This window comes from Ursus americanus, chromosome 34 (genome assembly GCF_024610735.1).
Source record: "Ursus americanus isolate L20-20 chromosome 34, mUrsAme1.1.p, whole genome shotgun sequence".
Classification (NCBI taxonomy): Eukaryota; Metazoa; Chordata; class Mammalia; order Carnivora; family Ursidae; genus Ursus; species Ursus americanus.
In genome coordinates, this window is record NC_142160.1 from 15,612,013 (window position 1) to 15,879,940 (window position 267,928).

At 39.9% G+C, this 267,928-nt stretch overlaps 3 protein-coding genes, 1 non-coding gene and 1 pseudogene across 11 annotated transcripts; 1 reads left to right on the top strand and 4 right to left on the bottom strand.

The window, feature by feature from the left end:
- Window positions 1-7,922: 7,922 nt before the first annotated feature.
- On the bottom strand, window positions 7,923-189,281 carry TRPM6 (transient receptor potential cation channel subfamily M member 6). 7 transcript variants are annotated; one of them, XM_087858787.1, is made up of 41 exons: window positions 188,946-189,281; window positions 171,783-171,886; window positions 166,148-166,313; window positions 119,996-120,075; window positions 117,093-117,131; window positions 111,688-111,865; window positions 108,107-108,320; window positions 104,779-104,903; window positions 101,955-102,126; window positions 96,243-96,408; window positions 95,079-95,202; window positions 92,171-92,243; window positions 91,945-92,045; window positions 89,737-89,871; window positions 88,662-88,715; window positions 85,985-86,125; window positions 82,075-82,209; window positions 80,643-80,923; window positions 79,504-79,732; window positions 76,110-76,259; window positions 72,563-72,709; window positions 69,400-69,528; window positions 67,743-67,994; window positions 65,748-65,922; window positions 65,408-65,522; window positions 61,779-61,972; window positions 58,230-58,362; window positions 48,812-49,956; window positions 48,508-48,620; window positions 44,191-44,314; window positions 40,690-40,781; window positions 39,171-39,229; window positions 37,623-37,648; window positions 34,702-34,752; window positions 33,161-33,226; window positions 30,615-30,901; window positions 30,249-30,331; window positions 29,282-29,487; window positions 22,454-22,505; window positions 17,850-17,956; window positions 7,923-15,508 (listed from the first exon to the last, which is right to left on the bottom strand). In XM_087858787.1, the coding sequence occupies exons 3-41, from the start codon at window positions 166,154-166,156 to the stop codon at window positions 15,375-15,377; spliced, it is 6,096 nt and encodes a 2,031-aa protein (XP_087714913.1). In that variant the 5' UTR covers window positions 166,157-166,313; window positions 171,783-171,886; window positions 188,946-189,281; the 3' UTR covers window positions 7,923-15,374. The 7 variants fall into 7 exon arrangements, with proteins under 7 accessions (XP_087714913.1, XP_045636985.1, XP_045636984.1 ...); XM_045781029.2 differs by lacking the exon at window positions 171,783-171,886; XM_045781028.2 differs by lacking the exons at window positions 171,783-171,886; window positions 188,946-189,281 and having other exon boundaries at window positions 166,148-167,383.
- Window positions 82,216-84,349, bottom strand: LOC123781503 (F-box only protein 15 pseudogene; annotated as a pseudogene).
- On the top strand, window positions 136,652-136,724 carry TRNAW-CCA (transfer RNA tryptophan (anticodon CCA)). Its single transcript has one exon. It is a non-coding gene; the product is annotated as a tRNA-Trp (tRNA).
- A 513-nt stretch (window positions 189,282-189,794) lies between the features above and the next one.
- Window positions 189,795-200,990, bottom strand: C34H9orf40 (chromosome 34 C9orf40 homolog). Its single transcript, XM_045781033.2, has 2 exons — window positions 200,140-200,990; window positions 189,795-195,563 (listed from the first exon to the last, which is right to left on the bottom strand). Exons 1-2 carry the CDS (start codon window positions 200,566-200,568, stop codon window positions 195,405-195,407), a joined length of 588 nt encoding a protein of 195 aa, XP_045636989.1. The 5' UTR covers window positions 200,569-200,990; the 3' UTR covers window positions 189,795-195,404.
- Window positions 200,991-215,600: 14,610 nt separating this feature from the next.
- CARNMT1 (carnosine N-methyltransferase 1) lies at window positions 215,601-254,521 on the bottom strand. 2 transcript variants are annotated; one of them, XM_045781062.2, is made up of 8 exons: window positions 254,043-254,521; window positions 246,634-246,829; window positions 245,638-245,801; window positions 229,775-229,915; window positions 228,657-228,835; window positions 226,365-226,478; window positions 218,918-219,021; window positions 215,601-218,238 (listed from the first exon to the last, which is right to left on the bottom strand). In XM_045781062.2, exons 1-8 carry the CDS (start codon window positions 254,276-254,278, stop codon window positions 218,137-218,139), a joined length of 1,236 nt encoding a protein of 411 aa, XP_045637018.1. In that variant the 5' UTR covers window positions 254,279-254,521; the 3' UTR covers window positions 215,601-218,136. The 2 variants fall into 2 exon arrangements, with proteins under 2 accessions (XP_045637018.1, XP_087715054.1); XM_087858928.1 differs by lacking the exon at window positions 254,043-254,521 and adding an exon at window positions 253,459-253,994.
- Between the last annotated feature and the right edge of the window lie 13,407 nt (window positions 254,522-267,928).

The following is a 267,928-nucleotide window of genomic DNA, read 5'->3' on the forward strand; positions in this document are numbered from 1 at the left end:
GGTCACAGTAAATGCAGCTCCCCACACTGCTTGAGAGCAATATCGCAGATAGCCGGCTGCTATGCCAGATGTCAAAGGTGCACTAAAAGCACTTGTTTTTGATCTACCCCATTCCCGAGAAGTACAATGGATGGGCCTTTAAGTACTGCCATAAAAAAAGATGGTGATTAATGAAGCAGCACAACTTAATAAACCAAGCTGACTCCCTCTTCTTTCTCCTAGGCATTTTCACTGTCCACAAAGCAGTTCTTTTACTTAGCAGCAGGGACATGTAAAATGTTAATCATCAATCTGTGGGCCATTAAAGAAGTTGCTTTCTCTTTCTCAACTTGAAACCAAGGGGGAAAGATAATAGGTTTGGTTAACAGAGCTGTTCACATAATGGAGATGTGCAGAGGAAAGCTTTGATAGAGTCAGCGTGGGAGCCCTGAGCGCAAATCCATCCTGCTCTTGGGACCATGAGTTCAAGTCCTTGCTGGGGCTGGAAGGCTCAGTATGGAGGCTGGGGTGAGTGTCTTGATCTGGCTGGACACGCGGGAAGTAACCGTACCTGAGTGAAGCCAAAAATAAAGATGAGAAGGCATGGGTGTTCTCTGTGTCAGAAGAGAAGGACCCGAGCTGTTGGTATTGCTGATTTATCTGGCCTCCTACCTCCCAGAAAAGAGGGCCAAAGTAGCCTGCCCAGAGGGTATGTGGCCGTGAGGGGAGGCCTGGGCAGTAAAATCCTCCCTTGCCCAGAGGACATTGGCATTTTCAGCTAATTCTCCAAAATCTAACGAACTACTTCCTCTGCGGGAGTCAGAGGTATATCAGTAAAAATTTACTCTGATAAAAGAATTGCTTTCAACAGGGGCAGGAATCAGAGACACAAGGCTCCGGCACAAGGCCCACACATGTTTGATACAGTCAATCAGTGAATATTGGTAGGAAAAGAGAAACTACTGGAAGGCAGTGCCAGATTAGGGCATTTGGAAACGGCCACGGTTGGGAAAGTTGATGCTAAAGTCAAAAGATTTCACTGCATCTCTTTTTACTCCTTTCGGTAAACTCCTACTCTTGTCTTGCCTTGGTAAAGAAAGCTTAGACCGCACTGACCAGAGCATGTGCCCGGAGACGCCTCCCACTCCGAGAGAGTGTGTAGCTGATGGCCCCAGTGAGGAGGACCAATGGTCCATGGCATGCTGAGAAACCCTCTCTGGTCAGCTGACATGCTGACAGCCTCCGCTAGAGGCTCTAACCCTCCATTTTCATTGCTTTGTCTAAAAATGAAATGGGGCAAGGCCAGTTTCCATTGTTTAAAGTCACGGGTATCTACAGTCGTTTGTTTTTCTCAGGAAGCTTCTCTTGAGTCCCCAAGTTAAGACCCTGAGGTACAGTGAAACTGGTCTCTTACTAAACCAGTTTGTCCTCTTAGTCTGAGGCTCAAATAGGCAACACTCAACTTCTCCCCCAGACCACGACACACAGATCATGAAAGACACGTCAATAACCTTGAAAAGCAGACCACAGCCAAAGAAATCTTTGGCAGTTTATACTGGGGCCATGATGTTCATCGTTTTTTGTTTTGTTTTTTGCTTTTAAAAATTTAATTATTTACTTAAGAGAGATAGCATGAGTGGGAGGGGCTGAGGGTGAGGGTGAGGGAGAGAGAATCTTGAGCAGACTCTGGGCTGAACAGTGGAGCTGGACTCGGAGCGATCTCCCCACCATGAGATCATGACCTGCGCCGAAACCAAGAGTCAGATGCTCAGCTGACTGTGCCACCCAGACGCCCTGATGTTCATTGTTTTATGAGATTTCTCAGAGCAAGGGAATGAATTTATGGGACAGCTATGCTGAGTCAATAAAAGTGGGCTCCCTTCCCCCCTGTTTCCACACATCTCAGTTAAATTATTGTGTAGTTATCAAGGGATAGATCTTGGCCAAATGAACACTGCCTTTAAAACCTTTCACTTGTCAAGGTGACCAGTCATTCTCCCACCCTCAACGTCCAATCTCCCCTCCACAAAGCCATCACATCAGTTGGTCTGAAACACTGATGCTCCTGTTTTCTGGCACGCCCTCTGCTGGACATGCTCTCCCCCACACTTCCCCAGTCTTCTCATTCCCCAGGACTCAGTGCAAGTTGGAGCCCCTCCAGGAACCCTCCCCCTGCCACGAACATTTGGCGCCCACAGGAGAGCTTCCGCATGCACCCGCTCTCTCCCCTGTGCTATAACAATTGATTTGGGTCCACGTGTCCCTCAGTACACACTCAGTAGAGCCCCTTGTATACAGTAAAACCTGTCATTGTTGGCTGCTCCAGACTTCTTCCATGGGGCAGGTATGGAGAGGGAACAATCTGTTTGAAAGAGCAGACTAGGGATCTTTTCTTGCTTGTTTCTTAGGACATTGTTTTCTTATCAGTTTTATGTTGTAGGTCAATAAAATAACAGTATTTTCCAAAGATGCCCTTGACAGAAGATTCAGAAAATTTCTATCAGCCACGTTTGACAGAGGTAATGGTGATATGAAGTGAATCTGGAAGGGGTTGATGGTGTGAGCAGTTCAAGCCCTTCCCAAAAGGCCCCTAGAGCCGTCTCTACTGGCTGTCCTCACTCACTGAATTGCAAGTTGCTTATGGCAGAGTCTACATTATACTCAGTGTCCTACTACTAAGGCCAAGCAGTTTATACTCAGTGGATGGTTAATTAACCCAGTATCAACTGTGTTGAGAACAGTTCCTAACTTCCCTAGCCTGCGTGGTAAAACTTCATTCCTTATAATCACATGAAAGGCTTTTAACAAATCTCCCCCTTCTCCTCACCTTCATGTCTTGTCACCTTCTACTCTATTCCACGATGAGCTCTAGGAATAGCCACCCATGTACTCATCAGTCCCCAGGCATCTCTTGTGGCTGCCATTCCTTTCTCCAGGTAAAATTCTTGTTATCATTCTCTGTGAAGCCCTCCCTTCCTTCTCGAGGGAGTCCCTCCTTCACTTGATTCCAAAAGCATTTCGCAAATGTCTCAATTGTAGCTTGTGCTGCAGTGAGGTTTTTAAACACGTCTGTCTTACCACGGACCTGTGAGTACCCACCTTGCTGATCTTGGCACAGTGCCTGGCAAATGCTAAGCACTTAATGAATCTTAGTTAAATCAATAACTTAATGACCCGACCAATAAAGTAATTGAGCAGCCACTGGGGAGGGGGGGTTTACAAAAATATCACATCTAGTCTAGTCTACGTACACTCTATCAGCCAGGGTTCTTAGGCAGCTTAAAAAAGAGATCATACATTTTCACAAAAGTACTCTAGAAATGGCTTCACCTTTAAAATTTGATAAACTGAAATATTTTATTAAAATGTTTCAATTCCCCCATCCACTGTCCTTGAAGAAATGATCCAAGATGACTCTTATAAAAATTATTTTTAAGTGTATGCACCCAAGCTTTAAAGTCAAAGCACCCTTCAAGGTCTCTACTTTGGGAGAAAGGTACACAATAATTAAGTCTCTTCATAAAATGTAGTCAATTCCCATCTCTTATGTACATCCAAGTTTTCCACCTCCATCTTAGCTCTTGCCATGATGAAAATTTACAGTGATCATGGCCATTCAGTGTAAGAAATGAATTAACATTCTCTACAGGACCCTCATTTGTATAGTATATTAATAGGCTCCTTATGTAAATTTCTACTCTTACCTCACTGCTTATATGCCTGCTAGCTGGTTGTATGCAATTTAGAAATGAGGGCAAGATATGTTTGATTTCACATGGTGTTGCTTAGAGGGACAGTAAGGGGGGAAAGGAGTGGGGTTCGAGCAGCGAAAGGAAAGTTACAATGGACATATTTTATAGCTGTCACCAAACTAACAGTGCTCAATAAAGCCTACTCTCATTCTAATTAGATTTTACTTCTGTGTCCAATAGATTTTTGCCATTATAAATGAATTATGGGAAAATAAAAGGGAATATATCTGATGATATTTTGAAGATGCCTGGTGCAAGATATGGAGAGTTAGTCAAAAGTGTGTCCTGTCTTAAGAAAGGAGAATTTTTAATTAAAGATTTCTGAAAAAGGAAAAAAAAATCGACTCTCCAAAGCCATACCAAAAAACACTCCATCTTCAGAGCCACGCTCAATCAAATGAGGATTTGGACCAGACTAAATAATCCCTAATTTGGGAGAGATTTCTAGCTATTCATCACATTCCTGTTTGTCTTTTTCTTAGATATATTGCTGGACTGCATTTCTTAGCCTTTTTTGCAGGTAGGCATGACCCTGTGATTGACTGAGTTCTAGCCAAGGGTATGAACAAAAGGATGTGTTTTACTTCTAGGGATGGCCCATAAAACCTTCCATGTATCTCCTCCATATTCCTCTCCCCTTCTGGTACCTGGGCTGTGGATACTCAAGGGCAATCTTGGGATCCATCTGTTAAAAATGGAAGAACCACTGTCAGCCTGGGCCCTGGACTATTAAGTAAGCAAGAAATATATGTCTATTGTGTTAAGTCACCCCTTTTTTGTGTTTACTGCTGTTGCCTAGATTTCCCTGATGTAGGACTCTTTCAATTTTGGCATTCTAGGATCAATCTCATGAGCTATCATATAAGTCTTCTGCTTGAAAAGAGAAGCAGATGGGGGAGGCTATGCATGTGTTGGGGCAAGGAGTATATGGGAAATCTCTGTACCTTTTGTCCAGCTTTTCTGCGAACCTAAAATTGTTCTAAAAAAGTAAAGTCTGTTTTTTAAAAAGAGAGAAACCTCCACCAATCTTGAGTTGGAGGTTGTTTTAATGATGAAATAAAAATGTCTTAAATAATAATTATTAATCATTTCTCAGCACGTCTATGTTGTGCCAGACACTGTCCTATGTGCTCTGTGTACATTCTCTCTAATTCTCAGAATAATCCTACTTGGTAGAGCTTAGGTTGCAGGGATAATGTTCTCTACAATGCTCAGGCACAAGAAATGGCACATTTCCTTATTTTTCTAAATCTAGAAAGAAGGCCCTGCTCTCTAAAATGATAAGAGTCAATCTCAGTCATATTTTGCAATTATAAAATATGTAATAACAAAGGTAGTTTACTGGGAACCTGGCAAACAGGGAAGGGCTTCTAACCTTTAGGCCATCAGGCCCGTGGTCCCAGCCCATGTGATTCGTTGAGCGGTCGGAAGCTCCATTTGATCCATGACTAGCATGGACATGTATTCCTCCCTGTGACTTCTCAGGCCATAGCTCTTAGTCAGTCCTCCTGCTATCCATGAACTAGCCCTTTCACAAGTCCTACACTCCTCACTGAAAACACCACCATCTTCCCTATCTCCAGGAATGAATCCCCCTTCTTTTTCCCAGGTAGATTTCCTCTGCCTCATCAACTCCAAGCTTCAGCCCCCATCAATTTTCCAGAAATCTTAGTGAGAGGTTGTCATATTGGGGACTTGGACCTTCTTAATGCCCTGAGGCAAATACATCCACCTACCTTCTTGGGGTAGAATATAGCAAGAAACACGAGTCGGAATATTACCAGATTATCCTGCCATATTCAGATGATAAACTGGGTTCAGAAAGGTTCAACAAGTTGCCCAAGGTCACAAACTATTCAGTGGTAAAGCTTCAGTTCAAACCCAAGTTCACCAGCTCCAAAGTCTAGAGAATTTTCTATCATTCCCTGTAACCCATCCTGGGAAAACTCAAGGCATGCCACGGGTCTAAGAGGCAGGATAGAATCATAAATCATCCTCAATAAATGAATATTTTACACACTCATTGAAATCCAAGTCTGGCAATCTTTTCACTTGGTATCTTCAAAGGTTACCCAAGCCAGGTATTCAAATAGCTACTTTCCACTTATACAAACACATATACACACATACAAATAAGTAAAGAGTATTATTAAAATCATTAATTTGCAATATCACTTTGCAACTAGAATTCTGAAATCACAGATCTAATGTAGTATCCTTACTGAAAAGCATAGCCAGTTAAATCTCATTTGACTCATCTTAATGACAGCCTTATAAAGATTTCCAAGTCCAAAACGTAGTCACAGAAACATCTGAATATTTTTCAGGGAAACAGAGAAAGGTTTTAATACAACTATTTGCCTTAACACAAATTCAGTCATTATTAAGATAAATGATGATGACTTGGAAGGCCTGAGTTCTAGTCCTTCCTCTGACAATATTTACATTAACTTTGAGTGAAGTGCAATCTCTTTGGATCTCATTACTTCATCTATCTTTGTAGCTATCACATTTTCTAATTCTACATTTCTGGGAAAATTGGTACCTCATTTGTAATATTAATGATGTTTCTTGGTGTACATTTGTAGTCAATGTAGTGTAAAAAGACGTAACATAACTAGAGAATCAGAGAAAGGAAAATGTGGGAGGGGAAGGGAAAGGAGGGGAGGGGAGGAAGAAAGAATGGAAGAGAAGAAAAGAAATATTTTCTCATTATGGTCCATATTTCTTAAGGCCGATATCAATCAAAATTCTGTTGCATCCTTTGGAATCAGTCTGGAGTTTTGTAGGCTTTGGTATTCCACTCCTCCTAGGAGGCCCATCCCTCTGGAGAAGATGGGATGAAACAGGTTGTCTTAGCCCAACATCATTAAATATTTGATTTATCCAACTCTCTTTGTTCTGATCTCATGCACTTCAAGCAACCCACTGATTATAATCCATCTTGCAAGGCCTCCAAGGACACAGTGTGATGGCCAGGCTGATTAAGCTTTTCTAGTTTGCATAGATTTCACTTTTCACTAGAATTTGATAAACTGGAATGTGACTAGATGCTATCCAATAGTTGTTGCATTGACCAAAAAGATCTAATTGTCTAGGGAGGCAAAAAAAAAAAAAAAGAGAGAGAGAGAGAGAGAGAATACAGTAGAGGCAGAAAATTTCACTGGCAGACACAATGCTGGACTCAAGAGAACCCACTCATTGGGGCGCCTGGGTGGCTCAGTCGTTAAGCATCTGCCTTCGGCTCAGGGCGAGATCCCAGAGTCCTGGGATCGAGCCTCACATCAGGCTCCTCCGCTAGGAGGCTGCTTCTTCCTCTCCCACTCCCCCTGCCTGTGTTCCCCCTCTCACTGTCTGTCTCTCCTGTCTCTCTCTCTGTCAAATAAATAAATAAAATCTTTTTTTTAAAAAAAAAAAGAGAATCCACTCATCATCTTGCTCTTACCTTTGATGATGTCAAAAGGGAGTGGCTTTACGGTGGCCTCACATCATCTGTGAACCATGCAGGAAAGATTCCCTTGATACTGACAGATGCAGAGGATACAAGGTAACATTCCACAAATGCCAGTTTGGACTTTCTCATCTGGTAGCCTAAGTGAGGTCCTGACTTTCAAATCTGCATTTCAACCTGTTCAGGAATGTATGCTCTAATAATTTTTTTTTAAGTTTCAGGTGTAGAATTTATGATTCATCACTTACATACAATACCCGGTGCTTATTACTACAGTGCCCTTCTTAATACCCATCACCCATTTAACCCATCTTCTTACCCACCTCCCCTCCAGTAACCCTGTTTGTTCTCTATTGTTAAGATTCTATTTGATGGTTTGCCTCTCCTTTTTCCCCCCACTATGTTCATCTGTTTTATTTCTTAAATTCCACATATGAATGAAATCATATAGTATTTGTCTTTCTCTGACTTATTTCACTTAGCATAATACTATCTAGCTCTACCTATGTTGTTGCAAATGGCAAGATCTTGTTCTTTTTATGGTTGAGTAGTATTGTATATATGTATATATGTATACATATGTATATGTGTATATATATGTATATGTGTATATACACATGTTTATGTATACATATGTATATGTGTATATACGTATATATATGTATAGTTATATATGTAGTTGTATAGTTTCATAAATAGTTGCATATATAGTTTTATATATAGTTGTATATATAGTTTCATATATATATACACATACATATATATATACACACACAAACACACACAGACACATACATATATATAGTTATATATATCACATCTTCTTTATCCATTCATCAGTCAATGGACATTTGGGCTCTTTCCATAATTTGGCTATTGCTGATAATGCTGCTATAAAAATCGGAGTGCATGTATCCCTTCAAATCAGTATTTTTGTGTAATTTGGGTAAATACCTAGTAGTGCAATTTCTGGATCATAGGGTAGTTCTATTTTTAACTTTTTGAGGAACCTCCATACTATTCGCCAAAGTAGCTGCACCAGTTTGCATTCCCACCAACAGTGTAAGAGGGTTCCCTTTGTTCCCCATCCTTGTCAGCATCTGTTGTTTCTTGTGTTGTTTATTTTAGCCCTTCCAGTAGGTGGGAGGTGGTATCTCATTGTAGTTTTGATTTGTATTTCCCTGATGACGGGTGATGTTGAACATCTTTTCTCGTGTCAGTTAGCTATCTGTATGTCTTCTGTAGGAAAATGTCTATTAATGTCTTTTGCCCATTTCTTAATGGGCAAAATGTTTTTTGGTTGTTGAGTTTTATAAGTTCCGTATAGATTTTTGGATACTAAGCCTTTATCAGGTATGTCATTTGCAAATATCTTCTCCCATTCTGAAGGTTGCCTTTTAGTTTTGTTGATTGTTTCCTTTGCTAGAAGCTTTTTATCTTGAGGAAGTCCCAATACTTCATTTTCGTTTTTCTTTCCCTTGCCCCAGGAAACATATCTAGTAAGAAATAGCTATGGCTGAGGTCAAAGAGGTTGCTGCCTATTTTCTTCTCTAGGATTTTGATGGTTTTCTGTCTCAGATTTACATCTGTCATCCATTTTGAATTTATATTTGTATATGGTGTGAGAAGGTGGTCCATTTTCATTCTTCTGCAAGTGGCTGTCCAGTTTTCCCTATACCATTTTTGAAGAGACTGTCTTTTTTCCATTGGCTATTCCTCCCTGCTTTGTCAAAGATTAGTTGATCCTATAGTTGTGGCTCCATTTCTAGGTTTTCTATTCTGTTCCATTGATCTGTGCGTCTGGTTTTGTGCCAGTACCATACTGTCTCCATCACAACAGCTTTGTAATATAACTTGAAGCCTGGAATTGTGATGTTTCCAGCTCTGCTTTTCTTTTTCAAGATTGCTTTGGCTATTCATGATCTTTTGTGGTTCCATACAAATTTTAGGATTATGTGTTGCAGCTGTGAAAAATACTGGTGGTATTTTGACAGGGATTGCATTCAACGTGTAGATTGCCTTGGGTAGTATAGACATTTTAACAATATTTATTCTTCCAATCTATGAGCATGGAATGTTTTTCCATGTCTTTGTGTCATCTTCAATTTCCTTCATAAGTGTTTTACGGTTTTCAGTACTGTAGTAATTCATGCTATAGTAATTCTAAGTACGCTGGCTAGTATTGCCTAGCCTTCTATGTTACTGATTTGATCCAGCTTTAACTCCTAGCTCCCCCTTGGGTAGCTGATTTAATCAAGTTACTTAACTTTTAACCAGCATTTTCAAATCTTTATAATGAGCATAACCATCAGGTTGCTGTTCAGATAAATGAAATTACGTGTAGTGTACATTTAGCACAATGCCTAAAACATAATGAGTGTTCAACACATGTTGCCTATAATAAAGACATTAAAAAGTTATCATTCTAATTATTATTACTGCTGGGCAATGATAATCAGCACTGTAAATTTACAGTAAGGAATACTGCAAATTCCCTATTTGTCCTGGAGACCCTTGAAGACAGAAATGGGCCTTATCTAATAAGTCTAACCTTAGTGTCAGGCATAAGACATGGTAAGACTCCATAAATATTTCTTGAGTAGGATATACACTGAACAGTTGTACAAAACTAAGGATTGCACTGGTCTTCACATCCTATCCCCTAAGATAGCCCCAGACGCCCTTTAACAGTAAGCAAACATCCAATCTCACAAAACGCAGCCCATGTTTGTTTTCATCTGTAATATTCATGTGATCTTCCAGAACACACCACCCTCCACGCTCTCAATAAAGCAATTCGCTAGTCCTACTACCACCCATGGTACTCTCTATCCTCACCCCCAGCAGATGCATGCATCCAACAATCATTTCTCCTCCTCCTCCTCTTTGTTGTTACCAGCATCTCTGCTCCCCAAGTCCCTATCCACAAAATTTCAAAGATAAGTAGGGAATTCCAAAATATGACAACAAACTATGAGAATTTTCTGGGGCTGCCATAATGAAGTAGCACAGACTAGGTGGCTTAAACAAAAAGACTTAATTCCCTCACAGTTTTGGAGGCTGGAAGTCCAAGGTGAAGGTGTCGGCGTGTCCAGTTTCCTCTGCGGTGTCTCTCCTTGGTTTGCAGGTGGCCACCTTCTCTCTGTGTCTTCACATGATCTTTCCTGAGTGTGTCTGTGTCCTAATCTTCTCTTCTTGTAAGGACATCAATAATACTGGATCAGGGCCCACCTTAATGACCCCATTTAACCTAATGACCTCTTTAAAGACCTTATCTCCAAATACAGTCACATTCTGAGGTACTGGGGGTTGGAATTTCAACACATGAATTTGGGGGTGAAGGGAGAGGAGGCACATTTCCGCCTCTAACACACACCAAGAGTTTCTTTTGGTTACCAAAGCATCCTGAGGCTCTGTAACCTCTTAGTTGGTGACACATAGGGAAACAGAGAAAAAGATTCATTGGAAGCCAAGATGCAACCACATGATATCAATAATGATCCCCCCAAATACCTCCAAGGAAAGGCATTTGGACAGTCATTAGCCAAAGGGTTTCTACCATAATATTTGTGAGGACCTGGTGATACTAATGTAGTAAATGGGGTTTCTAAAAGTTCACAGTGAAAAAAATCACTGGGAAAGGTGAGAATTCAAAAGGAGGTTACAGTGGACCGTTGAACAAAGCAGGAATTAGGGGCACCAACCCCCCCGCCTTGCAGTTGAAAATCCATGCATAACTTTTGACTCCCCAAAAACTTAACTACTAATGGCCTACTCTTGACTGGAAGCCTTATCAATAACATAAACAGTCAATTAGCACCTATTTTCACTGTTATATGTATTATAAACTCTATTTTTACAGTAAAGTAAGCCAGAGAAAAGAATATGTTATTATGAAAATCATTAGGAAAATACATTGATAGTGCTATACCATAAACAATCTGCATGTAAGTAGACCTGTGCAATTCAAACCACGTTTTTCAACGGTCAACTGTAGTTGCTAAAAGATGCTGGCAAGCTAGAGGCCAGAATTTTCTTATTACTAAACAGCCCCATACTGATAAAAATTTAAGTCACCATTAATTAAAATTTGTGTAAAACATTCAGCTTTACAAACATCAAGATTCTAAACCTGCTCTCCTTTTATTCCCAAAAACGTCACCAATCATGGTGCCAGATTTGGGCTTTACATTGTTCTGGAAGGCTTTCTTTGGGCAGAAGATGGCAAAAGAAATTCACTGCATAAACCGAAATACATCGAAAAGCAAAATAAGTAGGAGACACTGTGAAATGGTGAACTTGATTTTGAGCTATTTAATTAGGCTTCAAAACAAAAAGGGAGCAATGAGCTTTTTCCCCTCGGAAATGGAGAAATAGCAGAGCCCACTTTTGTGTTTACACTGAAACAGGTCCACTGAGCATCCTCTGTAAACATTAAATAATGATCACATAATATCAAAAATGAACACCCCTTATTATTTATTGAACTGGATCCCATGCTCACAAGAAGGCTGGTAAATGAGATTCTCAAAGGGCTTTATAAATGCTCTCTCATTATTGTTCACCTTTGTTTGAAAAGGTAAGCATCTCATCTCCATTTCAGAGTTAGGGGTTAAGAGAAAGGTTTAAAAAATTATATAAAGTTATACCAAAATCTGCCAATGATACAGACCAAGGTCCGTTACCCCTTGAGAACTAAAAATCTCTCTTTGAAACATTAAGCAACTTACTAATTATTTTTAGGAGGGCATTTCACAAAAATATATTTTATCTGTACATCATGGTCTGGAAAGAAAAGTCACAAAATAATAACTGTGTGAAATAAAACAAAACAAAACAGTGTGGTTTCCAGAACCCTTTCTATTCTATGGAGCCACCCATGTGGCTGGAGATTTGAAATGCTATTTTAAGTCTCATTTTCCTTCAGAAGCTAACCTCTGTGGAATAAAAGACTGTTAAGGGGAAAAAAATCTTTTCTGTCATTTGACTTTAACTTATGATAAATTAGCTTCAACTAGTTTCTTAGAAAATTGCCCAAGAAATGACTACAGAAAATTAAATACCAAGACTTCAAAGAGGCAAACACACAGCCTTCAAATTCCGACCTCAGAGAATAATCCTCCCTTTCTCATGCTTTGGAGAGATGTGAGTAAAGAAATCGGACTAGGGCATGGTAATGAAACATCTTTCAAATGACTTTTCTATCAATCTTCTTTTCAAAGGGTAATAAAGTGATGATTATTTCTAGGCAGTTTCTGGGAAGCTATCATCTCATTTCAACAGTCACCAGTAAGAAGGACCGTACTCTGGTATCACAACAATGATAAGGGCAAGAACTGGTTGAGAATTCAATAGACAAGGTATAGGTTGTTAAAAGCTATTTCTTGGAAAATTAAAACAGAGAGAGATCAAAAGAATTGTGTGGGGTCTTAAGGAATTGGTAATCATTCCCTTCTAGATTAAAAATGCAAATCTGATTTATTACCTAGTGAATAAAATCCATTACCATTTGAAGGTTTTATTATTTCTTTCAACAAATAATGTTGGGAGCTTATGATGTGCCACGTTTTGTGCCAGATGCTGGTGACTGATGGAGAAAGACAACAAACCATGACAGGGGCATAAGTGACATGACTTCTAGAAACTCAGTGGTCCATCTCATCTAAAACAGTTAACAAACAACCACCACCAAGAAAATGAAATAGTTTTTTAAACATTCAGGAAACAGTTGTTTGGGAAGTCTTAATCACCTAGAACTTGTTTTGCAAAGCCACGGAAAATAATAACAGGGTGAGAAACACCCAAAACTCTATCTGATCTCATTCCCTAGGGGTGTCAGAGGCTTTCAGATGTCATGGGGCACAAGTCACTCCAGGAACATACAGCCTCGTTGAGAGGAATACGTGTACACAAGACACCCTCAGGAAGGACTCCTACGAACCCGGCTGCTTCTCCGATCCCCTGACTCAGATCCCTCTGTGAGATGGGCTTTGTGCTCATGCAAGAAGTGTATAGTTCATTTTTCCTCTGTGGTTCCTAAAATCAGCCCTAGCCAGGTCTTCTTGTTTGCCCTAATTCTCTTATCCCAGTCAGAACCTACTGCCACTGGCAGATGAAGCATGGGACACGTCGCTGGATCCAACGTTCTCCCAGAAGTCAGTTTTTTTTAGTATTAATCAGAAATCCAAACTTGGTACCAAAGGGAAAAAACAGAAAGAAACCCGAGACATAAAAGTTTTTTAAGGGCAAAGAAATGCATTGTTCATTGCATCCTCATCACTCACACAGTACAGAAAAGGCACTTTGGTAAAATGACTGTGGAATAAAGCTGACCGAATGAATGAATGAATACCCACCCTTCTGTGGTCATGAATCACTCAAAAGTCATGACCGTCACATCGGTATTTGCATACAAGCAATCCCACAGGGATCTTTGCCCAGCACTTCATCTTTTTAATATATTATTCTGGTGATTTTTCTGAAAGAAAAGAAGGAAAAGAAAAGAAGAGAAAGAAAGGAAGAAGCACAACACAGAAATCTGAAATCAAAACGTATTTGTTTCAAGTTCCATGCCAAGTAACAAATATTTGACCAATCCATTAACGCCTTTAGTTTGGCTCTTGGACAGTAAAACTGCCTCTTTCCACTGTCCAGCACAGCACCGAAGTACCAATAGATCCCTCACTGATTTGCAGAATAGGATAAAGCAGTTAAGCCCTGAAAAAAAGCATTAACATTTTATCCCCATTGCCAATCAAGAAATCACCCAAATTTCCTGCCCACCGCCACCCCCAAGACCAAAGTACAAGGAGTACAAATGGGTCCTTTGCAACTCACACAAGAACGAGACGCAACCCTGGCAAATTAAATTGGTGGCTCTCCAGTCCTATATGCCTGGGCCACATTTCCCCTGAAGTATAATCTAGAAATGCAGGCACATCGGTGGAAAAGCTAATGAGCTCATGTAAGGGCTAAAAATGAAGGCGAGTTGACATTTTTCGAGCCCTCCATTCCCTCCTTGTGTGAAAAGTTCACACTTATTCTGAGGTGGGGACTCTGACCAGTGCAAAAGAGAGATGGCTGATCCCCCAAAAGTCCTGGGCCATGCGGCGTCCTGGGAACCTTCCTTTGGGCCTCGGAAACCGATTACGTGTTCCCAGGCCGTACTTAAAATGCTCTCTGGGCCACTCTTTTAAGCCACCGGCACTGGCCTGGAACAAAGCGAACATGTCTGAAGCACATTTTCAGTCAGAAACCCCATCTTTCCCCCAGAAGACCTGACAGGGTAACTTAGCCTGTAATATTATATACATGGCTTCGGAAAAGGGAGTCCTGTTTTAGATGTTGGCTTAGTCAACTCTGGCTGATAGTACCCCTGAGCTTCAGGAAAGGGAAAATATTTTGTGGCAGTTCCCAGTTCCACGTATCCCTTGTTTCCCTTTAAGGAAAAAATTTTAAAAAGGATGCAGGAGCGTTTGTTTTAGATTTCCTTTTCCTTTTTTTCAGAGAAACCTGAAACATCCAGGCATCATGTGATTCGCTGACAAAACCCCAAATCCATCTAGATTTCACCAGGATACTAACTGTGTCACTGGTGAGATGGTGTGGGAGTGTGCTCCAATCCGTGCAAATACCTGCCCCCCGGTTCCGTTGTTCTCCCTGTTGTTGCTATTCAAAGCCCTGTGCCACAGGAAAGGAGGAAGGAGGCAGTCAAATGCCTTTTTTCTATACCCGTACATACATAAACACAGTATGTGGGTGAGGTAACGAACAGAAGTGGGGGCTAAAGTCAGTGCACAGTGAGAAAATAAATTAAATTCATCTCCCTGGTTCTTCAGTGCCCCCCATCCTGCTCCAAGGGTTCTAAGCAACCAGCTCAAGCAATGAGGTATGAGGGAGCAGTGTTCCCAGCTGGCTCGTCTGAGTGTCTTCCTACCCAACTCCAGGAGGGCGAACACACCCAAAGCACCCGCACACACGTCAGTATCTGGGAGAACCCGCTGGTCAAACACCAATGAGGTCTTGAGGCAGGGGAGAGGCGAGGCTCAGAGGCGTGTCTCGAGGAGGGCCGCGGGGTGAGGCCATCCTGACAGACGCTCTGCTGTCACCTACGGTACTCGGATCAACCTCTGTTACCAGAGTTCACGGAAAGGAGGGCAAGGGCTGCTGTCCTCTGGCTTCTCCTTCCCTCTTTACAGTCGGGTGAGGTCTTCCGGAGAATTACGACCCCTTTCCCTTGCTAGAGGCCCCTCAGCTGGTTCTATTTTGACATCAAGTCCAAAAGTGGAATTTATCCTTCCGGGAGAATAGTCATTTCTTTTTAAATCTGCAAGGAAAACAAGGAAGACAGTTATAGGGGATCCTCGAGAAGGTAGCGTTCACACACATAAATTGAACTTTAGGTCTGGCCGAGTGCTCAGAAAGGACCCTGCTTCCCCAGGTCGCGGACACGTGAAACTCGAACCCTCCACCGTGTCCCAACGAACCCCCGGCCCCAGAGTCCGCGTGTCACTCTAACTCCCCATGCTGTTGTCGGGGCGGGCCGGGGGGAGGTCTGACTGCTGGATTCCATATGCAGTACCCTATAAAGCACACGCTGGCTGGAGTTAGACGAGGCAACCCAGGAAGAGGGCGTTTTGATTGCTGAATGGCGCACACGACCAGGTTGTTCAGTCAAAATGGGAGAGGTGAGATTTCAGGGGTCGGTGTTCGGCCTCAGGTTGGGAAGAGCCGAGGGAGGTTGCATCCAGTTACTGGATCCTACACTCCCTAAAGCCTCCTTCTTCCTTTTGAAAAGGAAATTACCAAGAGAAAACACTGATAGGGGTATAACCTTTGGGGAGAAGCTTATGGAGGAGGGTGGGCTTTTTATGTTTATGTAGCATTTAGTGCTGCATTAAGTTTAACCTTAAATATGTATTCCTTATATTATTTTTTAATGTTAAAAGGGGATTATCTGCACATAAAACTAATACATATTATAGTTTACTGATAACCAACACTTACTGAACATATCCATATATTACCTCAATGCTCACATCAATTTTATGAGCTAGGTGCCATTATACTCAGTTTATGGATGAGACAAACTGAGGCTTGAGGTCACATAGCTAGTAAAAAGCATTACTGAGATATGAACTCGACCTATCTGGCTCTGGATTCCATGCTCATCCACTATTCTAAACTACCTTTCCTTTAAGAAAAAAAAAAGAGAGAGAGAGGGAGAGAGAGAGATAAAACATAATCAAGAGCAAAGAAAAATCACCTCCAGCTCTGTTTTCCTAACTAAGCTTTTTTTATGTTCATATTACCGAATGTCTGAATAAATGAGGATATTCCTTATTTTCACTTAAATGTTGTTAAGTGTTGAAAGAAAACAAAAATTAAGGCTACAAATGGAGGAATTATTGAGTTACTCAAAACCCACCATCATCGGTTAAATAAAAAAAAAAAGATCTCAACCTTCATCATGGAGAAGAGCTAACTTGGGCTCAAGGATGGAAGCAGTGAGTTATGCCTCCCGTCTCCTGTCCTCCTGGCTCATCAGATACGGTTCCTGTGTCTTCCAGAGAGGACGCCACTGGGCAGTGTGGCCAAGGTGCTGTGGACTGATCTCTTTGCCCAAGTCTGCCACGTATCTGTGAGACCGAGTTCTGAGCCGCTACAAGATGAGAGTGACACCCCCCCTGCTGCTCCAGTGTGATCTCTCCACCCCCACCCACACGCATCCCCACTGCCACCCCTGGCTAATGGGCTAATTCCCACTGGAACTAGAAGCCTGCTCCCCATCCCTGTCTTTGGCTATGCCATGCCCACAAGAGCTTCTCAACCTCCTACCTCGATCTCCAACAGGATTAGAGATTGCCCTTGGCTGTGGTGCACGTGCACTTACTCTAGAATCTTTTGCCAAGTTCCAATCCAGGGCATGGTCATTTATTCTAAGGCAGGAAGGGCTACTCAGCTTAAAACACGTGAGATTCCAGTCTAAGGACAAGTTGGGTATGACCTAAGAAAAATAGTGAATGAGCGGGGACAGACATGAAGCGTCCCTTCTGGAATAAAAGAAAAGCGTTCGACAGAGCTGGGACTGCCAGCGTGGGGGACACAGACCTCCAGCTGCTTGCCTTTATGCTAGGAATATTTGTCTGTGGTGACGATATCAGTTTGGGAGAAAGTGTGCCATACTGTCAAATCAGATTTTTTAAAAATACATATTGCAATATATGTTTAACGTGGCAGGCTTTTGTAGTGAAAAGCACTACTTTAATTGACAGCTATTGTCTCCCTAGATGCTCCATGGTCCCAAGTGTCCAATGAGTAAATAAGAATTGAAATCCTGTGGACGCCACACAGGACTCAGAGTGGGGGGGGGGGACACCGGCCTCTGTTCAATTTTACCCCCATTAAGTCGGTAAACCTTTCCCCTTGGAGAGACTGTGACAAGTATTGGGCCCAATGTTGTTTTATCACATTTTGGCAGAACCTGAAGTAAATCCCTGTCCTTTTAATCCCTCCAGAGACTTGAAAAATTTGCAGTCAGAAAGTCAGGCCTCGACTGTGAATGAGATAAAAATGTGATTGAGATTTTCGACTCTATCCCAGGTTCCAATGGATGTTGTTCTAGGAGAGATTTACTTAGAGAGAAATAGAATTGTTTGGGGGCATACCCGGGAGTTTGAGCTTCCGGCAGCAGGAGTTGCAACGATGTTTTGCAATGAAGTTTCTAATTGCATCTTCCCCTAAATTGGCTGGTCCAAACACCATTCCTCTTGATCTAGAGGAAATATCAGAATATCAATGAGATCACAGTGAAGAAAAAGGAGCTCAACTGGGATTCTCTGAGATACCGAACGGTATCCCATAGTAACCCAGTAAATTTGAAGGAGCCAACAAAGAATAGAGCACTTTGGGGAAGCAACAATGTTAGGTTTGCAAATTTAAAATTCAAATGCACTTCAATCTTTGTACCCAACTCCAAGACCTGCTGTGAAACTCATTTCAACGCTAATCTGATAGAAGAGTGAATTTTCTATGTACCACAGTAAAACAAAATACAGTGAGACCCTTTTCAATGCATATGGGGTGAGAGAATGACATTCACCACCAAATGTTCTTTCTACTCGCATCCCCGAAAGGTGAGGTAAGATGTAAAATAAACTTGCTGTCGGAACACACCTTCTGAAAAGGTTCATATACATTGTTTCAAACCCAAATGCTTTTAGGAGAATAACTGATGTCCTCAAAAATAAACGCCCGACACAACCCTACTTCCGGTACTCACAGCTCTTCCGACAGTTGGTTTTTATGCTGCAAACTGCTCTAGCTGGGCTCTTTCTTTGTGGAAAGACAAGAGCACTAGGAGACAGTGACTTGGTGGAAGTAAACTACATATGCTAAGTGTAAGTGACAAAATTATAAACAGAACCAGCAGATCTTGGGCACATTTTGAACACTCCATAACATGAGAGATTCCCCAGCGGACTCTAGAACCCACGTTCATCTGTGATTAGGTCACGCACGACCACCTCCTCGGGCGGACCCTCTACACGCCACGGAACACAGCACACCAGAAACACTTCCAAGGAAACTTTATGAAAGCTAATGTTTTATTTTAATGACATGCAGAGTGGAAACAGCACATTTGAAAATCTGAACTCAATTACCACTCTTAAATACCACGTCTTAAGAAAAAAGAAAAGCAAACTATCGCAAAAGGAAACAATAAACTTCGCTTCTAAGGAATGTGGTTTTTCAAAAGGGACGTGGTGTAAAAATGGACTTTTTTTCCATCTGAGTATTGAAACATTTATCTCAATTTCCACTTCCTTTTGGCAGAACAACAGTAGCTGCTCTGAAGATGTGCCAAGCGCGGCATGAGGGCTGATGTCCGTTCACTCTCGGGTTGCCTCGTTGCTCAGAGGCGAGTAGGTGGAGGAAATCTCTGGGGAAGGCAACGTGAACGGACACCCAGGATTAACTTTCCTGGTCACTCAATCGCCCTTACAAAGTGCGGCTCTGCTGGGCTCTCCCTGGCTGCAGAAGCCGCCTCTTGTTAACTACTCCTCTCTCTCAGTATATCTGCTAAGGAACCACTTCAATAAGATGAAACCGAATGTGGGGAAAAAAAAGTAGAACCGCTCGCTATTTAGTACCAGAACTCTTAGGATGCCAATAGAGTGAAAAATGAAGGTGTTGTTTCAGTCGTTCAAATGGAAGCATTCTTTTTATAGTCTCTCTAGCGTGACCCCGTTGGAATATTTCACTCCTGCGTTCCACCTGCCATTTCTTCCCTCCCCGTAAAGCAGGAAAACCCCCAACTTAGAGATGTAACCCTGCTTCTCAGATAAAAGCTGTGAGCTAAATAATTCCCCTCTGTGAGCTCTGTGAAGGTTAACACAAAAGAATCAAATTTTCTCCACCACGTCTGTATGAGGGGTTTGACCCCTCCCGGTGCAGGGGAGGTGGGGAGGGGTCATGGAAAGTTTCATTTGGACCTGTTGCGTCTACAATCCTACAGCATGCCTACAGACTTGCAGTCTCAGCAAAGTGAAAACAACAACAACAACAACAACAGCAACAGCCAGATTTTCCACGGCACAGGGAAAGCAAGTGGTAGCTTGGTTCCACGAGTAGGGAAATGCCAATCAGTGCCACGTATACACAGATTTCCTAAAGAACACATACTCACCGTTGCCATCATTTTGTACTTGTCACAGGCCCCCATCCAGCAGGGCAATAAGTGGAAAACGATCCCAGACTGCCCGTCACTGAGGCCGCCTCCACCGAGGCTCGGTGACCCAGGGAAGCGCATTAAGCGGCCAGACAGGGTTTGGGGGAGAAGCCGGATATCCGAGCCTTCACATGCACAAGTGTGGGGAAGGATGGGGAACAACAGGCACTACAGATAATATCAGAATCTGTACCCCCAAAAAACTCTTCTCCTTTGGTAGCAGATTCCTCCCTTTCGTTGACCCCTTGTCCTCCCAGGCAAGTTAACCATCTCCACCGAGATTCAGTGTTCTCATTGGGGAGCGGGGATGGAAGAGGCCTACTCCCAATTTTGTTGTGAAAGGTACATGTGAGTGCACTTGCTTAAACTGCCATTTCTCAAGCTTCCGTTTACACCAGATCACCTGCTGATCTTGTCGCAATTCAGATTCTCATTCAGTAGATCTAGGGAGGGTCTTGAGAGTTTGCAAGGCTGACAGTCTCCCACGTGGCGCTGCTGTGACTGTCTGTGGCCCGTGCTTTGGGTAGCAAAGGTTCCCCACACACGGCACTCAAAAATGTGTGTCTCGGTGAACCAAGGAGATGCCACCTGCCACTGCTGTGAGAAAAGTTACCTTCACCAGGAAAACCAATGGCGTAACCCCACAAAACCAGGCAGGCTCCAATGATGCCATCCTATCAATCTCCAAAGTTCCTATCTTCAAGTCATAAACAACAAAGTTTGCCCTAAGACAAGAGGTTCCCATCCTCGGTTGCCCAGCAGAATCACATGGGGGAGCTTCTCCAAAAAAAACGAACATTAGGGCCCCAACCTCAGAAATTTTGATTGGATACTCATTTTCAGGAGCTTTTCTTTTTCTTTTTTCAGTTTCCTAGGTGACCTTAATGGAAACTGAGACCCACTGGCCTACAGAACACAATTAAATACTCCACTGTCAAGTGGGATAATACGATCTTAGAATTCTAAACGTTGGAAATATTCGGGTCACATTAAATGACACATGTCGAGATCAAAATGTAATGGATGATAGAGTATACGTAAACTGGGTTCATTTTATATGCGAAACATTTTTCACTGCAAAATTAGGAAGGAAGTATTTATAGTACAAGTTTCCTACTACAAACCCTTGGGCACACAGGGCTACTGAAGAAATAAGATCCTCAGCCAGAAACACTTCAGCTCTGCTAAAATAAAAAAATAATAAAGCCTTTATCTGTACCCTAAGGGTTACAACATGAATTCCACGCTCAAATATCACAGAAGTCGGATACATAGGGGCATTATGGGTCACCTTTACCTTCTCTAGCTCACCTAGACCAAAGAGATAGCTAATATACTTTTAGAGGGACCTCTTTGCATAGATGCCTAAGGATGAGAAGACATTTAGAGTAAATCATTGAGGAAAAGAAGAGAGCATTAAAGCATGAATGTTTACAGTATGAGAGCTGTGGGAGAGAAGTAAAAATTTCAGATGTTACTGGACATTGCCCACATGTGTAATTTCTTTTATATATATTTTCCTACAACCCAGGGGCCAAGTACAGACACGTAGGACAACTGAGAAGTAAACATACCATATGTTAGCCGTTCTCAAAGTGTGGTCTCCAGGCCAGCAGCGCCAGAATCATCTGGGAGCTTGTTACCTTATTTGACCTCAGCCCAAACCCACTGAATTCACGAACACAGCAATCTATGTTTTAACAAGCACCCTGACAGTGATGAGAGTTCATGTTGAAGAACCACTGTCGTCTGCCACATTGATCAGTCCTTAGTCAGCCCCACCACTACTTTGTCCTCCACCTTTAACAGAAGAATACAACCTCAGACCCTCCACTGCCAAGTTTTCCCAAAAGCCTACATATGGGATCAAATGCCTATGGGAAGTCAAAGGACGGGCAGATGACTCATTCCTCTATATAATTTAAACTGCATCCCTGGATTAAGTCAGACAATCTGATGCTTCATATATAAGCCCCGTTGTTTGGACCTCTTGTAGGTTTGCTGTTACTGACTAGCACACTCCAGGCCTTTCGTCTTATGGGCACGTGACAGAAGACTGTGCCCATGGTAAGACGCAGCAACTCCACTGTGAGGACAAGGGAAGCTGGGCTTCTCCTACGACATTAATTGTTTTCCTGTCAAAGCCTATATGAAGCTGAGCTTACCCATATTTCTCATTTGCATGGGCTACCAGAAAACTCAGAGTTAAATTTGCAAAAAATCTGAGTTACTGCATTGGTCTTTATACTTTCCCTTTATGTGTATTAACTCCAAATTTCATCTTATTTTATTTCCATATGTTCTTTTTGCCCCCATTTCCTAAACTATACATTTTTTTTAAAAAAATCTTGTCGTATTGGATATAGATATAGATCTATAGATATCCAATACAGATATCCATTTCATATGTAAATATAAGCTGTCTCAAAATCTTTCTAGGATCTAGGCAAGAAATATAAACGTTTGAAAATTATTTTTAAAAAACCATATACAATGTGTTAAATGCAATTTTCTAAATGATAACATCATAAATCAACTTACCGTTTGTCTTCAGGTTTTATAACAGATGGATCAGTCAAATTTTCTCCAACACCTCCAAAGAAAAAATAAAACGCATTTAGCAAATGGGGATTTCATTTCCTCAGAAATTCAAGAAAATAATAACCAAATCTTAATTTCTTTCTTTAAACTTACTTTCACCCTGTAGTTAATTCAACATTATGTGAATTCAATGTACCATAAAAAATTACCCAGGTGTGCCTGAAAATTCTAGTAAATTCACTATCTCCCGCAACCCCCTCTGCTATGCTAGCATAAACTTCGAGGCCACAAAGGAACACTTTAGTGGTGTGTTCACAGTTCCTGATAGTGGCATCCATCATTCATTTACTATATGTCTATACTAGACATTCTAATTATATCCTCTGTAATTCTCAGCAACTATAAAGGAAAAGTATTAGCATCCTCATATCCTCATTTTGCCAACAAGTACACTGATGTTCAAGAAGATTAAGCAGTTTTTGGTCGGAGGCTGCCCAGTTCTGCAGTGATGATAACAGGATGTGCCCTGAGCCGAAGCTTATGTCCCTCCCGGGAGGCCATGGTCTCCGTAGGCAGAGTCCCTCGGTGCTCGGCAAGGCACAAGGGGCTGCGGGCTTCTGCAGGCACAACCTCAGCTCCATCAAAGACACCCATCAAATGCTATCTATACAGCATTTATCAACGGTAGCGTAGAAACACCCCCAGATTCTTGATCTGTACGCTGGTGACACGTGTTTGGTTGTAAAAATTCTTTGAGAGGTATGCTTCTGCCGTGTGCATTTTCCTGAACAAATGGTTTTCAGCAATAAAATTTAGTTTTTAAAAAACGGACATCAAAGCGTAAAAGGACAGGAGGAGTGGAATTGAACGCTGACACGGATCGAAACGGCAATCAACACCCAGAGTGGATCTCTGTTATAGAATGAAAGTGGGGAGGAGTCGTTTTCCACCAGCTGTAACGTGTACAGGCAAGCTGATCAGATGGAAATGCACCATTTGGACGTACCCAGCCGCTTTGGAGATCAGCCTCTAGCCTGCACTGGTTCTCTTTGCTTGGAAGAGAGCAACCTTGAGGGAAAATTATTTAAAAATCATATGAAAGGGGCACCTGGGTGCTCACTTGGTTAAACATCTGCCTTTGGCTCAGGTCATGATCTCAGGGTCCTGGGATGGACCCTGGCAGCAGGCTCCCTGCTCAGCGGGGAATCTGCTTGTCTCTCTCCCTCTGCCCCTCCCCCCTGCTCGTGCACGCACTCTCTCTTTCTCCCTCTCAGATAACCTTTTTTGAAAAATCATATGAAATGTAGAGCTTTATTATGTATTTCTATTCAGTAAAAAATATTCATGTTTTCTAAGCACTATTTTAAAAATAATTTTTTTTGCCATGCTCAGTATGTTTTACCATATGCTAAACCTTTCATAAGAAAATGTAATCCTTATAGTTTATAGACCTTTCCCCCAAGAAACTGACTTCCTTAGAAAAATAACCTGTTTAGTGCAGGGGTTTTCAACCATTTTTGTGTCAGGACCCTCTCTGCCAGTCTGGGGAAAGGAAGGGACCCTTTTCTCAGAATAAGGTTTTAAAAATGCAGAATTTAAATACATGACAAAGGAAACCAATGATACTGAACTACAGTTATCAAAATATTTGTTCAAATTGTACTGCAATACATGTGCTTCTTTATCAACACATTAAGTAACAGAACCTAGTGCAAGTCTATAACTACCAGAACATCAAGTAATACATATAAACAGTGTTTTGCGGTATCTGCCAACACCATAATGTGCTATGTTAATATTGGTAATTGCTATTGCAAACAGTCATGGGTACTGCTAATACCACTGTGGTTTGTGGTCTCCCCTATAATCGAAGGAAATGATGAATTTCAGTTGTAGGTTAGTGAAAATAATGGTGTAATTTGTTTTCTCATCAAAGTTCACAAACCCTCTGAATTCTCTTTCAGAGCCTCTGGCTTACAATCTTCGTACACTGATTTTGTATAGGGAAAGGAAAAATAAGGCTGAAACTCGGGCTCGAGGGGAGGTATGTAAAATGTGATTTGCTTGGCCTTTTTTCTTTTTAAAGAAAAGGTCATAGGAAGAGACTGGGCTCTTTATACTTTTCTCATTACAGATACAAGAAGGAACAGCCTCGACTGACTCCACTTTTCTAACGATATAGTAAAAGGACAGAAAAACAGACAGAAAGACGGTCCAACGACCATCAGCAGAGAGACTACGAAGGCTAAAAATCCTTTTCATATTTAGGCTCAGACCTAACTTTAAACCCGGACTTCCCAGAAATGATGAAAGCTTTCGGCTGATGGCTAAGGAAACTGTAAATTTAAGCTGGGAATATGCATAATACCTAAAGAGGATATATCATTTGGGGAAAAGGAAGTTTATAGGGGAGAAAAAGTCTGATCAAAATCACATCAGCTCGAGTTTACTTAAAATCTTGTTGCCTGTTAGATAGGCAGGAGTCAAAGAGTCTGGGTCCCACTCGTGGCTCTGTCACCTTCTAGTGATGTGACCTGGACACCTTCTCTAATGTCCCCAAATCTCGCTGTTCTCATCTGAAAGTGTGAATAATAATGGGCCTTATCTTATATGCTTACTGAGGATTAAATGAACTATTGTACAGAAGCTGCTTAGCAAAGTGTCTGACCCAGAGGAAGCTAAAAAAATGTCAGCTGCTATCTTTATTACCTTATTCTATCAAGACTGCTTGTGAAGTAAAATTCCATTTTCTTACCACTGGTAAAATCATGTTCTGATGATCTCATTTCCCTAATAAATAAATCCGTCCAAAAGAATGAGGGTGGAGTCTCCACAAATCTTTATACCCCTAAACCCAATCTGCTGGTTCAAACCATAACTACTAAATACATATTTTGGGGGCTTCCAAGGGCAGAAGGAACATTCTAGAGAGTGAGAAAATATGGAAGAAAACTAGGCATTTCAACACAAAAAAATCCCAACCATATCTGTTTACTGACGTTAATAAGGTAAATGGCCACGGGCAGGTGTGTGCGACATACCCTCATGAGAAACCCAGACACATGCATTCTGATCCCAGCCACCCTGGGATACATCTGCGAACCTCTAAATCTGTGGAAATAAGTTACCTTCCTTGTAGCAGCAGAATTCATGATGACAGTGTTGATGCGAATACTGACTTATTCTGGAAATGCTTTGCTGAATAAAAAAATCTAGTATCTACAAAGTTCTTTGAAAAATATAATGAGCTTTTTAAAAAGAATGCTCTAGGGATCCCTGGGTGGCTCAGTGGTTAAGCATCTGACTCTTGATTTCGGCTCAGTGATCTCAGGGTCCTGGATCGATCCCTGCAAGGGCTCCGCACTGGGCATGGAGCCTGCTTGGGATTCTCTCTCTCCTTGTCCCTTGGCCCCTCCCCTGCCCCTCTCTCTCCCTCTTAAAAAAAAAAAGAGAGAGAGAGAGAGAGAGCACGAGAGAGAGAATGCTCTAGGCTACTGAGATTTGAAGTGTAATTGTTTTTCATTGCCATTGTTGGGAATCAAATGTTGGATTTCCCATGTGATGATGATGACACAGGCCCTCACATGTAGGATCTCTAAATGGAAAGAAAGTGGAAAACTACAGTATAATTACAAGTGAGCAGAAATTGGTCAAGACTTTCCCTAGAGCTTAGCTTCCAGGCCCGGTGTGGCAGTTCCTGGGATAATGATCTGCACTCCCTTGGAAGACAGTAGAAAGGAGAAGAAAAAGAAAAACTGATGGGATAAACTGCCAGAGTGTTTCTCATTTCTCTTTTCCCCCAAAGCAACCGGGAGCCACAGCAAGGTGATGAAGGATCACTGCCATTTTAAAGAGCCACATGGAGATTATTACTAATGACAACAATAACTAACATTACTGAGGGCTTACTATGGGTCAAGAGCTTGCCTCATTCCAGCTCCTTAACATGAGGGATTAACAATGAGTTAAGTGCACAATATTATTTCCCCAATTACAAATGAGGGAAGTGGGACTCAAGGTGGTTGCCTGCTGGTCACACAGCTAATTCGCGGCGGAGCCAGGAATCAGACCCCAGCACTGCAACTCCAGGCCTCTTCCTCCACACTGCTGCTACCAGGCCTCTCAGTCTCCACTCCCTACCACCTGAACAATGCAGATCAGCTTCTCTCCAAAGACTGGAAAGACTAAGCAATTAAATACAAAACTGAACCAAAAACCATTACGGTATTTTGAGAATACATATATTCTCCCCATGTTTCCCTTCCAACTTGGTTTGGATTAAATATCATAATGCATTAAGTCTTTACCCAAGTGCCTGATAGAAAATAAGTGCTTGGTAAGCGTTAGCTAGTAGTTGTAGTCGTGTAACTGCTCATAGTTACTGTTATAGGACTAGGATTCATCTTCTTCCATAAATTCAGGCCCCACCAATTGGCCAAAACTCTCCAGTAAGTATCTCAATTTCTTCATGCTCATTCTATGGGGCCCACACTCCTCTTCTTTGAAGGTCAGTGTTTTGACATAGTTTCTTTGGAGTGGCCTATTTCTGCAATTCACATAATTGCCCAGTAAAAGAATAAAGTTAATTCCATTTTTCCCCCAAGACTATCAACGCAGCATTTGTTCTGTTTAATGTCACTTTGGATTACTTAGAGACATAAAAATCCCCAAACATAAACATCATTAAACAAAAACCTATTCAAGTGGAATACAAAACACACTAAAGAGTCATCATTAATTCCTTAAAGTTTTTCTTCGGTTGTTTTCTTTTTTGTTTGTTTGTTTCTGTTTTTGCTTTTTAAACAACTCCACCCAAAACTCAAAGAACAGACACTCAGATGAAAACAATCAACCTCTCCCCAACATGAGCAACAAAAGCAGACGCCGTGGGCATCAGCATGCTGAGCTTACATGGCTCATGTACTTGCTGGTTTAAAAGCTGAATCATGTTGACTGTTTTAACTTTGTTTATATTGCTTCCCTAAATATTGTGTTTGAGGGTTAGAAGTATAACTCAACTCTGTGAACAGCACAGATCCGAAAAGACAGGGAGACTTATGTGTAGTTTTAAAAGTCTATACACATCCTTGAACACATGGCATAGATTTCTATCAGAATTTACTGGACATTGCTCACAATGCCTTAGGATTATGTATCTCAGCTGTGCCCAGCCTCCAAGCCTGGCTTTCAGTACAGAATCCCAGGGCTGGAGAGGTGGGAAAGTCAGAAAGGACAAGGAATATGCCCAATCTGTTTAAATGAACCATAACACGGTTATGTCCTATGAAACTCATAAAGAAATAAAAGACAGTACGGTGAGAAGGAAAGAACACAGATGGTCAGTTTGCATCCTGGCTCCCTCTTCAGTAAATGTGCCACCTTGGGCAAGTTATTTAAAATTTCTGGGCCTAAAGTCCCCATAATATCTACCTTGAGGTGCTGCTTCTGGGATTAAATGAGATAACTCCTGTGAAAGTTCCTGGGCTAAATCCCTTATTTAAAACCAAAGCCCCAGTCAGTGAGCCCAAGGACCAAACTTTGACCTGAATACATATTTCGTTCTCTGTCTGCAGGGAAAGCCTGCTAGAGATACTCTGTTTCGTGCTGCAGGATTATAAGTCACATGTGAGGTGTTGATAGTGGGGAGATGCACTGATCAAAGGCCTCCATTAAATATGAGCGCACTGTGTCACCTCTCTCGGGCTGAGTTTGTACTTTCGGGAACTGTCATATCAAGGTACACAGCAAAGAGAGCAAGCTAAATTATAAACTGCCAAAGCACTGAGCTCAAAATCATAAAAAAAGCCCAGAATTTACACTTTCCCATGTGTACAAATGCACGCCTACGTGTTATTACGAACATAAGTTCAAGGTAAAGCCATAAAACTAGAAAATTTGGTACAAAAATCATTCCCCATTTAGGGGCACCTGGGTGGTGCAGTCGGTTGTGTAACCAACTCTTTTTTTTTTTTTTAATTTTTATTTATTTATTTGACAGAGAGAGACAGCCAGCGAGAGAGGGAACATAAGCACGGGGAGTGGGAGAGGAAGAAGCAGGCTCCCAGCAGAGGAGCCTGATGTGGGGCTCGATCCCAGAGCACTGGGATCACGCCATGAGCCGAAGGCAGATGCTTAACGACTGCGCCACCCAGGCACCCCATGTGTAACCAACTCTTGGTTTTGGCTCAGGTCATGATCTCAGAGTCTTGAGATCAAACCCCACACGGGGCTCTGCACTCAGTGCAGAGTCTGCTTGGAGTTTCTCTCTCCCTCTCCCTCTACCCACCCCCACCTCCCCGCCGTCCCATCATGCACTCTCTCTCTCTCTCTCAAATTTTTTAAAAACTCATCCCCCATTTAGGTCAAAGTTTTCAATATATTTAAATTTTAGGCAGCTAATCATCTGCCTATATTTTTTCTCTTGAGCTAAGTGGGAAACATTTTAGGTGCTCAACACTGCACAATGTCTCTGAAATAAATGGCCCCACCTCCCTTCAAAACTAGGTAGAGCAACTCCATACATTCCCCATCCTAGTTCTCGCAAGATTTCTTGGGACATTCGTCTGGTTCCTCACACTTTGGACAGTTTCACAAATAATAAATAAATTCAGAAAAAGGATACCATCTTTCAGTTTTCAAAATAAGAAAAAAAAAAAGCACACACTACTGGGGAGTATCTCCACTGAAAGACCTTAACGATGGCTCTGGGCAAAGAAGGAACCAGGGTTAAATGTCGGTGACAACGACATGGACAACCCATCCGTGGTCAATGGCTCCTGAACTGTGCCTCATGCTTGTTGTATCAATCACACTTGTGCTATCAATTACCTTGCAAATCTAAAACCAGCAGCTCTCCCCGGGTATACTCATAGGTCCAGTGAGAGAAAGCCAACATCAGCTCCTCCAAGGTGTTGCTGGGGGCAATTTCATCGCCGTTGTTGTTGTTGTACTTCCGGAACTCTCCCGTCATGTACTTCTCAATGGTCAACCATTGGTTGGCTGAATGGCAGTAGATTAAGAAAACTTCCAGGAACCTGTAAGAGGGAAAAGGAGGCCACTGAGTCCCCACAAGGCAGCAAAGGTGAGACTTACATTACCAGTCAGCAGCAGGGGACACTATCTAACTCTGGCCGGATGCAGCCTCAATGCGCATGCCCCACCTTTCTACGGCACGGACAGAACGCAAGGATTGGGAGTTTTCCCCACACTTATGCACCTCCCTTCTCTTTGAGGAAACCTTCCAACGCCTTTATGAGTACCGGGCTCAACTTTTCTTGCTGTGCTCTATCAAGTTCCTTGTAACTGAAACAATAGAACTTTACCATAATCCCCAGCACCAAATTATGATCTGTCCTGCTAAATGAATGTAAGAGTCTTGAGACACTCAAGTGAAAGTAACAAGAGTTCATTCTTAGAAAGTTCCTAATTTGTCTAAGATATCAGGGGAAGAAACTATGCTTCCAATAGAAATGTTTTTCTTCCATAATGTTCCTGGACATTACCAACTACATCTAGGGTCTGCCCGTTTCATGTAATTGAGAAATCAGTCATGGCCTCTGCCTGAACTTCTCTTTTCCACGCACATAAGTTACAGTGTTTAAGCCAAGATATTCCTGGGACATCTAAGTCTCTTCTTACCGGCCTCCAGGACTATAGAAGGAAGAACCCAAAAATAAGATCATGGGGAACTTCCCCATGGCTCTGGCATTTCTCACGACTAACAGGTCTGAGAAGAAACTGAGAGAAATTTGTATTTAAAATGAAGGGCCAGGGTGCCCATACTCCCTACACTCACCTTGGCGTGTAAGGAATGGTTTGTGGTTTCACTTGGTTGAAGGTATAGATCAGCTTTTGAGCAGCTCTTTGTTGTTGAATTTCCTACAAAATAGGGAGCAATGATAAAAATATTGGTCTCTTATACGCATGCTAATCAATGACACAGAAGAACTGGGGGCCTCCCCATTGTGATTTTCAGCCTCCTTCAGCTCCCACCACACTCCACTCCCAAAGCAAAAGCTCTACACAACAAAAATAATGAAATACCACCAGGTCCAGAACAGAATGGGCTGTCCTCTGGGTCGAAGAAAATGGCCTCCAATCAGGATGCAGCCCGAACTGCTCTCTTTGACCTATCCCTCTGGGCTCCGGGTTTCAGACTTACCCTAAGGCAAAGATGAAGCACAGTACTCTCCCGGAAGATTTTGTGCCACGACTTCACAACCTCAGGAAGAAAGGACTTCACAATGAAAACCTGCCCTGGCCTGAGAACATCATCCTCAGACCAGGTGCTGATGACTCGCATGGCTTTTCGGAGCCCGCCATCCATCTCCTCGCGGGACAGCACCTGGATCATTGCAGCTCTCCCTCGTTGGGACCAAGAAGACATGCTCTTATCCAGGTTCAAAGGGGAACTCTCCTCCAGCCTGTAGACAGTTACTTCTTCTCCTGCTGCAAAAAGAAGTACAGGTGAGAAGTCCAAGGACACCTCATGTCTGTGACATGTTCCAGTGCCCTATATAGCAGCTCAGAATTGGTTCACTTTCCCAGATGATCAGAAGAGAATGGGAATTTCACCTAGGCACAAACAAGTACTGAATAAAGGCATGGACTTTGGCCACATTACTGTCCAGGAAAGGGAGAAGGCAGGAGAGGGGAGGAAGGGACAAAGCATCAAACGATATATAAGAATTAAATTGTTCTTATTATAAATTATAACTAGACAAAAACAAAATCAAAGTAGTGGGGCTATGACTCCTTTGTTAAAGACAAATACTTCCAAAGAGATAGTTTAACCCCATGTTTTCATTATCATCCCCTTTACAAGCCTTATTAGACATTTTCCCCCCTAATTTCCCTTTTCTTTTTAAAAGATTTTATTTATTTATTTGAGAGAGACAGAGCTAGAGAGAGAGAACATGAGCAGGGAGGAGAGGGAGAAGCAGGCTCCCAGCTGAGCAGGGAGCCCAACATGGGGCTCGATCCCTGGACCCCCAGGATCACAACCTGAACTGAAGGCAGATGCTTAACCGACTGAGCCACGCAGGCACCCCTCCTAATTCCCCCTTCGATGACTTTAAATACCACAAATATACCATATGTATCTATATGTACTGTATGTGTACATACAGTATATACATATATATGTGCTTTAGACAGAAAAAGATGTTTCTGCTCCCTTGGGGGTGATATTAGCCCCATTGAGAATTCACGGTTTAGCACAATTGGAGTTGGCACCACGGTCCTACCCCGGAGCCTCTCCCTCCTTCCTTTGTGCCTTTGGACAAGTTACATAAAGCCTCACTTTCCTGATCAGTAAAATGAAAGTGAAAATAACGCTCACCTCATTGGGTTGTTGGAAAGATTAAATATGTGAATTTGGCAAACGTGAACTAGAACTTCAGATACAAATTGAATGCCACTTAAAAGATTTTACACACAAAATGCTCTTTAACTGCTAGACAGTTTCCAGTTTTAGGCTATTGAACAGGGAACAATTCAAGCCTAGACTCCACCTACTACCCTGTTTAATGCTTCATAACAGAAGTAACATTCTATACACGACTTCTGTCCAGGCTGCGCTTGATTTTCAATCCTTACACCTCTGTTTCAAAAGCTTTCCTTTTTTTTCTTTCTTTCTTTTTTTTGCTAACACTATCCTGGTTCACCAAGAAAGGAATCTATTTGCTCACTCTTGCATTGAATTGAAAAGAACACGTCTAGGGGCGCCTGGGTGGCGCAGTCGTTAAAGCGTCTGCCTTCGGCTCAGGGTGTGATCCTGGCGATCTGGGATCGAGTCCCACATCAGGCTCTTCCGCTGTGAGCCTGCTTCTTCCTCTCCCACTCCCCCTGCTGTGTTCCCTCTCTCGCTGGCTGTCTCTCTGTCACATAAATAAATAAAATCTTTAAAAAAAAAAAAGAAAAGAACACGTCTAGGTAATTCTTCGTAACAAATTTTCAAATATTTATTCTTGGTGCCCAGATAAATGCCACTGAAGGTCTCTTTAGAGTTCTAAATACTTAGAGGATTTACAGCACAGCTCCTGGGTTGCAAAACCAGCCATGGAGCCATGAGGGAGGAGAAGGCATTTGCATCCACGATCAGGAACCACGTGATCTGTCCCCGTGTGAAGAGAATTAAGATCTAGGACAGAGCGGGGACCCTTGTTATATTGTCGATTGGCCGGACAGAGAGACTCTGGTAGCCTTGGCTTAATACAAGCTTGTTTTTCTTTACTACTCCAGCCTTTAAAAATGACATTTACTATCTGAGCTAAGAGCAATTAGTTTACATGAAACAAAACAAACTGAAAACAATATACAAAGCATTTCTCTTCAGATGCCTGTTAGTTTTTACTGTATTGACATTTATCGCTTTCTTCTGTGTTTATTACACATGGTTGGTTGGTTCTTTTCTTCCCTACTTACTTCCAGCCCTCAATCAGTGAAGGCCAGGTGCAACATTATTGCTTTTTTCCCAACTGCTGCTCATTATAGGTCCCATCCCCACAGAATTAGATTTTGACCCTTGATGCTGGCTGGACAGTTAACAAGAATTTCCATTTTAGAAAATTAATCGCACTAAACGGCAACCACTGGCAAAACAAAATTTTCAACCAAAACGACGCAAGATGGTTTCTCCTTTGATTTACTCAGATGCTATGCCTCTGCCCTGGCACGGCCTCAAGAAGGTAGAAATGGCACACTCACCAAACAGTTGGATTGGTGTAAATGGTATAGTCTGAGAAAGCCTCATTAAATTGTTCCTTTCAATGGCTGCAAACAAAAACAGATTTACTACTTTAAGTATGCATCAGTGGACTGAACTTACAGAGAGCCTCCCCCATGTCAGCCTATTCATATAATGCTAAATAAAATACTTCATTTCAAAGACCCCTTATTTTTGCTTTTCTCAAAACTATTTGCCATAATCCAGCTCTTTAAATAAACGATGGCTTACACAGGAAGGATGTACCCCAGTCTTGGAAATTATGGGAGGTTATACAACATGGTCTGAGTGGGGTGTCACCTCCACTCTCCTGAATCCCAGATCACAGACTAATCCATACATATGCGGAACTTTCTTTTAAAGGGCGTTCTGTGATCTTCATTTCTCTGGTTTTTCTTTTCCAGAGCAAATCTAATGCACAGTGGACTGTGGGGACATCTACTGTTGATTTTGCACAGTTCACCTTCTTTTCCCGGAGAGAACTGAAGGCCAATTTTAATTAGAAGCAAGTGATCTGCATTTTCCTGTTAAGAGCCGTGTATCCTAACAGATCAGAGTCAATATGAGTTACAGTATTCTTCACCAGACTTTCTAAAGTTGACAGCTGGAGTCAAAATATTGGATTACTGCTCAGCTGAAAGACCCAGTTAGAAGGGCCTGGAATGCAGAGTCTGGAATCCACAGAAACACTGTTCGCTACAGGGCGGAATTTAGAAAAAGGCAGTCTATTACTGGGCCCTGAACACATGACCTTGATATGATAATAATGGTAAGTGTCACACCACTAAACTCTCAGTCAGGTGCTGGGCTTTAGACCGTGTCAAAGACCTTGCCCACGTCTCATCTCCGCCAACACTGAGAGCAATGACGCTCAAAAGACCAACCAGTGGCACAAGTCCAGTTGGTTGTTCTATTGCTTTGCATTTCAAAGTGTTTCCCTCTTAATTCCCAGCTAGCCCTTTGGCAGACTGTTCCTCAGGAAGGGCAAGTATAATGATTCCCACTCTGAAAGAAAGACAACTGAACGCCGTGAAGCGATGTTGCTTATGAGAGTCAAGACCCTTGACATTTTGTTTAATAACATCCTTGTAAGGTGTCTTTGTTGAACTTACCCGGTGGGGTTGGCGTTCATTCAGTGGTTACGTTTCGCTGAGGGCCAGTGAGGGTATAAAAATCCTCCTTCAAAGAACTCGTTTCAGGCCTCAATCCAAAATACAGAGATCTCTGGCCTTGGGCTTGGAGGGAAATTTGAGACCTCAAGGTCACCCCTCCTCAACATGTGGAACTTGCCTGTACATGTTTTTTTTTTTTGAAATCCCACATTCTTTTAAATCCTAACAACTTGTTTTCCCAAGTAAATGGCAAGGTAAGAAATCTGAATGTTCTTCTCATGAGAGTGAACGACAGCCTTTCAAGTTGGGAGTCATATCAATACTTTGCAATTCATCGATATTTCTGTTTACAACTGCAGAATCACAGACGGTCAGCTCAGCTGACATGTCAATGCGCACACGCTTCCTACCTGAATAATGATGGCAAGGCTCTGGAGGGCTTTTTAAGGAGGCTGAGATTTCTGAAATTATAGAGAAGATTGGCATTTTAATTACTTGGCTGGAGATAAATACATGCTTATGAATATTTTGCCTTCAAAGTTATTATTGAACAGGTTAATCGGAATGGCTTCTCAGTATTTGAGAAAGATTGCCTAATATCCTTTAACCACATTATTGGGCATGGTATCCTGACAGCTTCCAATCATCAATGTAATATCTCCAAACATATTTATATAGGGAATTGAAGAAAGACAGGTAATATTAGCCTCAAAGATGTATTTCCTCTGAACCAATTATGCCTCTGGGTTGCGGAAGGCACTGGGCTGCCCATCACACTTCATGACATCCCCAAAGCACAATTCTCTGAGCTCCCACCAAGATGCAGTACCCATATGAAGACATTATTAATACCAAGTTATTAGCAGTCTACTTCACTGACCTAAAATGACAACAAAGTGATGAAAACAAATTAAGAGGCATATACCAGAAACAAAGGAGTGGGCGGAGAATAGGACACCAAGGGACTTGTTTGTTGGGCTCCCCTCCTGCAGATTTAACTGGTTCTCCTCTATCTGCTCAAGTCCTAAATTACAAGTCTCCAGAGAAATCCTTTGCAACAGTTTTGCCATTTCATAAAATTAAAATTAAAGTGGAGAGCTTTAGTCTCATGGTGGTAACTGCTTTATACCTGGTAGAGTAAGCAGCATAATGAGCCCAATTTCACAGATCTCTCTGGCTTCTTGTTGCTGGATAAGGAAAGGAACAAAAACCTCTTCCTTTGGGGGTGCTTAGTAAAAAGTAAGATCAGCAGAAAAGCCCCTTTCTTTTGAGTTCATTCAATAATAAAAATAAAAATGTATTCAGCTCCTGCTATAGGTCATGCTAGCCAAGACAAGATGTGAGTAAGCTGTGGCTCCCGCCCTAGAAAAAAGAAAATGTGAGATACTGGGAGCAAAAGACATGTAAACTATAGTCACAACACAGTTGGCTAAGTAATATAATAGAGGTGTACACAGAGGCTTATGGAACCTTCATAGGTAAGCAACGTGATATTCTTAAAGAGCCTGGGCATCTGAATCTGATAATGCCAAGTTTCAATCCTGGCTCATTTAAAGAGCTGTGAGAATTTGTTCGGATTCATTCAACACATATTTATTCAACACCTACTAGGTGCTTAAGAGAAAGACCAGTGTAAAAAAACAGATAAAATCTCTGGCTACCTTCTAGTGAGAGGAAAGAGAAATTAAATAAACAAGTAAATATACAGTGCATACGGTATTACATATATATCAAGTTAGGGGACTAGAAAGTTTGGGAGACGGGGAGGTTATTATTTTAAGGATGGCAAGCCAAGGCCTCTGTGATAAGGTGAAATCTGAGCATAGACCTGAAGGGAGAGATAGGTAAGTCATATGGACAAATGAAGAGTATTCTAGGCAGAGGTCACAGCAGGTGCAAATGCCCCAAGGCAGGACCATGGACAGCGTGGCCAGAGTGGACCGTGCTGAGAGGAAATGGGGTTGTAGAGTTGAAGGAGGAGCAGCAGATCAATAGGGCTTTGTAGACCACATTTCGACTTTGCTTTTACAGAGTGAGATGAGATGCCATTTGAGCAGGAGAGTGACTCAATTTGACTTTCGGTTTAAACGTGTTATTCTGGCTGCGACCTGGAAATAGACTTTCAGAGAGCAATAGTTTGGAGGTCATCCTGTAATCCAGAGGGGTATGTGGAGGTAGCAAAGTGACCAGGATCTTGATATACTTCGAAGAACTTACTGATGGTTTGGAAGTGGGGATATGAGAAAATGCGAGTCAAGTATGATGGCAAGACTTTGACCTCAGCAACCGGAAGGATGGAGTTGCCATTTCCTAAAACGGATGATGAAGGAGGTGGCACATTTTGTTTGAGATGCCTTGTAGACACCCAAGTGAAGGGGTGAATAGGTAGGTAGGTGGTCATATTCTGCAGGGCAGAAATGAGTGAAAGAATGAACGTGAGCCTGGAAATCTGGATGAGGGCCAAGCTGACAAGAACGTTGAGGAAGACTAAGAGACTGGCAGCCTATCCTGTAGGTAATGGGAAGCCACTGGAAGCTTCAACATAAGTGACGATTTATTGTTGAGAAAGGCAATTCCAATAGGAACATGGGGAAGTGCAAAGGGAGAGAAACCAACAAGAATGCTAGTGTAAAATCAAGGGCAAAACTTTTTACGTTGGAAAATGATACTGGAGGCTCCAAGGTAGAAGCCATGGGGTAGAGCAACACAGACAACTCCGAAGGATGGGGCTGGGGGTGGTGCGGAGGCAAAGCTGATGGCTAAGATGGGCAAAGTTGATGACTGGGAACCAGAGAGACTGGGGTGCACAAGGCTGTGGAAGAGAAGGGGCCCAATTAGCATCAAGAGGTCAAGAACATGAAAAGGAGCTCATAGATTATGGTAAAATTTGAGAACAGCTTTGACAGTGGCTTTGCCAGGGAGTTGTGTCACATGGCCCAGCCCTGCTCAGCCACTTGGGGCACAGAGTCCTACAGAAGCCAGACAAGAAAAGGTATCCACATACAAGATGAACGGCTCTTCGTGAGTGCCACGTAAAAGACTGACAGAATTGTTGAACAGTCAAAATGAGCTCAGAGGCAACACCCTCACTCACAGAGAGAACTGGAAAAATCACTGTCCGAAATAGGCAATTCAAAAAAAATTGTAAATCAGACATCAATCCTGAAATATGTGGAGAAACACGATCAACTTGCTACTTTTCTACTGAACTTTCTACTTCGTAAAGTAGACAAAAATCACATACAGAATTTCAGGAACTACAAAACTCTCAGCAGGATAGGGCACCTCGCCATTAATAAGATAAAAAAAATCTTTAAATATAAAAACTTACTGTCAACTCCATTTGAACTTCTCAACCTGTTTGAAAAATTGAAGTTGTTTAGACAATGCTTTAAATTTTTCAATGACCAAAGAAAGGAAAAGTAAGTACAACAGTAACAATACAGAGTCTAAATGTCTATATGTAGGTATGTGTATATGTAGCTTTTCTTTGGAAGAAAAGTGTCATTTGACCCCTATCTCTATCAATGGAGAAATGGTTTGCAACCCTACAATTATTTTCATAGAAAAATGAGCACCACATATGCGTATAATTCACTTACTGGGCATGCCCTAGGCTAACCGAAAAGTAGTCGTTGGTTTTTGTTTTTAATTAGCTATATGATCACACGACATACATAAGATTTAACTGTGTGTGTGTTGTTCTGGATCAATTAAACTAAAGGGTTCCTGAACTGTGCAAAGCAGATGCCTACAAATGAGCCTGTGAATGTCTCCGGACAAGACTACAAATCAGTTTCATTAGCCCACGTGGCCCCTAAATGTTCACGGGCTGAAATGAGCTCTCTGTAAATTGTTACTTGCCCTGCTCAAGTGCACAAGTGGCCACGGGCAAGTCTGCATAAATGCGTTCAAAGAATATCTCCAGTATTGAAGGTCCTTAGGGAAGAGAGTACAATTACAATTATTGTTTAATTTCATGCTGCAATAACCCACGACTCTGCACAAGCACAAACTACCGAACCTCTGGGAGGAGAAAGTCATGTGCACTTGAAGTCTAGAGGCAGGCTTGCACACAGAGACCTGGGTGGGAGTTCCAGAAAAGAAAAGAAAAGAAAAAAAAAAGCCATCTCAAATGGAGCTGGCCGCAAACTACAAGTCACATTTCACCTGCTTGCTATCAACTGGCCCTTCATTCAGTAGACGGTTTTGAATTCTGCTCCCATAGCCAGATGGGTATGTTGATGATGTAATTAGAAAAGTCCAGAAAACACTACAAACCAAAGAGAATCATTTTGCTTGGTTGGTTTTCAAACTTCATTTCTCTGAACAAATAAAATTCTAGGAAAATCCTCAAGCCTACAACCATGTGAGTTCTCCAGCCCCTCTCTCTTTTGATCCCTGGCTTCCCTTTGCTCTGTCTCAATCCTCAAAGGGTTACTGCTTTGATAGACACTTAGGATGCTCATGAGAAACCAAAAATAAAAAAGATCAAGAAAACTATCAGGTCTTCAGTCATTCTCTTTAGGCCAGACAGGTTTGTTCCTACTCTTGAAGGCAAATTTTACAATTGTATCTGTCAGACAAGGATTCTCGTTATCCTGTGTGTACTTTTTTGACATTGAAAAGACAAATGCTTAATCTGCTGTGGTAGCACATGTTTGGTTGTGTTTTTAAAAGGCACTGAGGTAGGATCTCATTGCCAGAAATGGGAGACCTTGGAGGATAAATGATTTTCCTTCTTGCTGACAAAAGGAAAATATTGTTATTGGAAACACTTTCCCCCCCCCTTTTTCTGACCCAATTTAACCTTTGTTACAAATGAGGTTAAAAAATAGAAGCCAAAGATGCTTAAAAATAGACATTGACAAATACTCACAGGGAGTTCCTCTTGAGGGTGGTGCTCCTGGAGTTCCACAAAGAGTTTTTGCTCAGATCCTGAGCAGAAGGGAAAGGTCATTCATTACATGTTCGCCCAACATTCTCCCACCCCATGCTTCCAGTAATACATTCGCAAAACGCATGCCTTGGAGGGTACATTTCTCCACCCTCCCCCAACTCAGTATTTCTCTTTTACTGGACGCACTAAACTCAAGTTAGAAAGATGTCTAATGTTAGCACGATATCTGAAAATTCAATGTGTTTGACTGACTTTAACAGAATGAAATTACTTGTATGGGGACATCATAGAGAAAACATAATATAAAACGGTTTTGGCAGAAACGAGAGTGAACAGTTAATGATAGGAAAGAAGGAATGAAGGTCTAAGCTGACAAGAAACATCAATCATTACATCTCTATGTCCTCTATCAGGACATTGCTGTTTCAGTGGATGATTATTTAGAATAACATTACTCTGAATTTATCATTCTAATTCCTATTTAGATTCAACTAGTACTTCTTGAAACCTACTACGTTCCAGGCATCACTCTAGGCATTTTTATTGGTCTTATTTTTGTTATCCACTATGAATAATCTCATAAGGATGGCATTACCCCCATTTTAGAGACACAGCTAATGAGGCTCAGAGGTTAATTATTATACATAGCCCTGAAACCTGGGACATGGCAGACAGGTTCTTGCCTCCACTCACCTCCAAGCAGTCTTACATTTTAGTTTCGAAACCTTCCACAGATTACATTCATGAGGTTATTAACATACATTCATACAGGTAATGTGGATACAGTTCCCGAGTTCATAGAAGTAATGTTCCAACCAAGACCAAAATTAGACTTCTTGGGTTAGTCTAACTAGATCATGCTTCCCACATGGTAGATGGCAGTAAAATGGGCACATATTTGCAGATGGTAAGAAACACAGACCACAAAATGAGAGAACCTCAGTGTCGGAGGGTCCTTCACCCTGCAATGTCCAAATCCCCTCCAACACATCTGCAAAGAGGTTGGCTCGGTCTGTTTGACTAACCACACTGAGTGAGGAACTTACTACTTCCAGAAATAAGCCGTTCCATCCTTAGAAAACTCCAATTGCTAAAAATTCCTCCTCAGGTTGGGCTGAATCTGCCTCCCAGTAGTTTCTATACGTTGACTCTAAAGCATACTGAAAATACCTATTTTTCTTCCACATGGCAACATTCATAAATTTCAAAACAGTTTGAAAAATTCCTGAATTATTTATCTTTCATGCTGAAAACACCCGTGATAAATTACCGGGTGGACAAATAAATTGCATGGAGAAAAACAAGGAAAGAATAAAGAGTGGGGCGTGGGTCACGAGGGGAGTGAAAAAACTGAGCTTATATTCAAAGCAAGGATTTAAATGTAACACCAATAAAAAGCAGAAGCCAATTAAGGAACATAAAGGTAAAACAGACACAGTCAAGGAGCCAGAGAAGTGTGTACGTAATTTTTTTTAAATATCAAATAAGATGTTTTTACCTCTTGAGGCTGCTTGAGATAATCACTGACTTGGATAGCATGCTGTTCCATTTCTTTAGTTTTCATTTTCTGATATAGAGAGGGTTCTAGATCTTGTTAAAAGAAAGAAAAAAAAATTAGAGAATACTTGAAAATGTGTTACATTCAAATCACATTCCTAAATAGAAAGATCTGAACATAGTGCATTCATCTAAATTTGAATATAGTTTCTTTTTCTCTTTTTAGCAAGTGTTACCAAGATTCTTTTGTCCTTTTTTTTCCTCAAGTGGTTGAAAGCTATACATTCTACAGTGTTTCTATTCATCAGTAGTTTCCTTTACATTTATAATAATTTATGCTCTCTAATCAAAGTCAAGCATTAAATGATCCATAACTTGATTCCTCCTTACAGAAGAACACCTTTAGCGATTCTTTTTGTCCATGCTTTATGTAAAACACATGAAATTTTCATCCCAAATTGTTCTCCTGCACCCTATCGTCCATGCTTTATGTAAAACACATGAAATTTTCATTCCAACTTGTTAAGCATCCTTCCTTAACAACTGCATCAAGCATCATAGTAGGCTACTTGAAAAAACAAAACAAAAACAAAAGACAGAAAAGAATGTCAGAAGATATGTTTCATTTTCAGCTCTTTCCTAAAAAGGATGGCAAGGATCATTATTGTCATTATTTTTTATACTGGTGCCTGCAGAGTCACTGGCATATAGTAGGTGCCCAGTAATAATTTAATTACTGGATGGGATTAATTCTGAGAATTACGCTTATTAAGAGTCCCTGGCTAAATGTAGGAGATAGGAGATAACAGTAGTAATTCTTTTCTCTAATGACTTTGTGCCAGAAATACACACACACACACACACACACACACACACACACACAGTGCAAAAAATCTATTAGAAAAAAATTGCAAAATGTTATATATTTTTGTAATATCATAAAATTATGATCAATATGGTTTCAATGACAGCACAGAATATTAAAATATCTATAGGAAAAGTTAAAATAGACTTTTCTTTTTCATAGTTAAATTCCTCAGAACTTTTCTTTTTGTATTCAGAGAGAGCTACCTGACAGGGTACCACCCAACCCTCAAACTTTTATTTTTAAATTCTTTTTCAATTAATGCTTAACTCAGATATATTTTTTTAAAAATAAGATTCTTAATTCAGGATGTGGCTCAAGGTAGACAGTGGGCCTCCCTGTCTCTTCGGATTAACTAGGCACCTGGAGTCAGCCTATCTCCCTACATCTTCTCTCCCTTTCTGATCATCAGACTTGAGATTCTTTCCCAGAATCTTCCTGCCACCTGCATCTTTTTCTATTTGAAAGTCATGGGAAAGAACTTACATAACTTGAGAGTTGGGGGTGAGTGAAATGGGTGAAGGTGGTCTCAGGTACAGACTTCCAGCTGTAAGATAACTAAGTCCCGGAGAGGTACTGTACAACATGTGACTGCCGTTAACAACACCGTATTGTATATTTGAAAGTTGCTGAGAGAATAGATCTTAGAAAATTCTCATTACAAGAAAAAAAATTGTAACTATGTGAACTGATAACTGTTCACTTGTTGTAGTAATCATTTCACTATATATATATATATATATATATATATATATATATATATACACACACACCAAATCATGTTGTACACATAAAACTAATACAATGTTATATGTCATAATTATGTCTCGATAAAAAAAGAACTTGAATAAATTAAGAAAAACATAAACTTAAATATCAGAGTATTTATAAAAAATATAAAATATAATATAAATAAACATTTAGAAATAAAATAAATACATTGGCAATCGGTCCTAGAAACATACTTATAGGTATGGGATTTGATTTATTCAATATTGTAGGCTCTTATAAACTGTGCGATTTAAGGCAAGACAAATAAGCTCTCGAGTCATATCTGTAGATGAAGGGGGTTCTCAATAATTTAATTTCTAATGTCTCTTTCAGCTTAGAGTCCACTTGATTCTCAATGATTTAATAGACAATTGAGTATTTTAAAGTATAAATCAGGGTTTCTCAACCTTCGCACTGACATTTCAGGCTGGAAAATTCCTTGTCAGGAGGAAAGAGACTATCCCACTCATTGCAGTAGGATGTTTATCACCATCTTTGGCCTCTACCCACTAGAAGTCAAGAATACCTGTACCTACCTTAGTTGTCATAACCAAAAATGTCATGAGACTTTGCCAAATGTCCCAGGGAAGAGAGGTGGGAGGTGTATGAAATTGGCCCTTGGTTGAAAACCACCACCCATAGGAGAAAGCAAGGTTTTAAAGAAGCATAACAACATAGATTTCAATATACTATTTGTACCTTAAGTTTAGTATTTCAAATAATTTTAAATATTTGTGAGTCCTGGTCACATAGTTTCTTCTGTTTAAAAATTAGTAAAAGGGAGTGTGAGGAAGATGGCGACGGAGTAGGAGGACCCTAGACTGACCTCTTCCCACAAATACAACTAGATAACTATCAAATCATCCTAAATACTCAAAAAATTGACCTGAAGACTGGCAGAGTAAACTCCATAAGTAAAGACAGAAAAAAGGGCACATCAAAGAAGATATTTGCACACCCATGTTCATAGCAGCATTATTCACAGTAGCCAAGAGGTGGGAACAACCCAAGTGTCCACTGATGGATGAACGGATAAACAGAATATGGATATCAGCTGCATTCCGTCTTGCCATGGCAGCCGTGGAGGTGTCCTGCAGAGATCTCTGAAGCCCCATGTTGAACATGATAGAGCTACAACATGGGTGGAACCTGGGTCCCTGCATCCCTGGATGGGAGGCTGCCTGTCAAACATTTGCATAGGGCTTTGTCTGAGAATAAACTTCAAATGTGTGAAAGCAAAAAAAAAAAAAAAAGAATTGGTAAAGGTCTCTTATTGTATAAAGCAAGAAGTTCAAAGTTCTGATCACTGCTCCCAATTCTGTTCATAATCTGGTCTTATCTTACTTGTCCAGGCTTATTTCACATTCTCTGCCTACCTCATAGTTTTCATTTGTAGCGAGTTGATCCATCTTTTCTTCTTTACAAACCACCATTAAGGGACACTTGCCCATGGAATAAATACTATATGTCAGTAGTCATAAATAACCAACCACAACTCATCCCACTGAGTTCTGTGTAAGGGTCCATATCAATGTCTCATGAACCTCAAGAATTTATAACATTAGACAACCCCACGCCATAGATCAGACCAAATGAACACTCCCTGAGCCAGGTTTAACAGCTCTGGATATGAGACTACCTAAACTTTGATTTTTCTTTTCTGGATCCCAGAAACGATTCCATTAAATGAATGGAAATTCATAAAAATTAAAAATAAAAAAGAGCTATTTTTCTAAATGGATGTTGCCATCCTCTCGTTCCATCATCTCCCCTTGAAAAAATAGCAGGGACCACCAGTGATCTGGGAGCACAGTGAGGAAACTTTCTCAGAGCTTTTGAGTTCTAAGAGTCTAGACTGTTACATACTTATCTGACTAAATTTGGACACTGTGAGCCAGTTCTTGCTATAGGCCTCTTCTTCTGAGATGTTATTTTCTCCTGGCTCTGAATCCAGTTGGTCATTTTGAGAGCAGGTGTCGACCTTTATGACCTGGAGAAAAAGACACTTGTTGGAACACAGTGACATTAATCTGAAAACATTTTGAGTCATTAATGTGACTCATAGAGGTACTATGGTGAGTAGCAGTGGTTGTTAACATTGGCTGCACATTAGAATCACCTGGAAATCTTTGAAAACTCCCATTAGTTAAGCTGGCAGGACACAAGCACCATGTGATTACTATTTGTGGTGATGACTGAGAATGACGGTAGGGGGCAGCAGTCATCAAACGTGAGTGTGCATCAGAATCACTCAAGGCTATGCTAAACCACAGATCACTGGCTCCCACCTCCAAGATCCATGATTCATTAGGTCTAGAGGTAGAAAGAATCTGAATGTCTAATAAGTTTCCAGGTAATGCTGTCACTGCTGATAGAAGACCACAATTTGAGAACCAGTGGCATAGAGAAAGAAACATAAGGCTTGGATCCGAAAAGAACTTGTGTTGGAATTCTAGATCTATCACTTAGAAGTTATGTAAACTTGGGTAAATCACTTAATGTCTGTGAACCCCGTTCCCTTTGTCATTAAAATAACAGGTAGCCAACAGTAATGGCTTCCATATGTACTAACCAGGAACAGAGAAGAAATGAGATAAATTGACAAAATACCAAGCAATAAATAAATGCAAGTTATTAATACCTAAGCCCAGTTTCAATTTCTAGTTAAATTCTGGCCACTTTAACTATTGCAAAAAACAAATCCACTGAATTCATATTTCATAAGATTCGAGCAACTCATAGCATTTCCCTGTAAAAGAGTCTTCTTTACAAGCTAAATCTCTCCCTCCAAAAGGTAATTTTACATAATTATCTTAATACTTATCTCTTTGCTTCTGCTTCTCATTCTAAAAAGAGTTGAGGTGCTTTTAAAAATGTATCCAGATTATTATATGGAAAAACAAAGCAGGGCATTAAATTAAGATCATGAAAGGTGAAGTCCTATAGAATTACTAACTCAGATCTAAGGCTTCCTAATAATAAATAAAAAGATACACTAAATGAAAATGTGAGCATAACATATTGGAATTTGTGGAACATAGCTAACACAATGATTAGAGGGAATTTTATAGCACTAAATGCCGTATTAGAAAAGAAGACCATCTCAAATCAATGAGCAAAGCTTCTATCTTAACAAACTAGAAAAAAAATAGAGCAAATTAAAACCAAAGTAAACAAAAGAAATAATAAAGAGCAGAAATTAATAAACTAGTATTCAGAGACAAATCAATGAAACCAAGAACTGGTTCTTTGAAATATCAATAAAGCAGATAAGCCAGTAGCCAGACTAATCATGAAACAAAGAAACACAAATATAAAATATTAGGAATGATAGAAGTGACGTCACTATAGACCCCATAAATAATATGGGGATAAGAAAAGATTATAAATCTATATGCCAATAAATTCAACAACTTACATGAAATGGACAAATTCTTTGAAAGACACAAACAAAGCTCATTAAAGATGAATCAGATAACCTGAATAGTCCTATATCTATTACAGAAATTGAATTTGCAGCTAAAAACCTTCCCACAAAGATGGTTTCATTGATTGATTCTACCAAATAATAAAAGTTGCAATGGTATCAATTCTATGCAAACTCAACTAGAAAACTGAAGAGGGTAATACTTCCCAACTCAGTCAATAAGCCCAGGATCACCCTGATACCCAGACAAAGACATTACAAGAAAAAAGATCAATAGACAAATATTCCTCAAGAGTACAGATGCAAAAAATCTTATTAAGATTTTAGCAAAATAAATATAGCATACAAAAAAGATAATACATCATGGTCAAGCAGGATTCATCCTAACCAGGTTGACTTGATACTCTAAATAGTACTTCTACATTATAAAATTAATTAATATAATTAATCATATTAACATAGTAAAAAGGAAAAACCATCTGATTTTATCAGGAGGTGCAGAAAAAGCATTTGAAAAAATGCTAATATCTATTAATGACAAAACTCTCAGAAACTAGGTGTAGAAGGGAAGTTCTTTAACTTGATAAAGGGCAGCTACATAAAAAGCTTCAGCTAACATCATACTTACTGGTAAAAGCTTAAATGTTTTACCCCTAAGAGCAGAGAAAAGGAAAGGATATATTTTTTTTGCCACTTTTATTCAATATTATACTAGAGATGCCAGCCAGTGTAATGAGGCAAGAAAAATAAATAAAACACATCTGGATTTGAAAGGTAAAAAGTAAATTTGTAAAGTAAAACTATCTTCATTTGTAGATAACATGACCATTTATATAGAAAATCCTACAGAGGAACAAAACCTCTACAAACAAATTAGCAAGTTTAGTAAGGTTGTAGTGTATAAAATCAATATTTTTTAAATATATTGCTAGGGGCACCTGGGTGGCTCAGTTGGTTAAGCATCCAATTCTTGGTTTTAGCTCAGGTCATGATCATGGGGTCATGGATCAAGCCCTGTGTTGGGCTCCATGCTCAGCAGGGAGTCTGCTTGAAGATTCTCTCTGCCCCCCACCCCTGCTCACATTCTCTCTCCCTCTTTCTCAAATAATCTTTAAAATATATGTATTTCTATATACCACCAACAAATAATCAGGAATTAATTTTTTATAATTGCATTTATAATAAAGTAAAAAATAATAAATACTTAGGGAGACATTTTTAAAAACATGTGCGAGAAATGAACACTTTTGGCACCTGGGTGGCTCAGATGGTTAAGTATCTGCCTTCAGCTCAGGTCATGATCCCAGAGTCCTGGGATCAAGCCCCATGTCAGGCTCCCAGCTCCACAAGGAGTCTGCTTCTCCCTCTCCCTCTGACTCTTTCCCCTGCTCATGCTCCATCTCTCTGTCTCAAATAAATAAATAAAAAATCTTAAAAAAAAAAAAAAAAGAACACTGAAAACTACAAAACATTGTTGAGAGAAACTGAGGAATATCTAAATAAATAGACATATCATGCTCATGGATCAAAAAACTTATTATTGTTAAGATGCCAATTCTCCCCAAGTTGATTCACAGCAATTCCACTCACTCCAGCAGACTTCTCTATAAAAACTATCAAGCTGATTCTAAATATATGTGGAAATGCAAAGAAACTAGAATAGCCAAAAAACAAAACAAAAAACCAAAAAAACACTACTTTGAAAAGACACAAAAACTTTGGCAGACCTACACTACATGATTTCAATATTTAATATAAAATATGGTATTCAAGATACTATGGTGTTTTCATAAAAATAGACATATAGATAAATGGAACAAAATAGATCCAGAAATAGATCCATACAAATTATAGATATACATGGTCAATTCATTTTTGACAAAGGTATCAAGGAAACTCAATAGGAAAAGGACAATCTTTTTACCAGAAAATGGTAGGAAAAAATTGATATTTGTATTCAAGGAAGGATGGGAGGGAGGGAGGAAGGAAGGAACAAAGAAATAAAAGAGTGGGGTGGGGGGGAGAAAAAGGAAAAGAAGGAGGGACCTCAATCCCTACCTATCACCACATACAAAAGTTAACTCAAAATGGGCGCTAGACCTAAATATAAGATGAAAAACTATGAAACTTCTGGAAGAAAACATGAAAGAAAATCTCAGTGATCTTGAGTTTTACAAATTTTCTTAAATATAAATAATAAGCACATAAAAGATACCTTGCAACACTAGTCACTCCAGAAATGCAAATGAAATCACCATGAGATCCCACTACATACCCCCGACTATGGCTAAAGTTAAAAAGACCCAGCATACTAAGGATTGGTGAGAACGTGGACCGCTGGAACTCTCATAAACTATTCCTCGTCAACTGGTGGGAATGTAAAATGGTAGAGCCACTTTGGAAAGCTGTTTGGAAGTGTCTTCTAAAATTAAACAAATACTTACCATATGACTCTGACATGCTACTCCTAAATATTTACCAAAGAGAAATTGAAACATATGTCCACACAAAGACTTGTGCACAAATGTTCATAACAGCTTTGTTTGGAATAGCCCAAAACTGAAAATAACACAAGTGTCCTTCAACATGTGAGCTGATAAATGAGCTGTGGCATAACCACTCTGATGACTCTTAAATTTACATCTTCACTCCTTCCAGTACAGGGCCATTTTGTAGTGTGCCTGGCACTTTACAATACGGAAACCAAGCTAAGATAGGCTACTACCTCAATTGCTAACGACATACAAGACACTTACTGGCACCTGTAGTCCTTGAGTTTTCTTCTTTTTCTTTGACGATCTCTTATCCTTGATTAGCATTTTTGTTTTGATCCATGCTGACTGCCCTATCTCTGAGGATCTTGAAAGATCTGTAAGGGAAAGGGTTTGCAAAAAAAGGTTTAAGATTGTGCAGGGAGCCATTTGGTTTTAGAGACGACTGAGAATGGGGAGAATGAGGATATAGTCAAACATGGTCAACTTTTTAAAAATAATAGTAATGCATAGAATTTAGTAATTTAAGAGCTTATTTTTAAACAAAAAAAAAATGTTCGCTTCTTACTTTTAATCTTAGAGATCTTCAGTTTGTCGTCCTTGTGGAATCTCAAACTATGACTCCGAGTGAAGGGCCTATCTCTGCGGAAAGGATTGATCCAAAAGGATGTGTTTGGCTGCAGCCATGGTCCCGCCTCTGAGCAGTCACTACTATAGGCCAAGCTTGATGAGTTTTCAGATAGGGATCTGGCTCGGATCTGCCTCTGGCTTTGGCCACTCTCTTTAGGGTCGCTGTTACAAGTGGAGGCCAAGCAGGTCTGCCATTTTTTCTTGATGCTAAACACACCAGTTTCATCACCTTCTGAAAATGCCCAGTTCACATACCCACCTCCAGTTCCCGTGCTCTCGCCTTGGGAAGGGAGGGAGGTCATTTTCATTGGTGGAGATGTGCAAATAAAAGTGGGTAGAACTTGCTCCCCGCCCTTGTCTTGTCTGGCTGGTATCTGAGAGACTGACTCGTACTGTGCCTCGGGTTCAGCCACTGAGCCCTGAGCTGAGAGTGTGGGGCTCTGCCAAGTCAGACGAACAGGGACCTCACTCTGGGTGACCTGTTTGACTGCCAGCACATCTGCGCTTGCTTCCACGGATGGTCTGAACAGAGGAAAGTCAGTTTCTGCAGAAAAAGGAACTTGCTGTAGATAAGAAGGGACCAGGAGAAACTGGCCATACTTTGGCTGAGCTTGCCTGTTAATGGACACCCCAGAAGCAACTATGGTAGTTTCTGTTTCTTGCTTTTCCTGCTCATCTCTTACATTTGAAACCTCTCTCTGACTGTCTGTGATCTCAAGAAGGGGCTCCCTCTGCACTCTCAGGGTATGCTGGCCTCTGGCCAGGCTCCGCAGCAATGAAGGAGGCATGCTATAATACTGGTATTTCTTCTCCCCAGAGATCTCCATGCTGCCTGGAACCCCCGCACAGATGACATTGCTCCAGCTGTGGGGAAGTTTTCTGCACGTAGAATGCTTTCTGTTGGCCAGGAGAGCCTCATCCTCTTGTAAGGTGTCAACAGCAGAAAGGAATTTGAGGGTATCCACTGTCAGGGCAGAGAGGTCCTGCAGGTGTCCCACTTGGCTGTCCAAGGACAGTAAAGAGTCCTTTATAAAAGACACTTTTTCATTCATTTCTTTCATTTGGAAGTACATCTCTGTAACCCTAATGGTAAAGGGAGGGAGAAAACCAATAACCACGTTAAGCCAGTGGGAACTTGTCTTGCTCTCTTCCTGTCCTAGTTCCATCCTTAGAAGGCTCCTCAGCTTCAGTGGCTTCCCCAGGTTGGGTGAGTCCTCTGTCTTATGTCAGGTGGTCTCACACCCTCCTATAATTCTTACTATCACTCCAAAGAGGAAATACTATACATTTACTTTTCTAGCCCTTATTTCTAGCATTTCAGAACCATGTTTCCAGTTTCCTGCTAGTCATCCCTCCAATGTTCCATCCACCAGCCCTATTGTATTAATATATTCATTAATTTAGATGAGAAACATCCCAAAATCTCCTACTGACAAACACTACGCTATTTGGAATAGGGAAAGGAGATCTTGAGGAATAAGCCAGAATGAGAGGAACAGAATTAATAATCAAATATGTAATTAGAAAAAAAATGTATAAATCTTAAAAAAAAAAATCCAAGTCTACAGCTCAAATAACCTTCCCAAGCTTCAAACAAAACCCATTTTAAGAGTCCTACATTCTGAGAAAGCCTGAGGCAAATTTTTAAAATTATCTTGAATACTATAACCCAACATTACAACGACCAGCCATTGATTCACGTGAAAGCAACACAAGGTATTTTCAGCTATGAAGGTCAAAAGTTAAATGGCAAGTAGAATCTACTTAAATGTAATGACTAACTTAGAAAGAATGAAGGAAGTGTTGGTTAATATTATCTGCATACCTATAAATATCTCTATATGGGGATGGGTTTCATTTTGTGCCCCCCAAAAGAGATATGTTGAAATCCTAACCCCCTAGTAATGCTAGAATAGGACCTTATCTGGAAACATGGTCTTTACAGAGAGTTAAAGTTAAACTGACGTCATTAGGGTAGACTTAAACCACTACGGCTGGTGTCCTTATAAAAGGGAAATTTGGACACAGTGAGAAGACCACCCTACAACTTCCCTGATGTGTCTACAAGCCCAGGAATACCAAGGACTGCCAGTAAACGCCAGAAGCTAGAAGAAGAAAGAAGAATTCTCCACTAGAGCCAACAGAAGAAGCATGGCCCTCCCAACTTCTCAATTTTGGACTTGTAACCTCCAGAACTGTGAGACAATAAATTTCTGTTGCTATAAGACACCCAATAATCGGTACTTCATTATGGCAGCCCTAGGAAACTAATACAGCTTTCTAAGCTTAACAACACAATAAATTACAAAATATCTCATATTTGGTTACATAAAAACAAACTCATATACATAAAAATATAAAATTTTAAAATAAACAGTAGGTTAGAAATTATTCTAACAAATGTAAGGAGGTGTTTGTATCCCTTAATAAATCAAAAGCTTTTACAAATTGTTGGGACACTCTGGTGGCTCAGTTGGTTAAGCCTTTGGCTCAGGTCATGATCTCAGGGTCCAGGGATGGAGCCACATGTTGGGCTCCCTGCTGAGTGGGGAATCTGCTTCTCCCTCGGCCCCTCCCCCCCACTCATGCACTCTCTCTCTCAAATAAATAATAAAATCTTAAAAAAAAAAAAAGCTTTTATAATTTGTTACAGAAAAAAATTACAAAGACTCCAAAGGATGTGAACAGCAACTCATGAAAGATAAAATACAAAAGATAAGGAAAAGATAAGGTAAAATATGCAACCTCATTAGGTATGCAGAGAAATGGAAATTAAAATGAGTTCATCTACATTGTAACAACATCTTTTTTAGCCTAGCAAATGATTAAGATAACTCAATGGTGACAAAGGTGCAACATTGGGACATTCGATTAAGCAATGTACATAAAAAGACTATGATTTCACTATGCTAAAGTAGATACTCTTTACATTATGAGATATTATGCAGCCATTAAAAATCACACTTACATTGTTGATAGCAATTTCCTTTGGCTATTTCTGATGGTAGGCATGGGGATATGGATGACTTATGCTCTGTATTATATACTTTTAAATTTGGTATAAAAACTTTGTAGGTCAAGAAACAATAAAAGCTAAAAATATATTTATAAATAATGTTTAATTATTGGAAGAAATGCTTTTGATGTATAAGGCGGGAGGGGGGCAACATAAAACTTGTATACTTTTTTTTAAGGATTTTATTTATTTATTTTGAGGGAGAGAGAGTGGAGGAAGGAGCAGAGGGAGAGAGAATTTCAAACAGACTACACGGGGTGCAGAACCCGACACGGGGCTCGATCTAATGACCCTGAGATCATCACTTAAGCGGAAATCAAGAGTCAGACGCTTCACCAACTGAGCCACCCAGGTGCTCCCAAACTTGTATAACTTTAACTAAAATTATATGGAAGACTAAATGGAAAAAAGAAAATTTTCAAAGTGCCCTCTGGCTTATGACATTTTTTTCTTTCTTTCTTTTCCCTGTTTTATTCTTTTATTTGGATAAGTGAGTATTCTGGCCAAATTCTCAATAACAAAAATCCTTGATAAGCAGAAATAAAGTAAAAAGAAGAAAGGAAGGAAGCGAAGGGAAAGGAAAGGAAAGGAAAGGAAAGGAAAGGAAAGGAAAGGAAAGGAAAGGAAAGGAAAGGAAAGGAAAAGGGAAAGGGAAAGGGAAAGAGAAAGGGAAGGAAGGGAAGGGAAGGGAAGGGAAGGGAAGGGAAGGGAAGGGAAGGGAAGGGAAGGGAGGAAGAAAGAGGGAAAACAGCAAGGAAGGGAATCTCATCAACAGTTTCATGGCTGGCATGACCATATGCAGAAATTAAAAGTGATCCCCAGTCTTAAGTGGGGCCTGGAGGAATCAGTGATTATACTATGAAGGACTGAACATTCAGCTGCAGCAAGCACTTCCCAAATTAGTGTGATATCTCCTCTCTCTAAAATGTATCCCAAGACACATGGATTGAGAAATCCTCCACTTCTTCTTGCGGGGAGCTTAGCAGACAGGAATTAAAGAACAAAAGGGGTGATATTTTCCGTGTTTATAATATGTGGGTGGGACCCTCTCTTTCCTACTTCTGCTATAGGATTCAACTTCTCTAACTAAGTAGAGGCTTAATAAATGCTTCCTGTCCTTCTGGAACCTGCAAAATGAGAATTGGCAGAGATGATGAGGGAAAGAGCACAAAATATATGTATATTCCCTTCCAAATATGCTTAATTAGAGCCTCTCCATTTAGCGCACTGTTTCATCTAATTCAAAAACAGAGCAGGCTGAACAGCAGTAATGGAGGCTCATTAAGTTCCATTAGCAGCAGTCACATCAAATGAATACAATAGAAGCCAGCAACTATTCACAGCAACAGGTAACAGGCTACAATAGAGAGATGCTAGGCAAATAACCTGGTCACCCTCACATCGGGCCTTCCTGCTTTCACAGGCATTTTTTCTTCCTAAAGCATTATGTCCAGTGAAACATATTTTAATTATATTCCTCAACCACCAACTGCATTAATTTAATCTAGACTTTCAGGCATCCTGACACGTAAAACAAACTCTTGTAAGTTTAGTTTCCCCTGTGTGCGATTCGAGGGTGGAGGGAAGACCAGTGTGGTCGTTGTTTTACTGTGGATCTTCGGAGGAGATGTTTTAAAGTAAGATTATAAGACGTGTACTTATGATATACGTCATGATAACCATATATTCACTGAGTGCTCACTCTGTGCCAGCCATGTAACAAAGGCTCTACATTACTATTTTTATTTAATCTGCATAACAACCCCATAATGTAGGCGTTCCTATTACCCCTTTCTCAGAAAAGAGGTTAGGTCACGTGGCTGGTCACAGGGCTGGGGATGGGGCGAGACTTCAAACCCGGACATTCTAACTCCACTTTCAGTGGCATTAACCCCCGCACTCTGGCACCCCTGAACAACTCATCAGGGATCTAGGCAAAGTTCTCACCAGGGCTTTAGAGGAGCGGGAAGAGCTAAACGAATTATACCAACGGTTCCCATGCTGGCAGGTCCTCACAAATGTTCCTCGACAAGGTTTCACGGCAAAGTAATGACAGGACCTGCTCCAAGGATGGCTCTACTGAGTCACAATGTGACTTGTTTTAAAATGTAGCATTTTCCGGGGGCACCTGGAGGGCTCAGTCGGTAGAGCGTGCAACTCTTGATCTCAGGGTTGTCTGTCTGAGCCCCACGATGGGTGTACAGTTGTTTAAAAAGTAGAGTGCAGCATTTCCCAAATATAACATGCTTACTATGGGAAAAGAACTATTAGCATCTTACTCCACGGAACAGAGAGAGGGACATGCTGGCTTATGTTGCTAGGGTCAAAAAGTAGCCAGTGTTCCAGAGAAAGGAGGACATAAACAGCCTGACTACTCCTCTTTTTCTAGTCTCGCAACTCACTTAATTCTGTAAGGTTATAGGTGATCCCTTCTTTACAAGTAGGCCATCGAGCAAATATTCTAGTCTCCTTTCCCTTCCTCTTCAAACTCCCTCGGCTACCTCCGAGAAGTATTCTTCCCCTCCCCCATGTCTCTGTTGTGAGCTCCCCAGCGATGACCTCAACGAGGCCAACCGTGTAAATGGAGGCTGGTGAGGTCGCTCTATCACGAGGGAGAACTGATGGATGAAGTACTGAAGAGTGAAATGCGGTCTTCATAACCAAATTCTAGAGCCCACGAAAGCCTCTAGGATATTGTTCAGAAGCTAATACCCAGGGGCACCTGGGTGGCACAGCGGTTAAGCGTCTGCCTTCGGCTCAGGGCGGGATCCTGGCGTTATGGGATCGAGCCCCACATCAGGCTCCTCCGCTATGAGCCTGCTTCTTCCTCTCCCACTCCCCCTGCTTGTGTTCCCTCTCTCGCTGGCTGTCTCTGTCTCTGTCGAATAAATAAATAAAATCTTAAAAAAAAAAAAAAGAAGAAGCTAATACCCATCTACCTTCCACTCCTTCCTCTACCCAGGGGAAAAACTCAAGAGGAATATAATGATATGTGATGATTGATGGTGTTCGTCACACTACTACCACCACCGCCATTACTACTATGATTGAATTACTTGTTCATAAATGTCTAGTTCTCCAGTTTTCACACCAGATCCATTTGACTCCAAACACTACCATTCCTAGTTTTCCTTTTTCTCCTCTGATCGCTTCTGGTCAATCCTCCCCATGAGCCCTTCTTCCTTGCTCTGTTACACAGGTGTTGGCACCCCTCAGGGTCCCGCCCTCAGCCCACTGAGTTTCCTCACCGTTCTTGCTTCCTGGGCATAATCACTTCCTCTGTCATGGCTTTCTTTTCTTACAAGGGGCAGACGACTCCCGAATCTCCTTGTCCAGTTCAATCTTTGCCCCAGGACTTCATAGCCTCACGTCCAAGCCTCCCAGAAATCTCTGGATAATGTGCCACAGGAGTCTCCAGCTCAACAAAGCTAAAACTCATTGCTTGTCCCCTTCCCTGTGTCTTTTGCGCATTTTTTTCCTATCATGGTGGCCCCACTTTTCACCTAATTACCCCTGCTATAGATCTGAGAGTCATCCTGGACTCCACCCTCTCCCTCGGCTGCATGTCCGACCCCTAGCTCCCCCCGTGAGCTGCCCTTCTAAACATGTCTTTACTCATCCCTTCTGCTATGGTCTGAATGTTGGCATCTCCCTGAAATTCCTATGCTGCAATTCCAACCCCCAAAGGTGATGGTATTAGTAGGTGGGGCCTTTGGGAGGTGTACAGGTCATGATGGGGGGAGGCCTCATGAATGGGACTGGTGCCTTTATAAAAGAGACCCCACAGAGCTCCCTCACCCCCTCCGCCATGTGAGGACACAGAGAGGGCTGCAACCCAGAAGGGGGCTGTCACCCAACCATGCTGGCATACTGGTCGTGGACTTCCCAGCCTCCAGCACTGTGAGCAGTAACTTTCTGTTGCTCACAAGTCACCCAGCCGCAGGCACTTTGTTCTAATGGCCCAAACGGACTAAGATACCCTCTTCAAACCTACCATGACTAGTTTGCTAGTCCCTGAAACTCATCCTCCTGCTGCATGGATCCCTGCTGTCTCCATACTTCAAATTCTGACTCCTTGAATACATACTGTAACTGAAGGAATCTGCCTAGAACTTGAATCTGTCCATATCTGACCACCTAACACCTGACACCTTCCTTAGTTTACAGTGTAAGGTAAGGGGCTCTCCATGACCTTGGTCCCATTCATAATCTGGGGTAGGGAGGTCATCTCATCTTATGTATTTATTCCCCTTTCCTTAAGGTTTGAAAGAAAAGATGTATTTAAAAAGAAATCATGGAGTGGCTGGGTGGGTCAGTCAGTTAAGCGTCTGCCTTCAGCTCAGGTCATGATCCCGGGGTCCTGGGATCGAGTCCCGCATCGGGCTCCCTACTCAGTGGGGAGCCTGCTTCTCCTTCTCCCTCTGCCTGCCGCTCCCACTGCTTGTGCTCTCTCTCTCTCTCTGTCAAATAAACACATAGAATCTTTAAAAAATAAAATAAAAAATAAAAAGAAATCATAGCCACAGTTTCTGGAGGCTATTTTTATGTTCATCGTCCCCTTATTATTGACCAGCACTCTGCCCACGACGTGGCTCATCTACGTCACCTCACGTAATCCTCACAGCACGTCTAAGACGTAGGTCTACTTTGTGCGCATCTTACAAGTAAGAAAACAAAGGCCCAGAGTCAATTGGCCCAAGTGCCTAGAGCCCGTAAGTGGAGAAGCAGGTCTTCACCCTGGCTCTATCAACTCCTGGGCATGTTTGCCAGGAGACAGAGAGCCAGGCTGGCCCACAGGCCTCGGCCAGCATATTTCTAAAGGCGGCAGAATGCACAGAAGAGGAAAAAGGGAAGAGAAGCTCATCAAGCTCTGGCCTAAAGATGTTATTTAAGGAAAATAAAATTTGTGTGCTCATAAACCTTTGATTTTTTTTCTCAATATAAAATTTAGTCTCAACATAAAATTCAATTGGCCACCTAAATACATACTTACATAATACAATATCAACTGAAAAGTCCAGAAACATGACATATACCCATAGCAAACCATTTAGAGAGTTCTTCATGTATTCAATTTTAAATAACTCCATATTTAAGGATTCACTGTCTACCCATTTGGACATCAGAAAAAATATATGCATTATTAGGTATAACATTTTAGAGTCAGGTCCCTCTATATTCAAAAATGAAGGAACATATTTAAGTTCTGTCCATTTGCTTCCGGTTATAAAAACAATTCCGTGTTTTAAAAAAAATGCATATAATCACACTCAGTCTTCCATGTTCCAACACGATGCCATGTATCCACAATTATTACTAGAGCCACAGTGGCTTCGATCCTACTACAGTTTCTGAAAATGTTCACTCTCTCCAATACGTCTTCTCTTTCCTCACACCTCTGAATGGCCTCCCTGCGCTGACCCCGTGCATACCCACAGGCACTGGTCCAGTGATGCCTTGGCCTCAAGAACTGTGTGCCTGCCCCCTAGCTGCAGCCTCCTGAACACCGGCCATCCTCTCTCTGGCCTCCTGCTGGGGGCGGGGGGGGGGGGGGTGGCGACCACGCACTAGGCCTTCTCTTGGGGCAAATCACCTCTCCCTCCTGCTCCCGCAGTTTCTCCCTTGCTGGTGGATCGTGTCCAGAACCATACACATTTCCGTTGTTATCCCCGCATGGAAATAAAACAAGAGAACCTCACCTGTCCCCATCTCCCCAGTGCAACCAGCATGTAGCTCTCAGCCTTCTCCAGTCCTACCGTTGGTGGACGCAGCCTTCTGCCTCAGGCATCCTCACTGGCTAGTCCTACAGCCAGGGGCACCATCCCACCGGATGTCTCTGCCTGGCCCACCTCCCTCAGGTCTCTCCTCCCCCAACTCCTCAGTGGCCCTCCTGCCCCAGGCTACCCCAAGAGTTCAACCCAACCACTTCCCCCCGACTCTGGCAGAACCCGCTCCGCCATTGTTTTCTGTTCCCTTATGCAACTTGATTTTTCTTCATCGCTCTCTAACTGACATTAAATTACATCTTTTTATATGTTTCCCTGCTTATTATTTGTCCTCTACCCCCTTCACCCCTCCACCTGCACACACTAGAACATAAGCCCTATGAAGGCAGGGACTCTTGTCTCTCATTCACCATTTATCTCCAGTAACTAGAAGGGCACCTGGAACATGGTAGGTGCTCAATAAATATACATCCCTTACAGAAATACTCCATGCTACTAGACAGAACTGTAGAGAACCCAAACCTCTGGATTTTGAAAGCCCATCTTTCTACTTCTTTAGACATTCTAGTCGAATCAGGTTTGGGGAGCTGGAAAATTTTATATATATCTTTTACCTTTCTGATGTCACTCGGATTCGTTCCTCACAGCTATAATTCAGACTTTCCATCTTCTCATGGAAGTATATTTCCACACACTGCTCTTCGAAATCATGAAGTCTTTTCAGATCCTCCTCACTCAGGTAGAGTTCTGTGTAAATAAGTATGGTACGTTAAAAAAAATCATTATTTGTCTTCAATAGGAAGCTGATAGAGAGTGGCTTTTCTTCCACTTGTGTTGAAAATCAATAAACTATAAAGCTTGTGTGAGGACACTTTGCTGCCTTGCCTCACCAAATTCCTACTATTAATGGAGAAGCTCTGTGTAGAAACAAATAGAAACACCAGTTTGGCTCTTTCCTATTGTTCTATAAACTGGTGTGGGACTTTGAAAATGACTCGTGGAACAGAGGTTTTCTGTCCAATATGCTCCTAGGTTAGACTTTTTCTACACATTAACAAAACTTCACTATATTAATATGCATATGGGGAAAGAATCTGATTGTCTTTTTTTCCCCGCCAACTGTTTGGTCTCTCAAAATGACAATAAGTAACCTGTAGATTAAAATCAAGGTTAGATGAGGTCTAAGTCTGTTGAATTAATCCAGCAAGTGTAATAAAGTTTCACCTTGTTACACTGAGTGTGTAGATACAGTTGACCCTTGAACAACATGGGTTTGAACTGTGCGTGTCACTTATATGTGTTATGCTTTGTTTGGGGTTTTTTCCCCCAGTAAATACAGCATAGTGCTGTCAATGTATTTTCTTTCCCTTATGATTTTCTTAATAACATTTTCTTTTCTCTAGCTCACTTTGTTGTTAAGTCTCGGTATATAACATATAATAACTAAAACATGTGTTAATTGACTGTTTATGTTATCAGTAAGGTCTCTGGTCAACAGTAGGCTATTAGTAGTTAAGTCTGAGGGAAGTCAAAAGTTATACGCTGATTTTTGCCTGTGCAAGGGGCTGGCGCCCCGCACCCCCATGTTGCTCAAGGGTCAATTTCCTAAGTCACTCTGTTGGAAATAGAGGCATTATCGCCAGCCAATGGCTGAGGCTATCCACTTTCTATTCCCTTATGCAACATAATTATAATTAACTCACAAAAAGACACATCGTTTCATGATATTATGAAGCTAACACAATTCAATGTCAGCCTTCAGTGATCACATTCAGTCTACTACCTTGGCCCTCATTCCGATCTAACAGAAAAATATATTAGCTTATTAGCATTTTCCAATACTTGAAAAAGATATAAATGGTGCTGCAAAAAGATTAAAAACAGAGCGTTCTCTTTCTTCAGTGGTGTCACTTAAATTAGGGAAAAACCCATAATGTTCCCTCAAGCTTACTAGAAATCCAAACATTTCATTATTTTCCAATAAAATGAGACAAAAATATTAATTTTAAATTGAAAAACAGGGCAAAGAGAAAACAATATTCAGCCATAAAAATATGTCCACAACTCAAGTGCGTACTGTTTTCTGATTTTATGATGTGGAAGAATCACTCAGATACTGAAAAAAATCCAGTAACCATCCCCCCCCAACTCTAAATGCCTGTTTGCATTGAAGAATCTCTTATGAGTGAGAAGATTTGCAGTTGTCATGATTTGATCCTTCTGTGGATTCCTGATAGCTAACAACCCAAACACCAATTCCGGCGACAGGTGCAGCTTGCATGCGTGGCGCATTCTTATGACTCTCCACCAGGTGGCACTGCTGCCCCATATGCAAACGTCAATCTTCAATAGAGGCTTGGAAGAAGTTTCACAAAAATTCAAGAATTTTCCAGAACTCAGGATGAACACACCTCTAGCCATCAGAAATTTACTTGAATTATAGACCGGAATCATCCTATAAACCCAGATGAAGGTGAAGCTGAAATCTGGCCAAATCCCAGCCAATCCCAGAATCTCTCAGCTGATTCACACTCTCCTATTAGCTTGTGGTAGTTCCCCAGCCAATGTCTGGGATGGCTCTCTATTAGAAGCCTAAAAATTATAGTGTAATTATAAGCCTTTAAATTAACTTCAGTTGTGTGGTGCCCAGGTGGCTCAATTAATTAAGCGCCCAGCTCTTGATTTCAGCTCAGGTCATGACCTCAGGGTCATGGGATCGAGCCCCGCGTTGGGCTCCATGCTCAGCGCAGATTCTGCTTCGGATTCTCCCTCCCTCCCCCTTTGCTTACCTGCCACCACCTCCCCCTTTTAAAATAAATAAATAAATGAATCTTTTTAAAAAATTAACTTCAGTTCTTACATTGGCTTCCTCATCCAGGCTGAATCTTTGGGGCAGGGGGTGGAAAAGAAAAGTAAATCTCCAAAGTGACTCAAGAGGAGAAAAATACTTCACTGAGCCAATTGCCAGCAGAAACGAAAGCGTATCGCCCTTCCAACCTTGTAACACCACCTGTCCCCCTAAGATGACATGTATAAACAGTGCGCAATCCCTTATCTGAAACTCCTGGAACCCAGTGTGTTTTAGAATTAAGAATTTTCCTTCTCTCGTCTTAGAAAGGAAATATAGTGCATACACCATAAAGGAAGTAAAATCCCTGAGGCTAGGGCAGTACCCTAAAATCCAACATATTATTTTTGCAGCAAAATCAATGAACATTCATGCTACAAAGGATAAAGGGAAGAAATGGCTTCACATTAGTCCCATCAGCCTCTTTTGTCCACATGAGTCTCTAACTTAAGAAGAAAAAAGCTTTCTGCTTTCAGGGGTATTTTGGATGTCGGAATTGAGATAAGGATTGTGGATTCATGCCACCCATTTCCTCTATATGTAGGAATTATCTCGAAATGGGCCCGGTACCAATTGTGAAATTGCTTGAGAGGAACTACAATAGATCTGTGAAACCACAATAAGAAATGTTCTATTATAACAATTAGCGCGACAGTCACATTGTGCAGTGAAGATACGGATAAGCAAAATGAACCAGGAGAATCTCAAAATATGCAGACTTAAGCATTGCAAAAAAAAAAAAAAGAGGAAGAAGAAGAAAAGAAAAATGAGAATCCATATTTCTGCATCTTGAATTGAAAACATGAAACAACCATACGGAATCACCTCCATTCTCAGTAGGTGAGGAAGCAAAGAATCAGGACTCTGGTTAATAAGTGAAGCTGAGTCTGTCTTACCGAGTTCCCTCAGGCCATAAGACCTCCTGTGACTCCTCTCTGTTTGGATTCCATCTTTGATAACAGGGAAGTGGGTATGGGTCACTGTGACTAGTTCCTAGGAGTCATTCTGATGACTTTCCAGGTAAAAAGAGAAAACACAGGTTTTCCAGGAGACATTCAAGAGCCTTTAGACATTTGAGCAGAGATTCTGTTCTTACCTCTTCCTTCCTTTCAAAGTATCAGTTAATCTCCGCAAAAGGTACCACAACCACATGATGAGCTCAGTGCACTTCCTTAGACCCACGTCCTTCAGCTGATATGCTATTGTGAGTGAACTGCCAGAGATCCCCATCCTGTGCCCTGAATTTAACTGCATGTTTTCACCTTGGATCTCCACTCTTTACTCTCTTCCTAGTGCCTCGTAAATGAAAACTTACTTAATCCAACATCGCCCTCTTCTTGGTCATTTGGAGCTTGGTGATGGCAGAGACGGCGAAGAAGGAGACCAACGTGGCTCAGCAGGATGAAAGGGGGGGGCAGCCAAGGCTTCTTGTGGTAGGTCATGATGTAGCGATAGCGGTTGTATTTCCATAGTTTATTGGAAATGGACTTCATGTCGACGTAAACGTTACTGTAAGGTATAGTGAAGAGAGAGATAATTTTCAATACAGCATCCTAAAAGATAGCAGATTCTTTCTCTACTTTCCAACTCTCATGATTGGTTTACCTGACATTTCCAGCAGTTAGTCAACAAAAATAATATCCATTGCATTTGTGATTCTTCTTCTACCCAAACAAGATACATTAATCACCTTCTACAATCAAATACGCTGATCAGACTAATAAAAGGATGGAAATTACAATCAGAGAGAAAATGCTAATGTTTTAAAAGCAATGACTATAAAACTGCCCTCTGGAACTTATCACTATTCTCGGTTCACCATCTCTTCTCAAATTAGAAGCTCTTTTCGGTCCCTAATCTACCATTCATGGTAAATACTGTTAACGTTTCTCTGTATCACCAATCTTATGGAGAGATTCCCCTAATGTCAAATGTGAGAACTGACAGAATAATCCTAGTTACAACGTCCAAATGAAAGAATATTAATGAAGAAAAGACAGGGAAGAAAAATCAGTTCATCCTAAAATAATAAAGAAAGCTTCTATTTAGAAACAAGATAAAAATTATTTACATTGACTTTACAATTAAAATAACTCCTTTTTGGTAGGCCACCTTGGATTATCCCTTTAATGACATCAGTTTCAATATGCAGATCGTGATACCATAGGACTAGCAATGGAAGTTGTGGTGGGTGGTGCAGTTCCTCTAAAATAACATGTCATCCCTAATTACTTAACTTTCAGTCTATAACATGATGGGGTGGGGAGAGGACGCAATGCGATGTCTATCCTAACATTCTGCGTAGGCTAATGTTTAGTCGCTTTAGAGAAAGATGACAAAGTAGTACTTGAGGAGGACAGCCAAAATTAGCCAATAAAAATACAGGCAGCCCTCAACTTGAGCAATGATAAAGAGAAGAAAGCAGAACTGTCCTGGGGAAAGCCAGCTTAGAACAAGAGGAAGGGAGAAGATTCACAGAATCCATAAAACAGATGATGGAAAGAGAGAAAACTGGGTTTTAACAGTGGTTCTCAAAGTGTGGTCTGAACCACAGAATTAGCATCACCTGGGGACACGTCAAAAATGTAAATTCTCGGGCCCTAGCCCGGAGTTACCGAATCAGAAGCTCCAGAAGAGATATTACAGCAATGGCTCAGCAAGCCCTCCAGGTGGTTCTCCTGTACCGTCAAGTTGGAGAACCACCACGCTTAACCACTACTCTGTCACTCCGAGTGTGACTACAGCTTGCCCACCAGCAGGTGGCGATCTTCACAGTGTATGTCAGGGTTTTTGTAATTCTTGCTACAAAGAATCTGGAATGGGCCGCTGGACAAGTAGTCAGATCTGGGGTTTCTCGGCTTGTTCGGTCCTCACTGTGTTCCTCTCTAGAGTGAGACAAGTGGTCTATGTGAGGATTTCGCAACCCCTCTTTCGACACCTGTCATTTTTGAGAATCAAAAATCTCATTCCCATTCTGAATGTTATTTGAAATGTCAAAAAAAAATTAGCTATATTAACTAAACACCAGTAAATGTTAGAAGTTTATAAAATGGTGGGGCTAAAAAAGATGACAGTTACTGTACGATCTTGTAACAAGCAGGAAGGTATGTCTTCCCCATATATCTATAACAATAGTCTTTTTTTTTTTTTTTAAGTATTCTGGTTTATTTTTGCTTCTCCCCAGCCTTTAGCATCTCTATTTTTTTTTTAATTTAGATTCCATTGCATTGATTTCTCTTATCTTGCCCTCTTCAGTGGAATAATCAATGAATAAACTACCTAGCACAGTGCCTGGCATCAATGAGGCATTCAAAAAGTAATAGTTTCTTCCCATCTCTTCACCTCATTTCTTTCATCCATCCATTGACTAGGATTATTCTGTCAGTTCTCACATTTTATGCACTCTTTTTGGTACTTGGGAAAAAATTCATCAGCAAAAAAGACAATAAAACATCTTGTCCTTGTGGCACTGATATTCCAGTAGAGGAGACAATTAAACAGGAAAAAAAGTATAAATAATAAAATATATTTGTATTTGTAAGCAGATATAAAGAAAGAAGAGTAAGGGGGACCAGGCATGCCACAGAGATGGCTGGAGGAAAGGGGGGCTGCACTTTCAAACATCATCCTTAGGTTAGGCCTAATGATAAAGGGAACGGGTGAGCAAAGACTGGAAGGGGGTGAGAAAATGGGCCACACGGTTGCCTGAAAGAAGAGCACTCCAGACAGAGAGAAGAGCTGCTGCGAACACAGCTTTGCTGGTTGGAAACGTCCGAGGGGCCAGTGTGATTGGAGAGGAGAGGGTTAGGGGAAGAGTCGTGTGATGCATGATTGGAAAAGCAGAGGGGAAGCCGAATCACTGGGGCTCTCTAGGTCATCGTAGGAACTTTGAAATGGGAAACCACGGAGGGTTTGGAACAGAGTAGTGACATCATCGGACATATGTTTTTAAAGGGTCACTAGGGGCTACCATGTTGATAAGAGAATATAGAAGAAGAATATAGAAGAGAATATAGAGAAGCAGAGAAATAAATGGGAGGCTCTCTGCTAGCAGAGGGGTGGCAAGGGGTGGTTGGATCAATGATCTGTTTGAAGGCAGAGTCAACAGGTGTTCCTGACAGTTTAGAGGGACAGATACAAGTGGCATTAAGAATGACTCCAAATCTCAACAACTGGGGAAATGGAGACTTGACAGAAACTTGTGGTCTTCTCCATAGATTTGGGAAAGATGACAGGTTGAATAAGTATATGCTGGGGAAGAGAAGAGAGGAGATCAAGAGTTGGGACGTTTAGAATTTTAGACTTCTATTACACATCCAACTGGTGGTGAAAGGGGGCGTTGGATCCGTGAGACTGGAGTTTGAAGAAGAGATTTGGGCTGGAGAGATAAATTGGAATTTGTCAACATTACAGGAAACTAACCAAGATCACCAAAGTGTAAATAAGAGACGAGCAAGGTCTGGACCCAGGGGACGTTCCAATGTCACAAGATTGGAGTGAAGGAGATGATTGAGAAAAGCAGATTGAGAAGAAATGAAAAATGAGATAGAAGAAAGCAGAGAATAAGATACACTGGAGCCAAGTTAAGAAAAGCCATCCAGAACCCCACGGTCAGCTTTTAAACTCAGCAACTGGTATTCTTCCATGACTCCACCATATTGCTTTACTGCAGTGCATGATCTCCTTTCATTCTGCTTTTATTACTTTCTCTCCATTTATTGTTTTTTTCCTCTTTTCTCGTGCTCTGCTCCCTTCCTACCAGAGGTTTCAAACCACGTGTTAAAACTATAGTGGAAAGGGGGGGGGGATGAAACACACAAGAACCAAAGGTTACATATTCAAAATATGAGACTCTACTCAAAATAGATTTTGATGTGAGATCATCTTGATGTAACTTTGATTTCGACTGAAACAAAATTACCACATTTAATTAAAATAACCTACTTGAAAAAAGCAATCAACAGGTTCACCATGATGATATACTGCACGAAGAGGTAGACAGCTTGGAGGAACGGAGTAAGAAAAGAACCAGGAGGGCAAGACGGACGGCTTTCACAAACTACAAATAAAGAATTTAAAAGAATGAGAGATAAGGTGAATCACAGCCCTATGGCTCAACACAAATATTTAGCACATTAACTTTGCAGAGTACCACAATTTTTTGACATCTTTATGACCCAGATGAATATTTTTCAGATTTTTTTTTTTTTTTTTTTTTGTAGATAGAGTACAACTCTATCTGCAAGGGTTCGATTTTGGCATGATGGCAAAATCCCCTACGCACCATCTATATCTGCAGCATAGACTTCTCCATAAATCATCCAGTATGGCTCAAACACAATGTCTCGAGCAAGGCTCCACGATGGAAGCTGCTTTGGTGAAAGGATGGCCTTGCGCGCCACCCCGAAGCTTAGCAGGACTATGGCCATCAGGGTCACAATGTAGAACATGTTTGCCGTCTGCAAAATAGCAAAGGCACAACCAGAATTTACCACAGATTTGAAATTTAGGACAAATCAAACGCTAGCAGCATTCACGATGATAGCTCGCAACAAGAAGACTCTCTGGTCATTGAGCACAATGACCCAGGCCATGGAGAGCTGGGCTTCCTCTGGCTAAATCGTCTCCTTCTCTCTGCACATATGTTTCATGTCCACGTGGTCTATGGAAAAACGTAACTGTGCTGAGGGTAAAGAATTTGTGCTTAAACAAAACAATAGGGTGTACTCAAATTAGTCAAATGAGTGCTGGTGCCTAGGATTGTCTCCGGGAGTTGATGAGAGTCTGAGAACTTGATCAGGTCAGGTTCATTTCACTTACTAAAAGTACATCAACTCAACCCGTTTGTTCACTGTGGCAGAGACAAGCATGCCACGGGTATTCCATGAGCTCCTGTGCATTTCTTAGCCTGCCTTCCACAAAGCTGGCACTATTATGACTGATTCTAGCTGATGGCCTGTGGAGTGACGGGAAGTTATTTTACTTCCTGCCCAGAACAGTTGAAAGCTGTCAGACTTTCTCCATCCTTCTCATTCCCCACCATAGGAGACCGTGGGAGCCACATGCTGACATGGTTCTGTCACAAGATGGAAGGTTCCGGATCCCTTGAGTTATAAGGTAGAGGTCAGCCCCCATGAACACTCATTAAACTTTGCATTAGGGAGAAATAAACTTGTGCTAAGTCACTAAGATATATTCGTTACCTCAGTACAGCCTATCTGACAAATACCGATGTCACCAAGACTAGAGAAAACATTGCTGGTCTAAAAGTATAAAGAAAGAAAAATCTGTCTTTGGAGTCCTGGAGGCTCTCCCTTTTCTGTTCTCCTTTGTTTTCACACTACCCTTCTTTCTCCAGAACTTGCCCCTTCCCTGCCAGTGAGAATTCCAGAAGGAAGAGCCAAAGATGATCTGGGAGTGTTATACTTCCTAAAGGGTGGGTCTCAGGCCCTGTACAAGGCCCCTTGGAGAAGGCTAACCCGACAGCACAGCAGGCTCAGACGACAGAGCCGGGCAGTCCAGATTTGAATCCTGACTCCCCTGCTTACGCCCTTGGGAGATCTCCTTAATCTCCATTTCCTTATATGTAAAATGTAGATAATAATAGTACCTATCTCATAAAGTCATTTTGAAGATTAAATGAGTTAATAGGTACAAAGTACTTAGAACAGGGTGTGGCCCATAATATGGACTATTTAAGAGTTGGCCAGGGGTGAGGAGATAAAAAGAGAAATTGATACTTTAGCAGAAAATATTACTGGTGATAGCCTCACACAAATCTCACCCACGAGGATTACTATGATGCGAGACAAATTTGATTCAATCATACTATCTGGCCCCTACCCAAAAAGCTAATAAGGAGAGTATCCAAATCAACCACCCAATATGCTCTCCAAGGACGTTTGCTAAATATGAGTTTGTGGTTATAAGGAAAGCAGAGATGAAATGAGCTGGATGTGTGTGCTTCTATAAATAATTCTTAAAGTTAAAACTGTTGAATGTGGGGGCGCCTGGGTGGCACAGTGGTTAAGCGTCTGCCTTCAGCTCAGGGCGTGATCCCGGCGTTATGGGATCGAGCCCCACATCAGGCTCCTCCACTGGGAGCCTGCTTCTTCCTCTCCCACTCTCCCTGCTTGTGTTCCCTCTCTAGCTGGCTGTTTCTCTCTGTCAAATAAATAAATAAAATCTTTAAAAAAAAAAAAAACTGTTGAATGCGAACCATGAATGTAAGTAGAACCATTACGAAGGACCCCCGAATATACAAGCAGACTGTACTCACCATTTTTGCAATCATGGTCACATACGGACCTACGTGTTGATTCACAGCGAAGAAGTCCAGGAGCCGTGAGAACCAGAATATGATGTCTATGCAGTAGATTAGTCTTCCCGCTGTGTGCAAAGGAGGGTCGCCCCACCGAAGGCCGAAACCAACTGAAAATAGGCCGATAGCCACAGTTTCTATTACATTCCAGTACTCGCTAATCCATACCTTCACCTTTTGAGTAAACTTTCCAGGTTCTGAAATACAGACCTAAAAGAAGAAAGAGGGAAATTTAAAGAATGGGGTATAACCCAAGAGCCTCATAATAATGTTCTTCCGTCCGTCAGCTGCTCCTTAAAGAGTAATTTGAATCCCACCAAACCTTAGATCACTTGGATATTTTAGAGACTTCAGTGATCCCTGGAAAATGAATTATTAAAACAATTCTACAAGTGCGCTTTAATGTCATTACTAGTATGAACCAGCTATTTGAAAAAAAAAAAAAAAACAACAGAAGTTTAAAAAAAAAAAAGAAGTTTTTCCTAGCTTTCATAAATCCTAAGGTAACACAGGGGACCAGAAAGACATTTTAAAACTCAATATTACAGCCATCTATATACCTACAATTCTACTATTGTGAGGGATAGCCAGGTGCAGAGGAGACTGGTATGAAACCAAGGAATCTTGCAATCTAGTCCTGCTACTGCTACTTAGTGAGTTGTTGAGAAATTACTAAGAAGGCTATATTAGAAGTCACCATTAAAGAAATTACCCCTGCAACAGAGTATCAGACAAATTCAAATGTAAAATAATTAACTTTCTTCCCCTGAAGCATAAAAAAAAAAATGGTGGAATTCAGATCATGTTTTTCTCCTGAGTTGTTTTCTATAGACTCTGCAATAGTAACTAGCAGGTGATACAGGTATAATTACTAAGAATACATTTACTTAGTGTATAATGTCGGTCGTATTAGCTGTAGGACAAACCAAGTGCATATAAATGCACAGACACAGAGATACCTACACACTGAGACACATACACATTGAAACGTAAAACAAAGTCGTAACTGTACAGTACGTAACTGACTGCAGTTACAACGGCGCGGATGCTAATTCTTTTTTTTTAAGTGACTTGTTGGCAAAACTAAAAATAAAGATTCTGTTTTATTTTGTTTTTTGGACTACCTGCCTCAGGGCTTTGCAGCTTGAATTTTCAAAGGTGTTCAGTAAAATAATTCAAAAGCTATAAATGAGTTCTTTATCTATTGCACAACTTTGGCCACTTCTGTGCCTAGTGTGAAATGGAACTGACAGTACGCAAGCAATGGTAGGCTACAAAGATCAATCTCATTAAAAAAAAAAAAAAAAAAAACCTTCTGGGAAATCAAATAGTTGGAAAGTCTAACAACAATTAGGCAGCATCACTCTCAGACTGATAGACACACTAGGACATCTTCAAAAACAACTGCTTTCAAAGCGCAGCACCAGTTAAGTCTTGGGCAAGGAGTAAGGGTTGAGATCAGAGATCTTCCCCTAAATCCCCTTCCTGTAGCAAGCAAATTAGGATCAGCATTGCCTGTCTCATCCCCACCCTTGACCCGTCCGTCCATGTTCACTGCGAACCCGCAACACCTCTTCGCAGGGGTGTAGAAGACAAAGGTAGAGGCACGACTCACCTCCCTGACTTTCTCAATGGCATTGGTGAAGATATAAATGATCACAAGCCACTCTTGCACGCTGGGCTGGGGCTGCATTTCCACCAACACAGTGTAAGTGAACAGCATGAGGAATGCCAAGTATGCCATCTGCGAGGGGGACACGCATTGCCCGGACATGAGTGAGAGTCGTAACGGAGAATGCCAAGCAGACACAAACAGCCAAGCAGAGACACACACAGGGACTTCCATGTCATAACATGGAAATATAACTGGGACCACCCTCCAATTATGGATAACCTGATTTCAAGGAAAGCACAAGAATCTGCAGTTTTCTATTCCAGGATTTAATGGAAGGAATGAAGGTCACTGTTTCCAAATGCATGGAAGGGGGAACCGTCTCATCTTGTTGGCTCCTGACCAGAATTTCCAGAACCCTGCGCACGCCAGCATGCCAACAAGCCAAGACAGAATCACACACTGTCCCCTCCATCTAAGCATAGAAAACGTGTGTCTCAAGTGCACCAATGAGCAGTATCAGTAGGTGCCTATTTTCAAATGTAATAAATTGTGACATTTACTTCTGCTGGGAGTTGGGTTTTTTTTTAAAGATTTTATTTTATTTTTTTCATTTGAGAGAGAGAGCCCGAGAGAGAGCACCAGAGGGAGGAGGAGCAGAACAGGGAGCACGACTCAGGGCTCGATCCCAGGATCCTGGGCTCATGACCTGAGCCGAAGGCAGATGTCCAACCGACTGAGCCACCCAGGTGCCCTTTCTGGGAGCTTTATTTTATGTTGATTAAAACATACTGGTTAGTGGGAAAGTATTGTCCAACTGTGAGTCCTTCTAATTAAAAGACTGTTGACATTTGTATCTTTAGCACTCAGCACTCAGCCTAACACATGGTGGACATTCAAGAAATGCATGTTTAATTACTAAATGTTTATATTAAACCTAGATTTCCAATATCTTCAAAGAATTAAGACACAGTAACCACACACCACATACATACATCGTGATCAATAGCTTTGCAATCTTATCTAAAGTCCTTATTTTCTTAAGATACATTCACGGAAGTACAATTGTTGGGCATACACTCAAAACCATGATTCATATTATTCAATTGTCCTCCAGAAAGGCTTTACCAATTCCCATAAAAACCAACAATGCAGGAGACAGTGAAGTTCTTTAAAAATGACAAGTGCATGGGGTTCACTGATCAACAGATACATCAAAGCCCCAGATCAATAAAGAGAAGTGTGTGTGTGTGTGTGTGTGTGTGTGTCTGTTCATTCTCAAGGAGGTGAACCATATTATTTTAACCTGAATCCCTATTTCTCAGATCTTTTTGAGCTCTACCTAAGTTTGGTATGTTACCCTCTCAATTCAGTTCTACGTAGAACATGGCTAAAACCACTTTTAACTACACAGCCGGGATGAAAAATCCAACAGGCAGTGTTTGGGGCAGGCACGATGGGTATTGCTGCCCCTGGGATAAAGAGCCTGGTAGAAAAGCATACAAGAAAGTTAAGGTAAATTCTATTAATTCTATATTTTTCTAGGTTTATGCCTCAAAGTCTAAGCATGTGTGATGACCACTTAGACACATAATTAAATAAATCTGTTCTATCAAACAATCCTTTTTTTTTTTTCATTTTTGTCATTGACTTCATGGTGACCAGATACTAAGCCACCATAGTTACTGGCAATATTGCTCCTGACACTCGATTTCCTTCCTATGTTAAGAAAAGAGCCAAACATGTTTACATTTTTGCTTCTTCACCATCACATTTGTAACAAGACAATGCTTCAGTAAAGCACACACATCATAATGTAGCAATGTGATTGCCAAGACAAAAACGCCTGTGCTCACTGCTAACGTTGTCCATTGTGGCGGGCAGACCCGGCTGGCTAATTGGTTGCATTTGTTAACTCTTCGTTGTTGTTATTCTATTTTCTGAGCTTTACTCCTGTCTCGAAGAGTTCGTCAGCTACGGGTGTCTGAGTGGTCCAGTCAGCTAAGCATCCGACTCTTGGATTCAGTGCAGGTCCCTGTGCGGGGTCTCAGGGTCGTGAGATCGAGTCTGCATCAGGCTCCCCGCTCGGCAGGAGTCTGTTTGGACAATATCTCCCTCTGCCCCTTCCCCGGCTTGCATGTTCTTTCTCTCTCTCTCAAATAAATAAATAAATCTTTTAAGAAAAATAAGAGTTCATCAGCTCGAAATTTCTAAGGACAGAAATACTTTTTTCCCCAATGATGTGACTACAGTTAAAATCTCGCAGAGCTACAATCAGAGCCTTTGGGATATTTTGTTGCATATTCACAAACATGGTGAAACCTCATCATTTCAAGGAAGATTTAATTTTTGAAAACAGAGCTATGCAATTATTTAATAAGTATATGCAATAAATGTTTGGATGGGCAAGTAAATATTTTGGAATATAACACATTTAGATAAATATCCTTTTGTAATCATACTTCAAATATTTTAGAAATACACAATCTTGGCCATGAGCAATTTAAAGTATATATAAGCATTAGAAAAATAAATGTGAAAAGCACTCATTACATTTAAAGTGCAGGTCATGATTTCTCTGTATCACTATGATCAATATCAGATGTAATATCTGTTCATAAATTTAACTTCTATAATTTTATTGTCCTCCAAATGGTGGGGGGGTCAGAGAGGGGAAAATAAAATAAAATTTTATTGTCCTCTATATATTTATAATCATATGTTATTGAAGACAAAAAGCAAACACTTGGCTTTTTTTTTTTTACGTTACACATTATTCCTAACAAATAAAAAATCAATTCAACTGCTGATTTCTTTGCCCAAGATGAGAAAAGATTCCACCCCCATCACTTAATTCTACAACCACTGTCATTAATTGCTCGTTCCACAAAGTTTCAAGTGCTTAGTCGCAGCAGAGCTAACAGGAAGCACTCAGGAAAGAAGAAAATGCTTGTTCTTTCACTCCCATAGTAGGAGAGATCTGCTTGAACCTTTCCTCACCTCCCTCCAATCTTCTTTCCTACTCCCTTTGTCATTCTTTTTTTTTTTTTCTCACTGCATTTCTACATTTTATCATGAGTTGGCAAGCCAGGCAGATCGTTATCAAAATCATCATTGACTACTGGCCAGCATGAAGACTGTATTTAACTGTTGCAATGAGACCAACCGTATAAAACCAAAACTTGACAATTGGAGCATTGTAGAACTCATAGATTTTCCTGGTCCATGGAAGGCTTTGGGGATCGCTCTTTTGACCGAAGTGCTGATTTTCATCTAGTTTCTCATCGGGGCCTCTTTCCAAGTCACAGTTTTTCTGCAAAATAAACGATTATTCATTGTCAGAGCCTTAAGTAAAACGCTAACATTTGCAAACATCCAAAATATACATTATATATACGAATATAATAAATATGTTAGGAATTAATTAGGCACCCACTTGCCAAATTATAATCTTAGTCTTGGAAGGAAAGAAAACTGTGTGTATTGTATAAATCTTTGACTTTTAAGGAAGGAGCACAGGATATCTCTGAAATGCAAGCTAAGTCTCCAAATAATGAAACCTAGTCAAACTAAGAATAGTTCCAAGGATTTAAAAATGGTCCCTGTTCCTGTTCTGCTTAGTCTCCTTGATCAGTATTTTAAAACCTAAAAATATCATAAAATCCCCAAGAAATTATTAACAGATAATACAATTATTTTCATAATAGAGGAGGACAAAATGGACACCCGTCAGTGATATAGTTTCCAATTCCTGGGCAAGTCGGGGCACGGCATTAGTTTTAGAATTCTGGCTTTGATAGTAGAGCTGCTTTGCCTGAAGCTCATGGACTCTCGGAGCTTCTAGAGTTCCTCGAACCCCCTGTGACAATATGCAAGTATTTGTGTTGTACATGTATTTTCCTAGGGAAAGCATCAAATCTTCCATCAGTTTCTCAAAATGCATGTGTCAGTCCAAAGAGGTTAGCCCTTGTAAGTGATGAGCAGTAAGAATCTGTGCGGCAGACAAGTGGTTGTGTGACGGACTACACAGGTGTGCACAGAAAAGAGCCTTTAAGGGGGGGGTGGTGCAGGGAGGGAGGAAAAATGAAAAGAAAAAAATCACTCGTAGCCCTGTTGCTTCTGGGAAGAGGGAACTTAGGGATGGTAAAAGAGAAGCCAAAGAGATGTTACCCTACTTTATAGAGCTCTGTGTGGTTCTAATTTTTAAACAGGAAATGCATTACTTGTGTGATCTGAAAAAATATTAAATGAAAGGAAAGGAATGTTCTCTGATGTTTCTTAGACTAGTACATGAGTACATTTCTTCAACCTATCCACAAAACATATCTCCCTAGTGTCACACCCACAAGACTGGTAAGTTTTTACAAGTCAAGAAATAAATCAAGTGTTGCTTGAATTGTCCGTAAAATTGATAAAATGCAAGCACAAAGCACAAAGACCTGTTAGAAGAACATCTATGTCTCACCTGTCTTCACTTTTCTCCCAAAATGTATAACACAAATTGTGTTCCTCAACTAATCAAGCACATGATATGTAATCAGCATTGTGAAATTTTCCACATCCCATCGAATGCTGACTCCGCCCCTACTCTCTGCTAAGCAACGTTCCAAACACAGAGCAGGTAATCAAAAACTATTGCTCCAGTTAAATTCAAAGACAAAAGAACATTGTTACTATGATTATAACCCATTCATAACAGAGCAGGTTTGAGACAGTTTTTAATAAATGTTTTAAATTGAATAATGCTGAGGTATCGTGGATATTCTGATTATAAGCTCCATGGCGCCAGGGGCCACATCTGCCTTCTTACTGCAGTGTTCCCAGAACATCGCATCTTGTCTGGCACATGGACGGGGGCCAGTAAATATTCAATGGATTAATAAATCAATATGGCCATGTCCAAGCCATCCAGGTGGGCAATGTCATAAACAGGACCACTACATTAGAGCCAAAGTTTAATTTTTCAGGGAACTGTGAGAACTTACTATATTTTTTAACGTTAAAAGCACGTTAATTGCCATTTAAGGAAGGAATTCCTTCTCTAAGAGTTTCCCTTTAAGAACAACTACTTAGTGGAATGTTCCAGCCATCTATAATGCCTTAAGAATTTGTGAGAGCTTATCTTTCCATGAAACTTGTAGGAGCCAAAAGCAAAGTTACATCCACTTGCAAAGTACTATTCGCTACCAACTGCCAACGTATTTACATATTTGTTTATAGATAGACAGACAAATAGGTAGGTAGGTAGGTAGGTAGGTAGGTAGGTATGTAGGTAAGCAACTTTCCCCATTGTTCATTTCAACAAACTAAATTCGAACACATAAATAAGCAAAATCAAACAAAATATCTCACATATGAAGACTTCATTTTATTTCTAAAGGTGTTAAGTCAACACTACATTTCTTATCTTTCCTTAAACAATTTTTTGAAATGGTCTAAGCTTATGAACCATATCACTTAGCCAGTACAATCACAATTGTAACAACTTGATTAGCCCAGCTTTGTAAGATAACTGCTCATACATTTCACAGAGATTAGAATGTTCCTGCCATCTCGTATTCTGAGAACCCCAGAGAGAACCATCAGGCTTAGTAAAGCGAGGATGGAAGGAAGGGGGAGAAGAGAGAGGGGGGGAATACATATATTCCCAGGCAGGCACGATAGTCAAAGTCTTTAACAACTGATCTGATAGAGGCATTAACCAATCAGAATGGATGCTCACCCAATCACAACAGATGTCAGCCATACAAACTAATTATAATTACTTATAATTACTTATAATTACTTATTTTTCATTGAATACTTATTGAGTGCATTTTTAAATATTGTAACAAATACTTCACAAGCACGGAAGCATATCCAATAAGATGCTAGCTAAAGATGCCTCATTAAAGTATTAAATACCAGGGAAGACATTCAGTGCACCTACAGTAATAAGTTTATAACTAATGATCCAAGCTGAGACATAAAAAGCAAAAAATACACGCGCAGACAGCATCCCAGAGACTCTCCAGTGAAGACAGCTTGCAAAAGCAGTAGCTCAAATTACCCAGGAAAACATATACATCCAGGAACTCAAGTAAAATTATTTGGTCACTGGATGTAACAAATAAAAAAAAAAAAAAACATCATGGAGTGGAAAAGTGAAGATAATGCAAAATCTAAACCTGAACCTTTTCAAATATTTTTAAGGATATGAGGCATCTTCATTATAACTTTCTTTTTTTTCTTTTTTCTTTCTTTTTTTCTTTTTTTTTTAGAGAAGGAGAGAGGTGGGGGAGGTGCTGAGGGAGAGAGAGAATCTTAAACAGGCTCCATGCCCAGCGCGGGGCCTGATGCAGGGCTGATCTCACAGCCCTGAGATCATGACTTGAGTTGAAATCAAGAGTCTGACGCTTCATCGACTGAGCCACCCAGGCGCCCCTCCTCACTGTAACTTTGGAGAAATAGTAACTCTATTTATTCTACTAGTTACAAAGGAAAATGAAAGGTTAAGCATCTGTCAAGATATAATTAAGACGTTCTTTCCCAAAGAAATGGGATATTTTGCTTAATCATATATGGGGGTTAATTAGATACATCATACATGCTATGCCTGGTCACAGATAATATGATGAAGGTCACTAAATGATTGTTTAACAAAGTCTGTGCATGTGTATGTTTGCGTGCAGTCAAAACCATGAAAACCGAGTGCACCATGATGTCGTACTAACCATATAAGTACTTTCCTTTGTGCTGGGGTTCTGGTCGCCATAATACCATGCAAACTGGAAGTCCTGGGACTGGGGAACATGTGACATCTCCGCTCGGCTTTTAAATTCCAGTGACAAAATGGTGGGTGGAAAAAGAATACTTATGATGATCTTTAAAAGAAAGCAAAATAAGTGGTAAGGATTACAACACATGGCACAAGTACTAGTCAAATCACAAAATGAAGATTTTAATGTACATGAAGCACCAGACCTATCCCTAATTCAGTTGATACCCTGATTCTATACATACTTTTTGACTCAATTCCAAATCTAGCAGTGTCTCCTCCAGAAATAGTCATAAATGCAAGCATATGTGTATAGGGACGAGCATCGCAGGGTTATGCGTAATAGCGAAAAATCTGTCAACCTAAATATCTATCTATAGAGGGATGGCTGGTGTGGGACAAGCTAACCGTGGAATATTATGCAATCGTTAAAAAGATGAAAACACTTTTTAGTATAATGAAAAGATACCCAAGTTATACTGTTAAATGTATAAAAGCAAGTTACATAATAATATATATAGTGTGATCCCATTATTGTACAAAAAAGAAAATTAAAAATTAGAAAAGATATGTGCATACACATATATGCATTTAAAGGTTTAAAAATCTGTATACATCACAGTTATTATTTATCCCTAGGGGCAGCGCAGTGAGAAGTATTATTTTTCAATGAACATGAGTATATGGCTTTCATAATTCTTTAAAGACATTAAGTAGTTATTATCCCATAAAACACATTAAAATTTATTCATATTATAAAATCAAGAATATAAAAACATACCAAGTGTCACCTTCTGTTAGAGTCATCTCACATTCTACAAAAATATCACTTTTCCTTGCCAAGAAACCCCAAGGAAGGTATAGACCTATACTTTTTTCATTATGTTATTATCATTCATGAATTTATTTATATGCTGTTCAAAATAATTTTTATGTTCAACTTGTATGGCCTCTCAGAGTAAACAGTTTAGGAGATTTACTAAATGTCGTAAAAATCAACTTGTTGAATACTACCTCTTTCAAGCTAAATTAGGCCTTAGTATTCTGGGATGTTCATGAGTAAATAAACTGAAGTCATATCCTTGTCAACTTTCATTGCTGAAATTATCTTTTGTTTTATTTTTTTATTTTATTTTTTTAGATTTTATTAATTTATTTGAGAGAGAGAGAGAGAGAGTACAAGCTGGCAGAGGGGCAGAGGGAGAGGAAGAAGCAGACTTCCCACTAAGCAGGGAGTCCTATATGGGGCTCAATCCCAGGATCCTGAGATCATGACCTGAGCTGATGCTTAACAACTGACCCACCCAGGTGCCCCTTGTTTTGTTTTAAAGCCTGATCTCCTATGAAGTTTTTCTGGACTTACCCAGTTCTGACATGGTTTTGTTTGTGTACATAGTATATGCTTTCTCTTCAGATGTAGAACCCAAAATACATGCAATCTCCAAGTCGGGAAACATCATGGTGACCAGGCACAATGATAACATTGCTTCCTAACCATCTCCCTGCAAAGGCTTCACATTCTGTTGCCTTTGTCCATCGCAGAACGACTAGCTCATGATATAGTATTCAATGACGTCAGTATCCCATTCCCAAGGGATCTGCTGGAGCCTATCACACTAAATGTACTTAAGTGAGTTTTCTCTTCCACAAGACCCTACAAAGTTTTCCTCTGGTCTTCATCCACTTGGAATTAGTTTAACCAGGACATCTTACAATTATTTGCAAACATTTTCCTAAAACTTATAAGCCGAGCACTGATGAAATAGGATCTAGGCAAGCAATGTCCAGCAGCTCAGAGATTTTAAGCAGCTGATTCAGCCTTCGTTGTTGACTCACGACATTTTAGCGCAAAACATCCCGTCTCGCTTCATTTAGGTCTCTTTATTGGTATAAGGCATATGAATAGCAAAATGGTATAATTTTCCCCATGACTGTACAGAAAACAGTCGTGGGGAAAATTATTGCTCAAACTTCTAGCCATCTATACCCCATCCTGTTCTCCACACATTTAAAAAGAGTTATTGTCAGGGATGGTGTAGCTAGAGGTAGACCCATTCACATCTCTGTTTCATCATTTCCAAGGCTGAAATCAAAATAGATCAAAGGAGAACTTCTTCTAGAAATAATTGTTACTTCTTCAGTATTTTTTAAAGAGGAATCTATGTGAAATAATTTTTGATTCACATTTCTCTTATTTTTGCAATCTTACTCCTGGATTTCGAATGTGCAAGTTCTTTTATATATTTTGCATAGTATGTCTTGTTTGTGTTTTCTATAGTGTGTCCAGCAAAAAAAAAAATTTTAAGAAAGTCACTCTATCTGGGACACACATTTTTAAGAATGGTAGAAAAAGTAAAATTAAAATATATCATCTTACATCGCTCTTAATGCTCGTGCTTTATCCCCTTTTATTCAGTTTTATCAGCAGATGTACTTCATAAGCTCGACCATAACCTAAAGCTTTAGGCTTAGGTCTGATGTCAAAACTTAAATGTCTTTAATAATTAACTAAATTACGCTTGATAATTCAAGATGAGAGGTGAAGCCAAACTGTAATGGATAGAAGAACCTGGAAATACATGTTTCACGGCAGCTTTATAAAATGAGCATCTATTCCCTCAAACATCATATTGGATGAACAGAACATAAATTGCTAATTTTATTTAGTGTATTATTGGTTAATATTCCTAAGCTGAAAATTTTTTCACTAAAAAGGCTCATTTACCTCTGTTATAATTATCAGAGGCCATGGAGTTTACTAAGAATGAAATCTTGTATATGCTTGTATCTGCTTTTAACTTCTAAGCACCTGCACAAGAGAATACCTTTTGATGGACAGAGCTGGTATAATCAGCCCCATTTCTGAAACTGTGGCAGTGGGAGATAAGGTCGTCGTCAGAGGTTCCACTGGGAAGATCCCAGCTCATCCATGAGAACCAAAGATACTAACTGGTTTTCCCGAATAGATTCTTCCAGAACAAAGGAAAAACGAACTCAAGTGTATAGACCTTCAGAGTAAACAAATATTAAATTCTAGAAAGCAAGTAAATATACTTTTTTTTTAAATTGAAGTATAGTTGGCACACAAGGTTACATTCGTTTCTAGCATACAGAATAGCGATTTGACGCCTCTGTATGTTATGCTGTGCTCATGGCCACTACCACCTGTCTCCATACAACACAATCACAATACCATTGACTCTATTCCCTATGCGCTACCTTTCATCCCTGTGACTTACTCATTCCATCACTGGAAGGCTGTGTCTCCCACTCCCCTTCACCCATTTTGCCCAACCTCCAACTCCCTCCCCTCTGGCAACCACCAGTTTGTTCTCTGTAACTCAGTGTACCTTTAACCAAGAGTTCTTCCTCATTTTCAGGCGCCCAGTCCACATGTCTGTCAGTAGCATTTGGGTGCAAGTATGTGAAACGAAGGGCCGCAATCTTCCAGACGCGGCCAGTTTCAGACAGGTAGAATTGCTCCAGTTCTTGAGTTCATAGGTCAACAGTTTCATGGCCATTCTTTCATTCTGCTTGAATGCCTTCTCCAGCACATCCAGGGCAAGCTGGCCGAACTGTCTGTGATGACACAGCGGTGAGTGGCAAAAACAAATGCAGGTCAGAGTCCCAGAAACATTTAAAAAGACGAGCTAAAAGACTAGCTATGCAACTCGGGAAAGAGCAATACAAAAGAATGAACAGCAACATAATAACCTCAGACTGCAGAAGCTATTTCAAAATGGTTGCTGCTCAGGAAATGGACGTTCTCCCTTTGCAGGAGGGTTTACACTGCAGGGTACAGACTCTGGTTGATACCAGGAGCAGCTGAGCTATCTACCCATGGGGAGAAGCCTGTCCACACCACAGAACAGAGTACATATAGCTTGGTTTGGGGCTCCCTGACAAGACCAAATAAAGAATTTTTTGACAGAAAAGACTGTCCAATACTGAATAAGGAAATAAGGGAAATCGTGGGGCCACCTTTTTAAAATTTTTTAAAATTTTCTAGAAAATACATAGATGACTTAAGTCAAAAAACCATTTCCAACTTTTCTACCTTCTGGCATCATGCTCTGGTTCTTTGGTACCTAATACATTTATTTGTTTCCCCAAGAGGTACTAAAAGTAAACAAGTTTACATTTAATTTAGTGTCAAAGAGCTTGAGAGTTGGAAGGGACTTTCAAAATCATTAACTGAACCTTCTGTGTGAAGAAACTAGAGTGCCCAAATCTGGCCAGCGGAGTTGCCCAGTCAGTAACTAGCTGGATGAGGACCAGAAGTCAGGTCTCCTGCCTGGAGGGCCGCCTCTCTTCCCTTTATCTCATAAAGTGCCTTGAAATACCTAAAGACCCTTATTTATAGGAGAGCCCAGGAAATGCTGGGCAACAAGCCCACGCATCTTACAAGTTCTAAGGCGAGGGAGATAAAAGTGTCTAACCATTCTAAGAACTGTCGATGCTTAGTATGAGGTGAAGAGAGAACTCCTACTTTGAGTAATTTTTCAGCTCTTCTGAGGCATCATCCATCATGTTGCTCTCCTTCGCCTCATGGGCCATGGCTCGGTAGAGTTTATAGGCAATCACTGCCTTGACCGTGGCCTCCTCTCCATGCTGCCAGAAGAACATGGCCATCTTCTGTCTTTTCATTAGCACAGCCCAAACCAGCAGGTCATTGTAAGGGTAAATAAAGCCAGTAGACTCCGGGTCATCGGATATACTTTGTTCTTCTTTTGACTTCTTCCTTGATTTATGAAGGACTACAGACTTTTCCTGTTGGAAAATAAAATAGGAACAGATTCCCAAAGAGTCAAATGCATGATATTTGACCTAACAAAATATATCCGGTGTACTAAGTAATTTTTAAATGTCTGAAAAGAGATGGAAATAATAATACAACTTTATAAACCAGAAACCAAAATTTTGGTCTGCTAGGTTATCTATTTCTTGTTGTGTCTGATAGATCCAGGGTCCACAAGCTGAGATACCTCGTGTTCATTCAGCACAACGTAAAACACCATTCCTTTGGGATAGACCAGTAACTACATGACAATTTTCAATGTCTCAAGGAAATGGGTTGATATAACGTATCGGATAAATGAGAACTATAAAAAAAACTCTAACTTCACTTTATAAATAAATTCATCATCTTTCCCTTAGAAAAATGTCACTAGTATTCATGCATCCAAACTGATTGGTTTTAAGTTTCCTTTCCTTTATTCTGATTATATTCCCCTAGTAATAGTAATAGGTAATGATGCAATACTATTCTCTACCAGATAAACTAACCCTTTACAGCTCATCTCAAATGTCACTCCCTAATCCCCATGTTCTTATATAACACTATGTATGTATTTCTATTTCAGTATTCATCATACAGCAATATGGTTATTATTTTGGGGGGAGAGGGTCATTTCTCAGTCATTGTTATGCCTTCTCCACCCACCTGCATCCCAAATTCAACCCAGCACCCAACATAATGCCTGGTAAATAACAGGATTTGATAATTATTCTTTTTAATAAAAGGGGATAAGAGAGAAAATTATACATTTCCTCTATTTCTATAAATAAAAGGAAATTTGTATTCATTGATGGTGATCGAGGGTAATTTTATAAAATATCCTTTCATCCTAGGAGCTGTGGAAAGCAAATCTCTTTCAGCCAACAGAGGAACCATTTATATAGAAACTCTTGAGCAAAGGATTCATCCCCAAAGGAAAGTGGGACTGAGGTAATGCGGGGAGCGGTGGATTAACAACATTGTTCACATTGCTCAATTGTTGTTATGCTGTTGACTTGCACCCATCTGTTTATGGTCCTTGCAACTGGCCTATTTGTAGCTCCCTTCTCCAACGTGAAATGAAGAGATGGTCTAGCCTGCAAGAACAATTTTATTTTCATGTCTAAAAAGAAATAAGCGGTACCTTGAATTTGTAAGGCTGGGCAGTTCTAATGAACTGGGAATGCAGTGTGCTTTCTGCAGATTCCTTTCTATTTCCTGAGGGGCGTCTTCGGTGGAGAGGGGGATGGGAAAGGCTTTGAGCAAAACTGGTCACTCGCTGGCAGGTGTTATTTTTAAAATAAAACAGAAAGGGAAAAGAAGATTATCATGGTAACAATTAACATTTCATTTCTAGACAGTAATGAAAACAAAATACAATATTGCGTCCTACCAAGTATCCAAAGGTTCTGCCTCCAGCCCATGATTAGTATTTAATTACTCACCAAAAAAAAGCCTCTCACGATCTCCTCCTTATTAAGCACACTGTTATTTCCTAACATCCTAGAGAACGTGCTCTTTTGTTCCCTATTATATATCTGCATTCCTTCTCTATGTGGGAATCCCATTAAAAATCAATGGATTTTCTATACCTGGAACAAGTTCAGAATAGGCAATAAAGATTCACAGTTCTGATAGGAAAAAGTTCCCATTCACAACTCCAAGGTTAAGTTAGAAAGGTATGGAACTTCTCCAGATGTTATGCATCACCACTGGAATTCCAGTGATTAGGCCCAATGACGACATAATGTATTGCGTATCACCATGAAGCTTCATCAGTGAGAAACTTTGAGAAGCATTCTTAAAGGGGCTGATATAAAAACGGATGATACAAACCATTGGTTTTCAGCTACTTTATTTTTTGAAATAAGAAGGCATCAAACAGACTACTGCTTTATTTCAGCTTCCAACACCAAGAACAAAACTGGTTAGTCCAAAATAAACAAACAGCAAGAATAATTTGCCACCTCCTGCTAACACTTAGTATGCTGCCCCAAACCAGTGGCTTGTTTTTGCTCTCCTCAGGTAAAGGGCCAGGCTGACAACGAAGTACTCTGTCTCTTTAATCCACACCAGCATCATGCACATCTTTTTCTTCTGTGTCCACATAGTCAACATAGTAAACCTGTCCCAAGAAATTAGGACCATCAGAGGACCCAGAAATCTCGTACAAACCAGGAAACTGAAACACCAAAAGGGTTTCCCATATTACCCAAAAGAGTTATGGCCATTATAGAACAACTCTTTATACAGCCATAGAAAATATCAGTTCCCCAAGAGAGGCCATCTTTTCCAATAAGAGGTAGGTGTTCTGTGTTATTATTGGTAGGTGTTCTGTGTTATTTTTAAAACTTACAACAATAAGCTTCACATATCCATTTTCAATGTATCCTTTCTTGGTAAAGAGATTGAGAAATATGCCACGCAGGTAGAAAATTCCACTGCTGTGCATATCAGCATGGAGTTGGTAGCCATGCAGTCCATACTCCGGGTTGTCATCCAAAAGGGGGTGTGAGGACATAGCTCATAGGGGACAGTGGTCGAGCCTAATGTGCTCTTTTCCACAAAGTGACGGAAATGAAGATCTGCTGTAACAAAAGCCAGTTCTTCCTCCCTCTTCCACAGCCCCACCAGGAGGCCTGGGTATAAGCAGAAGATCCGAATGAGTCTGTCCCAGCCATCATGGTGGACTCAGTTAAGTTACTCAGGTTGTACTTTGCAACTAAAGAATGCCACTGAGGCCCATTTTTGGAGGGGGTTTGAGACTGGTTCATAAAAACTAGTGTCATACCACACAAATCTAAAGTTGACAATGTGGCTAGCTGTGGCAAATTCTGGCCATACCACATAATCGTCACTGATGAATCATTTATGGAAAGGTCAATGCACTCCATGATGTATTCTTTTCCAGTTTTTTCTTTCAATATAATCACCCGACCTAACCCAGATATTCTGAGGGCCTCTTAGGTTTGAACTGGAAGGCCTGTGTAAGGGTTGACAGGTTTAAGAACCTGAGCTAGTGCTGTTTTTGCAGATGCTCTTTGTTCTGTGATAGATTCTTTCTTCCAATACCCATGTTCTTTACCCTTGACTGATAGTAAGTTCATAGATACAGCGGTCTTCTCTGCTGAAATAACTTTCCAATTAGATCTTTTAGGTGAAAAGGCAGTTGAAGAGATTCTGATCCAAATAAAAAGGTCATTGGCCAGATGATGAAAGAGCCTATTCACACATCCAGCACACATCAGGGTCCCGGCATCCAAGTGGGAAAAGATCTTCGCAAGATTTCTGAAGGCATACTATCCAGAGACACAGAAAGGTTAGCGGAGGACTTCTCACAGTGCTTTCCCTGCCTCGCGCACTGCCTCACAGAAGTGCTGCCCGCTGCACATCTGAGGCCTGGCCCCTTTCTGAACCCACCCTACAGGGCTCAGCGGCAAATGCAGTGCCTGGAGGCCACGTCAGTGCTGCCCGAGCTACTTTATTTACTCATTTATTTTAGTTTGCGTTTTATGGATATAAATTAGACAAAGGAGTGATGGGGTCCAGACTTCTAAAAAATAATACTCAAATTATTATGATTGTTGTAATACAGAATTAATAGCATCATCAATAGTGATCGTAATGACTATTATTAGCAGTTACTCTGTGCCCTCTACGTACCAGGAATATGGGTTTTTCAGATATGATTTTATTTAACCCTTTCGACAAATTTATGAAAGAGATATGTTATTACTCACATTTTATAGATAAGGAAAGTGACAGAGAGGTTAAGCTTCTCATTCAAGATTTCACAACTACTGATGAGCAAAACTAACACTCCATCCCAAATCTCTCCGACTCCAAACCAAGTATTTGTAACTCTATGATCTAACTTACTATGAGACTTTACTAATAAACTCTACTTCTTCACTAGAAAACAAGCCAGAGAAATGTGTAGGAATTTCACACCATTTCAAAAGAAAAAAAGCACTGGAGGTACTTGCCTAGCAAATTCCCCCCTGGGCGACCCCAAGGGCACGGTCGGTCCTCATACCTGTCCCAGGTAACCTCACAGCAAAGCTGTATTTGGTTTAAGTGAAGAAGCTGATACCTCAAGTGCATCACCATGCCTTTGAAATCCCAATGAAGATCATTTTCTCTGTGACATTGGAGTTTCTTTTTGGTTTGTTCTTTTATTTCTTAAAGACAAGTTGGGCTTTCACTTCACTTGGTTCTTTATAAATGAAAGTCAAAGTGGCTTGATATTCTGGACTCTTCCTGTGATCCCATCCCAAACCACCTTTCCGGTCTCATCCTTCACAGCCTTCTAGCATGTTGCTGGCAACAAAGGCCTCCTTGTCACTGTCAGTGATGTCCATAGCACCGTGCCTTTCACTGTCCCTGCCCTTCTCTCAACGCCAATGCCCCAAACTCCCTTTTCTAACACTTCCATTATCCTCTAAGATGAAAAGCTCTCTTCCGTTTACTGGTTGGTAGTGGTGATTTAAGAAACAAGCAATTTTTTCTCTGCTAATCAACCAGGCAGCAACTCTGACTTTACATTTCTAGACTTTCAAAATCTTGAAGGAAAATAAAATATGTACAATGCGTATTTTTACATAGTACACTCTGCATGTATTTTCCAATGTAACCCCTACACACCTGTGCCAAGTTTGTCATCTCCAGGTTACGGACTACTGTGAGTTTATGGATGGAAGCCCATTAGGCTTTGCCTCCTACATCTTCAAAAGAAAAGAGTAGAACTGGTCATCTCTCCCTCAAATCCTTCTCAAGACATTACTTCGATGTCAATATAGTACACGTTGTATCCTGTTCCATCCAATGGCTAGCTATTCATAAATCTGTTTTCTCAGAGAGCTTCTAAACTCCTGGTCTTTATGTTCATCCTAAGCCAGCCCTGTAATTTACACGGGGCAGAGACTCAATGAATGTCAATAAATACAAATGTCCGTTTTAGAAGCTATTCCCATCTGAACTCCCTAAGCCATTTTTCTAAAAATCTAACTCCTAGTTATCCCATATTTTAGGACGGTACTTATCACGTGTGGTACCTTATGTTTTCTGTAGAGGTTGTTGTAAAGGGCTCGGAAACTTTTTCTAGTGTAGCTGCTGCGATACGCTCCACCAATGAGGTATTCGATTACCAATCCGATGTCGATCAGTGTTACTCTGTAGCCTGAGAGAAGGGCATGCTGAAACAAAATCATGTAACGCATTGTAACTTTCAGTTCCCATTGTGTCTCCTTTGCCATCTGTCAGAACATAACTCAATCAACTGCAAAGAGGCAGACTCATACTTTTCAATCATCTTTACAAACTGATCGATTAATGTGACCAGCCACTGATACAGTCTGCTTGTTCAGATGGAAGAACAAATCTAGCCTTAATGTGTTTTTAATTTCACAGACATCAAGTGTGTGCTTGTATTTGCTCATTCAACTCTCTTTTTTCTCTCTCTCATGCATACATACACTTTATAATAAAACACACTTAAATATAATATAAAAGACTGTTTTTAACTGGAAATTATGTAACTGCTATAACAGAAGTAAAATCACTGGAGGATATTGCCAAAATGTGCCATGTTGATTATTTTAAATAAAAGTTACTTAACAGACTGCCTTTACAAGAAGGACACTCAGACCCTCCTCTGTTCCCCGAAAGCAGGAAATAACTCCCCCATGCGAAAGGTAACCTCCCTGCCCCAGGAGGTAAAGAGACATCCTTATCAGCAGAGATGGGAAATTTAGAGTAGAGAAGGCTGTATGAGTGACCCTTGTTACTTTTTACTAATTTACTATCTCAGCCGAAATTCTGTTTAGAATTCCTTACTAATTGAAGCTTCCAAAATTAAGTTTTGTCTTGTCAACTCTTTACAGATTTATTGTCTCTTTGTCTGAAAAGTATAAAAATTGCCTGCCTTGGTCATTTCTTGAGGTCTCAATTTCATCTTTGGGCCTCTGTGTGCACACAATAAAACTTCTCCTGTTAATCTGTCTCATGTAAAATTTAATTCTTAGGCTAGCTGGAAGAACCTTGGCCTGAGGAAAATTTCTTCCTCCCCTTCGAGATACTGAACGTATGTGATCCAAAAGTAACACTGGCTTAGATCTTCCGTCTCTCTATCCAAATGGCTATAGCACTTTGGACTGTGTTGACTACATCATACACAAAATGAGAATATGGAAGGAAGTAGAATAGAAATAAGGAACAGGGAATGGCAGAACAAAATAAGATATCAAAATATGAGGCTGTGCCAAAACAAATGTTATGGCTGGCAAGAGGGCTAAGCAGATTTCCAAAAACATGGGTCTTAGTCTAAATGAAGATAACTTTGACCACTTAAAACTCACCTTACTACCTCTTCATAACTGTCACTTCTCAACTGCCATTCACGGTACATTTTTTCATTAAAGTATAATTGACATACAATATCCTATTAGTTTCAGATGCATACCATAGTGACTTAATATTTTTATACATTATGAGATGATCCCCATAAGTCTAGTTACCATCCGTTGCCATACAAAGTTATTACAATACTATTGGCTATATTCCCTATGCTATGCATTACATGCCCATGACTAATTTATTGTCTAACTGGAAGTTTATACCTCATAATCCCCTTCACCTACTGAGTCTATTACATTGATTCATATATGAATAATATAACTACATACATAATTTACTTCTTTTCAAGGAATACAAAAACTAATGCTCTTACTTGCTACTAGTTAAAAGCATATTTAACCCATTCCACTCCTTTTTCTTCAGTTTACTGTAAAGGAATCAAAGTTCAAGGAAATAATCTAAGGAAAATCATCTTGATCTAGCATAAATCATGCAAACTAAATTTGCATCAGCATGGACACTTTTGCTTACTTCTAATTTGCCAACTAAATGTCTTACTCTGCAGTCCTTTTACTCTGGCTCTCCCACCATGTAGCCAGAAAGCCCACACTCTACCCATCAAGATACCAGACTCCCGAGAAACAAGGAAGTACTTTTAAACTGTACCATGGATGGAGTTTAATCATGGGGACAAAAAAAAGTCTCTCCTAATTTTCTGCAGATGTGAATAAAAGTTCTTGGTGATTGAAAGAGAAAGAATTAAAGCATAAGAGACTGTTAAAGGTTTGGTAACTAATAGAAGATGATTGTATTTTAAGTCTGATTTAACTCAAAGTTCAGTGAAAACACCATGAGCAAAATATGAGCAAGGGTATAGAGTAGTGGGATTCATCCTGGCTTTCTGAACAACGCTTAGACTTACAAAAGAGGGTAGGGTCCCCAAGCCATCACTCATAGTCAAAACAATAACAAAACAATGAAAATCATATATTAGTCCTCCAATAAACATGACAGGACAAGGAGATTTCTTTATTTTTAGCAAGTATTATCATCATCGGAAATACTGTTGTATCATGTTGCGGTAAAGTTCGACTGAAAGTTTTACATGTCTCTGATTCATATTTTATAAGAGAAAATAATTATTAGTTAATGCCACTTACTTGGTGGATCAAATCTTTAAAAACATAAAATAAATTGCAAGGAAAAAAACTTAAGAGTGTTGTTTGGTGATGAAATTGTTAAAGTCCCAGTCAAAGAGGGTAGGTAACTCGCTAGAAAATCCAAATCTACATTTTACAAAGCAATATCTGGCAACACCTCAATCACAAAGCTAAGACAATACACAAAGAAATTCGCACACATTCATAAGTAGGTTACCTGTTTTACATCTCGGACAAGATGATGCAAGAGCATATTAGTAGGTCCTTGTTTCTGTAATAAAGAAGAAAAGAAAAAATTATTCTTTTTAATTACCATGTGCTAGGTGGGAAATATTTTATTTTAGAATGCGTAAAGAACCCAGAATACTGAACATTTTCTTCAACATTTTCAGTAATGAAACTTATCCCAATTAACTATAAGTTATTTCCTAAGAGAAGATATAATTAGATTGAAATATTTTTCAAAGTAAGATGTAAAAAAAAAAAAAGATATATATGTGTAGGTAGTAAAAATTTAACTTTATTTTTTCAAGAGACAAAAATAAATTTTAAGTAATTTATAACTATCCCTTAACATATATAAACTACACTATTACAAACCCCATCACACAATTACATTCCATCAACAATCACTTATTGGACATTCCCATGTTCAATCCAGCTTTCGAGGGAGTCAGTGCAGAATGCAAGTGCTTTCTTCATAGTTTTTACAGTCTAATTGAAGGGGGGAGACTTACATGAAAAAACAACTATGAAGATGTGTGCTTGAAAAGGGCTGCAAAAAATGTGTACCATAGGAACAGATCACCGTTAACTGGAGTATTCAAAAGGGGCTTGAAGAGGGCTTTGAAGAAAGGGTAAGATGCAACAGGTGTTTTTACAATGAGTAAGCTGGTCTGGTTTCAATAAAGGGTTTGCATAGGAAAGTTGCAGGAACAGAATTTTAACAGTGGCTGTACGTCGAGATGCTTCCAACAATTCAATAAAAGCAATCTGTTCTCATTCACATCATTGGCTTTAATTATGGTCTTACTGTTGTGTTTTCTTAACTTAGTTTATGTTCCTATTCTGTGTAATTAATTGAAATAAGAAATGCAGAAATGACCATAGGATAAGATGGATTTGGTAAGAATGTTTGTCCTCTGGTTGAGAAATCTGTCTCTCTCTAAGATATCTTTGTATGTCAATATTCAAGGAGACTGGAGCACTCAATATTTAGCTTAAGCTAAATCTTAAGCTAATTTATAAATGAATCTTAAGGGAGGCGAATGATGGAATGTTCCAATACTCACAGTGTTATAGAGCTCCTCCAGTCGGGGGATGGTAAGAAAGCGATGGAGGTTCACTCCATATTCTATTAAGAGCTTCACAAAATCCACTCGATCCATCACTAAAGCATCTAACATTGCTTGTTCCAGTGCACCAGCCTTCAGAAGGTAGAAATAAATAAGAGATATAGAGAGAATTAAGAAAATGAATCCACAAGAACAAGGGGGTCCAGCATGTCACATTTTGGAAGCTGGAAAGCCGATGGTCAAGTGGTAATCAATTTAGCAGTCCCCAGAAACCCAGAAGGTGAAAGTCCCCAGAAACTGAAACTAGAAAAAGCCAAGAACCAAACAAATCTATGCCACAGAATTCTGGCAGCTCCAGGATGAAATCAATACACACATACTGAATCCCTAATGTTGAGACCTTCCCAATCATCTCCCCCATTTGACTTCCATTAATACCAGCCTCAAGGTTTTACCTTATCCAGGCAGGGGATTGGAGGATTCTTTTCTATAAAGGGACTAAGAGAAAAGGCAGGAATATGCTGTCATTTCAGGTCCCCCCGACAAATGGAGGCTAGATCACTGCTCTGTGAAGCTCAAGCCTACAGTTAAGCTTCACTTACAGGCTCAGAATTTCTAAAAAGCTTTCTCTCCTCCACTCTTAAATAAAAAGCCCAGAAGAAACACACCATAAAAAATCAATCAGTAAGAATCAGACAATGCAGGAAGAAGAAAACTTTGAAAGAACTATCATTAATATCCTCAGTGAAATAGGATATTAGATTCAGGATGCTTAAAAAAAAAAAAAGACAACAAATTTGCTCATAGAAATTAATAGTATGCTAGCAGAAACAAAAGCTCCACATAAGGCATGAATATTAAAGTTGAAGAAATCTACCAGAGGAAAAATATGGAAGATAAAAGGAAAAAGATAAGATTAGAGGAGCAGTCCTTAGGTCCAACATTTAAATGCTATGAATTCCAGAAAGAGAACAGAGAAAACAGGAAGGAAATTCCTCCGCATGGAAACCCAGGATTGTTAAGTTGAAAGCATGTGCCCAGCATATGGATATAAAGACTCACAATAGCACACTGCATTCTGAAATCTCAAAATACTGGAAAGATATTTGTTTGAACTTCCAGAGAGAAAAAATAAATAGTCCCAAACAAAGGATCAGAAAACAGAAATATTTTTACTTCCCAATAGCAGCATTGAAAGCTAGCAGCTAAGCATTCAAAATTTTCCAAGAAAATTAGTTCTGATCTCTAATTAAAATATATCCGAACATATAAGTTCTCAAAATGTTTATCTTCCATGTTCCCTTTCTCAGAAAGTTACTGAAGGATGTACCCCATCGAAATAAAGGAGTAAACCAGGGAAGAAGACGACACGGGATACAGAAAACAGGTGCTCTAACACCAGAGAGAGGCAAAGGGAATCTCCAATATGATGAAGGTAGATCCCAGCATGACAGCCCAAAATCAGGAACAGCAGGCAACCAGTCCAGATTGTAGCAGTGAGGACAGGACCACAGACAGAAATGTTGAGAGGTCTCTAAAATGAATGAATCAGAAAATAGCAATATAACTTGTTATTTTAAAATATGGAGATTTATAAATGTCAATACAATCAAAAAATGTCAAAAATACTTGGCTTTTGTGATTAGCAGGGCAGAGAACTACTGTTGTTTTAATAGCCTTTTAGTACCATCAGATGTTTTAAATATTATGCACATATTAGTTTGACTCAAAATAATATACCTGTGGCACAGTCGCAACTGCAATTTTTAAAAATGAAATGTTAATAGTGATTATCATTAGCACTATAGATCACTTTCTTCTTTCTGCTTTTCTCTGTTTTCACTTATTGCTATTGTGAGGACATATCACCCTTTAATGCAAAAATAAGAAAAGCTTCGAGTTTTAAATAACAATATAAAAATCCAGCCATATAAAAAAAATAAATAAACTATCCTTCCATTCTGTCTTTCTCCCAATTTCATTTGTCAGTTTCAATTAGGCTGTGGAGCCTGAGAAAAAAACATGATTTTAGGGAGGCAAAGTCATGAGAGAAATGTCTCAGGTATCCCTGGGCACCCAGCTACAAAGATATCCTCCACACCCCTCCCAAACCACTCTCTTTCTCCTTCAATTTTTTCTTTTGACCCCACCCTTACAAGCTAACACGTGAAATATTTTTCCCAAATAACTTCATTTTCACTATACCTTCCAATGTTGTCCATAAATTAGGATGTGTTTCTTGGCAATGTCCATTCTGTCCCAAGCCATTGCCAGATTTAATTGTTCTGATGCTGTTAAATTCGTGCCTAGGTTAAAAGAAGGGACTAATCATACACCTTATTTAAAATACCAACATAAAAAAGCAAACCAAGTTCCATGGAACATGAAAAGAGGAAATGAGTAAGAGATGTAACCCTCTTCAGACACTCACCCTTGAGCAGAGCTGTTAGGATTGCTAAATCAAGGTCTTGCGACTCCTCGGAATCAGCATCGAATATGGTAATCTATAATGGTCGAAAAACAGGAAGCCATATGTTTTGGGAACTGGTAAAGAAACGTTTTTAAAAAGCCCCCACATGGGGCGCCTGGGTGGCACAGCGGTTAAAGCGTCTGCCTTCGGCTCAGGGCGCGATCTCGGCGTTCTGGGTTCGAGCCCCACGTCAGGCTCCTCCTCTATGAGCCTGCTTCTTCCTCTCCCACTCCCCCTGCCTGTGTTCCCTCTCTCACTGGCTGTCTCTATCTCTGTCAAATAAATAAATAAATAAATCTTTAAAAAAAAATAAATAAAAATAAATAAATAAAAAGCCCCCACAAAATGCGCTCTAGAGTTAATGAGTTGAGCAAAACATTAATGTAAAAAAAAACCACACAGAGTTAATCTTCTTGATTAGTTACTTATAGAAAACTTTTTAAATAGGGTAATGGAGGACTGTGAACACTCAGGGGGAAAAAACTCAAAAAATCCATGTATCCTATAGGAAACACATGAAAAAACATTATTACACTGAATTTACCATATACACACTAGATGTGAAAAGAAACTCAGTGTTAATTCCTAATGGAAAAGAATAAAAATTATTCCTTTTGAAGAGATACCATAAGACACCCTTCTGCTCACTTCATCTTAGAGACTAAGATTTTTGGTTTTTTTTAGTGAGAGGTGACTCCTCAAGGATTCGTCATAAAATAAGTGAGGCAATTACAATGTGCCCAATGAACAAGTAGAAAGGGCAGGACAGATGGTCTTCACAATGTCTGCGTCCAGTGCCTCCCGCGCCATGAGACTAATTTTTGTAGACAAACAAGGATTTTATGTATGATTGTAAAAGTCCTGGTGGCTCGGTCAGTTGAGCACCCAACTCTTGGTTTTGGCTCAGGTCATGATCTTGGGGTCTAAGATTGAGCCCTGTGTGGGGCTCCATGTTTAGCATGGAGTCTGCTTACGATTCTCTCTCCCTTTCTCCCTCACCCCTCCTCAAATAGATAGATAGATAGATAGATAGATAGATAGATAGAGAAAAAAGAAGAAAAGGTTGTCTGCTGTTAATGAATGTATCTCAGTCTTTCTAAATGAAAATGTTTTATATAGCAAAGGGAACTATTCAACAAAAAGAGCCAAGTCTGGCAAGCCCAGATATACCACTAACCAGCCAGTCTGGAGGAAACATCTTAAGGCCACTGAATCTCAGATTTCTCATCCACAAGGTGAGAGGAAACCGATAAATAATCTCTAAGGTCCCATGAAGGTAGAAAAACTATGCTTCTACCATTTGGGTATTGGTTCCCTCCAACTAACCGCCCCTCTATGTGCATGAATAAAATCAATTCTCAATTATGCAGAAGCTGAGGACCTAACTCCTAAGATGCGCAAACCCTTCGGCACCTACTCTAGTCTCCTCTTGGTCATTACACCCCTCGTTACTCTTTTTGATGACAGGAAGACACAAATACAAGGGTGATCTCTGTAAGATGTCCATTTCTTATTGATTTCTGTGGTAAGTATCAAACGTAGTAGACCAGGTACAGGATTTCAACTCTGAGTCCACGTATCTATTCTACCATTCTGTAACTGCATGACTCTGAGCAAACCACTTAAATTCTCTAGGTGCGGCTTTGGCATCTCGGAAACCGGAATAAACAATCACTGTCATATTGAATTCACTCATGGGGCACTTCAAGGTAAAAAAAATACATTTGAAGACAAGTTGTTAATTGTAGACATGGTTGTTATTTTTGTTGTTATTAGGTCAACTGAAACCAAGTGTTTATCACATTTGTTTAGTCATGATTTGTCCAGCCTGAACTGGACAGTTTTTTATTTTTGTGGGCTTTTTTTTTTAAGGCCAGGTGCTTAAGTACTACCAAAATCTTGAATGATTTGGTCTAGCCTTTGAAATCTGGAAAGATCACTATGAATCATGACATATTTGCCTATTTACTAGAATTGTTGGCTTCATCTCGTCCAAGTCATTGGTAAAAATTTTGATCAAAGTATCCCAAAATGCTAAAATTGTTTTCTGAATCTACATTATGTTCACAGCCCCTAGTTTGTGGCCTCCATTTTCTGTCCCAGAGTATATTCTCACACTTCCCGTTGTTCAGTGCGACCCCGAAGATCTCCTGCCGGATTTACTCGGATGTTATGATGCAGTCGTCTAAGACAGCAGACTGGACTTAAGACATGGAGCTGTTCTTTTACCCTCTGAAAATATTTATGTGTGATCTTCATTCAATGTGGTCACTTTTCTGTAATACTGCTATACTAAGTGTTTTTGTTTTTTTTTTTTCCTAACTGCAGTCTGAATTTGAAGCATTGTGGGGAGGTGGGCCGGGGAGGGAATAAAAAGGCAAGTGGACTCAACTAAGGGTCTGTCCTACAGAGTTATATACAATCAAATTAAAATTAAGAACTCCTGGGGCGCCTGGGTGGCGCAGTCGTTAAGTGTCTGCCTTCGGCTCAGGGCGTGATCCCAGCGTTCTGGGATCGAGCCCCACATCAGGCTCCTCCACTGGGAGACTGCTTCTTCCTCTCCCACTCCCCTTCCTTGTTTTCCCTCTCTCGCTGGCTGTCTCTGTCAAATAAATAAATAAAATCTTACAAAAAAAATTTTTTAATTAAGAACTCCTTATTTTGGGGGTGCCTGGCTAGCTCAATCAGAAGAGCATGTGACTCTTGAGCTTGGGGTCATGAGTTCAAGACCCACATTGGTGGAGAGATTACTTTAAAAAATAAAATCTTTAAAAAAAAACTCCTTATTTTTAGAAGTTGTGGAAATAAATATTACAATTGATACAAATTATCAGTTTAAAAGTCGTCTGAGTTATCAACTCATACTCACAGAATCCCTGTGTACCATACACTCCATTAGAATTTGAAAAAGGTGCTTGGACTGTTTAAGACTAAAGTTGAAAGTGTTCTGAATCATGCAGATGATCTCCTCCTTCACCTGAGGACGTAGGGCCCTGAGAGAGAGATAAATGGTCATGACTTGGCACAATGCAGAGAAGGGAACAAGGCAGCAACTTCAGGGCAAGAGCACCTGCGGGTCCCATCTAACTGAGGGTTTCCATGCACAGTTCTGATCTGAGAGCAAGTGAGCAGGAAGCGCAAGGTACTGGAGAGGCCGAATTTGAAAGCGAGCCTGGATGGATCTGCCATGATCCTGGAAGGAACACACTCCGGCACAAGGTTCCCGAGCTGATAGATTTCCAATACATGTTTACTTAAGAAAATCAGTGGGGTCGATATTTTAGTTCATAGGTATTATATTTACTTACACGGGAGAAAGACCACACTTTTGAAACTGGAAAAAAATCACACTAAATACAGGGATAGCTAAAGAAAAACGACCTTTTTATTTGAAAAGGCTAAAGAACTAAAACCTTAAGGCGCCTGTGTGGCTCAGTCGGTTAAGTGTCTCAGGTCGTGATCCCAGGGTTCTGGGATCAAGTGCCACATTGGGCTTCTCCTTCACCCCTGTTCGTACTCTTTCTCTCTCCCCCTTTCACTCTCAAATTAATAAATAAAATCTTTTTTTAGAAAAAGGATTAAAACCTCAAATAAACACAACCTATAATAATGCCTGGATGCTCTTCTCCCCACTTCCTGCTATTTTTACTAACGGCAAATGAATCTGAGGGTGATCTGGGGCCAGCTCCTCACTCACCACAGGGTTTTCTCAGCTTTACAGGCCAACTGCAGGAGCGTCCCCACCCTTACTCCCCATGGAAGTGCTCCCCCCACCACCCACGCCCCTGCAGGTCAAACAGGGTTCAAGAGCCCCTGAGAGTGGCAGGCCATTCTTTAGCAAAGGAAACAGAAACTTGCATCAGCAGAGGGCATTCGGGCATTAATCAATACATATAAAAATCACTGAAAAATTAATTCCAGTCTCTATCTCTGTCCCCCAAGGATATGTGGCCCACCTAAAAACAGCTTAAAGAACTAAAATAGAGGAATAAACAGTTACCGTGGTTTCACAGCTGAGGAGTCAGCAACTCACCCTTCATCTAAGTGTTTGTGGGTGAAGGCCAGAAGGTCAGCGGCCCTGCCCGTGCCATCACACACCACCACTGGATCTTTGTCCCTCACAGTCTCCCACACGGCAAGGATGACGTTGGGACCTCCTTCCACCACCAGCCCCACCACGGGCACGCCTTGTCTTGAACCTGTTTCAGAGGACAGACAATATCACACTGTTACAAAGAAAACCTATGCTGGCCAATCATCCGTTTTGTTTTCCTGGACACAAGTCTTTCAGTCACCCCAGATACCTGTTACTTGTGCTCACGCCTCTTCCTTCCTTGACTCACTCAGGCTTCCCTAGTTCAAGACCAAGCCAGAAGCTTGCACTTCCAATAAAGTCGCAGAAATACGGTGAGAGCAAATTCAAGCTTTCCCCCATTAAAAAGGTAGCTAAAAGTTTTCAATGGTTTAAAAAAAATTTTTTTTTAAAGTAGTCTTCAAGAAATTTCTACTTTTCATTGTGGAAAACTTCAAACATATCTTGAAAAAAAATCCAGAATGACATAATGGATCCCAATGTATCGATCACTCACCTCCAAAAATCATCAACCTTTTGCCAATTTAATCAACTTCTAATGATGATTATTTCTAAGAACAGGATGGGTTGGGTAACTCTCACAGACTTTTACATTTCAATGTATTCCATTTTTCACTGTTTAAATTTTTTTTTGAAGATTTGATTTATTTATTTGACAGAGAGAGAGACAGCCAGCGAGAGAGGGAACACAAGCAGGGGGAGTGGGAGAGGAAGAAGCAGGCTCCCAGCGGAGGAGCCCGATGTGGGGCTCGATCCCAGAACGCCAGGATCACGCCCTGAGCCGAAGGCAGAGGCTTAACGACTGTGCTACCCAGGCGCCCCACACTGTTTAAATTTCTTATCACAAGTATACATTATTTTATTAAAGTAAGGAAGACAAAAAAAAAAAAAAAGTAAAGACCATGGAGTCATTCTTCTTGAAAACATATTAAGTGAAAAAAAGTTACAGAATGATATATATAGTAAGATCCTTTTTATATTTTTAAATCCACACACATAAGTATATATTTTATATGTTTGCATTATATTTATGTATATGCTTACATGATACATGTGTGTATAAATGTTTATTATATATATCATATATACATTTATTATATATATATACGCATATCCATTTTTATATATCCATGTGTGTATACATGTGTATAAATATATATATTTATTATATATACATATCCATATATACCTTTTTATACATATATGTGTGTGTGTGTGTGTGTGTGTGTATGTCACCAGAAAACTCTGGAAGGGTACACATCAAACTATTAATGGAGAAGACAGGGAAGGATTTGGGGAAACATTGAAAAGGGATCTTGTTTATTCTATAGACTTATTTAACTTTTACACTGCACATGTATTGATATATTTAAATCAATATTTTTAATTTATTTTTCAAAAGCAGAAAAATCAGCAGGCAATACCACACTCACATCTGGGCATCAGTGGATATTATCCTGGGCCCCAAGTTGAACAGCCCTCCTCTGGCCATGCCCTCCCCTCACAGTGAAGAGTCTACGGGACCAATGTTTGAGGGAAGCCTGTGCCCTCAACCCTACTTACTAGAGTGCCTTAGACCCCAAAATTCCTGCTTCCAGGGGCTGCCTGAGCCTCTGCCCCAGATATGTCCTCCCCAGGACATACTTGTCAATGACTCTGGGGTATAGGGGAGAAGTGGGTAGAGCTTGGACATACAGGTTGGGGTGTCCGGGTGAGCACATGTGTGTGAAGCCCCTGGCACAGAGGGATGGAGCCAAGGGCAGAAAGAGAAGCAGAGAGCAAGCTGTACATAGGCTGGGCAACAGTCCTGGCTGTGGCTCAGTATTCCCAAATTTCCAAGATGCTGAACTCAAACCTGGTCTTCCAGCTATATGTACAAATGTAAAAGAATAAAACCTTATACAGTTTGTTAGCTTGATTTAAAGCTTTTAAATATTTAGACATATAATATGTGGCCTTTCCTGTGTACCCTTGTCCTCGACTCCACAAATGTTTGGTGGGGGTGGGATTTGGGGGTAAGGGAGTGACTGTTAGCAGGTATTCAAACACATAATTCAGTCTGTTTCATTGCTTTGACATTCTACTTCTTTTCCTTTTCCATATAGTTTCACCTCATTATTTTCTCCCTGTCACTAAAAAGTGAATCTAAAATATACCAACTGATAGTCATGGGATTCCTCTAATAATATAGTCTTACAAAAGCTAAGCAAGATGACGAAAATGATATATTAACATGTAAAAGTAATAGAAGAAAATTTAGATAAATATTCCATTAATGATAAATTATTGACATGCAGGGAAAAAACTTGAGAATCTCTTATACCCTATATAATGAAATACCATGCAGCTATTAAAGATGTGTTAAACTATGCTTACTAATGTGGAAATGCATCCATGTTTAGTGGGGGAGAGGGGAAGACTACAAAAGAAGCATGGATATTATATGAACGTAGTGTTCATTTAAAAAATGTTGCTGTGATGGGGCGCCTGGGTGGCTCAGTCATTAAGCGTCTGCCTTCGGCTCAGGGCGTGATCCCGGCGTTCTGGGATCGAGCCCCACATCAGGCTCCTCCGCTGGGAGCCTGCTTCTTCCTCTCCCACTCCCCCTGCTTGTGTTCCCTCTCTCGCTGGCTGTCTCTCTCTCTCTGCCAAATAAATAAAATCTTAAAAAAAAAAATGTTGCTGTGTGTGTGTGTAGAAAATTTGTGAAAGCATATATATATGAAAAAGTTGACAATGGTTAGTTTTTTATTATGAGATTATGGAAAATCCTTCCTTCTCCTATATGCTATCTTTGTTTTATCTAAATATGAGAGTATATAGCACTTTTATCATCACAAAAGAATCAATAAGGGTAAAGAGGGAATTCAATTTCTATAGGGTACATCTTTCTTGAAGCAATAACTAATTCCCACAAAAACAAAAATATTTATGATTGTTTTCTACAAAAAGGATCTTACTGATCCTACTAAATTTGTTAAAAAAAAAAAAAAGAAAAGAAAAAAATCGTCAAGCTCTTGCTGAGAAATCTCACTGGAGAGCTGCCTCAATCCTTGGCCCCCAGGGTTAGGCAAGAATACAATATCATGCCTCCAAATTACCCGCTCCTAGGACGGACACCCAGGAAAGCACTCGTCTCCACTGACAGCTGGATTGTGAACAGATACTGAGGCACCTGATCCTATCCTGTCTATCCTCAGGGGCTTAGGAACTGACATTGGGCACATTTCAAATGGCTACACACAGAATTCCTATAGCAATTTTATGATGTCAGGGTTTTGGGGGGAGCACTATAAGTACTCTTGGCCAATATCAAGGGTTTTCCAGGGACTCCAAGAAGTCCAGGCGAAAAGAAATAAAAGAAATCAACAAAATATTTAACTATTTTCATTCCATCCAAATAAACCCTTTTTAAGCAATACAAATATGGTAGAAAGCTTCCCTAGTGAGCATGGTGGGCATGAAGATCAGCTTGGATATGTAAGAATTTGGGGTCTGTTGGGGGCTTTCCTTTCCTTTCTTTCTTCTCTTCCTTCTCCTCCTCTTCCTCGTTCTTCTCTCTCTCCTTCCTTTCTTCCTTTCCTATGTGTGTGGGTGTAGGTGCCTTACTATTTTTGCTCCTTCATATTGGTTCTCCTTAGAATAATAAATGTTACCAATCACTGGAATGGACTCCACATTCTTCTACACACAAAGTGAAACTCTCCAAGTAAGTCCCAAGTTTCAGGATCTTTGAAAGCAGAAACGTTACTTGATGCTATATGCAAGCTTCAGGTTGTATCCACAAATGGAGAATCGGCAGGGAATAAGAAAGACAGACTTTGCTCTCCTGGGGCACACATCATGATGCTGTACAAAGCCCCTAAGCAATTTCTGTGCTGAGCATGGGTCAACAGAGGCAACAGGACATTTCAGGTAATTGAGAGTTCAGACGTTTAAAGGAGCCCTCCCTGCGGGGACTCTTCTTCAGGCCTGTCTCTGACCTATCCTCCTCTGCTCTCCTCTGTGGGTCTCCCTTCCCCCCCACCCACACCCACTCCACAGGGGACCACATACCTGATCCTCTCTCCTCTTTCCTTACCGAAATGAGCGTCCAACCTTTATCCACACTAAGCTCTAAGTCACTGGCAACAATTCTCAGGGTCCCTCCCACACCACCCTCCCCCAACAAGGAGATTACACCTGTATCAAAGGAGGTTAACAGGAAAGAAAGACACAGACATGTATTGAGGGCATACAATGCACCCAACACTATCCTAGGCACAGCAAGCATACATCATCTCAATTAACTCTCACAACAAAAGGTAGACAGTTCCTTCCCTTTTATATTAAGAAAACTGTCTAACAGATGTTAACTCCCTTGGCCAAGATCATAGACAGTAGATGACAGAGCTCTGATCTGACCTCCTACATTCTGCTGCCTCAGGAGATCAAGGTTAAAAACTCAAAGGACATTCAGCATGTAAGGCCAAAGTCAAAGGTTGAAGAGGACTTGAGCCTCCCTACGGTCTTGGCTCCCAGGTCTTCGACCCCAAGGATGGGAATATTTTGTGGAAGATTTAACTCATGGAAAGAGGCAGAAGTTCACTTTCTGCTGCCTTGGACTAAAAGTCTCCATTTCTCCAGGGAGCACCTATCTTTCCACCTCTCCACCCGAGGATGTTTGCTGATTCTGGCCCTCCCCTCCCCTCTCCCTCCTATAGATACTACTATTAAAAAATAGACAACAGGTCCAAAATAGAGTCACTTGTGCTAAGCTCCACATCAACAAACCAAGACATAATACCTGACCTAATTGCAGTCGCAACCTCTCCCAGGAATGTAACCTTTAACCAGTCAGTCTGGAATTACCTGGTTGGCGTTAGTGAGGTAATCTGCCTGGTAGGACCCCCACACCCACCCCGCCTTCCCTCAAAGGAAGGTGACCTTGCCCAAAACAATCCACTCCTTGTTAGAATAAGTCTCCTGCCACACCTCCTTCTGCCTATAAAAGTCTTCCATTCTGTCCAGCTCCTTGGAACTCTTCCCTATCTGCCAGATGGGATGCTGCCCAACTGATGAATCACTGAGGAAGGCCAGTAAGATCTTTAAATTTACTCAGCCGCATTTTGTTTTTAAACGCTACCAAAATGGTCATATCGAAGCATCCCTGGAAGTAGTACATAACACTGAAACCTTCGAAGGTCCCTATTTCTAAAAGCCCTGTCTGGTCTTAACCCTTCCCTATCTGAGACATGCCACCATATACAAAATGCCATCTTCTCTGATGGTCAAACTCATACCCTCCCTCTTCTCAAGCCAGTCTCTTGACTGCTATTTAGTCATTCCCATTCTGGCGTCAATCTTCTCCCCCACACACAACCATCCTCCACCCATCCTACCCTATGGACAGCTGGAGGCTACGCTGAAGTCTCCACTGTTGCAGAAAACCTCTCCTGATTATGGTGTCCCCCAAGATTTCTTCCTTTCTCCTGTCACCCATAATTCCTCACCACCTCAAATCCTGCTTTCTTCTGGCTGTGGGTTCACATGTGTTAATTTAAGGCAGGGACCAGCTTGGACCTCTCCACTCGGTATGGATGACAAAGGGGTGCCTTTCTCCATAGCAGCTCCCCAACCAGGCCCCAGTGGTTGAGCCCCTGTGGTACTCACGGCTGTGTATTTTCTGCAGAGAGAGGTACTTTTCCAGGTTCCTCCTGAGCTTCATCTCATTTCCATACTTGCCCACAGTCCCATCGTCAGACAAGATAAAGTGGGAATGCATGCTGTTGAGTGTGGTGAGCTTGCTGAGGGGGTTACCCAGGGTCTGGTACAGGCACACCACCTAGAAGACAGTGAAGATAAGAGAGGGTCAGAGCTCAAGGTCCTTCCTTCCCTGGGCTCACCTGCTCCATAAGGCTTGTTCATGAACCATGGAGTTCCTGCCAAGGTTAATAAGTACTACTTGCTACCTACAGCACTGTTTCTCAAGATATTTGTGGTGAAGGATCAAACTGTTTTCTTTAATCTCCCATCTTTTGGGATTGGTGTGTGGTCCTACTATGTGTAACCAGTATGCAGCTCATGCTACATGGGACTCATGACACAAGTTCAACAACTCTTGCGCATGCCATGCTCAGCAAGATAAGCCCACTGACCATATGCTTAGATGTCACAGCACTGCCACATTACTAAAAATGGTTCTAAATACTTATTTTTAATTTCTGTATTTACCTTGTCTCAGGTCATTATAAAACAGTTCAAAAAGGTACACAGGTACACAGACTACATCACTATCCAAAAAATATGCTTTTCAATAGATCTATCCCAAAACAATATTGTGATAACACTTTTTTTTCTAGTATTTCAAATGAAATGAAGAGTAATCACCAACCAACTGAATGGAGATCCATCCATTCAATATAAAACATCCAGATCTTTATTAATATTTGTGAACCCTTCCTTAAGCTACTCCAATTTTTATTTGTTTTTAGAGACAAAACCACAGTGTTTGGAGTGAGAGGGACCCTGTTTAAGTCTAAACTCTTCTACTTCCTAATTTTAAATCAGGGTAACTCTTGTCTCCTTTCTCAGCTTACTTTCCTCATGTATAAGTGAAAACAATAATTCCTACAGCAGAGGGTCACTGTGAAGCTTAAAAGAAATAATGAAGGGAAAAGTACTATAAATTTTATCAACATTAGTCTTTAAAGTTACCTTTATTAGTACCTAAATGTGACACTGACACCAGAAAGCAAAATAATAATAATAATAATAATAATAATAATAATAATAATAGATAGATTTATTACATCTGAAGTATCTAATCCCAGCATTAATATCATTTTTTTATAAAAGCAAAAAATGTGCAATAATAGAGGAAAGGTTAAATTATAATATTATTAAAGTACTATAGTACAGTAGAACATTATTAGGCATGAAAAATCAGAATGCACTCTTGGCCCCCAGAATATAATTTCCCACTAAAAACAACCAGGCATTTCTCAAGGAGCAAAAAATATACAGTTAGCCTGGAACTTTTTTCTATACTAAAACACAAGGAAGCAATGAAAAATAATTAGAATTGTGTTAAAAGGACTCAGGAGACAACTTGAAAAGTTTCCACTGGCCAAAATGGGACAATTTGAGCATAATTAAGAGTAATAACTAGACTAGATGAATTGAAACATATTTAATATTTGATATGTTTCAATTCATGAACCAAAACAAATAATCACTCTTCACCTTGGAGGATGGTAGATAATGAATCATTGCTTTGAAAGCTGGAAAATAAAGAGAAAGAATCAAGCATTTATTCTGCCCTTTCCCATACAACTATACCACAAGGTAAATCAAATGGTTGATGAGAAAATGTTTCTCTTTGTAGAGTGTTTAAGCTAATAAAGAAAGAAAGAACACTAAAATTAAATATCAGCACTTGCAACTCAGTTGAGATCATGAATCTAGGCAAGGACATCATAAAAAGAAAGATGATCCTAAGTTACAAGGGGAAGGACGCATCTCTTATGGCGTAAACTTGCACAAAAAATCATGTATTTGATCAAATCTTTGGATCAAACTACCAATTTACAGGAAAGACAAAAGACAGAGAAATACCCTAAACCCTACTATAACGGGCTAAATCTGCAAAATCCAAACTATGGGAAACTCTTCAGGAAAAATGACCTAGTTCTTTAACAAATAAATTGCACCCCCCCCCAAAAAAAAGAGAGGGAGAGAGAGAGAGAGAGAGATGAAGGAAAAATCCATAGATTAAAAATGACTGAGGGGCACCTGGGTGGCTCAGCCGGTTAAGCATCCAACTCTTGATTTCGACTTAGGTCATGATCTCAGGGTTGTGAGATCACCCCCACATCAAGCTCCATGCTGGATATGGAGCCTGCTTGGGATTCCATCTCTCCTCAGCCCCTCCTCCCCTCCCTAACAACAACAACAACAAAAGACTGAAAATGACCCAAGAGACATCTCGACCCATCACAATATAGGGAACTTTTCTGGATAATGAAATCAAACAACTAGGGCACCTGGGTGGCTCGGTCAGTTAAGTGTCTGCCTTGGACTCAGGTCATGATCCCAGGTCCTGGGATTGAGCTCCGCATCAGGCTCCCTGCACAGCGGGGAGCCTGCTTCTCCCTCTCCTCCCTGCTTATGCTCACTCTCACTATCTCTGTTGCTATCTCTCTCTCTCTCTCTCAAATAAATAAATAAAATCTTTAAAAAAGGTAAAGTGAAGCTGAGATAATTTACTGATGGATTAGGTTTGATGTATAAGACAGAGATCATTCCAGGATTAGTCCAAGGTTTTTGGCTTGAACAAGGATAAGATCATCATTTTCTAAGACAGGGCAAGTAGGAAGCCAATAGTTGGTTTGGGGTATATTACATTCGAGATGTCTTTTGGATACCAGGTATAGTGCTGACTTGGCAATTAGATACACATTCATTTCCTTTTGTTGTGAAAGGGTTCTCTACTTACATCTTTTCCAATAAGATCTCTCTGGTTTTCAATGACACCCCAAGGAGGGATTCCAACGGTCCAGATTTTTCTCAAGGACTGGAAGGAATGGGCTTTCAGGGCATCCCCAACATGTTTGGACACGCCTATGAACAATAGAGATCAAACCTGAACACACGAATCATGCAAAATACCATGACTGCTGGAAGGAGACAAATGGGTGGGTATATGCAAAGGGCCATTCTTAGGGAAAGTTGCGGGCACAGTGGAATGAATTTCTGATATCTTGGTTTCCTCTACTCTCTTGTAACACCTCTTTCTCCTATCGCTGACCTCTTTACCTGAACAATTCTCCTCTCCCTTTGGGCACTTTTTGCTTACAACCTCAGTCCTGCCCCTATTTTTGACTGACCAGAAAGTCCTGTAGGGTCAACATGAATGTTCTAAGTATGTTTTTTTCTCTAACCTTCTCAACTGCCCCAGCAAAACATCCTGCAGATATGGCCCTTGCTTCATTGAAGCAAATTAATAGCTTTATACACATAAATATTCCAGAACTAATGCATTTACATTTGACCTTCTGGAATTCATAATAACAACAATAATAATAGCCAGCACTGACCAAACTCTTACAATGCACCACGTGCTCTTTTAAGTGTTTTACAAGTATTTACACTTTCAGTAGAAACGTTAACTTTATGTGGTCTATTTTATAGGCAAGAATTGAGTCATAAAGAAGTTAAATGATTTGCCCAACGTTGTAGAGCTGGTCGTTTGTAGAGCTTGGATTCCAATCCGGGGTATCTGACTTTTTTTTTTTTTAAACAGACTCTATTTTTTTAAGCAATTTTAGGCTCACATCAAACTGAGCCAGTAGTACAGACCTCGCCTGTACCCCGAACCCATACACAGCCTCCCACAACTGTTACACCCCCGCCCCAGCATGGTAGATGTGTTACAACTGCTGAACCTGCACTGACACATCACGAGCACCCACAGACCACAGTTTACGTTAGGGACAGGTGCTGTAGATTCCACAGGCTTGAACAAACCCATAATGATCTAAGCCATCACTGCAGTATCATGCAGAACAGTTTCACTGCCCTCAAAATCCTCTGCGTTCCATTTACTCGTCCCCCTGCCACAACCCCGGGCAGCCACTGGTCTTTGTCTCTGTCTCCAGTTCTGCCTTTTCCAGAATGTCATATAGTTAGAATAGTGCAGCATGTAGCCTTTGAGATTGGCTTACTCTGCCTTTTAATGACAACACTGCATTGCTCCGCTTACTCTTCTCATATATAGTGCTGGCCCTGTGTCGTTAGCACAGAGACAAATGAACAAAAACTCTACCTATCGCATGCATCTGATGCACGGCACCTAATCATTCCCCCCTCTCTGGCATCTTCCCCGTCACCCGATTTTGTACACTTTCCCCAGAGTCATTGTCTAGAATCGGGGATCTGGACCACAGGCACGTATCAGTATCAGCTGTGCAGCCATCTACTGCAATAGAGATTTGGACTCCGTAGGTTTGGCCTGGGCTCCCAGCATGGTGGTGCTGGCGGACGTATGTCAGCATCCCACATGTGATCCTACTACATATTGTCTACTGAGACCCTCTATAAAACCAGATCTGACTATGTCATTCCCTACCCATTCTCCTATCCAGATTCCTCTGAGGACCCCTTACTACACAGAGAATAAAATGTCAGTCCATTGGCGTGGCACCGAGTCTGGCTCCAGTCTCCCTTGTTCCTGTTCTCTGCCACATGGCACATCCAGCCTATAGCCTTATCTCCTCTTTCTACATGTGCCTTCACCTCCAGCCGTGTGCCTGGCCTTGAACTGCCACCTCTGTCTAGGATGCTGCTTCCTACCCTTCCCTCAAGGCCAACGCCAAGTGCTATATCCTTCTCCATGCCTTCTTGAGTGTCCTCAGGTGGAACTGGAATGTGTCTTCCTCTTCCTTGTACACCCAAACACTTGCTTTGTATCTCAACTATGACCCAGTCAGCACTGATCGTAGTTAGTTGCTCATTGTTATCACAGTCTGGCTTATCACTAAGCCCAGCACCTTTCACCCATAGCACCTATCCAAGTGCTTGCGCATTCAATTAAATGTCAAATATTCATGCCAGATAATGTTCAAGTACAGTAGAGAAGCAGCTCAAGAATAGGCAGAAGCTGGTAAGCAACATCTCTCAAATTTAAATGTGCAGAAGAATCATCTGGGGATGTTGTCAGAATGCAGATTCTGGTCCTGCTGGTCTGCAAAGGTATGAGATCTGCATTCCCAGCACGCTCCCAGGTAATGCCAATGCTGCTGGTCCAGCTGTCCCTCCCTGAGTAGTCAGGCCCTACGGAGTTGTGGTTGAACGGGGTCAGATCCTGATTATTGTTTAAGAAAGCTTCAAGTATGCCTCATTTCTCATTTCTTTTGCTTATATGAACTATTCCAATAATCTTCACACTATTATATTTGTGTTCCTTAATTGGTCCTAACCTAAATGTTAAAACACACACACATACACACAAGAGCAGTAAGTAAAAGAAAGCCTGTGTTGTTAAAAAGGGAAACTAAGGGCCCAAAATGGAATCACTTAAACCAAGTTATCAAACTGGGGCTTCATACCTAACCTAACTGCAGTTCCAACCTCCCCCAAAAACTTAGTCTTAACCGCTCAATCTGTCACAAGGACTGTCCTCATCCTACCCCCCCCCCCCCCCCCGCAAAGGAAGATGAGGTCATCTGCATGGTTAGACTGCTCCCCGCCCCCCATTCCCTCTGAGGGAAGATGACCTTGCTTGGAACAACCCTTCCTTTTCTTTTGCAAATAACTTCCTTGCCTCACTCTCCTTCCTACAAAAACCTTCCATTTTGTACAACTTCTGTGAGCACCTCTTTACTTGCTAAATGGGATGCTGCTTAATTCAGGAATTGCTTTATAAAGCCAATTAGATCTTCAAATTTACTCAGTTGTATTTTTGTTGTTGAACTTGACCCTCTGGTAAGCTTAGCTCATGCCCAAGCCTGCACACTCCATACTTGCAAGAATTCCGAGTCCTTTCAAACCTCACCGGAGTCTAAAGTTCATGAAAAGACTATTTCTTTGCCAGAAGTTTACCCACAGTTGTGTTAAAATAGCATTATTTTAACAATGGTAGAAACGCATTCCAGGAAAAGTCTATGATTCTTCTGGGTTTTTTTTCCTAGTACTATGCTTTTCGTCTTTCTCATGCCACCATGTGCCCCGAGAGCACTGCAGAGCAGAGATTAGGTGCCATACTACCTGATTCAATTAGAAAGAGGAATTTTTTTTTTTTAAGTGAAGCAGAGAGTGCACTTTACCAGTATTAATGCCTTCCGTTATTATCCACGCTCCTGTTGTCTCTGCAGCTTTAACCAAACCTTGGCTGAAGATCTCTTTAAGTTTGGAGGGCATCTTGAAGTTCTGGATGCCCCCGTGGACAGAGATCACCAGCTTTGGCAGTTCCATCTTCCACTCTTTCAACATTAAATGTAACAGATGATCCAACTTTGTATCATAAGAAGTCCTAATATACTGGAAGACATGAATAGACACATGTACATAAAATAGGAACAACTACATACCAGTAACAATGAGCACACAGCAGGGCGACCGAAATGGCCAAAACTTAAAAGGAAGTGTCTGAGATTTCTTTAAAAGTTCATCTTTGTATAATGGAAACATTTACTTTGAAAGGATCCCACACCCCCTCTAAGTTCCTTCTGGGAATTACAAGTCACGGTAGGAAGGCTTCCTCTGGCTTTCAGGGTTGGCCCACCAATGAATGTTCTCTAGAAGGTCTGAGATGAGGCAGAAATACTTCAAACTGGCAAAAACCACTACTCCAGGAAACCCATTAAAAAAAAAAGCTTTTAGAAATAGGTGAAATGGGGTTTTTCATACATGCTATTGATGAGGGAGCAGAAGGCTAGCTGGACAAAGCACAAGCTGACACCCTGCAACCTCCCATCTACCCCCCACTCCTTCGTGGGACATGTATGACAGTCTTCCAGGGATCTCCCAACTATCTTAATGTTAATACCTTGCTAGAGGGGAAAACAACCTTAACTTGACACTGGCAAGGTCTCTATTATCTTATAGGTCTTCTTTAGCATATGAAAGTTCTTTTGACACCTCCTTTTCCTTCCTTCCCCCAACTCCTAAGTATATAATCAGCCACTCCGAAAGACCCCTGTGCAGCAGCTCTTTCTGCCCATGGGTCCTGCCCGCCCCCCCCCCCCCCCGCTTTAATAAACCACCATTTTGCGGTCATCAGCTCCAGACCTCACCCCACCGAACCTCACCTATATTCCAAAACCACATCACTATGACTTTTAATTTACTTAACTATTTCATATATTTCCACAATTTAAATCAGAGTATTATCTGGGAGCATGTACATTTAATTTACTATAAACTTCACATTCTAACCATTCCCTTTATATATAATTATCCCTCTGAAAATGTCTTTTTCCAAAATAGATACTTTTCACCAGAGTCATATTTTTGTCTAGTCAATGTAACCCAAAGCAAAGGCGAGAGAAATCCGAATCAGCAGGTAGGAGCAGAATCATTTTGTGTTTTGCTTAAGATCATGGTGTATAGCTGGCTCTCTTTTCCAGTAGATGCAGCCACATACAGACTGTTGAAACCACACTGAGATGAGTCTGCCCTCCTCAAGCATACGCTAACCAACACCACCACCAAGTCAGATTTACAGGAGTAAGGACGATAAGAAACCAGGAATTAGAAAACTACACCGAAAAGAACCACGGGTGGAGATCTTCATCCATATGCAAATAGAATTATGACCTATCTTCCAGGATGTAACAGTGACTTAAAACAATGGTCTATTCACCTTTGAAATTCTTAAAACATAATCCCTTTATTTAATTATTAAAATGTTGGAATTTCTGAACATCAAGTTGACATCGAGTTGGGACAGCCATCACAGAATGTAATAGAACCTTCAGTTTGTAAGTGAGGAAAATGAGTTGCCATGGCTTTCTTACATATCCAAGTAGTAGGAAAATACACAAGTTGACCTTTGTGACATGGTTTGTGTTGCTCCGAATCGTGAATGCAGGCAGGGGCAGCTCTGACGTGATTCCCCTAGCGCAACTCTTTCTCCCAGGTGCCTCTCTCTTTCATCTAGAAGTCCTTTGAGTCCTAGCAGATACTCCTCCTTGAGATCTCAGATAAACAACCTTGATTAACTAAATTATCAGCACTAGTTTTTCTTCCAAAGGCCAAACAAAGATGGTGCTAAAGGTTAATGACTTTCTTTCCCCTTCCCCCTTCTTTATAACTAACTCTGGCAGATTCTCACGGGCATAGATTCTCCTCAAATCCTTCACAGAATGAGGTGGGAGGGATAAGACCGGGAAGGGAATGCAGGGATGGGAGATAAATAACCAGCTCTCAAAGCTTTCCTGCCTCTCACCGTAAATAAGAACAATTCTGGGCTTAAATATAAAAGGTAGTTTCTTCTGAGAGATCAAATAAAATGCATTCAGGTGCTCAGGATGTAATGGCAATCTAATGGTAAGCATAAAATCTATGAGGGATCAGGAGATCTGTTGAACCATATTTTCAGTTCTCCTATGTGCACCATATTTTCTCTTGGCCCTCCCACAAGCCCAGTGTTCTTAGCCCTCTGCCTCACCTGGCACCGAACACCTCACTCACCTTTCTGATCTCAGGTTAGCTGTGCCTACTTCCCGATGGCTTCCTTGACACACACACTGCCCCAGAAAAACAGGAGTTACCGTTTCCATTTATTCGAAGAATCCTATATTCACATCTGGAGCATTTCCCCTCCCCCTGTGGTAATAGTATATTTATTTCCTGTTACCCTCACTAGACTGTAAGCAATGTTAGCACATGGAACATATACTCTTTGGGGCATAGCAACGTACGAGCACCTAATAAATCGTTGTCAAATGGATGAAAAAATGAGGAAATGAAGGTGATTTTAAGTAAACATAAAAGCAAAAGGAGGAAGACTAAAACGGAAGGGGAAAATTACGTACAGGGTTCTGTAAGAGTCAGCTTCCAAAAAGGATTACAGAGAAGAATAAAGGCAGTTTCCTCACCAACTAAAGAGAACATCAACACACAAAGCTAAGTGCAAGAGGATTAATAACTGGAAATGTAGATTACTGTAAAACTGCATTATGAGACTTGATGATGACTGCTTTATTACGGTCTGTTGTTTCAAATTCACCCAACCAATGGTCAGACTCCAGGGTCCAGCGGAGTCTTGGCTTTCCTGAGGTGGACGCCCCTGCAGATTCCCCGGGGAAATCTGCCTCTGAGAAAGCAGCAGGTGGTTAACAAGCTCAAGAAAAAACACCTGAGAGATAGCTGGCCTGTCCGTATTGGGCAAATTACATGCAAAATTATCATATTAGAGACAGGAACAAAACTGGCCTGGAAAACCTAAGGACGATCACTTGGGGGAGATACAGAGAGAGATTTCCGCATTTCCTCTCACAAGGACGGAGCAGGCCTGAACAGCCACAAGCTACTAGTAATTGCTATGGCCATGCTTCAGCTAAAACCATCTCTTTGGCAGCAACTTTTCTCCATTCCTTAAGAAAAGGGCAGCCTTTGGCAACTGTCTAAAGAGCAATAAGGCATTCTCCCATAGAGAAGGCATAAGCTTGCTAAAAGAGGTCAAATAAAGAGCTGGCCACGCCATACCTGGGAAAGGTACCATGTCCCTCACACAGAAAAGAAGAAGGGTCAGGTCATTTTTGTGAACAGGTCAATAATACGGATCATTTTTGCAATAAAACCCAGTCATCTGATCATTTACACTTGGAGATACAATTTCGAGAAACATTTGGAGGTTATCCTCTGTTAAAAACTAGCAAAGTAATGTGAGTTATTAGCGTACCTTGGAGTGGTGGGTGTGCTCTCCATCTTGAAAATTAATAGTGCCAAACGTATCTGTAGGGCTTTTCGTCGTGTGCTTTTCAACAGACCATTGTTCATTTTCATTACCGTTGGCAGCTGAGATGGTCCAGGAATAATCTATCCCATGATGGTCTCCAATCAGTCGCCCACAGTAACACCTTAAAGATGGGATGGAAACCAGTTTCAGAATAGAAAACACACTTCAAAACAGAAAACAGATGTAACGTTTCTACACTTTTCTAGGGTAATATAGAGATGGCACATATGAATAATTTTTTTACAACTTCACATTAAGATTTATATCACTAGATTTCTTCTGAGCTTAAAAACACCCTCAGTGGTTCTCTCCCTTAGCTGCACATTAAAATCATCTAGCGAGGGGCACCTGGGTGGCACAGCGGTTAAGCATCTGCCTTCAGCTCAGGGCGTGATCCCGGCGTTATGGGATCAAGCCCCACATCAGGCTCCTCCGCTAGGAGCCTGCTTCTTCCTCTCCCACTCCCCCTGCTTGTGTTCCCTCTCTCCCTGGCTCTCTCTGTCTCTGTCGAATAAATAAATAAAATCTTTAAAATAAATAAATAAATAAATAAATAAATATCATCTAGCGAATGTTTAAAAAAAATACTAAAAATCTTGTGCACACCCATGTTAAGTATTATAAAGCATTATTCATAATAGCCAAGTGTCTGTTGACAGATGAATGGATAAAATGTGGCGTATACATATAATGGAATATTATTCAGCCTTAAAAAGGGAGGAATCCCATGATACGCTATAATAGGGATAAACCTTGAGGATATTATTCTAAATGAAATAAGTCAGTCATAAAACAAGTGCTGTATGATTCCCCTTATCTGAGGTACCTACAGTAGTCAAATCCACAGAGACAGACAGCAGAATGGTCGTTGCCAAGGGCTGGGAGGAGTGGCCAATGGGGAGTTATTGTTTAATGGACATAGAATTTCAGTTTTGCAAGATGAAATGTTCTGAAGATCTGTTGCACAACAATGGAAATATACTTAACACACTGAGCTATACACTTAAAATGGTTAAGATGGGGGGCTCCTGGGTGGCACAGCGGTTAGGCGTCTGCCTTCAGCTCAGGGCGTGATCCCGGTGATCCGGGATCGAGCCCCACATCAGGCTCTTCCGCTATGAGCCTGCTTCTTCCTCTCCCACTCCCCCTGCTTGTGTTCCCTCTCTCGCTGGCTGTCTCTATCTCTGTCGAATAAATAAATAAAATCTTTAAAAAAAAAAATGGTTAAGATGGTAAAAAAAATCAAATTGTACATTTTAAATATGTGCGGTTTATTTTATGTCAATTATATCTCAACAAGGCTGTTAAGAAAAAAACTAAAAATCTCTAACATGCAATATACTTAAGGATTGAGTCAGAAAATGTCTTCATGTAAAATGTAACATGCACATCAAAAGAATATTAATCAATGTCAAAAAAGATTCAACTTCAGAGAAATACGTAAACATACAGCTACCACAAGAAAAGAGACATGAATGAGGCTTGACTATAAATATAAATTAAATAATAAATATATGTGATATAATTGCAAAGGAAGGAAAATTCAATAAATGTTCCTGCAAATAATTAAAAGTTTTAAAAACTATTTCAGGTACATAGCCATAATTTCCACTATGTAACAAAATGAAGCAAATTAGAAGGTTAAATCTCTTTGAAACTAGAACTACATAAAAACTAACAAAATATAATAATAATCATATTGGTGAAAGGACGATAAGGTTCTTGTGTTTTGTGAATTAAAAAAATCAGAAGGAAAAATTAAAATTTGAGCATACAGAACTTTCATATATTATATACAAAGAGGTTATTTGGCTTTATAAGTGATTCAAGCTTTTTTGTGTGTGTATGTGTGAAAAGCAACATAAAAACGTGTACAAGTTGTTGGGTTCAAGTAAGCAAGGAACCAAGATGACAACAAGAAGTCAGAGGATCAAGTTCTATATATGGAAGGGCTCTTGACTCAATGAGTGGAGGAATAATCTCAAATGTACAGAATATACACAGTCGGCATCTACTAGAGAGAAATATATCACCTGGTTATCTTTCGGAACGAGGGTTAGTCTTCAAAATGGAAAAACATCTATTCATAAGCTGAACGATTCATTTCACTGTGGCTTTTTCTAAACAGAACATGAATGAATGGAGGCAGCCATAATTCACACCTGGAAAGTTAAATCACTAACCATTCTTCAGTTTGAACCCACTTTGCTCTACGTATTTTTTTTAGCCTAATCCAGTTGACTTGAATCAATGTAGTTTTATTCCAGTTTTTACCAGGTCATTAAACTATTGCATGATGATCCCATAGAAGAAACCAATTACCCCTGAATTTTTTTTTTAAAAAGCTTCCATGTCTATCCTTTTAGTTAAAACTTTCAAAACTTCCAAATTATACATCATTAACTAAAAGCTCACCTTGAGAATCAATATAAAGGTGTCAAATACCAATTCCCTCCCAAATTGTTTTTATAAATTCTATTAAATACCCATCAAAATCTTTTTTTTTAAGATTTTTTTTTTTTTATTTGACAGAGAGAGAGACAGGCAGCGAGAGAGGAAACAAAAGCAGGGGGAGTGGAAGAGAAAGAAGCAGGCTCCCAACAGAGGAATCCAATGCGGGGCTCGATCCCAGAACACTGGGATCACGCCCTGAGCGGAAGGCAGACGCTTAACGACTGAGCCACCCGGGGCCCCTACCCATCAAAATCTTAAGAGGATTTTTCAGGGAATTTGACAAAGCTATTCTTTTTTTTTTTTTTTAAGATTTTATTTATTTATTTGAGACAGAGAGAGAGAGACAGAAAGAGAGAGCACAAGGAATGGCAGAGGGAGAAGCAGACAACCTTCTGAGCAGGAAGCCCGATGCAGGGCTTGATCCCAGGACCCTTAGATCATGACCTGAGCCGAAGACAGACCCCCAACTCAGCCACACAGGTGCCCTGTGATTCTAACATTCATACGGATGTATAAATTGTCTAAAAGAGTGAAATGATTAAAAAAAAAAAAAGAATAAAATATAGAGGACTTGCCCTATCAGATACCAAGATATATTACAAAACTGTAATAATGAAGCACAGTGGCATTTACTAGGAACAGAAGGATCAATGACACTAAAAAAAATAAAAAATAAAATAAATAAATAAATAAAAAGCTTAGAAACAGAACCATAGACATATGGGAATTTGTTGTGTAACAGAAACGACAGCAGAAATGGTTAGGACAGATTGCTCAGTAACTAACACCGGGACATTTCACTCTCCACATGAAAAAAATCAAACTAGTTCCTAGCTAAGTGCAAAAAGTATAAGTTTCAACAACTTTTAATTTCTGGACAGTGTGAAATCAACATTTTTCTAGTATCGTTCACATTAGTTACCTCTAAAGATTGCCAAGTTAGGAAAATATTGCCAGGGAAAGGTTCTGGAGAATAAAGTAGGAAGCAGGAGGAGTAAATGAAGCCTTTTCACTTCTTTTCAATATAGTCTTATGCTTGCTTTCAATTTTAGCAAATTTTAAATAATTACTAAAAAGAAAGAAAAAATAATTTGAGGAAAGGTAAAAGAGGTTAGTCAAATGGAAACTCTTCACTCATTGTTAGGAACTGAATGGTGTCCCCCAAAATTTGTTATGTTGAAGTCCTAATCCCCAATGTGGCTGTATTTGGAGACAGGGCTTATGGCTTATAAGGCAGTAATAGTCTAAATGAGGTCATAGAGGTGGGACAGAGCTCTTGTGTCTCCTCGTTTATAGACGCCATTCCTGTGAGATTAGAGTCCCACCTCTATGACCTCATTTAGACTATTACTGCCTTATAAGCCATAAGCCCTGTCTCCATACATGCTTATGTAATAAAGCCCCCATAAAGCCCCAAAAGATGGCGTTCAGAGACTTCAGCTTGGTGAACATGTAGAGGGGCTAGAAGAGTGGCTTGCTCAGAAAGAGCACAGAAGCTCCACGCCCCTTCCCACATAGCTGGCCATATGCATCCCCTCCATCTGGCTGTTTATCCTTTATAACATCCTTTATAATAAACTGGTAAATGTAAGTAAATGTTTCTCTGAGATCTGGGAGCCTTGCTAGCAAACTAATTGAACCCATGGAAGAGTTCTTGGGAACCTCTGATCCACAGCCTATCAGTCAGAAGCACAGGTGATAATGTGGACTTGTGATTGGCACCTGAAGTGTGGGGAGGAAGGATAGTCTTATAGGACTGAGCTCTTAACCTATGGGACCTGATGCTATCTCCAGGTAGATAGTGGCAGGATTTAGTTAATTACCTGGTGTTGTGTTGGAAACACACACACACACACACACACGTGTCAAAACTGGTGTCAGAATTAGAGCTTGGTATGAGCACACATCACTCACAATTCATAGACCAAATACAGTGCTGAACAAACCATCTTCATTATCCAAATAAAATATAGGGGGACCTGGATGAATCAGTTGTGTCTGAGTCTTGATTTCGGCTCAGGTCATAGTCTCAGAGTTGTTAGATGGAGTCCTGCATCAGTCTCCACATTGAGTATGGAGCTTGCTTAAGATTCTCTCCCTCAGGGGTGCCTGGGTGGCACAGCGGTTAAGCGTCTGCCTTCGGCTCAGGGCGTGATCCCAGCGTTATGGGATCGAGCCCCACATCAGGCTCCTCCACTATGAGCCTGCTTCTTCCTCTCCCACTCCCCCTGCTTGTGTTCCCTCTCTCGCTGGCTGTCTCTATCTCTGTCGAATAAATAAATAAAATATTTAAAAAAAAAAAAAGATTCTCTCCCTCTCCCTCTGCCTCTCCACACCCCCCCCACCACTCTTCTCTTGCTCGCTCTCTCAAATAAACAAATAAAATATAACATAAGCAAATGGGACGCTTTACAAGTATTTCAATTGGTAGAAGCTCTTGCCAAAGGCCCTTGCCGTTTACATATCTCAGTAATTCAAGTCATCTATCTATTGCATTCAAATAATCACTCTCCTTCAAAAAACTCCCACATTTCTTTTTTAAAACTTCCCTTCGAGGAGCACCTGGGTGACTCAGTCAGTTAAGTGTCTGCCTCCAGCTCAGGTCATGATCCCAGGGTCCTGGGATCCTAACCAAGCCCCAAGCCCCGTGTCAGGCCCCTGCCCAGGGAGGATCCTGCTTTTTTCTCCCTCTTCCTCTGCACCCACCCCCCCACACTCTCTCTCTCAAATAAAAAAAATCTTAAAAAACCCAAAAAACTGCCTTTGGAAAGGTAAATAGGATGCACCGATAAAGCCCTTTCATTGAGTCCGTTCGAGACATGAGAAAACTGTCCCAATAAGTTTTAAACAGAGTTCCTAAATATTAAAAGAAATCTTACTTATCTAAGTCTTACCTGATTAAATTCTGGCAGACCTGGCATCCTGCAGTACATCTGAATTAAAAACACAAAACCTCTGTTAGGCTACTGACATATTTGAAGGCATATTTAATGCTTATACCATAAATATCCATCATTTTCCCTGGTCTAAAAATCAGGGTTTGCTGAGTACTCATATATCATTCCCCAAATATTCCCATATGCCATTTCCCAAATATAATTACACTGCAGAAACCATGACCTAATTAACAGAACACTTAATTTGGAACCTAAATACCTGGATTGAAATCTCGCTGATTTAAACAACTCCTCTAAGCACTGTTTTTCACATTTGAAAGTAATACCTGGCCTATAAGGTTACTAAGAGGATTACCTGAGATGATGTGTGTAATGTGTCTTACAGTGGTGCATTGCAGGATATATAATAATGGGGGCTGTTATTGTCATTACACTATGAAGATAACAGAATTTTTGAGAATTCTAAGAATTAAGAAAAATATATATTTACATAATTATAAATATATAATATATAGACATAATATATAAATATTTATATACAACATATAATGGTATGTTATTTATGTATTAAATATGTATATTATCTATTAATTATATGATATATATTATTGTAAAACCATAAAACACTATCAAATCAAAAGACAGTTGGTATGATTATAAGTATTATCCTTATTAATCTTTCTTTTTATGATTCAGAAGAAACTTCTGAAGTTGGGGGATCATTGTGATCATCAAAGATCCTATTTTAGGTATAAAGAAGTTTTAACTAGAAGAGAATACTAGTTAAAACAATGGAAGAAAGGACAGTATTCAAAGAATCAGGGTCATTCTGAATTATTCACAAACAAATACTGCAGCCTTTCACTTCTTCCTGCCCTAGCCTTTGGGACCGTCTTTTCTCAGAAGCTTCACTTCAACAACAAATTCAAAATATAGAGGGAACAAAGACATTGTAATCAAGTCTGTCAGATTTGTTTCTTATTAGGAAGTATAAAAATAACCAATAAAAGATCAACTTTCATCTAAATTTAAAATCACGAACTACCACCTTTTTCTTCTGCACCATTGGGAAGAAAATTTCAGAAAAGCTACAGTTTTGAGATTCTTACTGAGATCTAAGAAAAAGGCTGGCATAGGAAGATCCGTAAGCATCCACTAATTTTTTTTCCACAATCCCATAAAAATAGAGACTACTTTTTCCCATAAAATGCAGATCTCGGACCATTCTATAATATGGAATTATGATCATTGATATTCTTCTTGAGTCTACGGGATAATGGCCTTTGGTTATCACATTTTATTAGGTTCAAGATGATTAGGAAGATGATTTTCCATTTATAGAAGCAGGACTGCGTGAGCTCAGTCTGCCTTCTGTTGTAACCACCATCACATTACAAGATGTCATAAGAGATGAAGGGAAAAAACAAGTTTACCTTGCCATTCTGTAAACATTTTATAAGGGGGTAAAATAAGAACTTCCAATCACAGGGCTTACAAACTCCAGGTAATTCAGTGAGGGTGGGGCTAGTAAATATTTAACAAAGGCAAGGAACACTGTTTTAGTCATCCCCAAAGAACAAGAATTTCAGTGACCGCACCATGCTACCCTTCATAAGCATACAACTGTGATTTCGAAACTTTAAATGATTGTAAGGTCAAATGTTAAAAAGAATCTAAAAATAGAGTAGTCCCCTAATTAAAATACTGCTCTTCTATTTTTCCCTTCCTTTTAATTTCTACTCTCCAAGGGCAATGCCACCCAATCTTAATTTCATGAACCCAATTACCCTGGGGAATTTTCCATAGCCCTTTACTCTCCTATCTTTCGCTGGCTGCTGTTTTGAACTTTGTTCTGCAAGTAGAGCTTCGGAAGGGTTCTCAACAAGTCAGAGTGGTCAAACTCAAGTCATTCCATTCTGCTGTCCGTTATCTGCTCAAACAAAAAGCCTATGGGGGAAAGCATGGAGTTGTCTGCATAACCTAAACACAGTGTCCTGAAATACCCCAAACTGTCACTATTGTCACTATTTTCCATAAACACTTGAGTTGGGAATAAGGAATATTCACAATATTTTGAATATTCAGTATTCAGAAGTTGTGGCAAATGGAATGGTGGTGTGGATACGGCACTAGATATTTCCCCCAATTTTTTTTTCAATTAAATTTTTTTTTTATTTTACTTACACTATAGTTAACATGCAGTGTCATGTTAGTTTTAGGTGTTTAGTGATTCAACAATTCTATACAGTACTCAGTGCTCATAATGATAAGAGTACTTTGAATTCCCTTCACCTATTTCGCCCATCCCCCCACCCATCTCCCCTCCAGTAACCACGTTTGTTCTCTTAGTTAAGAGTCTGTTTTCTTGGTTTGTCTCCCTCTCCTTTTTTTCCCCCTTTGCTCATTTGCTTTGTTTCTTAAATTCCACATATGAGTGAAATCATATGGTATTTGTCTTTCTCTGACTGACTTGTTTCACTTAGCGTAATACCTCCCTAATTTCTCTTCTCCCACTAAGAGAAACAGGAGCGTTAAAGAAATGAAGTCCACCACAATAGTAACAGTGGCCCCATCACAGTGATGTCATTTAGATAAATTCTTCTTCTTTATACTTCATTAAGTCATGAAACAGATGTTAATCAGGAGTCGTCTATGCAGCAGGTGCTGTCATAGGCTTGGAGTAAGGCACGAACTGACAAGGTCCCTGATCTTACCTGGTTGTCTACAATAATCAGGTATTATTTTTATAAAGACAAAGAAACAAATATTGATTAAAAACAAATAAATGCTAACTTCACAGATATGATTAAATCCTCTTGATAAAACACACCTCTAAGTTTCCACAAACAGTTCTCAAAGTAGTGTTGCTTTAAAATGAAAAATATAATTAAAAATTGTACCTGTGAGGGTCTTTTGAGCTAGGTATGATTTTGCTACATTCTCTCTTGTTGAACACTCCTTCAATCCAGGATTTCTGGGACTAAAGAAAAAGCGTCGTTATTTTTATATTATAATTAAGTGAGAAAACAATGTAACCACGGTAGTTCAGGGAGACAAGATATACTTAAATATCATGGAGATGAATTAAAATACCAAGATCAACCCCAAACAGGCTAAGTATTTATTGGCTTTTATCACAGACAACATAGACACAAATAAAACCAAATGTGAACACTAAAACATTAACAAAATTAATACATCCATAATCTCATTTTCAGCAAAATGTCCATAAATGCACAAAACACTAGGAAGGAAGTCATGTAATAACTGAAGCATTCCTTAATTCTGCTAAAAGTCACTCTAAAATCTTGTACCATAGTCCTATAGAGTGAATTTCAAGCTCTCAAAGTTCAAAATTCTCACTCATAAAGTCCCACTTTGGCTAAGATTTCATGGAAGTTGGAACCTCAGCAAGATTCTATGAAAGGATTTCATCTAAAATGGACCTGGAGGATATGAAAAGTAGAATCTTGCACATGTACCCTGAAGAAGAGAACTTCAAAACTGAGACACTGATTTCCAGTAAATGCCTTATTGACAGGAGACTGAGACTTATCTCCTGACCAATGAACATCTGCCAAGAATCTCTCCCCATCCTCAAGCCAATGAACTTACAGCTTGGACTCTAGCTGGACTTCCCCCTCTTTGCACTCCTTGACCGTAAATATAAACCCCCCCCCAAATTTCTCATAATTAGAGCTTGCCTTGGTTTCCCTCCTTCCTTAGATAGACAATCTGATACACATTCTATAAGCATGGCTTATCACGGACTGTGCTGCTTCAGTCTGCACGGCCCACGACCATCCCTGAATCCAGGAGGGACATCGATACTCACTCGCTCATCCTCCTAATAAAATCTCTCCCAGTCTACAAAACTCAAGTCATAGCCAGGCTCTTCCATAAGCTATAGTGTAAGTCCAGGAGCAGGGGACACTGGATATACAATAGAGACCCCAACCAACTGATGAGCTTGGCCTTCTCCTCATTTGAAAATATTTTAGCTCTGTATGGTATAAAAACATAAGTATGGATATAACTTTATAAACACATGTGTTATAGCAGTGGCGAAAGGATGGTGAATGGGAATCTGCAAGGGGGTTTTACAAACTCCGTGTTAGTGCAGCCCCCACCTCACTCTGACACCCATTGTCATCTTAGAGTTGCAGGAAATGCACTGCACCAGATGACGGGTTACAAATTCAGCTGTGCCACCTCCTTATCACACTGTCCTCAGGTCCCAGATGCTCAGGACATGCCACCCTAAAACACGCTGCTTTGGCGTACAGGTTATTTTGAGCTGTAGGCACTTGCAAACCAGCAAATGCAGTGAGAGGCTTTCTCTGAACTCTCTTTATCTGCCTAAAGACAGATCTTCCAAAAGGAGCTCAACTGTCATAAATCCCTAGGAGTTTTCATCAACCAGAAAGGATTGACTCTTATCTCCAAAGAAAGAAGTAGAAGTCAACAGCACACCCAGACAAACCTTGTCGCAAACTATCATATCTCCCATCTATTCTTCTAAGAGCCCCTTCACCTTTTCTAAAAATCATTTACTCTCTTCTAAATTGCCTACCTCCCCCAACCCTTCCCCTATTAAGACCGTATATAAATTCCCAAATATCATCATTTTGGGGGTATTTACTTTTGCTTTTCTGTGATGTTGCCATGACCACAATATTAAAAATGAATAAATTTATGCATCTTTTCTTCTGTCAGTTTATTTCACAGACCCAGCCATCAAACCTAAAAGAGCAGAGGAAAAGTTTTTCTTCTCCCACAATTAAAAATGAGGCATTTATGGAATCCTCTGTATACTTTAATATTAAACTCATGGATTTTGTTCAATATTCGCCAACGTGTTGACTACTGAATAGAACTGTATATAACCTGAATCCAGATCTTGTTAAGCAAAACAAGGTGGGGGCATTAACTGATTGGTTCCTGTGCATTTTGAACGTAACTATAAACAAGGAAAACTTCCCGAATCAAGCTCAGGTCATCTTAAAATCATTCTACCTCTTAACCCTTTTGCACAGTCAGCAGTTTTAAAAGACATTTCCTAAATTGGTAAAGCCCTGAAAACATACAAACTTGGAAAAAATTCAGTCACAGAACTTGGGATGAACTCAAAATCTACTTATTATAATAAGAAAATGACACAATCTTTTGGAATGGGTAAGCCTTGTCCTCTCTTCAAAAACTAACAATTTCATTTACTCACTCTGCAAACATTAATTAAGTCCCTAATTTTTGCAAAGCACTGAGAAAAGAGTGGCAGGGGAATTAGTGTGTTCTCAAAGAGCTCTTCATTCTGAATTCATTCAACCAATATATTGGATAGCCCTCCATGCTGCACGCTGGGAATACTATGGCAGGTAAGACAAGATATTTACTCTGATGGAACTTGGAATAAAAAGAAGGAAACAGATAATGAATTGATATCGTTAAACTGCATGTGCACCAATTAACTATTAAAAAGAGCTCCAAAAAGGGTCCCTAATATAGGAGCCTCGATACACAAATTAAGCAGGCTGTGCTGTCATTCATTTTTTTACAAGACTAGACATCTGACTGGTAGAACTATCTGAGCAAATTAATTTTTTCATGCCTGTTTGCTTATATATTAAAAATGGAGATAATAGCAATAATAATACCTTATAGCACTGTTGAAAGGAATAGATAAATTAAAGGCTTAGAATTCTCCCCGGGACTTATTAAGGCTATAAAGCTTAGCTATTATTATTGGTATATCAAAAAGAAAAAAATTAGCTTTTGGTGGGTGGCCAGGGAACTTAACTTTGATGTTTTTTTTTTTTTTTTTTTTCCCACAGAAAACTACTTCCTGACCTCCAAATCCTCCTCCTGGGACCTCTCATACTAAAAATGAATGACTTCTCCAGGTCCACTTTCCCCACTAGACTCCAGCACCCACAGGCCCTGTGCCAGTCACTTCTGTTGCCCCGGGCCCAGCCCAAACATTACTGAATGAACAACAAAATGAACACACCTAGACTAGAACTTCAGGAATCCATGAATACAATTTTCCCTTCAAAGGTGTAAACAGGAAGCCTGAGCCATAACAAGAACATGGAAACTCTGCTCCTGCAGCTTGCGGATCTTATCTCGAAACTACAGGAAAGGAAAAGCAGGCTGAATTTGCACGAGTTTCAGACAATTCCCAATTTCGAATCTTACTTTCTTCCCCTCTACCTCATAATGGTAGCCTTTTCAATATACTCTGAAGCACATTTGGAAGAGGCTCCCATGTTCAGGACAACAGAGAATGATTAGAAACCAAATATTTGTTGGTTTTAATTCAGTAGCCCAAATCTATTGAGGACAAATGCCCAATGAGCTGACCTCTGTCACTTGGAGCAGCAAACTGTCATGGGTAGTGGTTGGCAGTGGAGGTGATGCCATTTCTACAGCCATAATGGCAGCCTACAAAGCTGAGTATTTGATATATGTGTATGTACACATCCACACACACCAAGACACCACACGAGTGAGGGGAGGTGTTTGCTGATTGTCGTTATTTGGAGGAGGGAAAGGCAGAGGACAAAGAAGGGAAACTGTTGGTCTCAGGCTCAGTGGGCGCCTCACCCTAAAACTTAATAAGCAGGTTTTGCTTACAATCCCAGGCCTGAGGTGAGGGTGGCCAATAGCACAGAAATGTCCAAAAAACGAATCCTCCAACAGAAGCTCTCCATGAATGAATCCTTCCCCTCACTGAAAGGATTTCTACACTACAGCTTTCCAGGTCTTCCAGAGAACAGATCTCTCTCAGGGGAGTCTCTGAGAAGGGCATAGTTTTAGAGGCGTTCCTTAATTAAAAAAAAAAAAACAACCTACATGTGTGCGTGAATGGTTTTTTTTTTAACATCCAGAGGGCTTGGTGATTGGGGGTGAGGGGGCACACAGATTACAGGTCATTTGTTTTCTTTTTTTATTTTTTTTATTTATTTTTTTTAAAGATTTTATTTTTTATTTTATTTTATTCGACAGAGATAGAGACAGCCAGCGAGAGAGGGAACACAAGCAGGGGGAGTGGGAGAGGAAGAAGCAGGCTCCTAGCGGAGGAGCCTGATGTGGGGCTCGATCCCAGAACGCCGGGATCACGCCCTGAGCCGAAGGCAGACGCTTAACCACTGTGCCACCCAGGCGCCCCTGTTTTCTTTTTTTAAAACTCTTATACTTAAAAAAAAAAAAATCTAATGTCTAACAAATACTTTTCCAAGTGAAACGGACTACTTACTCCCCTTTTTATGTTCCCCACACACTATCTTCTACATATCATAGTACAAACAATGCTTAACTGCACTTACTCAGTTGTTTTTCTCTTAAAACTATCATAATCTACGTTAAGAGAGAGTGTTGGCTTATTTATCTTGGAATCTACAATACGCAGGGAGACACCAGAATGGACCAAGGAGAGAAGTGATGTTTTCAGACTCCAGATGGACAGCTGATATTTCCTCTACATGGCCTCTCCTCCAGAGCAAGTACCTCTTCAAACTGAGTCACAGGTGGATGGACTTGCACAGCGCACCACCATCTGTGGGCTCAGGGAAACCGCTTCAGGGCAAAGCAAGCCCATCCACTTGGAAGAGTCAGCTCAGGGTCTTCTATGGGTTCTGTCCACATTCTACAGGAACTTCATCGGAGCCCCTTGATCCAAGATTAACAGTGTCAGGCAAACCTAAAAGAACCAAAACCCAAGGATCTGGTTCGCCAACACTGCCACAAGCTGATCTCACTTCCAAGTAAAGAGTCTTTCCAGCAGCCAGTATTTAGGCATACTTCATTAAAAAAAAAAAAATCTTACATGCTTTCTTCTTTGGAGGTAGAAAAAAAGGAGCACTATTTTTGCTGGTAGTGATTTCTCCTGTATAGGTGAGAAATTTTGCTAACATTTTCATTTCCTGTCTTATTGAGCAAAGGCATTTAGAACATCAGAAAGAACATCTACATTATATAAACTCATAAGTATGTGAGCTAAACATTTATGAATTCTCCACAGAGCCTAATGCGGCATGGGAAGAACTCCACAGTGACCGGCCAAGTAGAGAGTATCATAAAGGTTCAAACTAAACTGATGTCTTACTCCATCCCTCCCCTTCCCAAACTGGTGAAAGTCCTCACTATGTCAGCACTAACACAATCAGGACATCCTTTCCTCTGCTGTCACACAGGCTTCAGCTTTATCCAGTTCCCCTGGGGAATAAAACACGCAAATGAAACGTTTATAATCTCAGATCACGTTAAATCGTTTTGTTAAGAAGGGAAAAGAAATAAGTTCATTTATGAGTATTCTTTGCAACTGTCCCTAGATAGTAACACACAGAATTTAACTGAATGCTGGGCCTATTTGTTACATAACTACTCTTTATCTGTTAAGATTTTTGAATTAGATGCAATTAATGAAGGATAATTGGAAGAAAGGCAGGCAGGGACAAGGGGCCGTGCCCTAAGAGGAAACTACCCTTAAAAGGATTTTACACCACCCCGGAAGGAGGCCTCCACTCCTTCCCACATGATAGGTAGATGACACAAACCTGATTGGGTGACAGGCTCATGGAGGGTTCATCCCACCACCAAGCCCATAAAAACCCCTAGACTTAGAAACTACGGTGGCAACCCTAAGGGTCTCCTCCCTCTCCAGGAGTTTTGTACCTATCGCTCAATAAACTTTGCTTTTTGCTCACTACTCTTTGTCTGGTCAGGGGCAGGACCAAGAACCATGGGCACCAAACGAAAAGAAATCCTGTAACACAATCAGTCTTCTCTAATTTCCAAGTAGCAAGATATCCATGAATTTGTTATCCATGTACACAGATGGTCTTAAATTAAGCTCCAAATATCCTGTTAAATTATCCAAAACTTCACTAGGACTTCATCTGAGTGAACTAAACAGTCTAAAAAGCCTTTTCTGGGAGTGAAGCTATACTCTTTTACCACAAGTGTCATTATTAGTGAAGCTATCCTCTTAAATAATTGACTTTTAGGAAACCCACCATACTCAGACAAAAACACCTTTATTTGGAATTACAGGTTAAAGACAATTTTATCATCTACAGTAAGGTCTATATATGTGCAGCATAGCAGAAAATACATTGCAATAGGATTTTACTTCTTGAAATTCAGTAGAGACACATACCACACATTTAACTTGGACCAATTTAAAATTTTTGCTAAAGGAATAAGTGAGCACCAGAATAAGAAAGGTGAGAAGAAAGAAAAAAAATTTAAGTATGAAAAACTTCAATGTCATTTTAAGTTCAGAAGTGCACAATGTCCAAGAGCATCAGTTCTCAAACTTTTGGAGCTTAGGACCCCTTCATATTCATAGAAATTACCAAGGACCTCCAAAAAGCTTTCACTTATATGAGTATGTCTGCCAATATTTATGTATCAGAATTTAGAACTGGGACTTTTTAAGATATTTATTCATTAGTTCATTTGTAATAACAGCAATAAATCTATTCACCTCTTTATGTTAACATACATACTTTTTATGAAAAAAATTTTAAGATTCATGAAGTTATTATTTTTATTTTATTTTTTAAGGATTTTATTTACTTATTTGAGAGAGAGTAAGCAAGAGAGAGAACACAAGCAGGAGGAGCAGCAGAGGGAGAAGCAGGCCCAGGATCCTGGGATCATGACTTGAGCCGAAGGCAGATGCTTAACCAACGAACCACCCAGACGCCCAGAGATTCATAAAGTTTTTAAAGACAAGAGAGTTGTCTTAAATTTTTTAAAATACCTTTTATGTCTGGCTTAATACAGCTAGATTCTCATATCTGCTTCTATACTCAATCTGTTGCAATAAGTGGTTTGGCTTGAAGTATATAAAGAAAACTGCCTCACACTGACATGTAATTGGAAAAGGAAATAGTATTTTAGTAGCCTTTTTAGATACCGTGAATTGATCACATAACCTCAGGAAAACTCCACTGTATACTAACAGAATGAGTAGAAAAGGCAAATAATGTCTTCGTACCATTATAAAAATAATTTTGATTTTGAGAACCCTTTGAAGGGGTCTCAAAGACCCCCAGGAGTCCATGAACTACACATAGAAAATCACTGCCCAAAAGCGATTGCATGGAGGCACTTCAGGGAGTGTGAGTGCGAGACAGGGTCTACTGTCTCCTTGTTGGTCTCAGGTCCCGCACATATGTCTTAGTCTGTGCATCTCATTCCAATGAGCGCATGGTAGTATTTCAACATCCCCTACTGAATCTGGAGCTCAACTGAAAAGAAGTTTCAACATAGAGAAAAAGCAATTAGAGATCAAACCTTCACATATGATGCTTTATGAGCAATGTAGGGACTTTCGAAAGATAATTTTGACTGTATTCACTTCTAACCTTATGGCTGACTTTAGTGCCTACCAAATTCTCCATCCCAAAGATGTCACTGAAGCATGATAAGTGGGGGATCAGCCCTTCAGAACCCATAGGTAGCATATATTCTATCCATTTATCCATTCTTCCTTTAAAATATTGATATCTCTAAGAGTAATAGCTTCATTCGTTCATTTATTCATTCATTCAAAAATACTTTGGTTGGCATATATTATTCTAATAAAAAATAAATAAAACTGTGTCCCGAAGACCAACACCAAAGGGGAAAAAACCTATTATAAACAGATATCAAGTATGTCACAAGAGCAGGACGTGGGACTCCTTGGAAGGAGAAACCCTTCTGCCTGCAAATATTTGGGAAGCCTTCAAGGAGGACATGAGACTTAGGAAAGTCCTTGAAAGGTGACAAAGATTTTGGGAGATGGTGATAGAATGCCATGGTGGTTAGAAATGCAGAGACTTCAGCCTGGAAGAGAATTCAGAGAACACTTATGGTAAAAGCCATGAGGTCACTGGGGAGCAGAGAACAGAGAAGATAAAAAAGCCAAGAATCTTTGGAAATAACTACACATAGGGTGCAGAAGAGTTCAGGGAATAATGAATAAAGAGTTACTAAGCAGGACGCTGACATGATACCTGAAGTAGAGAACAGAGATTTTTTTTAAAAATGTGTATTATGAAAGTAGGCTGTTTCAAAGAAAAGCTAAGAAGATTAATACTGACAAGAAAGTAAGCAGAATGGCGATTTTGGCCACAATCACTGAGCAGATTGAGGGAGATTCAGGAAATAGGTTGCAGGGGTGCCTGGGTGGCTCAGTCGGTTAAGCGTCCAACTCTTGATCTCAGCTCAGGTCTTGATCTCAGGGTCATGAGTTCAAGCCCCACATTAAACTCCATGCTGGGTGTGGAGCCTACTTTTAAAAAACAAACAAAAAAACAACAACAACAAAAAATAAATTTTGTTTTTTTAAAAAAAGGAAATAGGTTGCAAAACAGGAGGCATCTAGTGTAATATACCCTTGGGGAAAACAATACTAAGAACAACAGCCACTAAATCAAGAATATAAAGCAAAATCCATCATCAGTGTAAGCCTTTCGTGTATGCCAAAAGCTATGCTAAGTGCTTTCTGTGCTTTTGCTACAGTAATATTCACAACTGTGTGACGGGTACAATTATTACCACCTCTTTTTTTTTTTTTTTTAAGATTTTATTTATTTAGTTGACAGAGACAGCCAGCGAGAGAGGGAACACAAGCAGGGGGAGTGGGAGAGGAAGAAGCAGGCTCCTAGCAGAGGAGCCTGATGTGGGGCTCAATCCCAGAACGCCAGGATCACGCCCTGAGCCGAAGGCAGACGCTTAACCGCTGTGCCACCCAGGCGCCCCCAATTATTACCGCCTCTTAATGGAGAAGGAGCAGGTTCTGCCAAATACCAATTCTAGAGCCCTTTCGCAAGATGTTTAAGAGGCAAAACTGAAAGAACACTTATTTTATGTTGAGAAATCCTAGATCTTGTTTGTAGATAAAAGAGAAGTCAATAAAGAGAGAGAGAGAGAAGATGCAAGAGAGAATGAAAATGACTTTAGAGACTTTGGGGGGGTAGGTGAAGAAAGGGTATGAACAGCCAAGGAGGAAGGCTCACCCTTGAAGAAAATGCTTCCTCTTCAGATAGAGGCAAGGAGAGGATGACAAACGTTTCCTCCTTTTAATTTTGCCCAAGACCCTATTACCTATGTGCTACAGAAGTTAGCACATTTCACTCTGAAGGCTGCAAATCTCAGCATTCTCCTTTGCCCCTCTTATCAAGGAAGGTAGAAAGGTAGGAGATACATATATATGCAATCATACTTTCCCTTTTTACTGCTCACATTTCACAGTACAACAGCACAATACACTATCCATTCTACAGATCACAAAGCATAGGAGATACTCTCTCAGTAGGGGATCCACAGGGCTTAAGATAGATGGGGAACACCAGTAGTATCTCACTGGATAGACTCTGGAGCAAACTGCCACACTGTATTCCAAGGATGTCCCCAACACACTAACCTAAAAATGTGTGCCTCAGAATATATGGGTCTGCAGACATCTACACTAAGCAAATAGGAATTCAGGGTAAAGGATAAGAGTAAATGTAATTGGAGATCACTGGGGAGTTGGACTGTCAGGGCAAGCTATAGGGTAAATGTGCTTTCTTGGCTAGCCTGTAAGAAATCCCTATCAGCAAACTGGAGAAATCTTTTTCTTCCTGGGTGATTGACCCCAGAGATTGTCAGAGCAATGTCCTGCTGTCCAGCTGTAAATTCTCATGAGCATTCCTTTAGCTGCACTTAGAAATAGGCACTTTCAAAAAAAAAAAAAAAAGAAAGAAAGAAAAGAAAAAGAAATAGGCACTTTCATTTTTTAAAAAATTAATTATAATCACTTCAGGCAAACCTTTTACAGCTGTGTGCCTAACTGACACATAGCAAAAAACAAAAAAGATTTGCTATAATGTTGGTCCTTGTATTCTAAGCTTTCACTCTCAATTGTGGAACAGATAAGCCAGGACTCTGCAACATTTTTTTAATAGATAACTTTGAAAGTACTATAAAATCCACAAGGTAGAATAGATGATACAGGGAAAAATAAACTCTTCCTCCTACCCCTGCACTCCAGACATCCCATCTCCTTTCCCTCAAAAGAACCTCTGTTATACTTTGTTATGTATTCTTCCAAAGAGAATCCTATGCATTTATAAGCATATACCAAAAAATAATTTTTTACATAGAGGTATATTATACACACTGCTCTGCACCTTGCTTTTTCTTCACTTATTAATAATTTGGACATTCTTGTATATTTGTACACATAGAGTTCCTTCATTCTTTTGGGGGCTGACCAGTATTCCTGTGTATGGAAATCCCATTATTTATTTATTTATGTATAAAATACATACACCATAGCTTTCACGTGCGTGTATATGTATCAGATAAAAACCTACTAGTAAAATGCCCAAGTGAATTCAAATATTGCTACATTGCCTTCCAATGAGGATGTGTCAATTTATAAGCAAAAGGTCTGAGTTACTAACAACTGTAAACATCAGAGAATACACTGAGTTTAATGCATTTTAATGCTTTAGGGAACTACAGTATTTTTATTATTAATACTCAACTTCCTTCCAAAAAAAAATTTGAAGTGACCAAATTCATTCAATTTAAAAATAATTTTAAAATAAAATAAAATACCAAAACATGTACTGGACTGAGGGACAAGAATCTCCTTAAGCATCCAAAGTGGCTTTAATGTTCAGAAGTGATAAAGTATCTCCAACTGAACTCTGAAAATATGTGAATATTTGAATAGCAGTGAGACAACTGAAGGCCCGAAGACTTCAACCAAAGGATTTCAATGAAAAGAGTACTGTTTTTCTGACTGTTATCTATGAAAGTCATGTCTTTGAGAAGTCATGGGTTATAGCAGAGAAAGAGCAGAAGGAGGAGGTACAGTGCAGGGGTTGGGCTTTTGTCACCCGTTGACTATGGCAGTCCATTCATCATATGCAACTTGGCTGGCGGGATATATAAAACCTACCTTATTTACCTCACTAGGTTTAAAAGGGAACAAAAGAATATCTTACTTCAAATTACCCTGTCCAAATCTGTATCCCCTGCTTCCCCCACCCAAACCTATCCCCCACATGTATCCCCCAAATACACACCAGTATACCCAAGTTAGAAACCAGAGCACCATCATTCATTCTTCCCCATCCTTACTTCCCAGTCAACTGCCAAGACCCATTTATTCTATTTCTTAAATATCTCTTGAATCAGCCCACCTCTCTGCATCTATATTGCCACGATCCTACTGTCACCATGAATTCTTGGCTAGATGGCCTCCCAGCCAGTCTTTCTGCCTCCAGATTTCCCTTCTCTGATCCATTGTCTGCCGTAAAGCCTATAGTCTTCTTAAGGTGAGAAGCAAACATGTCATTCTCTCTTAAAACCTTTCAGTGGTTTTCCCAATGTCATCAGGATAGCTTAAAAGTCCTTCGCCAGGTGTACAGCTCACTGCCTACCACACCTGAGCTGCCCTTTCCCTCACCTCATCTCTTGCCTCTCCCTACTTCAATCTCTACATTCTAAATATACTCAACAACTGAATTCTCTCAATTCATGCCCTGCTCTTTCCACGCTGTTCTCTGCCGAGGATATTCTCCACTCTCCTCCTTTTCCCACCAAGATAGACACCATGAAAACCTTCATAGAAATTCTCTGAATCTCTGAATCAGGATCTCCTTCCATGTGCCCCTAGACTTCGGTGCTTACCCCGAAGCACTGTACAATCATGACCTACTTAGACTGACACATGCTAAGCCCTGGAACACGGACTAGCCCCAAAGTCTACCTGAGTTCTGAGTACACATTCAAACACTGTACCAGAGTTTCTTAAGTATATCCTAGAGAACAAAGGTATCACATGGATGAAAAGAAAATGTTTTGTGGCTATATAAACACATGCAAATAGTGTGACTCTCCAGAAGAAATAAATCCATTATTATCCATTGTTCCCCTAAATATATTTGACCAAGGATCATCTCTGAGGGTAAACACACTTGTTTGCACAGGGTACAATTTTGGGAGATTCTTTTCCAAGAGATTTCTGCCAGCTCTCAGTTCAGAATGTTCCCTTCCCTAAATCTTATATCAAAATGTAAGATTTTTATCTTCAAGATTTTCAGCTTACTTTTTAAAAAACATCTTTGAGATGTTTATTTTAAAAGATAGAAATCTTTAAGATTTTTATCTTAAGCTAAAAGATTTAAGGTAGCGTGCCAATTGGTTTTGTTTTTGTTTTCTTCAGAAGAAAAAAAAAACCTCTCATCCAGAATAACTAATTCCACTAATACTCCAGAAGGAAAATGATATTTTAATAAAATGACTGTGGTCCAGGAAGTTGAGAATTACAAATCTGTCAGGGGGATACCGAGAACTCTGTGAGTAATGGGGGCTGGCAGTTGAGAAATTATTTGCTAGGATAAAGTTTCCCAACTTCTGTTTCTGGCTGTTACATTTGATTTTCAAAGTCCCAACGTTGTTTAGAAACTAACTGTTCTTCCAGTGCAATTCAGGAAGGAAAGGGGATGATAACTACCACAGGAAGCCTTTCTCACTCTTCGTCACTAAGGAGCCAAACTACAGAGCAGCTTTTCCCTTTCTCAGAGTTTCAGTCATTAAGATGTTTCTTCTCTATTAGTTCTGCTATTGTAAAATGGGAAGAAATATATCATATCCATAAGAGAAAAGTCCCAAAAAGGCAATTATAAAAGAGGGATTAAACAAAAGAAAAGCAGCTTTCTCTTTTAAGAATGTGTCGCTCAAATGCTCATAGTTTTTCGTGATTGTGTTACATAAAGAGGAACAGCCTACCTTAGCCACCTCATGTCTCAAACTGACCTAGACTCTCTCCTTGACTGAACTTGGTTCAGGCTCTTTCTGACTTGAGTCCTTTTTCTTTTCTTTTCTTTTTTTTTAAAGATTTTATTTATTTATTTGACAGAGAGAGACAGCCAGTGAGAGAGGGAACACAAGCAGGGGGAGTGGGAGAGGAAGAAGCAGGCTCCCAGCAGAGGAGCCCGATGTGGGACTTGATCCCGGAACGCCGGGATCACGCCCTGAGCCGAAGGCAGCCGCCTAACGACTGCGCTACCCAGGCGCCCCTGAGTCCTTTTTCTAAGTAGGCCCCAACCTTGGGCTCTGTGGTTGCCCCACTAATGCAGTTTTAGCAAGAATCTGCTGGGTCAGTTAGTGAAAATCCCCCACCCCTGGTATCTGATCACCCTGGCCTGCCTTCAGCAAGAATCCTGTTGAGTTGGTCTAGCAAGAATCCTGGCTTTGATCTTTTCTCTTGTAATTTTCCATCTGCTGACCCACATCCCACTCCTTGGCTATCTATCTCCACTTGTTGTTGTACTCGGACTTGAGCCCCAAGTCTCTGCCCTACTACAGAACCCCCACTGCAGCAGACACTCTTGAATAAGGTCTTCCTTACTATCTTTAGCAAGTGTCATGAAAAATTTTTCTTTAATAAAACCCAAGCCACACACACCCATACACACACACACACACACACACACATACACACACATACACACACACACCCGTCTGTAGATCAGAGAACAAAACTCAAAAAACATTGGAATCCCAGTAACTCTCAGAGACTCTGCGGTAGACTGAACCTTACCGAGTTTTTCCCTTCAGCTAAACTGGAAGATAGACCCTGACATCAAGAAGACTCCACAGAGTGGACCTCAGAGGGCTCTCTCAGGGTAAATGGCTCCCAGGCCTTACCTATGACACTCCATATTTGCTGAAACCAAATACCAGCCAGTAAGATGCAATTTCTGCCTGAAAAGTCTCCACTCTAAGTTACTCCTCAAGAATGTGGTTTCCCTCTTAAGGGCAGTGGCTGTAAACTCAAGAGACCAAAATATGAGCTTGATTGGTTTGCCTCTTTATTACATTGAAGAGCAAAGATCCAATCTATAAAGTCTTAGGCCGATTCACCATTTCCTCCTAGTTTGCTGGCCTAAAGACTAACAAATTTTAGAAAGCTTAAATTTTAAGATTTTGGATCCTCTTCTCTGTTTTAATCCAACAATGCCTACTTGCTTGGCCTTCCTGTCACAGAGCAAAATTGTCTGCCTCGAATCCTGAGTTCCTCTAGGCCAGGTAAGGACAAAAATTATGGAGGGCGCAGATGGGCAGGGGGTGAGGGGGCATTGTTTTGTTTTTAAAAATCATTTTAAGGCTGACATTAACAGTAGTGACAAAGATTGGAGAGGATTAACTGATCTAGAATCTATAAAGTACACTATGGGCTTAAATTCTTCTGGGAGTAAAATTCTCTTTTCCAAGATTACAAGATTTAATTTACAAAAACTTCTTGGCTCTTTTCGAGATCAATGGAGGACATCTATTTTCTCCAGAAAGAAGGAAGATATTTCCATATTCAAAGACCAACCTGCTCCACTAAAAGATAATACGCCTTGCTCATTCTGTAAGATAATATTAATAGCAGCTATCTTAGTCAGTTTGGGCTACTATAAACAGAATACCATACACTGGGTAGTTTATACAACAGACATTTATTTCTCACAGTCCTGGAGAACAGAAGTCCAAAATAAGGGTGCCCAGATGGTCAAGTTCTGGTGAGAGCCATCTCCCTGGTTTACAATGGTTACCTTCTCACTGTATTTTCATATGCTAGACAGAGATCATCTCACCGGTGTGTCTTCTTACAAGGGCATCCATCCCAGTCATGAGGGCTCCACCCTCAAGACCTAAGTACCTCCCAAAGCCTTCACCTCCAAATGCCATCCCATAGGAGATTAGAACTTCAACATACACATTTTGGGAGACACAAACATTCAGTCCACAGAAGCAGGGTAACAATTTATTCAGCACTTTCTGTGTACTCACCTGCACAATACGAAGTACTTTATTATGTTAACTGCCCAAGACGATGTGGAAAGTAGTCAGTTATTATCTCCATTTTACAAATGAAAACACTGAGTCAGAGAAGTTGGAACAATTGCCCCAAAACACAATGGCTCATAAAAGTGACACTAGGATTCAAACATGGCAGTCTGACTCGAGTTCCCGCCCTTAACAACTTCAGTTCACTATCACTTACCTACAGAGCTTTCACCTATCACAACTCCTGAAGCTGTAGACTTTTATGGTTTACAAATCACTTTCCTGAACATTTGTTCCCTACATGAATCCCATGAGGTTCCTAGTAGATAATATGAGTAAGATCAAGCATATGAAATGCCCAGAAAAATCCCTGCTATATAGCATGCTTTCTGTGAGTATCCTCAGACCCATAGAGAAATATCAAGAGGGTCGTGAATCCCTGGAAACTGTGTACAGTAGTCCCCCTTTGTCCATGGTTTCAGTTACCTGCAGTCAACCGCAGTCTAACAAACCATCAGAAGATCAGTAGCAGCCTAACGCTTTGTCACAATGCCTCCATCATTCATCTCACTTCGTCTCACATCATCACAAGAAGGGTGAGTACAGTACGGCAAGATATTTTGAAAGAGACCATACTCACATAACTTGTATTACAGTATATTCTTGTAATTGTTTATTATTAGCTATAGATAGCCATCTCTTACTATGCCTAATTTATAAATTAGACTTTATCATAGGTATGTACACGTAGGAAAAAAACAGTATGTATTGGGTTTGATACTATCCACAGTTTCAGGTATTCACTGAGGAGTCTTAGAACATACCCCCCTTTTGTTAATTGAATTAAAATAAAAATAAATAAATAAAAAGAACATATCCCCTTTTGTGTGGACGTGAAATGTGCACTTCTCAGGAGAAAATCTGAAGGGCTGCGTCAAAAATAAGTGCCACACGAAGGATCTGAACAAACGGTTCTCCAAAGAAGACATACAAATGGCCAATAAACACATGAAGATCCTTGACATCATTAGTCACTGGGGAAATGCAAATCTAAACCACAGTGAGATACCTCTTTACACCTACTAGGATGACTATAATCAAAAAGTAAGATAAGGGATGGGAGAAATTGAAACTGTCACATACACTGCTCATGAGAATCTAAAACGGCATAGTCTCTCTGGAAAACAGTCTGGCAGTTCCTCAAAAGGCTAAACATAGAATTACTAAGTCCACTTCTAGGTACCTACCTAAGAGAAATGAAAATATATGTCCACACAAAACCCTGTATACAAATGTTCACAGCATCATTATTCATAATACCCAAAGATCCAAAACAACCCAAATATCCACCAACTGATGGACAAATAAAATGTGATATGGGCTATTATGCAGCAATACCCAAAAAATGAAGTACTTATACATGCTACGTGGATGAACTTTGAAAACCTTATGATAAATGAAAGAAGCCAGAGAAAAAGTAATACATATTGTAGGTGTCCATCTATATACAATGCCCAGAACAGACAGATCTATGGTGGTAGAAAGTAGATCAGTGGTTGCCTAGGGCTGGTGGGGATAGAGAGACTAGGGGTTGACAGCTAAGGGGTGTGGGGTTTCTTTTAGAGATGACAGCTATGTTATAAAATGGACCGTGGTGATAGATGTACGGTCCTGTGAATATACTAAAAGCCATTACATTGTATACTTTAAGTAGGTGAATTAGGGGTGCCTGGCTGGCTCAGTTGGTAGAGTATGCGACTCCAGATCTCAGGGTCGTGAGTTCAAGCCCCACATCAGGCATGAAGACTACTTATAAATAAATAAATAAATAAATAAATAAATAAATAAATAAATAAAGAGGTGAATTATGTGATATGTGAATTATATCTCAAAAATTTTTAAGTGGGGGGGCGCCTGGGTGGCACAGCGGTTAAGCGTCTGCCTTCGGCTCAGGGCGTGATCCCGGCGTTATGGGATTGAGCCCCACATCAGGCTCCTCCGCTATGAGCCTGCTTCTTCCTCTCCCACTCCCCCTGCTTGTGTTCCCTCTCTCGCTGGCTGTCTCTATCTCTGTCAAATAAATAAATAAAATCTTTAAAAAACAAAAAAACAAACAAACAAAAAATTTTAAGTGGGGAGCAGCACAGGGAAAGAAAAAGACTGATTCATCACAGAAAACCGTGATAGTCCCCCCCTTATCCATGGGAGATACATTCTAAGACTCCCGGAGGATGCTGGAAAGAGCAGATAGTATTGAATACTATGTATGCTCTATTTTTTTCCTGGACACACATGCCTATGATAAAGTTTAATTTAAATTAGGCACAATAACTAATAATATACAGTTACGATAAGGTACGTAAATGTGGTCTTTCTCCCTCAAAACTTTATTGTATTGTACTCTCCTTAGGACCATGATGATGATGTGGGATGCTAAAAGGCCTATGTGATGAGATGAAGAGAGGTGAATGAGCTGAATGACGAAGGCATTATGACGCAGAGCGAGACACTGGACTTCATGATGATCTGTTGGAAGAGGGATCAACTACTTCCAGACTGTAGTTAAGAAAACTGCAGAAAGCAGAACCACAGATAAGAAGGTACTGTATTTAAATAAGTAACAGCCCACAGGCAGAGAGCAGACCACAGATGTGTTTCATTCAACCAATAAAGCTTTTCAAAAATCTTCTTAAGCAACTACTGAAATGTAAAAACCAAGAGGTTTCACATTCTAGAAAGAATCTGTATATCTACATTTTCTATAATAAGGAAGGGGTGGGGGGGGACACAGAATCTGGCAACACTCGGCTTGCATTTCAACTTGGCAACAGTCAGTTGGGGCCAACTGTGGGCTGCCATGTTTAGTCAGGGCTTACACTGACCAGTAAACCTGAATACCCCCCACCTCCGACCCCCAGCAGGCCTGGTTTTTGAGTTTCTGAGCTCCTGATCTATTGCTTTCGTTAGATTTTCAAAGGAAAACACATTCAAAACACATTCACAGCTCTTAGAGGGAGGTGGCCAGTGAATGGTGGCTATTTGCTTTATGGTTAAGAAAACTGAGGTAGCTTGCCTAAGGCAGAAGGGCATGCAAGCCAGCAGTAAAACTACCTTTTCCAACTATTCCTTTTATTACTCTTCTCACCTTCCTGCTGATACTTCTAGAGACTTAATTACCACATTCTGCCCCTTTTATGATTACAACTAAGGAAAATCAGTGATAAAGAACATGCCAGACATTCCAAATGGTGTGTTATTATCAGGCTCTATGATCTAATCACAAGGAAAGTTTTGCCTAGCCCTAAGTGTCTTTAGTTGGTATGGGCAATTCGAGGAGGCCCTCCCATGGGATATGTGGTCCATATCCCAAAACATTCCAATACTAGGAAAGATAAAAAGAATGTTAATCTTGCACACATGGCAGGGGGATAAAATATCCAAGAAAGAGTATTTTCTCCAAGGTCACCCCTCACACCTATTACAGAAAGCAGAAGTTTCTCACAGACAGGGATGTTTCCACCCCTGGACCAGGTGGTTTGCTCACGTCAAAAATGACCATTATAAGAAGCTCTGAATCTACAAGCAGCAAAGTGAGCAGAGAACTTTGGTTGCCCATAGTCATTTATCCCACTGGGCTTTGAGTTTGCCAGGAAGAAAATTCTGGGTTTTTTTGGCAGGAGGAGGGAGAGAGAGAATCCCAAGCAGGTTCCAGCCCAACAGTGCAGGGCTTGATCTCACAACCCGGAGATCATGACCTGAGCCGAAACCAAGAGTCGGACGCTTAATGGACTGAGACACCCGGGGCCCCTGGAAGAAAATTCTGTAGGAAGGCCATAGATAGTTTACAGAGAGGTAGAATAGAGCACAACCAAATTCACCAGACTGATCTCTCCAGCCAACACGCACAGCACCGCTGCAATCCTGGGATACCTGACCGTTATCTAGTCCTGGAACGTTTCAAGAACCGGAGCCAGCATACAGCACAGGGTCAATCCACAGAGGGCTATAAAGCAAACGCCGACAGGGAAAATGCAGGGAAACCAATGCTGCGGAAGGCACCTGCCTGTGCTACCAAGTAAACATCTTCGTGTCCCTTGAAATGGATCGGGAGGCTCTCAAGAGGCACATGCCTACAAACCCAGAAAAAGAATGTAACCCCTAAGCCAAACAAAACTACCCCTTCTCACTGCTCCCAATTGCATAACTGGTCACGGCACTCTGAAATAGTCTCAGAGTTTATCTGCACTATAAATAACTGAGGACCTCTTCCCCAGAGATATGGAAATACCATGGAAGAAAGAGAAAGCAGCATTAGTCCACCCCAACAAGGAGACCTGCCAAACGTTCTGGTGCTAAGCGCATCAAAAGAAAGTTCCCAGGGCAATCCGCTGCTACACCCTCTGCATGCCCTGGAAACCATGGATTCCAGGTAGTAGCTGAACCCAGCTGCAAGTAGGTTTAAACACCCTCACCAAATTATAGGAGGAATCCCATTATGGAGTTTGTGTGAAAACTTCTGGTTTTTTGTCTTTTTATTTTATTGTGGTAAAATACACATAATATAGAATTTACCATCTTAACTATTTTTTTTAAAGATTTTATTTATTTATTTGTCAGAGAGAGAGACCACAAGCAGAGGGAGTAGCAGGCAGAGGGAGAGGGAGAAGCAGGCTCTCTGCTGAGCAGGGAGCCCAACTGCAGGGCTCAATCCCAGGACTCCAGGATCATGACCTGAGCTGAAGGCAGACGCTTATCCCACTGAGCCACCAAGGCGCCCCCCATCTTAACTATTTTTAAGTGTGCAGGTTAGTTTTGTCAAGTATATTCACATATTTGTGCAACCAATCTCCAAAACTTTTCATCCTGCAAAACTGAAACTTTACACCCATTAAATAACTCATTTCCCTCTCTCTCAGCCTCTGATGACCTTCATTCTACTTTTTCTTTCTATGAATTAGACTACTTTATATACCTCATATAAGTGAAATCATACAATATTTGTCTTCTGATGATTGCCTATTTTACTTAGCATAACATCTTCAAGGTTCATCCATGTTGTAGCATGTGTCAGAATTTCTTTCCTCTTTAAGGCTAAATATTCCAGTGTGTGTGTGTGTGTGTGTGTGTGTGTGTGTGTGTGTGTGTGTATTTATCCATTCAGAAAATCTATTTCTATATCTCAGGGGTGTGATGAGGTTGCTCTGGTGACACCCAAGTTATGCAGTTCAATTTATAATGGTCATGATTTTATACCGAGAAAGAAAAAGAGAGACAGAGAAAGCCTTGATTGTGTGATGTTTGTATTCCAGGAGAAGAAAAAAAGCTAACCAAAGCAGCAGTGGGGCTCAATTCCGGCATCGAGAAGCATCACACCATTCCTTTCCAGCTCGAAAATAAGTTTTGTTCACTATATATTCCCAAGTTCTGGAACAGGTCTTAGCACACAGTTGGCACTCATAAATTCATAAATACCTGTTGACTGAATGAATCCGAAGAGTGACTGAATGCTCCAAATCCAACAGTCTGAATACCTCCGGATTGGACAGAGATGAGGATGAGGGATAGAAAGGGAACTTTCTGTTTGAATTTCTATTTTTTTTTAAGATTTATTTATTTATTTATTTAACACAGATAGAGACAGCCAGCGAGAGAGGGTACACAAGCAGGGGGAGTGGGAGAGGAAGAAGCAAGCTCATAGCGGAGGAGCCTGATGCGGGGCTCAATCCCATAACGCTGGGATCACGCCCTGAGCCGAAGGCAGACGTTTAACCGCTGTGCCACCCAGGCGCCCCTGAATTTCTATTAATAGTGTTTGAATGATTTACCACAAGCACTTATTTTTGCATTGTTAGCAGAATTTTTTTTTAAGGGAGAAAAGTCTGAGAGGGTACTCTGTCATAACAATACATCAATTCAATATATCTTATGTGTAACCCTTTCTCAGAGAGCTACTGGAAAAAGTGCTCCACTTAAATGATGGGAAAAAAATCAAGAAGCCATGGGATATAAGAAACAGGAACCAGCATAACAGAGGAAAAAAGGAATCAATCCCTATGACGATGCTGCAGACAGAGCCCAAAGTAACAGCTGTGTATCCAACGTCAAGACTGGAAAGGTCTGGACAGGCAAAGCACATCAGAAAGCTGTACTCAAGATAAAATTGGTTAAAATAGGTATTACACTGGATCATCCTAAGAGATGATTTAGGCAACTGGCAAAGAACTTGTTAAATTAGTGAAAACTCCACAGAAAATTCTGGAAACACACACAGAAAGACAACTCTGGGGGAAAACAAAAGTTAGAAAGGGGGAGTAATCATACACTACATAACTCAGCTTTTAATAGTGTGTGTGTTCCAGGAAGGCATAATAATGTTGACCGGACTAAATATTGACCTAACTAAAAATTGTGGATAGCTATATTCTGTAGATGTTAGGAACAGGAAGGACCATGTGAATGGTAGATACAGGAATGCAAAAGAAATCTAAATCCTTATATTCCATCTGAAAAGGTAATGCATGACTACACCTGAAAAATCAAGAAGGAGCCACATAAGTATTATTTAGAGGCATGAATAAGTATCAACAAGCTAAAAGAGATGAACATGATCGCTCTTTTAGAGAAGCAGGAAATGATGGAGGCTTCTGCTGTTTTTAGTAACAAACCTTATGGAATTATTGGACTCTGACCTATATGTATATACAACTTCAATAAAGCAAAGAAGTAAAAAAGAAAAAAAAGCACAACTGAGACCTACTTTGAATATCTTACCAAACAATGATTTTTTTATTTAATAGGAAAGAGTTGCCATGTAGATTTCTGATGGGACACAAAGAAACAACTGAGTTACAGGTAGGATGGACATTTGGGAGTTCCAACACTGGACGAGTCTACAGAAGTGTAATGAAAATCACTCTAAGACCGTTTGGCTCTTCAGCCTCTCCTGAGCATGATCAAAAATCCAGTGCAAAAGAAAAAGAGGCAAGACATATTTCAGGTCGTTGATAGTTTTGGAATAGACGTCCTGCCAAAAACATGAGCCATGAGAGAAAACTGTACATAGTCAAGATAAGACCCAAATTTGTGGCAAATCACCAATGTGCTATATGGGTCTTTTCCTTCTCCTCCAGGGTACTATCAACTCAAAGTGCTATTCATACCCTTGTCTATCAAGGCAAGCTTCATACTAGAGTACTAGTCCCTAATTTTGGTCCCCAAAAGGCGGCTCATGCTGAGTCCTATCTCAAATAATTTACAATCCCTGGAAGATAGGGGCTGGTGGGGGTAGGGAGATAAGGAACCTCCAGACCCTTACAGCCAAACCCAGGTGTCAGTCTAACCAGAATATTTAAAGCTTTACCAGTTGTGGTAGGATCCAAAGGAGATGAAAAAGTCACAACAAAATTTGTCCACTAGGGGAAAGAAAGTGAAGAACTCGGCTCCCGCTTTGGCAGTTAGGGGTGACCCACCTTCTCCCTAGGAACAAATGATCAAAATCCTATGTGTGGATAGAATACTCGCATTCTTAGTGTTTTAAAGCACTGCCCTCGGTTCAAATATCTATTTTCCTCCTTCAGCTTCATTTTCCTCACCTGTAAGCCAGTGGGGTGGGATGAAGGGAGGGGTGATGATAGACCTCGCAGGGTTATTGCCAAGATGAGGTGATAACAATCACAAACTTTTGCACCCAGCTAAGTATGTTAGGCATTATTTTCTAAGTGCCCGGCATATAAGGCATCTGATTTAATCTGCAAATTATAAATATTATCATCCCACTTTCCAGATGAGGAAGCTGAAGCACACAGATGAAGTAACTTGCTCAGAATCATAGTTAGTGGTGGAGCGGGTATGCTAATTCCGGTGATCCGGCTGGCTCCAAAGACAGTGCTCTTAACAACCAGTCTCTACCGAAACACATGAAATACGATGCGCACAATACATGTTATGTATTCACACACAGTGTGCCAGTCCAGACAAAGTAGGTAAGCGATAGCCAGCCAGTTCCAGGCTTGGCTGCCTTATGAGACCAAGGCATGACCAGGGTCTCCACTCCTCTCCCTAAGTCCCCAAGCTCACTTCTTTCCCAGGCGTCCCCAGCGGCTGGGGGAGCCCTCCCTCTCCAAGCCCCCAGCACTTCCTGTCGCGCTCCCGGCCACGAATGGAGAGGAGCCCGTCCACAGGTCCCGGAGGCGCCAGGTAAGGGATGAGCGGCCGGTGGGGGGCCGGAGTTTACCTTGACCTGCACTCTCATCGCTCCGGGACTCCCGCGCTGGGCGCACACGACCGCCTGGGCACTTCTTCCGCGGCCTCCGGGAACCGCGGCGCCCCAGGCTCGTCCGGGTCCTCGCCAGCCAGACGTGCCCCTGGGCGCTCCGAGCTGCGCCTTCTCTCCTCCCTGCGCCCGGCTCACGCCACGTCCGGTCTCCCCTGCCGCCGTCCCCGAGCGGAACCGGAGAGCTACCTCCTCTCCAGGGACGTGTCCCCACCGTGCTAAGCTGAACCCCGGGCCCCGTTAGGTTTCCGCTCTGACACCACCTCCGCGCTGGCCCCATTCCAGCTCCTGGAACGGGGACTGCGGGACCTGCCCTTTCGTGGGTGCCCTACGTTAGCCGAAACCTCAGAGATGATAATCAGCTTCAGGTGGGGACCCGAGAACGGGAAAGCAGGTGTTTCGTAAGTCCCGGCTCTTCTAGATCCTAGTTAGATACGTGCGACTGGCCCCACCCACAGCCGCCTAGGGCCCTGGGTGCAGATCAGGTAAATGGCCTAAGGCCCTCTTGCCCGGCGGCCCCGGGCTGCCCTGCCTACCTGTAAGCGCTCCTCAGCAGGCCGGGCTCTCATCCTTGACTTGCAGGCCCGCTAGCAAAGTCTTATCTGAGCTTCTCCGACTTGTGGAGTCAGATCCGGGCTCCACCTCCACACGCTGCCTTTTACGGCCCTGTAGATTTGTCAAGATACTTTTTCGCCTCATTTACCTCCTGTGTAGAAAGGAGGGGTATTTCTACCTTACCTAAATGAAAGCAAGGGCCGAATAGAATGTTCGGTAACAGACATATTTGTGGTATCGTGTTGCTCTTGTTGAGTCACTGGGGTAGGCGAGGACATGAGTTACCCTTACAGCACCGCTTTTACTATCTAGGAGTTACTGGGTATGTCAGGGGACCCCTCAGCGCCTGACTTTACTTATCTATGCGGTGGGAATGACAACGAGTAAACCCACCTTCCTGAGAGGTTCTACTGAACAAAAGAAATTCATAAAGTACCACACAAATGCCTTCCTGATTTCTGTTATTTTCCGTGTGTTCTTCTAGCTAGGCAGTCTTGATTCAGGTTGGGTCTGTGACTATGGGTGGATCCCAGTATGCTGGCAGAGGTAATGCTCACTTGTAATTACAATGCTAGTTGTAATTAACTAGTGTTGCAATTAACAATGCTAGCCATTCATCCCTGATTATTGACTTCAGATTAGGAGCACCTACCCTTTTAGTCCATTCTGAATTTCTGCCCCAGTGAGCTCACATTTGCAGACATGGTTAACAGGTTTCTCTCCCACCCACCACCCCCATTTCTCAGCATGGTTTTAATGAACATTTATTAGAAAACTTGAACATCTCATAGGTGCGATAACATTTTGTTTTCCTATTAACACATTCAATCTTTCCTTGGCAAATCTCCTTCAAAATGTTAGTGATCTATATATAGGCAGTTAACAGGTTCAGAAAGCCCCACTAAGGTGGGTAAGCATGTCTTGATTGGTGCTCCTCCATATATCTCCCGTTAGGTCTTTCACAGCACTAGGCACTGGGAGCTCTCAGAAATCTGCAGACCCCCCAACAAGACTGGACATTTGAGACCCAAAATTCTTAGGAATCTTGGTGCAGTGTGATCACTAACTTCTAGTTTAATGTCTTTGGTAAATGTACATGTTAGTATGGTCACATGTTCTTTTCTGATCAAGCTGCAAGGCACAACGTCTAAACTACCAGGGCTATTCCAGGATAGACCAGGGCCATTCCAGGGCTTACAGCATCTGATGTGTTCATTTACAAGCTGCCTTGGGTTCCCAAGCTATATCAGAAGCACCCAAGGAATCTGTTAAAACTGCAGATTCCCAAGGCCCTGCCCAGCCCTCCCAGACCATTGGTATTGGAATCTCTGGGGTGGGGCCCAGAAATCTGTATCTTTCACAAGCACCTCAATCGATTTAAAGCCTTATCTATAGAAGTCTTCCAGCCACAAATATACCTATGCCTGGAGACTAGCTCTGAAATTTAAACTTCAGAACGTTCATTAGTAGTCTAGTGTGGCTTGACTCAGGCCAAAAAATATTTCCTGAACGCAGACTGTTTGTCAGGTATCCTGCTGGGTGCTGGGAAAACAAAGATGAATAAGACATTGTCCAGTCTGCGAGGAGTTTGAGTTTGTAGGACGAGGAACAATCAAAAATGAAACAGTACCTGGGGCGCCATTGGTAACACTCGTCAATAGAAACAGTGCTACGTTTTCTCATTTGTTGCCCTCCCTTATCCCTTTCTTCCTCTTCCCATTCTTAACTTCTATGTTGTCTTCTCTGTCAGACCTCCCTTTTTATCCTGGACATTGTAAATGTTTGTTTCCGGACCCAACGTGGTTTTAAGATACTGCTCTAACTTTTCAAGTCAATCTAATGATTTCAAAATGGAAAGGAACAGCTGGGTTTTCAGCAAAGAAAAATGGGTATGACAACATTTTTTTTTTTTTTAATGTGTGAAGATCTTAATGAGTCCCAGTAATTGGAGGCCATTCAGGGGTAGATTCTAATACATGCATTCTTCCCTTGAAGAAATTTGTTTCAGCTTGGATTTGGTTTCGATTGGGTTTATTTGGACAGGAGTGAGGGTTGTTGGGATTTTTGCACAGTAATTCTTCCTCTCCTCTCTGGACGGTCCAGGGGGGAAAATGAGGAAAAAAAAAAATTCTGATCCTTTGCACGGAGAAGAAGAAAGCACCATGGGAAAAACTCTGGGCCCAGTGCATCAGGGCATATTATCGTCTTTGGTTCTTGGTCCTCACTCTGGGTGGTCACCAGTTTCCTTTCTGAGGCATAAGGAAACAGGACAAATGCAGTGGTATTCTGAAGGGGGTAGTGAAAACGATGGTAAGCCTAGAGTGGTTCCACAGTGGGGAAACTTTAAAGGTATGGGTGATTAATTGAAGAAGTCAGATGAGGGTGTATTGCCAGTAATGAGGGATGAAATTCAGCCCTCCCAGTCCATTCCTGTGTAACTGTTTCTGTTTTTAGACTTTCCTATTCAAACCCAAGGGGTTGGGTTTGAATTTGATGCATTTATATTCCCAAACAGCTACAAATCAAATCTCCTTTTCAAAGGAAGCAATCTATTTTCTTCTGCTTACTGAATAAATTTCTCTCCTATTCAGTGCTTCTAAAGGGAATTTGCTCCCAATTTATTTCTCTATTTGCTATGAAAATGGATTATTCCTCCTGTTACATAAGCAAAGATTAAAATATTGATGGCTGGCAAGATGGAAATATTGGAACGTTCATGTACTTTTGGTGACAGTTTAAAACGATACCCTTTTTGAAGGCATTTTAACATTCCATATTCAAGGCATGTCCTTTCTCATCACAGTGCCAATCCTAGGACTTCATACATCAGAAATACATAAAGATGTGTCTGGAAGGACATGTGTAGTAGCACTTTCTGTAATGAAGAAGGATGGCTAATAACCCACACAGCCATCTGTGAACGTAGGCATAAGTCAACTGTGATATGCACAGGCCGTGCAACACTGTGGTTCTCAGAAGAATGAGTTAGATCTAAAGGTACAGATACGGAAAGGAAAAACAGCAACTGGTAAAAGCACATATCATAGCAGTTTTTAAGATTTATATGTGTAGGTTGGAATATTCACAGGAAAGTTCTGGAAGAACATATGCCAAGCTGCTAACAAGGGAAGGCATACTTCTATTAAAAAATTACTAATTGCTTATCTGACATTCAAATTTAACTGGACATCCTATCACACAAGGTTGTTGCACAAGCCTACTTTGGTGGCTTCAGGCAGCCATGGGTGCTCTTTTAAAGTGTGCATTACAGACAATGACATCAAACCTAAGCTCCACTAGGATGGTACCTTCACATTCAACTTTGAATGATTCTCGAAGGAAAGAAAAGCAGGATCTTAAAACTGGTTGAGCACCTGTAACAAACTGCCAGGCCGGCGGATAGATACCATCTTCTTCAGCTTCTTTAAAACAAACACAGTTGATACTATACTTTGTTCAATGACCACAAACTCCTCCCATCCCAGGACACACCTCTTTGCAATGGGACTTTGCAACAGCCCCCCATCCCCCATAAAGAGGCCCATTCTCTTTTCCATAGCCCTAAATCTGAACCAATAAAATATGGCCAGAGTGACACGGTTTAAAGTTCCTGAGCCTAGGCCTCCAGTGGGCCTGCAGCTTCGGCCTTCCCCGTCATGTAACGCTACCCTAGACCACCATCCTGGGAAGAAAGACCACGTAGAGAGACCAACCCTCAGAAGTACACAGAAACCCTCAGAATCATGTGGCATCATCAACCGATGTTATTTTAAGCTACTAAATTTGGGTGTTACTTGTTGTAAGGCAATACATAACTCAGACAGTTTCTTTTCTCATCGTTTTCCTCAATTTTTCTCCATGCAAAATCTCTGCGAGGATTCACTGAAGGTCAGATATCTTCATTGTGAGTCTCGCCAGTTTCTCAACTTGTAAGGCGTGAAGCCAATGAAAATCTGAACACAAGTCTGTGTGGCCGTAAACGTCTATGGTTTTGTTTTGTTTTTAAACACACCTTGAACATAATGAGCATTCAATAAAATTTCATTGGGTAACTAACTGTGTGAATCAGAAGTTTGTTTTTATTACTTGCATATATCAGAATTAAGAATATACCTATTTGACAGGTAATGTCTACCAGTACTAAAAATTCTAACCTTTAGTCCTTTTCTCTTGATTAAATTACTTGTGGGGGGTGAGAGGGGGACAAAAAACTCTATTCAACCTATTATGTTTTCCCTGAAAGGTGAACCACAGTTGTTCATCCATGGAACAAGTACTCTAGTAGCTTAAGAAGTTCTGCTATTCCATTTTAGGTGAGAAAACTCAAAGACAGAAGAAAATATGTGGCTTAACTGGAAGCAACCAACTAATTAAACCCTCCACACCTGCCTCATTTATCCAGCACTGTTTTTTCTTTCAATTTATTTTTAAATAAGTAGAACCTCACAGAAAGTTACAAAAATCATATGTAGGATCCCTTGAACTAAAAGGAAAGGCTTCTGAAAGCATTTTAAATTGATAATATTTTAAGTATTCCTTCTGAAGTATTCATTACATTATCAATGTGTGCCATGAATAAAGGAGGGAGGAAATTACTACTTACTGGGCACTCACTGTGGGTTGGGTACTTTGATATACACCTAATTTTTTAAAAAATTTTATTTATTTATTTACTTTTTAGAGAGGGAGAGGAGGAGAGGAGGGGCAGAGGGAGAAGGAGAGAAAGAACCCCAAGCAGGATCCACACCCAGCGCGGGGTCTAATGCAGGGCTTGCTCTCACAGCCCTGAGATCAAGACTTGAGCCAAAATCAAGAGTCGGATGCTTAAGAGACTGAGCCACCAGGGGTCCCTATGCCTTATTTTTATTTAACACATTTTTAACCACCATTTTATACAATAACTGGGTTTCAAAAAAATCAAAACTTGTCCAGAGTCACAGACTGAGTAAGTAGAAGAACTGGAATTCCAAAACAGCTTGTCTGACCCCAAGGCCCATCGTGTTTCCATCCTATCAGAGTTCCAATGCAGAATAATCTCAACTTCTATTTACTACTGAGGTTTCATTTTGCTTTTGTTTTAATGTTACTTCAGTGAAAGTATTTATAAACCCTGAGCAAACACTCTTTTTTTTTTCCAACTAAGTTTCAGTACGGTAGCAGCTCTACCCAGCAAAAGAAACTGCAGGCATCCAGGACTGATGAGATCTTTAGATTACGTCCTTCTCTAAACAAATCGAGTGTGATTTCCTTAATGGTTAAGATTCCCCATCATTGCAGTAATATCCTTGAAGGTATAATAATTCAAAGTTTTTTGAGACAAGGTCATTACGTTTAGATATTAAATCTGGAATCGCTATAATCCAACCACAAAATTTACCTAGCCATCTTAAATAAATAAATCCTGAGGGTTGGATGTATGGTTCTGAGGGTTGACTGGTCTCTCCACATGGTCTTTCTTCCCAGGATGGTGGTCTAGGGTAGTGTTACATGAAAGGAAAGCCCAAAGCTGGAGGCCCACTAGAGGTCTAGACGTGGGAACTGCACAGCTCTGGTAAAATGGAGATTGTTTTACTCACCTAAGAATAAAATGTAGTCATAAAAGTCTTCACAACCCTGTGACCCAGAAAGATCACATCTAGAACTCTTGCCCAAAAAACCCACCTGACATAGATGCTAAATTGTAGAATAAGATATTCATATCAAAATTATATGTTAGAAATTAACTGGAAGTCTTTTATTAGAGGAGTAATTAAATTACTAGATGTGCAATTATGTAACTATTGAAAAATGCTAACATGAAGATTCTAAAAGAAGGCCAAAAAGGGAGCCAGAACAGTGTATATACTGCATGAGTACAACTATGTAAAAAAACTACATAGAAAAAAAATCAGAATTGGCTCCTTTTTGTTTTTCCAAGTTTTCTGTACTGTGATCTTATTATTTTAATAATTTTTAAAATTAATTAAAAGTGAAAATCTCACATATCTTGGAATGACTCATGGGATTACCTGAAATTCCCATTTTATACTTTTTCTGATCATTTGTTCTCCCTGATGAATAAAACATGAATTTCACTCATATCCCAAACCCTTTAAGCCCAAAGTTCAGTACCAGTGCTATTATTTTTCTTATGTTTTATGATTCATGTATTACACTCCATAGCCTGGTGCTTTTCAAACACACAGGCTGGGATAATTTTGTTCTGGCTATAGCTGTTCAATTGAACACACAACCCCGATGCCAATTTCTTCTTTGCCAAGGAAATGTGTGCACCACTATTTCACCAATACTTATGGAGATCAAGATAAATGATGAAAGAGCAACAACAAAAGAATGAAAACATTTCTATGTGAATTTCAGCAAGAATCCACATATTATCATAGTTCATGAAGTTTCCCACTGGCTTTTCACAGTAATGACACAAAGACACAGATTACACTTTGCAAGAACATGAAGGTCTGATATTTCTTTACCTAAGCCTAAGCAACATGTATATTCCTCTCCCTGACTTTTCATCTGCATACTATTTTGCAAGTATAAGTGATTGATTTTATATGCTATTTCTTGAATGTGCCCCAAAACTTTCATCACTATAGACACTTTGAACTCACTCAAGATGGTTTCTCCATAGAGCTCAGAATTCATCATATTTATTATTCTGTGAACCATAAAATCCCTGTGGGGACAGGAGAAGGATAAAATAGCTTTAATTTCATAAGTAAATAAAATCAGGTCTCATAGCAGAGAATTATAACTAATGTGCTAAAATCCGGCCAGCTTATTTGCAGCTCCTCCCAGACATGGCATCCCACAGCTCAGTATGCTCTAGTCAACTGTCACTCGAAGATCCCTCCATCACCACTGTCCAATTTTTATTGCCCACCTGGAAAGAGGGCTCTTGGAGTACAAATAATTCCCCAAAGTAAAAGTCTCTATTTCTCTCATGATCCTTCACTTTGTTTATTCCCTCCCGTCCATCTCATTAAAACCTAGATCTACCCCTGATCATCGTGTGTCCTAGGAAGCCCACCAACTATCCAGATGTTAACTTCTCTACTTGTGAGGTGCTCTTGCCAATTTTCTACTATCCTTCCTGTGATTAGTTGAAATTGTATCCCTCCCAGAAAGGTATGCTGGAGTCCTAACCCCCAGTGCCTCAGAATGTAACATTATGTGGAAACAGGATTTTTACAGAGGTAACAAGTTAAAATGAGGTCATTAAATTGAACTCTCATCCAATATGACTGGTGTCCTTATGAAAAGGGGAAATGTGGACACGTGTACAGACATGCACAGAAGAGAGATGACATGAAGACACAGGGAGAAGACAACCTGTCCACAAGCCAAGGACAGGGGCCTGGAATTGATTCTTCCCTCACAGCTCTCAGAAGAATCAACCCTGCTGACACCTTGATTTTCAACTTCTGACTTCCAGAACTACAAGACAATAAAATTTCCATTGTTTAAGCCATCCATTTATGGCAGCCATGCAAACTTTTTTCTACCATTCAGATTCATAACAATTCTCCCTAAATCTAGCTTTTTAACAAAGGGCAACATAACTCCTTGTTGCCCTAAAACAGACCTGATAATACCTGTTGCACAAGCATAAATATGAATAGCACCCTTTTTTATTCTCAAAAGGGTCCATGTTTATGTGGTCATTCTACCTACACCACCCACAATCCTTCCTACAACCCACTTCCCTTCAGCTAAGCGGCTCTTCCCAATCCCCTTGGCCTCTGAATATTACAGACCTCCCTTGGTGCAATGACAAAAAGGACATTAATTTAACAGGTTTCATCAGTTTTTGTTTTGACTATGTTGTACACCTTGTAAAGATAGGAACCACTTCTTCCTCTTTGTATCGCCTAGCATTACATGGCCCAGCATGCAAGAAATGTTTATTCAACCCAACTAAGTGGAAGTAAGAGCTTTATTATCTATAGCTCTTTAGTGAAGTGTCATACTTGCTCCAAATTACCCTCCCTTACTTTAAAAGTTATCAGGAAACAGATGTACATTGCTAAGTATAGTTTATGCAGCTCAGGAATTCTCACTAAAAAAGTACGAAGAATAAAGCAAGTTGAAGCATTTTAACTTCTTATGACATGAGTATGCTTAGACTAGCATGACTGTATCTACAGAGAGAAGCCAGACTTGCACAAGTGTGAGTATCATATTTCTATAAAATGTTTTATGAGGTTGTAATCGCATAATGGAAATCAAAAACCACAAAAGGAGAATGTGGTTACTGCAAATAAGGTATCTCATCAGTAAAATGAGCAAAGATTAGAAGACACACACTTTCCTGTGGGCTGTAAACTAAACCAAAAGGAACTGACAGGTCACCTGGGTGGCTCAGTTGGTTAAGTGTCTGCCTTGGGCTCAGGTCATGATCCTGGCATCCTGGGATCGAGCCCCGAGTAGGGCCCCCTGCTCAGCAGGGAGTCTGCCCCCACCCCCATCTTGGGCTCTCACTTGCACTTGCACACGCACAGGCGTGTGTATGCTCTCTGTCTCTCTCCCTCTCAAATAAATAAATATAAATAAAAAGGGACTGACATAAGTACAGACTTAAAAGTCCCCTCTAGGACTCTTAAGGATAGAAAACAAACTGAGGCTTGATGGAGGGAGGTGGGTGGGGGATGGGTTAGATAGGTGATCTAGGTGCATTAAGGAGGGCACTTGTTATGATCAGCACTGGGTGTTGTATGTAAGTGATGAATCACTGAATTCTACTCCTGAAACCAATATTGCACTATATGTTAACTAACTAGAATTTAAACAAAAATTTGAAAATTTGAAAAAAAAAAAAGGGGAAAAAAAGTCTTATCTAGGACAGCACAGAGAGGACACAGGAAGCCCCCATCACTGCTCTTTGATGCTCTGTGCAGAAATAGAAAAGGATCTATAGTCATGAGCATGGGATCAAATCAGTGTCAGGACCATCCAAGAAAACAAAAGTACTTCAGGGGGCTATCACTCAGAGAATGTCCGGTTACCTGCCCTTCTTTCTCCCCGGCTGAGCGTGAACACTTAGGGATGGCAGGTTCGGTTCAAGAACTGAAAGAGCTGGATGTTTGTCAACATTGCCTTAATGGAAGTGCAAGGTCTCCAGTGTAACTTCTTCTGGAATGATGATGTAAACCCAGGGTTTAAAGGACTTGTGACCCAGAAAGAACTGGCTTCCTTTTTTGACTCTGGTAGGACTCTGTCCACAGGTGACAATGGTGGCTTCATATTTCACCAGGAATCATGCACATGCTTCGGCGTGCTCGGAGCTCCTACCCGAAGCTGCTGGAGCTAGAAAGGGCCTCACCTCTGCCTTAAGGAGCGCACTGCCCCAGGGTCCCCTCCCCTCCTAGCCATGCTAGAAACTGCGTCACAAACCTGTATGCACCTCTTTCCTCCCAGAAGCACTCTAATTTTTGTGATTATAAAGGCAGGAAAGCCATAGTCGTAGAAAATTTGAAGAATTCAGAAAGAGACAAGGGGGACAGAAAGAATATGAAGAATGAATCCCCGGTAATTCCTTCTCTCAGAGTTTCCTTCTAGGACTCTCTTTTCAGTATTTCTCTACCTTGTCCTCCTCATCAGCTCCCTATATTTTACTTCCTATGTCATCTCTTATGGAACTGATGGTTAAGTGGGTTGATACTTGAATTACAAAAGATTTTATTTGGTGTAATTAAAACTGTCAAAAAAAGCTTTCCCTTTAACATTACCCACTGTACACAGTGGCACTTTGTAACAATAGAACGGGACCTGTTAAGATAGGAGTCCCTCTGACACAGCAGAGAATCCTCCTCCCTAACTCCCAGAAACCCCACACCACCACCGTGAACAGCAGTGACAGACGTTGCTCTGAATGGGGCTTCGTTACATTCTACGTTACACAGGCCTGGAGAAAGGCCGGGGAACCCATCAGCTGTGCACCTCTGAATCCATGGGAAGATCAGTTCTGGGCTCCACACTACGTCTTAACAAACTAGCTCGCAGAGCAAATGATTTCTAGAAGGGAGACCACCTGTGTTTCGACCGCTGGAATAAGAACATGTTGTGCTTGGCTCCCATTTGTGAAGAGGAGGTAGCAAGCCAACCCCTGGTGGGGAAGGAGGTCTGGTCAATTGACACAGGATTATGTGGGATGCCTGCAAGTTGGAAGAAGAGAGAAAGAGGACATTTCTGGAAACTAACTGCCCTGTGAGGTTTGCTTATTCCGGTTTGTCCTCATTCCTCTTGTCTATTGAACTTCATTTATCAAACTCAGTTCCACAAAAGTATGTGCATGCAGACTTGGAAAGGATTTGTAGACTGTCCCAATGTCAATATGCCAGTACTGATATTGCTCTGTAGCTATGTAGGCTGTTAGGATTAGGCGAAGCTCCGTGAAGGGTCCACTCTTTTACTACTCTTGCTACTGCCCATGAATCTATAATCATTCAAAAGAAATACAAAAACTGGGGCGCCTGGGTGGCACAGCGGTTAAGCGTCTGCCTTCGGCTCAGGGCGTGATCCCGGCGTTGTGGGATCGAGCCCCACATCAGGCTCCTCCGCTATGAGCCTGCTTCTTCCTCTCCCACTCCCCCTGCTTGTGTTCCCTCTCTCGCTGGCTGTCTCTATCTCTGTCAAATAAATAAAAAAAAAAAATCTTTAAAAAAAAAAAAAAAGAAATACAAAAACTCAGCTCCAGAGCTTTCTGCAGCAGAGTCTTGCCCAACAACCAGATTCACACCACCTTCCAGCTGCTTTGGCTTACTGTCCCTTCACATAATTTCCAAACTCTTGCCTGCTTTCTAATGTCTGTGCCACACCACTTAGCATACATGTATATTTCTCTGTGTGTTACATATATTAACACATGCTTGCATCCACTGAGACAAACACACAGATGTATACGATACTCTCTTGTTCACTAGCTGTTTCATATGTGTGTGTGTATCATGACTCCCTGGCAAGACCATAAGCTCTGTCTTTGTACCTCCTTCCTTGTCCATCGGGACATTGCCCACTGCTAGGTGCAAGGTAAGTACTCAATAGACACTACTTAAGCGACTGAAAAAGCAAAAAAAATACTAAAGAAATAAAGAGATAGTGAAAATACCTCACCAAGCTCTTTTTTTTTTTTTCCTTAAGAATACAATTTGATGTCCAGAAAATATTTACTAGCCCAAGATTAGGGTTTAAAGGCACGTCTGTCTGCTGTAATCCTACTTATCACTACAAACAGGTGGTTATCAACTGAGAAGCACAAAGGTTAGTCAGATGTGTGTTGTTTTGACACTTGCCATAAAATACCTCTGAGTTCATTAAGGGAAATGCTGAAAGAGCACTTTGCTGACTATAGAATCCACCCTTCCCTTGGGGTTATCTTGTCTGAATCAAAAGGTGAGCAGGTTCGTTTAACACGAAATCTTGGGTTTTTAAAAAAAAAAAGGACATGTGAATTTTAAATTTTATGAAAAATGTGTGCCTTCAAAATCAACATGAGCAGTATTTCCACATTGAGAAACTAGGAACACATCTACTGACTTAGTATATTCTTAGAAAAGTTACCTGCTAATTTAAACTGCTATTTGCAGGTCAAAATATATTGGTTGTCGGCTAGAAAGAGGGACTGACATTATCAGTTTTATCTAATTTGGCCCTATGGGATAGAGAATAGTCTACAAAATATTCAGTAAAATAAACAAAGATCAGAACATGTGCATGACATTCTAATTCTATCATTTATGCTTTTAAAATGAGAGAGGGAATATACACACACACATATCCACACACACACATATATATATACATATATAACAGGCACACATATGTGTGTGTGAGAGATTTTATATGCATAAGAGCTCTCTGGACAGATACACAAGAAGCAGGTGGCAGTGGCTACCTCTGGGGAAAAAAATTCAAGGACTGATAGGTTGGGAAGGAGACTGACTTTTCACTTTATAAATTTTTCCACTATTTGAATATTTTACTACATTCACATGTTATCTTCAGAAATGTTTTTTAATCTTTCTATCATAAGATAAAGGACATCGCATAAAACAAATTAATATCATAGTGAGTGATTATAAGGTAAATGCTCTGGTAGCTACTGACTGGGTCAAGACATAAAAGTTTGCCAGCCACCCAGAAGCCTCTCCATGTGCCCCGTCTTAATCACAGTCCTGTCCCCTACCCCAGAGCAACCACTGTCTTGACTTACATAGTAATCACCTTCTTCCTTCTTCCACTGTCCTGGCTTTGATAACTCCTGTGCATTTCTTTATAATTTCATCAACCAAGAATGCACTCCTAGCTGCCATAGTTAGTCTTGCCCATTTTTTAAATTGGTTTTTTACGTTTCTTCTATTTCCCCTCCATTCCTTTCTTTCTTTACACTTTGTTGAATAACCCAGACCATTTGACCTGTAGAGATTTCCTCCAGTCCGGATTGTGCTGATGGCACATTCGCAATTTAGCTCAATGTGTTCCCCCTATTGTTTCTGCTGCAAATTGACAACTGAATCCACAAGCCTGATGGGACTCCGCTTCAGTCCCTTCGGCAAGGTCGAGGTGGTGGTGGGTCTTTCATCGGATGGTACGTCCGTCTGATTTTCTTTGTTCTTCGTTGTCAGCAGCATTTCACATTCAATGCCCAAATTCATTCGTTTACTGGGGGGTTGTAATATGGGTAATATTCCAACCCTATCATTTCATTTCATTAGCTGAAATAATTTTATAAGAAGAATCCTTCACTCTTCTACTCTGCTTGCTGAATACTCTGGTTATAGCTCATATAGAAAAGCTTGGTTCTTTCATTTCCCCAGTTCTCAAGATAATGTATGGCTGGCTGGCATCCTCAGGAGACCAACTAGTTTTTTTGCTTTTTGGTTTTTTACTATTATTGCGAACTCATGGATTTAAGCATATCTGATGGGTTTCACACTTTAGGAGCCAGAGTCCAAGAAGGCCCCTAATGATCCTTGCCTTCTGGCCTTCACATCTTGCACAGTCCCCTACCACAAGGAGGGGGTTTGGCCTGGGTAACCAATAAACTACAGCAGAAGTGATGGTGTGTCACGTCTGAGATCAGGTTGTAAAAGTCTGCAGCTTCCATCCCTGGTGCTCACTCACTGGACTGCTGTCATGGTTGCTCTGTGCTCAGAGGGAAGCCATATTGTAAGCAGCCCTATGGCGAGGCCGACCCAGTGAAGAACAGACTCATCCTGCCAGGAGCCACATGAGTGATTTTCTGAGGTAGATCCTCCCCGGCCAAACGCAAATGAACATATCCCCAAAGAACAGCCTAACTGCAATCTCATTAGGGCCTCTGAGACAGAGGTAAGAGAGTTAAGCTGCCCTGGGACTCCTGACTCTGAGAAACCGTGTGATATAATGTGTCTGGCTTTAAGCAAAGCTTCAGAACAACTGTTACACAGCACCAGGTAACTAATTTATTAGCAATCCATTGCAATTCTTATCATTATTGAAACTCAGTTTGTCCCATCTCAGGTGAGTGAGGGCCTCTTCAAATTGTCTCTTATTTGAGATAATTCTAACGGTCTTTAATAGGTCCCAAACTACAATTAGCTATTTCTCTAAGAAATCCTGGTTTATTTTATTGGAAATGGTCTTGAGGAAGACCACAGTCTGGACGCTACAGGAGCTTGGTTGGTCATTATTTCTAGAATTTTTCAGTAGAGAAATAAAATATCTTGTGAGTTCATACTTAAATTACAATTCAAATTCAGGTTAAATGTTATTTAATTTCCTTTACATTAAATCTGTATTCTGTTCAACTACATGAAGAATCCTGGTTCTCAAGGACAGAGACAATAAAATGAAATACCCATTAATTTTTCATTACTTTATCCCATGTAAACACAGCAGTCCAATTCCAATATTACCACCGATCATTGAGTTCTGAAAAAAATTTGCAGTCCAATTCTAACACTACCACTGGACATTATGATTTCTTAAAAAGAAGTTTGCCCATGCTACCATAATTCTCCCCCTTTTCAATAGTTGTACCATGTCCACATTCTCAGATCACACAGCCACTACATACTATATACTTTCCCTCTTTAATGCTCATTCTTAGTTCTACAGGTAACCCTACCACCAGTACTCATGATGATATCGCTCACATCATTTTGGTTAAGTTATTCTTTAGTAGATTACTCAGGACAAGCTCATGAAAACAGTATTCTCTGAGTCCTTGGCATATTGCTAGCAGCTTATGCGCTTCATACTTGAAGGCCAGTTTTGTTGGATATAAAATCCTCAGCTCACAGGTGCTCTCACTGAGTATCGAAAATATGTTACTGCATTTTCTTCTGGCATAGATTATTGTTGTCAAACTGTCTGATGATAATATGATTTTCTTTCTCTTATACATCACATGGTATTTTTTTCCTAGATGACCAAAGGTCGGTTTGGTTTTGTTTTTTGGTTTTTGGTTTTTTCCTATAAAAGTTCTGCAATTTTACCAGAATAAGAGTGGGTAATGGTTATTCTAGATCAATGTCCTCAGACACACCATGTGCTCTTTCAATACAGATTTCAATTTTTTTTTTTTAGCTTCAGGAAATCTTTAAAATTACACTTTTTAATATTTGTTCTGTTCTCCTACTTAGGGTTTCTTCTTCAGGATCTCCTATGAACAATGTGTCAAATCATTTCCACCTTCAATATTTGTTCTTTTTTTCCCCTCAAATTCCATTTTCCTCCTTTTCTTTCTCCTTTTTCTATTTTTTTCTCTCCTATTCTTCTTCTGTTTCTATTAAGACATTCTTTGCTGTTTCTGTACGCTTGTATCTTCTGGTTTAGTCATTAAAATATTTTGTTGTTTTATTCTAATTCTTTCTTGAGTCCTGTTACCTCATTTCTGTATTTTTCTATTTCTGATTTACATTGCTCTCTCATGGCTTGTATTATTCCTTATTGCCTATTGTTTGTTTTGAAATAGTTACAGTTTTTATCTGTTTTTTAATCATATTTTCTGATATACTTTCATTGTCTAGGGATGTTATTGTGACCATTATTCTCTTTATTTCTTATAGCAATTTTGTGTGAGATTTCAACTCAATACTTTGCTGTTGCTTATTTTACGTAAAATTAATTTTCCTCATATTTTAGAAGGAGGAGAAGTTAGGACAGTTTTTAAGTCTTCACAGAGCTCCCTCTCTTATGGTTTCCATGTAGTGTGCAGAAATATGGTGAGTCTGAGATTTCCTGGCTCCACCCCCATCTTCCAACGTTTATTGGGATCTTCTCTTCTTTCTCTAGTATCTCCTCTTGCTCAATTTTGGTTTCATTCCCAGTAGTTTTTCCCCTCGTTTGGACCCTTCTGGGAAGAAACCGTAGAGGGTCCATTTTAAGAGTTCAAAATCCCTCTGCGTTTTAGCACAAAGCCACTCACCGCCTCTCCCTAGTGTAGGCAAACCCCTCCCGGTTTTATCTGTTGTTCTGATTAACCCACCATACTTTTCAGTGAATATCTGTTGGATTCCTGTGGTTTCTCCTATTCTTAGTCCACCGCCACCCCGTTGCCTCCCTTTGCTATTTCCCACGGAGATGATGATAATATACACAGTCTGGTCATTGGCGATTCTCTCCACCTGGTTGTATTTGGGGTTTCCTAGCGCTTACTTGTCACTTAGTCTGGTATTTATCTTGCTTGGTGTTCTCTGAGTTCCTGGATCTGTGTTTTGGTATTTGTCATGAATTTTGGGAAATTCCCAGTCATTATTGCTTCAAATATTTTTGTGTACCCTTCTGTCTTCTCCTATTACACATATGTTAAACATTGTGTACTTGTCTCAGAGAACTGGATATCTGTTTCTTTTTCGTTCTTTTTTTCTCTTTGCACTTCAGTTTCAGAAGTTTCTAGTGACATTTCTTCAAAGAGCTGTTAACTTTCAATCTTTTCAGCTTTTTTCTTATTACGGCATCAAGAGTGGCAACTTTTCTTTTTTTTTAAAGATTTTATTTATTTATTTATTTGACAGAGAGAGACAGCCAGCAAGAGAGGGAACACAAGCAGGGGGAGTGGGAGAGGAAGAAGCAGGCTCCCAGCGGAGGAGCCTGATGTGGGGCTCGATCCCAGAACGCTGGGATCACGCCCTGAGCCGAAGGCAGACGCTCAAGGACTGGGCCACCCAGGCGCCCCAAGAGTGGCAACTTCTAATCTCCGTATGTGCCAGAAGAGAGACTGAAGAGGGAGCCTGGGTAGCGCAGTCGTTAAGCGTCTGCCTTTGGCTCAGGGCGTGATCCCGGCTTCCGGAATCGAGTCCCACATCGGGCTCCACCCCTGGGAGCCTGTTTCTTCCTCTCCCACTCCCCTGCTGTGTTCCCTCCCTCGCTGGCTGTCACATAAATAAATAAAATCTTTAAAAAAAAGAAGAAGAAGAAGAGAGACTGAAGCCTACTAGGTTTTGTTGCAAATGTTGTTCATGGGTTTTAATTTTTGCCATATATTTTATATGCGGGGACTAGGGAAGATCTAACAACTATACAGCTACTGCTATCTTCTCAAAATCAGATAATAAAGTTATTAAGTTAAGTAAGGGGTATTCAGCAAAGTAATTCAATGCTACAATTTAAGTTAATTTTCTTGGATGAAAAAATGATTCAATAAGCACTTAACTGTAAATTAACAACAGCAACAAAGATAAGAACTCCCTTAGAAAAAAATGGAGAAATATTTACAAACAGGTAATTTATGGGAAAAAACTCGAAGAAACTGAGTCAAGCAAGATTTTGAAACTCTTTAACAAAGTAACACTAATTAAAACAACAGTGAAATATCAATTTTTAACTGTTAGACTAGCAAAAATTAGAAAGCTGGGTAACACTAAGTATTAGTAGGGTTGTAGTTTATAGAAACTCTGTGCATTGCTTTATGGGGCAGGGAGGGAACGTGTGCATAAACTGAAGCCACCATTCTGCAGGGGAATCTGGTACTCATTAATCAAATTATTATTATTATTAATTTTATTCATTTAATTTTTTTTTTTAGTGAGTAAAGCGATAGAAGTTTATTAAGTGAGGATACAGAAAAAGCTCCCAAGAGTGAGCTGGGTCCCGACAGGGTTGCCCTCCTTAGTCAAATTAAATAGACATATTCCCTGTGATCCAGCAATGCCATTCCTGGAGATTTTTCCCAAATAAATTCTCACTACTAGGTCTAGGAGGGAACAATACAAGGATGTTCATCATAATTTGTAGTGACAGAGGTTTGGAGGCAGTGTGGGTTTCCATCACTGGAGGTGTAAATCAGTGAAATGCTTCATGAAGCAACTGGAAACAATAGATCTATACTATAGCAATATGTACATATCTATTATGTATAGATCTTAAACACTTAATGCTTCATAAAAAAGGTAAGAAGCAGATTGAGATTCACAACATATCACCTCATATATAAATGTTTTAAATACATGTTAAAAGACAAACAAATCGAAGTTTTCAAAAACAGACACAGAAAGAGGATACACGTTAACCACATTAGAGCCATTCCTGTGATAGTGAAGGGGAATGGCAATAGGTAATGAGGACAGTTAAGGAAAACACACATAAGTAAATAAGGAAACTAATACATAAAAACAAGAGCAGTGCCTTACCCAGATCAATGACGATTAAGTGCCCACTGAAAAGTCAACTAACTCATTTCTCCACATCTGAATTTCTACTAAAAATTTTTTTGAGTGAACTTAAATATTTTCCCTCAAAACCTATACTTTTTGAGAATAGCTAATTACAAAGTACTGATTATTTCCCTACCCTATAAGCATCTCCTCTAATTATTTTCCATTCCCTGACTTCCCTTTTTTGGCAGCATTTCCAACCTCATAACTTTTTATTCATCTGACTCATTTGTGAATTTATTCAATAAGTATTTAAGTGTCTACTCAAATATTGTGTACATATTGTTCACATGAGGGAAACCTCTCATGCTCCCCCTTTCTGGGAACCCATATTCGAAGGAAGCTTCCTGCAAAGCATTAGCAATGAAATGGCTCAAACCAGCCCAAGGAAGTACTGATTACTAAATCTGAGAGTGAGTGATGGGTGTGAATGTGGGATGACACATCAGTGAGGCTCGGAGTGGGTGGGAAAAATCTGTCTGAAGGGTCATAGTTGTGTTGGGCCTTGATTAGCAGTATAGATTAGAGAGAGAGGAAGGAACATCCTAAGGGGGAAGCATATCTTTTCACAAAGCACAGAGTTAAGACTGAATGAAGCGCAATCAGAAGGCATCAAACTAGACACTGAGAACTGACATAAGAAAAAGAAAAAGAAAGTAAGGGCGATAAAATTGAATTAGCAAAAAACAAGTTCTAGAGGACTTGATCTTAACCTGTAGACAGGAGGAAGCTTCTGGAAGTGTTTGAGTCAGGAACTGGACAGTAGTTTCTATTTTACTTATCACATCAAATCTCCCACCAAATACTGCTCAGGCTCACAGTTCTTCTTCCGTCTAGTCCCAGGGTGGTAGACTTTGCAGTAGACCTCCAAGGTGGGGCCACTGAACTCCTACCACCCTGCTCTCTTTGCTGTCCCCATTCCCCCTTCACTTCTTCTGTTTCTTCAGCTTCATAACCTGACCTCATCCTATCAGAGTTTGGGTTATGTGTGTTCTCCTGGCATCCTGTGGTTACCTCTATCATATTAACTGATTCATTAAATCATTCATCAAATGCTTACTGATCCCCTACTGCTGCCTGCTGGGCACTCTGCTAGAAGCTGAGCACAGAATGATAAGCTAAAACAGAACCAAAGCCTGTCCTCATGTAGCCTAGAAGCAGACAGAAAAGTTATCCTACCTCAGTATCCTATTTTTCACTGTAGAATTTATTGTACTGTATTTCAACAGTTCTATCTGCCCAATAGAGTATGAGTTCAGGGTGTCTGGCACTTTGTAAATGCTCAAGAAATGAAATGTTAACTGATAGAATGAATGAGTAAATGCTTGGAGAATCCTACTCACACAGCAGTAAGAGTTATTATCAGTCGTGAATTGATAATGCAATCTCATCCCTTCCTAGAACTGCTGATCACACAAAAATGTAAATTCTAGGTCACATGTCAGCAGATTTTTTCTGTGAAGTGCTAGGTGGTAAATATATTAGCCTCTGCAAGACATATGGTATCTGTCATGACGGCTCAGCTCCACTACCATAGCACAGAAGCAGCTGTAGACAATATGTAAACAGTGAACATGGCTATGTCCCAATAAGATTTTGTTTATAAAGGCCTCTGTGGACTGGATTTGGCCCGTGGGTCCTAGGTTGCCAAACCATGCCAGATAATAATGTCACCTTTGTCAATTTTTCAGAACTGCCTTCATGCCTGTTCCATGTACTCTATTCTTTAGTCAGATAAATTTAGTTGCCACATCCAACATCTGAGTTTACCTTTTAAACCCGTGTCTGACATTTGCATTGGAGTGTTATGAGAGAATATGCAATTTGGGGCCCAACAGACCTATTTTACTCATTGGTTGGCCTTTTGGCAAGTTTTATCTGTTTGAACCTCTAGTTTTTCACTGTAAATAGAGGTATATATTTTTTGACCCTGACTATGAAGGGAGGAATCTATGTCGAGAAATGAATGTGATGCCTACACACAGTGGCCAGTTCGCAAATAGCCCCTGCTGTGCTCAGTCATGTTCTTTTCCTCCTGTAAATCCCATTATCGGATTATTTATTGAGGATCTACTCTATTCAAAGCACACTTTCAGGTACCTCTAAAACTACACGAAATCCTCCCTGGTATCTCTCTTGACCACTGGTTCTCAGTCTTGGCGATAATACAATTTACTCAGGAGCCTAAAAGTAGTGAAGCTTAGGTCCTGACACTAGATACTCTGATATAATGCTTACAAAGAGCGGCATGGGCATCAGAATTATCCCCAGATAATTTCAATATGGAACAAATTTGACAGTCGTTGCTCTACACTAGGATTCTGGTTTTAATCAATTCAGATAGCCCCTCCCTCCATCCTTCCACCTGCTACCTTTGTAACAGTGTCGATATGCATATCTTCATAGAGCTAGAGTTGACTGGTTCTTGTATCTGTTACTCAGATTTGTACATATTTAGGGAGAGTGGAAAAGAAAAGAATGATATATAGTCATCTTCCTTTGCATTTGACCTTTGCTATTCAACTATCAGACATCCATTCCCCTTTCCTATGGCAACAGCCTTGATTTTTCCTTGGGGCTCCACCTCTCTCCTCAGTCTACCTGGTCTGCTCGAGGCTTTCCCCCCGCCCTCGAAGCTCATGAAACCAGTACACACGAAGTCTCCTGGCTACAGTTAGTGTTGGTGTCCTGAGTGTCCTGATTTTGTTTTCTAGGTAGGGCTGCTGAAACAAAAGACATTTTTTTTCTGCTGGATTGGAATCAGAAGAATATGGTTTGAAGAGATTTGGGCAGCTATTTCACAATCTCAAAGAAAAAGTCTGTCTGAGAACAGAATAAGAGAGAGACAGAGATGTCATTTTGAGGCACGGTGTCTAGCTATTTCTCCAGCCAGATGCACTATTAAACTGCCGTGGGCGCCAATAAATTCTCTTTCTTTTCTGCTGCTGCCAGATTAGTCCAGTGTTCTATTATTGACAATGAAAATGATCCCAAACTGATACAGCCTCCTCTCACCTCCCTCAACACCAAGTCTAATCACCTGTATATGCAGAGATTCTGTGCCAGAATCAAGTCCCAGTGATTCATTAAACAAACACACACGGGGTGCCTATTGTATGCAAATCTTGGCTTATAAGGAGGGGTTCCAGTAGTACTCCATCATTAAGAACTGCACAGATGTTCGTGGAAAGAATACCCAGCAACAGAACTATCCCCCTACTGTTAGGGAGGCCCTGTTCTAAGTATTGAGGACAGAAAAGATCATAAGACAGGGTCTGTATCTTCAGGGTTTGTAATCAAATTGGAAAGATGGCATGCGCATAAGAAGATATACAGCAATCTGGGATGTGAGATGCACGGATTTCTGAGGGCAGACAACAAACCCAAAGTAAGAAGCCTTGGCAGAAAATCTTAAGTGAGCACAGGCACTACAACGTTTTCATTTTCCTTTGAACCAAAATTAGCTAGGAAAAGGAAAGTATTGCAAAAAATGGGAAAGAAGAAGTATCAGAGACTTTGGAAGTTGTTCTAAATCACTTTTTGTACTTAAAAATTAAGGTATTTTGTGGATTTTATTTGCTTACAAATTACCCATGCCAACTCTAAATAATTTACCTATTACAGAAATCTCTTCATTCATGTATTCATTCAGTCAACACTATTTATTGCATGCCTATTATGTACCAGACACAATTATTTATATACACTGAGGTTTTAGCAGTAAATTAAACAATAGCCTTACTACTTGCATTCTAATCACTACAGAGTCGATAGAAAACTTTCACATTCAGTGCCCCAAAAGTAGCCACTGTAAATGGTTTGGTGAATATTACTACAGACTTGTAGATGTAGATTCTGGTATTTGTTTTACCAAAAAAAATATATATATATATATATATATATATACACACACACACTATACTTACTAATGTACTATTTTTAGAAACTTGCTTTTTTAAACTTAGCAATATAATTTGCACTGGTTTCAAGTTAATAAATACAGATTCTCTTCATTTTTTTTATGGGTTACATAGTATTCCAGTGTATTTAGCCACCATCCTGTTTGTGAACATTTATTTGGTTGTTTCCAGATTTTCACAATGATGGGCAATGGTGTAAAACACATGTGTTATCTCAGTACTTTTTTGAATACTCAGAAGAAAAGTATTCATAAATGTTCTCAAAAACGGAATCATAGTTTGAATCATAGCTTGAATCATAGTGGGAAAGATGTGAAATTATTTTCAAGTAAAAACCTTATCTTCTACTTCCTTTTTCATTCATCACTGATGTATCAAGTGCATAAGATTTTATGCAAGTGACTGGAAAATACCTTCTAAAACCCATTAATATAGTGCAGACTAAAAAAAGGGGGAGAGAAATAATCATTAGCTATTTCCACAAAATCTTCTATGTGCCCAGGACTGTTCAAGGCCTTGAAGAAATCTATTTACTGAACAGTTCAACGTTCCATCAATGCAGAAAGACATTTCACTAACAGTTCAATTAACTAAACAAGCTGTTTAATTAATAAAAATATTTTTTTCAAGAGGAAACTGAAGCAATTTTGTTTGGCATGCATGCTTAATTGTGTGTTTTTAATTTCTTGGTTTTGGCCCGTGATCAATTAAAAACAATCATCAAGCAAATCTAAATGGTTAACTGTAATTGCAAGAGTATGCCTTTTGCATTTTATGGCGTATAAAATCTAGCATAAGAGAAAATAAACACAAGAGCAACAAAGAGGTTCATTCACTTACCCTCTTCATAACCACAGCCAGGGTAAACTTCACTCAGCCTTCGGCCATTGAATTTTATCCTGAAGTTTCCATCCACCGCACAATCAGATAAACCCCAGCTCGTGGGAGCAACTAATGGAAATAGTGCTGTAAAAAGAATTGCTGAACAAATTTCCATGTGCTTAACCTGAAAGGGAGAAATTGCAACGTGAACGGAGTAAAAAGTTTTTAGCCGTCTTTAAACCAGAGGGGGTGATTTCACTTTCTGCAGGAACTTGTGACTAAGATTGCCTGGTCGGGGCAATGATTAACACTCCTGTCGTCATCCTCTGCCCGAGCTCCCCAGCTGCAGCAAATCGGCGGAGGGAACCTCGGCAGTCCTGGGCATTTGCGCTTGAATACACTGTCCTCCCGAGCGGCTGTCTGGCGCCCGGAGTTCGACTTTGGCATTAAGTTATAGAAAATAAAAATGTATTTAGAACCTCTGCCAACTCTGTTAGTGGTTATTTTCCCTGACGTATAAAAGGGTTTATCTTTTTCATTTTGGAGCCCCACTTTGAAAGATGGGTTATCATTTAGATCCTTTTTCGTGAAATTCCAAAGTTTTATAGGAAACATTAGCGGGGTCTCTGGGTTCCCTCAGCCTTGTTTTCTTCCCCACCGTGCTCGAGTCTAAAAACTTCAGTGCCCTTTTGAACTGCCATTTCTCGCTTTTCTGCAAACCCGGGGTACGGAAAGATAAGGAAGAACTGAGGAACAGGCGTACATTTCTTGGAGGCACTAGAATGTCATCAATGGAATGTTCTTTTTCTTCAGATGGTTGTTTAAAAGAGCAACTACGACGTAAATGCTTCTAGAAGAAGTGGGGGTGGGGGGAGAGAAATCTCAGCCAGATTTGAGAAAGAAATGGCAGCGATTTATTTAGATAAACGGTGCAGGATATTGTGAGCAGAAGCCTGATATAACATCTGCAAGCACACGGTTTCTTTTAGGTGGAATTCCACTCCACCAACAGGGCCAAATGGATTATGCATTTCCGGTCGAGTGGCTGAGGAAAGCCAAAACTGGGTCTTAAATACAGCGCTGAATAGGGAACCTCAGAGCTAGCTGTCGATTGTGTTTATTATGCTATAAACTTCATTTTCCTCATAGCCTTAGACTGCTGACTTAGAAGTAAATTGATGACTCAGAGTTCTTATCACCCTGCCTGCGGTATTTTCCAGGAATTGCCAAGCTCATTTTAGGAACTCAGTTCCATCACCAGGCCACCCTCCTACCCACCCCCCTCCACTGAAGGAAGCAAGTGGGAACTGTTTCAACACTGTCAAACAATTTCAAAGAAATTCCATGAGTTTCTCATGCTACACCCATATACTGCTTTGTCTCTGAAATGTCGCAAGCGCTTTAAGTGCATCTCGCATGCTCTTAGCACGCCTAAAACGATGAGCACTTTAAGTCTTTATTGCTAACCCCTCATTTCCTTTTGCTAGACTACAACAAATACCCGGGAAGTTGGAGAAAAATGCTACGCACACGCGCGTGCACACACACGCACGTGCAAGCTTTAAGCCACCTTCCTTGTTTCTTATTATAACAGTGCCTGGCACACGGTAAGCAACAAATACTCATTGGCCATTATTATTCTGTTGTCCATATGAAAAAAGAAAAAAAAATTCCAAATCTTCCAGAACTGAGGTTCTTAACATAAATTTCAAGGGAACCAAAGGTCCTTTGAACCCCGAATTGTATGTAAAATTTATGATTATGTGCATTTTTTCTGGGGAAAAGGCTGTTAGGATTCATTAGATGCTTAACTTAATGGCTCAATGACACACACGACTGTGTGTTTGCTTAATATTCATTTTTCTCATTTATTCTTCACAACAACACTATAGGATAGACACTATAATTACTTCCATTTAACAGACAACAGACCAAATATTCTCAAGCTCAAAGTAGTGCGATTTGGAAAGAAGTATACCAGAACTCTCTAATTTTCATTAGAGCATTTTATCTTTAACTTGTTTATTCTCATTTAATGTAAACCTTTATTTCTTCATTTCTGAAGAAATACTACACTTGCTGCCTACCTGGTCTCTTATCCTCCAGAGTCCGCAACCAGTTCACCTGCACACACACAGCCCCTCAAGTACAAGTGTGAGCTGAGCCAGGCTAGAGTCGTCACCACCGCAAGGAGATGGAGAGATAACAATAAACACTGTTCTGGCTTCTTTGAAAGAAGTGGAATTATAAACACTTAAATATTCATGCTTTTTTCATATTTTCAGCCACATTTTCTTTATTAAAGGAAGATATATTTTGGCATATTTAATCTTTAAGAATCCATTGAATAGAACACTGTCAAATATTTACTTAGAGTAAATAAAATCTATTATGACTATGATTCTGATAGGATGTATCCTGTGAGTGATACATGAGTGATTTTTACTGCAAGGGTGCCTCTTAAAGCAATCTTTTGACTTGGCATCACTGAGAGACATTTGGCCCCATGAAGCTATAGTTCTTGGTCACATGATGGTCATTTGCACAGGCCTGACTGTTTCATGGAGCCATTAGCGCTCCATCACAATGGAGTCACTATTGGAGTAACACTTGATAAGCAGCAAAGATGAGCTAAAACAAACAAACAACAAACAAAAACAGATCTCTTACACTAAGTAACCAGCAGTTAAAACAATAAGAGCCATAGTAAAAGTGTGCAGTGATCAGATAAAATGTGACCAAAAAAATTCTAATCAGGTTTTTCGAAAAGGCCAAAAAGAAATATATCTTGTCTGAAGTTTGACTTTCATTTAGAGCTTTGCAAATCCACCATGCATCTATCTATACAACCTATTGACGAGTTACCAAAAACTTGTATGAATCATACATATATAAATGGGCAGTTGTCAATAAGTGCATCTTCTCAGATAATTACTAATGGGTCATCTTGTCTACCTTTCTGGTGATCAGGACATCGCTGAGGACGAATATCATGTTTCCTGACCATCCACTCTCTCTATAAGCCTCTGTGAAAACATTCTTTAAAATACACCAACAGCTTGATTTTACTTTTGCTAAGATCCATCTTTTTTTATTTCTCCTAACCTCCATGACATGTAGCTAAATAAAAACTCTCTCCCTGCCCTTGGCTTTAGAGATGTTACGCTCTCTTCCTCCTTCTCTAACTCCCTCTACCCTTTCTAAAAGGGGTGCTGGTCCTAGGTATGTGGTCACAGTCTTCTGTCTTCTCCCCCAATATCTCAGTCACTCCATTGCTTCAGTGGGCACCTCCAGGCAAATAACTCCAAAACTAGTACTTCAGCTCCAAGTGTTCTCCATCCAGAGATTCCTGACTCTCTGCTGAACATTTGCAACCACCACCAAGTTCAGTTCAGGAATTTGAAATTTGCTTTGACCTCATCCTCACAATCCCTGTTCTTACTTCTCTTTTTCCAGGAATGGTCCATTTACTCTCTTACCAAGGTTTGAAAATTCAATGTTATGTTTTATCTAACTCTCTGTCTCATGGCCCCTTCCCATGCACCAGTATATCCAATCACTGCTTAAGTTTTATGGACTTTTTCCTTCATTAAAAAAGACTCCCCTCCCTTCCTTGTTAAAAACTATTTTTCATTCCTATCGTTATTATCTTACTCCAGCCATTCAGCCCCACACTTCCGGGTTATTATAATTTCCTCCTGGTTGGTATCCCTCTCTCTTCTCTATTTATTTGCTACCAAGTAACATTTCCTTAAGAACATCACTTCACTAGTATTCTTCCCTGATCAATGAGTTCCAATCACAGTGATCTCTTAGATGTTTACCAAGGCTTTTCAAACTTTAATGTGCATGGGAATCACTAGAGGTTCCTCCTAAAATGCAGATTGGGATTCAGCTGGGCTGGGGTGGGGCCCGAGAGTCTGCATTTCTAGGTCCCAGGTGTTATTGATGCTGCTGCTCTGCTTGTGTTAAGAGTTTATGACCTGGGTCATGTCCACGTCTCATTCTCCTCACCTGCCAAATGGGGAGACTAATAGCTAATAACAGGTTGCCCTGCCCTTACTCTTGCCCCATTCAATAAAACAGGCAGAATGACTTTGTTAATATGTAGGACCAATCATGTCTGTCCTCTGATCAAAGACCCCAATGCCTTCTGTCTCACTTAGGCAAAAAGAAAGTTCTTAACAGTTAGCTGCCTGCAAGATCTGACCCAGGCTCTGCCTGCATGACTGTATCTCCTTGCACTCTCCTTCCAACCCTCCTTATTTTCAGAAAACCAAAAACCTTCTTCCTGTAGACTTTTACTCTTGCCTTTTCTTCTGCCTAGAGTGCTCTTCCTCCAAATAGTTGCATGGCTTACTCTCTCACTTCCTTTAAGCTTGGGCTCAAAACTCATTTTTTCAGTGGTATCTTCCTTCACCCACTATCTAAAACTGCAAACGTGCCAGGGCGCCCGAGTGGCTCAGTCACTTAAGCGTCTGACTCTTGATTTCAGCTCAGGTCATGATCTCAGGGTCGTGAGATAGAGCCCCATGTCAGGGCCTGCGCTGGGTGTGGAGTTTGCTTGGGATTCTCCCTCTCCCTCTGTGCCCCCCTTCGCTCCTCACTGGTGCTTTCTCTCTCTCTTTCAAAAAATAAAAAATAAAGTAAAATAAAATTACAAATATCCCTCCTTCATCATCAGCTCCTCACATCCCCCTCCTTGCTTTTTCTCAGCAACATTTATCCATATCTAATATATCAAATATTTTGCTTATAAAATGTAAGCTCCAGGAGGGTATAGATTCTTACCTGTTTTATTTAACTATTCATAGATATATGCCTCTTTCTTTTGGCTGATTTCCCCACACCTAGAAAAGTGCCTGGTATATAATAGGTATAAATAAATATTTGTTAATTGAATGAAGAATGAATGAATGAATGGATGGATGAATAAAAGACCTAATTCTAGGATTATAATGAAGATGAATAAGATCACATACATAAAGCATTTAACACACTGCTTGACTAATTTCATATACAGAGAATAGAATAGTGGTTGCCAGGGATAGAGGGAGGGGAAAGTCAAAGGGTACACGTTTTCAGTTATAAGAAGAATAAGTTCTGAAGATCTAATTCGCAGCATGGTGGTGACTATAGTTAATAATACAATAGTGTATACTTGAAAGTGGTTGAGGGTAGAGCTGAAGCATTCTCACCACAAAAAAAAGAGTTATCTACATTAATTGTATCAGGTGATAAATATATTAATTATCTTGATATTGGTAATCATTCTACTATAGACATATATATCAAAACACCATGTTATATAGTTTAAATATAATTATATAATTATGCTTGTCAATTATTCCTCAAAAAGTTATAATTAAAAAACACAGTGACTGAAATATAGAACCATACTTCTTTGATCCTAACTCAGTTGTCCTTCAATAGCAAAATTCTAAATAGCTATGTGTGATAAATTATAAATTCTCAATAGCTACATGTGATAATATGGATAAATCTCAGTAACATCATGTTGAGTAAAAGAAGCCAACACAAAAGGAAATTCCATATATTTGTGCGTGTGTGTGTGTGTGTGTGTGTGTGTGTGTGTGTGTTTAACAACAGGCAAAAACGAATCTAGAATGACAGAAGTCGGACTGTTAATTACCTTTGGTGGTGGGAGGGGAACGACTGTGAAGAAGCGCAAGGAGTCATCACAGGTGGTGACTGTTTTATGTCTTCGTCTGGGTGCTGCTTACACAGGTGTGTTCCCTGTGTAGGAATTCATTGAGATATATACTCATGTGTGTGTACTTTCTGTTTGCATATTAAATTTCAATTTAATTATTTCTTTTAAAAAAGAAAATGGTTAGACTAGGAAACACTAAGCACATTTGAGGGTAGAAAAATTGATTGAAATTTTATGTAATAAATGTCTAGACCACAATTCTTCTCTTTACTTGATGATCAGAATGCACTCAGTCAGGACTTTCCCCTCCAGAAAGGAGGTTAGAAGATTCTTCTCTAGGAATTCTGACCAGTTGGAAGATAAGACCTAAAAATAGGAGTTTCCCCAAATATGTCCTTGCCAGACCACTCTGTAAAGAAAGGCCCCAGTTAACAAAGCTCACACATGCACAGATATTCTCAATAGCTTTTTAGAATGCAAGTCTTAAATATAAGGAAATTACCCAAAGGGTAAACAAGACAAAGTAGGGAGAACACACGTTCAAAATACTAAACTATTTGCCCGCCTTTCCTCTCCAGAAAAAAACAAAAACAAAAACAAAAAAAATCAAAAAACTAAATCGTTCCTATCCTTAGAGAATTAGGAATATTTTATAACCATGAACAAGAATAGGATTATTTCTGGGGCACCTGGGTGGCTCAGTCAGTTAAGCATCTGCCTTTGGCTGGGGTCATGATCCCAGGGTCCTGGGATGGAGCCCTACATCAGGCTCCCTGTTCCCCTTGCTTGTGCTATCTATCAAAAAAAAAAAAAAAGGATTATATTTAAAGGCAGAACTCTGAGAACAAACAAAACTCTATTTAATAATTAAAAGTGTGGTACCAGAAATAAAAAAAAATTAACAGGATGGTTAGAAGATAAAGTTGAAAAAAATCTTGCAAAAAGTAAGATGAAAGAACAATAATGTGAAAAAATGGATGGAAAAACTAAGAAAATTAGGAAACCAGGCCAAGAAGTCAAGATAGAAGAGAAAAACCAGAGTTAAGGATACTATCAAAGAACAGATTCAAAACCTTTTCCTAGAATACAAGAGTCTAAATTTCCAGATTGAATGACCCTATTGAGCATCCAAACCAAAGGATGAAAAGAGAGTCAAACTATTATGAAATTCTAGAAAAGTGGTAACAAACAAAAGCTCCTACAAGCTTGAGAGAAAAGCATCATACAAAAACTGAAGAATCAGAAGATGATTAAATATCTCAACAGCAACACTGGGAGCTAGAAGACAACAGTCCAATGACTTCAAAATTTTGAGGGAAAATTATTTCCAAACTAAATTAACAAATCCAGCTAGACTATAAAATGCAATATTAAATAAAGACATTTTTAGGTGTTCCAGATCCCAATATTCTTCTCCCATGCTCCCCTTCCTAAGTGGCTACCGGAGGATCGGCTCTACAAAACAAAGGAATAAACCAAGACTAGGAAAGCTTGGTATTCAGGGAATGAAATCCAGTACAAGGAAAAGTAAAGAGAATCCACAGGATGGCAGTAAAAGGGGAGCAAAGATGAGAACCGTGTAGCAGGGCCAATGAGGCCTACTTGAGCAGGCCTGGAAAATGCAGGGAAATTTTCTTCAATAAGTTGTAGGTAATAAAATTCCTGAACATATTGAAAATAAATTACAAATTTGGGGAGAGTTTGGGTTTAAAATACTAGGAAATACATAAAAACTGAGCAAGCAATAAAAAGCAATTATTAATTTCAGGAAAAGAAAAATCATAGTATACTATATTTCCTGTTCTATGCAGATGAGGAAGAGTAATCATAGTATACTGCATAACTCACCTGTGAATAGCATTTACATAGTCATGACACGATAAATCCTGAATACTGAACTAACCAAGCTTATATATAATACATCTATATGAGGAAATGAGTGTCTATGTGCGCTGGGGGTGGTAAAAGAGAGTTAAATCTTTATGTTCCACGTGAGGCATCAAAACATAATACCTAAAGCTAACCAAGAAATAGTAAGAAAAGCATTTTATTTAGGGCTATGGAGCTATAAAACAAAATAATCAGTGGGAAGAGTTGAACCATACAGAAAATTTTTGAAATAAAATAGTGACGATGAACATTCTGCATTGCTCCTAATTTCTCTAGAAATTGATTCGGTAATTCACAATTTTTATTTCATTTTCTTGTACAGTTGACCTTTGAACAACATGGGTTTGAACTGTGTGGATCCACTTATATGCATATTTTTGGGGATAAATATAGTATAGCCCTATAAATGTATTTTATCTTCCTTGCGATTTTCTCAGTAACATTTTCTTTTCTCTAGCTTACTTTAGAAGAATACAGTATATAATACATCAAGTTTTGTTCACATGTAAAGGCAAGAGGAAGACAATGTCCACCAAGTAAGAGCTGAAGAAATACAGGAACTGAAAACTCTTCTTGAAAATATTCCTCAATTATGAATTCTAGACAATCAAAAATGAAAGGAGGAACATTTGGTAAAGCACTAGAACACCAGTAAATGCCATAATAGAATAATATCTGTAGTATTTGTTCTCCAGGAAAGATCATGTAACTAAAAAATGTATGCTAGTCAAGGTCTAATACAAATATAAGATTAGGGCATATGCACTCTTGAACAAGCAAGCAACACATATAAAAATTAAATTTAAAAAACTATACAGCAGTAAAAGCAACCAACCAAGAGATGAATTTATTTTTTAATCCTCTAGGATGGATGGGATGTGGTAAAAAAAAAAAAAAAATCAAGTATTTAATGTACTTACACGAAGAACTAAAGTAAATAAATATGGAAATTATGATTACAGAGGGAAGGTAAATGTTTTTATTTGATAAAATAAAAATAATATAAGCAACAGAATGAGAAGGGAAACAGAAAAATATATAAGAATGTTAACTTCCTTGTCTTTTAATCATGGAAATCAATCAAAGGGACCTAAAATTAGAGCATCTAGGTCGTGTATATTCTTCCTGGTCTTTCCTTTTTAACTTCTGATAATTTTTCTTTTTTTTAATACAGACAGAGAGCACAATCTGGCAGATCGGCAGGTGGAGGGAGAGGGAAAAGAGAGCCCAACACAGGACTCGATCCCAGGACCCTGGGATCATGACCTGAGCCGAAGGCAGATGCTCAACCAACTGAGCCACCCAGGTGCCCCTCTGATAATCTTTATTGGCTAAAAAATTTAATGTTGAAGAAACATTTATCTGAGCTATTATTATCTTAGCTATTTCTTATATTTTACTTCAGTGTCTTCTATTAAATTCAAGTAAAACTGCATGTAATTCCTTTTATGATTCAAGTCTATAAAAAGTACTTCTATCTTTCTTCTGTCCATTCTGCATTTCCACTAGCTAGTCCCCTATCCATCAAGAGCTGCTAGATAGGATTCTCAATGTTATCAAAGATTATGTCTCTAAGTGATAGTGGTAACATTTTTTACGTTCTTTTTTGCATTTAATTGCATTGCTTAAATATTTATGACTATGCTTTGTTTTAATAAAGTCAAAGCAATTATATTTTTAAATATTTGGGAATTTTGAGTTCACAGAAAGGTTACAAAAGTAGAGCATGTTGAAACAATTCAAGAGTATTCTAATACCAATGTGAATTATATAGCCCTGTCTATTTCTTTGATTAACTAAAGAAATGATGAATTCAAATACATACATATAACTATAGATTAAAAAACAAGCTGAAATATTAATGGTGGTTGTCTTTGGGGAAAGGACTTTAATTTTTTCTATATATTCTTTTGTCTTCATGAACTTCCAAAATGGGAACAATTAAAAATTAATTGATAGAGTTCTCTTTCAAGATGGTGACATAGGAAGATCCTGAATTCACCTTTTCCCACACTTAGTCTACAGCTACATATAGAAAAATTTTCTCTTTGAAAAGCTTAAAGCCTGGCTGAGCGACAACTACACATCAGGCTAATTAGAAGAAAACCACATCAAACCAGATAGGAGAGGCTGGAACACAAGCTTGCAATTAAACCCCATCCCCTTCAAGGATACCCACTACCGGTAAGGAATGCAAAATCCAGAGGTTCTCCCTGAGGAGCGAAGGCTTAAACCCCATATTAGACACTCCTACTTTTAAGACCTGTGCCTGAGAGGTGAGCCACCAAACCATCTAACTTTGAAAATCAATGGGACTCATGACCTGAGACGCACAAGACTGAAATGATCTGAGAAACACCTCTGGAAGGGCTTGTGTGCTCAGACTCATCTGCCCCAGGGCCCAGCCCAGAGGGGGCCCACCCCAACCAGACTTAAAGTGAAGAACGGACACCTGCTTCTATTAAAAGCATTGGTCTGAGAGGCAGGCATCCGACTGAACACACATATCTAGGAGCTTGCCCGAAACACGTTCCAGGGATGGAGACTGACAGGCACCATCTTCACACTCTCCCTTTGCCATGCTCCAAAGCCCCAGTATTTTGTGGAAGGGAGCTTTTATAGGCATCTGGTGCCCTGACTTCTGCAGCTGCAAAGGGCATGCCTAGGGCATGCCTCCTGATCTCCTGACTCAAGGCCACGGGAGCTTATGTTCCTGCTCCCATGGGACTCTAAAATTAGTATCACCCAGAAAGGAGCTCATATGCCTGTCCGGCTCCCTAATTTTTGTGACTGCTGCTAGGGGACACCTCTATATCATGTGGTTCTGGTGGCCAGTGGGGCTTACACTCATGAGTCCCACAGGAGAGTAACCAACAGAAAAAGAGTTCTGAAATAGCTACCATCTCCAGGGCCTACCAAGAGGCAATAGACCACAGGAGCTCAGTCTTTCCATGAAGGAGGCCTATTAGTTAATCATCATGACTGTGGCCTAAGGGGCAGGCTTCTAATTAAACATCCATCTTGGGGCTGTCTGGAATCCTTTCCGGAGACCTCAGAGGGCAGGTCCTATAGTCATGCTCACCTGCTGACACGCTCTGGAGCACCACTGTCTCCTGAAGGGCAGCTTTACACATATCTATCTGCAACTCTGGTGTTCATGGCTGCCACCCAGGGGACAACTCTTGATCAGCTAACTCTAGTGGCCACGGTGCTTCCAGTCTTAGGTCCCACAGGATGTTGGCAATCAGAAAGATGGCTCTTGGCAGACCACTATCCCAAAGTACCACACAAACAGCAGGCTGAGGCACAAACCCCAATTTTTCTATGAAGAAGGCTTCTTAACTTGGTCTGAGGAGCACACTGCTGGTTTGGCACACATTTAGTGGCCTATGGAGCTGCTCTCCAGGAATGTAGGCTGTGGATGCCACCTTGGTGCTCTCCTTCTGCCTTGTTTCAGCTTGTGAAAATCTCCCAGAAAAGGGCTTTTATACTCATCTGGAGCCCTGATTCTTGTGACTGCTGCACAGTGGACACCTCCAGATCACCCAACCCTGGCGACAAATAGGGTTTTATGTTTGCGGTCCCATAGGACTGTATATAGTGCACAGTTTTAAAAGCTGATGCCTGAGGATCTGGCTTTCGGTCAGCTGGATTCTAGGTGCTAAGATCTTTCCCTTTGGGACACTGACAGGTCTTGGCACATACTGAATGAGTGGGAACTATTAAAAATATAATAGGCTGCTTGAACAAGTACATAGGTTTGAGAGACATGCAAGAGCCGAGGCCAGGTTGAACAACAAGATTCATGTCCCACACGAGGCCACTCCTTCAAGACTGGGAGAGGTGGCTGTTTCATCTGCTATAGAAACCAACACAGAGACTAAGGCAAAATGAAGAAACAGAGAAATAGGTCCCAAATGAAAAATCAACATAAAACCTCAGGGGGAAAAAAGCTTAATGAAATGGAGATAAGTAATTTACCTGATAAAGAATTCAAAGAAATAGTCATAAAGATGCCCACTGAACTTGGGAGAAGATTGGAACACAGTGAGAACTTCAACAAAGAGATTAAAAAAGAAAATAAGAAAGTACCAATTAGAAGTCACAAAGCAGAAGAATACAATAACTGAAATGAAAAAAATACAATAGAAGGGTTCAACAACAAAGTGAAGAAAAAGAAAGGATCAGTTAACTAGAAGGTAATCAATGAAAGCAGTGAAGTGAAGAAAGAATTTTTTTTAAAGATTTTATTTCTTTATCTGAGAGAGAGATCAAGAGAGAGATCACAAGCAGGGGGTTGGGGTTGAGGGAGAAGCAGACTCCCCACTGAGCAGGGAGCCCAAAGCAAAACTTGATTCCAGGTCCCTGGGATGACCTGACCTTGACCAGACACTTAACTGACTGAGCCATCCAGGTGCCCAAAAAAAAAAAAAAAAAAAAAAAGAATTTTGAAAATGAAGTTTGCTTAAGGGACTTACAGAACAATATCAAGCAGACTAACATGCACATTACAGGAGTCCAAGAAGGAACACACAGAGAGAAAGGGACAGAAATCTTATTTGAAGAAATAGGGGCAAAAAACTTCCCTACCCTGGTTAAGGAAATAGACATCCAGATCCGGGAAACCCAAAAGTTCCAAATAAAAGGAACACAAAGAAATTCACACCAAGACACATTATAATTAAGATGTCAAAAGTTAAAGACAAGGAGAGAATATTAAAAGCAGCAAAAAGAAAAAAAACTTCTTACATGCAAGGGCACCCCCATAAGACTGTCAGCAGATTTTTCGGCAATAACTTTGCAGGTCTGAAGGGAGTGGTATGACATATTCAAAGTGCTGAAGGAAAAAACTTCAACCAAAATATTCTACCTAGCAAAGTTATCATTCAGAAGGGAAGGAGAGATAAAGAATTTTCCACGTAAGCAAAAGCTAAAGGAGTTCATCACCACTAAACTGGCCTTATAAGAAGTGTTAAGGAGACTTTTTTAAGCTAAAAAGGGCACTAATTTATAACAATAACATATATGAAAGAATGAAGTCCACTTTTTTAAAAAAATGTTTTTAAAGATTTTATTTTATTTATTTGGCAGAGAGAGAGCAGCCAGCAAGAGAGGGAACACAAGCAGGGGGAGTGGGAGAGGAAGAAGCAGGCTCCCAGTGGAGAAGCCTGATGTGGGGCTCGATCCCAGAACACCAGGATCACGCCCTGAGCCAAAGGCAGACGCTTAATGACTGAGCCACCCAGGCGCCCCTCACTTTTTAAGATAAATGTATAGTAAAGGTAGTTGCTTAATAACTTACAAAGCTACAACGAAAGTTATAAAATAAAAGTACTAAAAGCTATGATTACAATAATTAAGTTAAGGAACACGCAAGATAAAATGATGTAAAATGTGACATTAAAAACATAATATGTGGTGGGGGGAATAATAATGTTGAGCTTTCCATTGGGATCAAACTTAAGTTGTTATCAACTTAAAATAGACTGTTAGAGATGTAAGTGGTTATATATAAGTCTCACAGTAATCACAAAACAAAAACCTAAAGTAAATATACAAAAATAAAGAAAAGGAACATAAGCATTCTACTAAAGTAAGTCATCAAACCACAAAGGAAGAAAACAAGAGAAGATGTCTAGAGAGGAACTACAAAGCAGCCAAAAAGTAGTTAATCAAATGGTGAGTTTAGTCCATTTATGTTTAAAGTCATTATTGATATATATAAGTGCATACCTAACAATATGACTTTAAATGTAAATGGACTAAATTCTATAATCGAAAGATACAAAGTGGCTGAATAGATGTAAAAATAGGACCTATCTCTATGCTGCCTAGAAGACACTCACTTTAGATGTAAGAACACACACAGTCTAAAAGTGAAGGGATGGAAAAAGATATTCCACACAATGGAAACCAAAAGAAAGCTGGAGTAGCTGTAATTATATCAGAAAAAATAAACTTTAAAACAAAGATTGCAATAAGAGACAAAGAAAGACATTACATAATGATAAAGAGTCAACCCAACAAGAAAATACAACATTTGTAAATATTTATGTACCCAACATAGGAACACCTAAATATATAAAACAAATATTAACAGATCTAACAAGAGAAATAGAGAGCAATACAACAATAGTAGGGAACTTTAATATCCCACTTATGTCAGTGGATAGATCATTCAAACAGAAAACCAATAAGGAAACATTGGTCTTAAATGACACATTAGACTAGATGGGCTTAACAGATATTTATAGAACATTCCACCCAAAAACAACAGAATATACACTTTTCTCAAGTACACATGGAACACGTTCCAAGACAGATCATATTTAAAACAAATCTTAATAAATTTTAGAGGATTGAAATCATATCAAGCATTTTTTTTCTGACCACAATGGTATGGAACTAGAAATTAATAACATGAAGAAAAATGGAAAATACACAAATATGTGGAGATTAAACAGGAGACTGAATAACCAATGGGTCATTGAAGAAATCAAAGGAGACATCAAGAAATAACTTCAGATAAATGAAAATAGAAATGTAATTATACTAAAATTTATAGGATGCAGCAAAAGCAGTTCTAAGGGGGGAGTTCATAGTAATAAATGCCCACTCAAGAAACAAAAAAGCTCTTAAATAAGCAACCTAACTTTATGCCTCAAGAAATTAGATAAAAAAGAACAAATGAAGTTCAATGTCAGTAGAAGGAAGGAAATAGCAAAAACTAGAGCAGAAATAAATGAAATAAGAGATTTAAAAGACAACAGAAAAGATCAATGAAACTAAAAGCTAGTTCTTTGAAAAGATAAACCTTTGAAAAACCATTAGCTAGACTCACCAAGAAAAAAAGAGAGGGGGCTCAAATAAATAAATTCAGAAATGAAAGACGTGGGGCACCTGGGTGGCTCAGTCAGGTAAGTATCTGCCTTTGGCTCAGGTCACGATCCCAGGGTCCTGGGATCAAGTGCCACAGTGGGCTCCTGGCTCAGCAGGGAGTCTGCTTCTCCCTCTCCCTCTGCCTGTCATTTGCCTGCTTGTGCTCACACTCTCTCTCTGTCAAATGACTGAATAAAATCTTTAAAAAAAATTTTTTTTAATGTTTTTAAAAATAATTTAAAAGTTTAAAAAATGAAATGAAAGATGTTACAACTGACACGACAAAAATGCAAAGAATCATGAGACTACTAGGAACAATTATATGCCAACAAATTAAATAACTTAAAAAAATAGATAAATTTCTGCAAATATACACCCTACCAAGACTAAATAATGATGAAACAGAAAATCTCAACAAAGTGATTATTAGCATGGGGGTTGAATCAGTAATTAAAAACCTCCCAACAAACAAAAGTCCAGGACCAAACAACTTCACAGGTGAATTCTACCAAACTTTCAAAGAAGAATTTAGACTAATCCTTCTCAAATTCTCCCAAAACAGAAGAGGATGGAACTCTTCTAAACTCATTTTACAAGGCCAGCATTACCCTAATATCAAAACCAGACAAGGATGCCACAAGAAATGAAAATTACAGGCCAATATCTCTGATGAACATAGATGGGAAAACCCTCAACGAAATATTAGCAAATCAAACTTAAAAAATACATTAAAAGAATCATACACCATGATGAAGTGGGATTTATTCCAGGGATGCAAGGATGGTTAAATATCCACAAATCAGTCAATGTCATACATCACCAACAAACATACAATCGTCTGAATAGGTGCAGAAAAGGCATTTAGCAAAATTCAACAACTATTTATGATAAAATCTCTATACAGAGTTGGTATAAGATGGAATGTACCTCAGCATAATAAAGCTAATATATTCAATGGTGAAAAGCTGAAAGCTTGTCCTTAAAGATCAGGAACAATACAAGACATTCCATTGCTCACAGATGGAAACATACTCCATGCTCAAGATTGAAAGAATAAATATTGTTAAAATGTCCAAACTCGGGGCGCCTGGGTGGCTCAGTCGGTTAAGGGTCTGCTTTCGGCTCAGGTCATGATCTCAGGATCCGGGGATGGAACCCCACATTGGGCTGGCTTCCTGCTTGCCAGGGAGTCTGCTTCTCCCTCTCCATCTGCCCCCTGCTTGTGCTCTCTCTCACTCTCTCTCTCCCTCATGAATAAAAAAAATCTTAAAAAAAATAAAATGTCAAAACACCCAAAGCATTCTACAGATTCAATGCAATCCCTATCAAAATTCTTTTTTTTTTTTTTTTTAAGAGAGGAAGAGGGTGGAGGTGGGACGGGCAGAGGGAGAGAAAGACTCTTAAGCAGACTCCATGACCAGTGTGGAGCCTGACCCAGGACTCAGTCTCACAACCCTGAGATCATGACCTCAGCTGAAAACAAGAGTCAGACGTTTAACGGACTGATCCACCCAGGTGCCCCAATCCCTATCAAAATTCTAATGGCATTTTTCTCAGAAATAGAACAAACAATTCTAAAATTTGTATGAAACTATATAAGACCCTGAATAGCCAAAGTCATCTTGAGAAAGAACAAAGCTGAAGACATCATGCATCTTGATCTCAAATTATATTACAAAACTATGGTAATTAAAACAGTATGGTAATGGCATAAAAAACAGACACATAGATCAATAGAATAGAATAGAAAGCCCCAAAATAAACCCATGCATATATGGTCAATTAACTTAACAACAAAGGAGTCACAAATATACAATGGGGAAAGGGTAGTCTCTTCAATAAATGGTATTGGGAAAATTGAACAGTCAAATGCAAAAGGATGAAATTGGACAACTATTTTACACCATACACAAAAATTAATTCAAAATGGATTAAAGACTAGGGGCACCTGACTGGCTCAGTCAGTAGGACATGCAACTCTTGATCTTGGAGTCATTGATTCAAGCCCCACATTGGGGGTACAGTTTACTTTTTTAAAAGTTTAAAAGCATTGATTAAAGACTTGAACATAGACACGAAATTATAAAAATCCTAGAAAAAACATAGGTGGTAAGCTCCTTAACATAGGTCTTGGCAATAATTTTTTGAATCTGACATCAAAAGCAAAAGCACCAAAAGCAAAAATTAACAAATGGGACTACATCAAACTAAAAAGCTGCTGCACAGAAAAGAAAACCATCCAGAAAATAAAAAGGCAACCTATTGATTAGAAGAAAATATTTACAAATCATATATCTGATAAGGGACTATTAGACAAAATACATAAATAACTCAAACAACTTAATGGCAAAAAAACAGTCCAATTAAAAATTGGGCAGGTCTGCTCTTACACTGTTGATGAGAATGCAAACTGGTGCAGCCATTCTGGAAAACAGTATGAAGGTTCCTCAAAAAGTTAAAAATAGAACTACCCTAGACTCAGCAATTGCACTACTAGGTATTTACCCAAAGAATACAAAAGTACTGATTTGAAGGGGCACATCCTCCCCGATGTTTATAGCAGCATTATCAATGATAGTCAAATTATGGAAAGAGTGTCCATCGACTGATGAATGGATAAAGAATAATAATATTACTCAGCTATCAAAAAGAATAAAATCTTGCCATTTGCAATGACATGGATGGAGCTAGACTGTATTATGCTAAGCATAACCATATTATTTCATTCATATGTGGAAATTAAGAAATAAAACAATGAACATAATGGAAGGGGAAAAAAGAGAGGTAGGCAAACCAGAGAGACTCTTAACTATAGAGAACAAACTGAGGATTGATGGAGGGGATGTGGGTGGGGGATGAACTAAATGGGTGATGGGTATTAAGGAGGCCACTTGTGATAAGCACTGCATGCGATATGGAAGTGATGAATCACTTAATTCTCCTCCTGAAACCAATACTACACTATATGTTTACTAACTAGAATTTAAATAAAAACTTGAAAGTAACTAAATAAATAAATAAATAAATAAAATTGGGCAGATCTGAATAGAGATTTTTCCAAAGAAGACATATCTTGGCCAACAGATACATGAAAAGAGGCTCTGCAACATTAATCATTGGGAAATAACAAGTGTTGGCAAGGATGTGGAGAAAGGGAAACACCTGTGCACTGTTGGTGGCAATGTAAATTGGCACAACCATTATGGAAAACAGTATGTAGGCTCCTCTAAATATTAAAAATAGAGCTACATATGATCCAGTTATTCCACTTATGTGTATTTATCCAAACAAAACAAAAACACTAACTTGAAAAGATATATGCACCTCCATGTTCATTTCAGCATTATTTATCAATAGCCAAGATATGGAAATAATCTGAATCTCCACCCATGGTTGAATGAATAAAGAAGCTATGGTGTATATATATACAACATAATATTATTCAGCCACAAAAAAGAATGAAATCTTGCCATTTGTAGCAACATGGATAGACCCAGTAAGAATTACGCTGAGTGAAATAAGCCAAAGTCAGAAAGATAATTACTGCATGATATCTCTTACATTTTGAATCTATAACTTAAATAAATAATAAATTAATAAGCCAAGCTCACAGATACAGATTGGTGATTGTCAGATGTGGTGAGTGAGGGGTGGGAGAATCAGGGGAAAAAGTAACTGATAGTTATGTACAGATAGAGAGCCACGTACTACACTAATACCTTTGCCTACAAGACTTACAGGTGCTTGTTTAACAATGCAACACAATAATCAAATGAGGCCTGTAAAGCTTAGGGTTGGAATGACATTAGACATTATTGGATACACCTACATTTTTGCACCTGTAGTTTTACAAGCTCAAGTTAGAAAACCTATCGTGTTAATAAAAATAAAAATATTGTTTTCAAATTTTAATAAGCATTACAGAATTATGTAATAATGCCTTTTGTAATTCTAATAATTAACACCTTTCTTCTAAAGGGTGAGCCAACATATTTTAAACAGGTGATTAAAAATATAGAGCCACTTTTATGGAGAGCAATACTATTTAAAAAATGCCAAGTGTTCAAAAGACTCATTAAACCTTAGAAATATTCAAATAAAATATTCAACATCATTCTGACTTAGACTAAAAACCAAAACAAAACAAACAAAAATCAGAATTAGCTTAATATGTTTGTATCTATTCAATTTACTGTAGATCAGAGAGGAGTATCTATTTTATTTTTTTATATATTATCTTTTTTTTTTCAAGTTTTTATTTGAATTCCAGGTAGTCAACATACAGTGTGATATTAGTTTCAGGTGTACCATATCGTGTTTCAATACTTCCTTACAACACCAGGTGCACATCACAACAAGTGCACTCCTTAATCCCCATCACCTATTTTTCCCCATCCCCCACCCACCTCCCCTCTGGTAACAATCAGTTTGTTCTCTGTAGTTATCTTACTACTCTACTAACTTTCTTGCTTTGCTGCTCTTTCTCTTTTCCCCTTTGCTCATTTGTTTCTTAAATTCCACATATGAGTGAAATCATAGGCTATTTGTCATTCTCTGTCTTATTTCGCTTAGCATAATACTCTAGCACCATCCATGTTGTTGCGTATGGCAAGATTTCATTCTTTTTTATGTTTGAGTAATATCCCACTGCATATAGACATATATATCTTTGCATATATGGTCCAGTTTCATTCTTCTGCATGTTACTGTCCAGTTTTCCCAACACCATTTGTTGAAGAGACTGTCTTTTTCCCATTGGATATCCTTTCCTGCTTTGTCAAAGATTAATTGACTATATAGTTGTGGGTTCATTTCTGGATCTGTTTTATTGATCTTTGTGTCTATTTTTGTGCCAATACCATACTGTTTTGATCACCACAACTTTGTAATACAACATGAAGTCAGGAATTGTGATATCTCCAGGTATGCTTTTTTCTTTTTCAAGGTTGCTTTGACTATTTGGGGTCTTTTGTCATTTCATAAATTTCAGGATTGTTTGTTCTAGCTCTGTGAAAAATGCTGTTGGTATTTTGATAGGGATTGCATTAAATGTGTAGATTGCTTTGGGTAGTATAGACATTTTAAGAATATTTGTTCTCCCAATCCATATGCATGGAATGTCTTTCCATTTCTTTGTGTCATCTTCAATTTCTTTCACCAATATTTTAGTGTTTTCAGGGTACAGGTCTTTCACCTCTTTGATTAGGTTTATTCCTAGGCATCTTATTGGTTTTGATGCAGTTGTAAATGGGATTGATTCCTTAATTTGTCTTTCTGCTGCTTCATTAAGATTTCTAGAAATACAACAGATTTCTGTGTGTTGATTTTGTATCCTGTAGATTTACTGAATTCATTTATCAGTTCTAGCAGGTTTTTTGGTAGAGTCTTTCAGGTGTTCTATATAGAGTATCCGTCATCTGTAAATAGTGAAAGTTTTACTTCTTTCTTGCTGACTTGAATCCCTTTTATTTCTTTTTTGTTGTCTGATTGCTGTGGCTAGGACTTCCAGTACTATGTTAAATAACTGGTGAGAGTGGACACCCCTGTCTTGTTCCTGACAGTAGAGGACAAGCTCTCAGTTTTGTTTTGTTTTGTTTTGTTTTTTTCCATTGAGGATGATATTAGCTATGGAGTTTTCATATATGACCTTTATTATGTTCAGGTATGTTTACTCTCAGCTTACTTGGTTGAGGGTTTTTATCATGAATGGATGTTGTCCTTTGTCGAATGCTTTTTTTTTTTTCTGCAACTATTGAAAAGCCAAATATGTCTCTTGCTCACGAAATTAATGGACTTTTGAGGAGGTCATGTAGTGCCCAGGGCCTGGAGCTTCAGGGAGTGTATCTGGTGTGCTGTGTGCACTCTGCTGTTGTGTTTTGGCTGTTCTACCCTTCAGGCCAGTCATCTGCAGAGGTTCTCCTTGTCTGCTGTGGGCAGTGTTTGACCCCTGCCTGACTGCGGTGAGTTTTAACTAGGTGTGCTCTGGTCTGTTTGTGAAATGAGACCCAACATCACCCCCACCAGAACTGAGGCCATGCAGAACTCTCTAGTTGAGAAATGTGGTTTGGGCAGAGGTTTGTGCTGGTCTTCTGGGGAATCATCTGTGCTGGGACTAAAGCAAACAGGACTGAGAAGCGTTGCTCCACCAGAGTGTAGGGTGGTAGGGCTTGGTGTAAGCAAGTTAGGTGGCCAGTGTCGGTACTGTGCTGCTTCCTGCAGGTGACTCTGTGTTTATGCTGAGGGGCAGGAGAGGGAAATGGTGCTGGCCAGCTCCTTGATTCCCAGGGAGGCATCTCTGTGAATGCTGCCCCTCAAGCACACACTTGGGAAAGAGTGAATAATCTCCCACGTGCCCCAGGTGTTCTTTGGATCACTCTCGCCACACTGTCTGCCCTCAGGTTGTTTGCCTGCCTGCTCTCCAGGAGCAGGTGCAGTGCCCTCTGGGCTCTATTCCAGCCAACCCCTCTGTCCTTTAAAACTCCAGACTTTAAGCCCTACTGGTTGCAACAATTCATGAAATTCAGCCCTATCATTTTCAGAAATTCAGCCAATGGATTTTGGGAAGTGTTCTCCTTGTGCATTCCCTTCTACTCCTCTCTCTCTTGCCCTTTTTCATAACAATGGCTCCCTCCCTTCTGTAGCGCCTGTGATTCTTTTCTCCCCGAAACCATGTCTCTGCACTTCCTACCTTCTTTGATGCGCTTCCTACCTCTTCTCTTTTAGTTGTGGAGTTTGTCCTTTCGTTCTTCAGGTCAGTTTCTGGGGTTGTGTCAGTCTTCAGGTTGATTTCTGGGGTATTTGGGATGACTCGATAGTTATGTAATTGCGGTCATGAGACGAGGAGAGCCTAGGGTCTCCTAGTCTGCCACCATCTTCCTCTACATTATCCTTTTAATATATTGTTAGGTGTGTCAATATTTTCTTGAGGATTTTTGTGTTTATGTTCATAAAAGGTATTGATATGTAGATTTTTCTTGCAATATATTTGTCTTGTGGTATTAGGATAATGCTGACCTCATACAATGAATTAAAAAGTGTTCTTATTTTTCTGAAAGAGATATTATTTCTTCCTTAAATATCTGGTGGAATTCTCCAGTGAAAACATGTAAGTCTAGAGGTTTACTTTTGGAAGGTTTTTAACTAGGAGTTCAATTTCTTTAATAGATAAAGAACTATACTATCTGTTTCTTTTTGAATGGTCTTGGTAGTTTATGCCTTCAAAGAAATTTGTCTGCTTCATCTAAGTTGTCAAATTTATAGGAATAAAGATGTTCATAATATCTGGGACTCCAGTGACACAAATATATACACATTCATAGGCTGCAGAGGCTCTGTTCATTTTTAATTTTTTCTTCTTCTTTTTTAGATTGGAAAATCTCTATTGATCTATCCTCCCATTCACTGATTCTTTCCTGTGTCATCTCTATTCTGCTACTTAGCACATTTATTAATCTTTTATTTCGGGTATTATATTTCTTCTCAAATTTTCATGTTTCTTTTCTTATTGTTTATATTTCTCTTTCGAGAAATTTTATGGTTTCATTCACTTCATTTTCTTTATGGAGCACAGTTTTGATAGCCACTTTAAAATTTGGAGTAATTTTGGGATGCCTGGGTGGCTCAGTTGGTTAAGCATCTGCCTTTGGCTCAGGTCATGATCCTAGGTTCCTGGGATTGAGTCCAACATTGGGCTCCTTACTCAGCAGGGAGTCTGCTTCTCCCTCTACCTCCTGCTCCCCCTGTTTGTGGGCTCTTTGACAAATAAATAAATAAAATCTTTTAAAATAAAATAAAATAAATTAAAATTTGGAGTAATTCTAACATTTGGGTCATCTTGGAATTGACATCTGTTAATTGTCTTTGAAAACTGGTCACATTTTCCTGATGGTTTGCACGTTGACTGGTCTTTCCCTTTAAAACTGGCCACATTTTTTAATTATGATTATTCTTTCAATGTCAAGTATTTTGGATTATGTCCTGAATATTACTTTGTGAGACTATGTGTCTTGTTAAAATCTTCTAGAGGATATTTTTTTTTCCTACTCAACCCAGTTAGTTTCATACCATAAGTACTATCTCTTCCATGGGCATGGTTCTAAGGCCTAAGTTTTCAAACCCTTGGCTATATTGCTTTAGGCCTGTCCCATGCATGCATCACTCAGACATTAGTGAGGGATTTGAGCATAGGTTTATATTGTATTTTAGCTCTCAAAGTCTTTGCTATATGGCTCTCAATCTGTCCCATGCATGTGTCCCTCAAGAATGAGCCCAGGATTGGGGAGCCTCACTAGCTCAGTTGGAGCCCACTTAAAAAAAAAAAAAAAGAGTCTAGGACTAGTACGGGTTTATATACAGAATTATGGGATCACTTACCCAGCTCTCTCATCCCCAGATTTCCTCCACTCTTGCTCAAAGTAGCTCCCTTTCCTGGTCTTCTGGCCAAAAAGATAGGTTTCTCTCAGTTTGGGCTGCCCATGCTGGCCACTGCAGTTCTACTGGGTGGTCACTCTTGGTTCAAGGCTGGGAGACTAAAAAACAAAACCATAAAACTTTACTCCGTATGAGTTGCTTTAAGTTTGACTTCCATTCTCTATCCAGTAATGCCTTCATTTAGTTTTCAGTGACCACGAGTATATTTTAGTTGGGCTACTAGTTGTAATTAGTAGGAGAGAGAGTTTGATCAGCTCTGAAAGTCCTAATACTTTTATTTTTGAGCATTTTTCCATATCATTAAAACTCTTAATAACACCAACTTATGATCTCACTATATTCTAGCATGCATATATTAATTTTCGATCAATTCTCTTAAGCTACTTTAAATTTCTAATATTTTACTATTACAGTGATGTGTAAATTTGTATCTAGCTTTCTGATTATTTCTTTAAGATATATTTTTAGATACAGAATGAAAACTAGTTCAAAGATTATGCTAAGGCTCTTAAGGCATATTACCAAGCTGCTTTTCAGAAAGGCTTTACTAAAAATAAAGCGTTATCGGCAACTTTTGCTAATTTATATAGAATAATAGATTCTTGTTTAAAATTTGAGATAATTAAGCAGAAATCTTTTTTATGTTCATATATATTTTTTCTTTTCTAAACTATTTTTCTATGTCTATTACCCAGTTATTATAGTTTATAATGAATTTGTATGAGTTATAAATAAAGAAGAAATTATATGTGTATCTGCCCATTGGTGCAGAAGAAAAACAGTAGAACAAACCAGAAACTAATGGAATTGTTTATTTACAGGGGGGAGGGGTATGGGGAACAAAATAGGAAAAACAGGAGAATGAAAATGGGGGAGAACAGTTAGGGTGAGTAACACATCTCTGATTAAACATTTTTATATAGTTCTGATTCATAGAACCATGTGAATGTTTTACAAACTTAAAAAAAAACATAGATGGGGAATCAAAACTGATATAGAAACAAAAACAAATGAATCCAAGAGTATTACAATAACATAACCATTCTGAAGGGAAGGATGGAAAAGAAAGAACCAACCTAAGTAACTTTAGAAAACAATGTTAATTGAGTATCCAAAGACTAAACACAAAAGAAGGATATACAGATATTCTACTCCAACTAGCAGGCCTGTTTGGAATAGTAGTATTGGTTGGCAGTTTCTAAATTGTGTTATGTGTATTTGAGGATTGAAGAAATAAATAAAGGATATGAAGTCTAGTTTTCAAAGGAATTAAAAATAAGAAGGGAATTTATAATGAACACTGTGGTGTTGGAGTGGGATTGGAAGTATCACTATGAACTCTTTTTTAAAGTATATATACAGATATAGACACAAGTATATTGATAAATGAAGAAATACATATAGTTGTATACACATATATTTTGTAGTTCTGTCAGCTGAGAGGATCTAGAAGCAGTGATACTCAGTACAATGGGTAGATCTTGCACCCTGATCTTCGTTTCTAAGTACCATTCTCTAGTAAAAGAACCAGGGCTGTTTGGAGAAATGATTCCAAGACTAGAGTGGAAATATTACAAGAGAACTGTTTGTGCCAAAACACCTGTGTGAAAAGGTATGGAAATGCTAAAAGTGATAGAGTCTATATAAGTTTTCTATTGCTGCATATTACCACAAACTTAGCAGCTTAAAGCACACACACACACACAACCAACCAATCAATCAATCAGTTTAGTCCAGGAGGTCAAAAGTCCCACTTGACAGGCAAGGTTCTCTGTTTAAGAGTGCCACAAAGCTGAAATCAAGGTGCCAGCCAGGCTGTGTTCCTCTCTGAAGAATCCACTTCCATGTTCACTCAAGTTGTTGGCTAAATTCAGATCCTTGAGTTGTAGGACTGAGGTCCCTGTTTCCTTGCTGGCTGGCTGCCAGGGCTCACTCTCAGCCTCTGGAGGCTGTTCTCAGGTTCTTGTCACATGACTCCCTGCATCTTCAAAGCCAGAATTGTTCTTATATTGAATCCCTCTCACATTTTGCACTGACTTCTTCTGTCTCTGAGCTCTCCCCCATATTTAAAGGGCTCATGTGATTAAGTCATACCACATAGATCATTTCATGTTATGATCAACTGGTTTGGGACTTTAATTACATCTGCAAAATTTCTCACAGTAGTACCTAAATCAGTGTTTGATCAAATGACTGGATGATACACTGTGGTCTGGCAATCTTGGGGCCCATTTTAGAATTCTACAACAGGGCTGTATCAAAAAGACACAAAATACAGCAACCAATAAACAGAAATTGCTAGAATCCTATCATTCTGGTCTGTGGACGCCAGGTAATTGTTGCAATTCTTTAAAAGTAATCTTAATGTTTGCCTCAGTTTCAGGTATTGTCAGAGATCACTAATAGTCTATCTACCTATCAGGAAGATGGCAAAAATGTGCATTTCATGTACTATAAGGAAGAGATACATGTATTTAGTGCCCACTATGGGTTCTGCACAACCATCATGTCATTTCATCCCCACTGTGCTCCTCTGAGGTGGTTATTAGTGTCCCCATTCTCTGAAGAGGATGCCAAGGCTCAAATTGTTCAGTGAAAATCACAGCATTGCACAGGTGGCACAATTTCCATACATTAACCTTGTAAATGCAAAGTGCACTGCCAATGTTAACCAGTACTCACACAATAAATAACATGTTAAAAAAAAGAGGAAGGGCACAAGAGCCAACTGAGAGGGCCTCCCAATGGCTAAATCTGTTGCAATAATTTGTACAACAAAATTATGATAGCAACTCATTGTAATTCATAGTATAAAATATATGCCTGTTAATCTATACTGTTATAAATCACTGAATAAAAAATGGGGGTGAAAGGAAAGCTCTTGCTTTACAGAATTCCAGTGAATAGATGTAGGAGGGATAATGGAAATAGAAAGTTACTATTTCACACATACCAGAGCAATAAACATTTCATGGAAGAATCATCAACATACCCTAAAATTCACGGGCAGAATATGACGAGAAATGAGATATTCACATGGTCTCAACGTATATTCCAGAAGATAATTATTATGTAGAAGAAAATATTAACTTTATAATAGAGAAACCTGGCCAACACCACGTTAACCAACTAATTGAAGTTACAATCACCAATGACAAGACAAGTTGACATCCAGTGCCCTCTGGTGTAATGCACTGAGGATACATCACTTCTATGGAGTTCTTAACCAAAAATGCATAATTATGAGAAACAGCAGCCAAACCAAAATTGAGGGCTACCCTATGAAACAAGTGATCAGTACTCTACAAAAAGTACTAAGGTCATGAAAGGCAGGAATTGATTTAAAGGAGACTGAGGAGATACTACAACTAAATACAAAATGCGACCCTGGATTGAATCCTGGGCCAGAAAAAGGATGTTAGTGAGACGACGGTAAAATTTTAAAAGGCTATATATTTTGTATATTTTTTGACATATCCTTTAAGAGTTGCCGGAAGTCACTCTTTCCATGTCCTCATAATAGCATTATAGAATTATATTAACATTAATGTCCTCATTTTCATAATCATACTGTGCTAATAATGTAAGATGCTATATTAGGGAACCTGGGTGAAGTGTATACAACTTAAAAAGAAATTCTTTTAAATTTCCATCTTAATTTATCCACCATGCAATTTTGCCAAATTATCTTGAGGTTTACTTACTATTTTTTCTAAAAGGATGGAATTATTTCAAATCTCTCTCCACACACACACACACACACGTATGTATACATATATATACATCTTCATATATTCATATTCTACATATTAAACGTATTTAAATGTTTATACTATATATACAACTACATAAAAAAGTTCAGCCTTCAACATATTGATAGCAAATATTTTCCCTGAATCTTTGCCTTACAGTTTTGTATGCTATTTGACACATAATGCTCAAAAAAATTGTCAGTTATTTTTTTCAGGTAAGCTTTAACACTGATGGTGGGGCTTGCACTCACAACCCTGAGCTCAAGAGTTGCATAGCTCTACCAACTGAGCCAGCCAGGAACCCCTGGTCTGAGCCACTCTTTGAATCTCCTATTCACTTACCTGCAATGTAGTATCCTATGAATTTCTCATTAAAGTAAATGACCACCTCCTATAGTTCATTAGGTGGACATGTCTTAGCTTTTACATTATTGTTTCCAGTGTTTACTATTTCCAGTGTTTTACTATTTGATCTCTATGACACATCTTTTGTATGCACATCTTTGGTAAAATGCCTAGCTTTCTGTTATGTTCCTAGAAAATGGTTGCCATTACCTTCCCATCAATAGAGAACACTTATTAATTCGGTCATGCAATTTTTATTGACTATCTACTATGTGACAGGCACTGTTCTGGGCAGTAGGAAGAGCAGTGACGGGGTCCAAAAACGGACCCCTTCCTACCCTCAGGTCAAAGAGAAGGGGGAAGAAAGTTAACCATTTTCTTTTTTTTCCACAGCAATTTAACTGCTTCCCCCACTTGCTTGCCATCTTCGCTATTTCAATTCTAATTCTTATCCTGAAATTTCTAGTGGCAACTTAACGTGGAATTAAGTATAACTACAAAAAACACATTTATTCTATTTTTTTTAACCTACAATAAGGTTATTATGAGAATTAAACAAGATGAAGATAAAGTACTTAGTACACTGCTTGACAATAAACATAGCCTCTCTGAGGTAGATACTATTTATTGTTTCTCATTTTACAATTAAGGAACCTGGGGCTCAAAGATGAAAAATAACTTGCTTAATGTTACATAGGTAGAAAGTGGCAGTACAAGCCTTTGGATCATGTCTGACATCAAAGCCTTAATTCTTAACCACAGTACATGTCTTTTGTTCTAGAATATTCTCATTAATGTCAATCCATACTTAAATCCTACAGGTATACACAAAACATTGGTTTGTTTGTTTGTTTTTCTTTTTCATTGGCATTTATCACCCTTTCTGAATTTTGGATCTACTGTCATTAACAAAAAATATACAAGGAAAAGTTACTCGATTACAAAGCCAACATTCTAGATGTAGTACAAAAGTTAATTACCTTAATCATTGATAACTCAACTCAAACACAAACTGCTTATTTTATTTTCTTAACAATGAAATAGTAATAACACAATAACTTACTTGTAACAAAGCCACCGAAAGAGCAAAATAAAAACAAAGCTAATGAAGAGGAGTTGCTTCATCTCAAATTAGTTACCTCCTTTAAACAGGAAAAACTACCATTACTCTGGTGGTTCTCAAAGTTGTCGCACATTAGGATTGGGGAAAAGGAGGACTGGTGCTTAAAAAAATAGCTATACCCAAGGCCCATCTCAATTAAATGGGAATCTCTCCAGTGGGGCTCAGACAAGGATTTCTGAAGTGTTGTCTGTGTTGAGAACAAGTCTAAAGTAATGAGCAATAAAAACCATGCCCTCGGAACAATTCAAAACCAAGAAATTTAGAAATACAACTAAATTTCTTTCTTCTTGGGGCGCCTGGGTGGCACAGCGGTTAAGCATCTGTCTTCGGCTCAGGGCGTGATCCCGGCGTTCTGGGATCGAGCCCCACATCAGGCTCTTCTGCTATGAGCCTGCTTCTTCCTCTCCCACTCCCCCTGCTTGTGTTCCCTCTCTCACTGGCTGTCTCTATCTCTGTCGAATGAATAAATAAATAAAATCTTTAAAAAAAAAAAAATTTCTTTCTTCTTATCCCAGGAAAAGGGGGAGGGAAGCACCTATTTGCTCCTCATTGTTCTTTATCCATTTATGATTCCCCAAAGTAGAGTTAAACAAGTATCAAACATTGGAAGCTATGCAAACATGCTACCCAAATTGAAATTCTCACTACTTTACACTTAGAAAGTTCTTTTAGAACTATACTACCTTTAAGAATCCCCCACATTTTAAGTTTGCATAGATGTTTCAGTCGGCTAGCTGTTCAACTAAGAAGAGTCAATACAATGTACTAGAAAGCATTTTATTAATAAGAGTTATTATAAAACAATATCCATTTCATGTACCACAAATTAACTTTTTGGTACAGAGGAGTATTTGCGTGTTCTCCACCTACTTCTAAAACTGCCAGAATTCCTTTTTATAAGATAAGTATTTTCAAATTGAAGAGTCTAAACATAGATTTTTCTTTACGAGTACATATATAAAATACTTCCCCTGTAACTGCACTATATCCTTGACAAATCCCTTCGGGGAGTTTCAGTAGTGACTGTAGGCATCTATCTTTAAAACAGCTTTTCCTCATTTTTCAGGTTTGGGAATGCAATCACATCAAGTATGGAAAGTAACTTTTCTGCTTAAGAATAGGTTAATTCACTTAAGAGATGTCTCCTCGAATTCAGAAAAACCTATTCTTCAGCTCCTTCTGTCAGGACTCCATGTCAATCTCAACCACTTCATTCTTGCCCTGAAGTGTTGCTTCGGCCGGGCTGTCTTCAATGACATCTTCGATGTCTGCCAGATCGATAGGTGGTAAAGGGTTCCTCCAGTACTGGAAGGTGTTGTACTGCCAAAATTCTTCATTGAGCTTTAGGGAAAAAAAGCAAGATGAAAGTACATCAACAGTTTGTAGAAAGTTACTTTTGTTTTTTAGGAAACAAATTTTCTTGTTTTAAAAAGCAAACTCACGTTAAGATTTTGTGGTCTTTTACTTTGCATCTTCAACAAATACACCTTTAAATTCTGCCTAATCAAAGTGCTTCATGGACTCAGTCAAATCTGTGCATTTTCATATTCATGGATTTGTGAAAATATTGTTAGTAGTTTAAATTTAAAAGAATTTCTTCCAAGAGCGTCTCTTCTTGATAATTTTCTTCTATTTTTCAACCAAAGAAAATGTTGGAAAATGGTCTTAATTTTTTTTTTTTTTTTTTACCTTTCAGTGAGGAAAACAATTTATTTAAGAAATACACACATACCATAAAACTTATTTTTGATCTTCCCCCTAAGGTTTGGTATTTTAAGGGATTCACTTTACATAGGCTAAAATATTTTGACACCTTGCCAAAAAATTTTAGGCTGTAAACATGTTAAATATCAAGAAAATCTTAAACTGATAATTATATTAAACATACAAGATTTGGTACACAGAAGGACTTTTAAATCAGTATACTAACACTGATAAATCCAAGTTGAGTACTGGCCCCTTTAAAATTCAACAGATTCCTCTGAATGGCTATAATATTGTTCCAAGTTATTATGAAGTGAAGCTGATGTTCCAATGAAGTTCAAAATTGGCACAGAATTTCAAAAGCATCCCAAAAATACTTTGTGCAAGGAAGCAGCCCTAGAATTATTTACAGGATTCCAAGGTGACCGGTCTGAAGGTTAACACCCTACCCAGATGAGTATTTATATATCTGTTCTACTAGGTTGTGTTTTCACTTTAGGCTAATACTTGCTGTAACACCACTATCCAAAAGAAATATAATGAAAGCCACATACGTAATTTTAAAAAAGTAAAAAAGAAACAGATGGAATTACTCTTAACAATATTTTATTTGACCTGATATATCCAAAATATTATCATTTCAACATGCAGTCAATATTTTAAAAAATTAATGAGGGGCGCCTGGGTGGCACAGCGGTTAAGCGCCTGCCTTCGGCTCAGGGCGTGATCCCGGCATTATGGGATCGAGCCCCACGTCAGGCTCCTCCGCTAGGAGCCTGCTTCTTCCTCTCCCACTCCCCCTGCTTGTGTTCCCTCTCTCGCTGGCTGTCTCTATCTCTGTCGAATAAATAAATAAAATCTTAAAAAAAAAATTAATGAGATATTTTACATTCTTTTTGTCATACTAAGTTTTCACAATTTGGCAAGTATTTACACTTCCAGCACTGGCCACATTTCAGTGCTCAATAGCCACATGTTGCTAGTTACTTTACTGGACCACACAAGCCTATTAGGAAATCTCAGTAGGAAGTACACTGAGTGCCTTAGACACTGAGGCTTAGAGAACTAAGAGTGTCTTCAGAATTTCTTGACGCAGGGATAAAAAATGCAGTAATTCAAATGATGCCCCCCCCAATTCATTTTGATAAACAAAGAGTTAAAAACAGGGGTCTGTATCTCTGCCTTTTGGAAAAAATCTGTTCCAATTACCTACTTACAAACATGGGCCCAAAAAAAGATCCTTTAATGACATCAGTGTAACCTAGTAGCTAAGAGCACAAACTTTGCCACCAGATAAACCTGGGTTTGCATGATAACTCCACCAACTAACTCTGATCTTTCTGTTTCCTCATCGGTAAAACACAGGGCTCTTTTTTTTAATATATTTCTATTTATTTATTTATTTATTTATTTATTTATTTGCAGACGGGTGGGGGGTTGGGGGGAGATAGAGAATCTTAAGCAGGCTTCATGCCCAGCACAGAACCCAACTCAGGCCTTGATCTCACAACCCTAATATCATGACCTGAGCGAAAATCAAGAGTCCGATGCTTAAAGGACTGAGCCCCCCAGGCGCCCCCCAGACTCTCTTTCAAATTAAGGATTAGTACTGAAATTGCTCAATACTGCTAGATATTATATCCCAGGAAACCCATGAATCATTCATTACTTTTTTCTTAGGAACAGAAAAAAAAACATTTCTGACTACTTTCCATTAAAAATAGCTAACAGTGAGGGTCAGAAGAGACAAAGCAATGAATCTGCATAAAGTGACACTATCATGAGAAAACACATTAATAAAGTAATACTTTAGTTCTCTGGTTAAAAACACCAAAACAAAACGAAACGAAAAGCAGAAAAAAAGCCAACAACAACAACAAAACCCATCTGAGACAACTCAAAAAATATTCTGAGGTTCTAGGGCAGAAAAAAGGTATCATTATTCTGCCTAAACTGAATTCTCAATGTAGAAAGGACATATCTGAGAAACTTTTTCCTAAATGAGATCCCACGGGTGAGGGTAGGGACTACTCTGAGTGCCAGGTACCAGGGAGACATTTACTGCATGAACTGAAAGGCCTTTTTAACTTCTCCATGTTTTCATCATACTCTGTATCTTGGTAATTCACTGTAAATCCCTTAAAACAAAAAACCTCCATCTTTGGAGGCAGGAAAAGGGGAGCTGGAGAAAACATGTTCCTCTCTTAAATTTGCAGAAGACAAGAAGTTCATGAACAAAACTAACAAAAGGAAGAAACCTGAGGATTCCTGGGCTTTTGCCTAAAGAAAAGAACAGGGACTGTCTTGGTGAGGAAGGTAACCCCTAGAGCCAAGCTTAGTCCTTGCCATGGGCCTGTAGTGACTAGGAAGCAGCTGCCAGAGTCACTGCTGTTAAAGATACCGGTGTGTCTAAGAGATTCTAAGAAGGTATCTGTGTCAGTCCACTAAAAAATTCTCCTTCTTCGCCTACCTACAATTTTCATATTTCCTTATCAATCTGTGGCATGCTGCAGTCAGTATGTTCTGGTAGAAAAGACAAGCCTATATATGGGTGGGGTACCAAAATGGTCTGAAGAGGAAAAGTCTTCAAAGTACACAGTAGTTATCTCCGCATCAAATAGGTCTGGATGACTATCATTCTGGGTTTTTTTTAGGGTCTGCCATAGGCAACACACACGATATAACTGTAAATTCTAATTATTCTGTTTTCAAAACGTTAAGTGCTATCATGCGGTTTTAAATAAGCGGATTCTGAACATCTAAAAGCAATCTGAAGAAAAAAGTCTAAAAAAACCCCTCATGTTTTCTAAATTCCAAGACAACTGGGGGCGTAAATATTTACAATTTTGAATGTCATCCAGAAAAGCTCATCGTTACTGTCCAAAGGTAGTATCTCACAACCACAGAAAAAGCTCGTTCCCAACTATCAAATTCTCATTTTATTGGGGTTTTCACTAAGAAGTCCTGCCAAAGGAACCTCAATTCACTTTTTTCCTAGCAAAGCATTTGGTAAATTCTGCATAAGACACTGAAAACAATGGGAAAATGTGAGACAGATGCTATGATGTAGTGCTTGAAGAGTATGGTGAATCGAGCCCTACGTTTGGTCTTTGTATTCCCAAAGCTTCTGGTAAGTCAATCCAGAACTGCCAAAAAGCAGCCTGAATTCCTCAGACTAGACCGAAGCTGTCCAATAAATATATAATGCCAGCCACAAACATAATTTACATTTTTCTAGTGGTCATACTAAAAAAGTGCAACAGGTAAATTTTCATACATTTTATTCAATCCAGTATCTCCAGTTCTTTCAGTGGGTAATCAATATAAAAATTTCCGAGATCTTCGAAATCTAGAGTATATTTTACACTTACAGCACACCTCCATTTGGACTAGTCACATTTCAAGTTTTCAGTTGTCCCACACAGTTAGTGGCTGCCATATTGAAAGCGCAGATCTAGACAAAATTATATCTTAGGTGCAGAGATGGGGTAGGCTCGTTTCCCAAAGAATAAGAACTCTTATATTATGATCCTAGTATACGCTTTACTTTAGGGTCCAAATTAATTTCCAACAATAATCCTTTTTCATAGAATCCGATCGAACACTGTGAGTTTTTAAATGCCCTTTCCCAAGATAGGGAGAGCCCTTCCTCTCTACCAAAAGTGCTGTACCGTGCCTACAGGCCATCCAATTGATGGCCACCACACTGGTCACCCTCTTTAGAAAGAAGTCTATCCCGAATTCTGGAAGAAATCATCGTTAAGACAAGGAAGGCGCGCTGCACCTTTCTCCATTTGTTGTTGAGCAGACCTATAGCGGTTCACGGTCAAGTCTTCAGAAAGCTCAAGCCTGTCGTTGACCCACACTCCTGCCTCCCTCTTACACAAGACAGGCACTGAAGGTGCAAGCCCACGTCTACCTCACCCGACGGTCTATTTTCCCCTTGTCTAGACAGGTGCTTTCAGCCCACAGGACTCCCCAAACGCTGCCAAGAGGCCAAGGGCTCTGGGGCCCTTCCTGTGTAGCCTGGGAGTCCGAGTCCTTCCTGCAGCAGGGACCCCGGCTTTCCGCCTTTTGGGGCTTCTTGATGAACACCAGTCAAGACGGGGACAATCTGCTCCCTCCCGGGGCGCGCAGTGCTACGTAAAGGTGACCCCCCCGTCCCCTCACCCCGCCCGCCCTCTGGAGAGCTCAGCCAGCCCCCAGCCCCTACCTGGCGCGGTGCTGCCCCCCAGTCTCCCCGCGGGGGCTCTGTGCGCCCCGCCCCGTCGTCGCCACCGCCCCTCGGGGGCCGGGCGCCCCGGGGCTCCTCCCCTGGCCCGCGGGGCCGCACGGGAGGCTGCTGCTGAGGCGGCTCGCCAGTCTCCAGGCCTCGGCCCTCACGCTGCACGCCGCCCGGAACGCTGCTGTCCCGGCTGTCGCGGCGCTTGCTGGGCGAAGCTGAAGGCTCAGTCATAGCCCCCGCGTCGATTTTGCGCTTTCGGGGCAGCTCCGGGACGCCGACGGGCTGCCCGGGATGGGAGGCCCCCGGCGGCGGGATCCAGAACGGCGGCGGCGGCGGCTCTTCGGGGAAGTCACAGAGCAGAAGCCGCTTCCAAGGCACGTGGAACGTCAGCGGCTCGGCCGCACGCCGCTTGGCCATGGGCCCCGGAGCCTCGGGCGGAGCCCGCCCGGCGCGGGAGGCCGAGCGCGGATAACTCCAGGGGCGGAGGGCGGAGGGCGAGGGCGGAGCGCGCGAGGGAGGGCGAGGACCTGCTCGGCGAGCGGGCGGCGGGCAGGTGGGGCGGGCGGAGGGGGCGGGGCGGCCGGGCCCGGCGCAGCCCGCGCGCGCTGCCCTCACTGCACCGGAGGTACTGCCGGACGTTGGGGAGCTACCGCGAAGCGGCGGAGATTCGAACCTGCGCACAAATGTGCGCGCGCGTACTCGCGCCGGCCAGGCGGAGCCTCTGGTTGGTGGAGACTCGCGGGGCGCGCTCCCGAACGCCCCCGCAGCCGGAAGTGCGCGCCCCGGGGGGAGGCGGGAAGGCGGCCGCGGATTTATTAAAGGCCCAGTGGCGTGTTTCCCGAGGGACTGACCTTGTTTCCCCGGGAGTGGGGAGCGGCTGTGCAAATCCCGAGCTTGGTAAAGCGGTGTAGGTTTAAGAGCTTTAGAATGCATTTGTTAATATTCCCTTCCTCGAGTCAGTGGCCTCAGGAATGCTTCCAGGAGGTCAAAATCACCTCCAGGAGGTACAGACTTTGGACAAACTAATGTTGAGAGGCTCTAGCGCCGCATAAAATGATCATTTCAGGCGGACTGGGGGCTGAGGGAAGTCGCTAAAGCCAACACACAAAAACCAAGCAGAACAAAACAAAACCCAACGAAGTGTATGTTTTGCAGTGGCTGTCGTGGAAAGTGAATTGGCACCACATTCTTCGAAGATCTTCTGATTAAAAATTCATTGATGAAGTTGCAGAGGACATGTGCAGCTCACCCAGAATAGCTCATCCCAGAGCCAAGCCTGGAGCACAGCTCTTTCCTTTTCCAACTGAAACCTAAACTTGTTTGGCTCTTAAATTATGTGGGGAGCACACACGGTTCCCGTCTTACTCGGTACGATGATCTGAAGTGAGATTCCAAGACCTTCCTTACAGCAGAATTTGTTATCAGGCAGAGTGAGGGGGATGAGAGCAGTGAATTTACTATAGCTTGTATTTTGATGGTTGATAAAGATAGTATCCAAGTAAACAAAAATGAGGAAGAGAGTTACATGATATTCTAGAGAAAGTGCAAGGAAGATAACTGTACTCTAACTGGTAAGTACTTAATCTGTATTTTATTTACCCCATGCCAAGGTTGTGAGAAGATAGTCAACGACCATACTTAATAGGCACAGAAATATAATAAGTTAGGGTGTTAAATAATAGCTATTCCGCTTGATCTTTCCATTACTTCTCCTTTGAAATTGATAACCTATCAGTCTTAAAGAGCAGATCACACGGATCAGATATGAAGACCTTACTTTTACTTGAAAGGTTTTGAGGGTGTCCTTCCCAAAAATGATAAAAGTGCAGTTTAGCTAACAGAGGTCCAATTCCTTTGTGTTCCCTCACCACAGACTCTCTGTTTTTCTAATTGTGAAATACATCGTATATTCAAAAGGTTGTCTAAGACGCAAAAGAATGAAAACCAGTGCCCAGTTTCATATATAGAATATTACTTGGGCCAGAACATGACAAGGTCCCTACTTTCTTCTCCCACTGCTGCCTTTCTCCCTTTCCTCCATTCCAGGTAATTGCTGTTTTGAATTTTGAATTAACCATCCCCTTGCCTAACTTTGTAATTTTACCATTTGTGTTTGTGTTCCTAAATAACATTTTTAGTTTTGCTGGGTTTTTTTTTTAACACTTTATGGAGCCCTAATTGACATAAAATAAAATGCATATATTCAAAGTGTTTACTTTGCTGAATTTTGACATATGTATATTCCTGTGAACCACAGCCGCAATTAAGATAATACACATCTCCATCACCCGCAAAAGTTTCCACTTGCCCTTTTGTGATTCCTCTTCTCCCCTGGTTCCTTCCAGGGGAATGTAACCACTGCTTTACTTTCTGTCATTATAGATTAGTTTGCATTTTCTAGAGTTTTATATATATGGAATCATAGTATATACTCTTCTTGTTTGGCTTCCTGCAGCATAATTCTTTTGAGATTCATGTTATCACATGTTCATTCCATTTGATTACTCAGTACGTCTCCATTGTGTGGCTGTATCACAATTTGTTTCTCCATTCACCTGTTGATGGACATGTAGGTTGCTTCTAGTTTGGGGCTATATAGATAAAGCTGCTGAGAACATTTGTGTGTAACGCCTCATATGGACATGGGATTTCTTTTCTCTTGGGTACGTAAGGAGTAGAATGGCTGGACCATGTGGTAGGTGTCTTTAACTTTCTAGCAAATGGCCAAACGTGCTTATACCATTTTACCCTCCCATCAGCAGTGTATGAGACCTCCAGTTCCTACACATGCTCTCCGACAGTTGGTGTGGTCAGACTTTATATTTAGCCTTTCTAAATAGGTATCTCATGTATCTTATTACAGTTTTAATTTACATTTCCCTAATGACTAAATCGATGTTGACTAATGATAGTTTATTTGCATCTGTAGCTCTTTTTTTTTTTTTAATTATTTATTCGAGAGAGAAAGAGTGAGAGAGAGATCGTGAGAATAAGGGAGAGGTAGAGGGAGAAGCAGACGCCCCACTGAGTCCTGATGATAGGACTCGATCCCAGGACCCTGAGATCGTGACCTGAGCTGAAGGCAGACTCTTTATTTTTTTTTTTTTTAAGATTTTATTTATTTATTGGACAGAAAGAGACACAGCGAGAGAGGGAACACCAGCAGGGGGAGTGGGAGAGGGAGAAGCAGGCTTCCTGCTGAACAGGGAGCCCGATGTGGGCTCTATCCCATGACCCTGGCATTATGGCCCCAGCCAAAGGCAGATGCTTAACGACTGATCCACCCAGGCACCCTATCTGGATCTCTTATTTGTAAAATGTTCAGATCTTTTGCCCACTTAAAATATTGAGTTCTTTGCTTTCCATTTTCCTTATTTTATATTTTTGTGCATGTAATCGTATTTCATTCATTTATATTAAGTATGGTATTCCATCATGTGAATCTACTCTATTGATAAACATTTGAGTTTTTTTCAGATTTTTGCAGTTAGAAATAGTGTGCAATGACCATACTTGTTCACTTTTTTTTTAATTGAAGTCTAATTGACATGCCGTATCCTCTTTTCAGGTGTACATCATAGTGATTCAATATTTTTATACATTATGAAATGATCCCCAAGATAAGTATAGTTATCATCTGTCACCATACAGAGTTATTACAAAATCATTGACTGTATTCCCTATGCTGTACATTACATTCCCTGATTTCCTTTTTGACCTATGGATTGTGTTAACTTTTCAAGTATCAAAGGTTTTCCTGGGTATCTTTTTTCTTATTGATTTCTAGTTTGCTTCCTTTCTCGTTTAACTCATTGTTTGTGTGATATTAATCCTTTTAAATTTATTGAGATTTATTTTATGACCCAGCTTATGAATTATCATGGTACATGTAACACGTGTTCTTGGAAAGAACAGAACATCCTGCAGGTGTTCGGCGTAGTCCTCTATCAGTGTCACTTAGGCCAAGGCGGTTGGTAATGTTTCTCAGATATTATATGTCTTTACAGATTTGGGGTTCTTTGGTTTTGGGGGGACTTTTTGATCTAAACGTTCTATGAATTGCTAAGAAATAGGTGTTAAAATATCCAGCTAGGACAGATTTTTCTGTTTCTCCTTTTAGTTCTGTCAGTTGTTTTCTTTTTTAAGATTTTATTTATTTATTTGACAGAGAGAGAGAGACAGCCAGCGAGAGAGGGAACACAAGCAGGGGGAGTGGGAGAGGAAGAAGCAGCCTCCCAGTGGAGCAAGGAGCCCGATGCGGGGCTCGATCCCAGGACCCTGGGAACACGTCTTGAGCTGAAGGCAGACGCTTAACGACTGAGCCACCCAGGCACCCCAAGTTCTGTCATTTTTCGTCTATGTATTTTGAAGCTCCATTATTAGACACACATATATTATGATTGTTATGTCTGGATGTATTTGTTCTTATGAAATATCCCTCTTTATCACTGGTAATGCTTTTCATCTTGAAGTCGTCTTTCTTTGCTATAGCAGTTCCAGCCCTCTTATGCTTACCATTTGGACAGTACCTCTTTTTTGCCATCCATTTACTTTCAGTTTATCTGTACCTTTATATTTAATGTTTCTCTTGGAGACAACATGTATAGTTGGATCTTGCTTTTCCGACATTCTGACAGTTTCTGTATTTTAATTGGAATGTGTAGTGCTTTAACACTTGATAGAAATTATTGAGATGACTGGATTTAGGTCTACTCTTTTACTATTTATTTGCTGTCTGTTCTCTTTCTTTTTTTTGACTCTGTTCCTCCTTTCCAGACCTCTTTTGGATTAACTCAGTATTGTTTTGAATTTAATTTTAATTTAATGTATTAAATACCTCTTTGTATGAATTTTCAGTGGTTGCTCTAAGGATTGCAATATACATTTAACTTTCCACAATTTACTTTCAGTTAACACTGTACCACTTAATGTAAAGCAGAAATCTTGCAACCCTTCACTCCCACCCTCAGCCCATCCAGGTGCACTTTTATATTGACTCAATAGGATCTTTTTCCTATCCTATAATTTTGTGTAAGTAACTCTGATTTCTTTCCCTAGCACTTCTTAATGATAATGACTCAACTCATCATTATTAACAGCAAAGCAACAAAGAAGGAAACTTTTCATGTCTTCTTGGTGAAGAAGGGATGCACACTCACAAATATTCTGCTTATCTTAAAATTTGTCTGTTTCAGACAGATTAAAGCCCTACAGCAGCTTAGGGTAGGGAAGTGGTTTAAAATTTTTTTAGCAACTATGAATTTGCCAGACCTTTTACATATCTCATTTAATCCTCAGAACTCCGTGGCAGGTATTACTGCCAGTTTAACAGATAAGCCTCACCCCCAAGCATCAGACCCTTGTCAACTCCTCAATGAGTCCAACCCTGACCACCGTATTTAAAATTTCAACACACTCAGCACTGCCCAAGAGCGCCAACTCTTAAGATTCCCTTTGCCTGATTTTTCCCCCTATAGCAAATACCACCTTCTAATCTATTACATGATTCACGTATTTATTATTCTTATTGTGTCCTTCTCTAGGAAGTAAGCCTCTTGAGGGTAGGGTTCTTTGTGGTTTTTTTCACTTATGATATACTCAAGCACCTAGAACTGTGCCTGGCACGTATCAGGTGCTTGGTACGTATTTGTTGAATTAATGACTATTCATCTTTTTCACTTGGATGTTTCACAGGCATCTCATAGTCTATTTTTGTGTCCCTTGTATCCCATCATTCATCCAACCAGGTACTTATATCAGAAGTATAACTGTACCTTCACAACCTTATGCTCACTCATCATTACTTGAAAAATAGCATTTGTTACGGACCAGGGAAAATTCTAGAGTTACCACAGTAAACAAAACAAAAAGCCCTGTCTTGTGACTCCCCAAGTGAAGCTTATATTGAGGGAGATAGACAGTAAACAAGTACATTTGTCAAGTGCTGAGGAAAAACAAAGCAGAATAAGGATGGGGGACGTTTTATTAGGTGGTCAAGAAGGGTGTCTGAGATAAGGAGACTTTTGAGCAGGGATCCGAAGAAAATCAGGGGTGAGTTTTTATGGTGAGTGATCGTAGGCCGAGGTAATAACAAGTGCAAATGTGCTAAAACAAGATCATGTCTGGCATGAGCTTGTGACAGCAAAAAAGCCAGTGTGGCCTTTTTTCCCTTAGTGTTTTGGCTAGTTTCTGTTGCTGTGATTTCAAGCTCACTAACCTTTTCTTTTCTCAAACCTTTTTTGCTGTTAATCTCATACACTGTATTTTTCATCCCAGACAATGTACTTACCATCTCCGGAAGTTCAGTGTAGGTCTCAAACACATCTCTGTATAACTTTCTGAACACATGGAACAGTTATGCTCACTGGTATAATGGCCTTCGCTGCTAATTGTAACATCTGTGTCTGTTCTAGGTTGGTTTCCATTGATTAATCTTTCTCCTCTCTATGGGTGTTATTTTGTTCTGTGTCTGCATACATGGTAATTTTTTATTGGATACCGGGTACTATGAGTTTACTTGGTGCTTCTTGCTCTGGCCTTCGGTGGTTACATGCACTGATCGGTACTCTGTAGATCAGTGTTCTGGGTGGGGGGGGGACTCTGCTCTGATCTCCAGAGTGCCCTCAGTTTGTCATTGCCTCCTCGCAGGTAATCTGTGCTGCAGACTCTAGTGGCCTTGGTTTCCCTGGACTGTCCACATCATGTCCTTAGTTTCCCCTCCATCATTTCCTCACTTTCCCCTCCCAAGGCCTTATTCTGGAGACTCAGGGCAGAGAGTAGGGCTCTCAGCTTGTTTCCTGTCTCTCACTGATCACTGTCCTTTGTTGGTGGTTGTTTTATATATTGTGTCCGGGTTTTGGTTGTTTTAGGTGAGAGGGTAAATATGGTCCATTATTTCATCTTGACTCAAAGCAGAAAATGCCTTTCTGTAAGATTGTACTTCGACTTTAAGGTTACATTGTTGTGTAACTTTTAACTTTGAGATATGCCTGCTTCCTTGTTTGTTGTAGGAAATTATACTTATTCATTATATATGAGTATATTATATGTTAGTATATATTAACATATAGGATATATTAATATATAATATACAAAAGGAAATTCATCAACCTTGTAATATTCAAACCACTATGACATACCTGATTTTATTCTATAAGAACTCAACCAGCATAAAGAAAATTGTATAAATTTTCTTATAGCCTGGAAAAATACCAGTTTTCCTCTTTGTACTACTTAAGGTACAAGTAAATGGTGATTATAGCAGGAAGACTTGAAAAATGAAATACAGATCCTTGATTATATCTGTATATGTTTGATAAGTTGTGTTCTTCCTTCAGGTCTCAGTTCAAATATCATTTCTTTAGGGAAGTCTTCTCTAAGTCAGTACCTCCCTGCTGCTCAGAGTACCCTGTACCTGTCCTTTATAATGGTGACCTCAGTTCTTACAATTAGGTAATTACTTGCGGGCATTGTTGTTTTGTAATTACTTGTTTGACACCTTTCCTCTGCTATGTAAGCTCTGGTGGGAAAAAACAGTAACTTCTGACCTTTGAATCCCCAAGGTCAGGCCTTATTCCTGACACAGTACAGGTTCTCAACAAATGTTTGTGGGGCGAAGGAAAAAGTGAAGACTACACAGTAAGTAGCGAGGCTGGGATACTGACCAGGTCTCTGTTCCTACGCTGTTTCTTCCTTCCCAGGCATCTGTGATAGTGAAGAGCAAAACACAGACCAAAAAACAGAGACATTGCATGTTGCAAAAGATTTTAATGCCGTTTTCAACATCAGCTTGGCCACCATTAAAATGTTTAATAATAGGTTGTATTGGTGAACATAGTGAGAAGATAGCAAGAAACAGATACCTTGTTTTAAAATGTAACCTTTTAAGAGAGCTATCTGTGAGCTAAGATAGCTATCTAGAGCTATCTATCTAAGAGGACATCTGTGAAAATTTTAAAATGCACTGCTCACCCTCAAGAATTTACAGCAGATGTATAAATGTGTCCACTGAGAATGGACACAAAGCAGTATGTACTGGACTATTCACTGTAATATAATGCTGAATAGCGAAAGGTTGAAAACAACCCAGATGTTACTTGTTAGCATTGTGTGTCTATGTGTGTGTGCGTATGGTACATACAGACATGCAGATTTTATCGAAGGAATTCATGTGTATGGATATAGAACAATTGGCAAAACCTATTAAGTCCAAAAAGTAAGGTTCACATGTATATACACACATTTATATGTGCATTTCTTTGGTATTGCAAAAAATATTCCTGGGACGGGACTGTTATCAGTAGTCATTGGGGTGGGGTATTAGGAAACATGGGTAGAGGGCATATGGGACACATCTTTGGGCCACCTCAGATTATCTCCGTGACACTGGTATTTTGTCTGGGTTACAAGTTTCTTTACTATAGGCCAACACTTAAAGTTTCTGGCTTCTTTTATCTTCTGTTGGGAGCCAATTTTCCATGGTTTTTCGCATTTCAGCATATTTTGCAAGCAGAGGTACTGGCTAACTTTATTCTAGATTATCTTTTCAAGGATATATGTACAGTGAACAGGCTTGGAAGATAGAGACTATCTCCTTCTGGAACAAAGGGTAGGTTTATTTACTATCTAGCATAGTATCTTCTCCTAGGGCAAAGTCAGTCACACTTGCTGCTTGCCCATCATAAAAGAGTAAGGTTTCCTAAGCTCAGGGTTCTCCTGTAAGGCAAGCCAATGCTTGTGCAAGTGTCACCTAGCACTATCTTGTGTCACTCTGTGAGATTTGGGTCTCAGGGTACTGTGCAAAATTAATACTCTGTTTAATGCTATTGCTGTGAGTTATAAATTCTCCTTTGACTTTGATGTAGGAGTTTTGTGTCAAAAGTGGCTGTTTTATAAGCTAAGAAATCTGCAGATTTTTTTCCTTTTTGGCAATTGTGGATTAGCACCTCAGTTTGGAATAGTTGGAAGTCTCTTACACAAAGGATGTTTGCACTCATAAGATTTTTTTTCATGTCCTTTCATTGCTCAAGACAAAGATTTGGGGTAAAGCAGGAGACTGGAAAGGACAGACATTGTTTCTTTGTGGGGAGCAGGAGAAGCAAACCCCCTTTGCCTCAGGGGAGGGGTAGGAAAACCTCTTATCCCCAGGACAAGGACAAGGATCCTTAGAGGAAAAGTAAAAGCAAATATCAGGAAATACCTGCTTAAGACCAAATACATGGGGAAGAGGATGGGAATGCTGAGGAAAACCCACTTATGGGTTTTCAACCCTAGGTGACAGAGCCTGCCTAAGACTGAGGCTACATTGAGACAACAAGAATTACCATTTTCCCTACCATGAACCTAGCACAGACTCACAAGGAATAGTAGTCTAGGGGTGGAGGTAGGAGCGCGTAGCAAAAATTCCTCTGTGGCACAGCTGAATGCTGGAGAGGGTGCAATAACACTGGGAAAAACCCTCTGGCATCCTATCCTCTACTCTAAGCACAAGGTTAAAACAAGTTACTGCTAGCAGAGGTTGAAGCCCATGATGCACTGGTGATAAAATGCAAACCCAATTCACCTTCTTGCAAGACTGACTCGGCCTCCCATACCAGCCCACCAGGCGTATATTTAAACCCAGGCATAAATACTGTTTATCTCTGTTTGTTTTGTTGTTTTTCTACACAACAGATGGAATTCAATACCATAAGACTCAGGAAAAAAGCAACAGAGAAAACAAACACGTCAAGAGATGAAGCAGTTAACAGAACTAGACTTAGGTGAGCAGGATATTGGGGTTATCAGTTTTTATCAAACTCCTGTAATATATTCAAGGATATGGTGGAAATGGTGAACAACATGCATTGACGTACAAGGAATGTCAGCAGAGAGTTGGAAATTATAAAGATAAATGGAAATGCTTGAAATAAAAAGCATAACAGGTGGAAATTCTTAACAGGCTCATTATTAGAATGGACACACTTGAGGAAAGATTCAAGTAACTTGAAGATAAGGAAACAGAGGAGACAAAAAGAAAATAAAAATTGTAAAAACTAAATAAGAACAAAAAACAAACACCCAAACACAGCATCCAGGAATTGTGGGACAAGAACAAGCCATCCAATGTACATGCAATAGAAGTTCCAGAAAGAGAGAAGAGGGCAGAAGGAACAATTGAAGAGATAAGATTTTTCAGAAATAGTAACATCAACCACACAGATAAGACAAACAGGATAAATTCCAAAAGCAAACCAAACCACACATGCATAGACACATCATAGTCAAACCACTGAAAACTGAAAGCAACCAGATTAAAAAGAAACATTCAGAGAGACAAAAATAAGAATTACAGCAGAGTACTCATCTAAACAATGGTGGTCTTTAAAGAATAAAAGTCAACCCAGAATTCTGTATTCAGCAAATCTTGTACAAAATAAAACTTGAGATAAAGGATTTTTCACACAGCATCTAAGAGAATGCATTGCCAGCAGACCTGCTTGGAGAAACAAGGGAAGTTCTTCAGGTGCAAGTGTGCTTACCGATGGAAACTTTGATGCACACAAAGAAATGAAGAGTTTTGTCACAAATTACCCCAACACTCAATGGCTTACACCAACAAACCTGACCCATTTTCTCAGTCTGTGGGTCAGGAATTGAACATCAGCTTAGCTGGGTCATTTAGGGTTGCTGACCAGGGTTGCACATGTGGTTGCAGTCAAGATGGTGGCTGGGGCCTCATCAGAAGGCTCGCCTAGAGCCGGGGGACCCACTTCCAAGCTCATTCTACACATGTAACTGTTTAGAGAAGGCCTTATTTCTTCACCACGTGGAATTCTCCATAGGTTATTTGAATGTCCTCATGACATGTCTTCTTGTCTCCCCTAATGCAAGTGATCTGAGAGAAGAATGGAAGCTACAGTGTCTTTCATGACTTGCAAAAATTTTTACATTCTTGGCAATTGTGGGTTACCATTCTCAGTTTGGAATAGCTGGAGTGTCAGACACAAGGGATGTTTGCACTCACAAGATTTGGTTTTTCTCATGGCCTTCCATTGGGTGCTCAAGAGAAAGACTTGGAGCGGGTCAGGAGGCTGGAAGGCCTCTGGGCTTACAGGATGACATACAGTATAGCTGCCACCGAGTGGGGCTCACGTAAGTCACACGTTTCTACCTCTGTCCATTAGAAGTGAGTCACTATAGCCCACTTCGAGAGGGAGGGGAGTGAGGCTATACCAAAGGGAGGAGTATCAGAATCTGTAGAGATATTTTTAAAGCACCTCAGAAACTATAAAAAATGAAGATAAATAAAAAATATATTTGTTATTTTTATTGCTTCGAAAGAATTAAGTTAAAGCAAAAATAGTAACCATGTATTCTGGGGTTTATTACGCACATTAAAGTAAAATGTGACAATAGCATGAATGCTGGAAGAGAGGAATTGGAAGTATATTGTTAAGAGTGGTAATTCTTACAACTATACATTCATTCAGTGGTATAATACTTTGAAGGTGGACTGTGACAAGCTAACAATATATCTTGGACACCCTAGGAAAACCACTGAAACTTCTTTTTATAAAGAGCTGTAACTGATAAGCCAGTAGTGGAGATGAAATCAATAGTCCAGAAATAAGTGAGAAAAGAGGAAAAAAGGAAGAAATGGAACAAGTAGAAAACTAGCAAAATGGTAGGTTTAAACTCACCCATGTGAATAATTACTTTAAAATGTAAACGGTTTAAATCCCCAATTACAAGATATTTTAAAAAAATGAATAAAAAGGCAGGACCTAGGTATATACTGTCAATAAGAAGCCCACTTTAGAGATAAATCAGAAAGTTTAAAAATAGGATTTTTTTTAAATGCTTGCAAAAACTGGCACGCTTCAGACAAGGTCTGTAGTTCAGTAACAGTGTCATACCAATGTCCATTTCGTGGTTTTGATTACTGTCTTAACAGTTACGTGAAATGTTATTTTGGGGTGAAAGCTGGGTGAAGGGCACACAGGAACTCTACTTTTGTGTAACTTCTCCTGTCTTCTGTCAGCGTGCGTGAAACTAATAGACTAACTTACTCACTTGTCAACAGGGTAAGACCAAAACCCAGACTCAACAGTTTAGTTGACAAGTCTGGATGCTGACAGATGTGGCACTCCAGATTTGGAAGGACAAGGTCCTACAGGCCAGTTCAGGAATATGAGACTTGCTAGGATACATCAGCAATGCTCTTGCCTACATGGTTAATGTGGCAGGAACGGAATGAGACCCCTCACATCCTGTTAATGATGTTGAACAGCTAGAGGTGGGCTTGAGATAAGTCACCCAAATGGCACCCGAATCTGCTCACTCTTCCTGGCAGGAAGAGATAGGGATGTTATCACCATAGAGCAGCAAGCCCTGTGGCCCCAGCCAGAAGGCAATAAGGCTAGGGCTGCTAAGGAAAGAGTCCTCAACTGAGATTGTCAGCAATGAGGAATCTGCTATTCAATACAGAGCTTTGGGTGACCTGAAAACAGAAGTCCATTTGGTTGAACCGAGTGTAGGTGGCCACTCGAAAGTGAGGAAGAAGCCTTGCCAACTAGTGCAAAGTCTTGCCACAGCCAAATGTGGCTGGCAGTGAAGTTGGGGCTCTGGGTGCCAGGGTGGCCAAAGCTAGACGACTGTGGGCCGCACAGCACAATGGCGCAAGCACAAAGTAGTAAAGGGCCCTGGAGGCTGGACGCCCGCTGGATGCCAGAAGCACACGGGGGAGGAAGCAGCAGCAGTGCTCAGGCACTAACTCTGGAGTCAGAGGTCAATGGAGAAAATCAGGTTTCCCTCCAACCACTTTCTCCCACTGTCTCCATGGACTGGCCCCCCCCTGCCTCCCAGCTGGGGGTAACTTGGTCTCCTGGCGGCTGTGCTGTAGCCCCTGATGCACCTGTTAAACTTCCTGGTCTATGATCCTAAAGGGGAAAAAGACACTTGAATTCAACTGATAGTTTGGATAGGGCTTGCAGTGGGAAGGAAGTTGAAATTGTTAGGGGCTCATCTCAGCCAGGGAGAGCTGAGTTGCTAAGTGTTGGAATAGCAGGTGAATACAAGAAGCCAAAATGAAAGTAACAGTCAAACCTCTGATCACTTCAATATACAAGAGGCTAAACCAGACAAACCGTAGGTACCTCCCGGCTCCATTTTCTCCCATGAACAGCACACCAGTCAGGGGTCAGGTGGGTCTGCACAGACGTGGTAGTGGTTTCATTGCTAAGGGAAGTCCAGAAAGGCTCCTGTAAGCTTGCAGACCTGTTGTGTGGGGTGAAAGAGGAGGAGGGCCTAAGAGTGGGAAAAGTATTGAGTCAGAGTGTAGAAATGTGTCTTTTAAGTTTACCCCTTTCCCTCCTCCTGTAAGCAGGTCTCAGCAGAGGCACCTGAGGAAGGCTTCTCCCAAAGCCCCTGACAAAGAGGCACTGGGCTAAGACTGAAACTATGAATAAGAGCCCTGAGTTCTTGACTGCAAGTCCCACTAGAGACTGCAGTGCAGCAAGTCTGGTCCGGGGAGGCCAGCTTTGTTCCATGAACCTGCCAGGTAAAGCCTTTTGTGATTACCTATGTTCAGGCCTGGGGGAAAAAAAAAATCACACAGTTGTGTTTTTTTGTTTGTTTGTTTTTTGTTCTTTAACCAAGGAGTCAGGCACCTCAAAAATAACCTCTCACTGAGGCCCTTTGGGCCAATTCAATACATGTATCATGGATCCAATGTATTATTTGCCTGTACTTTTCCTTCCAATGAAGTGTCACATTCAAGGGCTGTCCCTTTCTGGGTGGTCCAGCAGAAATGATATTGAACTGGCAGGAGAGAAACCACAGCTTCAAAGACTTTAATGGCTGCCTAAATTCTCACAGGCCATAGCCAGGTACTACCATAGAATCCACTGCCTGACCATCACCAAAGCATCTTTGTACAACAGAAGAAGTTATTAATCTATTACTAAGCTTTTGAGACTGGATGCCTCTTTGGTTTGACATTCTGCTTTGGAGGTGGGTCAATTTGGACTTGACGACTAACAAGGTGAAAAGGACCCAACGAGCCTTCCAAGTCAAAACAAATAGCATATTCAGGAGTGTAGCTGGCCTGGCCCTAGCAGCTTTTTGGTGCTAAGAGAAAATGGCAGCTATTCCTTGGGGGTAAACTTTATGCCTCACTCTGCCACCTAGAGCAAAGCCACTGGTTCAGTGGGGTCTTGACTCACAGACATTACCTGAACTCCTGGGCCTAGATCCCTGGTTGGCTAAGTTAAAACCTAGTGGGGTCCAATGGGCTGCAGCCATTCAGCCTCAGCGCCAGTCGGGTAAAACCAGAAACAGATATGGTCCTTCCTTTCAGTGGCCAGAACTCAAAGTACTGGCCAGTCCTCCCCTAGATGAAGCTCAGTACATTTTTACTAACTTCTGGACTGTTGCCAGTGACCTGTCTGGTATGCCAGCTGAAAACCTACAGCTGAAGATTAAAGATCCCTCTCTTCGGGCATTATACCTACATAAATTGCCCAACTTCCATAGTAGTTAAAGAAATGAATATTAAAATTAGATACTTTTTCCTATCATATTGACAAAAATGACAAGTTTAGCAAAATCCAGAACTGGCCAGAGAATGGATACAGAGTTATTCCAAAACAGTGGCATGTAAAAAGTTCATCATTTTGAAAGGCAATCTGACTAAAAATGCACAAACACCCTGGCTGAATGACTCTACTTCTATCTATCTACTGAAGAGAAATAACATGTAAGAGTCGGGTACTAGCATGTTTTCTAAAAGTGAGAGTAATCCTCCATTAAATTTTGCTTGTGCGTTCTCTCCCATTACCTACCATTTTATTTATTTACAATTCCCACCAAACTCAAATATTCAAGAATCTATACATACATACCTGTCATCTTTGAATCCCCCCAGGATTCCACTGAAACCTTTTTTTCACCATAATGTTAAAACTAATGTCCTGTGACTAATCTTCATCTTTTTCTATCACCATACAGCGGTCAACATAGATTGAAGTTACATTGTCTACCAGATGCTTTCACATATAATCCTGCACACAGTGGCACATGACCTCATAAAACCCTTTGAAGTGAGTGGTATTAATCCTCTTACAGATGAGGAAACACACCTACAGCATCTTGCCTGAGATCACAGACAATAGCTCAGGAAAACAAATCCTGAGTAAGTGCTAAATCCAGTGCTTGTGTACTAATGGCTGGTCCTGGAACTCTTGTACTGGTGTCCTTTATACTCATTTTTCTATTATTTAACAAAACCAAAGATCAAGATTAATTAGTATAAGGCCTAATATAATCAGAGACCAAGTACCCTTATTATTGACTTTCTAGAAGCATATGAGAATAAGCTCATCTAAGGATTAAAATATGTGTTCAATTAATTCAAATTCCCACATCTATAGTTACTACTAACTTAGATCGACACAACCAAGCAAATACTGTTTCGTAGCAATTGGCAGACTTTAATGTTCAAGAAAAATTAAGTCCATCATACACATTAAAAATATAGGAAATTTCATGCAGACATGAAGCTTCCAATTCAGCCTTTGTGGCAACTTTTAGATGAGAATTACATATAAATACAGTACATTTTACAGTTCCCAAACTTCATAATTTTATACTGTGATTTATACAGCTTCTCTTTATATTTTACATTTCCCATCTTGCTCACTTGATTAAAATACCCTAACCTGCACCGCTTCAGAATATGGAAAGGGGGGGGAGGGAAGCAAGCACAATGACCTATCTCCTCCTGCTTTATGAAAATGAATGAAAACATCTGTATATAGAGCTAATATAAGGAAAAAGAACAAAACATTTTAAGGCTTACATACTTTAGTAGCTAGGACTACACATAAGAAATATAAAATTAAATCCTCCAGTGACACTTCTATTATTGATTGATACCACAATTTTCAAGTTTAGAATATACTAACTACAAAAGCAATGAGAAAGAAAGTGATGCAAATTTGTGTAGAATACTTGAAAAACAGTAGTCATGATATGAGAAATTAAAAACAAATGAAATAACTCATTTCAGAATTAACTAAAATATAAGCTATAATTTAGAAATATAAGTAACATTATTAAAGAATAAAACCTGATAGCCAAAAATCTTAAGTAAGAAGGCCAACTGCCTGCTGTCAACATATTTTCGCCTCTATGAGAAAAACAAAATCATTTGTTCTGATACACGTAAAAAAGTGAATACGAGTCAGTGAATAAAAAGCCTCTCTAAATTACTCAAAAATAGCATGCATTCCTTTCCTTTCAATGGATTTTTTAAATTTTTAGGATCCTTAAGCTTTTTTTTTTCTTAAACAAAAACAAATTTGGATTTTCCCCCTACCAATTAATATAAAATTCATTCATGTGGTAGTTAATGAGAATTCTAATAACTGAACATCTGCCAAGTATTGGGGGGGACACAAAAGAGAGAAATAGTTTTTGGGTTTTTTGGGTTTTTTTTTAACTCGAGGCTACAGGCTTCCACAATTTAGCAAGTCAAGTAACTTCCATAGAGCCCTTTACTGTGTAACAGGAGCAAAGGCCACAAGAGCTCCCTTATTACCCACGGAAAAGCTCCTACTGGTAAGATGCCAAATTGTGCAGATTCCCCCAACCTAACAAAAAAGGCCTAAAGATTCACTAGTTTTCCTATTAGAACATGACGTTAACCCTACAGCACATTATTGAGATTGAGTCTATCTAATTCAAATTGCCACAGAGGTCACTGAATGCCATCATAATCACCTGTGAAAATATCCAACAAGAGTACTTCCTTTTCCCAAGAAAAGGTTAAAACATTAGTCATCTCTGCGTTCCAAGCTACTGGAAACAAAATAATAAACGTTAAAAAAAAAATACAAAGGAAAATTCCCTCCAATAGAAAAGACCTGCTAGAGGTAGAAATTTAAAGCAGCATATACTGTTTTAACTCCAGCTATCAGGGAACAGAATTGGTGTTAATCTGAAATTACGTGAATGGCTGCTGCTTACAATATTGAAGACACAGACCACGGGGAGTAATTTATCCCTGAATTTCATATTCAGAATTTCCCCACGGTAATACCATCATGAGAGTTTATTGAAAAAAAAAAGTGCTTGCTTTTGTGATCCAGGTAATTTAAAGAAAAGACATTATTGTAAACATTCACTGACAGACTGTATTCACTTCTAGTTTAAAATCATACATTTCAAATGGGAGATTTTATTCTCATTTACCCATTTTCCAAGCAGTACCTTGAATAAAGGCTTTTGTGCCTCACTTAAGAGTGTTGAGATCTCATACATTTCAGAGTAATTCATGATGAGTATGCTTTCAAATAATGTTCAGTTTAGTGTGCCCAAAAGACTAATTCTCAGTTACCTGAATGCCTGAATGCATTTTACTGGCCTATGATCTTATTAAATTCAGCATTTCATAAAAATGAAATGCTTCTCTTAAGTTCAGCTGAGCTAGAAAAAAAATAATTTGAATGATAAAAGGACAGACACACATATTATGTATGGATTGCTTAGGTCCAAAGCAGACAAAAGTCCCAATTCCAGATGCTGAATGTGACAAAGGATCCTCAGACTCTTCTAAAGATAGCATGTGCGACGCACACAAAACATAAGAGATTTGGGGGGACTTCAATACTAGTAGTCATTAATATGGCAGACTTGCAATAGCTTCATGAAGACCACTGGAGATAAAAGTTTTTTCTACTGAAAGACAATTCTGGGCTTCAAGGAAAAAGTATACTTGAAGACGTTTCCTCCATTACTTCTGTAGTACAAATATGCATGGCATAGTATATTTCTGAAAAAGCAATAGACGTATTAAGAAAATAGACGCTATTTCTAAATTTTGTTAGGAATAAGAAGGCACCACTGATTTGAGGTTGTGTCCTGTCATTGGGATAGTTGATTTTGAGTTATTTATTTCAGAATTTGCTCTTATCAAACTTTTCCTGCTGATACCACTTGAGAACGTTACTGTGGTTTACGGACCACAAACAAGACACATTCATAGTAGTATTTCATCATGGAGAGATCATTCACAGTATATGTTGACAAGACAGATTCCTTTTCCACCTGGAATGCAAACAATAATCATAATGATGATGATGATAACGCAAATACTGAGTACTTGTGACTCGTGCTATTTTAAACACACTCTGTTTATTAATTCATTTATTACACACAAATACCCCCTTAAGACTGGCATTATTAGTAATCGCACTTTACAAAGAACAGATTGCTCATGGTCACACCACTAATAAGAGCTGGAGCTCTACAAGACTCTGTTATATTGCTTCTCCCCATTTTTAAGAACAAATCTGTTTATTTTTTTAACGAATGAAATGGTTTTAAATAAACACAACCAAAACGCAAGTCAAAGTATCGTAAAACCTTCTAAGCACATGATGAAAAAGACTGAACACTACAGAAGTACACACAGTGAACAGATCACTGCCCTGCCACCTCTGTCTGCTCCTCCAGACGCTAGTGGGCTTGGTGTCTAGCTGTTTACCAGGGCTGACACTGTGACAATGGTAAGCTACCACGTACTGAAAGCCGACTGATGACACCAGGGATTATAGTTTTCCACTCACGTACACATTATGCCAAATCCTAATAACTCTAAAAGCGAAGTATTATTTTCAGTTTAGGGATGAGAAAACAAAGAGATTAAGAGGTAGAGCCAGGAACTGTCATAATATCCCTATTCCTGTCTAAGAGCGCTGGAAGTGAAACTTCATTGTGTCCTTACCTCCACCTGGAATCCATACTGCAGAACGACGTTTTTTATATCTTCATAACTTAATTCTATGGAAAGTTCATTTGCCAGATTTTCAAAGTGATAAAGCAGAGGACCTATGGTTGGAAGACATTATGAATGAATTACTTAAATATAAACATGCACTAGTTGCTGTGTTAGAACTCCAAGTTGAATTATAAGATGGGGAGTAGATGAAACAAACAAAAAGGAGAACACAACCTTTACATTTGCGAAGGGCATGTGTCCAGACCACTGAAACTTTGGCCCATTCGAGTGCTGGGCCTACACTCGTAGGGAGGGAGTCCCTCTGGTAGACCAGGGTCACACTGTGATTCTCCACATACGAGCCTTACACCTGTAACTCTTAAGTTACTGAAGGAGCAACTGGATCAGAGAATGCAAAGTCCCTAAATCCAAAGGTATAACTGTAATTATAATTCCTTACATAAATGCACAGCTGCAGCTACAAACTGGGTATCATGAAAACAGAAGGGTCCTCAAGCTAGCTTAGGTGTGAGAGAGTGTGTGGGGATGGTGGGAAGCTAGAGACAAGGCTGCCTGGAAGGAACAGCTGACACCAGAGCTGGCTTTTTAAGTGCACAACTCACATCCCTGCTCTAACACTTACTGTGTGCCTGTGGGCAAGTCACTAGCTCTGCTCCATCTGATATGACTTCAGTGTGAGGTACCCTCCAATACACCTGGCATACAGAAGACATTCAGGAAATGACAGCAGTCACAACTTTTTAAAATGATATTCCCCCTTTACTATTCTCTCATTCCATATATCCAAGGAACTATCATCTGACTCAAACCAAAGTCTCCAATCTTTCAATCTCTCACATTCTGCCCAATCCATCATCAGCCTCATCCAGGCACCACAATCATTCAATAGTTACTTCAGGACTGATCTAAACAATCTTCCCTTTACCTTTCAATGGGTTAACTGCAGAGCCAGTGCCCATCTCACCACCCTTACCCCTCATGAAAATAAGAGTTAACAACAGGACAGTTTCTCCTCCCAAAAAGCTCATCACTCTGTGGAACATACTGAGAGTTAAAACATTTTTCTTCCTCTCCTCTTTTTTACCCTACATAAACTACTAGAAAAAACGACTATGAATATATGTTAGTACCCTTTTCAGAAGACGACAGTGGTTCATCATCAAACTACTCTGTCAAGCTTAACTTCCGGTTAGTTTTATTAGTACTAGTAAAAATGACAGTAGCTACCATATATTGAGCCCGGCTCAATAAAGACCATCCTGAAGCCTTTGAAGCCTTGTTATAAACATGAAAAGCCTCACAGCAGTCCGTCCAGCTCTGAAGTGTATGATGTTCTGCTCCATTATTTTAAGAGCCTCCAGCAATATTGTCTTATTAGGTCTAAATAGACACTCCAGTGATTCTCACATACTCAGGTCATACTGTACCTCTATTCATGGGGTGTTCCACCTAGAAAACTCCCCAACTCAAGCTTTAGCCATGCTCCAAAACCTTGCTGAAATCAAGTTTTAATATAATCCATCCAAGTTTCCAGCCCTACTGCTCACTCTCTTAATATAGCCTACTTTAAAATTCATGTAATGTAGTATGGCCTTGCTCACTGATTATTTTTCATGTAATCTGCACCTTTTAAACCAGATTACAAGCTACATGAGTAAAGGAACACGTCTTCAGTTTCTTGTGAGTCCATAATGGCCAGCATAGCAGTGTATGTACAGTTACGCATGTGTAATTTACCCCCCAAAGATAACCATTACAGTTGTGTATTTTTTACAGTCTATTAACAGATGGTACTTCAACAAATATCTTTATGCGTATTTCACCCTTCTACAAGTATAATCAATCTAACATTTCTACATACCATTCTCTATTAAAAAGAACCAGGGACCCTTGGGGGGCATGGCTACTCTCATAGCCTGGCAGAGAGAGTACAAGAGGCTGGAACACTGGTGATGCCAGAAAGGAGATGCTCAAACAGTGACAGGGACATGTCAAACGGACACAGGAGAAGGGGGTCCCATGTGCCAAATCTGGGGCAAGTTAATTTAAACCATTTATATCCTTAAGGTTCCAAAAATTCCAGTTAAGAGACAGAGATTATTAGATTGGATAACAAAATGCAACTATTCTAAGACATACCTAAAACAAAGATATAGAAAGGATTTAAGATACAGAAAAAGATACATTACACATTAACTAGAAGAAAGCTTGTGGTAGCTATCTTGAAATGCCCACTTAAACATGGCTTGCAATTGTTCAAAACAAAAGAGCTAGCTTTCAAACCTCAGCAAAAGATTTTACAGGCAGGGTAGGAAGGTGCGGCGGGTGCAGGTTGGGGGTGGGGTGGTCACTGCCCGCTTATTTTCCAAAGCAGACTTAACCAATCTCCTTTTCTGTCCTACATCTCACCCTCACTCTCTACTAGTTCATGTCCTCATAAATTGTATTTTTTCCCATTCACTTTTTCCAGTAAATTAAACTTCTGGTCTTTGCCCGAGCATGGGCTGGAACGGGCACAGGCAGGCATCTTGGTTACCTGGTTACACAGGGGTCAACTGGCCCCTATACATAGATCTTCAACTTCTGTTTTTCCCCATATAGTCACTCATCTTTCAGGATTATTCCAGGTCCTGCATATAGCCAGTCATTTTCCAGGGTTATTGCAGGTCAACCGGCTCGGTTCACACTGGATTTTTTGAAACACTTATCCAGCTACCCCATCTGAAAAATGTTACATTTTGTTGTCTCCTGATGACCTCCCTGCCATTCTCTGTCATTGTTTTAGACCCTTTTTCTACTTTTACAACCACTGTAACAAGGTCTCAGTGTGTAAAGGAGATAATAATGTGTCAGTTATCTACCTTTTACAGGAAACCTCTCGTGTTTCAAAAAATATCCAGCTTTATAATGCTTTAAAATTTGATGGGACTCATTGCACTTTATAAAGAGCTCCTTGGTATTTGTGAGGCAGTAGAAAACACACACACCGGTCTCTGGCAGAAAGCTCCTGAAACCCTGGTCATTTCTTAGGAGCATCTTTTGTTCAAATATTAGGCCTTTAACTCTGGTCCCTGACACAGGGCTCCTGAAACTCATAATTTCCTGGGTGACAGGAGCATCTTTTGTTCTAATGAGGCAACTCTGGGTGGGCTCCTGGATGGCTACTGGATGAATGCTAGTCACCAAAAAGACCAAGCCATGATCTGAAGCTTGGATTTTCAGCGCTGCGCCACTATTCTCTTGAGGGGAGAAGGGCTTACAAATGCAATGACTCATCATGCCTACATGATGAAGGCTCCGTAAAATCCCTAAAGCACGGAGTTCAGAGAGCTACTGGGGTGAACATGCGGAGGTGCTGGGAGAGTGGCAACCCCCAGACAGGGCGCGGAAGCTCCACACCCCTTCCCAGATACTCTGCCCTACACATCTCTTCCATCTGGATGTTCATCTGGGTCCTTGATCGTATACTTTAATAAAATGGTCAACCGATGTGTTTCGCTAAGTTCCGTGAGCCACTCTAGCAATCAAACCCGGAGAAGGGGTTCTTGGAACCTCCAATCTGCAGCCTATAGATCTACAGTTGGTCAGAAGCACAGGTGACAACTTGTGACTAGTGGCTGAAGTCATGGGAGTGGCGGGAGAGGGTCCTGTGAGACCGAACCCTTCACCTGTGGTATCTCACACTATCCCCAGTTAGACAGTAGCAGAAGGAGTGAAAGCGTAGGGCACACAGCCGGTGTCACAGAGAATTGCTTGTTGTGGGGGGAAAAAACCTACATTTGGTGACCAGACGTGTCAGAAGTGTGAGTGTTTTATTACATGAGGAATAAAGAAGACACACAGGGAAGAAATACACAGTAGGGAAGAAATGGGTTTTTCTCTTCATAGGAAGGAAAAAACTGCAGGTCTTTCTTTTTAGTACTTTAACCTGTTTATTCTTCCAGATGAAGTCCGATTCCGTCCGCTAACCACCTGCCCTCCACTACTGGACTATAAATGTGTCAGTGCACACATATGCACACCCACACAGTTTCTACAGTGAATTACACGTACGTGTGTTTAAGGGTCGCCATGAAAAACTGAAGAACACGATGCACAGGAACTTTTCCACATTTTGCTAAATCACAGCCTTTCCCAAAAGACACATGCGAACAGTTCCCTTGAAAAGCTCACTCTCACTAGCTTTCCCTAACCCGAGGAAAATATTAGAGTACTTTAGATCCCCCTTAAAGAGGTTTTTAAAATAACAATAGTCCCACTTGTGATTTCATAGAATGTAGACATTATCTTCACTGTCGTTTACCTTCCAATGTAGCTTTTTAGCATTCCATTATGGCTGGCAGGGACCGTTCTCATTCTCTAGGAATATACTGATGTTCTGGTCTTATGTCAGCATGGTGAGGGTAAAATCGTCCCCCAGGGGTTGATGCATTCTCAGTTTACAGATAAAATTATTTTTCCAGGCCGATATGACTGATGCCAAAACCACGGGAATGTTAACGAATTTACCAACAGAAATGCCATTTTGTCATGTCTCCTGGCAGCCAATCTTCTGCAGCATCTTAACATTACTTTGCTTCCGCTTTCAAATTTTGAAACAATACACTCATACACAGAACAGTCACTGAAGAGCCACTGGCTGTCAGGCTCTGCAGGAGGTAAAGGGCGAGCGTTAGCTTCAGGCCCTCACTGAGCTCAGAGACTACTAGAGAAAACAGAAACATATAGGGTGGCAACACCGTGTTCTGTTAAGCTCACGGATTCTGAGAAAATATAAAAGAGGAATACAACAAACATTTACTCCAACCTGAAAGGATCACCTCAGCTGAGCGTTAAGAGCACCTGGGAAAGCGCAAACATGAGAACAGAGGGAAAAGAGAAAGGGCTTTCTAGGTCAGAGGGCAGGCATCTGCGGGCAGGGCCAGGGTGGTGACGAAACAGAAATAATGAAGCTAAGACACAAAGATCACAAAGGGCGAGTTTCAGGTATCTCGAAAGCTAGAATTTTTTTTTTTTTTTTTTTTTTTTAAAGATTTTATTTATTTATTTGACAGAGAGAGACAGCCAGCGAGAGAGGGAACACAAGCAGGGGGAGTGGGAGAGGAAGAAGCAGGCTCCCAGCAGAGGAGCCCTATGTGGGACTCGATCCCGCAACGCCAGGATCACGCCCTGAGCTGAAGGCAGACGCTTTAACAACTGCGCTACCCAGGCGCCCCTCGAAAGCTAGAATTTTATGTAGGGAGTGTGACCAGGATAGGTTCACATGCTGGAAGGATCATTCTGGTGATAACATACGGAGGACTGAGGCGCAGAGGGTGGGGCTACCCCAGTGGAACTGCTGCAGTAATCCGTGCAAGCAGCGATGAGGCCTGAACAAAGGAACAAGCACGAGGTGGGACCAGTGGTTCTCAACGGGGCTGGTTTTGCGTTTCCGTCATCACAATGGGAGGTCCTGCTGCAATCGAATAAGCAGAAGCCAGGGACACTGCTCACCACCCCACAGCGCGCAGGACAACGCTCCCTCTCCACACCCACCACAGGAAGAACCATCCAGCCCCAAATGTCATTGGTGCCACTGCTGAGAAACCCTGGGATAGAAAGAAATTCAAGACCTACTGAGCAGCTTTGTGGACTGACTGCGTGCAGGTGGTGAGGAAGAGGGGTGAAGGAGGGCGCACAGTTTTCTGATTGGGGGAATCTGCGTCAATCAGAAAAGACCAGGCGTTTTCTTGGATGCTGAAGTATCCAAGTCGGTACATAGTGGCTTGGAACAGAACAGATATTTGGACCAGAGATACAGACCGCGAAATGAAAGAACAGGAGGAACCACGGTAGGAATTACATGGAGTAAAGGATGAGCACATGGCATGAAGAGTGAGAACACTCTGAACAGATCCCCAGAGCACACCAGCATTAAGGGAAAATTCACTGAGATGATCACAATTTCTTAAATTCTTCAGCTTATACATGTAAAGAATTTTATCTGGAAAGTACTAACCTTCCACATAACTATTTTTAAGGACTACGCTTCTCCATTATTCCAATGCTCGGAATTATTTTGCAACTCTGTGGTATAAAGAGTAAAAGCTCTCCTAATTGACCTTCCCCTCAACCCAAGTGCCCTATTACCTCTGATGCCTGGGACAGATCACAGCGTGGCCCAGCATGTCTGTTCTTATCAAACACTATGCTTATGAAGAGCCATTTTACTTGTTCTGGGCAGTTATAATTACTGTTATTACATAACTTAATAAAATATTAATAAACCAATTAAAATAAAAGTTCAAACAGAAAAGTTGTTTCTGTGAAAGTTAACACTTTGGAAATACATGAAACCTTACCATAACGCAGTAATTGGGGTCAGAAATATTAATCACATAATTAACATGAACTGCTACTGCTAAGTTATAAACTGACCCAGGGTGAGCCTGCAGAACTAGCTGGGTAGGCATTCAAGGGGTTGGATCTGGGCTGTGAAGCTGTCTCTGCCGTATCTATAAGCTCCGGGACCCCACGGCTAGTTAGTCACAGCAAGACTCAGATTCTTCAACTATAAAACAGCAGAAATACCATTTCAGCCTAGGGTTGTTTTGAGATTCAGTAAGGTATTTGCTCACCCACAGTGGTAATACAGCTGACCCTTGAACATCATAGGCTCAAACATCATAGGCACAGGTCCATTTCTACACGATAAATACAGCACAGTGCTGTCAATATATTTTCTCTTCCTTATGATTTTCTTAGTAACGTTCTTTTTTCTAGCGTACTTTACTGTAAGGATACAGTATTTAATACACGTAGTATACAAAGTACACACTAATCTTTTATGTTATCAGTAGGCTTCTGGTCAACAGCAGGCTGTGAGTAGTTAAGTTTTTCAGGAGTCAAAAGTTACATGCAAATTTTTTGATTGTGCAAGGGGTCAGCATCCCTAAGGCCCACACTGTTCAAGGGTCAACTGTTTCACATTTCAATTATTCCTTGGGAAATTTTTAAAGAAATTTACTTTAAAGAAGTGACTCCTTAAAGACGACCTGAGGTTTGAGATAACTTTCATATTACAGTTGCATTTTACAGCTGCTCTCATCTGTCCCATGACATTCTAGAGAGAAGGATGAAAAGATCTACTACTATTTCTAGTCTTAGTCCTAATGGCAAAATCTGCGGTGAAGTCCAATCGTTAAAAAAAGAGCACATAACAGAACCCAACAACGAGACCAGACCCATCCTGAAGGCCACAGACTCAACGTGTTATCTCGTGAGGCTTCCACTGCTTTCAGAGGAACTCCACACTGACTGAGATACAGTCTAAAGGAAATTACACAACATAACTATAACCTTCGTGAACATTTGGTACTGTAAAGTTTACCAGAGAATAGCTATAGGTACTCAGATTCACATGTAAGATTCTAGTAAACATTGAGGAACTTACCTAGATTTATCCAAATTCCACCTGGCTTGAGTATTTTCCAAATTGTGTCAATATAATCAATGACATTGTGAGCTGTGTCTATGAAGAAACAGGTAGCAATACAGTCCCAGGTATCTATGTGAGGAAAACCACATTACTACATTCATTATGTTATGTTGCCTTTTCTTTTAATTACTTCTACCAATGTTATCTCTTATAGATTACGAATATTTCTATTAACTGGAGGAATACAGAAGCTAAATTCTTCCAATCAACAATGTAATTACAGTAACCAACCCATCATTTATGAATGCTTCAAAGTTGATGAAAGTTTTTACTAATAATTTGATAATCAATTTGGAAACCATTTTTGATAGCCTATATAACTAGGTATCTTTACCAAATGGTACTTGTTAAGAGTTTTGTTTATAATCTACTCAATGTCTAGCCTACATTTCAAATCGTTTAAAGTGAAGTAACTGTCATTTGAATTTTAAACTGTGATTTAAGCCACTGTAAACCACCAATTCTGACAAGTTTCAGAAAGGCTGTATGCAGTTGTTGCCAAGTGAGAAACAAATGGCATAAAAATACTTAAACTAAGATAATCGCTGGTAGTAAAGAGGGACGAGGCTGTCAGCACCCCGTAGAGGTCATGGCCCGGCACAGGGACAGAGGCTGGATTCTACAAATCTCGGTGCCACAAAGGCACTGATCCCACTGAGAATGACCTTCACCATCTGCTCTCTCCTGCTGCAGAACAGGGTCACCTGTACTTGCCTAAGTGACATTTTCCATTATGTCACCTCTCTTTTGAGAACTTGCTCTCTAGCCTATCTCCAGCACTTAACATTTTCCATCTCTTTCTACCTTCAGAATACAAGTTTTCCCAATGCCAGAGTTCAGGGAAAAATAAACAAAGCTTCACTACCTTGTTACTCCCCTGCTCGAGTCCCTCCAATGGTTTCCCAACTCTCTGAGTACAATCAAAGTCGGCCTCACTTTGGGACCTGACCTCCCACCACTGCACCCGCTGCACCCACTGCTCACTACATCCCAAAGTGGCCTCTTGCTCTTCCTTGAGCAGAACAAGCACCCTCCCACCCTGAATCCTTCTTCCCTCGCCACTGCTTCTGTCTGCAACATTTCCCCCCAAATAACTAATGATTCGCCTCTTCACTTTTTCGAGGTTCTCTGCTCAACATTTTTTTTAAAGTTCTGCTTAGAAAGCCTTCCCTGATAACTCTATAATCAGCAGCCCCTCCTCAGTCGCTCTGTATCCCTGTTACCCTGCCTTAGTATTCTTCCTCACAATATTAAATTTGTTATTGCCCCTCTCTCCCTATTGGAACATAGATTCCCTGTGACAGGAACTTTGCTTTGCTCACTCCTCTGTTTCCCACACCTAGAACATACCTGGGACTTAGCAGGTGCTCAAATAAATTTGTTGAATGAATGAGCTTGCTGACCTCTCAGGATACTATTTTTCTTCCTCCTTTTACTGCCAATCCACTCTCTGCCCACCACACCACCCCTCTCTCCATTATCATCTCCCTTTCTCCAAACTTCAAGTTTGCCAAGGTCAAGTCCCAACTTCATAGCCTGATTTTAAAGGTCTTCCACAATCTGGAACCAACCTACTTTTCTAGCCATGTCACCCATTGAACTACCCAACCAACCTCTCTTTCCTTTCCAGTCAGGCTGTCCCACCATCCCTGATGACCTTATTCATTTATATCTTCCTACGTCTGCCTCCCTAGTTTTTGTCTTTTTTTTTTTAGATTTTTATTTATTTGACAGAGAGAGAGAGCGAGAGAGTGTGCACAAGCAGGGGGAACAGCAGAGGGAGAGGGAGAGCAGGCTCTCAGCTGAGCAGGGAGCCCGATGTGGGACTTGATCCCAGAACCCTGGGATAGTGACCTGAGTTGAAGGCAGACACTGAACCGACTGAGCCACCCAGGCACTCCTGCCTCCCTATTCTTGAAGTCACAGCCTTCTCTCTACAAAGATCTCCTTCCCCACACTAATCTACTTTTACCTTTACTATATTCATTACTCATGAACTTTATTCACATGTTGCCTTATATTAATAGACACAACAGATTCTGTATTTCTTAATGGTGGGATCTTATATTTCTTTGTATTTCCCATCATTCCCTTATACAGGACTTTGAAATTACCCTAACTTGTCACTGAAGTGTATTTTATATTCTGCTATCAAAATGAATGACCAATACTTTGGCTTAGTATAAAATTAGCTCATTAAATTTTGAATAAACAATAAGAACTTTTAAATGTTTGTTTTGGACTTACTGCATTCTGAGTAGATCTCCTGAAAATCTCCTGCTGTCATAGAAAAATTAGAACCAGGAGGAAGACTGTGGGGATCAACATCAGGGAAAAAGATGGGTCGAATCTGATCAGCTGACCTCCGGTTATTGCTAAACTGATGGATCCAGGGATAAAGCTTATATTTATTAATTTCAGAACATCTGCAAAATATGAGCACAAAATTCAGTGTTAACTAAAAATTTTACCAAAAAAATCTACTTTAAATACTAAAATATAATCTGATTGAAGATTTACTTATATAATTCATTAATACTTAGAGTGTTACCACTACACCCCAACCAATTATCTGAAAATGCACATACACATGTAGATGAGTAACCAATTGTGAATTAAAAGACAGGAAAAAAATTAAATTCAGAGATATAAAAGTATTGTTCATTCACATTTTTAAAAATGTTTTTCCCAAACTTCAAACTCAAATGAAAAAACAGGCCAACTCTTTTCTCAAAAATGTGGTATGGCTTTTGTTTGCTACCCAACTATTCTAATTCTCTCCGTTTTACCTTCTCACCATTCCCTAACCCATACTGGACAACATATTATTTAAACAAGGCAGCTAGTTATTTTTTCCAATGCACCTCTTCCGGCTTCAAAAAATTACAACTCTTTCCCACTATTTTCTAAGAGGCCACAGAAATTCTGAGAGATGTTCCAACTCAGTCATATAAGCATACTTGGCCATTTTATAAGAATCTGATTAAGGGAAAAAGTTATGATTGCTACACTGAACTTACTCCATAAAGAAACAAAAGGGTGAAGAATTCAAGGAACAATGAGAACATACTCCTTCCCGGATCATCCAAAGTCCTGAAATTCTGCACAGGGAGCATTTCAGTGTCGTGGGATGTCCCATCATTTTCTAAAAAGTCACTTATCCATCCATTTCAACATTCTGTTAACTAAGAACTAATTTAAAGTGGTAATTTGTATAAGCAATTTGATTTTAATATAAGAAACACTTAGATACATATCATAATTAAACACTATGTATTTATCTTCAAATTCAGAATTGTTCAAAAATAGGTAAGTCAATCTGATTCTGAGAAATTACTATTTCCAGCAAAAAGTAAATTAAATACCTGTTGAGTACAAAGTTGGAAGAAAAGAGCATAAAAAAACTCCATTCATTTCCTTGACAAGCATAACCTAGCATAGCTATTTCCCAGGCCAGTCTTCCTAGTCCAGCACCAGGTACCAGAATATTTACTTTAGAAGGATCCCTGAAATGAAATAAGGCAATTATGTCCAACCCCTCAAAGAAAAAAAAAAAAAGGCAAAATCCACATTAACAACTAAAAACTTAGATAATCAGTAAGAATAAGCTCACTCAAAATTGACTTTTTAAAATTGAGAAATACTTCCAAATATAAATGAAAAATAAGGGTATTAGGAATTATCATATGTTCAAATATCAGATGAGGGTTATATGCCCTAAATACTATTCAGGAAAAAAAGGAGTCGCCATAAGGCTCTTATGAAGACACTCAAACTCCTATAGTTGCTATCACTTGAACAACTATCTCAAGAAGACAAATTACCCCAAAGGGATCCCAATACACACAAAGATTGAACGAAGTTATTTTATCATGAGACAGTGAAACAAAACATTATTCTGTAACTAATACAGTAGTTTGTGTGACTAAATAGATGAAATATATGTAGATTTTAATGTGTTAATTTTATTTTTAAGATCCTATATATTTTAGCTGGCAAAAGAATTTGGAGGGAGGGTATTCTCGTGGGGAAAATGAGGAATTGCCTTCTAACCAAGCATAAATAATGGCAAGTACATCACACCAAACCACAGGCTCACAACCCAACTGCTCTCCACTTACTAGCATCACACTACAGAAACACATTCTCTTCACTGTAAGATCCACCATCTACTTTCGGATGGCTAAAAAGCCTTAGCAAAGCAAGGGACCTTCTCAGGAATTCCAGCCAATCAATATAACCCTAAGGAAACCAAAATGCAAATGTGTATAATCAGCTGTCACCATGTCAATTAAAAAGGAATTTCACTATTATCTGCATTGTCCAAATTTAGTTCATAAATCATAACCAATTTCCAAATCTACCCCCATGTATAATTCTCCTTTTTAATCTTTTTCTACATGGTGTGCTCCAAACTGCAACAGGGCTTTTTACTAGTGGCCCACATGGTAACCTCTGCCATTTCCCACTCTGAAATGAAGAAGAAACAAACAGAACTACGGGGCTTTTGAAAATTCAGTCTACAAATACAGTAACATGGGAATGTGTCACAGGTCATCCAGTCTGAAATATATATGTATTTGTATAAAAATTCTTAACAAAGACTATTTAATTTCACTGTTGAATTTTATATATACAACAAGACATAAACCAAAATTTGTTAAAAATGACTTAGGACAAATAGGCTTTTTATGATTAGTAGACATTCATTAATACTTGATATGAGCAAACTGATGCCAAGCTGCCATATATTTTTACTAAAATAAAATAAATGCTTTCTTTTCATTTCAGAATACATACAATGTTTGTGTGTGAACACTTTACTTTTTAATTGATTTGATTAAATTTCATGAAGGGAATGGGTAACATCTTCCCATGTGGTTTAGACTTACCTGTATCAGTCATCTAACAAGCATATAAAGCATATACATTATGTTTAGTATTAGAATTTGAAAAGCTACTGGCCGCACTCTATGCTAACCTTTGTATGACGGACCTGCCACTGTGGCACCCTGCCTGGGCCTCTCTCTCATCTTCCACTCCCTATCAGACCCACCAAAACCCGTACTCTCCCAGAATTACCTCTTTTCTTTTCTCAGTTCCCATTTGCCCAATCAAAACATGCATTTTTCCCAAATGGCTGTTCTCACCTTAGATTTAAAAAAAAAAAAAAAAAAAAGGCAAAGTAATGCAACAAAAGTAAATGGATTTAGAAGTAAATTCACAGAGTATTTGAATCGTTATAAAAATAATCATTAATAATGTCTGGATGGCTGATGAGCTGAGTAAAAAACTACCAAGAAGGTAAGAGAAATCATGCTAACCCTAAGGCAAAGTTTTGTCAACTTACGGAAACTGTATCACTGCTACTATCAAAATCTCGGTACCCAAACAGGCCCACAGAACTCTCTACCTCCACCTTGTGGCAGAAAGTGCTGAATAAAACTGCTATTAAAAGGCTGTCATGGAGCGCCTGGGTGGCGCAGTCGTTAAGCATCTGCCTTCGTCTCAGGGCATGATCCCAGCATTCTGGGATCAAGCCCCACATCAGGCTCCTCTGCTAGGAGCCTGCTTCTTCCTCTCCCACTCCCCCTGCTTGTGTTCCCTCTCTCACTGGCTGTCTCTGTCAAATAAATAAATAAAATCTTTAAAAAAAAAAAAAAAGGCTGTCATCAAGCCAAGGAATGTAGAATGTATCAAGGCCCTTAAGAGTTAGCAAGATTATGATAGATCTATCAATTATCCATATTATGACAAAAGGATTTCTGTGGGCATACAAAAGGAGACACATTAAAACAAACGCCACAGATCGAAAAAAGAAGATAAAAAATCAAGCAATGAATGAGCGAGATGGAGAGAATTTTTCCCTAAGTTTTTGTTCTCAGATTTTTTTTTCATTGGGTCATTATATGAGGGACATTAACAGCATAATGGAAAATCCCTCTAATTATAATGTGTATAAAACTAAAGCATTTTAATAGGCAGTTCGTGCTATGACTGCATGTTAACTCTAGGGCATTTCTATGAAGGTACTTCTATGGAAAATAAGGGAAATAAAGTCTACACACCTTTAGTGTGACGTGACTTTAAACTTGGCTAAAACTTAGAAAACCAGGAATAGAGGCATATAATATAAATGGTGCCACTGGAGAGTCTTAGCAAAAATAAGTAAGCAAACAAGTTTACCTGGTTATTAAGATCCAACTATGGAGAAGCAGTATATTTACTACAAATGTGACACTGCTGATAAGAGCAGGAAAAGTTTCAACAGTTTATTCCAGACAAGCAAGGAAGAAAGTATACCTATACGGACAGAATGTGAGGCTGTGTATCTAGAGGCTGTGGGCCACACCAGCACCACATTCTGTGCTCCCACGATTACCAGCAGGAAATGTGGTTCCTGAGAGAGGTTTCCTTTATGGACACGGAATGGTTTTTGCATTGCAGCTGCAGATTAGCAAACTCCAACACACAGAATACTTTCTCTTGAGTCAACATGCTGACACTTAGCTGACCCCTGGTGGTTAGGGGTGTGCACACTTTCAAGCACTCGAAGTGTTCGGTTCCGTCTGAATCTCAGCAGTTCTCTGCTCAATACAGAAAAGCCACTCACCACTTGTGGCTACTGAACACTTAAAATGTGGCTAGTCCGATGTGATGCGAGTGTAAAACAGAGGCCAGATTTCAGTATAAAAAAGGAATGTAAAATACCTCATTAATAATGTCACATACTGATTTTATACCGAAATAATATTTCAGATAAATGGGGTTATTAAAGTAGATTATTAATTTCACCTGTGGCTTTTTATGTGGCTATGAGAAAATTTAAAATAACATATATGGCTTGCATTATATTTCTATTGGCCAGTGCTGATCCACACAGGGAAATAGTAAAAACACAATTTTGAGCAAAAGCCAATTGTGAAATGACACCACAACCCATTCTATGAATTTTACAATATAAAGAACAATAAAATGTTTTGTTTAAAGGTATATAAACATGTAATGATTATAGGAAGTAAAGATTAGAATAACAACTTCATATTAGTTGTTATCTCCGGAAAGAGAGAAGAATATGCTCAGGACTCAACTGTATCTGTAATATTTCTTTTTAAAAATATATCCAAAAAACCCACACAAACAAAACAAAACCCTGAATGAAGTATGCCAAAATTTCAAGGTTTAACAGAGCTAGGTACTGAAATATTTTTTATTCAAAGTAGAAAATGGGGGGCACCTGGGTGGCTCAGTCGGTTAAGTGTCTGCCTTTGGCTCAGGCTGAGATCCTGGGGTCCTGGGATCAAGCCCCATATCAGGCTCCCTGCTCAATGGGGAGTCTGCTTCTCCCTCTCCCTCTGCCCCTCCCCCCTGCTCATGCTTTCTCTCAAATCAATAAAATCTTCAACAAAAAAAGTAGAAAATGGGTTAGAAATCCCATTAGTGTCTAGCCCCTTCAAAAATATCCCACTTTACCTCTTCATCAACTCAAGAACTCTCATGTATCAATCAACTTCTCACCAATTCCAGAAAACACTTTCTCACCTTAATCTTTTAGAGCTCCTATACCCCCACAGAAACTCAGTTTAAATTTCACCTTATCTATGAGGTCTTTCCCAACCATCCCAGGCAAAGCTTGAACTCACTTCTCAGTAATTTCAGCACTTCATACCTCTGCTATAGTTTATATACCAAGTTTTTCTATGACCCAAGGGCCAGTGACGTGTTTCCACAAATAAGGTTTTACACAGTCATGCACATAAACAAATTGTGCATGAGAATTTGTACCCAGAGAATTGTACCCAGAGACTACCCAGAGTCGTACCCAGTGCCTGAACAGCCTAAAATATCTACTGGCTGGCCCTTTAAGAAAAAGTTGGCCATCTCTGATCTAATGCATCTTGAGCATCTTTTCTATTTGTACACAGAGCTTCCTTAAATTGTTTTATGACTGAATAAATATTCCACTGCATGACTGTACCATAATGTATCAAAATCCACTGCTTAAGGACATTTAGATTTTTTTCCCAATCTTTTGTGATTATAATGTTAAAACTAAAATCTTTAGCATAAATGATTTTCCACATGTAGGAATCGTAGAAAACTTCCCCAGAATTGAATTCCAAGGGGCGCCTGGGTGGCTCAGTCGTTAAGCGTCTGCCTTCGGCTCAGGGCGTGATTCCAGCGTTTCTGGGATCAAGTCCCACATCAGGCTCCTCTGCTGGGAGCCTGCTTCTTCCTCTCCCACTCCCCCTGCTTGTGTTCCCTCTCTCGCTAGCTGTCTCTGTCAAATAAATAAATAAAATCTTAAAAAAAAAAAATTGAATTCCAAGAGTCAAAAGATATGCATTTAAATTTCGTTAGATATTACCAAGTTGCGCTCCAAAAGATTTTACTGATTTATTCTCCCTTCAGCAAGGTATATGTTTCCACATACCTCTAGTACGTTATGTAACTTTTAAACTTTGCAATGTGATAGGTGAAAAATGGAAACCTAGTGTGGTTTTCCCATTTGCATATTCTTATGAGATTGACGATCATGTATTTCTTTTTCTGTGCACTATTCACACTATTTTTCCACTGAGTTATTACTCTAGATTTATAAGCACTTGAAATCCTGAACTCTAAGAGCTTAAGATCTTGTTTGAAAGATCTGAAATAAATATTTGTCTTTCGTCTAAGAGGGTTTTCAGGATGAGGGATAAATCTAAATTTTCAGTCTCTACTCTTGCATTATTTGGCAGTCTACATTTCCTCCATTTTCTCTTTTTAAATGGTTTCTCTTAGCCAAAAGAATCCTTTCACAAATTACGATTTATATTCTTTAATATAAGTAGAAAAAAATACTTCTTTAAAGCTTACTATATATTTTCCTAATGTCCAACTATAAGAAAGAAAAACTATATTCAACTGGTCAATAGTATATCTGTATTCTTGGGGAGTGAAATGAAAAGACACTATAGATTTTTCTCCCACATGCCAAGTATCAGTTCATTTTCTTCTAAAATGGGATGGGCTAATGAAATTAAGATATAAAAATACAGTCCAACAGTTTTCAGGATTCACAAGAGAATATGGGTCCACATGGTTGTGATTTTTCATTTCAGGCAGGACTCAAACTTAAGCATCTCTTTCCTTAGCAACCATAAACTTTATAGCACAAAATTCTTAAATTCAAACGATAACATCATTAGTCACTTCAAAAACTGAAACTCTCAATACATACGGTTCAGACCACCAAAATGAAAAGTTACTGTGCTTATGTTCATATTTGAGAAAAAGGTTTAAATTTTGAGCTCATACTTCAAGAAAAGTTATATTGCTAATTTCAATGAACAACTGCTCACTGAAGTACAGTCCAAATCTATTTAAAACCAAAAGACTAGAGGCTAGTAACTACTGAAAATGGTTGGCTTTCAGCACAATTAAAACAGCATTTCCTTAATTAACAAACAGACCTCAATACAGATGTCAATCTATGGCTTCAAAGCTGCTTGTGCTTGCAAACTCAAGCATTTAAAAACTCTAAATAGGGGCACATGGGTGCCCCTATCTCAGGGTTGTGAGTTCAAGCCCCACACTGGGCGTGGAGCCTACTTAACAAACATAAAAAGTAAAATAAATAAAAACTCTAAACAGAGACAAATTGGACAAATTAATAGGACAAGTGTGTTTTCATAGGAAAAAAATATTTTAATGCTCACAGGTACAGTTAATTCTACGCATATTTAAGTATACTTTCTTTTATAGACAGCTCATTTAGAAAAAGACAGCAAATTCCCATGTGCTTACCGTGGCATAAACAGGATCCTGGAAATTTATCTGAGACCCAAAGTTGACCAGGATTTACCTAAGAATCAACCTGGATACTGAAGGACTGTAATTAATGTCCCTTTTTCCGGACTAGGGGTTTATTTCTTTATGGCAAAATTATGACTTTAACATGGATATGGACTTAACTGTTTTATTAGCTTTATTTTTTAAGGTTTTTGATAGCTCATCTTATCAACTATAAGGAAACCAATCTAGATTAAAAAGCAAAACAAATGACATAAGAAGAGACAATGGAATTTCTGCATTAGGTCCAAGAATGGCACAAAAAAAAAAGTTTGACAGGTATCTTGGCACTCTTCATTTAAAGTTTATCTGCCTATCTACTCTTATAATATTGATTATTTTCAAGGACGGGGAATGGGTGGCTGGGTAACAGTTATAGGAAAGAGACTTTAAATCTTGTGAAGTTTAAAAAAATTTTAACTCTGTGATATGTTTTACCTAATCAAAAAAATTGATTATTCTTTAATTTTAAAATAACCTATCAGATTAAGAGTTAATTCATTCTTTCCTTACCAGTCCATATTCTATATGTTGTAGAAATAATGATAATAAAACAGTAGATAGAGAACAGTAAAATAATACTCTGTGTCAGTTCACTAAGTACCTTTAACAATAGCATGCATGCCCCTTGATATAGCGGACATTGTTATGCTGTTTGGACACCACGGTAAATACATGATTCAATGATCATGATTCAACGAATATGAAAAAAGTCATGTTGAAAGTGCTAGAAATGATGCTAACATAAGCATTTAGCATTCAGCCTTCCAAATAGACGCAAACTTTGGTATATTCTAATTGCAATGTCTTACTGCATAACCTACTTTTCAAAAACAGAAATATTTTTAATTTTGAGAAAGACCTGGACTTTATGTTTATAGAATCTATTCAATTATTATCTATTATTTTAGAGCAGAGCACTGAATATATACATTGACAGAGAGTACCAACTAGAAGATTTAAGAATATAACATCCTACAATATATCAATGTTTAAGGAAGTCCATAATAACTATATCAAAATTCTAGCAGTTGTAGAATATTTAATGTATGACTATTGATAAGAATTAAAAAAAAAAAGAACCTATAGCATTTATTAAAGTACACAAAGGTAGCCTTTAAAAACTGTGTGATTTTTAGCTTTTTATTCCAACTAAAGCCTACAGTTTTCAAAATAAGCATTACTGAGGAAGACTTCATGTCTTAAAGAAAAATTAAAAGCATATTTCAACATTGCCACATCAATCTTCCATCGTTAAAGAGGCAAAGACGTCTCCCAACAAAGTCCTGCCCAGATAGTTTTAGAGGTAAATTCTATTAAATATTTAATGACAAATGAACTCCAATTCTTTTCAAACTCCCAAAAAATTAAAGAACACTTCCTGTAACTCATTCTATGAGGCCAACATTATTGATACCAAAATCTGTTAACATCACAGGAAAAGAAAATTCACAAGAATTCTCACAAAAAAAAGAGAACAGATCAATAATACCCTTTTTACGGATGTAACAGCCCTCAATGAAATATTAGCAAATTGAACCCAAGAACATATTAAAAGGATTATTCACCATGACCAAAAGGAATTTATGTAAGGAATACAAGAGTGGTTCAACATAAGAAAATCAATCAATGTAATATATCACAGAACAAAGGAAAGAAACATGATCTTTTAAATTGACACAGAAAAGACATTTAATAAAATGCAACACTCTTTCTTGATAAAAATACTCAGGATACTAGGAACACAGGGAAAATTCCTTAATATGATAAGGGGTATTTATGAAAAACCTACAGCTAACATCATACTCAATGGTGAAAGAATGAAAGTTTTCCCTCTAAGACCCAGAACATGATTAGGATGCCCCCTTTCACCCACCGCTGCTATTCAACACTGTACAAGTTCTGACCAGAGCTATTCAAGGGGAAAGGAAGAGGTAAAAACCATCTCTATCTGCAGATGCTCTGAATCTGTATGCAGAAAATTGCAAAGAATCCACAAGAAAGCTCCTCCAGCTAATAAATTAAGCAAAGTTGCAGGGTTACACAATCAACACATAAAAATTAGCTGTGTTTCTATACATCAGCAATGAATAATCCAAAAGGAAATTAAGAAAGCAATTCCATTTACAATAACATCTAAAAGAACTGAACACTTAAGGAATAAATCTAACCAAGGTCAAGAAAGACTTATACACTGAAAACTACAAAACAGTGCTGAAAGAAATTAAAGAAGATCTAAATAACAGACATTCTATGTTCATGGATAGGAAGATTTAACATTGTTAAGATGTCAATACTATCCAAACCAATCTACGTATTTAACACAATTCCTAACAAAACTACAATAGCCTTTTTTGCAAAAATGAAAAAGCTGATTCTGAAATTCATATGGAATTGCAAGGGGCCCCAAATAGCCAAAACTATCTTGAAAAAGAATAAACTGAAGGACTTCCACTTCTTGACTTCAAAACTTACAAAGCTACAGAAATTAAAATACTATGGAATTGCCATAAGGGCCAGTGTATAGACCAGTAGAACAGAGAAACCAGAAATAAACCCTCACATGTACAGTCAATTGATTTTCAACAATAGTACCAAGACAATTCAATGGGGAAAGGACAGCCTTTTAACAAATGGTACTGGGAAAACCAGATATACATATGTAAAAAAATGAAGTTAGACCCTTACCTTACACCACATACAAAATGAACTCAAAATGGACCAAAGATCTAAACTTAACAATTAACACTATAAAACTCTCAGAAGAAAGTGTTGGAGAAAATCTTCATGACACTGGATTTGGCCATGATTTCATAAACATGACATGAAAAGCATTAGCACCAAAAGAAAAAATAGATAAATTGGACTTCACCAAAATTATACAATTTTGTACATCAATGGATGTCAAGAAAGTGAAAAGACAACCTACAGAAATGGAGACAATATCTGCAAATCATATATCCAACAAAGAATCAATACATGCAAAAAAAAAGGGGGGGGGTCAAAGATCACAAAGACCACACAATTTCATCTCTGACAAATCATCTTCAACCCAAACATAATAAAGACTACAAAAAGCATGAAGAAAAGAGTCAGTGTTATAAAAAGTTAGAACCCCAAGCATACTGTATCCTCACTGATAAAACTGGGAATACGAAATTCATTAACAAGTCTGTGGACACTAAAAATGTAAATTAAAAGCTTCTCAAATGAGTACTATATATGTCAAGCATTTCCAGTAGTTGAAGTAATCGAAATGTGCCTAGCTTTAAAGCCTATGAATAAACTTCTTTCTAGAAAAACATGTCATTAGAAAACCTCCTAAATGATATCTTTTTAAAAAGTCAGTGAATTATTACTTATATAACTTCCGAATCTTGTACATTAGATATCTGGATGTGTAGAAACTGCCTTGGAAGCACTGGTCTTTTTTTTTTTTTTTTTTTTGTGATAACATGGCTGGAATAATAATTTCACCTGGGCTTCCAATGTTACTCACTTACTGAGTTATTTCTGGGTCTCAGACCCAGAACACTGTAAATCTGATTGAAGAAATATTTATAGAATTGAAAAACCAGTAAAGTGTCACAACTGTCATCAACGATGGAATGAAAATAATGAAAGCTTTAGGTGATACAGGAATCACAAGTCTATAATTAATCTATTATCCCCTCAACTGTGTGTTCAGCAGGTAACTATAGCACAGCATGTCAAAAATGTACTGGCCACAAGGAGAAAAACAGTGGGTGATTTTCACGGCACCCAGCTACAGACAATCTACACTGCACACCCATGTAGAGATCCAAACCCGGTGGGTTAGCAGCCATTACCTGTTAAAAGCCAACTAAGAGCCCCAATCCTATCCTTTACAGATGACAATTCCAATACACCAATGGTTTCCTGTGGACACAGTTCATGTACTGCTGAAAAAGTAACTATATTTTCATGGCTGAGAGTCTGAGTGTTTCTTAATATTGCAAAGATCTTCCTATTAATCTATTGCAGGAAAGATACTAAAATCAATGTACATGAAGTAAAAGGTGAGATGCAGATGAAAACTTAGAAACTATTTCATTTTCTAGAAAGCGAAAATTGTTACATTGCCACTAAGGGTATTACAGACAATTTTTTCTTAAGTGATTGAAGCAGCTAATACATGTAATAATATTAAAAATTAAAAACACAATAACCCCCCCATGCTCACAGCTTGCAGAAGGGGAATGCCTTTTTTCTAGTTGTCAATATTATTTACTTCAGTTTCTACTATTCTTTTACATACATCATCTGGCATTCAACAAAAAATGAGACATGCAAACCAAAAAGAAAATGTAACCCATTGTTATGAGAGGAGACCATCATCAAAATTGACCCACAAATAGCACATATGTTGGAATTATCAGACAGGGATTTAAAACTAACCATAAAAAATACATTAAAGCATCAAGTTGAAAAGATAGATCATATGTACAAATAGGAAATGTGAGCACAGAGAGAACACACACATGGAAATATATGTCTATATGGAAGTACTAGACTTTTTTTTTTTTTTTTAATTCGGTATCAGAGTTCAGTTTTTCAGTGAGTTTCTCAACAGACTGGCATAGTACACAATCAGCAAAATTCAAGTAAGGTCAATAGAAATTATCCAAACTAAGGGGCGCCTGGGTGGCACAGAGGTTAAGTGTCTGCCTTCAGCTCAGGGCGTGATCCCAGCATTATGGGATCGAGCCCCACATCAGGCTCCTCCGCTATGAGCCTGCTTCTTCCTCTCCCACTCCCCCTGCTTGTGTTCCCTCTCTCGCTGGCTGTCTCTGTCAAATAAATAAACAAAATCTTAAAAAAAAAAAAAAAAAAAGAAATTATCCAAACTAAAATATAAAGAGTTAGTGAGAAAAGAGTCATCTGACACCTGAGAGACAATGTGAAGCAGTTTCATATACAACCAACTCAAGTCCCAGAAGGAAAAAAAAATAAGAGCAAACAAGCTTTGATTTGTTGATAGATATCTACCCAAACCCTCCAAAGCAAAACAAACACCAAGCAGGATAAACTCAAAGAAAAGCACATCTAGGCACCTCAGAGTCAAACTGCTGACAAACAGAGCTTGAGGGGTAGGGTAAGGAGAATGGGGAGTAACGACTTAATGGGTATGGTATTTATTTCAGGTCCATGAAAATGTTTTCAACTCTGTAGAGATGATGGGTATACAATACTGTGGATATACTAAATACCATCAAACTGTTTACTTTAAAACCATCACTTTTGCTATATGCATTTCACCTCAACTTTATAATTTTTTCAAAAAGATTTTATTTATTTGTCAGAGAGAGAAAAAGCAAACGAGCTCACACAAGCAGGGGGAGCGGCAGGCAGAGGGAGAAGCAGGCTCCCCGCCAAGCAGGGAGCCCAATGAGGGACTCGATCCTAGGACCCTGGATCATGACCTGAGCTGAAGGCAGATGCCTAACTGACCGAGCCACCCAGGTGTCCCTCACCTCAACTTTTTTAAATGAGAGGAAAAACATGAATATATATTTCTCAAAACAAGGTATAAAATGGCCCTTAAACTTATGAAGATATTCAATTTCATTCATAATAAGAGAAATGCAAATGAGAAGTAGGCCAAGATATGCTTCTCCACCCATTAGATTGGCAAAAGTTCAAAAGCTTGGTAGTACAATGTTTGGCAAGGCTGTGAGTAAACAAGCACTTTCACACATCGCGGGCAAGAAGGCAAAACAGTACGACCCTTATAGGCACATGTGGCAATAACTGGCAAGAGACCCTAAAGCGGCCCCACCTACCGGTGTTCACACCTTTTTATAATCCCCTCCCTTTAGTGTGCAGAGGGATCTATGACTTGCTTCTAACCAACAGTCACGCCTGTGATAACATCACATTATAAAAGACTCCACTGAAAGCCTACTTGCTCTGAAGACTCTCCTTGCCCACTTGACGAAGTAAGTGATTATTTGGGGAAAGCTCATAAGACAAGGAACTGCAACTGGCCTCTCGGAGCTAAGGCAGGTGTCCAAGGCAGTTAACAAAAAGCCAGGGCCCTCAGTCCTATAAACATAATGAAATCAATTCTGCCAACAACATGAGTGACTTTAGAAGCAGGCATTTCCACAGTCAAGCCTCCAGATGAGAACAAAGCCCAGTAGACATCTGCATTGCAACCTTGTAAGATCCGACAGAGGATGCAATTATGCTATACCCAGACTTCTGACCCACAGATACTGTGAAGTAATAAATGTATGCTGTTTTAAGCAGTTAAATTTGTGGTAATCTGTTGCACGCAACAGGTAGCTAACACACTTAACCACACTACATATGAATTTACCTTTCAAAATCAGCAATCCCATGTCTAAGAATTTACACTAAAGATATACTTCCAAAGGTACAAAAATACTCATGCATATGGTTATTAATTGTAACATAATTTATAATCGTTAAGATACTGCCAACTACTTAAAAAACCAAATACGGGAGATTGGCTGAAGTACTCTACAGCTGTAAAAAAGGCTGAAGAGGATCTCCATGAACTGACATGTAGCTATTTCTAAGATATACTGTTAAGAGAAAAAAGCAGAGTACAACATAAAATACACAAGCTGCTACGTTTTGTATATGAAACAAAAGGAGGTAATTAAGAAGAAAAAACCTGTATCTGCTTACATAAGAAACAAAAAATAAAAACAAGAAGGATAAACAAGAAATTAATGATACTGATTACCTACATGGGGTGTGGGATTGAGAATGAGGAGCTGAGATGGGCTATCAAAGGAATAGGGAAGGGAATAACACTTTTTCTGAATATCACAAGTTGATAACGGATAGCCCACAAACCAAAAAATAAATATAAATCAACAGGGATGGGTTTGGGGGCAAGACAGAACCCTAAAAACTGAAAGCAACCAGAAACAAACCTCGATATACTGAATTTCAAATAAAAAAAAAAAACCACACCGAGGATAGGGGATCGAAGCCAAGCTAACTTGAGCAACTTGTGAAGAATATTTTTATGAATACCCTTCGTTTAGGGGAAAAAATAGTTGCTAGCAAATTCTAAACTCACGCTGGTAGTTTGTTTTTCATAGTGGTATGGAGGTAGTAATTCTGAAACCATTATGTGAGTACTGTAGGACTGAGTGAATGAGTAAATGTATTGATGTTGCCAGAAGCCAGGTTCTTACTGCAGAAAAAGGCTGACAGATATAGAGAACAGGGGAAGCCAAGAAGGAAACTTTTGGGGTTGGGTTGGATTGGAATTGAAGGGATCAGTATGAACAAATGCTAGGGTGTGTGTGTGTGTGTGTGTGTGTGTGTTCCACTGAAAGGCTCAAAAGCTGTAACATCTCAGTAACAATGAGCATGTCTAGTGCCAGATCTTGGTTTCTACATACCATTCCACATTAAAGGAACCAGGGCCTTGAAAAATATCCAATTTCAGGACTAAAGTAGGGAAGATACATGATGGGACTGAAATATCTTGTTGTGCCAGAAAATAAGGACGTGCTCAAAAAGAATTGGGCCACGTGAAAGGACACAGGGGTCAACTTGAAGGGACTCATGCTGGATAAATCTGAGGCAACAATGACAACAAAAAACCAATGGTAATGGATCATAACCCACTGAATAAAATAGGAACCATTAGACCTTCCAGGTAATAGTTTATAGATACGGTAGAATGCTGACTGAATAACTGTAAAGTTAGAAAATCACCATTCCATAACCAGCATAGGACAGACCAGTTCATGCAAGAATCATCAATGGCTAATAATTCTAAGGCAGAGAAAGTCTGAGCAGGACCAGGATATTAATTGTATGGTCTCAAAGTGTCTCTTCAGAAATTGTTTATTAGTTGCAAGAGGAGAAACAGTAAGTACACAATGGAGAAACTAAGTGACATTCTGAATGGCTAATCAAAATTAAAATTGTCAATGAGGGGCTAACACACACTGTAGGACTCTGAATGTGATATCCTGAGAACAATCAATTACGTATCAATTACGTATTATTTTGAAAAGGGGCATATGATCCAGATCCAATCATGAAGAAACTACAGATAATCTCAAACTGAGGAATATATAAAATAATTTCCTTGTATTCTCCAAAAACACCAACATCATGACTCAAAGAAAGGCCAAGAACTGTTCCAGATTAAAGACCAAGACGTTATAATGAAATGTAATATAATATCCAGGGCTGGATTCTAGACTGGATAGAGAAGTGTTATAAAGAACATTTTCAGGATAATTTTATAAAACTTGAATACAGACTGTAGATTAGAAAACAGTATTCTATGTTAAATTTTCTCAATCTGATAACTGCACTGTGTTCATGGAGGGGAATATCCTTATTCTTAAGAAATGAACTCTGAAGTATTAAGAGGTTAAAAAATGATATATACTGGGGCGCCTGGGTGGCACAGCAGTTAAGCGTCTGCCTTCGGCTCAGGGCGTGATCCCGGCGTTATGGGATCAAGTCCCACATCAGGCTCCTCCGCTATGAGCCTGCTTCTTCCTCTCCCACTCCCCCTGCTTGTGTTCCCTCTCTCGCTGGCTGTCTCTATCTCTGTCAAATAAATAAAATCTTTAAAAAAAAAATGATATATACAAACTGATCTCTCACATGGTTTAAATGATAATTGTGCATATATGTGGTTTTAGACATAATCACATAAAGCAGGAGAAGGAGGGAGGGAAACAGGAAGAAGAAAGAATAAAATGTAAAATGTCAAGAACTGGTAATTAGGTAGAGTGTATGAGCAGTATAAAATGCATGCAACTTATCTTGGAATTATTTTGAAGTTGAGATTCTCAAAATAACACATACACTAGTATTTTCAAAAATACAGTAATTATACTTGCTCCTAGATCTTATTTAATGTGATACAGGATACAAAGCATGTTACAGCACAAATTTGCTTTTTAAGTAGTTTGATAACTATTCTTCAAAACTGGTTTCTTTGCGATCTTATGCATTTTATTTTATTCATTTATAAATGTTATTCTGAAAAATGGACTGCTTAGGCTTTTCATGGCACAAAAAAGAATCTCTGCTCTAAGCTGCAGATCCCTCATCTACTTACAAGTTTGTCATAATGAGGAAAATGCAAAGTCTGCAGCTTTTTGCATTGCCATTAGCAAATTATAAAAGAAAACATCATTGATAATGAACATTCAATCTAACCTTAGTAATTCCAGATGGAGTGATTTCCCTTAAGCACTAGAGCAAAGAGTATTCAAAATATTAACTGCAACCTCACATAAAGCATCTACGAACACATACAACACCACACACCCATATGTGGAAAATGTGAAGTTTCTTATAGAGAAACTTAGTGCTTACATAGCTTAAAGAAATTGGTTAAAAATAAGATACTATTTACCATCTTTCTTTCGGAAAATTTTTTAAAATTTCTTTAATGATTGGTTGGTAGCAGGCTTCCCTCTCTGCTTTCCCAGTTTCACTCCAGTCTCTCACAAATTGTTTCAGTGTAGATTTTAATTTATCCATGTCAAATGTAGATGCTGGCATAATCTTTCCATTCCCCTGTTTAAAAAACAGAAATCAATTAGCTTCTGACCAAGGAATCAATCTTGAATATGGTCAAACGGACGTGCTACTAAGGGGCTATATGGATGGTGTAGTGGATAAATCACTAGCCTCTCACCTCAACCGGGGTTCAAGTGCAGCTTGAGATCCTACATGAAAAAAGTTTGGTGGTCTCACTTCTACCCTCAATAGATTTAAGGTCCATTAATCATGAAACCACCATATAATTAAGCAGTCTTTACTCAGGAGAGGACCAGAACTGAGCTGCTATGGAGACGGACATCTTCTCTCTCTAAGAGAGGGAAGAGAGTCCCTCCAGGTCATTGATGGGGCAGCATGGAGAGGCTCACACTGGAGTGGCCCAACTGTATCTATCCTGTGGATACAAAAAGAGGACTTCAGTTTCTATTACTGCCAGTCCCTTGAGATTTATAAGTGAAAATCATTTCTTAAAGTAAAAGATAAATATCAATAGATACAAGATACTGAAAATGAATTTAGCAAGGGAAATTAATTTTACACAGCTAGTAAAGTTGGTTATAAAAATTAAAGTCACTAACTCTATAGGCTGGAACAGTCAGAACATTATGTGAAACATACAGCAATATGCCAACAATTATCTTACTATTTTTAGAAAAAAAATCTGTGGACAAATCCAGTTTCTGGCATACTATTCTATTAAGCCTAATCAAATGCCTGAACATGTAAGTGAAAACACTGAGTAGAGCAAATGGCCCATGCAAAATATAAAAATGAAATTCAGAAAGATAAAGACCTCAAAATACAAAGGTTAAACCCTAAAATAAAAATAGAACAAACTTTCACATACATCTTCTCCATATTCTTTATTTTCAAACATATGTATGCAATCATTCACAATGGTCAGTAGTATTTCTTGATTATGATCAATGCATTTCCGAATCTTGTCCAAGTGAAGAAGAAACTGCGGAAGTAGTTTCTGTTGATTATCTGGAAGTGATCGAAATTGTCTTTCTGTTCGGTTCACTCGCTCATGCATACTGGTGCTAAAACATAAAAGGTGTTTTTTAAATTGGCAAAAGAATTCTCACCAGGTCCAATCTTATTTTAAGGTTGTCTTTCTGTACAGTTATTCCTTTATCATGTTGAGATACTGTCCTGTGATTTACAATCTTTGGTTTCTTAAAGGATATCAACTTAGAAAGTTTTACGTTTTCACCTTATTACAAATTCTCTAAGCAACCAAACAAAAGACAAATAGTTTATAACTAGCGAAGTAAACATTTGCACCAACTAGGAGGGAAAAAGGAAACATAAAGAGGATTAATGTACAATTAGTTTATTTTTATGATTTTAATTTCCAAACTTAAAATTTTCAGCAAACTAGACGAATACTTTAAATTTCTCCATCAAGTAGAATACTGCTGTGAAGTTACTTAAGAATATACAAAATGTGTTCTGAAATTAACTAAGAACCAACCAAGCTGAATTAAAAAAAAAAAAAAAAACCACAAAGGATCTTATGTACTACAAAAGTAGTAAACAGAGGAAAAAATTGAAATTCTATAGCATTTTACATGATATTATTCACAATTTGCATTCCAGAAGTTTCCAGATAACTCTAAAGGTCACTTTGGGGATTACCTATTTATAAAACTGAAAATGAACAAAAAACCCCATCATTTTTAAAAGCTGATTATTACATTTGCAATGACTGCCATTTTACATCAATCAGATGGGCAAAATCTAAAAGCTTGACTACAGGAAATATTCCAAAAATATGGAATAACTGGAATATATATACATACTGATTGATGAGAGGTGCATAAATTAGTACAACCACTTTGGGAAATAATTTAGCATTACCCAGTAAAGCTTAATATGCACACTCCCTAGCAATTACAGTCCTAGACACATACTCAAGAAACTCTTGTAAATGGGCACCATGAAACATAAACTAGCTTCTTATTAGCACTGTTATATATAACAAACAAGAAATCTGCAAACAACCTAGTGGTCCATCACCAATAAAATGAACGAAGTACAGTAAAATCATACAATGGAATGCAATTCCATAAACTACAACTATACACAATATGGATAAAACTCATGAATGTAAATATTTGTTGAAAAAAGCAAGTTGCAGAAAAATACAGAATGTACAATTCCATCTTATATAAAAATAATATATTACAGGGACTGAACACATGTAAAAAAACTACAAAGAAAGCAAGGAAATGAAAATTCAAGTTAGTTATGTTCTTTGAGGGGAAAGAAGTTTTTTTTAAGCCAGGCGTTAAGTGCATGGGCATTCACTGTATCATTCTTTACATTTTATATATACAAACAAATAAATGTTTGTTTTCTTCTCAATGTTCTTTGGCATTTACTCCATACTAAATAAAAATGAAAAACACTTTTTCATTTGGTTGCCCGAATCTTTCTATTCATCCAAATAATCGTCTCGTTTTTATGCCAAATTACTGATCTCTGGATAGCAATAAAGAAGTTCTGAAGAAGCTCTTGAGTAAAGCAGTAACCTGACCAGGTATTTAGAAGCTTGTGCGTGGTGGTTGTGGCGGTCAGGGGCGAAGGGGGAATGGCAGGGTAACGTGGAAAGATTAAGTTGGCAGAGGCTACCCTGATGCTTGCTGTTGTCCCCCTAGAGACAAAAATAATAGTGAGCTGTGGAGTCGAACAGATCTGGATTGAAATTATGCGACCCTTGGCCAGTTACTTCCTTTCTCTGTATCCCAATTGTCTCACATACAAAACAAGGTACTACGTAATAACAACAGTGACAATGATGATTATAGAAGCTATCACTTACTGAGATTTAAATAAAAGCCAGGCCCTACACCAAGTCACTGAACATGGATTACTCTGAAAAATCTCCATAAAACCCCACGAGGTTAGGTACTATTATGTTCCTCTGGCAACGCAATGGGATTTCACTGAAAATGTTAACAAAGTAATGCACACAAATCACTTAGCCCAGGGCCTGAAACACAGCTCAAATACGGTAGGTATACCTCATTTATATAACTAGTATGTTCACAGTGAAAATACAAAAAATGTAGAGAATTAGAAGTACTCCAGGAAAAAAAAGCTACTAATAATCCCTCTTCTAAAGGCAATCACTTCTAACTTTTTGGCATATTTCTCCTTGCTGTTGTTAAGAAAAAGTCATTTAAGTGCCTCTCTAGTCAAAACGTGATACACAAAACAGCACATCACTTGGAGGTAACTAGAAATGAAGAATTTCACACCCCACCTAAGACCTACTGAAATGTAATCTGCCTTTTAACAAGATCTCCAAATGATTCCCATGCACATCAACTTTTTAGAAGCACTTGTAATTCTTCACCTTTGTCAAAGAATTTTCCCAGATCAGAAAAAAAATTTCTCTACTGACTATAGTGTAAATGACTATAATGACTGTTAACATCCCACCTATGCAACCAAAATTTTCTTAGTTATTTCTCAAACACTGGGCATCTAGATACTTTCACTTGTTTATATGACAAACTTTCTGTGTTCTAAATCTGTCTGTATTTTAGAAAAAAAAATACTACGAATTCCCAAAAGAAGAATTATCAAGTTAGAAAGGGTAAGTATTGGGGCGCCTGGGTGGCTCAGTTGGTTAAGCATCTGACTCTTGGTTTCAGTTCAGGTCATGATCTCACGGGTCATGGGATCGAGCCCCAGAGTGGGCTCCACGCTCAGTGGGGAGTCTGCTTCCCTCCCTTTCTCTCTTCCCCTGCCCCTCCTCCAGCTAGCTCTAACATAAATAAATCTTTTTTTTTTAAGATTTTATTTATTTATTTGACAGAGAGAGACAGCCAGTGAGAGAGGGAACACAGGCAGGGGAAGTGGGAGAGGAAGAAGCAGGCTCCCAGCAGAAGAGCCTGACATGGGGCTCGATCCCAGAACGCCGGGATCACGCCCCGGGCCGAAGGCAGATGCTTAACAACTGAGCCACCCAGGCACCCCTAAAATAAATAAATCTTAAAAAAAAAAAAAAAGGATAAGTATTTTTAACGTTCTTGATACAAACTGATTTTCAGAAGGATTGTACCAATTTACAATCCCATAAAATAGAGTAGGACACTAAAGGAACTATTTAAAGTGACCATAATGTGTTACGCAAACAGCAGAGCTGTGAAGGGTACAACTCAGGGTCAATTGGTTAAATAGTCTCACAGTACTTCGTTTCTAGTATTCTTGGGCACTGGATGCCCCACAACCTCCCTCTCAGCATCCCTCAAAATTCAACATATCGAAACTGAACTTAGCACATGATCATCACCCCCCAAAAACACCCTGCACTTCTTCCCATATGGCTGACACTGACGAATGGTACGCCATACATCCACTCTAGTCAGAAGCAAATGAGTCATCCTAAAATGCCTCTTCTCACAGACCCCACAACCACAACTCCAGATCCTTTCGATTCTACTTCATAAACTCTCTGCAAATCACTACCTCTCCCAGGCCCTCATTAGGTCTCTCAAAAGATTCCTAAGAGGCCTGCTCCCTAGGAATGCTGTCCCCAGATGAAGTCTACCACTCCCAATGAATTCTTCTAAAACACAAGTCTTGTGTTTGTCCCAACTGAATCTCAGGATTCCAGCCTATGCAAATAACAATCAATAAATGTTCAGTTATATACCCACTAGGTGCTATTTTTCATTCTCCATGAGGACTACTTAACTTCCATGATTGCCGGGTAGTTGAGGTAAGTTATGGATTGGTCAGAAGAGCCCGCACCTGTTTACTGTCAATTACTGATACAGAAGTGATGTAACTACACAGAACAGGACGAGGCACAGCATATCTCTTAACCCTTGATTTGTTAATGGTCTGCAAAACTGTCCATAACATAGATCCACAGTGAGTCTCCTGAATAAGTGAGATCGTACTGAAGCTGACACAAGAGTCCAATCTTTACTATACTATTTTAAATGGGGCTAACTTCACTACTCTGGAAATGCTTACACTACCAATGTACTTTAAGGTGGGGGGGGCACACTATGACCCCCTGGCTATTGGGTCCATCTTATAAAGACTTTTGCTGGAACATAGCCATATGCATTTGTTCACATACTGCCTATGGTTGCTTCCACAAAGGGGCAGAGTTGAATAGCTATAACAGAGAATACCTAGCCCCTGACCTTAAAATATTCATTGCCCAGCCCTTTAAAGAATTTCCCAACGCCGCTTTAAAGGAATGTTTTACAACCTTCAGGCTCCCCTTGGTTCTGAACTTGGTCAGCAGCGAGAGGCCGAGAGGCCGTATCCTCTGGTGACTAAGGGGAGAAAATAGAGTGACCAGCTATATTTCAAGGGTATCTCTACCTTCAGCTCTCTCTAGAAGGCTGGTCTTGGCAGTGACCCCAACTCCTAAGTCTCCTCTCATCAGGGTGAGTCTGATACTGGGTCTGAGACAAGGACCAAGGTCACAGACCCATTCCTCTGCACCTGTTGAACTACTCTAGCATTCCACACAGGAAAAGTGTATCTTTTCGGAAGGGAAATGTCTCAATCCACTTTAAAAATGTATTAAAACACAAGGTTAACATTGTCTTACTAATATCACCACTTACTAATGCAGTGAACCACCCTGGACTTCAGGCCAGACTCTATCACAGTTTGATTGTGTAAGCCTGGGCAAGCTGTTCACCTCTTTATATTCCTGTTCCTTCACCTGTACAAAAGAACTCCACATCCCAACTTTTTAAATCTTACTTAACTGCTATTTCTAAAAGTAGGATGTTTCTGACAAGACCTTTAATTTTTCAACTGTAGTATCTTCTAATGTGAGTATCTTCATTCATAACAAGATTGATATTTTAGGGATAACAACTTTTTTTTGTTTTTTGCTTGTTTTACTATTCGCCTCAATGCGACAATCATTTTTGCCTTAATCGAAATATGTCATCTAAGCAAAACCTGTAGGAAACACAAAATTAGAAGCCACTGGAAAAATATTAAGTCATTTCTTGCCCTGAGACCTTTAATCTAAATCCCCAAATAACGACTAAAAAAACATTTAGCGGTGAAACTAAGCTCTCCAAAACTTAGAAGTACTTGCTAAAGGTTCAGAATAGGATTGTCCATCAGAACTTACTACAGTGATGGAAAGGCTTCCATCTGCACTGTCCAATATAGCAGACACCAGCCACGTGTGGCTGGTGAGACTGAGGAAATGAATCTTAAATTTTATTAACTTAAGCTTAAATTGAGCCAGATGCGATTAGTGACTACAGTATTGAACAGCGCAGGTCTAGATCACAGAATGTTGGAATGGAACAACCCGGTGTATTTTCTGCTACAAAATGCTTTCTATACCCCTAGTCCTTCCAGTGATGTTTTTAAAAGCATATTTTTAATACTATTTTCAGGCTATTAGAAGTGTTTCATCAAGAGTACATGCAAATAAAAAGGATTGTTCTAAAAAAATGAAATTACCCTCAATCCCACATTTAACTGCTACAGAGGGACTGGAGTATAGGAAACTGTATCACGACCATTAGAATATGCACACAAGCACTCTTCTACATTGCCATGCTTGAGCCCCACTCCCAGTCAACGGTCCCTGTCCGCTCACAAAAAGGCCCATTTGATACCTAATCTTAAATATCAATTTTAAATTAGTCTTAATATATTAGAACCAGCAGAGACACACATTTTAACTAATTGGGTCCACTATCTTTCCAGGACACACTCCAGTATCATTTTCTAGATTTTTCAATAGTAAAATGTACCAGACTTTTTTGTACCTACCTCTCCTAGCTATCTAAATCTAGGGTTAGTTGTTTCTCCTCCCTGTGTGACTGAAATACTTGCATCAAATTCAATTTTGTGGTTGTCTGCCTTCCTCCCTCTGTTGATACTAAATAAAATCCCCACACTAGTTAATTCCCTTTTGAGCTCCATAGGTAATGCAGCCCAGTTCCTACGCCTGGGTTGAATCAGATTGTTTCATCAAGATCTCTGCACTTCAAAAACTCCTGTTACAAAAATGCAACCAGATCCTAAATAACTTTAGTCTTTTATTAAGCAAGTTTCCAAATTCAAAATAGTAACAAACTGCTGACTTGTCACAAATTCACAAGCTATCTGGGAAGGACGAATGTATTTCTTTGCTACTACTTGTCTTATTTGTTAAAAATAGAGCTTCAACAACATATGCCAAGCACTGGTGACACAAAAATAAATAAGCCTCAGTCCCTGCCCTTGAAGAGGTCACAGTCAAGCAATTAAAAAAAAAAAAAAGTTTGCATAAATCACAGCAGGAGCCCATCTAAGGGAACAGTTTTGCTTGTGCAGGTCCTATCTCATTCCAACTGCAGACTTAGAACATAGCCGTCAGTGGACTCAACTCTCACGAATAAAAGTGCTCTATTTACCTGAAAATCTAAGTCCCTTTCAGAACTTGGAATTATAATTTTGTGACTACGCTATTTTAACATCTATCCAGAAAGAAGAAAAATGGAAGTTAGGGTGTTTGAAAGTCCTACCACTGTGCCCAGCCCATAGTGAGAATTCGATTCATATTTGCAGAATAAAAGATCATAAAAGCGGTTCTTTACTGCGCCTGCTCTCATTTCCCTCTTTAATAATTAGCAAATTTTAGAACATCCGGACCACCTCCGACCTTAATTTCACCCACCAGTTAAAGACATTGAGCGCCATCATTCACCACTAATGTGCCTGTACGTTCAAAGCGCCAAAGGGGTTGGGGTGGAAATCTTATACAGCTCTCACAAGAACTGGCAACAGTTTGGGGAAATTCGTCCTACGGCATCCCACGTGTAGGTGAACTTGGGTTCTCCGTGTGTTCAGTTCGGAGGACATCGACAACACATACAGATCATGCCCAGCACCGGACGACTTTACCACCATCATCTTCTATCTGCAATTGTTAACAGGACTTTTCCGGTCACCCCACCGGCCTCAAAGCCAAACCTTTAACGAGGGATGGAAGGCAAGAGAGCTAATCTGATCCTGAGGTTAGAAGACACGAGGCTGAGCAGCAGACGGCGCGGCAGACACGCGGCTGTGCAGGACCGGGAGGGGCTTAAGGTGGTACGAGGTGACTCAGGGGCCCGAAGGTCAGATCTGGCGGCCCGGTCCGGGCGCCCCGGAGGCGTGGCGGCCGAGGGCGAGCGCGGCGGGCGCCCCCGTTCCGGCGGGTCCGCCGCGACCGGCGGGCACCTCGATGGGTTGCGCCGGGGTCCGCCACGGGCTTCTTACCCGTAGTAGCGGAAGGCATTAATGATCTTCCAGAAGTGCTCGCGCTCGAGCCGCTCCTCCTCCTCCTCCGTGCTGCGCGCGGCCGCCGCCGCCGCCGAAACCGCCGCGGCCGAGGCCAAACGCCCGGCGGAGAACTGCACTTCCACCTCCTCGCTCCCGCCGCGGCCGCCGCCGCCTCCCCCGCAGCCCTCGGGCAGCTGAGAAGCTGGCGGCGGAGGGCGCCGCCGTCGCTGCATCGCCGCCGCGGCCCGAGGCCTGGCTCGCTTGCGTCTCGCCGCGACTGAGAGCGTGGTGGCGGCTGCTCGGCCTTCCTCTAGACGGCGCCCGCCGCGGACATGCCCCCAGCTCGCGGTGCGCTCCGCCCCCGCCGCCCTCAGGCCTCCATCCGCGCCGGGCTCCGCCAGGTCTTCAGAAGCGCCCGGCACGAGCGCGCATGCGCCTGCGAGGGTACGACGGAGAGCTGCTGCCGCCTGCGCTCATTTGCTGCCGGGCTTCGGCGACGGCGCGCTGCCGTAACGACGGCGAGCCCAATGGGCGGGGCGAAGGGTCAGGTGGGAGGAGCGAAGGAGATCCCTCGTGGGTTGGGGCTGGCACCTGCGAGAAGCCGCGTGGGTTGGGTTAAAGAGCCTGCGAGTGCTGGATTGTGGAACAGGCAGGTGAACTAAGTCTAAAGGAGGGAAAAGCAGAAAAAAGTTCAGCTTTGATGAGATTTTTATTAGGAATTTTTATTTAAGAAAATCTAGAGGGAAGGTCTTGCGTTCACTCTGATTTAAGTATTTCTAAATGTATTTCCATTTTTAATTACATAGGGAAGAGAGTCACCATCATCTTTTCAGTTTTTAAGGGCTTGCGAAAATCCTAATCCCGCCCTGACTGGTGATGGCATTAGATGATGTTAGAACCAAACTCTATCCAGTATCCGCGCTTTGGAAGACCACCAAAATGCACAGGAGCCCTAATGCCTCAGCATTGGCGCTTAGCATCTAATGGTAGCCCTTAGCAATGCCAGGCTTAACTTGTTCCTCTTCTTCACCTACATACACTTTCTACCTCATTTGTCTCTGAGCTCATAGTTAAAACAGGAGCCTCACCCACATTTCATATTATTCTTAGGAAATAACTCATTTTATTCAATTTTATGTCCCACTCAGCATATCAGTCTTACAAGAAAGTACTAAAAAGACTGCTTTATTCAGAAGAGTTAAAAATGCCCAGGAAGCAAAGATTCCGTAAAAACATATAATCATACTGAAAAGGAAGTGGCTTCATATTTTCATTATTTAAATTAATAATTTAAAGGCAACGCTTTAAAAAGCCCTGTGGTTATTCTATGTTAATGTTCCATTTTTATACAAGATTTTTATAAAATTTTTAAGTCTTTTTTTAAATAGTAATGCAGTAATACATGGTCCATAATTCAAAACGGAAGTTCAAACGGTAACAAAATGAAGTTTCTTTACCCTTCTCCCTAGCCAGCCTTATCCTCGACCCAGACACAAAATATCAATTTCTTGCCCACTCTTTCACATTTTCTATCCAGTGCAGATTTTTCTTAGAGACCCGTTTGTAAGTTATATATATATTCTCATGTTATTAACTGTTACCAATACAGTTTTCATATATATATGCACACACCAATACACAAATTATATACGTAATAATTTTGATTCACTGATACAGGTCTGAATGACCTAATTGATATAGGCCAAAATGCCATGGATAAATATAATCAGCAACATACTTTTCATCATCCTACGAAGTATAATAAACTTTTTTTGAGAGAGAGAGAGGGAAAGATAGAGAGCAGGGGTGGGGGAGCAGAGGTGGGGGGGGAGAGAATCTCAAGCAGGCTCCACAATCAGAGCAGATCCCAACACGGGGCTAGATCTCACACCCCTGAGATCAGGCCCCCAGCGGAAATCTAGAGTTGGATGCTTAATCGACTGAGCCATTCAGGTGCCCCAACATTTTCAAATTAATTTCCTATTTAGAGGCTTGCATGATTCTGTCTCATTACTTGGTAAGAATCTTAGAGTCTGTGTCATTAAGGTGCTCAACGTTAATCTCAATTGTGATTTCACAGATAAGGAAACTAGGGAAAGATCCATTAAGTGATCCACGGGACACAGTACATTACTGGCACTACACCCACCTACCCAAGTCTCCTGCCTGTATTTTATGGGTATTTAGTTATGACACTGCTGAATATTATGCTATCTAACATTTGTTTAACATTTTACATTTTCCAAATTGTTTTTTTCCTATTGTATCACTTTATTTGTTCAATAACTCTGTGAAGAAGGTGTTATTATTGTCTTCCTTTAACAAATAAAGACACAGACTCAGAGAAATTAATAGTCTTGCCAAGGGATACATAAATAGCAGAGCTGACATTCATCTATTCATTCCTTTCAACAAATGTGCTGATTGCCTCCTATGTTTTCTGCACTGAGCTAAAGGCAGCTAGAAGCTGGGCTTTTTATTCTTGTTTTCTAGTTGGTAACTGTGACTGTTTGAAAAGTTATTTGAGACTTTGGTTACCTTATTTCTTTTAAAAAAAAAAAGATTTTATTTATTTGAGAGAGAGCAAGCATACCATCAGGGGGTGGGGCAGAGCAAGAGGGACAAGCCGACTTCCTGCTGAGCAGGGAGCCTGACTCAGGGCTGGATCCCAGGACCCAGAGATCATGACCTGAGCTGAAGTAGGACACTTAACCGACTGAGACACCCAGGTGCCCCTTGTTTACATTATTTCTAAAATGGACATATATCCCTTCTTACAGGGTCATCAGTAAAGAAGATCATTCTCACCAATGCAGGTGGGCATCATCCAATCCTTTGGGAGCCTGAATAGAACAAAAACAAAAACAGAACAAAACAAAAAAACAGAGGAAAGGTGAATTTTCTTGAGCTGAAGCAATCAGCTTCTTCCACCCTTGGATATCAGAGCTCCTGGTTCTCAGGCTTTCACACTCAGACCCGGACTTACACCATCAGCCCACTATTCTCAGACCTTCAGACTTAATATGCTTAATTTCAATTTTCTTCTCAATTGTGAATCTGCAAAATGACTTCATGTCTTATCACTAAGATTCTGTTGGAAACTACTCAACCTGAGTCAGATTTCTCAGCTGCAGACAACAGAATCCATTCTAACTCTTTGAAACAGAAAATTATTTATTAAGATGCTGGCACACAAAATTTTTAGGAAGATCTGGCAACCAAGCTTGAATGCCATACAGAAATAATATAGCTCAATGCCTGTTATTCCAAGGCAAGTGTTTCAATGGACACTAATTCCACTACTGCCCACCATTCATCACTTATAATGTTAAGGACCAAATACAGATAAAGCCTGTGCTAAAATTACCCTGAAAAAAAAAACCAAATGCTTCTGTCCTAAGATCAGGTTTCCCCATATGTGGCCATACCCCATCAGGCTCACGTCCGCCTTCCAAGTTACAAAGGAGTGCGGGGAATGTGTTCTTTAGCTTTCTAACCTCTAAAGTAGAGGAAGGCATGCGGGGAAGTGGAAGGAGGTGGTGTTTAGAGAGCTTATCTACATAACTGCCAGAATGACTATTTGCGTGTCACTAATCAACACTGTAGTCAATGCTGGTTGACTGGGTCCAAGTGACAAGTCGCAGGGCAGTGCGGAGCCAAACCACGGGATCTGGCTTAGGAGGTCTAGGCTATGATGTTGACGCTGACTTGAGTAGGTATATGACCTTAGGGACATCAACTAACCTCCCTGAACTATGCCCTGATCTATAACAATTGGACAATTGTTCTTAAAAGATCCTTCTAGCTCTAACATTCTATGGTTCAAAAATAATTTTTTTTAATTTTATCATTTTATTTATTTGTCAGAGAGAGGGGGAGAGAGAGAGAGAGAGCACAAGCAGGGGGAAGGGCAGGCAGAGGGAGAAGCAGACTCCCCGCTGAGTCCAAACTTGGATTTCCTGCTTTCAGTAAAATGGTTAAGGAAACCATCCCTTAGTTGTCCAAGTGTGCCAGCCAATTTACTCCCTCATTCTCAAGTTGGTTTCATAACGATTAAATGTTTGAAAATACAGACTCAGAAATCTGTGGACCTACTCATCTACTAAGCTTAAGTATAGAGGATTATACAATTAGAAGATATTTCACTGGAAGTTTCTATTTTTATATTATACTGGTTTGCCTTTAATCAGCTGCTTTACCTACTTTGAGGGTGGGAGGCATATTTGTTTTGTTCATGCCCAGATCCCCAACATCCAGTACAGTGTCTGGCATATAAAGATTTTCTATAACCATTTTGTGAAATGAACAAATGAATTTATAACTGCCAGGTACCATGCTAAACACTGCACATATATAACTGCATATGACATAATACAATAGTGTTGCCATCCTTTAAAAAAAAAAAACAAATGAGAACACTACAAAGACTTCAAGTGACTCTATCAAGGTCATACAGCTATTAGATGGGAAAGCCCTGATTTGGAAGCAAGTCTACAAAGCCCAAAAAATTATTAACCACTGAATCTACTGCTTGTAGTGAAGTTGGTCTTGTTTCTCCTCAGGAAAGTGTCATGAAGTCCCTTTACTTTGGAAAACCTTATTAACTTGCCAATAATTATTTACAGAGATTTAACATTCTAGGTGGGCAAGAAGAGAGACAGATTTTGCCAACCAAACCTGAGAGATTAGATTGCCCTAGGAGTATGTTTGTAGAGACAAACTACTTTTTTACTCTTTATGTGAAATATCTTGATTTTTTATCAACACAGTCTCACACTGCTATTGACCTAAGAATCTTATGGACAAAAGGAGAAGGTCACTTGGGACTTCCTTGGCTCACTAACAGAGTTCCCATCTAATCATGATCCTTGTTCTAGGATTTATGATTTTATTCTTGGAATTCCTCTATTAATTCTGCTCTTCATGAGTCCAGTCTTTGTCTTAGAACTAGCTTGTTTTGCCTTTGTATTCTTTGTTCTAATAGCTGGATCTAGACAAAGTATACCATCATTTAGTCTTAAAATAACAAGCACACTCTCCCCTATAAAACTAGAGATATGACTCCTATAAATGGTTTCCTTGTACTTTTTGTGATTCTTTATATTGCTAATCACAGGAGCCAGGAGCCGGTTGTAATATTTGTATGAACATTTTTTTTAATGTTCCCAATAGTTTTTCTCAACCTTGGGATGAAAATTCTATGACTACTGTTAATTTTTTTGAAATAAAAAGTAGGATAAGATGGATTTTTGTGTAAATTACAAGTGGTAGTTGGTTTATAAAATGTATCATAGCTTGTCTACTGCTGGGACAAGTCTTGTAGTCTTGTAGTCTTCCCAGGAACACTAAAGTAGTCTTTACAAAGTTATCTTTCCATCCCACAAGCTCTAAGTCTTTTTTTGTTGTTGCCATTGGGGAACATTTCAAATTAAAGTGATGCTTCAAACTGACATTATTCCAAGCTTTCCCATCCTAAAATCTAGGGTCCAGTTATCCTATACGCATACTCACGCATGATTAAAGTACCAGCCAAGCAAATGTACTCCCAAAAAACATTTGGGAAGAATTATATAACTATTACTTCCAAAGAAAGCATCAAAATAGTAATCATGGGGGGGAAATCAGAGTTTGTTTGGAATTCCTTACGCTTACTTTACAGATTTTGTTGTGGGTGGCGGTGGTTAAATTACCTACAGTGGCAAAGATGGGAGTGCCACCGAATTTTCAGGGTGAAAGGCCTATGCAGTCATCTGAAAGCTCTGTGAGAACCATGGATTTGTGCTTTGTCTGGGGACCTCACACAAGCAGAAAAGACCCTTTCTACTTCTCTCTTCTCTGCCCAGACAGTCTCTAAGAGCTTGTCCTTGTTCCACCATTTGTCCCTCAACTTTTCCGTAATTATTAAGAAGACATCATATTGGCCTATTCTCTTTGTATGACCAGAATCACTATTACACCATGACTCCAGGATCTCCCTTTAAAAGTCCTATCAGTTTCTGGGAGGTTTCCTCATTGTCTAGCCTTCTGTGAGCTACACCTGTTGCCTACATTTGCTACTCAAAAGCATGGCCCTTGCACCAACATCATCGACATCTCCTGGGAGTTTCTTAGAAATTCAGTATCTCAGGCCTTACCTCCGGAATCTGAATCTGCATTTAAACAAGGACCCCAGGTGATTCGTAGGCACATTAAAATTTGACAAGTACTGCTTTAGAAACAACACAGAACATATATCTACGAATCCTTTTGCTGATAAATCAAAAGCTCATATGTATCTTTTTCTCTGAAAGCCGATGTCAGAATGAGCAGAACACCCAACTAAAAGAAGCTTCAGTAATAAGGACATTTACTGTCTTAAATAACATGAAGTTCCAAGGTAAGACAGGTCCAGTTTGAGTGCTCCATATCAACAACCCAGTCCCTGCCATCCTTCGCTCTGCTGTTTTCAGGAGGTTAGCATAGTTCCTCACAATCAAGATGGCTGCCACAGTTCCAGGCATCACAGCAAATCTAGCAAAGAAGATAGTCTGTTTCCTCCTATATATGTCCCTTTTCTTCAGTAGGGACAGCTTTCCTGGAAGCCTCCCAGTGACTTCCCATTAGTGCATCACATTCCCATTTCTAAAATAATCATAGGCAAAGGATATAGAATTACCTTGACAGGCTTAGACTAATTAATATCCTCTTCATAATCCTGAAACACATACCTGATCCTTAAGCCACTCAGCCCTCTTATCTCTTACCAGGAAGAAAGATGAAGGGTGGGGGTGGAGATGGGGAGAGGTGAGCTTGCAGGGAGGGTAACTGACAATAACTTTATCTTCATGTGTAAACAGAAAAAAAAAAAAGAATAAAGTAGGGATGACAGAAATCCTCTCTAAGGAAAGAATCGTCACCGATCTAATATATACCCACGCTAGAAGCCTAACTAACTACACATGGCCATATAATTAATGTTGGGCTTCAGTTTACTTTATTGCATTCTATGCTCTATGCCAAATGAAACCCTGATATGTAATTTACTTGCTAATAAATAGGCTTACATAGAAATTATTTGGGGCAGGGCTTGGCTTAGGTAAAAAAAAATCTGGTCTATTACAACGCTTCTAACCTATCTGCCAGCCTTCAGACTTTCCTCCTGCGTATCAGATAGGGGAGAGTTCATAAGATTCTTTTTTCAATAAATAATTTTCTTTTCCAAAAGTAAATTGATAATGTTGCTTTTCTGATTCAAATCCTTCAGTGGTGTTCCACTACCCTTCAGATAAGTTCTAAGTTATTGAGCATAACATAACATCCTTCCCAGTGGGCAAAAGGCAGTCTTTCCTGTTATGTTCCAGGAGTCACCTCCCATTCCTCAACTTACCACCCCCAAAAGTCACTCCTTCCTTTACAACTTCAGAGTTCTCCTTCCTCTGGTTCTGTGTTTCTCACACTGCTTTGTAAGTCGTTGTTAAAAATATCTGGCTCCCCGATGTTGGCTTATTGAATTTCAATTTTTTAAAAAAATTTAAAAATTATAAAAAAAATAAAAGACATAAATAAACACTCAAAATATATGTATATATTTGGCTCCCAGGCAGGTTGTGAGCTCATTTAAGGCACAGACTGACCCTGCTCCCAAGACCACGTAGGTGATCTAGAAGCATTCAGTGAGCATATATAGAGCAAAGGTTGGCAAACTTCCACAGAGAACCAGATAGTAAATATTTTTGGTTTTGCAGGCCATAAGTCTATCACAACTACTCAACTCTGCTGTTATAGCATGAAAACAACCACACAGAACATGTACAGGGATGGGTGTTGCTGTGTTCCAATAAACCTTTATTTTATTTTATTTTATTTTTAAAGATTTTTATTTATTTATTTGACAGAGATAGAGACAGCCAGCGAGAGAGGGAACACAAGCAAGGGGAGTGGGAGAGGAAGAAGCAGGCTCATAGCGGAGGAGCCCGATGTGGGGCTCGATCCCAGAACGCCGGGATCACGCCCTGAGCCAAAGGCAGACGCTTAACCGCTGTGCCACCCAGGCACCCCAATAAACCTTTATTTAAAAAAAAAAACAGGTGACTGGTTGGATTTAGCCAGTGGAACATAATTTGCTTGCCCTGTTATAGACGAATAAATGTTGAGAATAAACATCTATGTGCCATAATGAGTTTGTCCCTTTTTCCCCACACTATCTTAAAGCCCTTGGGGGCCTCAAACACTATCTCTAGGTCATTCTTTATTGATCTGTCTACCAGATGACAGTTTCCCAGTGTCTGGACCTGTTGGCCCTTTCCCGGTTCCTATCAAACAGTGGAAGTAAGTGAGACAGAATAAACCAAGAACCATAAGCAGGGTATTTCCCACACACCAAGAGTCTGAAAGGGACGCTACATTTTAGAGATTTAGCAGTCACAAAGGTGGTGCTAATCCTGGGCCGTGGGGTGGGGGCATTGAATCAACCTGTGAGTATCAACCAGCTGAAACTCCTGATTTAAAATATAAAACACGAAGCTGGAATCACATTACGAAAGTGCCAGCATTTCACTGTCTTCCTAAAATCTCTAGAAAAGTCTGGTTTTTGGTGGGAGGTAATGTTTCTTTCCCACTCTTGATGTTTCCCTCCATCAAAAGGGAGTTTAGTCAAGCGGTACCCCCTTGACATTCCCTCTTCTACTCACTCTGCCTGGGCAAGGTGGGTTGTCTTCTCTGATTGATACATTTGGGAAGAATAAACTGGGCGTGCCTGACTCATCTCCTGACCTGATTTTTTTTTTTCCTTCTTGGAAGTAAATTTGCTTGCAGTAAGCACAAGTTCTTGTCTGTTGCTCATGCTGTAAAGCACTTCCCATTTGGGAAAGGTGTCCTGACCCAATGCTGCCTATGACCACCCAAGTCTCACTAATTCTGGATGGAGTTAGAAGGCCTGTTTGACACTCACATTAAGACACATTCTCAAATGTAGGCTTTCTCAGTAATACAGGGGATATTTTGTCAACCATCTGCCTCTCCTTTGTCTTATTGTTCAGTGTGTTCTGAACCCGGGTAGGAAAGATGGGAGTGTGTTAACTATATGTTCTTATTTTCTGTATTCATGACACTCTGCCGTCCAGGACCTCATTGACTGGGGCTAGACTGCCCCTCCAGGGCTCGCTAATTCCCAGAGATAGCAAATAACTATCTAGAACCTTTCATATGCAAAATGACAAATCCAGAACCCATGTCCCCCCAATCATCTCCTTTATCAAACTCTTACACACTAAGCCAATATTCCCCTCCCCTAATCAATCCAGGACCGGGAACCAGATAATCTGGGACAGCCTGTACACCCTAGAGCCCACTGAAATTGTTCAAACTAGCCAGTCCTGAACCTACTTACTCTGCCTGGCTTTGCTTGCCTTGCCTTTTCTTTGGAGACCATGATAAAGACCTTCCCCTTGCTCGTTCTATCTGCAGAACCCCCTGTGCTTCTCCATGTGGTCCTGCGTGGTGTGGTACACCCCCTCCTCCTGGTGACTGTGAGTAACAAACTATCTTTTCAGTGGCAGTCATCTCCTGATTTTTTGGTTTCACCATCCCTGAATAAAAATAAAACGCACATTCTAGAACAGGTAGGTGTTATTGGGCTCCTCCAAAGGCCTGAACAGTTAGCTACAGAAGTTGATGCGAAGTGTGACTTTATACCACAGTCACTGATATCAGTTCCCCTTCTCTCCCCCCATATTTGTTTTTTTATCAGGAAGATGGGAACAGAATTACTCACAAAGCAGGGCTCTGATCGCAATAGTGTGCCCACTTTTCATTTACTCTTGAGATTCTGACCACTGACTTCCTACAGCAAAGTAATTTAACCAAGAATTTATCAGTCATTCTGCATCTTACTTGTGAAAGATTCTTAGGTGTTGTGGACACAAGAGAAACGTAATTCATGATCCAAACTTTTAAGTACAGCAGGGAAGCAAAACTAGAAAATATTAAACAATTGAGATGATCTAGTGTTACTATAACATAGAGGAAGTAAGGTGTAATGGGAATTAAGGAAAGGGAAGAACAGTTCAAAAGTGGCGTGAGAGCTAGATCTCAAAGGACGAATTTAACTCAAAGAGGTAAAGAGGTGGGAATGCTCTTTGCAGTCCAATTCAAGTTGGTTTGAGCCAAACGGAAAAAAAAGGATTTATTGTTTCTTATTACTGAAAAGAACAGGCACAGGTAGGTCTAGAAGCTCAAACTCTATCCTCAGGAATCTGCTAGTTGCTGTTTCTTGGCTTTGCCAAATACTACTCTTTTTTAAAGGTTCTAACAAAAGATCTGGGCAGGGGTCTCACTGGACAGCTTGGGTCACGTGTTCTACATTGAATCAGCCGCTGTGACCGAGGGGTTGTGGTGTGCTGATTAGTCAGGGTCCCATGTCCTCCCCAGGGCTGGCTGTGGAGTCAGCCACATCCAAACTATGAACTTGATGGGTCTGATGTTTCTCAGAGGAAATTCTGGGTGATGCTACCAAAAGGTAAAATCAATTCCAGACGGGAATGTATAGAAACCTTGGGTGTCGTGGGGAATAACAGCATGAGCAAGGCGGAAAGGAAGGCAAAGACCAGTCCGATGATAACCCACGTAAAGAAACAGAGGGCAATACATTGCAATAATTCAGGTAGTATAAAATTGTTAGAAACTTTCAAAGTCAGAAGAGTTGGGATGAGTCACTCAGCAACAGAGATTCATTTTAGATTCTGAAGCATAGAGTGATATGACGAAAGTAGTATTATGGGAGGATTAATCGGGCAAGAGCCAGGGGATAAACTGCTCTCAGGAAGACCAGATGAGGAGATTGTTCAAATAATCCTGAAATGATGTGATAAAGATTTATGCTAGACAGCAATAGTGAAGGAAAGAGAGGAAGGTAAATCCAGAGCATAATTTCAAAGGAAAAAAAAAGGCAGAGTTGAATATAGGGGACGAATAAAGAGAAGAATCAAAAAGGATGACAATGGTTATAGCTAAAGTTACAAAGAGAAATTTATAAGGAGATTCTCCTCCTCCTAATGCCCCCGCCCCACAAGCCAGCTCTCTTATCCTGTGATTTCCATCAGCAGGCGGGATAAAAACTGCTAAAGATTCTGTGTGCTGGGAAATCATGGTACCCCACCTCCACCATCTTGTGTGATTCCACATTAAAACAGAAAATGATAGAATAAGCATAAGAAGTCCAACGGTCATGCTGTGTCATGTGACGATGCTGTGATGTTTGTCTACAATCACAAATCCCGTTTTACAGTTTTCTCCCATTAGAAATTCACTTGCGGATACCCTAATTCATGCTTAGTTTATGTAAGCCAGCAGTGCTTGTAAGTAATAATGTCCTCGTTTCTCACCCTCGGGCTGAAAACACATATTCTTAGACTGTACATGTACTTTGGATTTTTTTTAAAGGCAACTTTTACAGTGGTGTTCTAATGCAACTGAAATTCGTTTTCCCCCCAGAGGAAATGAAAACAGGGTATTGAAGAGATATCTGCACTCCCATGTTCATTGCAGTATTATCCATAATAGCTAAAACAAGAAAACAACCTAAGTGTTCTTCAATGGACGAATGGATTAAAAAGATGTGATATATAGATATATATAGGTCTTTATATATATGAATTCCTATAAATACATATGAATATAAGTGAATTCTGAAATTCTCATTTATAATTTCCAGCTCTTTAAAAATAAAAGTGTATCTATCTAATCTTAGTAATGAGGGCTATTTGATAGGGGTACCAATTATATGTAGACATAAGGTATAGAAGAGGGAAGGAAAGATGACACATGCATCAGGTAAAGCTATCTCACGGTTGGGGAAAGGACTGACAGTAGCACTCAGGCAATGAGATTCACTTTCCTTTCCAGGTTCCCTTCTCTGCTCCCTAGATCGGAGGATTGATTCTCCTCCATTTTAGGAAACTGGAGAGATTCAATGGTTTGCTTGGTAGAATACAGAGAACGTGAGGATCCCCCGAGGAGTAAAGTCTAGCATGGGGAAAGAAAGCGGAGTACACGTTCACCATTTCAAAACTATTGAGTGCTGGGTTAATGGGGCGTGCAATCAGAGTTATAGTTGAAGGTCTCATCACAAACCTTCCACTGCCACCAATTTTAGTGATTTTTTTTCTTTTTGCCTTTAAATAATAGCTAATATTTAACAGAGCACATATTCTGTGCCAGATTACTATGCTCAACGGAAAGCGTTTGCATGGGTTACAAATTTAATATTCACAGCAATTTTATAAAGTAAGTTTATCATTATCTCTCTGTTGCACAGACAAGGTGACTAAACCTCAAGAGGGACAATAACTTGCTTGAGGTCACACAGCTAGATTTGATTCTGCTGTACACGATGGACCCCGAAGCTCTGGTTTTCATTACCACGTTATACTCTTTTCCAAACAAATAGAGAAACTGTTCAATTTTGTTTAGCCAGGTTCAATGTTCCAGCCGTAAGACCAGGAGCTGTACTGCTGAAGCAGAAGGGGCAGATGGAAACTGGGAGGTATTCTCTGCCACATTCCATAAAGCAGCACAACCACGTTCTCCTAGTGCTGGAACAAACCACTGTTTCTTCAGCTGGGCACCAGGCGAAGAAATTGGCTTGCATTAGGGATTGTATTTTCTAGAGTGCAACCACATTTAGCCTCGTGGGATGCTTCGACTCTATGTATATTTGGAGAGCTGATGAGAGACCTTATAAATTCACATCTCATCCAATGGTACCTGCCAGGCATGCCCTGATACGAACCCCTGCCCCATCTCTCGCTTCACTAAGCCTATATAGTTGATTGGAATTTGATGCAACGGCACTCTCCCTGCCACCCCGTCTCCTTTCTACCCACCTTTTGAAATAATCTTAGACTTCATTTTTAAAAAAAGATTGTATTCACCTATTTATCAGAGAGAGAGAGAGTGAGCACAAACAGGGGGAGCAGCAGGCAGAGGGAGAAGCAGGCTCTTTGCTGAGCAAGGAGCCCAATGCAGGACTCGATCCCAGGACACCAGGATCATGACCTGAGCCGAAGGCAGACACTTAACCAACTGAGCCACCCAGACATCCCCAACTTTAGACTTGAGAAAGGTTGCAAGAGTAGGGCAGAGCAATTTCATATAGTTTTCATTCAGCTTTCTCTAATTTCAACATCTTGCATAATGGTCAAAACAAAGAAGTTGGTATAACGGCATTAACTATGGAATTTATTTGCACTTCACCAGTTTTTCTACTAATGTCTATTTAATGTTCCAGAAGCCAATCCAGGATCTGACATTACATTTATTCATCAGGTCTCCTTTGTCTTCACCAGTCTGTGACAGCTCCTTCGTCTTTTTCTGTCATAATCTTGACACTGTGGAAGAAAACTAACCATTTGTTTCATCGAATGTCCCTCAGCTGGGCTTATCTAGTGTTTTCTCACGATTAGATTGAGGCTCTGCAACTCTGGCAAGAATACCAGAGAAGTGATGTGCCCTTCCCAGTGTATCCTATCGGGGGTACGTGAGGTCACCGAGTTTATCATTAAGGGCGTGGGCACGATACCGTTTACAATTTGGAATGAGTACTCTGGCAGCTCGGTGCAGAATGAGTTGGAGTGGAGGAAGCTTGCGGTCAAGGGCCTGGTTAAGAGACTAGGGGTGGGGGCGCCTGGGTGGCACAGCGGTTAAGCGTATGCCTTCGGCTCAGGGCATGATCCTGGCGATCTGGGATCAAGCCCCACATCGGGCTCTTCTGCTGTGAGCCTGCTTCTTCCTCTCCCACTCCCCCTGCTTGTGTTCCCTCTCTCGCTGGCTGTCTCTATCTCTGTCGAATAAATAAATAAAATCTTTAAAAAAAAAAGAGAGACTAGGGGTGAAGGCAGTCTGAACAA

Bases quoted from the DNA above. Each gene is read 5' to 3' on its own strand.
- TRPM6 (XM_045781025.2), bottom strand. From the start codon at position 143,765: ATGAGAGCCCGGCCTGCTGAGGAGCGCTTACAG. The intron at 92,046-92,170 runs GTGAGTGTCTGA...CTTTTAACCTAG, and splicing joins CCTAACAGCTCTGCTCAAGG to GCACGAATTTAACAGCATCA. The intron at 82,210-85,984 runs GTACCACACGTG...AACACCTGCCAG, and splicing joins ACCTCTACAGAAAACATAAG to CGAGTGACCAGTTTTGCTCA.
- C34H9orf40 (XM_045781033.2), bottom strand. From the start codon at position 200,568: ATGGCCAAGCGGCGTGCGGCCGAGCCGCTGACGTTCCACGTGCCTTGG. The intron at 195,564-200,139 runs GTAGGGGCTGGG...TTTTCCCTAAAG, and splicing joins GGGGGGCAGCACCGCGCCAG to CTCAATGAAGAATTTTGGCA.
- CARNMT1 (XM_045781062.2), bottom strand. From the start codon at position 254,278: ATGCAGCGACGGCGGCGCCCTCCGCCGCCAGCTTCTCAGCTGCCCGAG. The intron at 246,830-254,042 runs GTAAGAAGCCCG...TTTATGTTTTAG, and splicing joins AATGCCTTCCGCTACTACGG to CACCAGTATGCATGAGCGAG. The intron at 245,802-246,633 runs GTATGTGAAAGT...TTTTTTAAACAG, and splicing joins ATAAAGAATATGGAGAAGAT to GGGAATGGAAAGATTATGCC.